Below are 288,358 nucleotides of genomic sequence, written 5' to 3' on the forward strand. Positions count from 1 at the left end.
GCATGAAAGAGGCTGCAGATGTCCACGGCTACATGTCGAGTGACTCTGAGCCTCCATGTGCATTGCTGCTCAGAGAGGTCCAGGAGGCTGAGCCTTGGTCTGTGGAACCTGTGGCGAGGGTAGTGCCCTCTGCGACGCATCTCTCTCTGCGGTAGCCCTCCCTCCTGCTGTACAAGTGGATGTGTCACAGCACTCTGTTGTGGAGCTCCACGTGTCAGAGGTGGACGGCGTGGATGGCGAGGCTGGTGAGGCTGGTGATGCTGTTCGCCCTCCGAGGAGGTCATGACTGCAACTATGGCGGCCCCCATCCGCAAGACGTACATCTGAGGGGGTCCGCAAGGTAGGTACATGCCTCCGGACCCCGGGGTAAGTGTGCAGGTTGGTGACTTTGACCGTCAGGAGGAGGGTGGTGGAGGCCAAACTTTGTCCCAGGTGACAGAGTGGCCTCCTGCAATGGGTGAGGGTCTCCCCCCCGACCTGTCAAATGGACCTTTGCAGCTGCCACAGGCTGACAGCTGCAACACGTCCATTCGAGCTGGGAGTGTTTCCCCCAGTGTGGGAAACAGTCCCATGTTGATCCAAAATCACACACAGTCCCTTAATCAGGTCAGTTAATGACCTGAAATACCTAACTAAATATTGTCAAGTGGCATCCCGCTGGCTTTAATTGCCTGCGGGATTCCCACCAGCGGGGGCTGCGCGCGCACGCCGGCGCGTCAGGGGGGGAACCCAGAAGTGGGCGGGATCGAGGCGGGATCCGGTCCCGCTCCTGGATTTCCCGATTTTCGGGGCCCCCCCGCCAAGAACGCACCCGATAGCGGGTGGTAAAATCGAGCCCATGGTTTGAGAATGTGACTCGATTTACGCAATGCAAATTACACTTCGGATATTGACTTTTGTAGCTCATATTCATTTATAGCATAGTTAAACCAAAGGGCAAAATTTAAAATCCATGCAAACTAATCCCATAGTAGTAGTAGCAGCAGCTGTTGAGATGCCATTAACAGTTGCGCAAATGTGTCTATGCTAGTGAATTGAACCAAAACCTGCAGATTACGGAGTTGATGCGCATCATGGGGATACTGCTTGGAGATGGAGAAGGACAAAACGGCAAGATGAAGAGGTCAGAGGCAGCATACAGGAAGAGCAGAAATTGATTTTCATGGGACAGTAATTGAAGTGAGAGAGATAAAGCGAGACCATGGCATTACGGATATAAAGAATGCAAAAGTTAAAGGTCGATAAATAAGGAAAGTCAGGCAAACAGAAACGGGGAAAGGAAATAATGGAATGCACTACCACAAAGTAACAAGAAAATAACGAGACAGAAAGCAAGAGGTGGGAAATAATAACGTTCAAGGATAAAGGAAAAGAAACAAAGGAAGAGAAAAAATGAGCGAGTTTGTTTTAACAAGAGTGAGAAAGAGAAAGACAGCAAAAGATACTGTTTATCAATTAAAACTTCTCCAACAAAGAGCATTCTGATTATCTGTTTGGAATCAGGATTGAGGGCTAGAAAGATAAGTACAGATAGAGAGGATTGAATGCTGTGCACAACATGATGTTTCCTGAGCAGCTAATATCATGGAATCTCATCTCACGGAACATAAGAACATAAGAACATAAGAAATAGGAGCAGGAGTAGGCCACATGGCTCCTCGAGCCTGCTCCGCCATTCAATCAGATCATGGCTGATCTTCGACCTCAACTCGACTTACCTGCCCGATTCCCATATCCCTTGATTCCCCTAGTGTCCAGAAATCTGTCTATCTCAGCCTTGAATATACTCAACGACTCAGCATCCACAGCCCTCTGGGGTAGAGAATTCCAAATATTCACAACCCTCTGAGTGAAGAAATTCCTCCTCACCTCAGTCTTAAATGGCCGACCCCTTTATCCTGAGACTTTGCCCCCTGGTTCTAGACTCTCCAGCCATGGGAAATAACCTCTCAGCATCTACTCTGTCAAGCACCCTCATAATCTTATGTTTCAATGAGATCACCTCTCATTCTTCTAAACTCCAGAGAGTGTAGGCCCATTCTACTCAACCTCACCTCATAGGACAAACCTGTCATCCCAGGAATTAATCTAGTGAACCTTTGCTACACCGCCTCTAAGGCAAGTATATCCTTCCTTAGATAAGACCAAAACTGTACTCCAGGTGAGGTCTCTCCAAAGCCCTGTACAATTTAGTAAGACTTCCTTACTCTTGTACTCCGACCCCCTTTCAATAAAGGCCAACATTCCATTTGCTTTCCTAATTGCTTGCTGTATCTGCATGCTAACTTTTTGTGTTTCTTATACGAGGACACCCAAGTTTCTCTGAACACCAACATTTATTAGTTTCTCACCATTTAAAAAATATTCTGTTTTTCTATTCTTCCTACCAAAGTGAATAACCTCACATTTCCCCACACTATACTCCGTCTGCCACCTTCTTGCCCACTCACTTAACCCATCTATATCTCTTTGCAGGCTCTTTGTGTCCTCCTCACAGCTTACTTTCCCACCTACCTTTGTATCGTCAGCAAACTTGGATACATTACACACGGTCCCTTCATCTAAGTCATTAATATAGATTGTAAATAGCTGAGGCCCAAGCACTGATCCTTGCGGCACCCCACTAGTTACAGCCTGCCAGCCTGAAAATGACCCATTTATCCCTACTCTCTGTTTTCTGTCCTTTAACCAATCCTCTATCCATGCTAATATATTATCCCTAATCCCATGAGCCCTTATCTTGGGTAACAACCTTTTATGTGGCACCTTGTCCAATGCCTTTTGAAAATCCAAATATATGACATCCACTGGTTCCCCTTTATCTACCCTGCTAGTTACATCCTCAAAAAACTCTAATAAATTTGTCAAACACGATTTCCCTTTCATAAAACCATATTGATTCTGCCGAATCATATTATGATTTTCTAAATGCCCTGTTACAACTTCCTTAATAATGGATTCCAGCATTTTGCCGATGACTGATGTCAGGCTAACTGGCCTGTAGTTCCCAGTTTTCTCTCTTCCTCCTTTTTTGAATAGCAGGGTCACATTTGCTACCTTCCAATCCATTGGGACCATTCTAGAATCTAGGGAATTTTGAAAGATCATAACCAATGCATCCACTGTCTCTGCAGCCACCTCTTTTAGAACCCTCGGATGTAAGCCATTAGGTCAGGAAGTCAACTAGTTAAGAATTTACAATGTTGGTCATAACATTAGTTGATTGATTTGCCTTTGGGAACAGAGAGAACCTTTTGTCAAGAGATTAAAATGTTGGATACAGTCCAGGACCAAGTAAATTGTACATAGTCAGTGGAAAGTCAGGCTTCATGGGTCAAATGGCCATTCTCTTTCTGTGCTTTCTTATATTCTTAGAACAATAGAGAGAGCAAATGGATTGGACCTAAGGAGATAGAGGCACCTTGGGCTGGCTTCTTTCCACTGGTTGGTGAATAGTGAAAAGAGGCATTGACTCAGGATTATCACTAGAAAAATGAAGGGTAAGTTATTTGAACATGGAATATTTTTCCACAAGTATTGAGGCTGAGACATCATCATTTTAAAAGGGAATTGGATAAGTATTTGAGAAGGAAGAAAATAAAAAGGTATGGGGAAAGATCAGAGAAATAGAATGAGTTATCTCCAGTTGAAGAGTTAGCATCTTCGTAGACACAGTGGTCTCAATGGTCTCCTGCATTGCAGTTTTCATGATTCTATCATTCAAATTCAGTTGATTGAATTTTACTGCAAAAAGGAAAATAATAACACTGCATATAGAACTTCCAAATCAGCTGAAGATTGCTGTAAACTACTGCAGAAACAAGGCTGCAGGGACGGTAACTATTTTTTTTTCTATCAAACATTTTTTGTAATGAGACTTCAAGCTGTTTTGCTGTGTTTGAAATGATAGATTCAGCAATACAGTCATGATTATGTTTACAAAATTATTCTCCGAGCATTACTCATCCAATCACCTGAGGTTTAAAGCTATGTTTTAATCAATTCTCTCTCTCCCCTTGAGAAATGAATATGTGGGAGTTTTAACCAAAATCCCCTTATCACAGACAACACACAGTATTCATTGCAAAGCAAGCCTGTGTTCAATTACCAAAAGTGAAGATGCCTTATAAATGTTTTCTCACTTCTTGTATATTCAGCTGCCATGAGTTTTTCAGCTACTTATACTTTGCAAGTCTAATTATTTTCTACATTATGAGGAAATTAATTAAACAGAAGGACACGAGAACATTTTGGTTTTAGACTCATTCAAATCATGTGTATCCTGTATCTGGTGCTGGTTCCTGACATTGAAGTTTATACAGTAAAATAATAACTCACTGACTGGTTAAACATTCTGTCATGCCAAATGCCTTCAAACCCACATTTCTTTCTTCTGGTGTAAATATTTCACGTTTGTTGTCTGAACAAAAAAAAACACCAAAGCTGAGTACATAGCCTCTGCTGCTATTCAAGCAAAATAGCATGTTGGGATTGAAAAGCTCTCCTGCTGGTTTCAGCGTGTGTGCTAGGAAATAAAGCACAAGGTATTTTCTATGCTGTTGCAGCAAGAATGTTACGCTGATATTTCTGTTGTGACCATGTACTAGAGGAGTTGATGAATGTGGGTTCAGTGTACAATTGATTGAAGGAGACCAAAGCTCCTTCAGTTACTTGCTGTATTTACTTTTGATTCTTATCTTTGATCCTGCCTTTTTTCTCCTAACACACTTCTTTTCACCTTTAGGTTGCCCTGTTTCTATTACTTGCTCTGTTACTTCATTTACTGTTCTTTGGATGTTGGACAATTTCCTATAATTCTGCTTCTTGCTGTTGCTAATTCTCTCATGAAAGTGTCCTACTACAATGATGCAGAAACATAATGAACATGTCTTTGACTTGCTGAAGTAACATTTCCTGCATCTGGATTGCTCAGGCTGATTGATCAGCATCGTTGCAGGTGTGCTCTCATTGGCTCAACAGATGTGCATCAGTAGTGATGCATATGACCTCACAGAAAGCATATGATGGACTTTCTAACATGTTCTAAGGTGAATTTGAGTTAACAATACCCTTTTGTGAAACTATTATTTGACAATTGTTAGATTGCTCCAAGTGAACATCCTTGGATATAGCAATCTAAGATTATTGGTAGTCATACCCACATGTAACAATCTCAGGCAATTGACAGTCATCTTCATTGCTTGTCGCTTTCTTCAAATTGGTCACTTTCCTCCATACACTTTTCCATGTGGCACTGTATTCAGAATAACCTTTGGTTTCTGATTACAGGAAAGATAACATGTCTAGGGACAATTCTTTCCTATAGATAATCAGACCATTAAGTCAGTGACATTAGCATCACTGGTGAACAGACTGGTCTCCAGACTGATCCCTGGGATGGCAGGACTGTCATATAAGGAGAGATTGGGTCGACTCAGCCTGTATTCACTCGAGTTTAGAAGAATGAGAGGGGATCTCATTGAAACATATAAAATTCTGACAGGGCTAGACAGACTGGATGCAGGGAGGATGTTTCCCCTGGCTGGGGGGTCCAGAACGAGGGGTCACAGTCTCAGGATACGGGGTAGGACATTTAGGACTGAGATGAGGAGAAATTTCTTCACTCAGAGGGTGGTGAACCTGTGGAATTCTCTACCACAGAAGGCTGTGGAGGCCAAGTCACTGAATATATTTAAGAAAGAGCTAGATAGATTTCCAGACATAAAAGGCATCAAGGGGTATGGGGAGAGAGCGGGAATATGGCATTGAGATAGAGGATCAGCCATGATCATACTGAATGGCAGAGCAGACTCGAAGGGCTGAAAGGCCTACTCCTGCTCCTGTTTTCTATATTTCTATGTTTCTATGAATACATTTTAGCTTCTCTGTTGCTACAATTATCATGTACAGTATCACAAGATAGAAATCTTCAACATAAAAAATATTCTGGTTAAGGTGACTTACTGGTGTCTCAAATCTAGGGCTCAATATTAATAATGTGGGGAGATGTCATTCAGGGTAAATCCAGACAATGGAAGAAATGGTCATCATAATTCTAATGTTAAATATAACGTGAATAACAACTTGCATTTATATAGTGGCCCTAAAATTCTGCAGGGGCTCTCCTGCTCTCCCATTATAACTACGACAGGAGGTTGGCAGAACCTCTGGTAAAATGGGATTTCAGATGTTTATGCTGTTTCTCCAGGGGTTCCATCCGTGTCATGCCGTAACATCGGGAGAATCCCCACGGAATTTCAGGACCGGTACCTCTAACATCTAAAATATCCCAAGACACTTTACAGAGGGGAGAGGGAAAAAAAACACATATGGGAACAGACACTGAGCTATAGATATTGGTTGAAAGATGAATTTTAAGAAGATTTTTAAAGATGGTGAGAAAAGTGGACAGGCAAAGGGGTTTAAGGGAAGAAGTTCCAGACAGTAGGGTCGAGTTGACTGAAAGCTCTGCCACCAATGCCATGGTGAAGGAAGGATCACATGCACTAAAGGACAGAGTTGGAGGACCAAAGGATATGGATTGGCTGTAAAGCTGGAGGAGGTTGAGGGATAAGCTGGGTCAACACCATGGGGGGATTTGAAGATGAGGATGAGGATTTTACATTTAGTGGGCAACATAGAGCCAAGAAAGGTCAGTGAGGACAGGAGTGTTGGGTGAGTGGGATTTAGTGTAGCACAGGACAATGGTGACAGAGTTTCAGAGCAGCTGGAGTTTATGGATGATGGAGGTTGGGAGACCAGCAAGTTGGAGAAATCAAATCTAGAGGTGACAAGAGTATAGATAAGAGTTTCAGCAAGGGTGGGCTGAATCAGGACGGAGTCTCACTAATTTATGTAAATGATTCCATTTTAATAGTCTACTGGGCGGAGTGCCCACTGTGAACAGTCCATGCTGTAAAACCTGGTGGAACAGCAGGAGGCTCTTCGAGGTAAGTCCTAAGATCATTTTTGTGGGGCCAGGAGGAGCAGGACTGCTTCTTGAGGTTCCACAAGAATAATGTGGGTCACTGCCGCCCCAGGCTCTTCTTCCCCCGCAACCGGAATCCCCTCCCCCGTCCCTGGACCTACCCTTTTCCCAGCCAGGTCAACCTCCGAGCTATCTGATATTTCACCAGTCTAGAGCCGCTGAGTTTCATCAGTCATCCATTTGGCACCCATAGCCTGCTATTACTATGTCAATGCGGCCCAGCACTCAGAATGGACTGGACCTCCCACTGGCACCACCAGGCTGTCCAATAAAATCTACTTCGTAGTTTATTCAAAGTAGCCGAGCCATAGAGACCAAGAATGTCCTATGTTTGATCTTTGGTCCTACGTTGGTCTTAGGTGGGCCAACAGCAGAGGCACAGCATTTGGCTATAATACTACTAAATTAGGGGAAATCAGTCAAGGGTCCCACTCATGATTACTATCCTGTGATACCCTGTTGGAAGTGAACATTGAGTGAGGACAGGGTTGGGCTTCAGCTGTGATGTCCCTGTGTTGAATAGTTTGCTGACTCTTAGGGCATGATTTTAGCATGGAGGCGGGAAGTAAACAGATGGGTAAATAATTGTGTGGGAAACCCGGAAGTAATTTGAGCGGATTGGATTGAGCGATTGCAACTTAATTGAAGGCACTTAATTTGACTTCCTGGTTTCACTTCTCTAAGTTGCGCAGTGGGTGTACTGCGCACCCACATGATGTGATCTGATCTCCACTATTTAAAGGGCCAATGCAAAAATGGATTTTGAAGGAGAAAGGAGGAAAAAGTGAAATGAAAGGACATAGAGGAAAGGCAACTCTCGGGTTCTCAGACGCCTCCCTTGAGATACTACTGGCTGCTGTGAGAAGCAGAAGGGAGGTGTTACACCTAGGCGATAGGAGGAAGAAACCTGCTTCTGCCACCAAGGCATGGCTGGAGGTTCTTAACAGGTCAGAATATGGTGCCCAGGTCTTGGTTGTAATGCAGAAGATGTTTTAATGACCTAAGCTGGTCAGGAAAAGTGAGTATATTTGCTGATTCTCCCACATCCTGTGTTTTGCAACCCCCCCCAACTCTGTGTTGGTAAGCCTACTCCATCACATAACTCCTCACACATAGTTAAGTTTCAGCATCAACCATCCGTCACTTTCTATGTAGTTCCTCAACTCCCCATTTATGCACCCACCACTGCCACTCACCCCAATCCTGTTGCAATGCAATGCATCTGTCTGATAATCACCCTCTGATGCATCTGTTTCATTGTCAGCTGCACCCAAAGCAATGCATTCATAAGGTGAAAACGTCACCTTCAGTCACTCTGTTCTTTCTCCCCTTGTAGGAGAAGAGAACACAAAATGCAAGGGAGAGGACCAGAGCTCTGCTCAACTAGACACAGATGTTGAACCCTGAAGGTCATCGTTGAGAAGGAGAATGATTGAGGTGCTGCTGCACCTTTGCAAGGTACTGGAAAAAGTGCCACGCCCACTCTCCACAATAGCTCAGAGAATTGAGGAGTCCAACCCCATCGCCAGTGGTGTTGTCGCAGGTAAGTGTAAGAATGTCTGCGATGGAGTAGCAGCCTCCATTGAGTTTCAAGCACTGCTCTCAAATGAATCCATGCAGGCCCTGACAACGGCTGTGCAGACTCTGGATGCCAACATGTTTGCAGCCTTGATCAGGATGACAGATACCTTATGTGGCCTTACAACGCGGCACATCTCCTCATCAGTCTGCTGTCCAGCCGAATAATGGGAGTGCTGTTGCGTTGGCCCGCTGAGAGGGATGGTGGCGATAAGGAACGTGAAAGTGGGGACTCCACACAAAGCGCGAGCCCGCCTCACCCATTGTCTCCCCGCCCCCTCAACCAGTACCCGCAGTGCTGCCTCCTCTTCTGATGGCCGAGTCTGCCCCTGCACAAGTGCAGGTGGAGCAGACTTTGGTGGGGCCCTCAAGGTTTCCAAAACCCACAGGGCATGGGCCGAGAGCATCTCAGTTCCTCGGATGTGGAATAGATTCATTGTGCCCCCCATCCTGATGTTGTCAGTTTGAGGGGCTCCAAAATGTTGGTAAATTTGTCTGAACACAAGAACTCTCAGTCTCAACAAAGAACTCTCAATCTAAACCCAAAGAACTCCCAGCCAAAGGTTTTCCCGAGAGAACTGAGTGCCAAGCTGCAATACCTCACCTTTTATTGAGATGTGTCAATCACTAGCTTAAAGGGCCAAATGAGCTTCGGCTGCATCTCGCCTCCCTTTCAATGGCATGTTTGAGAAGCCATGGGAGACGCGTTCAGGAGAAATCAAATCTGTTTCTGTTGCAGAATCCACAAAAAGTTAAGTACCTCAAGTGTTTAAAGTTTCTAAATTGCCCATTTAACTATGGGTCCGTCGGCTTTAAGTGGGGACAGGACTTCCGTGCTTCTGTTGCGTGCACGCATCCTATCACACCTGGGTTGAACCCGGAAGTGGGCGCGTTGGAGCCGGGATGAGGTCCTGCTGAAGAAATCAACTATTATTACTACCCACCCGCCCCCAGCCTACCTGTTCTTGGGTGTTAAAATTACCCCTTACTGTCAAAACTCACACATGAATAATAGCTGCTTGGATGAGGTACTGGAGGGTGCTCAGAATTTGGTGTTTGTGTCCCAGCAAGGAGTCAGAGGGCTTGATTTTCACTTTGTGCGATAATCAATGGAAACAAAAATCAGGACAGGTGTAAAATGGGCTGCCGATTCGCTATTACCTGCTTTACATTATCGCACAAAGTCAAAATCTACCCCAATGTCTTTAGGAAAGGAGAGAAAATTTAAAAATATGCAGCGCATGAAAGGATATTCCAACTTTCTGTAGCTGTTTATGTCAGGTAGAAGGCAGCACAGGGTTATTTACTTGAAGTACTGTATGACGCTGGCACCAAGTAAGATGGTGTTACTTGGTGGTGCGATGGGTTAGAATGCTGTCTTGCTGCCTCTAGGGCTTAGGTCCAAAGCCAGCCCAGGCTATTGGGAGATGCGTCTCTGCTCTCCGCTGGTTATTGTAAGTGAAATGACTTTGTGATAGTGTCCCGTAATTTGGCACTAAATCAGCATTCTCAATATAGAAAACCACAGGTGTAACAGGGAGGTCAAAGCACATTGTTGGGGCAGGTTAGAAATAATTTAATTTTAACTACCATCTAGCCTGTGTGTTACCTAATCTAGATCTCTTGACATCGACAAGAGTATGAAAAGTGTTTCATTTTCCAGGACTGACACCTATCACCTTGCTGATTAAAAGGTCAGCATAAAGTGTTTCATATGTTTAAATGAAGCATTACATCAATTAGGCTCAAGCTGTGAGAACATGCTAATTTTTTATCACATGTTGTTTATCACGAGAAGGATGCCTTTTATAATTCAAGGACCAGGGAAATTGCATTTGTTTCATAATTAAATTTCATTGAAAACAATTACTTTTATTACATTTTTTGTTGGATCCAGTTTGCTTTTTAACAAACAAAATGCCTGAAAAGGGATGGTATGATAGCAATAATCATTGGCCTTCCAATCTACAGTAGGATGTGAGTTTGCACCTGCAAAGCACCATGGTGGGTTTTCAATGTCAATTAAGCTGTGGAAGGCACAAGACATTTCCCCAGGAGGGTGAGAAAATCTGGGTACAGGTCAATGCAGGCTGTCTTGATTCAACTATTCATGGCCAGATGATTAGCAGCACTGACAAGTCTTTGAGCATGCTGCCTGCTTGCCCTCAGGGAGGGAATAGTACGTGGCAGGAAGGGACTGAAAAATGGGGTGAGCTACCTAAGTTGAGGGGAAGGGTCATAACAGAGTATAGTACAGGTATCAGCTGTGGCTCAGTTGGTAGCACTCTCAACTCTGAGTCAGGAGGTTGTGGGTTTAAGTCCCACTCCAGACACTTGAGCACAAAATCAAGGCTGACACTCCAGTGCAGTATTGAGGGAATGCTGCACTGTCAGAAATGCTGTCTCTTGAATGAGATGGAAAAGATCCTATGGCACTATTTAGAAGACGAGCAGGGGAGTTCTTCCTGGTGTGTTAGCCAATATTTATACCAGAACCACTACCGCTTAGAATAGATTATCTGGTTATTGTCTCATTACTGTTTGTGGGACCTTGCTATGCACAAATTGGCTGCCATGTTTCCTACATTACAACAGTGACTGCACTTCATTGATTGTGAAGTGCTTTGGGATGTTGTGAAAGGTGCTATATAAATGCAAGTCTTTCTTTCTTTTTACTGGGGAAACAGTACATGCATCGGGAAGTGGTTGTAAAAGAGGAAATGGTCCAATCCTTCCAAAATATTCCATTCATTCATCCCCCTACATAATTACTCCAACCATAAATGTGAGCCAGTTAACCTATCTGGCATCAGTGCAAGTAGCTTGTTACCCATTTTGTAGCATTTGCTCACAAACTATTTGTTACATTGGTTATTTTTGCATTTTTTCATGTCAGATATCTCCTAAATAAAAAAAAACATTGAATTATACATAAGATTCTTGCAACTTTGTTGAACTATTCCAGTCAAATCATTTGACAGGGAGAAACATAAGTTTAACTGAAAACATCTTAAATATTTTGCCAAATGATTTAATAAAAATAGAACCCATTGGGGTAACATTGGTTTTGTCAAATGAGGTTGTAAAAATTTGTGGGGCAATTTGCAAATAGGATAATTACTCAGGCATTTAAATAATCAACCAGTGATGTTCTGGTTATTCTCACAATACCACAGATTTAGCTTAATTTCCACCATCAGAATTGAATTCAGAGTAAATCAGATTCAGCTCTAGAGTTGATTTCATATCAACACCAATTCCGATAAATGGCAGTATAAACAAGCGTTACATTCAATATTGCATCATCCACATTATACTCACTTAATCTCTCCATTCCACATCCCCTACTTGAACCTCACCCAGTGTGTTCCTTCCATTCACAGGCATTGTCCTGCTTGAATTTTAATTACAAAGCAATTAAAATTGTTTCACTGGGACATATGTGCATGTTTATGGCTCACAGAACAAAACAAAAATAACAAATGGAATGGGTTTTGCTGGGACAGTTAAACTAACGTGACAGCATGGATTCCAGAGTGAGCTCTATTACGGCACTGGGTTTCTAATGAACCACAGCAGGAGTTAACTAAAGTCAGAAAATGATAGCAACATAGGAACCAGAGTAGGCCATTCAGGCCCTCAAGCCTGTTCTTCCATTCAACTAGATCATGGCTGATCTGTATCTTAACTCCATCTACCTGCCTTGGTTCCATATCTCTTAATACCCTTGCCTAACAAAAATGTATCAATCTGTTTTTAAATTTTCAATTGACCCCCAGCCTCAACAGCTTTTTGGAGCAAGAGAGTTGCAGATTTCCACTACCCTTTGTGTGAAGATGTGACAATGAATTAGATGTGGCAAAAGCTATCTGCTAATGATGCCTCATGATTTACAGCAAGTGTTTGCTTGTTCAAATCATAAAAAAGGCAGAATATTCATTTTTGTTTATTTAATATCAATCATTGTACTGTGTAGGAAGTTCCACCCCTGTCTTTCAGTGGTCTGGTATAAGTGTGAATACATCAAGTCATACCTGTTCTGAAAGCTGTGCTTGGACAGAGTTTGATCCTTATTTGAAATGCCGAAGGCAAAAAGCTGATAAATGTTGAAGAAGATATGGGATGGGCTGAGGCCTTAGCCAAGAGTGGGTGTGGACCACTGAGTGACAGCCCAGGTATGTCACACACCTCGAGTGTAGCGTGGAAGCCGGAGTAAAAACAAAATTAATAAATATGTTCCAAAAAAAATAGACAAGACACAAATCTTTGTTTTTTTGTATTTTAAAATTCTGCAATCAAAAACACAATATGACAGAAGGCATCTATATACAACAGCAGTTTTTTGGTATGATACAGCATTTAATACAACTGTTGACAATCTGCAAAAACTTGCTTTGTCAGACAAAAGCAGACTTCCTCAGACCAGAAGGCAGCTAAGGCACAATTTCTGTGTTACTTTTTCTCTCTGCTAATAGAAGGGCAAGTGGGTGCAAAACAGCTAGTGCAATATTTGCTGAATATAACATTCTACATACAGGAAATCGTACTGGCTTTCAGAACTTTGATCTAAAGGTCAAATTAAACAAATTTTTAAACCTCATAAAATATTTTATTACTTTAAATAAATAACAAAATATCTACATCTTTCAATGTGCTGCATATCGTAATTAGTCCTCCTTTCATTGTATATACACGTTCAGTTTATAAAATAATTTTTTACAGTTTTTTTAAATGCATATTTGGATCTATAACAAAATAGCCTTCATTTTATTTTTTAGACTCCATACGGCAGTCTTTATCCTTTTAAAATGAGGGTGTAATCACTAATTTATCAGGAGAAGTGAAGAAATAAACCAGCACTGACTATCCGACAGCCACACATCTGTTGACAAAAACAAGTGTACCTTTAATAACGCAAAGACCCTTTACTGTTGTCTTTGGGCAAGAATTGACCTAACTGTGACCTAACAAAGCCCGTTGAACAAAATACGTGAAAATTTACAAATACGGCGCAGTGAACAGCACCTGAATGTTCGCTCTGCTATCAGAGACATCTGTACAGTATCTTGCAGTTTATTTGGCAAGTTTAACTTCAATTGTGTTGAGTTCTCGCGACAAGGAACAGTTTGCATAGATCATACATTCAGCTCAGGTGAAACAGGCTCAAAAAAGATATTTCCAGTACCAACGATGTCAGGTAAAATATGCTCCCATTCACATGTGAGGTAGCACCCATAGCAGCACCCCCTCAGCACAGGAGGGAGGGAGGCATTGAGCTAATAGGTTCATGATCATTAATACTGGGCACCAACGGCACATAGACTTGAAAATGGACAGCTGGGGAAAAATGTTATCAACTCCCTCCCCCCAAAAAAATGCGACTGGTGAATAAAACGTCTGTTCGCTCAGTTGTGAAATTTACTCATCCAACTTGACGTTTTTAACTTGTACATTTAGATAAGTTGCCCAAATTGGAAAGAGTACCTGCTGTGTACATTTCAAAGGCTGATTCTTGGATGATGGAGCCTCGGGGAATACAGTCACTTAGTTTGCATTCATAATAAATGCTGCAGAAAACATGAAGTCAGGCCAATATTCAACCCTTTACAGTCCGGGATACACAAAGTAGGTTTTTTTTTAAAGAGCTTTTCACTTTCAGTGACTGGGGGGCGGGGTAAAGCTTACAAAAATTAGATTGAAATCCTTCTTCAATATCTTAAACTAGATTGGTTGTATTCTCATCCTCGCTACTCCCAAATTATTAATTATTCGTGTCCCCGCGTCTAACATTTACGTGTAGATTTTTGTGTTCCCCAAACTGTCATCTTGTGTTCATTCACAAGCATTGATGCGAACAGATAGAAAGCACTGTATGAACTCAATACCTTCAGGCCCAGATAATTATCGTTTACCAACTGGGCTACAGATACATTAATTATTACAATAAACTGACCGGAAGCTATTTTTAAAAAAATCTGTTAGTTGAGAATTCTACAAATTCTAAAAGATACTAACATTGCTAACGTAATGTGGCTGAGACAGGATTTGTGAGGGCTGGAATCCTCCACCCTCAGCCCTTCTACCCTCTTTTCCACCATTAAATCTGCCATAGAATCCAAATCTTCTCCCTAATCATCAGGCGAGTCCTGTTTATAGTCAGATTCTTGAACAAGTCGTGACTGATCAACCGAATACTGTAAATCAAGTGCTGAATTGGAATGGTGCAGAAAGCCTGCTCCCAGCCCCATAATTCATTTCAGTAATTATAGTGATTACATGAAAAAACTGGCAAAGATGGAAATCTGGAATAAAAACATAAAATGTTTGAAATGCACTGGAGGTTAATTAGCTTGTAAAAAGGGAGATAGATGGACTTTTCAAGTGGCACCCTTCCACAGAGCCCTGGTAAACCCCAACTGCGAACCTATTTTTCTCTCCCACATGCTGACTGACCCGCTGTGCACTTTCAGCATTTTCCATTTTACTTGAGTAATTCTTCAATTTTCCTTTGTTGCAAAGCTGCTTTTAACAATGAGGATGCTGTGATTCAAACCCCATCCAGGGGTTTCAGCAATTGCTGTTGTCATTGGGAGCATACAGCTTCATGGTTTAACCTTCATTTCTTTGTTTGGAGCATTCTGTATTGTATATCTGACACAGATTTTGTGTGGAATGCACGGTAAATATTTAAATTGAAGTAGGAAATAAGATCAGGTGAGGCGAAACTTATGGTAAAGCATAACTCTGAATCCATTTAACATTTAAAGTTAAAATACTTACACATACAGGTTATTAAAGGAATACTGACCAACCTTTATAGTTCAAGTTAAAATGGGGGTGGGGATCATCTGTTATTCAGACTAATATTTGCACTGACCTAATTTGTTCCAGTGAGATGAAGTAAATGAGCATTGGGTGCCAGATTGCCTATTACTAGAAAAGCCCCTCAGACAGCAGCTTAACCTGCTGAGATCAAATATCTTTGTATGGCACTGAACATTCAAAAGACCTGGGATCCTTAGTACAATTAGCAACCCCAGCTCGCGATTCAAATCAAATAACTACTTTGATTATGCAAACTGTGCATGGATGGGACAAGAGGTAACACCATAAGTGATGCCTTAATAATAATAATATAAATATAAAACAGTAAAACAGATTTGTATTCATCTACAGGAGATGAAGTTTAATTGGAGATACTACATTTTAGTGTTGAGTGTGTGACCCTTAGGGTTTGAATAAAAACACATTTCTGGTGCTATGTTCAATAAGCTTTTTTCATTGAAAGTGCAATGTCATTAATTCTTTTTTTTGCAAAATTTGTAACAAATAGTAAGCTTTTTTAAAAAACTGTAACTTTAAAAAGGATTGTATGATCTAAATAATTTAAAAAGTGTTGTTATGTTGCAGGCATGAAAAATAGGAATGGAATCTAAAAACCGCAGCAATAATAAAGTCAAATAATTGCTTTGGGGTTGCTAACATAGTGATGATTTTAACCTGCATCGTTTTCTGAATCCTCTTCTGAGTCCTGGCTGCAGTATAATGCTCAGATCATCTGTAATGTACTTGGATTAGTCAGTGCTGAGAGCACCGTTTCAGCAAAGTGCATTACGACCCATTTAGGAGAGCTGGCTCTCTCTTTTACAGTAGGTGCAACAATTATATTCCGATTTAAATAGTCCTGTTGACAGAAGCTTTAAGACCTCTAGAGCTTTCAGGTCAGGAACAGATAAAGAAGGTAGGAAGTCTGGGCGCAGGCCTTTGTTAATAAAGGCAGATTAGTAGTAGGATATAGATACCAAGCTGCAAAAGCAGCATCTACTCATTAGTCACTGACTAAAATGTTTAAATAAATAGAGTGCTAAATTTTCCTTCTAGACGTTCTTTAGTACATGATAATACGATCGTTTCTTTCACAGTGCCAGCACAGCTAACACTGCTTTGTTTTTCTGTGACTATCGCTGTCTTCAAGTTTAAATGCACTGCTCTAGCTTTGCCACAATTCTATGAAGACATCCTGGAACTGTTGCTAAGAACTAAGAGAGAGACCCAACTGCAGAAATTGATCCCACTATCAGGCAATTTGTGTTTTTACGATGACTCAGGGGTGCATTAGGTGCTACCTCAAACGCCCGTTCGCTTTAATGGGCCCCAATTCCGATTTGGGGTCGGGACTCTGGGAACTCCAGGTTGTTTGGCTGCAAGTCTGCATGATTGGGCAAGAGGTGGGGCCGCTGGCACAAATATCCACAGCTGACCACAAGCTGTTCACCAAGGGATCCACCCAGTTCTCCAGCTGTGAGCCTGTGAGCGCTGCATTATGCTTCGCCTGTTCCACTTGGCCTGGGTTAGTGTGTATATTCAGGACGTGATTCAGGCCCTGGAAGCTCTGCTCCATATAGGCATTCTTAGGGGGACCACTGTGTAACTTAAGTGCTTCCTCTGGAAAATAAAAGAGGAAAAAAATGCTCAGTGAAACATCTGCAAACACTTACAGAATTTCTGTAGTACTTTGTAACAGTGGTCATAAATATAATTGCTTTTGATCATAGCATATAATTTCACACCTTCAGTATTTAAAATCCACCAGCCTTTAGTTCACTTTATTTGTAAGGTCGATTTGATTTCACATTATGTGACTGTAGACGTACAAAAAGCAGCCGAATCAGCTGCCTTTTAAGGAACCCTTTTTACATACAAACTACACACGCACAAATTAAACTGCAGAAGCAATCTATTACTCCAGATATAACACTAAAGTTCAGCTCTTGGGATTATACATCAGAGGTTTGTGTTTAAACATCAATAAGCTACTATGGCAACCATTAACAATTACACATTTCATTTACTTTATCAGTTTTGTTACTGAAAAGAAATGGGAATTCTAATTAAATTCAAAGTTCAGTTTGTTAATGAATTTGGTTGTAGTTAGAATGGTGTAATATATTATTCAATAGAACTCCCCCAGCTTGGTCATTCAGCTGTCAACCCTCAGGACTGGTTTGTTCTCAATGTCGAAAAGTCAAAGCTTTGTCTGGTATTTTCTTTCTACCTCACTGATCTCATCACTGTCTACAACTGATGTAGGGGCGGGCGGTTAAAAATTAAAGAACGGGGAACGCGATCTCAACCTGCCGTGTACACGCCCGTTGCCATTTTCAGGGCGGCAGGTTTCGCGGCGTGCGAGTGACCAGCCGTTGAGAGGCAGGAGACATAATTAGCATGTTTAAATCAGGCTCCCACAGTGCAATTGGGAGCCTGATTTAAATTTAACGGTTGCCGCGTGGGTTTCCCAGGGCTCAGGAAACCTGGCAGTGAAAAGGAGGTGGGAGCTGCTGGCTCAAGAAGGTAAGTGCCTTTTACAGCACTTCTTGTGGGCCAGGAGGAGCAGGAGTGCTCCCCCCAGCCCCACAAGGAAGCCTTAGGCTTCCCATCTTCCGATCGTGGCCTCTGTCTCCCCCCAGCATGATCACAGACCTCACTCCCCCATCCCCCAGCACCGATGCTTGGCCTTCCCCTCTCCCACAATGGACTCTCTCTCCCCCTCCACCCCAACCAAGCCCCGGTCTCCGGTCTTTCCCCTCCCCCGATTACCGGGGACCGTCCCCAAAGATCCCGGCTGTCTGCCGCTGGTTTTCCCGCCTGGCTGCTGGGTGGGAAATGGAAGAAAAAAAATGATAATGAGGTCCTGCTGCTAAAATTGGCAGGACCTCCGCGTCCCCGGCCTCGACATTTTCCCCGGCCGTTTTCACCCGCCCCCCACAAATATCAGGGCCCTTGTTTCTGCCCCTATATAACTTCACTTGTTATGTGCAACCTGGCAAAGATATTTTACAACAACAATGTCATTTTAAGTCTAAATAGCCATACATTTGGAAATTGTTGTTGATGCTGACTTTATTTCAATTGTAACAAGTTTAATGGAGTGAATGTTGATACAGCACACAGCTCTGTCCGTCTTAAGCTGGGATAAAGCAAACTCCGCTGAACACACTGTTCTGTATTTTAATCATAATCCATTGGAATCTCAAATTCCCATTTTAACGATCAAATTTCTGATGAAAATATTTGAAAATGATATGGAATGTAACTTGCTTACTGCTTAATTTCTATTATAAATAATTTACAGCTGACTAGAAATTTCAAAGTGGCTTTGTTGGTGCATGACTTTGTTCAACAAGGTAAGGATTGAGAGTGCTGAGAATACTTGACACCAATCTAGACACCCAGTATTAGTACTAAGTGCTCCAAAGTCCAGTAGAGTGCAGCCAGGTCAGAGCTAAGTATCCATTACTTTATGCCAACAAAGAGCCTAAACCTCAGCACCAGTTTAGAATTTACATTTACACCCCTGAACCTTATAGTTTCTCCATACTTAGCAAACCTGTTCCTAATGAGGGTGAAGGCATCAACACATTACTTCCTGTATTAATGAAAGTTATTTGCAGAACAAATAGCTAACGTATTTGGTGTTGCACTTTGGAAATGTATCCAGCTAACTTCAAAGTTCCACGGCTCTTCTGAGGGTCATCAGTTTTAATGATATACTAAACTGGGTTCTCTCACTCTCTTATACTCCAGTTTGTTCTCATGCACATTACTTCTTTTGCCAGTGTCCTTTCGATGTCAATAAACAGTCTTACACTGATCACTAACTAAAATCACCGCTGCAAATATGATGTCAGCTTCTATTACTGTCCCACCCATTACAAGACTATATCAAACAGAGTTTAAAGTTATTCTAAATAGATTGGAAATGACTGAGGACCATCAATCCCAGACTGTATTAAGTTGCATTTTAACATGGCATTGTCACACCTGAAATGTACTTTGAAATGTTTTGCAAATCTGCAGAACAGTAACATAATTCACATGTTAATGATGTAGTTCATGCCCCCTGTACATGATGTCACTGTAAAATGAGACTGGTTGTTATAACAATAATCTCCTTTCATACACAAGTTACTCAACACTATCATAGACTCATTGATATACAGACAGAGGCAGCTTAGTTGAGATTCCTTTCAAGCTTCAGTAGAAAAAAAACACTCCATATGGTTTATAAACTATTCATTTTGAGAAAGCATAATACAAAATCAGCTCCAAAGAAGTTCATCTGGAAAGCTGCCACTAGTGTTTCAGTCCAGTGTTTCCTACATATTCTTATCTTTACTTCAATAATAACAAAACTACTGCCCCATGCACTACTTTCTGCCCTAGCATTGAAAGTAATTTCGGTGGTTAGAAGAGGTCCACGTTCAACTCCTTGGTACTTCTAGACCATGTGTTAAAAATAGCGGGAAACTCCTTCTATACTCCTAGGTTATATGAGATTAGATGGGTAACACTGTGTCAACAACATAGTCCTCTGCTTCTTCTAAATTGTGCTGAAACTTATGTCAAATTAGGTTACATTGTATATTAAAAAAAACAGGATTTGATAACTATTTATTGCACTTATTTTTAAAGTAGGTATACTGGCCTGGAAATTCTGTGGGGATCTCCCAATCTCCTGCCGTAACTTTGGTGGGAGACCGGCGGAAATACCAAAGAAGTGGAATGCCCAGTTGAAAATGGCCGTTTACACCATTTCTCTGGGGTTTCCATTGTCTCCACTGAAGGTACGATGGGAGACCAGGAGAATTTGTGTGGAATTTCAGGGCCACTATTTAACATGGCACAGCCCACCAAGATAGTGCTCGGATGAGGTATTTGATCTCAGTGTAAGCCAAGATTTGTGGCTTCTCCACTCTCAGGCGCTCAATCATTTCCGGTTCCTCATCTCAATCCTAATTGTTTTCTGCTCTATGTTAACTCAATCCTTCTGCTCCTCCACGTTCTGAAGCTTTTTGTAGCACACTGTTGATTGACTGTGTAGGAAAAGTCACAGCAAACTTTACACTATACATGATATTATTAACATAAGATAACTTAATAATTCAACCGAGAGAAGTTGCACAAAGCAGTGGGGGGGGGGGGGCGGGGGAGTGATTTATTTACTGGTAAATTACGTTGAATACTTAAATCTTGTGCACATCCTATCATCAATAGTAGGCAAGTTTGCTCACTTTTGATCAAGTGCAGATGTGGAGAATCCTATTAAGTTAATTGGATGGTTCCAACTGAAGGATGTTTGTTTAGTTTTAACTGGGTACACTAATTTTGATAAAGGCAGATGGGTCTCAGATTACTTGTGGTAATGCTTCAGCTATGGCAAGTTAAGGTATTTAAGTTTGTGCATTATTATACTTCTAAAGTTAAAGAGTGAAGAGATGGAAAAATAAATAAAAGAAAAGATGAAGAAAAGGAAGGAAATAAGGAACATTGGAAATTATATTTATAGATATGCATCGAGAAGAAACTGATGATAGGAAGGGAAGATTGGAAGAGAAGATTAGAAGTGGACCAGGGAAAAAGACAACTGCCGACTCTCTCCAAAGTCACACCTCAGAGGTTCAACCGAAGCAGAGAAATTGAACGGTTTCTCTACGTGAACTAATCTATCACCCGATTGAACAAGTTGAAGATTTTTATATTGTCATCTAAGTTACAGAATTAATGCTGAAAGTGTGATTATTATCTTCCCATTTAGAGTACAACCATTAACTTTGCAAAGCAAGTATTGAAATATAGATACTGATCAAGGTTATAATGGAAATTCAATTTTATTATGCTTTTGATGATTGGTTAACCCCAGCTCATGCTATTACTGTAATCTTAAGAAGTGATTTTTATTGCTATGTCCGTGATGGTTAAATTGACTATTGCATTTTGCATGTGTAGATGTGGTTAAACAAAGTGCTTGTTAACAGTACATTAAAATGGATCCTGTCCCGTCCTTGATATCTGTGGTGAGCTAAGACTAAAGTGGTGTTTCTATCAGTGCTACACTCTATTCAAGCTGTAGTTGTGTTTTGTAACTGAAATGTTGTTATGTGGGGAGGACTTCAGAACCTATTATAGACAGTAAACGATCTCTTAATTTATCTTACAATTGAAGACAGCAGTCTTCTACTGGCTGGGGTCTAAAGCTTAGTGTAACACAGCAATACAGAGCAGAAAATCACCAGTTTGATTCAGAGTAGGAATGCTACCACTGGCTTCAGTGCCTGGGCTAGGGAGAAGAAACATTTATACCTGATTGCTATCCAGTGACTCCTGCTGGAAAGTGTATATATGTGGGCATCAGGTGCAGACAGGATCAGGTTCAGCTGTGATGGATTCCACAGTCAAACAACCTGCCAATGCTTCCTGACTAGACTTGCACATGAAAAGTGCTCATGGAACCATATACCAGACAGAAGGGGAGAAACATTGGAAAGGGAGAAAAAAAATCTGCCCACTCTCCCAGCTTTAGCAACATTCCCTCTTTCTGTGAAGTGCCTTCGGACGTTTTACTACATTAAAGGTGCTACATAAATACAAGTAGTTGTTTTTGTTCTGATTAAAATAAACTTACTTGCCACATCTGCATGGAGTAGTTGAGGTGAATAGCATAGATACCTTTAAGGGGAAGCTAGATAAATACATGAGGGAGAAAGGAATAGAAGGATATGTTGATAGGGTTAGATGAAGTAGGGTGGGAGGAGGCTCTTGTGGAGCATAAATATCAGCATAGACCAGTTGAGCCAAATGGCCTGTTTCTGTGCTGTAAATTCTATGTAATTCTATGCTATAGTTCTGGTTTTAAAACATCTACATTCACCCTCTCTGCTACTTTCTCAAAATGTTACTAGACAGTCACTCACCTTTTCTGATTGGCTGTCTGTTTGAGAATGTCAGAGGAGTAACCAAAAACTTAGTCTCCGCCATAGGTGTCCAATGGTGCAGGACTTTAACGGTCCACAGTCCCGGGCGCAGAGGTAAGTTCAGTGGAGGTTTGTAATGAGTGAACTCAGCCCCCGACTCAATTTGAATATCATATGTAGCTGCAATGACATTAATTGGATCAATCCAAACAACAGTGACTGTAGCATTGGGGCCCTTGCCCCACTTCTGCATGCCGATAGGTTCGTCCATGGGCCCAATGAGCCCTCCAAAGTTCCGGAAAATTCTTTCCTTAGCATCCCACTCTGTGCCAATCTGAAAGTAAAAATTGTAAAAACAGAATTCAAGTTTAAATAATTGCCCAGAAATCATCCAATGTAAACAGCTAAAAAGGGCACATAGTTAAAGGTATATCTGGTTAATTGGGACAATAGCACAGCGTACTCAAGAATGGTGAGCTCTGGAGGGCACCAACGGGCACGATCCTGACATAACTGCCGGGATTGTGTCCCAGTGAATTTTCAGGGACCATTGCTTATAAGGAGCATTCCCCTTACAGCAATGGTTTATCGACCACCACGAGCTTTCCCTTTAAGTAGATTTAAAAACATTAAGGGGTACAAAATTAGTGGCCATTTTTTGGGCGTAAAATAGATGTAACGCATACCAATTTAGCAGTGGGATGGCCTGCGCCACTTGCCTACTGCTAAATTCATCGTACCCATTTTTTTAGGCGTCCCAGGCAGCCACCTAAAACAGGTGTTAGGCCCCTGCATATGTTAATGAGGGGCCTAACACCTGTTTTTTTAGAGAAGGACCCCTCTGTAAAATTATAGCATGACGAGTGGAATACAAGTCAGGCCTGTCCCGCACAGAATTCTTCAGCGGCCAACTAAAGGTAAATCTTTTTAAAATTTCCTTTTTTTAAAAAAAACCTTCCTGTGGAGCCAGGAGGTGGAGGAACGTGTCCCCTAAATCCATGTGATCGCACCTCCCCGTCCACTCTATTGCCTGCTCCAACCCTCCTGCTGGGACTTACTTTAGGGCTAGCGGCCCGATATTCAGCACTTCCAACTTGTAAGCTGCCTGTGGAGGCGCGACAGGCACTGGCAGTTCACACAGAAAATGCTAAGGAGGCCAGAGGCCAGGTGGGAACAACACCACCTGCACGTTCCCCTCCAAGTCACACACCATCCTGACTTGGAATATTGGACCTGCCACGGGCCTCTTGGTTCAGGTCCGTGTTGCTTCCGCAGCGTCGAGTCTGGGCCCAAAAAAAAGGTCCAGATGAAAATCTACCTCTAAGCATTTAGAGCTTGATATTCTAAGTTGCTCTGGGCACAAAAGAAGAATTTCTTGTGGACAAGCCCCAAAATCCACTGGTATGGATTCTTGTTGGGATGCATTCAAAAGGTGCGACTAGAACAGTATTATTTTTATTATTATTCATTCATGGGATGTGGGCATCACTGGCAAGGCCAGCATTTATTGCCCATCCCTAATTGCCCTTGAGAAGGTGGTGGTGAGCCGCCTTCTTGAACCGCTGCAGTCCGTGTGGTGAAGGTTCTCCCACAGTCATGTTAGGTAGGGAGTTCCAGGATTTTGACTCAGCAACGATGAAGGAACGGAGATATATTTCCAAGTCAGGATGGTGTGTGACTTGGAGGGGAACGTGCAGGTGGTGTTGTTCCCATGTGCCTGCTGCCCTTGTCCTTCTAGGTGGTAGAGGTCGCGGGTTTGGGAGGTGCTGTCGAAGAAGCCTTGGCGAGTTGCTGTAGTGCATCCTGTGGATGGTACACACTGCAGCCACGGTGTGCTGGTGGTGAAAGGAGTGAATGTTTAGGGTGGTGGATGGGGTGCCAATCAAGCGGGCTGCTTTGTCCTGGATGGTGTCAAGCTTCTTGAGTGTTGTTGGAGCTGCACTTATCCAGGCAAGTGGAGAGTATTCCATCACGCTCCTGACTTGTGCCTTGTAGATGGTGGAAAGGCTTTGGGGAGTCAGGAGGTGAGTCACTCACCACAGAATACCCAGCCTCTGACCTGCTCTTGTAGCCACAGTATTTATGTGGCTGGTCCAGTTTAGTTTCTGGTCAATGGTGATCCCCAGGATGTTGATGGTGGGGGATTTGGCGATGGTAATGCCATTGAATGTCAAGGGGAGGTGGTTAGACACTCTCTTGTTGGAGATGGTCATTGCCTGGCACTTGTCTGGCACGAATGTTACTTGCCACTTATCAGCCCAAGCCTGGATGTTGTCCAGGTCTTGCTGCATGCGGGCTCGGAGTGCTTCAGTATCTGAGGGATATATTGTGGCAGTTTGACCTGCAGGGATTAACTTGTAACTTGTTTCAAAATCTGAATGGGTATGTATTTTTTCAATTTGCATACTGGATAGTTTCGTTTAGGTAGGTGGAGCTTCAGGTTGTGCTGGTACAATATGCTGGTGCTACAGATGGACAGATCGTGGTTTTATTCTGTGAATCCCCGTGTGGAAAGGATAAAGTCCAAATTTTATTTTTACTGACAAACTGAAAGTGCCCTGGTGAAGGGATCAGAATCAGAAGCTCAGACAATATTTCCAGAATTAAATTACCCCACTCACCACAAGGCTATTGATGTACCCTGAGCTCCAGTCCCAGCCTTGACTGATAACCTCCCTCACTGACTGAAGTTTGACAGCACCTGGTCTATCTCCTAAGCTGAAAGAAGAACTGTGGCTGCAGGTGGCTGGTCCAATAAAGCAGAATATCCTTTCTAATGTGACACATGAGTTTGGAACAAACTCTTGAATATGCTTCAAAGATGACAATAAGCACACTGAGAAACCGATCCAGGAGATTCAATGGAAGAAGCCTAGCAGCCAGTGTTTTGCTAGTACCTGAACTGAGCTTGCTTAAACTTCATTTTCAATTCTGTAATGGATCATGTGCTCTATAATTATAGGTCTTTTGTAACAATAAGTGGGACTGCCTTACACCTAAGTGCCTTTTGTAAAGATCACTGAAGACTGAAACCTCACCAGGCTCTCTTCTTTCACCTGCTGTGAATGATGCTGCTGTTTCAATAGAGCATTTCTGTCAGAAGGTACAAAGAAACCGTTTCTCTATAGTAAAGTGACGGTCGTTCTGAATAAATCTAACGACGGACTTACTTTGGCTGGGATACTTGCCAGAAAGACAGCTCTATAATGTCTTGTCTAGCTCTTTTTGTTAAAGAGTATAAAGAATAGTCTCTTTGACCACTCCTGTACCTCTCTGAAAGAGTCCTTCTGGCCTCTCCTGTTCTGAGTCCATATTTTTCCCTGAGGAGTCACTGCTGCTACTCCACACCTGCTGTTACTGTGCACCTCTCCTAAGGAGTCTGCCTGGCTGCCCCATCTAAGCTCCAGCTCCAATCCTATCCCAAGGATTCTCTCCATCTGCCCCCACTCCTGTACTATGCCTCCACTAAGGAATCTCTCCGTCTGCTCTCACTCCTGAACTATGCCTCCGCTAAAGGAATCTCTCCGTCTGCCCTCACTCCTGTACTATGCCTCCACTAAGGAATTTCTTTGTTTGCCCCCACTCCTGTTCCCGCTCAGCTTGCCTAAAGCTAGTTTTAGGATGTCTTGACTTTTTTTTTTAAGAAATGAGGAACATTGGTTGAGTCTTCATTTGAAACCCATTCGTGGCATTGTTTTGTATGTCTGACAATACCTTCTGATATGAAAAAAGCACCTGGTTTCACAATTCTCATACTTGTAAACATTGACTCACTGAAGCAACACCCATTGCTTTCAATGACAGATCAGATAAATGCACAGCCTAGTTTAGTGCACATTTGCGGCTGTCAAAAATAATGTGCATTTAAGCGAGCTTCACTTTAGTAATTACTACATTGCGCCTCTCTGTTCTTGACTTTGGACAAGGTATTCCTTATAGCTGGTATAAATACCAGAATGCATCATTGGGATATGTATGTAAGCAAAAAGGGTTCACACTAGCAGTCGACCATACCTGCAGACGACAACTCTGCTATCTCCCACTGGCAGCTCATCCACTGCAAGATCCAACCATTCATATTCTTTTGAATGACTTAAAGAAGTCATAATTCAAAAATGTAATTAGCAAATGGAATGTTGGCCTTTATCTCAAGGGGATTGGAATTCAAAAGTGAGGAAGTGATGCTTCAGTTGTACAGAAACTTGGTCACATGCCATCTGGAGTAACAAGTTCAGTTTTGAGCATCACACCTCAGGAAGGATATATTGGCCTTGGAGGGGGTACAGCGCAGATTCACCAGAATGATACCATGGCATAAAGTGTTAAATTATGAGGACAGTTGCATAAACTTGCCTTGCATTCCCTTGAGTTTAGAAGGTTGAAAGATAATCTAATCAAAGCATTTAAAATGATTAAGGGATTAGTTAGGGTAGATACAGAGAAACTAGTTCCTCTGTGGGGGGGGGCGGAATCCAGTACAAGAGGGCATAATCTTAAAATTAGAGCTAGGCTATTTAGGAGTGAAATCAGGAAGCAGTTTTTCACACAAAAAGTAGTGGAAATCTGGAACTTTCTTCCCCAAAAGTTTGTGGATGCTGGGTCAATCGAAATTTTCAAGACTGAGATCAATAGATTTTTGTTGGGCATGGATATCAAGGAATATGAAACAAGGGTAAATGGAGTTGAGGTAGAGATCAGTCATGATCTAACTGAATGGCAGAACACGCACCGACGGCTTGAATGACTTACTTCTGTTCCTAAATATAGTGACTTGTGAGCCTGCGGCTTTAAAAGAAACTGCTCTCAGATAGTTTCGGTGAAAGCTGTTTGGTAAATTACAAGCTCTTACATTACAAAAGAACTAGGAAGTGAAAGGCCTCCACAACAGAGCTCAGAAAGTCATCAACAGTCAACACAGGGAAGAAACAAATACATTTCTTTTTTTACAAATGAAATAGTGATACGCAGGAGTCTACAACATTCTTTAGAATTTTGTTACGATAAAGAGCAATCGTGCGTGCCAGTTTGGCTCGATTCCACGTAATGAATTAACCATGATTCAGTATTTCAGGGACACAGAACAAAATCAAACATTAGCACCGATTCCTAGGCCTGCTGGGCAGCTATGTTGATGCTGAATTGTAATTTCCCTTTAGATTATCTCCTAGGGTGCAGTTTCCACATTCAACAAGACACACACACATTCTCATCATTAATTGCGGCTGGCTTATGTGCTGGAGCTAAAATGTTCGGTTTCCAGTCAGCCATAGTGTGGCGCAGTGCCCACGCTGTATCCATGAGATGTGAATGTGGCTGTCACGCTGCTGGATTGGTATCTGTGGGCACTCTCTCAAAGAGGAATAGCTGCAGGCAGCACCTTCCAAGACTCGTGGATTTCCCCTGTCCTCCACTTATGAAAGTTCAGCTCTCGAAGTGCTGGTACCAGCACTGGGGGTTGCTGTGCAGTCAAATCAGCAAGAAATCAAATGCTACAAAATGGAATTATTTTGTTCAGAAGCACTTGGATAACTGAGCATAGTTTCATTTACAAAATAAGGTTCAATACTGTTTAAAAAAAACCCTTTAAAAATAATAGACATTTCCTTCTGTAGAGATTCAGTTGACACTATTAAGAAAATCCTGCAGGAAATATTTACACAACAAATTACATAACACTGTGCAATTTGTTAGTCTACTGGATTAATAGATTGGGAGGGTAACGGATGAGGAGGAAGGGGAGCAGGGAGGAGAGTGGAGGGTAGGGGAGAGGAGGAGGAAATGCCTCAGTGGGGGGGTTCCATGGGCCAAAATACATCAAGGGTTCCAGTCAAGATGAGTGTTTATCCAATTGTTTTTTCTAAACGTCTATGGGCCCAGGGATTGACAGGCCGTATGGGAAATCGGAAGATTTAACGATTGTCCCAGTGGATGGTTCCATAGTGCTGTATTATCAGCATGTTGCTTTTTCTGTGAGAATAATGAGGATTCCTGCACCCCTTCAGGGAAGCAGTCCGCCCCTGTATGGGCCCATTTCCTGTGTAGATTGTGGTAATAACGGCAGAGATGGCAAATTACAGGCAGTGATATTTCAGGAGGGGCCTGCGACATGGCGTCTGCGTGAACATAGTCTTCAGTCAGGTGAAGAGTTTTCCCAGATAGGGCGGAATGTGGTTCGATGAGGTGGCTGGGAACAAGGAGTGGATGGAACATTGGCAGTCATTTGCAGGGGAAGAAGTTGGGCAGCAAATTACCTAAAGAGACTGCATTTCTGTTCTATTCTGTTAGGGGAACATTAAAAAAATCCAAAGGTTCTACAAAATGGTTAACATCTTAAAGAGGCCAAAACATCACCTGACATTCACCGTCACTCCAAGGCGGCCTTCGAGACACACGACAACGCAAAATCGTCGAGCAGAAATTGATAGCCAAGTTCCGCACCCATGAGGACGGCCTCAACCGGGATCTTGGGTTCATGTCACGCTACACGTTACCCCACCAGCGAACAAATGTTATCTGTTTTTAATATAATGGGTCATTTGCTGGCTCTCTCTGCCTTCCGGATGTTTCTGCCTCTCTCTGTGTTTTTTTTTTCTCTGTTTTTTTTCCCTGTTTGTTTTTTTGTTGAATGTGTATTCGGAGGTTCTGCAGGTAACACCTCTCTGTCTGAACACGGTGATTGCCTTGGCAACGGGCAGTTGCAGGGGCAGTCTGTAAACACCATGTATTATTGTTCAATATGTATAAATGCGTAGGCTTCAAGGAGATCTTGAAACATTTGCCTGAGGAAGGAGAAAATCTCCGAAAGCTTGTGAATTTAAAATAAAATTGCTGGACTATAACTTGGTGTTGTAAAATTGTTTACAATTGTCAACCCCAGTCCATCACCGGCATCTCCACATCATGTCTGAGAGAGAGAGAGAGGAGTTTGAGAACACAATTTAGGGCAGGATCACCTGGTGGCCAAAATGTGGACTGCAGGCAGACTCCAACCAAGCTTTCGAATAGAGGAATTGCAGTCACAGGTATTTGTGACATAAAAACGTGACATACGGCTGAGTGCTTTAAAGGGGAAAACTCTATTACAGCACCACCAACAGGCATCGCAGGCAATATAAAACATAATGGGTGTGGAAGTCTCCATTAGGAATGCTGACAGGTGACAGGACATACCAATTTAATATCGATAGAATTTTTTTTAAGCTGCACTTTTAAAAATTGTCTATATTGTATCTTTTTAAAGTAAGCAAATCAATGACCCCATTCCAGCTGTTCCCAGCTGCCACCATTCTCCTACAGCAGCTGCAATGAGAGTCGCACTTGTTAGCCTATTGAATTTGTTGTAGAAAACGTGCTGAATGCTGCTATGGATGGGAATATGTAAGCACTGTTTAGATATTCCATTCACATTCAAGATGTTGGTCCTGGGCAGGTTGCAAGAGGGCACGCTGCCTGAAATGAATTTAAAATAATTAAATATTTGGCAGATATAGCAGTTCCAATTTGGAGAGACAATTCCTTCATAAGTCCTAAAAAAAAAACCTCTGGTTTGTTTTTGTCCTTTTACCTCAGCAAACTGTAACCGTGCCAAGTCACTGGTGGGATTAGAAATTTTAAACATTTTTCTCGGCATCACCCAAGTCTCCAGTGTTTCCAGTTTGCTCGTAGCCAGGTTTGTTGCATGGTGTTTCAGCAGATAGCCTTGGAACCGGTCAGCGTAAAAGTAGAGATGAACAGAGACCGGGTGACCCATGGCATAATACCTAGAACAAAGAATGGGAGCAGAGAAAAACGTTAGCTGTGAAAGAACACATCCAGTGGACTTTTAATAACCATAACCAACTTAGCTGTAGCTCAGTTGGTAGCACTCTCACCTCTACGTCAGAAGGTTGTGGGTTCAAGTCCCACTCCAGAGACTTGAGCACATAATCTAGGCTAACACCAGTGCAGTACTGGGGGAGTGCTGCACTGTCAGAGATGCTGTCTTTTGGATGAGACATTAAACCGAGGCCCCATCTGCCCTCTCAGGTGGACATAAAAGATTCCACGGCACCATTTGAAGAAGAGCAGGAGAGTTCTCCCCAGTGTATTGGCCAATATTTGTCCCTCTACCATTACTAAAAACAGATGATCTGGTCATTGTCTCATTGCTGTTTGTGGGACCTTGCTGTGTGCAAATTAGCTGCCACGTTTCCTATATTACATCAGTGACTGCACTTAAAAAAAAAAGTACACTTAAAAAAAAGTACCTCATTGGCTTTAAAGTGCTTTGGGACATCCTGAAGTCGCTATATAAATGCAAGTTCTTTCTTTCTTTTATCCATAAAATAAGAAAAAGCCCAGTCAACAATGAGTGTTCAGGTAGACAATTCGGCCTTTAGGATAAAGACTCCAACAGCACAGCGAAAGCCATTTAGGACTCAGCTCATTATAAACAGCCCCAGAAATGGGAAAGAGTTTTTAATCCCTGTTGTTTTCTTTCAACTGGTTCCTGCTAAGTTAACATGCACTGGCTTGATTTAGAAAGCTCTACAGAGAACAGCAAGGCCAAATAAAGGAAAAGGGAAGTTTAATGGTACTGTTTTGCATTATTCTATGGACATACACTAGCCTTTTTCCCTTGAACAATGTTAAGTATTGAAAAAAAGGGATTTGCTTTGACATGAAGTGGAAAGTTTGCTTTGAAGCCAAAATCCACAGGTAATGAGAATTTGGATTAAGTCAATAAATTGAAGATGTGTAGACTGTGCCAATGCTGGAGCTTTGAGGACACTTCTACGATGCCAATGCCCACTGGCTCCTTAGGTTTCTAATTGAAGTGCAATAGAAGTGCAGTCTGCAAGAACCTGAAATTAAAGACTTAAGAATAGCCAGAATCCTAATTCTCAAGTAACAAAATATGATTTTTACTTCTTAAAAGCCATGGATTATTTGTTAGTTGCACACCCCTTGAATTGTCCCTGAATTAAGTCTATTAAGTTATTACAATAAAGCAACTTGTGAAAAATAGCTAGGCCTGACACTTGTGTGTTTCCTCATCTTCGCAAACAAGCAGACATGAGTAAACGTGTTGAGAGAAAGCGACAACTGCTGTGCTCATCCCTCCAAAAAAAGGAGAAAAAAAAGCCAGCAAAAAGTAAGAAGTCCGATTTTCATTTGTTAAGACCTTGTTTAAAATCATTCTGATGAACTCTTGCAGCTACAGAGTTAAATCGAAAAGTGAGAACGTGACTCCAGGTCAAAGCTGGTGTTAGTGAACTTCACTAAAGGGAACATTTCAAAGTATAGCCCCTGCAGCGAAAAAAAAAAGTGAATAGTGCAGAGGAGTTTTCTGGTCATGAGAACGGGTGCAGTGGTCAGTGCCAGATATCTCCCATTGAGGGAGGAGGAGAGGGTCACCCTGGAGCGCAGAGGTGGCCCACTGGCTGCTTGAGAAGTGTTCATGGATCACTATTATAAGGCATTCTAGGAAAATAGGAACAGGAGTAGGCCATTCAGCCCCTCGAGCCTCTTCTGCTATTCAATTAGATCATGGCTGATCTGTATCTTAACTCCATTTATCCCTTAATACCCTTGCCTATCAAAAATCTAACTCTCAGTTTTGAAATTTTCAATTGACCTAACCTCAACCGCTTTTCGGGGGAAGAGTGTTCCAGATTTCCACTACCCTTCTGACATGTGCTACTTTTTTATTCTGCTAAGAAATTCACATTCTTAGAAATCGCATGGTTGATAACTGTGTGTTCCTGGAATATTGTCAGCAGTTCATTAACGTCAGGGTAGACCACATTAGAAGCATTTAGAATCGGATACTTGAATTGGAACCATGAACAGCAGCAGGATATTATGAAAATACAGGGATTATATAAACACTGCAGAAGACAGGGGTGAACTCAATACGGAGAAGTAAAGGGTGTTCGGGAAAGGAGGAGGAGGAGGAGGAGGGACATCCTGATATTTTCGGGATAAGTTAAAAATGAAGGATGCTGAACTGATAGCCCCATGGGAAGAGACAGTATTTCAATAGTTTAGGTTAAGTTGACAAGCAAATTGAAAGCAGGATTCAGAATAGAGGTCTGCTAAGTACAATGAAACATGTTACGATGAGATATGAAATGTATGTATGGGCAATAATGCTGTATTAATGGGCAGATTCAATTATTCCCATATGAATTGGGAATACCATATGGAAGTGAGGCAAGAGCATCAGTTAGAAGATTGCCATTGTGTTATGGACCCCACTAAAGGTAACTCGCTTCTAGATTGAATTCTTATGAGTGATCGGGGTAACTTTCTTAGTGATCACAATACAATTGTTATCTGGCAATCAACAGCAGTGAGGACCAGGGTAGAAAATAGACGTTAGAAAGGCAAACTTTAAAGGAATGAGCTAAAGGAAATTAATTAATGTTAAATATACGCAAGATACGCAAATATAAACTAAACAACCATAGATGAACATGGTAATTAAAATGGGAATAATAGAAGATAAGGATAATTCTGTGATAAGGTACTCCCATTAGGAAGCAGTGCTTGCAGAGAATGCATCCTGCTGTTTCCCAGGGATGTGCTCCGTGTAAATAGCAGTCCCCTCTGGGAACATCGGGACATAGAATCATCTTTAATATACAGGTAGAAAGGAGAGGAAGGAAAAGCTACAGAGAGAAAGGAGGAGGAGGAGGAGGAGGAACTCTGGGAGGAATATAGGAGTTTGTTAAAACAGATTGCGATATTAGTCGTACAGAAAGGCCCCAGGGATAACTATAGTACAATGGGTTCAGCACTGTACTGAAATATTCTTTTAGTCTCATAACAATAAAAGAGTAATTAGAGGAAGTTAGAATCTAAAAGATAAAACTGCTGGTGAAACTGATGAAGTATTAAATGATTTTTTTCTAAAAGTATTCACCAAAGAGGATGACACTAACTCTGTCGTAAACCCAATATCCTAGAGGATTTTGAAGCTAGTGTAGCAAAGATAATTGGTAAATTAAAGGGACCAACAGATTGGATTTATCCTAGGGTTCTGAAGGAGACTATGGAGGAAATGCATGGGGCACTGACTACCAGCAGGAAAATAAATCATTGGACACTTTTTAAGTTCCTTGGTGCTGGAAGCAAGCAATCAGTCTGATCCAGCCCATAAGCCTAACATCAATGACAGGTACAATAATAGAAGCTATTCTAAGGACAGGTTGGAGGGGTACCTTTATAGCAGTAACTTCAAAAATAGAATTACATAGAATTTATAGCACAGAAACAGGCCATTTGGCCTAACTGGTCCATGCCGGTGTTTATGCTCTACATGAGCCTCCTCCCACCCTCTTCATCTAACCCTAACGGGATATCCTTCTAATCCTTTCTCCCTCATGTGTTTATCTAGCTTCCCCTTAAATGCAGCTACGCTATTCCCCTCAACTACTCCTTGTGTAGCGAGCTCCACATTCTCTGGGTAAAGAAGTTTCTCCTGAATTCTCTACTGGATTTATTAGTGACTATCTTATATTTATGGCCCCTAGTTTTGGTTTTCCCCAGATAGTGAAGGTAACAGACTGTAAGCAAGGTTAAGAAATGCTGACTAATTAGAAGAGGAAGGATTATTAACTTAGGCAGACAAATGGTAAATGATAAATGTAAAATATTGTACATTGGTTGAAAAAATGTATGTCTTAAGTATACAGTGAATGGAATTGAATTAATACAAGGAGACGAAGAAAGGGACTTTGGAATAATAGTTGGCTCACTCATTGCTTTTAATGTCTGGACAATGTGGCAAAGCAATTAAAAACTAATAGAACACTGGGTTACAGTTTGAACAAGAGTATCCAGAATTTATGCTATGGCTTTACAATGCATTGTTCAACCCACAATTAAAACATACACATGTTTTGGAGAAGGCAGCGAAGAGAAATAAGATTGATCCAAAATATAAAGGGGATCAGATAATGGGGAAATATTAAAGAACATTGAGCTCTGCAGTCTAGAAAAAGGATGCTTAGATGAGGACCATTGAGATATAATGAAATATTAAGTGGTACAGATAAGGTGAAGCAAGAAAATTAATTCAAAGTAAGCCAGGAAAGTAGGACCAGAGGACATAAATTTAAATTATTGAAAAGTAAATTCTTTACTCAAAGAGAGATAAATGTTTGAATAATCTGTTAGACAGGGTATTAAGGAAAAAAACATTGAGGATGTTCAAAATGCTGGGAGAGCTAGAGTACCAGAGGGAATTCAATGGGCTTTTGCTAATCCTTGGTTTATCTTGTGTTCTTATAGTTTAGGAGAAAACATGCTTTTTTCACCTTTTCATGAAAAGAGGAATTTTGGAGCCCTAAAGTTTCAGGATGTAGTTTGAAAGTCACAATCTTACCATCGCTGCTCAAATAATAAAGCGTGAAATCTAATATTTGCATAATTGTGAACTTTTGGAATAAATATACACATCTATATCTATATAATATAAAGTCTTCTATCAGTATGCTCCAGGTCTAGTGTGTCTGTATCATTGTAAATCAGCTGCCTTACTATAACGATTAGTTTATTTAACCAGTGGCTATTCAGTTAATCATACTGATTTGCTCAAATACTTAATTGTCACTAGGGAGGTAGGAAAAGCTACCACTACCAATCTGAAACCAACAACTAAAATAAAATGAACCATTCAAATCATTCAAGTTTTTCAGATTCCTTACTTAGAAATAAAACTCGTAACATACTAAACACATGAAAACCTATATAACTCACAAAAAACCTGTAAACTTACTCATAAAATTGCCCATGTCCTGTTGGAAATCCATCCATTAATATTTGTCTCAAGAGGCTTACTCTTTCTCAGGGGCCTGGCAATTGAGTTTTGTTTCTTTCCAGGAGCTTGCTTTGTTTTGCTGGGCATGTCTCCCGACATTTTAGGCTCTCCACCAATGCCAACCTTTCAAGTCTTTGTACATGAGGCCTCTCGGTATGTAGAGTCCACCCACCTGCGTTGAGTCCCTATGTGCTCCTTCCCTGCCCACCTAACCTGAGTTCCTGTGTGATCCTTCCCTATGGAGCTGGCCAGTCTGATCTCTCTACTGCCAGTGCAGCCTGCGGGTGAGGCCGATTCTTAAGTCATTCTTACCAATGCCAGGGTAGATCTACTGGTACTTCTTATTAGTTTTGCAGAGCGTCATATATCACCTACAGACATGCCAAAGAGTAGCACCGGAAAGGACAGGAAAATGATTTTAATGATTCCCACATGTCCATACAAGACTCTTCTTTAAACTCACTTTAAAGAACGGACTAAAAGCACTATTGGGATTAGAAGAGTCTTAACTGTTTAAAGGTTACATTTCAATTGCAGAACACTTAGACTGGAATTTCCCCCTTATTCAAAGTCAGCCAAGTCAACATTCCAGCACCAGACTTCTTCTGTCACCTGATATCTGTACTGTGGTATTCTAGTGATGGGCTTCAGTGGAGAAAACAGAAGCCACAATTCAGAGTGCTCAGTGTTCAGAGAGGTCGGCACAAAGCAGCTGGATAATTAACTTCATGCTTGCAGCTTTGTCAGTCTGAGATTCATCAAGAAGAAAGAATGACTTGCATTTATATAGCGCCTCTCACGACCTCAGGACGCCCCAAAGCGCTTTACAGCCAATCAGTGAATCATCCATTCCCTGTTGTTCAAATTTTCAAACAGATTCTGCCCCATTCAGTTACATAAGCTATTCTATCAAATACTCTGCTATTGGCTAAACAAAACCAATATGAAAACATTAATTGCATTGAATAACTTCATATAAACTCACGAGAACCTCTACACCCATTGGAAGTACCTCTTGGTAATGTTGAGCGCATACACTTGTGTGGAAGTTCAGTACGGTGACGAGAGTTCAACATGGCACCAATTCAAATATACCTGGATCTGTCCTTTTCAGACTACAGATGCCACTTGCTGGTAAGTTCAGGTAGATGCAGCTGCAGTCTCAAAGGACTTGACGGTTGATTTTAACCACAGCCGTGGTTTATTTTAACCGTAGTCACCTAGTGGAAACCAGGTGGGGGCCTCATGAATTTATGCAAATAGGGGCACTATTGCATCAATTTTAATATTTTAACTGGAGCTTGAGCAGAGAAGGCTCCATGGTTTTTCTGCCAGGCTGAAGCAGGTCTGCAGACGGAAGAGGTGCTCTAAGGTAAGTGTGAAACTTTCCTTTTGTGGGGCTAGGAAGAGCAAGAGTGCTCCTTTAGGCCCCACAAGGAAAGTTGTGGCCTCCCAGCCCCGGAATCTCCACCTTCTCTCCTGTGAGACCCTCCCAAGGGCCGCCTGATCTTTCCCTGCCGGAACGGGTGGGAAGTGGAACAGCGGCATTTAAATGAGGCCCAGGAGTTAAAATACCCTGGGCCTGAAACTTAGGCCAGCAAGTGCATTTCACATTCGCCCTGCCCCCCCAAAAGCTGCTTGGGATTAAAATCGACCCCTTGGACTTAGCACCATGGAAAGATGGTGAGGGAATCCAATCTAAACCTTGAGGCTCAGAGCCTGGAATCAAATAAACTCAACTGAGATGATAAGTACTGGCTGTCTGCTAATGAATGAACTACATGTCAGAGCAGTGAAGAGTATATTGTTTTTTAAATTGATCTTTGCAGCGGGACTCAAAGCAGGGGAGATAAGGCGGTCTATGGGCACTGGGGGCTGAATCAGATGGGAACCATCACAAGGTATCCTTCTCCATTTTCTAATGTTAATGAAAAAGTCAGCGTAAGCATTAAGGGATGAAACCTGCTTTGTACTTAAGCTGACTTTTCTTTTGTAACCTTGGTGAACAGGGGAAATATATCCGCGTGTTGCTCTCAACTGAATTACCAAATGCAATTAAATTTATTCCATTTTAATCCATTGACTAACTAATATTCTCTGTAGGTCTCCAATCAAAAGTACAAAAAATGATATTCTTTAAACTCCTAAACCCAGAATTCTGACAGTGCTGTTGGAACTCGGGCAGATCAGGACTTCCACCTGCTTTCAGACAGCCAGTCTAAATAGGCAGGGGCACGCAAGCTGTGTAAATACAGCCTGCAATACCTCAGATATGCCGGGGGGGGGCCGGAGTTAGGTCTCAAACTGGGTAGGAGCAAAATAGGAGTGTGGGGGGAGACAGCAAAATACTGGGGTCTCACTCTTCACATGGATTATATTCCACAGAAATCTCACATTGTGTAATTATATATAATCATAACAAAATAATAACCACTATGTCAATTACTGTTCAGGGACAGGTGATACCATGAACTTTTCAGTCACACTGGCATGAAAGTTTTTCAAACTTATAAATGCATTGCAGGTAGGTTTTTAAAGCACGTTCATACTCTTGGTTTATACTGGCAACTATATGGGTTCAGGATCGCTTTCATATCAGTACAAAGAGGCAAGTGTAAGAAGGAGGTTAGATAATTCCAGGGAATTTAATAACCCGATTTTCTTCACAAATGGTAATTATGTTATATTGTACTATTGTGCTTTACACATTGTACTGCAGTTCTCAGGTGGCTGTGGGGCGGATGCTGCATGATAAGGAGCCATTGATAACACATCAAGCATGTGAAGTAATGTCACCGCACAGGAAGAAGTAAACAGACATAGCAAGCAATACACTATAGCCAGTCAAAGCAGCTACTAGGGTGTCAGCCATGGCTCGGTGGTAGCACTCTCGCCTCTGAGTCAGAAGGTTGTGGTTTCTAGCCCCACTGTAGGACACAAGCACATAATTTCAGCTAACACTTCCAGGCAGTACTGAGGGAGTGCTGCACTGTCAGAGGTGTTGTCTTTCGGATGATACATTAAATCAAGGTCTCATCTTCCCTCTCAGGTGGGTGAAAAAGATCCCATGGCATTATTCAAAGAAGAGCAGGGAAGTTCTGGTGTCCTGGCCAATATTTCTCCCTTAACCAAGATCATCAAAACAGATTATCTGGCCATTTATCCAGTGCTGTTTGCACAAATTGGCTGCTGCGATTTCATAAACCACAGCAGTGACTACACTTCAAAAGTAATACACTGGCTGTGAAGTGCTTTGGTTCATCCTGAGGTCATGAAAGGTGCAATATAAATGGAAGTTCTATCGTTAACTTAGTTCTTTACAGTCTTTCCTCTTTGTACAGCAGCTGGGGTTATATGTGGGAACAAAAGGTCATGTTTCTGAGGAGGGACACCCCTTATACTTTCAAAAAGCTTGAAAATCTCATTATATTAAATTATTTCAACAATTCCATTAATATAGCTGAATTTTTGACACAGTTTTATCAAGTTGCACAGCAGTCAGCTGCCGCTTCACTCTCACCTGCATTTATTCTCCTCATTCGAATGCCAGGAAGACTCGGCTCTCTTCAGGCCGAGACGACTGAATGAGTGATGCATGGTCAGGTATATGTCGCTGATGCTGTGGATGCCATCTGGCTCATCGTATGCATTTTCCCAGTATGCTTTCAGGGCTGTTGTGCCAGCTGGGTAGTTCCCAAACAGGTAGAAGTCCAGCTGACCAACGATCTCCTGGTTTACCGCAGCCTCAAACTTCCGAGCAAAGAAAGTTGGTCTTGCAGTTTGCTGTGCGGATAAAAAGAGCTCATTATTTTCACTTACTGTCTATAAACATGTGTGATGGCAAGATGAATGTGGCCATGTCCCTGAAGGATACAAAGGCTAAATTGTGCGAGAAACCAATCTGGAAAATGGGAACATTTGCTCAATATTAGTTACAAGGAAAGGGTTATGTCAGGCAACACAACGGCCTGGATTTTCCACTGGGTGATGAGTTCTCACTGGATTGAGTTGGGTTCTCTGTGCCTTTGCCAGTTTTCACCATACGCTTACACTGATGGTAATTCGTTACTTCTTGTGTGAACAGAATAAGCTAAACAGGGGGAGATGGCAGAACCACTACATGCTGCCCTGTTCACCTCTTAAACGTTAAAAAGATGTGACCTTCCCATACCCCAAAAAATGAACTGTATTGTGTCCTCAACAGAGTAGAAACATTGCTGGATGAGCATGTTTGAACGGCAATGGTTGGGAGGAAGGGTTTAGAAAAATATTTTCCATGTTTAGGACTCCATGCTTCATATGCTTGAGATGTTCAACATTTCAGCCATCAAAATACCCCTAGCAAGAAATGATAATCTTAAAATGGTATGCTGATTGCCAAAAGAGCCAAACATTGGCAGTGAGGTGGTAACTATTTTCTGTTCAATGGGATACATCTACTGCCCAGAGGCGGCACTATCTCAGTGACATGTTTTAATTGTTGGGAATTACTTAGTGAAAATCTAAATGCCCCTTTAAAACCACAACATTCAACAAGGAGATACTTGTACTTGTACTTTAAAAAGAAATGAAAGTGTAGAAACTATAGGTATGTTCTGAATCTATTAATTCAGGTGTAATCTTGTCCTAAAATATTTTTGAAGCCTTGTTTTCATCATTTATTTTTCCTGGCTCTCACTCAGAAACTTTAGGCCCGATATTTATGGGGAGGTGGAGAGGGACAGGGAGAGGCTGAAAACAGCTGAAGAACCTGGCAAGGCCAGTGATGTGGAGGTTTTGCCAAACTCATTGACACTTTTAACTCAGTTTCCTGCCCGGGAAGGAAAACCAGCGGCAGGAGGCCGCAGCCGGGGACCCTTGGGGCTGGTCCCCGGCAATCGGGAAGTCAGAGAGGCCCGCGATCGGGGCTGGGGGGAGAGGCCCGCGATCGGGGCTGGGGGGAGAGGCCCGCGATCGGGTGAGGGGTGGCTGAAGGCTTCATTGATGGGCCTGGCTCGACCTGGCCCACAAAAAGTGCTGGAAGACACACTGCTTGTCTTACTGGCAGTATAGATCCACCAGAGGTGAAGATATAGTAGTATATAGTCAGGTGGGCTTAGCCATAGGAGCCCTCAACATTGACTGCGAACCCCATGGTGCCATAGCTTCAGGTCGAACAAGGCCAAGGAAAATCTTGCTGATTACCTACCAATACCCCCTCAACTGACAAATCAGTATTCCTCTATGTTGAACACTATTGGGAGGAAGAACTGAGGGAACCAATGACACACAATGTGTTCTGGGTGGGAGACTTCAATATCCACCACCAGGCCCAACTAGGAAAGCTTAGGCCTCCCATGCCCAGGCTTCTCCCCCTTCCCTCACCCGAGGCGCTCTCGAAGTCTCTTCTCCTCAACTCACCTTGTTGCCAGCGACCGTTTTTTGTTGCCGGCCGTCAGCCTCCTGCTACCCGGAATTCTGATCCCGCTCGCCGGGCAGCTGCTGCTTTCCCAGTTAAAATCAGGCATGAAGAGTCCAGTTGCTTGCTGTCCACAGTGCCTGATCTTGTGACCAGCTTCAGTGATAGTGCAGGGCATTGCTCTGCTTTATCTCTCTTATCAATGTTTTGAATAAAAATTCTTCCACAAGTCACGTACAACTACACTTTCAAACTCCCAACTACCGAGCCTTGCACCATGATACCAATTTGGTGAACTGCTCCCTCATCTCTACTTACATTACCCTTATCCATAACAAAACCTTTACTGACTCCCATCCTGGTCATTCCCCCAGCACAACACTCATCTTCGCTTCCTCAAACTTGAGCACAACTGCATACAACTGGCATACTCATCCACTGTCAAATTTGGCTTGACGATATCAAATGCTACCAATCATCACTGTCTGCAGCCAAAACTGCCCACTGCACTATTATGATTATCCTAGAGGGTAAAGATAACCCCAGGTTCCTTTTCTCTACGAACAAGCAGCTCAAAACTGGGCATCCATGAGGCGCTGTGGGCATCAGCAGCAGCAGAATTGTATTCCAGCACAATCTGTAACCTTATGACCCGGCGTATTCCTCACTCTACCATTACTAACAAGCCAGGGGATCAACCCTGGTTCAATGAGGAGTGTAGAAGAGCATGCTAGGAGCAGCACCAGGCGTACCTAAAAATGAGGTGCCAACCTGGTGAAGCTACAACACAGGACTACATGCATACTAAACAGCGGAAGCAACATGCTATGGACAGAGCTGAGTGATTTCACAACAGATCAGATCAAAGCTCTGCAGTCCTGCCACATCCAGTCGTGAATGGTGGTGGACAATTAAACAACTAACGGGCGGAGGAGGCGCTGCAAACATCCCCATCCTCAATGATGGCAGAGTCCAGCACGTGAGTGCAAAAGACAAGGCTGAAGCGTTTGCAACCAGAAATGATGAGTGGATGATCCATCTCGGCTTCCTCCCGATATCCCCACCATCACAGAAGCCAGTCTTCAGCCAATTCGATTCACTCCACGTGATATCAAGAAACGGCTGAGTGCACCGAATACAGCAAAGGCTATGGGCCCCAACAACATCCCGGCTGTAGTGCTGAAGACTTGTGCTCCAGAACTAGCCGTGCCTTTAGCCAAGCTGCTCCAGTACAGCTACAACACAGGCATCTACCCGATAATGTGGAAAATTGCCCAGGTATGGCAGGACAAATCCAATCCAGCCAATTACCGCCCCATCTGTCTACTCTCACTCATCAGCAAAGTGATGGAAGGTGTCGTCCACAGTGCTACCAAGCAGCACTTACTCACCAATAACCTGCTCACCGATGCTCAGTTTGGGTTCCGCCAGGTCCACTCGGCTCCAGACCTCATTACAGCCTTGGTCCAAACATGGACAAAAGAGCTGAATTCCAGAGGTTAGGTGAGAGTGACTGTCCTTGACATCAAGGCAACATTTGAATGAGTGTGGCACCAAGGAGCCTTAGTAAAATGGGAATCAGGGGGAAAACTCTCCAGTGGCTGGAGTCATACCTAGCAGAAAGGAAGATGGTAGTGGTTGTTGGAGGCTAATCATCTCAGCCCCATGACATCGCTGCAGGATTTCCTCAGGGCAGTGTCCTAGCTGCTTCATCAATGATCTTCCCTCCATCATAATGGGGATGTTGGCTGATGATTGCACAGTGTTCAGTTGCATTCGCAACCCCTCAGATAATGAAGCAGTCCATGCCCGCATGCAGCAAGACCTGGACAACTTCCAGGCTTGGGCTCATAAGTGGCAAGTAACATTCGCGCCAGACAAGTGCCAGGCAGTGACCATCTCCAACAAGAGAGATACTAACCACCTCCCCTTGATCTTCAAAGGCATTACCATCGCTGAATCCCCTACCGTCAATATCCTGGGGTCACCATTGACCAGAAACTTAACTGGACCAGCCACATAAATACTGTGGCTCCAAGAGCAGGCCAGAGACTGGGTATTCTGCGGCGAGTGACTCACCTCCTGACTCCCCGAAGCCTTTCCACCCTCAAGGCACAAGTCAGGAGTGTGATGGAATACTCTCCACATGCCTGGATGAGTGCAGCTCCAACAACACTCAAGGAGCTCGACACCATCCAGGACAAAGCAGCCCGCTTGATTGGCACCCCATCCAGCACCCTAAACATTCACTCCCTTCACCACTGGTGCACCGTTGCTGCAGTGTGTACCATCTACAGGATGCACTTCAGCACAGCACCTCCCAAACCCGCGACCTCTAGCACAGAGAAGGACAAGGGCAGCAGGCACATGGGAACAACACCACCTGCACGTTCCCCTCCAAGTCACACACCATCCCGACTTGGAAATATATCGCCGTTCCTTCATCGTCGCTGGGTCAACATCCTGGAACTCCCTTCCTAACAACACTGTGGGAGGACCTTCACCACACGGACTGCAACGGTTCAAGAAGAAGGCTCACCACCATCTTCTCAAGGGCAAATAGGGATGGGCTATAAATGCTGGCTTTGCCAGCGACACCCACATCCCATGAACGAATAAAAAAAAGCCTCAAAAGCTTTTTCTCTGTTGCCCCATCCACCATCACCATTAACAAGTGGGAGGAGCTGATGGATTTGTCACCAAGATCTAACCCATTATTGAGCTGTTGCCCTCAAGACAAACCCCCAGTTCCCCTCCCCACTCTAGCCCTGAAGCCCCATTTCTCTCCGGTTTCCCCCATCAGTCCTAAGCTCATCTCATCCATGAGACTTACCCTCTGCTCCCATTCCCACTAAACTCCTGACCACCCAACTTCTCTTCCTAGTCCCTATGCCAGTTGACATTAAGCACTGTCCCCCTCCCTTTAAAAATGCTGTCATCGCTCCCTCCTCAGAAAAAACACCCTTAACCTCTCTGATCTCGCTAACTTTCACTCCACCTCCAACCTCCCTTTCCTCCTCAAGTACTTTGTACGTGTTGTCGCCTCCCAACCCTTCCACAGCTCCCTACTTGAGTCCCTCCAATTTGGCTTCTGCCTTCCCACAGAACTAAAACAGTCCTAACTGAAGTCATGAATGGCATTCTGTATGACTGTGACCCTTTCTGGTGAACTCCCGTTGGAATTATGGTGGGAGTTCAAGGGAATGGCCGCACAACTTCAGGCCTACTATGTAAGCTGTTGTTGTAATAGTAGTAGTATCATTAGTAGTAATAGTAGTAGTAGTAGTAATAGCAGTACCAGTTGTAGTCATGTTTGTTACTGAGCTTGAGCCTACCTGGAAGCGATGGAAATCCTGCGGTTTGAAGTCATTGGGAGAGCAGCCACACCAGTCCACAATGTGTTTGTACTGACACTTACAGCCTAGCTTCCGATTCCAGTTGGTGATACGCAAGTTGTTGTCCACCATTGTCTCACAGAGGTGACTATTCTCCAGAACCGTGTGGAAGAAGGACTGGATTAGAAAGGCAATGAGATGTTAGCATTTGGAAACACTCCAGCTGCATGAAGATATCTTACACAACACTTCTTTAGGTCATGACGTATCCTGCATTTTTCATGATCAGAGGGGACAATAAAATATTAAGGTTGACAAAAATTGTATTGCAAACCTTTTAATTTATTACGGTTTTAAGATAATAATGAATAAATAATGGGTGAAGAAGGCATCTGCTAATAAGGTGATTTGTCCCAGCGTTTAACATTTCTCAGAAAGTCTATGCATCATTTTCCAATAGTCATCTTTACTTAAGTCAAGACAGCTACATTAGTAGAGAGAGCTTAATTAGTTTTGATTTTTGCCAGTGTGATGCCCACATGACTGTATATTGTACTGAAATTGTGTCACAGAGCAGCAAACTCAGCTTCTGATCAATCTCATTCTTATTGAGTTTAATGGAACATGGAGCATAGTTACATACAAGATTGCTGGTATTGAATCAAACCATATTAGCTGTCAGTCTAAAAAGTATTGGCCTGGCTTTTTCAAGCAGCTATAATCCATGTTCAAATCACATGGTGTATGACCCAAAATATTGCACCCACCCCCTCCTCAAAATTAAACGAAAGGCCAGTGAATATGGATTTTACACTTGAACAGTTTGACTGAATCCATACAGCTATGTGCTTTCACTTGAGCAAGCAAAATGTACTCAATTACCTGTTGCTCTGTGTCCCTTATTAATCGTCCATCAGTCCAAAGCAACATAATGAATAAAAAGGCCACTGGGAGAAAATGGGATAGGGTTGATGGTAGAAAATGTGTATATAAATTGTTACTGTACAAGATCTATAGGAAAAGACAAGCCCAGGTACTCAGTATTAAGAGGATGCACACTACAAGCTGATATGTTTTAAAAGCAGTTTCTGGGGACTGAGACCACATTAACTGCTAATTGAGTTGATGCTCTTTGTGCAAAAAGTTTGAAAATTTGAAATTCTGAAATCCTAACTTAAAAATAAGAACATGGACACTGTGGTATTGGAGACTGGGCGGTACAGTTAGCTGAAAATAGAAGTGACACAGTTCTATGTATTTTTCCCTCCCTCATTTGGCTTTGCCCTTGTACCTGCAAGATCAGCCTTAAAGAGAAATCCCCAGGGGCCTATAGCGTTGTGTTGTAATAAGGACGGACAGACTTTATATAGCGCCTGTCAAGACCTCAGGACGTCCCAAAGCGCTTTACAGCCAATAAAGTACTTTTTTGAAGTGTAGTCGCTGTTATAATTTAGGAAATGCGGCAGCCCAATTTGCGCACAGCAAGGTCCCACAAACAGCAATGAGATCATCTGTTTTAGTGATGTTGATTGAGGGATAAATATTGGCCAGGACACTGGGAGAACTCCCCTGCTCTTCTTCAAATAGTGCCCTAGGATCTTTTATGTCCATCTGAGAGGGCAGATAAGACCTCGGTTTAACGTCTCATGCGAAAGATGGTACCTCTGACAGTGAGCACTCCCTCAGTATTGCACTGAAGTACTGGCCTGGATTATGTAATAATAATTAGAATGTTATTATATATGCGCTAATTTAAGTTTCTGGAGTGGGACTTGAACCCGTCGTCTTCTGACTCAGGGGCGAGAGTGCTACCACAGAGTTAAGGTTGTTACCTAATGAGGCTAAAGCATTATTTCATATTAATGAAATGGTGACATTTCCTTCAAGGGGTAGTATTCAGACAAGGATCAGTGACAGGGGATGCCGTTAGCTGGTGACCTTTGACCTACACAGGATCTTAGCCTGATTGTGAATCTCTCGCTCATTGTGTCCATGTGTGCAACCTAAGAGCACGGACTAAGCAGGTGTGTGGTTCATACCTTTTTCCTGTCTGGATTCACTGGAAAACTTTTTCTTTCCTTTACTTAAACAAGCAAAAAAAAAAAATCCAAGGACGAACAAAAGCTGACCATTTAAAAATAAGCAAATAATTGCAAATGTTGGAAATCTGAAACAAAAACAGAAACTGCTGGAAACACACGGCAAGTCGGTCAGCATCTATGGAGTGAACAGACAAGTTCATCTTTCGGCTATAGCCTGAGACATTAACATATTTGCTCTCTGTAAAGATGCATTTTCAGTTTTTGTTGCTATCCATCGAGATTGAATTTTGATTTATTTGAAAGCAAATCCTACAAAGAGGTTATTCAGATAATCCTCACAGCTCACCTCTCACCAGCAGCATCCTTTGCTTCTACATGAATGATTGTGGCGGATGATGGAAACTAGAACATTCAGTAGAAACTATTCCAATTGTCACAATTACTACAGTTAAATAGGTCCCTGGAAATAACAAATGACACGTAGCAAAAGGAGAATACAATTGACATTCTCCTCTGCTTTACTCCTTCTCCACTAACAGCTGCTGTTCAAACAGGAAAAGAAAGTCAAGCAAAGAGGCATTCAAAGCAAGTTCACCCTAATTCAAGTTTGATTACCTATCTTGGCCACAAAACAGAGTCTCTAACGCACTCTTCAGGATGGGCTTGCTATAATACAACTCACTCCCTGGCTAATAGGATAGGCTGGCACTATGTTCTCAGGTCTCTGTCTATCTCACTCTGAAACACAGGTGTGTGAGTTGGTCAGAAGTAACTCATTCTCCAAACTTTGTCTCCTCTGTTATGGGGAGAACCCTGCCTTTGTCAAGCAATTCCTCAATACTTGGCATCTGTCCAACACTTCCTGCCTTAGCTGGCCACTCTGGCCAGGATTAGTGGTTGGCCTCTGTCTGATACAACTTCACCTCGCCTCCCTACCCCCAGCCCCCCAACCTGGCCTCTGTCTAACACATCATCCTCACATCTGACCTTTTAACATTGCTTGCTCCCCATGCCTGGCCTGCGTCAACCATTTATCCTGCGGCTGGTCTCCGTTCAGTACTCCTCCCCTCATCCCCTGTGCCTGGCCTCTGTCTACCACTTTGCCCTGAGGTTGGCATCTGTCTTGTACAACCTCTCCCCCTCCCACCACCTCTGCCTGGCCATTGTCTAGCATTTCATCCTCATGTCTGGCCTCTGAACAGTGTTTGCTCCCCATGCCTGGTCTCTATCCAAAACTTCAAAACTGTGCCTGGCCTCTGTCTACCATTTACCCTGTGGCTGGTCTCCATTCAGTACTCCTTCCCTCATCCCCCTGGGCCTGGGCCCTGTCCATCATTTCCCCCTGGGCCTGGCACCTGTCCTTCACTTCCTCCCTGCACCTGGTCTCTGTCCATCACTTCCCCCTGACCCTTGTCCATCACTTCCCCCTGATCCTTGTCCATCACTTCTGCGAAGCAGAGATCTGGAATTTTCTTACAGGAATCACGGGAGTAAGCCTGTGTGCTTCCGTTCCATGGCACAGTGGAAGCTTCAAAGATGTTTACAGATTATAAAATTAGAATTAGAATTCCCCAGCTGCAAGATCCCCCACTCTTAGCTTGGTGGGAAGGAAACTGTCAGGGAGGGAATGTCCGCACTGATTGTACCAGTGATTTGGACATCATTCATGAAGATATCTGCAGATGGGGTCAGCACATAGTCCTGGGACATAGTACATAGTTCACGGAAGTTGTGAACGTGAGGGTTAAATGGCGATAAAAAAAATTATGGGTAAATGGGGAGGGGGAAAGAGTAAAGAATACAATCTATATAAGCATATCTGAGTAAGTTTAGAGGTGTGCAACTCACTAATGATTAGGACAATACAGACTTTTTAAACAGGATATAAATATCTGGTAGAACATAGAATTTACTTTTTCTATATTGGACTAACAAAAAAAATAAGAATTAGAAAAGACATATGCTTAATTATTCACTTCCGGCCTAAATTAAAAGCAGAGCTTTCACTACCCCGGGTATTTACAGTGATAATTATGACTGTGAAGTGAGGTAATATATTTCACAAGTTAACTGTGCCCTTCCTCTAATTTTCTCATGTTAGTTTCATTAATATATGAAAACAAATGATGATGGAAAACCACAGAAATTTCACAGTACGTAGAAGGGACTGCTACTGGTCCATTTCTGGGGCAGTTGCTCAATATGAAACTAGAACAGCTTTAACATCATCAGATCATCTGTAAAGTTCTATTATAGTTACACCCTTCCATTTGTATGTGCTGTGCTTACTGGAGACATTATCCAGGCTAGCTCATTGCTGAAATGAGCCTAGTATTTCATGCTGAATTTCTGGAACATTATTGCTGTGTTAAGAGCCATATACCAAAAAGAAGTATAAATACATATCTTATTGGAATGTACTACCCAAGGATCTAAACAGTGGGGAAAAAAACCTTCAGGCAAGCTGGAATACAATCAGGCATATTTTGGGGCTTGGCTACAATTCTGAAGATTTACACCATTCGATAAATTAACTAACTTGGCATTACACTTTTTTTTCTGAAAAAATATAAACTCTTTACTCAAAATTCAAGACACATAATTATGAAAATGTGACCAAGTAATTAAAAAAATGTGGAGATTCCCATAGCAGGGAGAACTGAAACTATTTACAGTGGACCTGAAAAGACCAGAATATTCTAAACTATATGAAGTGCTCCAGATAGCTGCAAACCATGTGGTCAAAGGAAGCTGCAAGTAGAGCAGCACAGGGTCTTATTCTACCAAAGCAAGCACTTCCTATGACCTTTTTCTGCCCATGGATAATGCCTGTCAGATCGTTGATGTGGCAGGGGTTTCAAAATGTAGTAAACTATTAACCTAATTTTTAAATCAAAAAATGTTACCTGTTTAAAAGCCCAGCCATATTAATAACTAAAGACAACAGTCGTGGAGAGACACAATTCATTTTTTTTTAAAAAGAGACACTGAGGAATCTAGCAATTCTGTTTCTCTTTTATTATACCTCAGCTGGCAGCAGGGTGTAGGCATAAAATCTCTTCATGTGCGTCACCAGTTCGTCTTCTGAATAGGTCACGTATTCCACAAATTTTCGATTGAGGAGGAACCAGTCAGAGCCACCGTCCACAGTGATGCCTTCTGGGATTTTCCTGTCTCCTAGGCGCCACATGTGCGTGTCACATTCAAAGAAAATCCTGTCTAAACCCTGCTTTCTTATGAACCTGAGGAGAGGACAGAACAGAGAGGGGGAGAAAAGTAAGAGATCATGAGATGAACCGTGAATAGTAGCAGCAATTAGCAAGACAGCTATAAATAAACACCTTGTTAAAACTAGGGCCCGGTCACACACACCAGATAAAACAGGAAAGTTCTGATTTCATGTATCATTACATTCAGCTATTGGAACAGTTCAGCATTTTAATGCTGTCTACTGGAATTCGGCTGTAAACAAAATTTTAATGAAACCAAGAAAAATGGCAATTCGTCTCCTTCATTAAACACATCAAAAATTCTGGAGATATACATGCAATCCGTATCTTTTTCCATATAGTCGACCATAACAATTCAAGGAATTAATGGAGAAGTTCCATAATCTAGTCTTCACAGATTATTGCACCATATGCAATATCACATCGTAGGATTGTGTCACTTACTTTTAATGTAGTGTGAACAAAATACTTTGGAAAGCAATAGATACTACGTGTAGTGTTTAAGCTTTTGCTGCAAACCGACAATGTACAAAACACTTTCTACACTACAATAATCTTATTCAATTTCCAGCCCCCTCCCATTTCTGGAATGTATTTCTCTTTTACTGACATTATGGGGGTTACTTTCAGCTGCCCAGCGGGAAATTGACGAGGTTGGGTCGGCCGCCTGTTCTACATCCCATCTGATTGGTGACTGACCCGAGCCCGTCAGTTTCCCACTGGGCGGTTTAGGTTAAAATGACCCTCTGTATAACTTTCCACGCTCCAAATATCAGCCTAGGCTCAGAGGTAACACTCTTTGCCTCTAACTCTGGAGGTTGTGGGCTGAAGCCTGACTCCAGAGAATCTAACACACAATCTAGGCTAATACTTCATTGTAGAAGGAAGGTTTTTTGGACTGAGGGCTATTATTCCAAAACGTGCCGGCCGATTTTGATTTGTGAAGTCCTAGTACAGATTGGCTCTGACCAAGGCTCCCAGTTCAGAGTTGTCACCTTCACACAGAACCTGAGTCCAAACCAGAGTCCAAGGAGAGAGGGAAAGAGATGGGACCTGTTAAAAATGGCATCGACTGGAGAGCCTGACTGCACCTTGTGCAGTGCAAGGGGATTCTGGTTGTAGTTTCTGGATGAATATCAGCAGGTTATAGGATTAATACTAGTTACTGATAGTCTATATGTAACTGGTAGCAATTGGTATAATGTTCCGCTATCCTATCAGTGAGTTATTGTATTACTGTTGGATAGAAGGGGAATCTGAGTGTTACCAGTATTACTACTAGTTATCGGTGCAATTTCAGTGAGTTACAATAGTTACTGGTGGAATCAAAGTTCCTCCCGCCTCTGGTTTCCCCCTGCGAATCCCTCCTAACCCGCCCTCGTTATCCCTTCTTCACCTGCTCACGGGTGGCCTCCTGCTTCTCTGAACTTCTCACACAACAGCTGCTGGCAAGAAACCACACGCAAAGATACTCAACTACAGGGGACCCAACCTTTTTAAGGTAAATGCAATAACATTTGCAGACATCACGTGATCAAACCTCCAGGGATACCTTCAGAGTTGGCAACCTATATCTGTACAGGGCCTCTGACTATTACTTGTACCCCTTCATGAAGCACAGAAACAAGCACAGCCAGCTTGACTACATCAAGATGCATCGTGATGCATATCATCTGCAACTGTCCAGCCTCTCAGAGCCATCCCAACTATTTTTCCTTTTCTCTCTCTTTCTCAACAGCCACAGGCCCCTTAAGAGGGCAGCTCGGTGGAGGACAATCCTTCAGAAGAAGTAGTGTCACACACTCCAGCATTCCCAAGTACCAGCACACGGATTGGAAGATTCTGCAAGCAGTGACGCACCCAGCACTAATGAACAGGAGGAGGTAGTGGTGGTAGGGACAGCCCAGGAGACGGTTCTCCGGATGGCGGGGTCCTCTCCCAGCTCTGCTGAGGACAACACGGATGAGGACTTCAGGGGCTCCAGCTATAAAAATAAAACTGCTGGCCTCTCACAAGCAGTTATACCAGGTATTGGAAGGCCCTGCCAGGGAGCTTCAGCACCACGGCTGGAAGTGTGGAGGAGTCCGCTTCAAGACTGTGCGGTGTTATCTCCCAGGGCATCTTGGAGCATGCAGCCACTTCCAGAGACGCTGCAGCTGGGTCCTCACAACAGGAGTCAATGTGCACAGCCTTTGTCTCTTTCGTGGAAGCTCAAACAGCTACCATGCAGACTCCGGGCTCCACCTTGCAGAGACAGGTATCCACCGCGAAGAGACTGGTGGCCCGAATAGATAGGGCCTTTCAAAGAGTCACTCATCTCCTGCAGTCTGCTCTCCTGTAGATTATTGGGAGTGATGAGTCACTGCCCCATCAAGGTGGCAGTGGCGCAATGGGAACAGTACGTGTTGCCCTCCCTCTCAGAATGTCAGCACGTCTGCTCCCTCGTCACTGCCTCAACTAATACCCACCATGGTGCCAGAAAGCACTGGCAGCAGCTGAAGAACTGCAGTCTACAGCCGGCCACGAGTATCTCAAGGGTCCTAACATGAGCAACAGCAGCCTTCCACCAGCTCTGCTGAAGCCACTGGGGGAGTGCCTTGTAGGAGCAGCTGAGGCAGTAAACATTCTTTTAAGAGAAACACTATGGGTTGGCACTTGAATATCAACCCAAGGCAATTCTTGTGTTTCGCACTAATTAACCACCTTTTCACATTTGGTACTTTGGTCTGCAGTGTCTTTTCATTGTAGCTTCTTAGTCTGCATTATCAGTAGGTCATTGATAAAAAAGTTGGCTGAATGGTTTCAATGCTCTTTAATGTAGGTTTAAGAGAGTGATGAAGGAGGAAACATGGGGCTTTCTGTAGCTTTTCAGGGGAGGGAAATGAGTATGCTATAGAAAGTGCTGTTCCATTAACTGCCCAGTCTCTTTAGCTGCAATGCATTGTGCTGCTCCTCCTTCTGGTTCTCACTCGTCTTCATCCAAATCTTCCTCGTCAGATAATGCCTTTACCTATTACTCTGCCTCCTCCAACTGCAATCCTCTTTGCAGTGCCAGGTTGTGCAGAATGGAGCATACTACGATGGTGCAGCCCATTTTGTCTGGGCCATATTGTAGGGAGGCCCCAGAGCGAACAAGGTACCTGAACCTTTGCTTCAATATGACACTGGTGTATTCTATGATGTTCCTGGTAATGACACTGGTGTATTCTATGATGTTCCTGGTAGTCCCATGGCTGTGATTATACCTGAGCTAATTCAGGTGCGTTGTGGTGGAGTTGCGGAAGGGTGCCATCAGCTGTGTGTAGGGGATAGTCCTTGTCCTCTAGGAGCCATCCTCTGACGTTCCTGGATGGATGGGTGTCACAGGATGATGGCACTGGGGCAGCTACCAGCAAAACTAGCACCGACTTGTATGATCGTTCTGCGATGATCAGACACCAGTTGTACATTGTTGCAGTGAAAGCCCTTTCTGTTCACAAAAGCTCATGGCTCGTCTTCTGGTGTCTTGATAGCTACATGAGTGCATGTCTATTATGTCCCTGTACATGAGGGAAGCCAGCCATTGCTGCAAATCTCATTCTGGCTGTTGGCGTTCAAGGGGAAGGTAATCACAGGTTGTCTCTGTCACAGAGGGTATTGGTGACCTGCTTGATGCAGCTGTGCAGACTGGGAGATGCAGGTGATGTCCAGGTGTAGCAGCCTGGAAAGAGCCAGAGGCAAAAAAGTTAAGGGCAGTAATGACTTTGACAGCTGCGGGCAAAGCAGGGCCACTTGGTCCAACAGGTAACAGAACCTGCTGCAAGAGGCTCCATAGGTCAGCAACAGCATCCTGGTGAAGTGCTCCTCAGACATAGATTGTCCTGGCCAATATTTATCCCTCAACCAACATCACTAAAACAGATTATCTGCACATTATCACATTGCTGTTTGGGTTACCTTGCTGTGTGCAAGTTAGCTGCCATGTTTCCTACATTATGACAATGACTACACTTCAAAAGTACTTCATTAGCTTTGGGATGTCCTGAGCTTGTGAAAGGCACTATATAAATACAAGTCTTTCTTTCTTCTTATAGACCCTGTGGGCTCCCCGACCTGCTGTGTTCTAACAGGCCCGTCTATTGATCAACCTGGTTGTTGAGGCTGCTGCTCCTCCTCTTCCTTTAATTGTTCCTCCATCCAAATCAAAGAAGCAAAATGGCGCCCATGACCAGCAGTGAGTGCTTAATCAGGGTGAGAAAAGCAAAGAAAAATCAGAAACATGCAATCTCCAAACTCAAATCCCTTGGAAATCCAATTAGCACCACAGTACACAAATCCATATGATTTGAGTGCCTGAAACAAAGTATCTCTTTAAATACTGCTTCCAGTATGTCAGTCAGTTTGTGAAGCCAATCCCACGAGGTTTTACTCAGCATGTTGGCCGCAGGATGGGACCTCTGACCCGCCCAGTTAAAATCACGTCAGAGTCTAAATTACATCATAGGAACCCAATTTGTATTTATTAATGAGACAACCTCCTGTTTCCGGCAGGTGAGTTTTCCACCAGTCAGCTCCCGAGTTCAAATGGCGGTCAGCAGATTTCTGGCAGGACGGGCTCAGTAAGTTGATTTTTGCTATTTTAACGGCCCACCCACCCCATTCCCGCTACAGGTTATGATAAAATCAGCCCCAAAGTACTTGAAATGGGAAGAATTCCTTTCTGCAGCACTAACATCTCTCACCTTGATGAGCGCAAGTTATTTTTAAAAGATTTCTATGCAGCACTTGCGTTATTTCTACTACATTGCTCTGCTATAAAAGAAGAGGAATTGTATGCGTAACCACTTTTAAATATGAAGGGGATTTATGACCATAACACGTGATAAATATTTCCAATAATGGGGCTGACTGGATAAGTTCTAAGTGTGTTATAAATCTCCTGGGGGCAGACTGTTCATTTCACACTGCTGGTCAGGACAGATTCTATTTATAACAGCTGTGGAAGGTTTTCAACTAAAACAAAATAATTTTAATTAGCATTTTGTAGTATTTGTAGGCCAAGGAAACCAGTTGAAGTTGATGATTTCTGCTCCAGTTGTTTCTCCAGGCAAGTGATGTAAAATGAAATTAAGTCACAGACAACTAAACAACTCGAACAGCTCCATTCTATCTGGACTTGCTGCTTTTTGTCTCCTCAGTTCGAAGTTCGTTTTCTCTCTTTCGACATTGCTTGTCAGTGGGTTGACTAGACTACACCGAGAATTATAAGCATTTAAGGAGACTTTAGTGCTTGGATCATTATACAAGCCTTATGCTTGGATCAAGAATTCTACATAATGGAAGTAAAGGGAAATTATTTATTCCATTGAAATTTTACATCATCGGAGCAAACGGAAATGGTTTGGTCTGTTGGAATTATGTTCTAAATCGGATGCACATTTTATCTGAAGCTAAGTACATCTAGGAAATACAGTACTGAATCTACATTTATGATTCAAACTCTTCACTAGCACAAAACTATTTTTAAGGATTTACCAAGAAGCACAGCATTAACCTTGATTTTGGTTTGCATCATTGACTTCAGGTTTTTAAAAAAAAATCAGTGCCATTTTACATTTGTAGTGCATCCTGCTCATGAAATTTATACAGCGCAGGGCAATTTTATCAGATTTTTACTAAGTTATAAATCTCACTAATTAACCGACAAAAGCAAAAGTCAAAGGCAGCTTGATCGTGACTATTACGCTGCTGGCTGGAACATTTCTGTACAATTGGAAACACCACTAAAGCAATTGAAAACAAAGATCTACAATGAATGAATAGTATGAGTTATTCTGCAGGAGGACGAGCAGCATTTCATTATTGGAACTATGCAACCGGTGTAAATTCTTTCCAATTGCTTTCTGAGTCAATAGAGTCCTATAATTATTTTAACCCAATCTAAAATGTCTCCTTAAATTGCTTTTATGTGATGTAGAGAAAGAAGAAAAGAGCTTTGTATGTTTTCAGAAGATTCCAACCATTCAAGTGTTTAATGAATTTGAACCACAACATATGTTTAAGTTTCTGTCTGGGGTATAAAGGCCCCCAGTGCAGACTGCCTCTGATGTTCAATTACACAAGGGACATGTAGCTTTTCACATAGAACTGGAAAGAAAAATCCTTTCCCAAAGATTTCTCAGATTCCTTGAATTTAGGATTTGGTAGCAGATTTTAAACAACCTATTGTTACATTGTGACTTCTGGCCAGAAGATTTGGATGACTTTGAATACAAAGCCAGTTGCACAAAAATATATATCAGACCATACAATAGTTATGTATGTACAAAGAGTTAAAAAGGGTGCATGGCAAAACAAAACCAAAATGGCTAAATAAGAGGCTGGCAATCAGACTTGAGGAGAACATTTAAATCAGATGGTCAAAGATATACCTTTGATATTTATGTGAAGTATTGAAAATGTTGAATATAACAGCAATCTTCTCAATCTTCTTTTATTGCAATATTTATTGTTATCTTTCATGCAGTCATCAAGATTCATGAACTCTTTAGGCAGGTCCAGGTCTTTGTATTGTTTCACTCTGCTGTCATAATTTTTGTCTCTTTCTTCTGAATAGTCTAGCAAGCGTATACATCATCAACTCAGTCAGTCTTTGGCTGCAAATCATCTTTTGTCAATGTCACGATGCCTATATGGTCAAAATAAAGGCATGCCTTTCCTCTCTTCTCTTCTCCCCTTATCTTCCCCACTTCTCCCCTCTCTTCCTCAATCTCTCCTTTCATCCTGCTCATCCCCTTCCTCCTCCTATCTCCTCCTCCTTCTCCACCCATTCTTCTCCTTCTGTGCCTCCATCTCTTCGCCTCCTGCCTACTTCCTCCTCCTTCTCTTTCCTCTCCTACCTCAACTCCTCCCACATCTTCTCGCCACCCCTCCTCTTTCTCCTCCCGGGAAAATCCACCAGGGACCCAGGCCCTGCACTCCCACTCACATTTCCATGTTGCTTTTTGGGGGAAGAAGCAGGTGGCGTGGATGCTGGTCACCGAGGGGGACTGTGTCATGGGCATCCTGCTTTTTGGTGGGGGGGGGGGGATTTGTCAGGGATTTAATGTGCTTGGTTAACATGTTCCTTTAACATTCCACTTATGGCTGTTTTAACAGAGGTATTAATCCATTTATTTAAAATGGGTTATCCCTGTGTTAAAATAGTGGGCTGGAGGAATATCAGCAGAATGCATTAAGCATTTGTCTCATAATACTGTTGACTGCAATTTCTAGGTTAATTGTTTTTCTTCTGAAAAATGGCACTTCCTTTTTAACAATAAAAGAGTGGTGGGCTGCAAAATATTTATTTAGTGACTGCGTACATGTAGTGTTTGACTGCACGTTGGGTTGCCAACCCTCCAGGATTGTCCTGGAGTCACCAAGAATTAAAAATTAATCTCCTGGACACTGCTGTGAGCAACTTGTGAGAAAAGTCATAGGTGCATTAAAAAGTGTTTTTTTTTTCATTTCCTTTTAACACTTTTATTTATTAGTTACAAAATTATTGGTGATAGATGAAGCTGCAACATCACTCGAGAAGCTCAACACCATCCAAGACAAAGCAGTCCGCTTGATCGGTAGCCCAACCACCACCTGAAACATCCACTCTCTTCACCACCGGCGCACCGTGGCTGCATTGTGTACTGCAGCAACTTACCAAGGCTTCTTCGATAACACCTCCCAAACCCGCGACCTCCAACACCTAGAAGGACAAGGGCAGCAGGTGTATGGGAACACCACCACCTCCAAGTTACACATCATCCCGATTTGGACATATATCACTGTTCCTTCATCGCTGCATCAAAATCTTGGAACTCCCTTCCTAACAGCACTGTGGGAGTACCTTCACCAGATGGACTGCAGCGGATCAAGAAGATGGCTCACCACCACCTTCTCAAAGGCAACTAGGGATGGGCAATAAATACTGGTCTTGCCGGCGATGCCCACATCCCGAGAATGAATAAAACAAAAAAAAATGGCCGTTTAACTGGGCAGGGCAGTTGGAGGCGGGAGGCCATGCGATGAAATCTTCAGGGATACATCAAGAACAAAGATGACAACTCTAACTGCATGTGGTGTATGTATTCAATATGTTTTCTGTTGTGTTTGCTGCTTGTAATAAATGTCCTTCAACAAAAATGTTGTGCATGTGCCCTGCCCTTAAATGCTCTAGTCTGAGGGAGCAGTAGTGGTGGGTGGTTGCTGAGCCAACGGGTGTGCTGCCTGTGAGAGAGCAGGCCCATTGTCTGTGAATAATTCTAATATAAATACACCAGTGCCAATTGTGGGTTAATTGCCTCTGATATCAGCGTCACTCGCCTGCTCCTGTGATTCTGCATGCCACTGCTGCAGGCCATCTGCTCATGATTCCCACTGATCTGTCCAAGTATAGAACAATAAGTCCCTATAAGGTCTTTGAAGCCCTCCCTGATTGTTGTTTGTAAGCAGTCTCCAAGTAAGTGAAAACAGTTCATAGAATGATACAGCATAGGAAGAGGCCATTTGGCCCAATTTGAAGAGCTATCCAATTAGTCCCACACCCCTGCTCTTTCCCCATAGCTCTGTAAATTTTTCCCCTTCAAGTATTTATCCAATACCCTTTTGAAAGTTATTATTGAATCTGCTTCCACTGCCCTTTCAGGCAGTGCATTCCAGATCATTACAGCGCGCTGTGTAAAAAAAACTCCTCATCTCACCTCTGGTTCTTTCGCCAGTTACCTTAAATCTGTGTCCTTTGCTTACCAACGCTTTTGCCACTGGGAATAGTTTCTCTTAATTTACTCTATCAAAACCCTTGATGATTTTGAACACCTCTATCAAATATCCCCCCAATCTTCTCTGCGCTGTTCTTAGATTTTGGACCACAAAAGCATTAATAGAAGCTCCTACTACTGTGTCTATAACCTGTGTGGCTGGATTCGCCACAGTATTTCTTCTCCTGTGAGGGTCCACCACTGTTCCATTCCTTGTCCTCCTGTGCAAGTTTGGGCTTTAAGCATAAGAGCATTGTAGATTAAGACAAGGTGATTTGAGCTACAGAAAATTTTTTCTGCAGCAACATTTCTTTGCAATCATGAATTATATGTAATTTGCATTAGCCTGCTACTCTACTTGTACTACATTCCTCGTCACATATCTCTTAATATTTCCCTCTGTCAGTACATATATGTTACATATTAGTCAATCTTTCATGACACTGCACACAGGGAGTCAAGGCCAAGTGTAGTCTTCAGGTAAAGCAGGGTTAGAGGGCAAGGGATAATTGGACCAGGGTGCACCAATGTAATTCAGTCCCCACTTCAAAGTTATATATTCTGCCCTTATTTTGTACTTCCATTAGAAATTCCCAAAATGTAAAACTGCCCATATAAACTTGTCATTCTGTAATCACACCTTCCTGCCAGTGGTGGCACTGTGCTCCACTAGTGCCTGGTTTCCTGCTGTAACTTTGGTGGGAAACCAGCAGAACCTCTAGGATAAGGGAGTAACTGACTTCTCTGGGGGCTTCGCCAGTCACCTGATGAAGTTACAGAGGGAGACCTGGAGTACCCCTGCAGAATTTCAGGGTCTGGATATTTATCATAAATGTATTTAATATATTATAGATGTCCTTTAATATAATGTAGATGCATATATGAGTCATAACTCCTACTTTTAGCTTTATTGGTCATATGTGTCCATCTCCATATTGACTGGTCGATTTGGCACCTGGCAATTTATTAATCTTTATGTTATTATTAATTCATTCAGGAGAAGCAAATAAGTACATGAGGGAGAAAGGAATAGAAGGATATGTCGATAGGATGAGATGAAGTAAATATAGTGGGAGGAGGCTTGTGTGGAGTATAAACACTGGCACAGACTGGTTGAGCCAAATGGCCTGTTTCTGTGTTGTAAAATTCTATGTGTTGTGTGTGTGAGTACTGCAATTTTTCATCTATTATATATTTAATGACTCAGACAATTTGTGCATATATGTCCTCTGTACTCATATTAAGACAAGCTGCTACACGTGCCTAACCTTGGTTCTCTTTTTCAAATAGTGCTATTTCTTCTAACACTTCCTCTCGGATCCTCACAACAGAGGACCCTGAATTGACCTGGGCTTTAAGTACTGTCACGTTCGTTGTCTCCTGTGCAAGTTTGTAGCTCCCCAGTCCAAAAAGCGTCTCATTTTTTCAAAATTGCTGTTTACCAGGACCTCTAAGGTTCAGTCAGTGGAATATACTTTTCCAACCTATTGTGTTATTATGGCACTGTTTTACACGCTCCCCAGCTGGACTAACAAATGTCTGGCAAATATATTAGATAAGTGAATTATTACCTACTTGAGAAATATGAGAGGGGTATTATTTTGAAAAAAAGAAAGCAAAATTTCAAGCACAATTTTGTGACAATATGAGAAATTGGCAAATTTTAGATTCTACAATAGCCAGATAAATAGGATCCACGGATGAGAATTCTTTGGAGTGCTAATTATCATTTCAGTAATGGTTCAGTAATTGGATTTAGCTTGTGTATTTAATCAAAGACGAAACTAGAAGAGAAGCAGGATCAGCTTCTCCACATGAAATTAAATATTAATTATCTACCTACATGCACACTGGTAATACACTACAACTGGGCAGCCGAAAAAATCCTTTGATAATCCCGTCTGATCAGTTTTGGACCATGCATTATTTCTCTCTTACATGCACGTACGCTCACAAAAGTAATCACTCTTTTTCAAATTTCACTTATAATTTATGGTGACCCACAGACTTTAATATATATGTGCATCTTAAAATAAATAATATTTAAAAGCAATAAAATCCTTAATCCATCTGTTGAATTTTTAAAAATTAATTCATTCTTGGAGATGTGAGATTGAAGCCCTAAGAGTTCCATCAACATTTAGTATGACTACATCACTTCACTTTTACTGTGCATGAACAATGAATTTAATGGAAAAAGCTTGTCTCACCATTTCATATTTGTAATGATTTTTAGAATCTTAAGACTAGAAAATATTAACTTCAAAAAAATCAACTGTTTAAACTAAATCTGTCTGCTCTTAGTGACTGTTTGCTATCACAGTATAATATAACCTAAAAATTGTAAGCAGAAAATTATAACTCAAACATAAAGACAACCTCACTGTTTAAAAAATGCAAACAAAATGTGCTTCAGGATAATTTTACAGCTTTTCATAATGTTGATAGCTAATATGGAATAACTCCATGATCTGGTAAAACAAGAGGAATGTACACACCTTAAGGCATTAACACAGCAGTGAGACAAATCTTTTTTGTAGGTTGATCCCTAGAATATTATAACTGAGATGGCCAGCTTGTAAATTCATTGCAGCTTTGTGTTTATGTTTCCCAAATCACCTTCAAATGTGCTCTCTTGGCTGCTCTGATATGATGTTAGGAACTTGTACTACTATATTAATGATCTTGCAATCACAGAAAACAAGTAGATATAGCACAGCCTAATGGAATGAACAGGAAATTAAAACAAGATGGACAGAATCTTTCAATGCTTGTTAATACATGCAATTTTATTGTGTACACTGGATTAGCAAGCTTGCCTGTTCTTTCTGCTGAGTTAATGGAACCATTTCCAGTTCCATCTGCATTTTGTCTCCTGGATGAACTCAGGACACAACACTTTATAACCATTGTGGCATAATTGTAAACAGATTGTGAGAATTTCACCATTTTTGTTGGTAAGAGACAAAATTAAAGCCAGAATGGAGCATATTAAACTGTTCAGCATTGCTTATCTACAAAACACAGAGCAATTAAGAGATGAAGAGGTGGCACACAATTCTGGGTAAGTGTCTCACAGTGGATATTCATCAATCAGCCATCAGCCTGGGCTCAGTGGTAACGCTTTTGCCTCTGAGTCAGGAGGTTGTGGGTTCAAGTCCCACTCCAGAGACTTGAGCACATAATCAAGGATGACACCTCAGTGCCGTACTGAGGGAGTGCTACACTGTTGGAGGTGCTGACTTTCGGATGAGATGTTAAACCGAGGCCCCGTTTACCCTCTCGGGTAACAGACCCCATGGCACTATTTGAAGAGCAGGGGAGTTCTCCTGGTGTTATGGCTAACATTTATCCCTCACCCAACACCTACAACAGATGATCTGATCATCTTTCTATTTGTGGGACCTTGCTGTGTGCAAATTCCCGTGTTGGCTGTAAAGCGCTTTACGACATCCAGAGGTCATGAAAGGCGCTATATAAATGCAAGTCTTTCTTTCTTCTTTCATCAGATTTAAATAGTTTGCTGCAATCAAATTTTATTTTTGAAGAAAAATCATATGAGTCCTTGACATGTGTCATCAAACACACAAAGAACAAGCTCAATATACTGGGCGACAGTTATTTGCCAAAGTGAAAACGGTTTCCTGGTAAAACTGACGGAAGAGCAAGTCTCACTCTCAGGGCACTTTTTAAAGATCATTTATACAGAATAATGAACTTTCGTACACTTTTGTTCTTTTTTTTAAATCCGCCCATATTTTAAATCTGTGTTCAAACAGTAGATGCTGATGACATATTTAGGACAACTGACTTTGAATAAGCTGGAGTGACATGCACAATTGAAATAAGATCAGTAAAGGATCCTGGGGTATTGACTGCTTCTGTTTTGGTTAATTTTCTCCTTCACACTGTCCATCTTAAAAAGTTATCAAGGCCAGTTCCCCATTGATGTCACTCGTAATCACAATTTTAAAAATCGATAGGATGAGGAAATAAAAGTGACACTGACGTTAATCATAATTTTGGGGGATTTAATTTGCTCTTCGAGTACTTACTGTGCATAAAATCAGTTCATTTTTCTCTCATTTTTGTTAGTACACTCAGGAACATACTTTGAGTGACTTACAAATAAAATATCACTGAGCAGCCAATCAATAATGACGCTGAATCAGTATTACTCCTGAATTGGCACATTAGCAGTGTGAACAATGCTCAATACATCAATCCGGCTATGGGGTGCACAGATTGAACCAGACAATAAGTCGTGGACAGGCCTGCTTTAGCTATGACATCCTTCATATTACTGTGAACGGTGAGAGGGAATGGATAAATACTTGTCACTAAGCAGTGAGCCCAGCAGATGCGAAAGCCTGGGCAGTTGGAGAAAGCTCCACAAACCATTATATTCAAAGAGATATGAGAAAGAAGATATCCGATTTGAAATGCCAAGTTAAGCAATGAAGCTTACTATCAATGATGTCACTACTATACAAGGGTCTGATTTTCTATTGTCTTACTATAGATGTGGGTGCCAATTATATAACATGGGCAGAATGCCAATCTAAGGAGGATGTAACCATGTTTGCCTGAATAGTTTCACACAAAAGTATTGTTAACTTCAATTTAGCCAGTATCTCGCTGTAAGTGAAGCATGAAAGATAGATGATGAGGATATTTCTGAATTATTATTACGAGGCAGACATGCATACTTGCAGCTATAAAAGATCGTACATGTATTGACCCTTTACACAGATGGAATAGACTACACAAAAGTCCTCATTCTAGTTTGCCATCTTGAGCTAGCAAACTTGTGACATTTCATCTGGAAGTTGTGAAAGCAGTAACTCTTTCTGTTGATTAAAAGAGAGCATTATCGGCAGGTGCCTGAATGGCAAGGTCAGTGTAAGCAACGGCAGCTGGTACTCAGAATGGGACACTACTGGCAAAGTTGGGCCAGCCTGTTGCTGATGCTGTATGCCACAGCTGAATTTGATGTAAGAGAGCGCATGGTAGGAGAAGGCATCTATTACCTCTGTAATGCACTAGTCAACTGCATACTGGCTAATCTGAGTAATTTATCTGGCTGGTGATCAGAAGCACCCTGTGGCATAGGCATGTGTGGTGGTCCTTTCACTATCCCTAACATTGCCGGTGGATGTTGTTCAGTGGTTTTAGCTCTGGTTCCAGAAGCTGACGCAGATCTGAGATTGCATTCCCATCGAAGCTCAACATCCTTACAAACTGTCCCTGGCCTTGGTCTCCTGCTCCTCATCCAAAGCATTGCCAGGCTTGAAACAATGCCCATTCGTCAGAGCTCACTGAAAGACTTATCCTTTAGGCAATATCTCACCACCAAGGGCTCTCAATTGGTTCCCTCCGGTGCTTTCCATTGAACTATAAATTGAAGAAATTAATGTGATATGGAAATGAAGTAAATCCTGAGGAATTTGATACTTGCCTTTATCCACTTGCCTTGTTGAGTGCAGCTCCAAGAACACTCAAGAAGCTCGACACCATTCAGGACAAAGCAGCCCGCTTGATTGGCACCCCATCCACCACCCTAAACATTCACTCCCTTCACCACCGATGCACCGTGGCTGCAGTGTATACCATCTACAGGATGCAGCGCAGCAACTCGCCAAGGCTTCTTCGACAGCACCTCCCAAACCCGCGAACTCTACCACCTAGAAGGACAAGGGCAGCAGGCACGTTCCCCTCCAAGTCACACACCATCCTGACTTGGAAATATATCGCCGTTCCTTCATCGTCGCTGGGTCAAAATCCTGGAACTCCCTACCTATCAGCACTGTGGGAGAACCTTCACCACATGGACTGCAGTGGTTCAAGAAGGCGGCTCACCACCACCTTCTCAAGGGCAATTAGGAATGGGCAATAAATGCTGGCCTTGCCAGCGACGCCCACATCCCACGAACAGATAAAGAAAAATACAATCCACGTAAATTGCAACTTAACAAGCAAAAAAAAAGTTACCCTTGGGTGTGTACTAACATGAATTAGAAATATTTACTTTTGGGAACAAATTTAGGAGCGTAGGCAGAAGTTAATAATCCATTCATTTAGTACCAAGTCACAATATTATTACTCCTATAGTTAGTAAATGTGCGAACTCTACCGCCAAACCTTTCATAACTTATTTTTTGAAGAAGTTTCTAAACCAGAATAGCAAAATATTCATAGATCTGTTTATTATTAACTTCATTAAATAAAATAAAAACAAAACTGCTCCCTAATTTAAAACAATCTGAAGTGAACACAGTACCTGGATTCTCTTCTTATTGGTGGGTAAGGGCAGGGGTGGACTTCCACCTGCTGCTTTGACCCCACCATAACCTCAATCCATTTTCCTGGGTAAAGGGTCATTTGATAAGCAATGGGATTGCTGCCACCAAGAGGGAGTCCGTCTCTACAGAAGATGAAAATTCTGCCAGTGCTGCAAAGATCGCTATTGCAGCACCAGAAGAGGCAGAAGTGGCATTAAAGGGGCAGAAGCACCTCAAAGTTTGGCAGAAATGTCCCACTGATGGTCTGAGCCAAGACCGGGCCTTCAGCAGGTTGGGGGTGTAATGGAGGGAGATGAGGCCGCTCTAATGCCTTTTCCTTACAATGAGGGCATCTCAGGGCCATTACCCCCCACTTCCTGGGGCCTACCGCCACCTTCCACGTGGTAGCCCTGGGAATCGGCGGTAGCAGGGGAGGGCGCCAGGAAAATCTGCCGGGGAGAAGCCCCGCACCATTTGCGGCTTGCAGGTGGGGAAGAATGGCCAGCATTGGTCCCAACTGGGGCAGGGGGAGGGGGAGGGAAATGCAGGTCGGGCGGTGAAGCAGCGGTAGGTTCCGCTGCCCAAAATTTCCATCATTCTCTGATTTTGGGTGGGATCTTTAAGGAGGATCCAGCTCAGTATATAATGTAGGCAGATAGTGATTTATTCTGAATTATTAGGCTAGGCACTGTGAGAAAGATAATAGTCTAGGGTTTCCAAAGGTAGTCTATTCCCTTCAATGGATTACTGTCAATAGACTGAGGTCACCTGCTCCAATCAGCATGATTAGACGAATAAAAGAATGTTTAGATCAAAGACATGTTACAGAAGCTTGAAAAGGTTTGCTGCACATTCACTGAAAGCTAGTCCGTTTAAAAAAGCTGCATAAATACAGCAGCTAACGTAATATTATCCAACTCCTTGGCTAGCATATTGGATTTGAAAAGACAATCATTTCCCATAAATGTCAGCATAACCATTTCAGTCAAAATTATTCAAATCTGTCGAATTTGTGCAACTATGTGCCCAACTCAACATTCCAGTTTTTGGTACAAGAGATGTATGATTAATGTAATCATTTGGGAAGAAGCTAAAATATAACCTGAACTGGATGTATTTTAATTTCAAACATAAATTCCATATTTGTCGTTTCTTATATTTTGCCCCTAAATTGGGCTATTATACAAGCCACCTTTCTAGATTAGAATAAAAGAGTCATGTTCACTCCATAAATGCCATCAATACCAATCATTGTTTGACCTATTAGGCGGTGTGCTTGAAAAACACGGATCTCTTGTTCCCATGTTTTGCCTTTTCCTCTGGGACTGGGACTGAAACTGAAACTAAGACAGGAAGTATAACTGGGACTGTGGCTGATTGAGACAGAGATCGAGATGGAGCTTGAGAATGGCCCATGTGAATCGCACCCACGTGAAATGGACATCCAGGGTTGCCAGGCGGCTGTCATGAAGGATGTTGTAATGTTAAGGTAAGTGTATTTCAGCCATTGCTTAACAATTTTTCTTAATTATTTTGGTTCTTTCCTGCTGGCATTTAGGTTCTCTTCAGCCTTTGCGCCAATTGTTGTAATCTATTTTTTGCCCCACACCATTATTGGCACCGATTAATTTTCCATTAGGAATCCCCTATCTGAAGTGATTAGAAGGGATGCCAAGCAATTGAGGTGCTCTGTGCTTACCAGCTGGTACCCTCACATTGCCATCTGTAGATAGAGGTGAACAAACCTTACTTTGGCAGACAATCAGTGCAGGTGGAGACTTCTATTCCCAAAGGAATGGGACATGGGATCAAATGGCACCACTAAGATAATATGAAGTCCAACAACATTGTTGTGTTTTTGCTGCTGGTCAGTGAGATGGAAGTGTTGGTGCTGTTGAACAATGCATCTGTTTGTCACTGCAAATGAGTATAGATATCTCTTGTGATGGCCTGGAAAAGGCATAAAAGTTAAGAGGGATGCTGACCTTGACTGGTACTGGTAGCACTGCCCCACTTGTGAAAGTTATCTGCAGGTCTGGTTGTGACAGATGATGACAGCTCTGTAATTGCCTCCTGTGTTGAACTGTAGCCTGCACAGGGTGGTTCTTCTCTGTCACTGCCAGGTAGCTGTGCTTGGGCTTGAATATATAGTCGCAAAGTAATGGCAGGCGAGGGCAGTCCACCTCTGTTCAGTCTGATCTCCCTACAATCCCTTTTTTTTAATGAGCCTTTAACATCCTCTTCCATCAAATGCAGTGAGGGAAGCATTGGAACTGATCAACATAACTTCCAATACAATTGCAGCAAAAATGAAGGTGCAGTCCTGCTCTAAGAAATGCCACCCGCATGCAGCATGCAACTAACCTTTCTTTAAATGAGCGTGCTGAGTGCAATAACCCTGGGAGCTGTAAACTCTGGAATTTCACTGGCTGGCCTTTTATACCATAATTTGCATAGGATTGGCGATTTTAAATAAGACTCTCAGAGAACAATGCCAACAGACAGCCAAGAACAGGAATTTGTGCACTGAGTTAAATGAGGAGCTGCCAACTTGCTGTTTATCTGTCTTTGCTCGGCTAGATGTGACTGGTGAAAGCTTCTTTTAATAGCCAGAATATTTATAGGTAAACACATATTAATTAGTCCCCTTATAAATTTACCCCATTTTTAAGCGCAGGACGTGTCCTCTGGTTTTACTGTTGTGGACAAGGTGAAATAGCTTGTCATGGTCTGCATTGTCTAGTTCCTATAGAATCCTAAAAACGGCAATCAGATCGCCTCTCACCCTTCTCTTTTCCAGTGAGAACATGCCCAATTTACATAATGAAATGACTGATTAAAAAGCAACAAACCGAAAAGAACAGATCCAATTCTGAGATACCCACAGGATCTCCAAGGACTAATAAGGTGATAATCGCTGACGTTAATGCAGAGATTTTTCACAAAAAACATTGCCCAAAGATCTTTATCATCTCAAAGGGCAAACAGCCAATAGTGCAGCAGCAATGAAATTGCAGATCAAGACTTTCAATCAAAAATGAACTGTTTTGGACGAATGTTTCAGCGTACTATTTACTTTGTTGATTGCTGCTCTGCAGTAATTGGACATAATGGGATAGATTTTTGTATTCAGCACCTGGATATAAAGCATTGGCTGGGGGAAGCACAGAGTGGGAAATCTGATGGGGCAAATTGCATACCCATAATGGAGCCGATTTTAGTGTGCTGGCTTTCCTGACAAAAGCTTTCCTGACAATACATCATCACTCAATCTTACCCATTGTGACAAAAATGTGTTTTTTTTTGTCTGTAATACATTTTTGATTTGGATTCTTCATTGTTGCAATCCGTATGTGAGGAGTTAAAACCCAAGGTCACACAGGGTATAGCTCAAAGGAACAGTAAGAGCTCAGAAAGCACCCTTCTTTTAAAAGCTGGGTGGTTGAGGGAGGCCTCACAAGGAAAATACAATAGGTAGTCTAAGATGCTAATTTTGTTATGTGGTTGTAGATTTCATATTGCATTGCAAACGTTGTATGCCATTGTGAAAGATTAGCTATTCATTAATATTGATAAAAGAGCTGCAACCTTTTGTGAATGGCTGTTGATCTAATGTAATCATGGGAGACACAGCCATCTATTGCCTTTTGTTTCAGTATAACTTCAAAAGGGAGTCTGGATTCTATTGTTGTGGGAAGCTGGTTTTACAGGGGAGGTAGTTTTCAGCTTTCCAGTCGGAAGGGAAGTTCTGTGTCTAAGTTTGTGTTGACCAGAGAAGTTAGGTCAGTTTGAGGCTGTGGCAAGTTTCACAGCACTTAGGAACAGAGGAACAGGAGTAGGCCATTCAGTCCTTCGAGTCTTTTCCACCATTCAGTTAGATCATGGCTGATCTGTATCTCAACTCCATTTACCCGACTTGGTTCCATATCCCTTAATACCCTTGCCTAACAAAAATCTATCAATCTCAGTTTTGAAATTTTCAATTGACCCCCAGCCTCAACAGCTTTTTGGGCAAAGAGAGTTCCAGATTTCCACTACCCTTTGTGTGAAGAAATGCTTCCTGACATCACCCCTCAACGGCCTAACTCTAATATTAAGGTTACTCTCCCACCAGGGGAAATAATTTCTCTCTATCTACCCTATCAAATTCTTTAATTATCTTAAACACTTCAATTAGATCACCCCTTAATCTTCTAAGTTCAAGCACAAGAAGCGTCTTAAGGTCTACAGAGTGAAAGTGTGTTGCGTACTGATTATTTTACATATTGAGGATAGTGAACTATATGATCCACTGTTTTATACTGTATATTGTCCATTTTTCTGTTTTATTTAAATAAGCTGCCTGAATTATAGCCTGTCCTGGTCTGATGGAGTGTATATTCTGTCCACTTTTCAAACAGTGGAGAATCATATGACACATTCCAGCAGCTGGTGTAAAGAGTAAAGGTTCTTTGTTTCGGTTCCTGGATCCCACTAGTGTTTACCTCGATGTTGAGTATCAAGGTAAACTCCAGACTGTAGGAGGTGCAAGGTCCACTTATGGGAGTGGCTGGTGACACTGAGCTCACGGAAATATCTACAACAACAAGTTGCATTTACATAGCACCTTTAACATAGCAAAACGTTGCAAGGTGCTTCACAAAATTTGACACAGAGGCACATAAGGAGATAAGGACAGGAACTTGGTCAAAGAGGTAGGTTTTAAGAAGTGTCTTAAAGGAGAGAGAGAGGTAGAGAGGCAGAGAGGTTTTGGGAGGGAATTCCAGAGCTTAGGGCCTAGGCAGCTGAAAGCATGGCAATGGTGGAGCGATGAAAATCGGGGATGCGCAAGAAGCCAGAATTGTTGGAGCGCAGAGATTTCAGAGGGTTCTGGGGCTTAAGGAGGTTATAGGGAGGGGTGAGGCCACGGAGAGATTTGAAAACAGGGATAAGAATTTTAAAATCGAGGTGTTGCTGGACCAGAAGCCAATGTAGGTCGGTGAACACAGGTGAACGAGACTTGGTGCGAGTTAGGATTTGGGCAGCAGAGTTTTGGATGAACTCAAGTTTACGGAGGATGCAAGGTATAAAAACCCATAATATTTCTGATGTCCCTTGTGGCAGGCTGTAAGCAGCTGCAGGCAAAAGAAGATCAGAGCTGCAGTGATCTTTATTGCAACAGTTGTGCTTGCCCTGGAAGTTGGCTGCAGGCGACATGAGTCTATCCCTACCTCCCTGCTGGTGAAGCCTAGTCTTTGCATGCACTGCACTTCTGTTAAGTGCAGGAACGTTCACTCGGTTGGGAAAGTAATTGTCATCCCAAGCAGTCTTCCTTATAGCTTGAGCAGCATCCCCATTTACTTCTTCCTTCTCCTCTTACTCCAAATATTGCAACTATTACAGTATTCCTAGAGGGACTTCACAGAGCAAAGGACTGGGCTACTTGAAACAATGGGTTCACAAAAATCCCTCTTGCAAATCCTCTTCACAGAGTGCCTTTAATCATCACCAAACCACTTGCCGCAGTCAAAAATCTATTTCAAACAGTACTCGGAATCACCCCTTTAATTTCTTCCCGTCTGAAATTGATATCTGACTTCATCCAACGCCCAAGGTTTGTGGGTACGAACAGCAATTGGTGCTATGGGGGCGGAAAGTACACAAAATGGTGTCAATGTTCAAGTGACACCACTTTGGCTGTATTCAAATATATTGATGAAGCTTCTACCTGGTTTCGATGGGAAATCCATGACCTGCCCCATATCCAACTGGAAATTCGAGCTGGGGGCAAAATAGTCATAAATCAGGCGGAGGCAGCCAAAAAAACATGGCCACCAATGGACCAAGCAGCTGAAGCCCTCCCACCTTGCTTCCATATGGGCCAGTGTGTTGGTTTTTCTATCCCTAGGCTGTAAGGACTTTCTCCAGTCACAGGCGAAAGTACCAGCACCACCAGGTTAATGGCTGCTTATGACTTTAAAACTGTGAATTACAAGCCTGTGTTATTTTAGGATTGATCCAGTGCTGTAGAAATGGCCCTACAATATAAACAGGGCATTCTCAACAACAGTGGCACTGGGAGCGAATCAGGACGAAATTTTCCAATGTAAATGGAACACGAGCAGTCATAATATATTGTAGAACCACCTACACTGGTATAAAATTCACCTTAGATACCAAGGATTGGTTTTATATCAAAACAACTTTAGTATAAGTGCACCAGATTCTATGCCAGTGTAAATAAATCCTTTCTAGGCAATTTACTGCTCACTACATTACAAATCTTTTCACTATTTGCTGCTCATGGAGTTTGTCAGACTTGAAGTTTTCAAGTCATGTATCTCCCATTCTGAATTGCGGGGTAAGGAGGGCAGTTCAAAGTAAATCTATCTGGTGTTTGGGGTAAGTAATATTGGGGCAGCTGCATGTATCTGTATGAACAAGACAAGGATAATTTTGCCAGCATTGTCAGCTGAATAGGTCCTCTGATTTGGTGATAAAACCAATGACATTGGGTGAATAAATGATGAGTTACACAGGAACATAAGTAGGCCATTCAGCCCCTCGAGCCTGTTTCGCCATTCAACGAGATCATGGCTGATCTGTATCCTGACTCCATTTACGTGCCTTGGCTCCATATCCCTTAGTACCCTTGGCTAGCAAAAATCTATAGATCTCAAATTTAAAAATTATTAATTGAGGTAGCATCTACTGCTTTTTGTGGGAGAGAGTTCCACACTTCTATCACCCTTTGCATGAAGGAATCTTTCCTAACTTTTCTCCTGAATGGCCTGGCTCTGGTTTTAAGGTTATGTCCCCTTGTCCTAGACTCCTCCACCAGCAGAAAAAGTTTCTCTCTATCTACCCTATAAATTCCTTTCAAAATCCTAAAAACCTCAATCAAATCACGGCTTAACTTTCTATATTCCACAGGATGCATCGCAGCAACTCGCCAAGGCTTCTTCGACAGCACCTCCCAAACCCGCAACCTCTACCACCTAGAAGGACAAGGGCACCAGGCACATGGGAACAACACCACCTGCACGTTCCATCCAAGTCACACACCATCCCGACTTGGAAATATATCGCCGTCCCTTCATCGTCGCTGGGTCAAAATCCTGGAACTCCCTACCTAACAGCACTGTGGGAGAACCTTCACCAAATGGACTGCAGCGGTTCAAGAAGGCGGCTCACCACCACCTTCTCAAGGGCAATTAGGGATGGGCAATAAATGCTGGCCTCACCAGCGACGCCCACATCCCATGAACAAATTTTTAAAAATTATTCCAGGGAATACAAACCTAGTTTATGTAATTTCTCCTCATAATTTAATCCTTAGAGCCCTGGTAACATTCTGGTGAATCTGCACAGCACTCATTTCAAGCCAATGTACCCATTCTAAAGAAGCCCTTGACTCGCAACCGAATATTACTGTAGGTTCTAAGTACCTCCCTCCACTTTAAATACAGAGGTTCTACCTTGAGCCTTCATAGCTCAGCTTGTAGAATAGCTTTCTTGTAGTAGCTTCGGCTTAACGTTGCAACTGGGCAGGTGTGAGCAGCTGGGACTGGGTGGGACATCTGAATACCAGCAATGTGGCTATTTTCCAAAAACTGGCCAAGTCACAGCTATAGTTATGAAAAATCAATTCTAAATCAAACATATTCAAAGTGAGTGTACGAGTCAATAAGCGGTAATTGATGAAAGGCACAGTACCTTGCATTGTCCCGGCCATGAGACTTCAGAAAGTTCATATTCCTGTATCTTGACAAGAAAGCCACCAGTTGATCGTTAGTCCTATGGAGTAAATATTACAAAATTCTAATTAACAACCCATCTCTGGTAAATAGATTATTGTAGTTCAATAAATTGAAAAACGTTCTACATCCCCTACGTCACAATTTTAAAATAATCTTTGATTATCAGTGTCATTGGGTTGACTATGTGAACACGTGACCTTAGATCTTATGCACCCTTATTATTCTAGGCACCAGTTTTGCAACGATCATACTGTCATAACAGTCACAGTGATGGCTCTCTAGTTCATGTTGGTGAAAACAACCTTATTTATAGGGGGTGAAAGAAAAAATGGCTGAGCCGTGAAACACATGGGTGTCACCCGCTCCCTTGCTTCTTGCTTCTGACCCTGCTGTCGTCCAAGTGGTGTTAACACAACCTATCGAATGGTCTATCTTCACAATACTCTAAAATGTAGGTTAACTGGGGAGAAAGAATGGAACACAGTGATTATGGATATTGTATGCTGATAATATTCAGGGTTGTTTAAATAACATTTTCCCTACTATTTTTTATGCTTTGATTTAGAACTATGTGAAGAGGAACAATACCGGAGGGAGGTCTTTTTGGAACATTTTTAAGGAATGTGGGACTGTAGCGAGGGGGTGGTGGGCAAGAAACATTTGCACACCATGTTGACTCATAACTGCAAATTAAGTTATAGAGCTGATAACTGGTGAGAACTCCACACTTGATAATTCAGAATGTCATCCACCATAAAGGTGAGTTTGCTTATTTTCAATGGTTGAATTCAGGATGTTTACAAAGCAATGGAAACTGAATTACCTAAACTGCTGATTTCAGCTTATTTTTTCCCCACTACAAACTAGGTAAAGGAGATGGGTCTTTTCCGCCAGGTTAAGGGATTGAAGGGTATAGAGATTCAGAATAATACATTTGGGTTCTCACGACATGCATGGTCTGTGGCGATAACTACAGTGTAATGATTCAAAAATCCTACAGCTGTGTTATTGAGGGACCAGTCCAGATTTGGGAATTTGAGATCTTGGAAATGGGAGTTCAGATATCTTCAGTCTACTCAAGCTTAGCTGTAATATTCTGTTGGTGCTCTTAAGACCCGTGACAAGGAAGCTGGTGGTAATTGATTTGTTCCTCATGGTACTTTTCTTAAGAATTTCAATAGAAACACCAAGTAGTAAAAGAAATAACAGATTCTAAATACTGAGCAATTTTTATTCCACTGGGATAAAAACAGAAAATGCTGGAGAAGCTCAGCAAGTCAGGCAGCATCTGTGGAGAAAGAAACAGAGTTAACATTTCAGGTTGAAGGCCTTTCATCAGAACTGGAAGATGTTAAAAGAGTTGAAGAGGAAAGAACAAAAGGGAAGGTCTGCGATAGGGTAGAGGGAAAGAGTGATTAATTGACAAAAGGGATGATGGTACAAGGCTAGGAAGGTGGTAATGGGACAGGTTAAGAAACAAAAGATTGATCAGTAGTAGCTGTAAATGGCAGCAGCAGAACCATTACCAGCACTAGCTGACAAAACATGGGAGCAGTGGTTATGATCTGAAGTTATTGAAATCAATGTTGAGTCTGGAAGGTCGTAAAGTGCCTAAATGAAAGATGAGGTGCTGTTCCTCAAGCTTACATTGAGCTTCATTGGAACAGTGTAAGAGGCCGAGGATAGAGAGGTCAGAGTAGTGGTGGGAAGGGGAATTAAAATGGTAAGCGACCGGCAGGTCAGGGTCACGCTTGCGGTCAGAGCAGAGGTGTTCAGCAAAGTGATCACCCAGTCTGCGTTTGGTCTCCCCAGTGTAGAGGAGACCACATTATGAGCAGGGAATACAGTATACTAAATTGAAAGAAGTACAAGAAAACCGCTGTTTCACCTTTGGGGCCCTGGACAGTGGGAAGGGAGGAGGTGAAGGGGCAGGTGTTGCATCTCCTGCGCTCGCACGGGAAGGTGCCGTGGGGAGGAGAGCGGGTGTTAGGGGTGATGGAAGAGTGGACCAGGGTGTGTCCCCTTCCCTCCCGCTCCCATGCCATTTTAATTCCTCTTCCCACTCCTACCCTGACCTCTCTGTCCTCGGCCTCTTACACTGTTCCAATGAAGCTCAATGTAAGCTTGAGGAACAGCACCTCATCTTTCATTTAGGCACTTTACAACCTTCCGGACTCAACATTGATTTCAATAACTTCAGATCATAACCACTGCTCCCATGTTTTGTCAGCTAATGCTGGTAATGGTTCTGCTGCTGCCATTTACAGCTACTACTGATCAATCTTTTGTTTCTTAACCTGTCCCATTACCACTTTCCTTGCCTTGCACCATCATCCCTTTTGTCATTTAATCATTCGTGCCCTCTTCCCTATCACAGACCTTCCCTTTTGTTCTTTCCTCCCCTCCCCTCGCCTCTCTCCCCCCTTTCCCTGGCTCTGTACTTGCTCAAAAACTTCAACTCTTTTAATATCTTCCTGGTCTGATGAAAGGCCTTCGATCTGAACCATTAACTCTTTCTTTCTCCAAAGATGCTGCCTGACTTGCTGAGTTTCTCCAGCATTTTCTGTTTTATTTCACATTTCCAGAATCCACAGTATTTTGCTTTTGTTTTATTCCATTGGGTAGTTTTTTTTAAAGAATGCTTTTATTTTTACGTATTGATAGGAGTGTGTGAATCCATACCAAATAATGCAGAAACAAGACCAGGATTACACACATACATGAGTAGTATCTCAAGGGATGAAAGATAAATATCTTATCACAGGAACAGCTACACAGGGGAAAATCAAATACTTCGCAGTAAATAAACATACACCATTAATTAACACAGTATGGCATTTTATCTTTTGCATGTACATCTGTGAGATAATGGAGTTCCTATAGTACCAGGACGGGAAAGTAACTTCATTAACAGTTCATGGTACTAAAACCTTAAGAGCGATTAGATTTTTTTCTTCAAAAAGATGAGAAAACACCATTAAAACAAAATTAAGCCTGTGGAAATTACTGATCGCATAAATGAAGCCGGAAGATTAGAGAATGCTGATTAGCTCAGATCACTGGGGAGTGTATGAAGCACACAGGATGTTAATTAGGCAATGGAAATTTAGAGGTGAGAAAACTAGTAACGGAGGCCTTTTCCAGTGACATCTGGTTTGCAATCATCAACACAGCATATGATGATAAAATAATGTCCTCTAGATCAATATGCCTTTCCCATATTTGAATTAAAAACTGCATACATTTCAGAACCTTTCGAAAGAGGCAGAACTGACCAGGTGCTAAATCCCATTTATACCAAGAGCGCCAGAGGCAATCCTAAGATAAACCTTTCAGCTGCCTGTAAAGCACTTTCTGCATTGCTATCTTGTACAAACTTTACCTGACATCTGGGCAGCTCCCAAACAGACCCGTCACAAAACAGGCAGCAATGACATTTATGAAATTGATCACTGAAACTGAGGGAATGTGGTTGGGCAAATCAACAACCCAGACAGTTAATAGAATCATAGAGCAGAACTTTGAGGCCCCCCATGATACTGGTGTTGCCTTATCTGCAGCCGATGACGCATCAGAAAAATCATATGCAATGCACCTGCAATTTTCCAATAAGCCACTCGCTGCATGCGATGCAGTGCCGGCGGTCCAGGGCTTTGGAAAGGTCCACCCACAGAAAGTTACAAAACACAAACAGGCCATTCAGCCCATCAAGTCTGCACCAGTGTTTTTCTGTACAAGAGCCATCTAGCCTAATCCCTCACTCCTACTCATTCCTAATACCCTTTAATACTCTTCTTTTACAAACAATTATCTAATTGCAATTTTTAAAAATAGGGATTCTGCTTCATCAGCAGTTTGTGACAGAGAATTCCACAATCTCGCCATCCTTTGTGTAAAGATATTTTTTCTAGTCTCCCCTATGATTCTTTTTGTGGTTACCCTAAATTTGTTCCCTCTCTTTACTATCTTGCTGACCAGTGGAAACAATCTATCACTAATTCCCTTATCATAACTCTTTGTAATCTTAAAACCTCTGTCAGGTCACCTCTGAACCTTATCTCTGCTAACTACTGACAGTATTCACTTATCAGATTACTTTGTTAGATTTTAGTCATTTGCTGGGCCCCATTTCAAGTTTGATCCCTATGCTTGGTCTCCATGTCTGCTTCATTCCTGAAACAATGGGCAGGTGCCCTGCTCCCAGGCCTCTGGCTATGTTGCTTTATCATTGGTTTCTAGAAAGTGCACAAGATACGCCTGGGTGATGGAAGCAATATAAGTGTCTATGCTCCACCTAACACTACGGCTAAATCTGGGAGCTTTGCACGTAGGGAGTCAGAGGGGTGACCAGTGCTTTATACAGGATACAGAATGCTGGGGCATCGATAGGCTTGCCAACCCTCCAGGATTGTCTTGGAGTCTCAAGGAATTAAAGATTGCTCTCCTGGGCACTGCTTCCAGCAACTCTGGAGAAAAATCACTGCGGTGTTAAAAAAAAAACGTGGCTTTTTTTCTATTTACTTTGAACACTTTTGTTCCTTAGTTATACAAATATTGGCGATAGCGGGGGTTGGGGGAATGGCTGTTTGACTGACAGTCAAGAATCATCCATTCGGGTAATGAAGTCTGTTCGCTTTCCATTTGGCGTGGGAAGGCGGTGCGTTGTGATAATGGATGTGTTGGGCGACCGATGGCAGGAGCATGGGGGCAGGGCGGTTGGAGGCGGGAGGGTCATGTGATGATACCTCCAGGAACATGTCCAACCAGAGTTGGCGACCCTAGGCATCGATGTGCTGTTCCGAAAATGCTACCCACCACTCCACCCACATCAGTATGCTTATTAAACTCCATTCTTTTGTCATGTATAAAATAATGGATTTTTAGAAGTCATTAGAAGGCAGTAATGAGATGATTATAGTATTGAAATCACTCTAGGGCATCTATTATTTTTAGAATACATAGAAAGAGATATATATATAAATACATATATATAATGGTTCTGCTTTTATTCCATTTTTTTCAGGCAGCAGAGGCTGACAGCCATTATGATCCAGGCTACTGATGTACGGTGACATCCACACTGAAGATAAATGATGATGCGTAATCATTGCAAATTGATCAAGAAATAATTTGTAGGCGAGGATCAGGAAATCATATCCCCACCACTTATTAGATGAGGTTCCTGTGTATAGTTTTACATTCAGCATTGCCCTGTTAACTATCAAACCTGCAGTGTGTAAGTTAAGTCAAGCGGTGAGCAATAAGGAAATTGAGAAGCATAAATGGTGCCATAATGCAGCACGTAAAAATAGTTAGTAAAAATCCAGCAGGGTCAGAACTCCAACATGTTCCATGAACAATCGGGAAGGGTTAAGCACAAATACAATTGCACCTTTTCACATTACATTAGACTACTGTGCCAGTTTTCAAGTGAATATCTGAGTCATCAAACCATAATTAAAATTGAACATAGACAAATGCCATTCACCTACAAGTATTTTTCTATATAAAGATTGTAGCCCTGAGTCGTTCAGGCGGGGGGGGGGGGGGGGGGGGGGGGTGGGGAGGTGGATGGCAAACTGTCAAAGTGTCCATAGCGGGAAGCTCAGGAGATTTTAACTCCCGAGCCGCATCTGCATCAGCCTCGTGCCCGATCCTGGCGGGACGCTGTAGCTGGCCTGCAGGCGGGAGCGGGATTTTGGGAGGCAGGAAGCCGCTGCCGGGGAGCAGAAGGAATGGTCCCCAGCACTCCGGTAAGTATTTAGGAGGCTATTGCGGTCAGAGGAGGGGGTTTGAAGCTTGGGCCAAGGGAGGTCCAAGGTTTACTTGTGGGGTCCGGAGAAGCACTCCAGCTCCTCCTGGCCCACAGGGAAACTAAAAAATGAAATAAAATCCATTTACTTTTCTGGGCCTCTTCTGGCCCCGGCTCCTCTTCCTACTGGGTTGGCCTGACGGGGAAGCCACAACCATTTCCCTTGCAGGCCTCCAGTTAATATTGCAGCTGGATCCCGATGATGCCATCGGCGCCCGATCTGCATATTTAAAGAAGGACCCCGCTGCTCTCTGGCTGGTGTCCCTCTCGCCTGCTCAAAAGAACAGGTTAAAATCGCAACCCGCGGGAAGGCAGCAGGATCAGTGTGGGCAAGTCCCACGGGCCATTTTAACTGACTGCCTGCCTGGTTTCTTCAGGGCAGGGTTAAAATCGGCCCTTTATTGTGTGAATGATTTTTAACACAACATAGGTGCATTGTGAAGAAAAATTGAATTAAAGAAAAAACACACACCCTGGAACTGGGCCTATGCTATGGGGTTCTGAATGGCTTGGTAGATATTATAGAGCTCATTTTGTGAGGCTCCACTGCCAAAGCAGATCCTAGCTTGGGTCAAAGCATAGGTCAAAGAATTGGGGCTACAATGCTATAGCCCTAACTCCAATCCACATTTGCATCTCATGAGACTCCACGCTGACAGGAGTGCCTCCCAAAATTACCCCTTATTCGGCTGTATAATTGGTTAGAGATTGTATTAATTCAATGCTAGACACTTGAGGTTGATGGTCCTTTATTTATCCATCAATGTAATCAGTTTTATTCCCCAGAGCCCCATCAGGAATGTGATGTGCTACAGTTGTTATACAACATTTAAAAAAATATTAAGGCAACTTAACAACTTGGAGACAAATTTATATTCATAAGATGGATGCATTGCTCACACACATATATGTGTGCAGTTTATTTTTGGTCAGCAGGATATCTGATGCTTACAAAAACCCATCATTATATTTACAAGCCTCCAAACCAATTTATTGAGAAATCCACTCCATCAGACCATGGGGGTAATTTTAATTCCCAAGAACGGGTGGGTTGGGGGCAGGTGGGAGGTTGAAATAACAGCTTTTAAAATATGCAGATCGGGTCCAATAATGTCATCAGGACACGATCTGCAATTTTAACCTAAGATCTGAGCGGGGGAGAGGGAAGAGTCAGCTCCCCAATCAGGCAAAACCTGAAGGGAGCCAGATCCCAGGCCAGACGAGGCCCAGAAGGTAAGCTTTACATTTCTTTTTCAGGTTTCCTTGTGACCCACAGGTCCCCGGCTGCGGCCTCCTGCCGCAAATTCCTGCTTTGGCCCGCTGGCCAGGCTGTCGATCTGGCTGGCTATTGGGTGGGAGTCTGCATTCTTTTATTTCATAGAAACATAGAAAATAGGAGCAAGTGTAGGCCATTCAGTCCTTCGGGCCTGCTCCGCCATTCAAAATGATCATGGCTGATCGTCTAACTCAGTACCCTGTTCCCGCTTTTTCCCCATATCCTTTGATCCCTTTAGCATTAAGAAATATATCTATCTCCTTCTTGAATACATCTAATGACTTGGCCTCCACTGCCTTCTGTGGTAGAGAATTCCACAGGTTCACCACCCTCTGAGTGAAGAAATTTCTCCTCCTCTCAGTTCTAAATGGCATACCCCGTATCCTGAGACTGTGACCCCTGGTTCTCGACTTCCCAGCCATCAGGAACATCCTCCCTGCATCTAGTCTGTCTAGTCCTGTTAGAATTTTATATGTTTCGATGAGATCACCTCTCATTCTTCTAAACTCTAGTGAATATAGGCCTAGTCGACCCAATCTCTCCTCATATGTCAGTCCTGCCGTCCCAGGAATCAGTCTGGTAAGTCTTCGTTGCACTCCCTCCATGGCAAGGACATCCTTCCTTCAGAAAAGGAAACCAAAACTGCACACAATACTCCAGATGTTGCCTCACCAAGACCCTGTACAACTGCAGTAAGACATCCCTGCTCCTGTACTCAAATCCTCTTGCAATGAAGGCCAACATACTATTCGCCTTCCTAATTGCTTGTGCTCCTGAATGCTCGCTTTCAGCAACTGGTGTACAAGGACACCCAGGTCTCGTTGCACCTCCCCTTTTCCCAATCTATCACCATTCAGATGATAATCTGCCTTTCTGTTTTTACAACCAAAGTGGATAACCTCACATTTATCCACGTTATACTGAATCTGCCATGTTCTTGCCCACTCACCCAACTTGTCTAAATCACATTGGAGCCTCTTTGCATCCTCCTCACAGCTCACATTCCACCCCAGCTTTGTGTCATCTGCAAACTTGGAAATGTTACATTTAGTTCCCTCATCCAAATCATTGATATATATTGTGAATAGCTGGGGCCCAAGCACTGATCCCTGCGGTACCCCACTAGTCACTGCCTGCCACCCGGAAAAAGACCCGTTTATTCCTACTATCTGTTTCCTGTCTGTCAACCAATTCTCAATCCATGCCAGTATATTCCCCCCAGTCCCATGTGCTTTAATTTTGCACACTAACCTCTTGTGTGGGAGCTTATCAAAAGCCTTCTGAAAATCCAAATACACCACATCCACTGGTTCTCCCCTATCTATTCTACTAGTTACATCCTCAAAAAACTCCAGTAGATTTGTTAAGCACGATTTCCCTTTCATAAACCCATGCTGACTTTGTCCAATCCCGTTAATGCCCTCCAAGTGTTCTGTTATCACATCTTTTATAATAGTCTCCAGCATTTTCCCCACTATTGATGTTCAGCTAACCGGTCTGTAATTCCCTGTTTTTTCTCTCCCTCCTTTTTTAAATAGTGGGGTTACATTTGCCACCCTCCAATCTGTAGGAACTGTTCCAGAGTCAATAGAATTTTGGAAGATGATCACCAATGCATCCACTATTTCCAGGGCCACTTCCTTTAGTACTCTGGGATGTAGATTATCAGGCCCTGGGGATTTGTCAGCCTTTAGCCCCATTAATTTCCCAAGCACTATTTTTTTTTTTACTAATACTGGTTTCCTTCAGTTCCTCCCTCTCACTAGACCCTTGGTTCCCTAACATTTCTGGGAGGTTATTTGTGTCCTCCTTTGTGAAGACAAGCTTTCAGTGAAGCCCTGGCCTTACTGGGTTTCCCCACATACTACCACGCTTCCCCGCGCCCTTCCCACCTCTCCATTCATATCGGGGCCATAGTCCCTTTACTGATATGGCTGTGATTAACACAGAGTTGCTGACCTGCACCTTAGCTCTACTGGCTTCAGATTAACTACTGCCTAGTTACAATACAGCTAAGATGTAGTTGCAATTTCTTTTTTGAATATACCCAGAGAAAAGGGAATTTAAAAACTGTATTTCTCGAAACTACATTTAGGTAGTCAGCCATTGACAGGATGCTTGTATTTGAATTGAATTGCTTGACCTTTTCCTGGGAAGCTCATTGATCTATTCCACTTCAAACCACTTATGATTGCAGGAAATTAATACTTACCTAAATAGCTATCAGGGACATTGCTGGACAAGGCTCTGCATGGTATAGATATTAGCATATTAAACCACCTTTTGCTTCACAGGAACAACCTGAAATGGCCTGCAATCTATCCATGTGTATGTTCTGTAGCTTGCATTAGTAAGCCAGCAATACCTAATTTTAACCCTGTGTGTGCTGTTCAGCAAGGAAGAAGTCAATAATTCATTTATTATTGACTAAAATGTTTCATATTTATCACAGCCATCCCACCCATTAGAACATTGACTTGCCGAATTATCTGGAACCAAGTGGGAAGGCATGTCAACCCCTCTGCGTTCCATTAGTGAGCCAGGCTGGCTAGCCAATCAGCAAAAGTGCTCTGTAGTGCTTCAGATCGGCCTGATCTACATATTGGAGTATCGAGTCTGCCACAGAGGGCCGAACTGATTCTGAATTTTTATCACCAGATCTGTTATCTTGGAGGCACCTCACTTACCTCTGACCCCAAGGAGAACAATTATTAGACAACTGACAGGTACAGGGTTAAGCACTTGCTAAGTGGACAGCAGGTACAAGCAGTGTGATGAGCAGCACAACACATGGTAAGATGTGTAGGTGCCTTGCCACCATACTTCTGACCATAGCATGGGCAAACGCCGTAGTCCAGTGATGTAAAATTGTTTTGGCCCATGTCTTATATGCCACGTGCCCAAATTGGGAGTTTTCCGTCATTGAAGAAAGTCAATGGAAAGTAAAGTCGGGCGGGGTGTAAAACAAGCAGCCGATCCAATCCTGACAGTTACCCACCATACGGATTAGGTTAAAATTACCCCACATGCCTGCACAGTAGATGAATGTATGCACTATCCATGGCTCTCTAATTCTACCTGTAGCATGTGAGGCTGCCACAGCTTCATACAAGCCTCACTTACATCTGGAGCTACTCTACATTGATTTCTTTTCCTCTATAAATGTTGCTGAATGTATACCAGGAGTGGAGAGCAGACTGATTTGTTAGTACAAAAGCCCTGGCCCTCAAGCATGGTTTTACACAGAATGTTGTCTCATTGTCCAAATCAATCCAACTGGTTTACTCACATAATACATTTTCATCAAAGGTAACAAGAATTAGGACAGTAGAAATTCCATTTGGCAAACTTCACATGGGAGCACTTAATGTGCTTGTACTATAATCCAGTGCATGCTATTTATATGCAGGCATCACGCAATGTATTCTAAATTAATCCATTTATTTTAAATGGGTTAATGCCAGAAAAAAAAATGCATCCAGAAATGTAGTAAGAGCAATTAAAAGGGTCGAATATGAAGTTCGCTAATCGGAATTTCTACCCTATATTGTCATAACTCACATTGACTTTACACTTTCTCACTTTATCTTCAATATAATGTTTCATTAAACAGTCCACTCTGACCAGAAAAAAACAGCTGAAGTCCTGCAATATTGCAGAACCGGCTAAATAGATTTCCCTGAAGCTTAATCTCCATTCACGTACTCCACACCTAGAAACAAGTTTATCCTGAACTGTGTCATATTCACCATGAAATTATACACAAGAAACTGTCTGTCTGTGAATGTCTTCATGGCTGTATTGTAACAATATTAAGCCCCTCCCATGCTCACTGAAGTGGATTTTATGCCCTCAAGGGGTCTGCGCTGCATCTCCATTTGGCAGCCAAAGAAAACCGCGCTTTGCATTCTAAGCTGTGCAAATTTCCACATTTGCTGCTTCAGTAGCTCCCCCTCTTACTAGGATGAAGGGCCATTTACTGAGAGCACTTAGCAATACTTCCACATGGAATGACTTCAACAACTGACATAGCAGTACCAGAGGGTCAGAAAATCTCTCCTTAAAATGCTCCCACAAAAAGCTGGCTGATAGGCCTCTGTATCAGCCACCGTGACAGTAGACCACGATGAAACCCGTAGCACTGCTGGGCAGACACTTCATTAAACCTATCTGCGTAATTTGTCCAGGCTGGAATTTTCTAAACATCCGGAAATTACCACGGAGGGCATTCCTGTCGGCAACATTTACAACACTGCAAACCTGCCTGGAATGGAAAGCTGTGGTGTTGCTTCTGCTACAAAGGCTGTAATTAAAGTGATAAGGCTAATGGCAGCTGCGTCAATCACACAAGGTGACAACCAGTATCAAACCTACCCATTTACAGTACAGCACACACAAATGCCCCATTTAGGTGACAGTGCTGCTGATGTGATTCATGCAGCTCGCCAGGGAACCGCAGCTCGGCGCCTGCTCCTTCTACTTTCTGCATTTCTTTATGTGGACTTTAAAATTCTGACTCAAATCGCCACAGGGAAACATTATAAAATAAATCCATTTCAACAAAATCTTCATGTTAAACTGCATCTTGTTTGAAAAAAAAGACACAAATTTGAACTGTTACCAAAGTTTCAGGATAAAACAAGTCTAAAAGAAGGTTGGAATCAGTCTTCAATGACAGTGCCATCGAGGCTGGGCAGGCCTCATGCTGACTTTATTGGGGTTTTAGATTTATTTGTGCAGAAAGGTATTGGAAGAGAATATTAGAAGAGTGACGTGGCACTAGTAATAGTAGGGCAAAATTTAGTCATTAAAATTCTGACCATGGATAGTGGCCCCACACAATATGTTATTATTACTCTTTCAAAGAATTTATACACCGGGGCCTAGATTTTCCGACTGTAAAGGTGACAGTAACCAATTCTTTTAAAATAGATTACCTTTTTGTTACAATTGGAAAATCTAGGTCTGTCAAGAATGTGAAGTTAACACAACCGAGCTAAGAATGAGACTGAATCAGAGGCACAAAACTGGACACAGTGGAGAAGGAAAATCAGTTCATCTGCCTTGCATCCTCCTGCAATGAGCCATTCGTCCTGTTTAGTGGTTTGAACTACTCCCACCTTTAAACAGACTTTTCTGGCTATATTAAAATCGAGACGACATTTAAAAAAAAAAATCCTTTGCACAGCCCAGGGGCTAGAAATTCCACAGACCATACCAGCTGGAAATGCGGTGACTTGGGACTTCCATGTGTCACCTTACAATGCAAGTCACCCGTCTCAAAACCAGGGGATGGGGTCGATTAAATGCTTGGGATGGATGCCCTGTGTCACCATTCTGAGTCTCCAGTGCCACCCCACTTTGCCACTGGAGACTCAGAATGGCACCTTGTTCTTATTGGGCCAGTGATTGAAAGGTATTTAAAAATAAAAAATTCTTTTAGTCCTTACATGGAATGGGTGTGGGGGACATTCTGAAGACTTTCTGTCCTCCACTTCTTTGAGGCCTGTAGGAGGCCCAGCATGGAACCCACACCTGCTCTGAACAAATCGAGTAGAATTCACAAAGTTTTCCAGGAATGCCATCAGACACAACCCTGGACTTGAACAGCTGTGGTTCAGTGGTAGCACTTTCGCCTCTGAGACAGAAGGTTGTGGGTTCAAGTCCCACTCCCGAGACTTGAGCACATTATCCAGGCTAACACTCCATTGCTGCACTGTCGGAGGTGCTGCCTTTCGGATGAGACGTTAAACTGAGGCCCCGTCTATCCTCTCGGGTGGATGTAAAACATCCCATGGTGCTATTTTGAAGAAGTGCATGGGAGCTCTCCCCGCTGTCCTAGCCAATATTTATCCATCTACCAAAATCATTAAAGCAGGCTCGAGGACTCACCAATATTTGGGCCCCATCAATTTAGGGCCATAGGATTTAAGCCACTAAATAGGAAGGTGGGAAAAACAGGGTGATACCAACAAACTTTAGAATTTCAACTGGTTTCAGGTATAGAGTTACAATGGGGGTAATTTTACCCTCACACGACGGATGGGAGCGAGTCGGGGGTGGGGATTAAATCGGTAAATATATGAAACCCGACCCCAACCCGCCGCTAATGCGCCCACTTTTACCGCAACGGGTTTGCGGGCAGCCAAGTTACCTGCACTGGAGAGGCGAGCCTGTAATTATAAAATCTAAATGAGGCTCTGTTCCTCAGATTTTGGGAGCCATTTGAATTTAATGGCTACGGGCCGGGTCTCCCACGGCTCGGGAAACCCGTCGGCTGAAGTAAGTGCTTTTCCAGCACTGCTTGTGTGGCCAGGAGGAGCAGGAGTGCTTTCCCCCAGATCCTCAATCTTCTGCCGTGATCTGCCTACCCTCCCGCGGTCTGCTGAAACCCCCCCCGCAATCGGCTGACCACCACCCCGCCCCGATCTGCCGACTCCCCTGTGATCGGCTGACCCACCGCGAAGTGCCACTCTCCCCTTGATCTGCCTCCCCCTGTTGCAATTTTCCGACCCCCCTGCGATCTGCCTATCCCCACCACTATGTCCCGATCTTTCCCTCCGACCACCCTCCTACCAAGCCGCAATCTTTTCCGATCGCCAGGGGCCATCCCCAAGGGTCCCCGACTGCAGCCTTGTACCGCAGGCTTCTCCACCCGGCAGCTGGTCAGCCTCTCAATCTGGCCGGCTGCCAGGCGGGAAACGAGGGTAAAAAAGTATTAATGAGGTCCTGCCGTTAAATTCGACTGGACATCCGCGTTCCTGGCACTTCCAGGTTTTCCGGTCGCAAACGCGCACACCCGCTCCCTCCCCGTCTCCCAGTAAATATCGGGGCCATAGAGTCTACAGCACAGAAACAGGCCATTCAGCCCAACTGATCGATGCCGGCGTAAAATATACTTGCACTGTGTATACGTGCCTCCTTTATTTTTACAGTAAAAATTGTTTGCATTTCAATACTATGTTTGGGGTAGAACTTCCTCCAGCCACTAATTATTTTAAATGAGTTAACATCTCCATTTGAATAGAAGACAGACGAATGTGATGCAAGTACATTCAGTTTTCACCCATGATATCGCCTAATGTTTTTCTAGGCTTTTGTTCCCTTTATCTTTGCTCTTCTGAAGCTTCTTGTGGGCTGGTTAATGCAGCCTGAAAACTAAATTTCTGCAGTGCACGATGGTTATTTGACAAAAAAGGGAACTTTAGGAAAGATGTCAAGGGCTTGGAGAGGGTACAGAGGGGATTTATTAGAATGGTACCAGGGATGAGGGACTTCAATTCTGTGGAAAGACTTGAGAAGCTGGGATTATTCTTAGAGCAGGGAAGGTTAAAGGGATATTTAATAGAGGTGGACAAAATTATGAAGGGCTTTGATAGGGAGAAACTGTTTCTACTGGCAGAAGTGTCAGTAACCACAGGACACAGGCTTAAGATAATTATCAAAAGAATCTGGGGGGGCGGGGGGGAAATTAGGAGAATTTTTTTTACGCAGCGAGTTGTTATGATCTGGAATGCACTGCCTGAAAGGGTGGTGGAAGCAGATTCAAAAGCAACTTTCAAAAGGAAATTGGATAAATACTTGAAGGGGAGAAATTTGCAGGGCTATGGGGAAAGAGTAGCGGATCGGGACAAGTTGAATAGCTCTTTCAAAGAACCGGCACAGGCACGATGGGCTGAATGGCCTCCTCCTGTGCTGCAAAAATCTATGATTCGATTAGTTGCTTTGCCATCTTAACACAGAGTGAGGAACACATGCTTGTAGGTGGAATATTTAGCTCCACTACAAATAAAATCTAAGTTAAATGATGTTTGTGAAATAGTAGCCAATTAAAAAATTCAATGCAAAACAGATGACGATGATTAAAAAGTCACTTGCTATTCCCACAACAGAACAATCTTATCTAAAAGAGATCACAAAGATGCCTCAAAAAATCTCCACAATGTCTAATAACTGGTTGCTCGACTCACCTGTGCGGAAAATGAAAAATGTGTCAAGACATCGTCCAGCGTCGTTAAAACTGGGTCACTGTCTTCAGGGCACAACTATAGTGTATTGTGGGCTTTTTTGTTCCTGTATCAAGCTCTGTTGAGCCATAACAGAAGGCGTACCAAACACTAATGGTAAGCACACAAATGCACTGACATGTGAAGAAGTCATTTCATGATTAATTTCTTAAATGGGGTCAACAAAATGTCTCAATTCTGTGCGCATAGCACGAGGCTCAGTCTGGGTACAGAAAGCCTGGTATTATCAGAGATTCAACTACTGTAAAGAGATGAGCTTCCCAGGGATCATCTAAAAAAAAAGACCGTGTTGTCGTAGTAATCATCCTGACAGACTTTGTAGGTTACTCCTGTTAAAATGTAATTGTGATCCAATTTACAGTCATACTGGTCCCTGCCTGCACACCACGATCTCACTGTCAAGCACACTTCTATGAACTGTGAATATATGCAAATTGTGGTTGTTTACAAACAATTCATCCTTAAATCTGCATGCAAATTGCTTCTGTCCCAGCTGGTACACAAGCCAAAATGGTGGTTTTGCATACGCATGTTCCTTAGCATACATGAAAATCCTCTAATCAGAGTAGTACAAGCACTTCTGCCAGGTTAACTGGTAGTCAGTGTGATTGAAGCCGGCACAGTGAAACAGACAGACTAAAGTCAGGCAAGAAAGATTGGAAAGTTAATTTATGCCAGTCAAAATGGCAGTAATACTTGTCCATGTTTATTAATATTAAAAGGGTACGGTAGCGTAGTGGTTATGTTACTGGGCTAGTAATCCAGAGGCCTGGACTAAAATCCAGAGTCACGAGTTCAAATCCCGCTACGGCGGCTGGCGAATTTAAATTCAATTAATTAAATAAAAATCTGGAATTAAAATACTAGTATCAGTAATGATAGCCATGAAACTACCGGATTGTCGTAAAAACCCATCTGGTTCACTAATGTCCTTTAGGGAAGGAAACCTGCCGTCCTTACCCGGTCTGGCCTATATGTGACTCCAGACCCACAGCAATGTGGTTGATTCTTAATTGCCCTCTTAGGGATGGGCAATAAATGCCGGCCTTGCCAGCGACGCCCACATCCCGTGAACGAATAAAAAAAAAAGAAAGCTCTGTGATGAATACAAGTAATGATCACTGCCATTTTCAAAAGGAGTACAGTGCTAAGCTAATATCCAAGTTTATCTGGATATCTTGATGTCACATACAAATAGGCTTGGCAATGCATGGCATGGCCAGTATGGTGGTGTATTATAATAATTAACCCTTTGAAAATAAGAGATGATTCTTTTTAGGTCCCTAAACAACTTACTTTTTACAGCCAGTGATCACCACCTTTAATGAAAACCAAAGTTTTAAATTAAAAATTCTTCCTTTCAGTTACATCTGTCGATGTTGCAAGTAAACACATCATGACACGTGAGTAGCTTTGAAATGGTCTGTCAGGTCCCACAAGTGAGAAAACAAAATCATGCGTCAATTCACAGAAACAAATGAAAGACTCAGAGCTCAGGTGAAGGAGCATTAGTTGGCAGGGTTGGTGACAGAAACAGGATAGATGACAGCACTGCTCGGTAATGTCCAGTGTTACAAGGGGAAGCCATGAAGACGATGGACAAACTGCATCTCTGACTGGTGTCAGACAGATACTGTGTGGGTTGCAAGTTAGGACCAAGAGGAAGACATAGCTTGGGAGAATATTTCATCAATCATTAAAAGGTATTATGTGATAGTTAACTACTTAGGGCTGTTTTTAGTTAATGACATACTGAAAGGGCAGCCCTCTGATATGTGAATGGAAGCATTTGCTGGATTAAAAGGAACTCTTGTTAAAACACTTTAGTGAGTGCAGCTACATAGTGTAACTACTGACTACAAAGGCACTGCAGTAGAATATTTACTTTTAGAGTACAGAAGTGACTCGACCTCTGGTTTGTAATGACTCTATATCATTAAAGGACCAATTAGTCTTTTCCCTCACTCTTAAAACAAAATTCTAATCCTAAATGATTCTCAAAACTCAAACAAGAATTCACTGCACATTTGAAGCCCTGCACTGGTGCTGTGTTGAAGGTCACCTGCTACTTTATGGTAAATGGCACTACGGGGCTTTGCTGCTTGAGTAGAAGTGCTCTGTGAGATGTTTGAAAAGACACACCTCTGCCACAGAGGCAGAGAATGTGGAGCAACTTTCCAACATTGTGTTGGGTCCATCGTTAGTGGAATGAGGCAAGACAGTGAAAGAAAACTGCTGGGAGTACGGCCTTGGTTGGAAAATCAATTTTCCATTCGGAATAAATGTCATTGTCAGAAGTCAATACCAATGAGCTCAGCGGTAAACACCCGTGAATAACAATAGAAATATAACGGAAAACTATTTTATGAAGTCAAACCCATAGAAAACACCAAACAAGGCTTTCAATCCAATCACTCTGGATAACCTTTAAATGTTAACGATCAGTACTCCCTACTCAGCAGGTTTCACAGCCAACATCAGCTAAGATAAATGTGATGACTTGCTGGTTGTGATAAACTGAGGAGAGCAGGGTAAAGGAATCAATAGGCCCAGGTATTGAAGTTATTAACCTGCTCTATTAAGTCAGCATGAACTTGGAGACTTAATGTAGAGGTTTCTGCTGGAAATCACCCATGTTGCAAAGTGCTGCATCACACTAAATTAGCTCTCGGTGACTTTGATTGAGGTTCTTTAGTATCAATGTACTGGTTGTGTAGGCTGAATTCATAACTAGGAAAATCGTTTCGTTCACATATTTCAACTGTGACTTTAAAAGAAAAACAGGATCCAAATGTGTTGAAGTTTGAGAGAGATCTGGGCAAAAATAGTTTAGCTTGCAACATTTATTCAAAGCTGTCATTTTCAGTTCATTCCAATTTTTCTTTGTGCAATTTTGTCTCTGACTTGTCTCAGATATGATATTTAGGTCCTGCTATACTGACGTATTTGCTAAAAAAACAGGGTAGGTGACTGATTCTGTTGTCTAATACAAATGAGTGGTCAACAGGAACCAAGAGTATACACAGTGGAATACGTGGGGAATACAAACACATTGTACTAAACTTTCTTGAAATGTCTGCCATGAACCTTGAAGAACACAATTCTTTCACAGTTTTTTTATAACTCCTACCTATAGGAATAATTTATCATGAGGTACATTAGGACTTTGAGGCAGAAAGATAATCATTTGATCATAGGGATAAGTACAGATGAGGGAGGCCAGTCAGCCTATCTAGCTTATCCTTCAGTTTTAATATCACTGAAATTTAAGGGAATCTTTCTGCTTTGAAGAGTTTATCAGCTATAAGTTTATAACCTAAACTTATTTTTGAATCTAAGCTGCAGTTAAGACTAAACACAAGAGATCTGAGGAACAACACTGAGTTGCGTGATTCCATCCTGTGTATTCTGTGCTTGAAACTCTCGCACTGAAAAATGCAATTTAAACTGAGCTTGACAAAATTATATCCAATGTGCTTCTAAACATACAGCCCAGCTCTGCCTCCTGATACACATACAGTCCAACCCTGCTTCATGACTCTCGCCTCAATGTCTTTTTCAGTAAAATCATTTTGCCCTTTCTTTTTAAGACCATGTTTATTCTTGGGGCTGCTGTGGTTGCAGAAGAGGTAAAACTGATAACATGGAGAGTGGAAAATACTTCAGGGAGTAAATCCTGAAATTCATTTTTGAAAAGCTGCACCACAGGAGAACTAGTTATTCCAGTAACTTAAAAAAACAGAAACTATCTCCATTCATCAATATTCTCAAACAACACTAGGCACAGCCTGTATAACTCATCTCTAGTTCCAACTTATGTTTTGGAAACCCTAACTCAATGGTATTGTAAATGCTGATAGAATGCCGGAGGGTCGAATGCAGTGTCCCACCGTTGATGGCACTGTCCAGTATTGATAGACCCTGCCTGACTGAACTGTTTAGTATCTGACCTACATTTTCTTTAGCCTAATGAGCTGCTGTCCAGTCTTTCCTTCTCTACAGAAGCTCAGGTCTCGATTAGGAGCAGCTACTGAACAAAGTTAAAAAGGAGAGAGTGGTGCAAGGATGTTGCCAGTGTCCAGGCATTCTTGGACTCTCAAGTAAAGTGTAAGTGTATATACTTCCTCTTTTCTGTACCTGATGGGGTAATCAGCAGCACTTAGGTTGATGAAGAAGTCCCAGGACCAGTCTTTCATCTCCAGTAGTTCCCGCATGCTCTGCAGGTACATGGTCAGCAGACTTGCCCCTCCCCAGATGGTGGCCATCCGCCAGGACGTGACCCGCACATTTGGGTACTGGCTGGCAAACTGTAATACTTCGCGATGCAGATAGTTCGATCGCTTAAAACAGAATAAAAACATTATTAATGGAACAACAAACAATTTTTAAGCAGTCATCCAATAGTGCCGCTCGTCTGCATGCTTTGCATTTCCTTGTCACGGCAACACAAGGTGCCCGTAGCTGAACTGGACCTGTTCAGGATTCACCATCGAGTGAGTGACCAACTCCAGGAAGTAGTTTCATACCAGTCATCATTTTAATGGCAATTGGTGCAAAACCAAATTTATAAATTTTAAAACCAAAATTTAAAAAGTGCCCAAGTTTTAATGTTAAAAAGATTATAGGGCAGTCTGCCCTCTATCAACATTAAAAATGTCATTGGTATTCAAATCCTGCCAAACAGGGCGCTACATGCATATTCAGTGCTCTACTGCTCCCCAAGTTGAAAGCGGTGTTGACAGTAAAATTCAATCCTGTAGACTCGCACCATTCTCAGAACCGTTTTGGTGTAAAATTGATAAGATATAACATAACTACACCATAAGATAGCAAAGAGATTTGAAACGGTTGATTTCTAGATAAACGACAAAGAAATTATGTGAAGAATGTTAACCTCGACGATGGATGGATTTCACTGTTACATTCTCTTAACACAAAATCACTATTGTAAAACACGATACTGGCAACGTGTGCAAAAAGTCCTTTTTTCACTATTACCAGACAGCCATCAGGTTTTAATAACATCAATCCAGGGACTTGATAGTCTCATGGCCTCTCTTAAGCCTACCTTGTCCACGTGCATGTAATAGTAGTGATCTTTATGATAAATCGCCTTGAACATGCGCTGCAGCTGTCGTGAAGCTCGACCATGAACAACCAAAACGAAGGCGATTCTGACAGGGTTTGGTGGCAGAGATTCCAAGGAGTCATCCTCCGGCTGGATATTATTTGTTGCTTTTCCTGTTTGTAACAGATGATGAAAATCACAAAATTAGAGAAAATGCCATACAAACGTCTTTGGAGGCTTCTTTTGTAGTGCAGATGATTTACCCTAATGACGTGGCAATAAAAGTATAAACTAATATTGCTGTCACTCCCCAGGATCAGTCTGAAGATTCAACCACGATACAAGCCACTCAGAAAAGCTCGCAGACTACCACAATGTACCATATAAAGTCCACCAGATATGTTGAATACTGTAAATGTAACACGAATTAAAATGTAACCTAAGCGCATTAAAACTATTACCAGACAGCCATCAGGTTTTAATAACATCAATCCAGGGACTTGATAGTCTCATGGCCTCTCTTAAGCCTACCTTGTCCACGTGCATGTAATAGTAGTGATCTTTATGATAAATCGCCTTGAACATGCGCTGCAGCTGTCGTGAAGCTCGACCATGAACTCCACACCTCCACTACTCGCCTTTAAACAGCCACCCAACCTCAAACAGACCATCGCTCGCAGCAAATTACCTAGCTTTCAAGAGAACAGCGTCCACGACACCACACAACCCTGCCGCGGTAACCTCTGCAAGACATGCCAGATCATCGACACAAATACCACCATCACACGAGAGGACACCACCCACCAGGTGCATGGTTCATACTCCTGTGACTCGGCCAACGTTGTCTACCTCATACGTTGCAGGAAAGGATGCCCCAGAGCATGGTACATTGGCGAGACCATGCAGACACTGCGACAACGGATGAACGGACACCGCGCAACAATCGCCAAACAGGAGGGCTCCCTCCCAGTCGGGGAACACTTCAGCAGTCAAGGACATTCAGCCACCGACCTTCGGGTAAGCATACTCCAAGGCGGCCTTCGAGACACACGACAACGCAAAATCGTCGAGCAGAAATTGATTGCCAAGTTCCGCACCCATGAGGACGGCCTCAACCGGGATCTTGGGTTCATGTCACGCTACACGTTACCCCACCAGCGAACAAATGTTATCTGTTTTTAATATAACGGGTCAGTTGCTGTCTTTTCTATGTTTCTAACTCTCTATCTCTGTTTTTTTTTGTTTGTTGTTTTTTTTGGTGATTTGTATATTCTGTGAGACCTGGCAGGTAACACCTGTCTGTCTGCACACTGATTGCCTTGGCAACGGGCAGTTGAAAAAACTGTCTGTACTCACCAAGCATTGTTCTGTGAATTATAAATGCGACTTCATTTCGAGGATTTCATTTCCACATCGTTCACCTGAGGAAGGAGGTAGCCTCCGAAAGCTTGTGAATTTAAAATAAAATTGCTGGACTATAACTTGGTGTTGTAAAATTGTTTACAATTGTCAACCCCAGTCCATCACCGGCATCGCCACATCATTAAAACTTACTTTTGGGAACTAGAGGTTGGGGGTGAACTCGAGGTTGGGCTCAGAGCGAATCGGCAGCTCATTTTACAGCTCGTCTGATTTTCATTTCCATTCAAGTCAACGAAAGCGAAAATCAGGCGTGGTGTAAAACAGGCCACCGATTCGCTACGAGCCCGTTGAGCGCTACTGGCGAAGACCAAGTTCACCCTCGTTATGTTTTTATCATTTCCTGATGATATATATGCTGCAAGTCTCACGGCATCAGGTCAAATATGGGCAAGGAATTCTCCTGCTGATTACCACCTACCGCCCTCCCTCAACTGATGAATCAGTCCTCCTCCATGTTGAGCACCACTTGGAGGAAACAATGAGGGTAGCAAGGGCAGAGAATGTACTCTGGGTGGGGGACTTCAATGTCCATCACCAAGAGAGGCGCGGTAGCACCACTACTGACGGAGCTGGCCGAGTCCTGAAGGACACAACTGCCAGATGGAGCCTGCGACAGGTGGTGAGCGAACCAACAAGAGGGCAAAACCCACTTGACCTCGTCCTCACCAATCTACCTCTCGCAGATGCATCTGTCCATTACAGTATTGGTAGGAGTGATCACCCCACAGTCCTTGTGGAGACAAAGTCCCGTCTTCACGCTGAGGACACCGTCCATCGTGTTATGTGGCACTACCACCGTGCTAAATGGGATAGATTCAGAACAGAGCTAGCAGCTCAAAACTGGGCATCCATGAGGCGCTGTGGGCCATCAGCAGCAGCGGAATTGTATTCCACCACAATCTGTAACCTCATGGCCCGGCATTTTTTTTTTTATTCGTTCACGGGATGTGGGCGTCGCTGGCAAGGCCGGCATTTATTGCCCATCCCTAGCAAGATTTTTACAACTGCGTGGCTTGCTAGGCCATTTCAGAGGGCAATTAAGAATCAACCACATTGCTGTGGGTCTGGAGTCACATATAGGCCAGACCGGGTAAGGACGGCAGGTTTCCTTTCCCTAAAGGACATTAGTGAACAAGATGGGTTTTTACGACAATCCGGTAGTTTCATGGCTATCATTACTGATACTAGTATTTTAATTCCAGATTTTTTATTTAATTAATTGAATTTAAATTCGCCAGCCGCCGTGACGGGATTTGAACTTGTGACTCTGGATTTTAGTCCAGGCCTCTGGATTACTAGCCCAGTAACATAACCACTACGCTACCGTACCCTCACTCTACCATTACCAACAAACCAGAGGATCAACCCTGGTTCAATGAGGAGTGTAGAAGAGCATGCCAGGAGCAGCACTTCTACAGGTAAGGTGCCAACCTGGTGAAGCTACAACTCAGGACTACATGCATGCTAAACAGCAGGAGCAGCATGCTATGGACAGAGCTAAGCGATCCCACAACCAATGGATCAGATCAAAGCTCTGCAGTCCTGCCACATCTAGACGTGAATGATGGTGGACAATTAAACAACTAATGGGAGGAGGAGGGTCCATGAACATCCCCATCGTCAATGATGGCAGAGCCCATCACGTGAGTGCAAAAGACAAGGCTGAAGCATTTGCAATCATATTCAGCCAGAAGTGCCAAGTGGATGATCAATCTCGGCCTCCTCCCGATATCCCCAACATCACAGAAGCCAGTCTTCAGCCAGTTCGATTCACTCCACGTGTTATCAAGATACGGCTGAGTGCACTGGATACAGCAAAGGCTATGGGCTCCGACAACATCCCGGCTATAGTGCTGAAGACTTGTGCTCCAGAACCAGCCGCGCCTCTAGCCAAACTGTTCCAGTACAGCTACAACACTGGCATCTACCCGACAATGTGGAAAATTGCCCAGGTATGTCCTGTCCACAAAAAGCAGGACAAATCCAATCCGGCCAATTACCGCCCCATCAGTCTACTCTCAATCATCAGCAAAGTGATGGAAAGTGTCGTCATCACCAACAACCTCCTCACTGATGCTCAGTTTGGTTTCTGCCAGGACCACTCGGCTCCAGATCTCATTACAGCCTTGGTCCAAACATGGACAAAAGAGCTGAATTCCAGAGGTGAGGTGAGAGTAACTGCCTTTGACCTCAAGGCAGCATTTGACCGAGTCTGGCATGAAGGAGCCCTAGTAAAATTGAAGTCAATGGGAATTAGGGGGAAAACTCTCCAGTGGCTGGGGTCATACCTAGCACAAAGGAAGATGGTCATGGTTGTTGGAGGCCAATCATCTCAGCCCCAGGGCATTGCTGCAGGAGTTCCTCAGGGCAGTGTCCTCGGCCCAACCATCTTCAGCTGCTTCGTCAATGACCTTCCCTCCATCATAAGGTCAGAAATGGGGATGTTCGCTGATGACTGCACAGTGTTCAGTTCCATTCGCAATCCCTCAGATAATGAAGCAGTCCGTGCCCGCATGCAGCAAGACCTGGACAACATCCAGGCTTGGGCTGATAAGTGGCAAGTAACACTCACACCACACAAGTGCCAGGCAGTGACCATCTCCAACAAGAGAGAGTCTAACCATCTCCCCATGGCATTCAACGGCATTACCATCGCCAAATCCCCCAACATCAACATCCTGGGGTCACCATTGACCAGAAACTTAACTGGGCCAGCCACATAAATACTGTGGCTACAAAAGCAGGTCAGAGGCGGAGTATTCTGTGGCGAGTGACTCACCTCCTGACTCCCCAAAGCCTTTCCACCATCTACAAGGCACAAGTCAGGAGTGTGATGGAATACTCTCCACTTGCCTGGATGAGTGCCGCTCCAATAACACTCAAGAAGCTCAAAACCATCCAGGACAAAGTAGCCTGTTTGATTGGCACCCCATCTACCATCTTAAACATTCACTCCCTGCACCTTCGGCGCACAGTGGCTGCAGTGTGTGCCGTCTACAAGATGCACTGCAGCAACTCGCCAAGTCTTCTTCGACAGCATCTCCCAAACCCACGATCTCTACCACCTAGAAAGACAACCACCTTCACATTCCCCTCCAAGTCACAGAACATCCTGACTTGGAAATATATTGCCGTTCCTTCATCGTCGCTGGGTCGAAGTCCTGAACTCCCTATCTAACGGCACTGTGGGAGAACCTTCACCACACGGGCTGCAGCAGTTTATGAAGGCAGCTCACCACCACCTTCTCAAGGGCAATTAGGGATGGGCAATAAATGCTGGCCTTGCTGGCGACTCCCATATCCCATGAATAAATATTTAAAAAAAATCACCTTTGTTACATTCTATTGTTTACCCCTTTATACATATGCAGTATTAGTTGTTACAGTCTCTCAGTCAAAACGTTTCTGCTTACTGGACAGAATTTTTTTTACATCCTGTTAAAGATGCCTAGTTTCATAAGACAAAAGTGCTTGTATATTAAGGGGGCAAATCCGAGGCAGTCTAAGATGAGATTGCAGTGCATGTGCATAAATGCATGTAACATGTTAAATAAGGTTGGTGAGCCTCAGGCTCAAGTCGCCACAATGGAATGTGATATAGTGGCAATAACAGAGACCTGGCTCAAAGCAAGGGAGGATTGGGTATTTAATATTCCTGGCTACAAGTTATTCAGGAAAGATAGCGAAGGATAGAAAGTGGGGTGGGGAGGGGCTGTGGCAGTATTGATCAAAGACACTATTATAGCACTGGAAAGGGATGATGTAGTTGAGGGGTCAAAGACAGAATCTATTTGGTTAGAAATAAGTAACAATAGAGGAGCTATTACACTATTGGGTGTATATTATGGGCCAGAAATCACGCAGAGCGGCAAGGCAATGCTCACCGCAGCTCCTGCATATTAAATTAACGAAAATACTTACTGCGGGCTCTGTGGCATCGAATTGCATGAATTTGAACTTAAAAACAAAATGTGCGCTGTCAACCCAGCCTCTGAGCAGCGTGAGTTGCCACGCAGCTGGAAAAGTCTGAGAGGAGAAGACACGCCCACAAAATCTGTCAGGAAGTGAAGTCATGCCCACAGATTCAGGCTGCACTGCTCAAGCAGGCAAGCAGACTTCATTCATTTAAAGTTAGTATTCTGTACGTCACTGTAAATAAAAATGTAAAATTATTTTTAGAAAAAGCCAAAGAAATAATTGAATTAAATTAAAGAGACAGAGGGAAAAGCAAAAAATAATTTTAATTTTTTAATTTAAAAAAAACATTTTAATGACCAAAAACTATTAAAATAAGGAATAATATGAGACTCCGCATTTTTAAAAGTTAATGTTTAGTTGTTTGGCAGTCATTAAGACTAACCGCGCCTTTAAAACTTAGTTTAGACCTGGTATTTTTAAGCGTACCAGTTTGGTGGCGTAATTAGTTACTTTCCAGCTGGGCAAATAAGCAAGTTGGCGCTTTTTCAATGAATTCGCTGATTGCAGCGTGTGATGGCCCTTTAATTCGAAGCTGTCCTATCTCCTGCGAACCAGTAGGAGCAAGTTCTGGATTTCCACCTTTCACTGCAAATGCGGGAACTTACTCCTTCAATTCGTCACTAAAAACAGAGTGCTGTTGAGCTCCTCCATTATTTTAGGAGCGACTTCTGGCCCAATAGAACACCAAATAGTGGGAAGGAGATAGACGAACCAATTTGCAGGCAAATTACAGAAAGATGCAAGAACTATAGAGTAGTGTTAATGGGGGACTTCAATTATCCCAATATAGACTGGGATAGTAACAGTGTAAAGGGCAAAGAGGGGGAGGAATTCCTGAAATGTGTTGAGATCTTTCTGGAACAGTGTGTTTCCAGCCCAACCAGGAAGGAAAAAGTGCTGGATCTAGTTCTGGGGAATGAAGTGGGGTAGATGGAGAATGTTTCGGTGGGGGAGCATTTGGGGAACAGTCATCATAATATCATTAGGTTTAAAATAGTTATGGAAAAGGACAAGGAACAACCAAATGTGAAAATGCTTAAATGGAGGAGAGCAAATTTCAGTGAGTTAAAAAGGGATCTTGCCCAGGTGGACTGGAATCAAAAATTGATAGGCAAAACAGTAATTGGGAGGCCTTCAGGGAGTAGTTGGTTCGGGTACAAAGTAGACACATCCCTACGAGGAGGAAAGAAAGAGCATCCAAAGCTAGAGCTCCCTGGATGACTAAAGATATAGAGATTAAAATGAAACAGAAAAAGGAGGCTTATGACGAATATAAGGTTCATAATACAGTAGAGAACCAGGCTGAATACAGAAAGTACAGAGATCTAAAAAAGGGAATAAGTGGGGCAAAGAGAGAGTATAAGAATAGATTAGTGGCTAACATAAAAGGGAACCCAAATTTCTATTATAAACATATAAATAGTAAAAGGGTAGTCAAAGGAAGGGTGGGGCTGATTAGGGACAAAAAAGATCTTCTTGTGGAGGCAGAGGACAAGGCAAGTAGAGAGTAGTGGTGAACGGTTGTTTTTCAGACTGGAGGGAAGTATACATTGGTGTTCCCCAGAGGTCAGTATTAGGATCACTGCTCTTTTTGATATATATTAATGACCTGGACTTGGATGTAGAGGGTATAATTTCAAAGTTTGCAGATGGCACAAAACTCAAAAAGGTAGTAAACAATGTAGAGGATAGTAGAGGTATTTTGGTTGGAAGAATGGGGAGAGGCAATATAAACTAAATAGTACAATTTTAAAGGGGGTGCAAGAACAGTGACCCGGGAGTGCACATACACAAATCTTTAAAGATGGCAGGACAAGTTGAGAAGGCTGTTAGAAAAGCCTTTGGGATCCTGGGCTTTATTAACAGAGGTATAGGGTACAAAAGCAAGGAAGTTGTGCTAAACTTTTATAAAACACTGGTTAGGCCTCAGCTGGATTATTACGTTCAATTCTGGGCATCATACTTTAGGAAGGATGTCAAGGCCTTAGAGAGGGTGCAGAACAGATTTACTAGATTGGTGCCAGGGATGAGGGACTTCAGTTATGTTGAGAGACTGGAGAAGCTGGGATTGTTCTCCTTAGAACAGAGAAGGTTAAGGGGAGATTTTATAGAGGTGTTCAAAATCATGAACGGTTTTGACAGAGTAAATAAGGAGAAACTGTTTCCAGTGCCAGAAGGGTCGGTAACCAGAGGACACAGATTTAAGGTGATCGGCAAAAGAGCCAGAGGCAACATGAGAAAACATTTTTTTATGCAATGAGTTGTATTGATCTGGAATACACTGCCTCAAAAGGAAGCAGATTCAATAGTAACTTTCAAAAGGGAATTGGATAAATACTTGAAGGGAAAAAACTTACAGGGCTATGGGAAAGAGTTGGGTATTGGGACCAATTGGATAGCTCTTTCAAAGAGCAGACACAGCCATGATGGGCCGAATGGCTTCTTTCTTTTCTGTACCTGCTATGATACTATGAATAACAATGAATATGCTATGATGGAGGTAGAGCTACAAAATCTGTGGAACAGGAGGGGAAAAAAGCAAAGAAATATCATTTCAAAAGGGGGAGACTCAGCACTGGGACCACTTTATAAAGCAAACAGTTAAAAAAATGATTACTTTAATTTTTCAGGAATATTTTTGTTTAAGCAGTGAGTTTTGATGACATCATCAGGCCATTGACTTGGATGAGTTAGTGAATGCAACCACGTCAAGGTGCAAATTTAAGAGGCAAACCAGAAAAAGTCTATAATCTAATTTGTACTCATGCTTTAGTGGTCTCTTAATAGTGCTTGGATAATATGTAATGTGACTATAAAACACTCTCCGACAACCTTTTGTAGCCTTTAAAATGCAATAATCAACAACTACATTCATTTTGTTTGTAGATGCTGCAGACGTCCAATAGAGGATCCATTTTTTATTGTCTGGTAGAATCCTTGGAAACACAACAGCAGCCACTTTGTGTTTGTGACCAGTGGTTAGCGAAAACATTCGGTTAAGGAGTATTTCAAAACAGTTTATTTTCCTGTTGTTGTCACAGACATTGCAATCACTTCTCCACAAGACCCCTTTATTTGCTATGATACATGGTAACTTAATATTTTGCAGGTTAGCACTTATATACAAGGAACCTATTGAATGTGTTATTACTCATAAATGGGTGCTGGTACTGTGCAGATTGAACTATGGTTAATAAGTTATAGTAGTAAATTTGTTTTATCCATTTGACTCTTTTATGGCCTCCCCTGGTAAGAAGCAAATTTGTCCGGTATGTCCTGAACCATACAGAACCTGAAGGTCCCAGGTCCCGGGTTTGATTCATGGTTGGTGCTAAGTCAGCGGATCTCAATCAGGGCAGCAATATCGGAGTGTTGCAGTTGGCCTCAGCGTCCCTGGGTTGGTGAAGGACCAATTGACCAGGATCCCTGCATCGTTGTCAGATGAGGTTAGGATGGGGTTCACTCGCGATGCACTCATGGCAAACTAGGCTGTATACACTCACCATCAAGGATCATGAATAACGACCATTTGTGTAACATACTGGAGTGTGACTGGTGCTGTAGAACTATACACCAGCATGAGTCAGCTAAAGGAGTGGAGGGGAGAAAATTGACAAGGAAATAAAGCTGTTCTGTGCTGGTAACCAGATGAAAGCTGTCAAATGAGTGGAAAGGGCTCAGAATGTGTCACTTTCCAATCATTATTGTCTTTGTTCTCAAAATGTTTAAAATGGTGATCAATAGATTTCTGGAGAAGTATATTCCTCTAAAAAGCAAGAACAAACTAGCCAATAATGAAACACCATGGGTGAATAAAGAGATAAGGGGAAAATTGAAACTAAAGAAAAAGGCATACTCTAAATACATGGACAATAAAGGAGTGGATGACAAAAGGGAATGTGAAGAGGTTAGGAAAGAAGTCAAAAAAACAATTAGGAAAGCAAAGAGGGACTATGAGATTAAATTATTAAGCAATATATAAAGAAATAGTCAAGTATTCTACAGACAAATAACAAAAGAAAAATCGGAATAGGGTTAGGACCACTAAAAGGATGCACATGATAAACTCACAAGTAACGACAGCGAAATGGCAGAAATATTGAATAGTTACTTTGCCTCTGTATCTACCAGGGAGACTAACAAGGTGGGCAGGATATTAGAAGAAGAGATCAAAAAAGATATTAAAACATTTAAGATAGAAAGGGGGTGATAATTGATAAACTAATCAAACTTAGGGAGGATAAGACCCCTGATCCAGATGGATTGCACCCGCGAATATTAAAAGAAGTTAGGGAAGAGATGGCAGAGGCACTATTACATAAATATAAGAATTCACTAGAAAAGAGAATAGTGCCAGAGGACTGGCAGACAATTAATGTTATTCCTATATTTAAAAAGGGAGATAGAATAAGTCCAGGGAACTATAGACCAGTTAGCTTAATGTCGGTGGTAGGAAAGATAATGGAATCTTTACTCAAAGCTGTAATAGGAAGACATCTAGAGAAGAAAAATATAATAAACAGTAGTCAGCACGGATTTCAGAGGGGAAAGTCATGCTTGACCAACCTTAATGAATTCTTTGAAGAAGTAACAGAAAGAGTAGACAAGGGTAATGTAGTAGATGTAATACATTTGGATTTTCAAAAGGCCTTCAATTAGCCATTGTAGACTCATGGCTAAGGTCAGAGCATGTGGAATCTGGAGTCAGGAGATAGGTGGCAGAGTGGATAGCAAGCTGGCTACAAAACAGAAAACAGAGTAGGGATTAAAGAAACTACTCAGACTGGCAAAAGGTGAGAAGTGGTGTTCCACAGGGATCGCTGCTGGGACCACTGTTGTTCATAATTTACATTAATGATTTAATTCGGGAATCGGAAGTACAATTTCTAAATTTGCGGACGACACCAAATTGGGAGGTGTAGTTAATACAAAGGAAGAATGTGTCAAAATGCAAGAGGACATTAACAAACTTGCAGAATGGACATGTAATTTGCAAATGAATTTCAATATAGATAAGTGTGAGGTGGTGCATTTTGATAGGAAGAATAAGGAGGATAATATGAATCTAAACGGGATAGAGGATCAAAGGGATCGAGGGGTACAGATACACAAATCAGTAAAAGTAGCAATGCAGCTTAATAAAGCCATAAAAAGGGGAAATCAAGTCCTGGGGCTCATTTCTAGATGGATTCAAAAGCAGAGAAGTTATGTTAAACTTGTATAGAACCTTGGTTAGACCACACTTGGAGTACTGTGCATATTATAAAAAGGATATGGAGGCATTGGAGAGGGTGCAAAAAAAGATTCACAAGGGTGATATCAGAACTGAGAGGATATCCTTATCAGGAAAAGCTGAACAGGCTGGTCCCTTTTCTCTAGAAAAGAAAAGACTGAGGGATGACCTGAGACAAATCTTTAAGATAATGATAGGGTAGACGTGGAGAAAATGTTTCTACTTGTGGGGGAGTCCAAAACTAGAGGTCATAAATATAAATGTAATAGGGAATTCAACAGAAACTTCTTTACCCAAAGAGTGGCAAGTATGTGAAATGTGTGACCTCAGGGAGTAGTTGAGGCAAATAACAGATGTAATTGAGGCGAAACTAGATAAGCACATGAGGGAGAAAGAAATAGAAGGATATCCTGATAGTGGTAGATGTAGAAGGGAGGGAGGAGGCTCGAGTGGAGATAAACACCAGCATAGACCAGTTGGGCTCAATGGCCTGTTTCTGTGCTGTAGTTTTGACGTAAATTCGATGTAAAAATGCTCCTTTCTTTGCATATATTGCGTTCCTGTTGGCTTCTATTTAGCCAATAAATAGCTTTAAAGTACCATTAAATACTGTGCATTTAACAGGAATGCTTACAACCATGGGCATTAAACAAACACTGAGCTGCTTTTGTGTAAACCTTTCACACAGTAGAATGGCGGATTCATAAAACTAGAAATCATATCTGAAGTCTTTGGTTTCAATCCATTTTTGTGGAAATTCCACTGACAATAATGCCATTGGTCTACTGTGCTACGAAGGCTGCAAACCACAAGGTTTTATCCACTTCTTCTGTTACATACACAGTGGAATTTGACTCATCTACATAAATAACCCATGTATTCAATTTTGTGTCTGGCAAACCAAGTAGTGTAAATCGCTGACAAGTCAAGGGATGACTCACCAGCAACTGCTAAATATGGCTCTGGAGGCTGAACAAATCATGGTTTCTCAGTTAAGAAAAGAAGCTGTAGTTTCCTTGAACGTGCTTTTCCAAAAAAGCTCACTGTTGCTAAATTTGGAAGAGCAGTTTTGTATTAAGAGGTCATGTTGTTGCAGCAAAACAGCAAATGCCCAGATAAAAATCCAACTACATTTCTAGCCACTGAAGTGGGCACGACAATTCTTAAACGCTGGCATAGCACTCCGTACACTCTGCACGAAGTATCAGTCATATCCGGAAGCAATTACGCTCAATGTGTGCACTACACGCAAGTAACACCTGTCATAGTAGTGTACAGTACATTCCACGGAACTCACACCACCCCACCCCCTCCCACCCCAACGCAACAGTGTAACAGGAAAGTCGGTGTGCAATACCATCGCATATAAACACTAAAACAGAGCAAGATGTAAAACTCCAAACCAAGATTGTGGTTAATGAAAGAAGCTGAACACAATTTCAACATCAATCACAGAGGAAAGAAAAAAACAAATGAAATGGACAAGGTGGAAAAATTACAGAGGCAAAATAAAAGAGAAATAATAATATTTAAGAAGAAGAAAGAAACATCTTAAAGAAACATTAAAACATCCCGGAGGAAGCAATTTCCAGTCCGAGTCTCAGCCTCACCTCTTCACAAATACCTATATAATGGTTCTTTGCGATAACAATGACAGGATCAGATAAGATTACCCAACCCATGTTATTGGGATCTTTTTGAGTAAATCAGTACTACTGGCCTACTAGGCCTGACTATTTGAAACAGTGATGGCATGGTACATTATCATTGTACCATGCAGTTATCAGGATGGTAGAAGACAAACTAGATCAACCTTGGGTCTTTTTTCCTTTAACAATTCCCATGTTCCTCTGCAGCCTTTCACACTGTCACACAATCAACTTCATAGAGAGAAAGATTCTAGAAATTGCTAACATCCCACAAGTGTATGCTTGTTCTCAATTTTTCCCAATTCCTACAAGTCTTTGGCCATATCATGCAGCATAGGGACCAAACATAAGCAGAGAATACACCCTCCCCATGACACACAAGATGTGCCCTCTATTCAACTTCCACGTACACAGGGCTTTCCTACCCCTAACTTTGTAACATAAGAACATTGAACATAAGAAATAGGAGCAGGAGTAGGCCATATGGCCCCTCAAGCCTTCTCCGCCATTCAATAAGATCATGGCTGATCTTCGACCTCAACTCCACTTTTCCCCTTGATTCCCCTAGAGTCCAAAAATCTATCTGTCTCAGCCTTGAACATATTCAACGAATTAGCATCCACAACCAAGTTTCCAAAGATTCACAACCCTCTGAGTGAAGAAATTCCTCCTCATCTCAGTCTTAAATGGTCGATCCCTTATCCTGAGACTATGCCCCCTAGTTCTGGACTCTCCAGCCAGGGGAAACAACCTCTCAGCATCTACCCTGTCAAGCCCCCTCAGAATCTTGTATGTTTCAATGAGATCAACTCTCATTCTTCTAAACTCGATAGTATGGGCCCATTCTACTCAATCTCTCCTCATAGGACAACCCACATCCCAGGAATCAATCTAATGAACCTTTGTTGCACCGCCTCTAAGGTAAGACCATCTTTCCTTAGATAAGGAGACTAAAACTGTACACAGTACTCCAAGGTGAGGTCTCACCAAAGCCCTGTACAATTGTAGTAAGACTTCTTTACTCTTGTACTCCAACCCCCTTGCAATAAAGGTCAACAAACCATTTGCCTTCCTAATTGCTTGATATACCTGCATGCTAACGTTTTGTTACAGACGGCTAGCTTTCTGTTCTCCATGATTTCCACGAGTTTGCAATCATTAGATCCATTGCCTTCTACCATCACTTGAATGATGCAGTCATGGAGTGAAATACTTTCAGTAATGTCACACATACCCTTCTTCAGAACCAAATTTGTAACAATTTAAAGCATGAGCTTTCTTTTATATAATCGGCTTTTACTGAGATCTGTTGAGGTATAAAAAGAAAATAGACATTCAGGGGCCACAGTGGGCAGTGCTGGAATGCCGAACAAGCATTTTCATTACTTGGGAAAGTTAGTGATTTCAGAAACCATAAACTTAGCAAATCCTCATAACCTTGAATTTCTGTTTCGTTAGCAGGACTACTATTAAAGAATCTGCATGTCTCCTGCACCTAATCCATTTACAAATGTACCATTGGGACAATGCCCTGCAGTGTTAGGACATCAATGACAGTATTAAATGACAAGGCAACCATATCAATGTAACAAACCCCAAAGGGGCACAGGTTGTGATTTATCAAGACAGATGACTTAAATTAGTGTCTGTGAGGATCAAATATTGATCACTTGCCTTTCATTCTTGCAGAGTTTTCAGTAGCATCACAAATCTTTACCAACTCCTCAATCAGAAAGCTCTCAGGATGTAGACTGGAGAAACAAACTCATGAGGTCGGCATGTTGACTAGAATAGTGTGTGGTTGAGATTTTCTAACAACCTTGCCTACCTACTCCCTACAATGAATGTAAAGCAGATGTGAGGAGCTATACCCACTAGGTGACAGGTGTGCTATCAATGGGATAAAAGTTGTGGCCTTTGGCTGATTTCTTCATTGCTTGTGTTACAAATTTACAGATGACATCATTAGGTGAAACTTGGCACCATTAAACAGAAAATATGCCTTCGATACTTAATCCCAAAAGAACTGCTGTGGTTATAAGTTTTCAATTTTGAAAGAATCCTCTGGTTCACAATACTACCCTAATTGCTCTAGAATATGAGGTGGCAGGCACGTGCAGTGGGTGCAGACAGAAACAGGGAAACATGCGCTGTTCAAAACCTGGATACATACAAAATATACAATTACATTCTCAAAATGCTGAGGTATATTTGGCTTGCTGGTTATCTAATATCTAATTTGTTACAAAATAGATCTTTTTAAGTAAAGACCGGGGAATGCTGATCTCCTCAAAAATAGTGCCCTCAGAACATCATAAAGCAGACTCTCAGTGAAATAAAAATAAGCACTTGAAAATACTTTTCCTGTCAAAACTTATCTCAAGAGTTCTGAAGTTCATGCTTTAGCATACGTTTGTTTGGGAGTCATTTGGAAAAACTGACTCATAATTACTATGATTTATCAAGACAGATCCATTGACCTCGGAGGTGGTGCAGCGCAGATTCACCGGAATGATACCGGGGCTAAAAGGGTTAAATTAAGAGGATAGGTTGCATAGACTAGGCTTGTATTTCCTTGAGTACAGAAAACTAAAGGGTGATCTAATTGAGGTGTTTAAGATGCTTTAAGGATTTGATAGGATAAATAGAGATAAACTATTTCCTCTAGTGGGAGAGTCCAGGAAAAGGGGGCATAACCTTAAAATTTGAGGTAGACCGTTCAGGGATGATGTCAGGAAGCACTTCTTCACACAAAGGGTAGTGGAAATGTGGAAAACTCTCCCACAAAAAGCTGTTGAGGCTGGGGGTCAATTGAAAATTTCAAAACTGAAATTGGTAAATTTTTGTTAGGCAAGGGTACTAAGGGTTACGAAACCAAGGCGGGTAGATGGAATTAAGATACAGATCAGCCATGATCTAACTGAATGGCGGAACAGACTCGGGGGCGGGGGGGTGCTGAATGGTTTACTCTTATGTTCCTATGTTATAGCTTGAGAAAGGGCACAACTTGATTTGTTGTGCACAATTACTTAAAATTATCATGTTGATATCTGTTGGGAGATTTCTCCACAATGCACACATTCAGAGTGCGGTATGCAAGGAACTGAAGGCACAGGTGCTTGCTGGGAATTGTAGCTGTTAAGTCTGATCAACTGACATGATAGCAGTGGAAAAAATATCAAGTCAAAACCTAGACTTTTAAGAGAAGCTGAGGCCTCTGTATAAAATGTTATGCAAGTTTAACCATGTTATTATGAAACATGTCAATTTTTATGTCTTTATGATGATAGGATGATAGAAATCTTATTTTCAATAATAGATATTTCAGTACTGATGGTGGCTAAAACGATTGGAACAATTTCTCTTATTGATACATGTTACTGGCTGTTCATACCTAATTTATTCTTTTCACATGTTCTTAGCAGTTCCTCATTGATAGTTTTTTACCCACTTGTTTTTGATTCATACTCTCTCTCATTCCTTAGTTCTGATTCGTTGTTTAACAAACATAAATTTTAAACCAATTAGCTGCAAGGAATATCAGTTTAAGAAACAATGGTGAAAATGTGCACTAGGTGTAGTCTTTTTAATATACTGACATATATATGTATAGATGGATAAGTGGGAATTGCTGTGAATTAATTGGCAGCAAGTTTAATTAGTACATTCAACAAAGGCAAGAAATTAAATCTCATTCAAATGACTAAATACAGTAGATGATAAGCAGTCTAGAGAAATGATGCTTTGATATGGAGAAGGTCATGGACACTGGCCCACAGCACAACAGTGACTCAAGCCTTCCAGAAGGCTTTCTATTTGAACCCAAATATAGAATTACACTGATAAAAGAGGAGCTCGTCTATCATTGTGACCTTTGCTACTTTGTCAAATCCAATGAGATCAATTGGCAAAGATTTCTTTGTACAAACTAACTACAACTTAGTTGTTCAGTCACTACTGAAACTGCCTCCGACATAACAATAGTGGGCTTGATGTGATCATTAATGAATACAAGCTCACATTCTGTTACACCGTAAGCATGGCTATAAACTGGAAACACTCATGAAGCCAACACAGGTAGCTGTTGAGTCATAGTTTCGTGCCTGTACCGGCTCTTTGAAAGAGCTATCCAATTATTCCCACTCCCCTGCTCTTTCCCCATAGCCCTGCAAATTTTTCGTTTTCAAATATATATCCAATTCCCTTTTGAAAGTTACTATCGAATCCACCACCCTTTCAGGAAGTGCATTCCAGATCATAACAACTCGCTGCGTTAAAAAAAATTCTCCTCATCTTCCCTGGTTCTTTTGCCGATTATCTTAAATCTGTACCCTCTGGTTACCGACCCTCCTGTCAGTAGAAATAGTTTCTTCCTATCTACTCTATAAAAACCCTTCATAATTTTGAACACCTCTTCAGAAAAGTCAGTAGGCATAGAATCGCATCAACTAAAAATTTTAAAAAGCCTCTTATTATTTAAGCTAGAAATACAGTAGAGCTACACAATAGGTATTTGGATCTAGAGTTTCCACCAATTGGTAAGTTACCAACCAATTTACCAATTGTGTTTAATTGGCCTTCAATTCCCCAGTTAAAATCATTCTGCATCGTGTGCTCTCACTGCATTTGTGCGTGGACTATGTTAATTGTGCAGCAGGATACAAAATTACTGCATGCTTTCGAAAAGTTGTGACAGGAGAAAATTAAAAAGTGGCTACAACTGGAATCACATCTGTAATGGATCAGGACTCCAGCCAAGTCCTTACCCGGAGTTAAAAAAAATTGTTCCTTTCCCCCACCCCCACCCCACCACATTTAGGATATTTTGCTCTCTTTGGTGATAATCTCATTAATTTAGTTTTAATTGTTAGTACTATTCTACTGGTTTATAGGGATGGAATATACCTACAAGGTGGAAGGAATGTATGAATTGTGCCCACCCAAATTAGGCATTGGCCCATTCAGTCCCAACTTCTTGCTTGAGTCTCTTTGTATCTACAAAGCAACCTCCCAGAGTGATGTGAGCCTACAACCGGTGAGCTCACACAGTTGGAAGGGGATTTAACTGTTACGCAGGCCCAGCAATAAAAAGAGCTGTGCTGTGGATTTACAGGTGAGTTCACTTGCTGCACAATTAAAGGGGATGGAGGCTGCAACTTTTCAAACAAACCTGCGTCATGGAAAAAAAGAATGGTTTTGAGATTCTGAACTGGAGCTATCCTGGAAGAGTTGCGCCAAAGGATAGTTGCCTGTTCTGAACTCCGGGCACCCTCTCCAGCGCTCTGGACACCCTTTGCACAGGAGAGGAATGCAGAGTATCTGGGAGGAAATGGCTGCCGTTGTGTGTGCCAACAGCACCAGGTAACACACAAAGGCAAACGTGCATGATATTATCAGACAACAAGAAGTGTTGCCAGGTTAAAGCTACCCAACATTTTCTTACACCAAGTGGATGGGCTAAATATGCATGCCATGAAGTTTCCTCTTAACCTGTTGCCTGCTCATAATGCAACAGAGCACACTTTCACCGACAAATTATAACCCAAATGGCCTCATAAATGCATCTTCAAAGGCGCACCCTGGAAATATTCTTCCAACAAAAATTACCTTCATTAGGGTTGCCAACTCTGGTTGGAGCCATTCCTGGAGGTTTGATCACGTGATATCTGATCACATGCCTATTACAAATGTTACTGCATTTACCTTATAAAGGTTGGGTCCTCTGTACTTGAACATCTTTGCTCATGGTTTCGTGCAATCAGGAGGTCACCCGTGAGCAGGTGAAGAACTAGCTCCAGAATTAGCCGCGCCTCTAGCCAAGCTGTTCCAGTACAGCTACAACAATGGCATCTACCCGACAATGTGGAAAATTGCCCAGGTATGTCCTGTCCACAAAAAGCAGGACAAATCCAATCTGGCCAATTACCGCCCCATCAGTCTACTCTCAATCATCAGCAAAGTGATGGAAGGTGTCGTCGACAGTGCTATCAAGCAGCACTTACTCACCAATAACCTGCTCACCGATGCTCAGTTTGGTTCCGCCAGGGCCACTCGGCTCCAGACCTCATTACAGCCTTGGTCCAAACATGGACAAAAGAGCTGAATTCCAGTGGTGAGGTGAGGTGAGAGTGACAGCCCTTGACATCAAGGCATCATTTGACCGAGTGTGGCACCAAGGAGCCCTAGTAAAATTGAAGTCAATGGGAATCAGGGGGGAAACTCTCCAGTGGCTGGAGTCATACCTAGCACAAAGGAAGATGGTAGTGGTTGTTGGAGGCCAATCATCTCAGCCCCAGGACATTGCTGCAGGAGTTCCTCAGGGTAGTGTCCTAGGCCCAACCATCTTCAGCTGCTTCATCAATGACCTTCCCTCCATCATAAGGTCAGAAATGGGGATGTTCGCTGATGATTGCACAGTGTTCAGTTCCATTCGCAACCCCTCAAATAATGAAGCAGTCCATGCCCGCATGCAGCAAGACCTGGACAACATCCAGGCTTGAGCTGATAAGTGGCAAGTAACATTCACGACAGAGAAATGGCAAGCAATGACCATCTCCAACAAGAGAGAGTCGAACCACCTCCCTTTGACATTCAACGACATTATCATCGCCGAATCCCCCACCATTAACATCCTGGGGGTCACCATTGACCAGAAACTTAACTGGACCAGCCATATAAATACTGTGGCTACAAGAGCAGGTCAGAGGCTGGGTATTCTGCGGTGAGTGACTCACCTCCTGACTCCCTAAAGCCTTTCCACCATCTACAAGGAACAAGTCAGGAATGTGATGGAATACTCTCCACTTGCCTGGATGAGTACAGCTCCAACAACATTCAAGAAGCTACACACCATCCAGGACAAAACAGCCTGCTTGATTGGCACCCCATCCACCAAACTAAACATTCACTCCCTTCACCACTGGCGCACTGTGGCTGCAGTGTGTACCATCCACAGGATGCACTGCAGCAACTCGCCAAGGCTTCTTTGACAGCACCTCCCAAACCCGAGACCTCTACCACCTAGAAGGACAAGAGCAGCAGGCACGTGGGAACAACACCACCTGCACGTTCCCCTCCAAGTCACACACCATCCCGACTTGGAAATATATCGCCGTTCCTTCATCGTCGCTGGGTCAAAATCCTGGAACTCCCTTCCTAACAGCACTGTGGGAGAACCTTCACCACACAGACTGCAGCAGTTCAAGAAGGTGGCTCACCACCACCTTCTCAAGAGCAATTAGGGATGGGCAATAAATGCCGGCCTCGCCAGCGACACCCACATCCCATGAACGAATAAAAAAAAGCAGGTGAAGAGGGGAAATCGAGAAATTACAGTGCAGGAGGAGGCCTTCGGCCCCCGGTGCGGGCGCCCTTTCCTGTAATCCCCTTTCAAATTCCTCTTCAGATATTTAATCCCTTCCCTTTTATATTAAATTTTAGTCGCTACCTCAATAGCCACGTGGTAAAGGATCTCACGGTCTAATAGCCCTCAGTTCAAGAACCTTCCTCCTCCCTTCCACCTTTGTCCTTCCACTTTACTGGCTGCTCCTCTCTCCAAGTTGTTGCTGCTGCTCCTGGTTCTGCAGTCAATGACGGTGCCCACCCCCAACCCATTCTCCCTCACCCAGCTTGAGCCCCAATCTCCCAACCTCCAGTCCTCTTCACTCCCCGAGCCCTCATTCCCCAGACTCTATCTCTTCCCTCCCCCCGATTTGAGAGCCACTTACCCAAAATTCAACCCCACCCCGATTTCAAAACCCCCAAAATTTCAGATCCCCCCCCGTCCGATATCAGAGCCTTTTCCCCCCAATTTCAGATCCCCACCCCGCGCCCCCCCCTCCCCCGAATATAGATACTGCCGATTCCCGACTCTCCGTGGCAGTAGTCGGGTGACATCTCTGAGCCAGAGGCTTCTTTGAGCAGCAGCTGGTGTCGGTGGTGGTGGGGTGGGCGAGGGGGAGGGGGAGACGCAGACGCATTATGGCGGGAAATTTAAAGCAATGATCGCCATGTGAATAATGTGCATAAAAATGCTGCTGGAGGCAGCGCCCTGGAGACCCATATCTCATTTTGGGAGACTCCTGGTGATTCTGGGAGGGTTGGGAACCCTAAGCTTCATATTGTGTGTAGCTTTACTCACCCACGTGCTGAGTTTGAAGAGACAGTTGTTGAAATTGTTGCCAGTGGCGGCAAAAGGAAGGTAAGGGTGGGTGAAGCCAGAGCCCTTTCCCAAACTGAGGGTTAGGGGCCATTGCTTTTCTTGATATATATTAATGACTTGGACTTGGGAGTACAGGGCACAATTTCAAAATTTGCAGATCACACAAAACTTGGAAGGGTAGTGAACGTTAAGAAGGATAGTGTTAAACTTCAAGAGGATATAGACATGCTGGTGGCATGGGTAGACATGTGGCAGATGAAGTTCATCGCAGAAAAATGCAAGGTGACGCATTTCGATAGGAAAAATGAGGATAGGCAATATAAACTAGAGGGCACAATTCTAAAAGGGGTATATGTGCACAAATCGTTGAGGGTGGCAGGGCATGTTGAGAAAGCGGTTAAAAAAGCATATGGGGTCCTGGGGTTTATAAATAGAGGCATAGAGTACAAAAGCAATGAAGTCATGATGAACCTTTATGGAACACTGGTTCGGCCACAACTGGAGTATTGTGTCCAGTTCTTGTCACCGCACTTTTGGAAGGATGTGAAGGCCTTAGAGAGGGTGCAGGAGAAATGTACTAGAATGATACCAGGGATGAGGGACTTAAATTACGCAGATAGACTGGAGAAGCTGGGATTGTTCTCCTTGGAACAGAGAAGGTTGAGAGGAGATTTGATAGTGGTATTCAAAATCATGAAGGGTCTAGACAGAGTAGATAGAGAGAAACTGTTCCCATTGGCAGAAGGGCATAGATTTAAGGTGATTGGCAAAAGAACCAAAGGTGACATGAGGAAAAACTTTTTTACACAGCGAGTGGTTAGGATCGAGAATGCACTGCCCAAGGGAGTGGTGGAGGCAGATTCAATCATGGCCTTCAAAAGGGAACTGGATAAGTACTTGAAACAAAAAAATGTGTAGTGCTACAGGGATAGGGTGGGGGAGTGGGACCATCTGGATTGCTCTTGCATGGAGCCGGTGCAGACTCGATGGGCCGAATGGCCTCCCTCCGTGCTGTAACCTTTCTATGATTCTATCTTTTTGCTATTATTTCTTCCAATCGATTTACATTGAGTCTACAGCACAGAAACAGGCCATTCGGCCCAACTGGTCTATGCCGGTGTTTATGTTCCACATGAGCCTCCTCCCTCCATACTTCACCTACTCCTATCAGGATATCCTTCTATTCCTTTCTCTCTAGTGAGCTTATCTAGCTTCCCCTTAAATGCATCTATATATGTAATAATGCCTCTGCTATCTCTTCCCTAACTTCTCTTAATATGCGTGGAAGCAGTCCATCCGGACCAGGGGTTTTCTCCTTTCTCAATTTGATTAGTTCATCAATTATCTCCCCTGTTTCTATCTTGAATGTCTTTATATCTTTTTTGATTTCTTCTTCTAATGTCATGCCCACCTTGTTAGTCTCCCTGGTAAATACTGAGTATACTTACTGTCCTAGAGATATCCACTCAAGCACAACACCATTATGTACACCATCTTGCCAATTAAGTCATCTTTGAAGGGAGGCCTTGCAGCCAGAATTCTAACATGTTTCTCTTCTGTTTCTTTGGGCATTCCCCACGAATGCCCATCACCCCTCTGCTCGCTGACCTACATTGGCTCCCGGTCCTGGAACGCCTCGATTTTAAAATTCTCATCCCTGTTTTCAAATCCCTCCATGACCTCACCCCCCTCCCTATCTCTGCAAACTCCTCCAGTCCTACAACCCTCCGAAATCTCTGTGCTCCTCCAATTCTGGCCTCTTGCGCATCCCTGATTTTCATCGCTCCACCAATGGCAGTTGTGTCTTCAACTGCCCAGGCCCTAAGCTCTGGAATTCCCTCCCTAAGCCACTCTACCTCTCTCCCCCTTTAAGAAGCTCCTTAAAACCTACCTCTTTGACCAAGCTTTTGATCACCTGTCCTAACATTTCCTTGTGGCTCGGTGTCAAATTTTGTTTGATAACGCTCTTGTGAAGCACCTTGGGACGTTTTACTACGGCGCTATATAAGTGCAAGTTGTTGTTGTTGTCGTCGAGTAAGTAGCTAGCTCCAAGGAACGCACAAGAAGTCAGCAGCTTGCTGCACTCCGTGCAAACACTCACAGCCTGTTCTGCCATGTGTGCTGACTGGAAATTCTGTCCCGTAATCTCTTCAGCACTGAGCGCCAGTAGCAAATCACTTAATTGTGATAGTGGGATCGCTCCTGGAAGGGAGAGTTCGGAGAGTACGGTCACTATTTCCCCCCCATTGTTAAATCCTTAATCCCTGCAGACAACGGCTTGCTCGCCAAAGCATTCCTGGAAAGTCAAAGTTATTGAGCAAATTATGTAGGACAAGGGGCTTTGAACCTTTGCTGAATTTTGCATTTTACAAGCACCTTGTGATTTTCAGAATCCAGTATTAATGAAACCAGCCTTTTCGTACATGGAAGCTCTACTTCTCATTTGTCATTGTGCACTGCCTGTCAAGCAGAAAAATGACATTTAATTAAGATCTGACATTTTCATCAGTGAAATACAGTCAGAAGGACTAAAACACACAACCCGCTTGTCACAGCTTTAAGAGTCGAATCCTAACAAATCTTCCATTCAAAATGACACCCCGCTCTACGATTCCTCCTTCATTAACGCCAGTGGTGAAATCCGAAAATGAAAAAAAAAAGTTTGAATGACTTCAGGTTCTAAATGAAGCAGCTGTGCACATGTGCAAAAGGACACATGTGTTCCCTGTGCACGTGTCAGCATGGATTTTCTGACTGGGAGTGCCCAATTATCGTTCACATGTCGGACAATTCCATTTGGAGAAGCCGGGGGGGGAGGGGGGGTGGTGTTGGGTGGGAGATTGTTCCATCTTAAGGGGGTGGCACAGATGGCTGATAAAAGCACTGGCCTCAAACAGTGGGGAGCCTCAGTTACATATTAATTTGGGGATGGCGATGCTCTGCACTCCATTTTCCTTCGTCCTGAAGAGAAGGGTGTTGCATCTAAATCATGTCTGTATAAAATGATCATGCAGGGATGTCAGGCATTATTAAGTAAATGAAAGATCATGGAAAGGATACAGTGAAGTTAAGGAAAATATATTTTAGCCATTTTTTAAATCATTCTTCCTCAATTTTCTTATCTGGCATGTAGGCTCTCAAAAGCCTTTGCATCAATCGTTTGAATATTATTTTTGCTCCAGCACAATTCCCAATGTGTTTCCCAAAAGGAATTCCTCCACCTGAGGTATTTGGAAGAAGAGCAAGAGCACCAATAGAGGGCTGCATGAAGGTCAGGTTGTGTGAGAAGTGTTCTGAGCTCACCTGTCATTACTTGCACACCGTCATCTGCAGTCAGTGGTGCACATACATCACTTTGGCAGATGGTTAGCACAAGCAGAGGCTCCTGTTCCCAAAGGAATTAAGACATGCGCATGCTTGACCAATTGTATTGTTGGGTGCTTCCCACCCCAATCACAATTATGGCCTACTTTCAATGGCACTGCATAGAGGAAAGCATGCCAGAGGGATCAGCCAGTGTACGCTGAGTGGTTGCACCTGCCAAGATGCCACCACCCGCATCAGCAGGCCCTGGCACACTTGTCTGCCAATAATGGCAGGGAACCCGTCTTCAGAGGGTTCAAGTTAGCAGAATGCCAGATGCAAAGCTGTGCCATCTGCTGCAAGGACACCTGCAGCTACCGTACAGCATATTGTTAGCACATCCATTGACCAACAGCTACGGCCTGAAATTTGGCTTCACCTTCTTGCAGCCATGTTGCAGTGCTGACCCATGGAGATGATGCCATGGAGTGGCACAGAGGTCCACCCTCCTTGCAACCACCCTCGTGTAGCACCACTACCATTTCAGCAGTCATGAAACAGACGATTGGGTGCTGGATTGCCCCATTACTTGCCCGCACCTTGGTTTTCTTTTCCCTTCATTTTTGCCTGCCACTTCCTACTGCCCTCCTCTTATAGCCCTGGAAAAAGCTGCTAATAGGGTGAAATGCCTTTTGAGCGTTTCAGAATTTTTGTAACCCTATTGTAGCACTCTCTTTGTAGCATTCCTTTAAATTTCACTTGCACACAATTGTTTATTGCCATTATTAGTGGGCTCCTTGCACATATCCAAATCTGCACTGGGAGCTGAATATAATTATGATAATTCATTGAAATCAGAAAATCAGGTGCAAATAGCACACTTCCACTCATGTCAAGCAAAACCCATTTCAACTGTCCAACTGTAAATGGCACCCATATTGGAAAATCTACCCTATCATGTGTACATGCACCAAGGAACTTTTCTGTCCATATGTGGTTACTTTCCACTTGAACTGCCTACTTCCACCTCCATTCTATCGCCCGTCTCCACCCCTGCCTCAGTCCATCTGCTTCTGAAACCCTCATTCATGCTTTTGTTACCCCCAGATGTGATTATCCCAATGCTGTCCGGGCCAGCCCATCATTTTCCACCCTCTGTAAACTTGAGCTCATCCAAAACTTTGCTGTCCATGTCCCAATTCGCACCAAGTCCCGTTCACCCATCACTCTTGTACAGCAACGCCTCAATTTTAAAATTCTCATCCTTGTGTTCAAATGGCCTCGCTCCTCCCTATCTCTGTAACCTCTTGCAGCCCTCCAGTCCTCAGAGACCTCTGTGTTTCTCCAACTCTGGCCTCTTGAGCATTCTCCACTTCCTCCGCCCCACCAGTGGCAAAATCATTTAAGAAACATTTAGATACTACAATGGTAAATTTTCTTAATTGATAAATGATGGGCCCATTTTCCAACTTGTAGTACAGTGTATCCTTAAGCAGAAGCACAATGGTAGCACGTGTATAAAGGTCTCAATGGATGAAATGCCTTTCTTCATCAGTATCTAGCACTTAATCTTGTGAAATTTCATTATTAAAAAAATCAGTGTAGCTTGATCGTAGTAGCAAATATATGTGATTGCAGTATTACCTCTCGGACAAGCACAATGCAGCTTCCCAGCAGCTAACCTGATGATTTTGGGCTGAGTGTAACAGGATTCCAATTTCTGTACAGGGCTGAATTTTGCCTTTGGTCTTTGTAGAAATGGGATTACTCACACAATGATGAATCTGCACCGGTTTTTACAACTGCACTTCCAGGCCACCAGCAAGATTCAAATGGTCAGCTATAGCCCACAATACTGAGCATTAGAAAAGTACACAATTATCAATATTTTATACAGTTCACAAATGGAAAGGAATCACTGCTCAGAGAGATGAAACCTTCATGTACAACATGTTGAGCAAATCTTGCTGCAGCAGAATTCTGCAGTAAGAAAAATAATAGAAAATTTACTTAAATTAATATTTATACACCAAATATTAAGATGGAATAATCACAGCATGATTAAAAATGGACATTGATAAGACACATGGCTTAGTCAAATCTGACCTCGTAGTCTATTGTCAAGAACAATTTTAATTATACCTGCAGACAGTGTGCGAGAGGGGGAAAACTTTTATTTAGAATATTGTCAGTAAATTCATGTAATTCAGTTTTTGTTCCTTTAAAGACAAATTCATTAGAATTTATGGAAGCTATTTATTAAAACATTTTAGGGATTTAATTTGCCATTGTTCTGTTGGCTCCATTAGAAAGATTTCCTTGATAATCGTGTTAAGTTGCTCTACGTCTCATCAATTCTGGCTCTCCAGGAGTTTATGGAAATATATTAAAGAAGGCTGTATCGAAATGGTACATCAGCCATTTCCAGTAATTACAATATAATAAAAGTGAACATGAAAAGAATTACATAATGCAAAAAGGTGCCCACTGGCTGGGAGCGTTTCTTGGCTGTATTGCAATCTCAGGATAAGACGATGCTCATAAATCTCCTGAGCATCAGTCTGAGTGTTAGATGTTAATACTTTAGCTTTGAAATTCTGATTGGGGCTAAGGTACAATCCCAGAGGATCTCTGGATCGGGGGCCAGAAAATAGGTTGGAACCCAGTTCCTCAGAGATTCCACCTCGTGTTTTCTGTTCCGCCATTTTCCGAGGATGCATGGGTGAATCTTCTATCATAAGACAAGACCATAAGAGATAGGAGCAGGAGTAGGCCATTCGGCCGCTCGAGCCTGCTCTGCCATTCAATGAGATCATGGCTGATCTGATTTTTACCTCAACTCCACTTTTCTGCCTTTTCCCCACATCTTTTGACACCCTTGCTGATCAAAAATTTGTCCAACTCAGCCTTGAATGTATTCAATGACTCAGCCTCCACAGCTTTTTGGGGTGAAGAATTCCAAAGACTCACGACCCTCTGGGAGAAGAAATTCCTCTTCATTTCCATCTTAAAGGGGCAACCCCTTATTCTGAGACTATGCCCCCAAGTTTTAGATTCCCCCCATGAGGGGCAACATCTTCTCAGTATCTACCCTATCGAGCCCCCTCAGAATCTTGTATGTTTCAATGAGATCTCCTCTCATTCTTCTAAACTCCAATAAGTATAGACCCAACCTGTTCAATCTTTCCTCATAAGACAACCCTTCCATACCCAGAATCAACCTAGTGAACCTTCTCTGAACTGCCTCCAATGCAAGTATGTCCTTCTTTAAATAAGGGCCCCAGAACTGTACGCAGTACTCCAGGTGTGATCTTACCAGCACCCTGTACAGTTGTACCATGACTTTCCTGCTTTTATACTCCATCCCCTTAGAAATAAAGGCCAATATTCCCTTTGCCTTCCGGATTACCTGCTGCACCTGTATGTTGGCTTCTTGTGTTTCATGTACAAGGACACCCAGGTCCCTCTGTACCGCAGCATTTTGTAGTATTTCTCCATTCAAATTATATTTTGCTTTTTTATTTTTCCTCCCTAAGTGAATGACTTCACATTTTCCCACATTATTTTCCATCTGCCAAATTTTTGCCCATTCGCTTAACCTGTCAATATCCCTTTGCAAACACTTTGTGTCCTCATCGCAACTTGCTTTTCCACCTATCTTTGTATCAACAGCAAATTTGGCCACAAGACACTCTGTTCCTTCATCTAAGTCATTGATATATGTTGTAAATAGTTGAGGCCCCAGCACTGAGCCCTGCGGCACCTACCTTTGTCAAGAGGCGCTTCTGGCGGAGGTCCCATGGTACCCCAGGAATTCCACCCTTTACGCTCTCCATTAATCTCAGCTAAACTCAAGCCAGCTGAGAGTTGCTGTGAGTTCTGCCAAGGCCTGCCAAAAAATCCCTAAACCTTTACTAGGGAAAGGAAATCAATCTGGGAGTAGATCGATTACTTTTTCCAAAGAAGACAGCTTGTTCCATTAGAAGCTGAACCAAAAAGAGATGTTTCTTCAGGGTCTCCACTCTGCCATCAAAAGTGGCATGGAGCCACTCCAACATTCTGCGGCAATTCCGACCAATGCCATTGATGTGCTTTTGCAGGCATAGGCAGTCTAACGGCCATGTAGATAGCTCAATGTCCACAGTTTCTAAACAATTTTACAACACCAAGTTATAGTCCAGCAATTTTATTTTAAATTTACAAGCTTTCGGAGGCTTCCTCCTTCCTCAGGTGAACGTTGTTGGAACAGTTTCTAGCCTGGGCCTAGGGTGGGTGGGGAGGTTCGCTCTGCTACCACTACCATGAACTTAGGGTCCCTTGAGTGGAATCCAGCCTTATAACCTATTCTCAGCCATCTGCTGTTCTCTGTATAATGTGTAATTATGCAGTCTTTCTGTTGAAAGTAGAGATGAAAAGCAGGTTGCTCCATGCTTTAATGAGTTCCATGCTTCCTATTCCAGCACAGGGTGACGCGAATCACACAAATGACACAATGCAGCCATCAGTGCCCCAGCAGGGAACAACTGTGACTGCATGCTGCACCCGTCAGTCCTACAACTAGTTTTAAACTAAGGTAAGTGAGGTAAAATAAGGTACGGTTGAAGAGAACGGTTATGAAAAGGCTTTTAAAAGCAGGGTAAGAGGTATCGAAGGAGAATGATTGGGCAGAAAGGTCAAAAGGGTAAGAGCATAGTGGCTGAACAAGCAGCCACCAATGATGGAACTGGAGAGCGGCAGGAGACAAGCTAAGTGTTAGAATAGCAGAGGGTTCATGTGGAGACATAAGACAGGAGGATATCAGCAAGATGACGTGGGGCCATGGATAGATTTGAAAGCGAGGTCAAGAATGTTGAAGTCAATCAGCTGTTACACAGGGTGCCTGCTGGAATGATGGGAGTGTGGGACTTGGTGTGGATGAAGCCACAGACTACAGTATTTTGAATGAGGTGGGTAATGTTGCAGAGATGGTAGAAAGTGATCTTGGTTACATTACAGAGTTGGAGAAGAAGCTGAGTTTGGGGTCGAGTAGTACACTAAGCTTCTGCACATCCCGACTCAGCCTGATGTGGCAACCGACTGGTTGATGAAGTCAAGGCCACATAGCTGCTGACAGGAAGCAAAAACAGCTGGCTTCAGGTTTGCTGACATTGAGCTGGAAGAAATTTTGGCTCATCCAGGATGGACAGGCAGTCAAGAGTGCACAGCAATAGCCTTTGGATCAACAGAGGAGCAGAGAAGTAAAGCTGGGTGTTGTCAGAATCCATGTGGAAGCTGACCCCATGCTTCCGAATGCCTTAGCCCGGCAATAGGTGTTTATTAAACATGCAAGGTTAAAGTGACATTCTGTACGCCTTAAGACAAGAGTTGCAGTAGAATCTCCAGGACATTTTATTTTTAGATAAAGGATTAAATAATTACTTTTCAATTTTAAAAGCTGATTTTTTAAAAATTGCCATTCAAAACCTTCTTTGTAATAATACTAGATTTTCTGACCATTTGCAGTAATGGTTGGATATCTATCAATATTTCTCTTATCATGGGTGAAGTTTTTCCTGGCTGCTGTTTGCAAATAAAGGTGCACGGCATCCATCTTACAATCCTATTGCCTTCCATTAGTGAGGCAGGAAATCAGGTCAGGTAACTGAAGCTTCTTTACTAGTCCCTACAGGTCCATGGGAAGATGATCTGCCTGGATACACATTGTTTTTGAAAAAGGATTGTAGTTGCAAGCTTTGTTGAGTGCAGTGTTTTCATACAGAATTTTAAAATGGAATATGCTTTCTCATGGGAAACACTGTTTAAATATAAAATCCAATAAGATAATCTCTTTATTGGAAAACATTTTGTTAAACATTAGTAGTTATCTCAAAATGAGGACTGCAATTCACTTTGTTCAATCAATTGACATTTGAAATATTTGTCCAAATATATCCCCGATTGCTGAGTTTCATATGCATCAATGTATCTTCACTGGGTCAAATTCATGCAGCAGATTACTCTGTCAACATACAAACATCAAAGGGCTTTAAAATAAGACACCTTAATCCCCCAAAACACATCAAATACCTGGAAATAAATCTGAATCTGAATTCTCTTCTGAAAGATTGAAATAGCATACATATAAAACAATGGCTAGCACGGATGAAGCCTTATTGAGGGATTTGATGGAGACCAAAGTTGAGCAGTTTATTTTAAGCAGTGTAGCAGGATCATCAAACATCATGCTCTGCATAGCTTCCAGTTTGCATCCTATGCTGAAACACATTTGGATTATTAAACAAAATGCCATCCAATGGTAGACACAAGACAAGGCTTACCAGTGAGCTACAGATTAGTAGCTCTGGTTTCTTAAACCTTGCTTGAGGCAGTGTTTAAGAAGCTTCTGCTGCATTCAGGTTATTATGTGTAAAAATATCTTGAAAGGAAAGAAAATGTTTTATTTTGTGTGTTTTTTACTCAAAATATTAGAAACAGTTAAGTGAATCTTTACACTGCTGGCGTATCAAGTACTACTATAGTAACCATCTGCAGCAATGCTCAAGATCAGACTCGTAAAAAAGGAGAATTCTTTTGACATTGCAACTGATGAGTTATTGAGTTAAAAATAACACATTTTGAATCTTTAAGAATTGTCTATTTAACCTTCAACTTCATGATCAACTGAAAAAACATAGTTACAACCTTGACGGTCTCACCTATGTCTCAAACAATGAGTTCCTGAACCGTAGTACCTCCTGCTCAAGAAGTCACAGTTTGAGGTGCCAGTCTTGGCTCAGTGGTAGCACTCTTGCCTCAGATGGTTGTGGGTTCAAGTCCTGCTACAGCAACTTGAGCACAAAATCTAGACTGACATCTCAGTACAGCATTGAGGGAGCAGGGGAGTTCCCCCAGTGTCCTGGCCAATATTTATTCCTCAATCAACACCACTAAATCAGATTGTCTGGTCACTATCTCATTGCCGTTTGTGGGACCTTGCGGTTCCCAAATTTGCTGCCATCTTTCCCTACATTACGACAGTGATTACATTTCAAAAGTACTTAAATAGCTGTAAAGTGCCTCCTGAGGTCATGATAGGTGTTATATAAATGCAAGTTCTTTTGTACATAGTATTTGCACGTCCCACCCTCCTGCTCTTTCCCCATAGCCCTGCAAAATTTTCCTTTTCAAGTATATATCCAATTTCCTTTTGAAAGTAACTGTTGACGCTGCTTCCACCGCCCTTTCAGGCAGTGCATTCCAGATCATAACAGCTCGTTGCATAAAAAAAATGTTTCCTCATTAGAGTAGACAGGGCTGATGGCCGGCGCGGACACGATGGGCCGAAGGGCCTCTATCCGTGCTGTATGACTCTATCTCCCCTCTGGTTCTTTTACCAATTACCTTAAATCTATGTCCTTTAGTTACTGACCCTTCTGCCAGTGGAAACAGTTTCTCCTTGTTTACTTAATCAAAACCCTTTATAATTTTGAACACCTCTATTAAATCTCCCCTTAACCTTCTCTGCTCTAAGGAGAACAATCCCAGCTTCTCTAGTCTTTCCACATAACTGAAGTCTTTCATCCCTGGTATCATTCTAATAAATCTTCTCTGCACCCTCTCCAAGACCTTGACATCCTTCCTAAAGTGTGATGTCCAGAATTGGACACAATACTTTGGCTGAGACCTAACCAGTGATTTATAAAGGCTTGGCATAACTTCCTTGCTTTTGTACTCTATGCCTCTATTTATAAAGCCCAGAATCCCCTACATTATTTTAACAGCCTTCTCAACTTGTTCTGCTACCTTCAAAGATTTGTGTATGTGAACCCACAGGTCTCTCTGTTCCTTCACCCCCTTTAAAACTGTATCATTTAGTTTATATTGCCTCTCCTCATTCTTCCTTCCAAAACGCATCACTTCACACTTCTCGAAATTTCATCTGCCATGTGTCTGCTCATTTCACAAGTCTGTCTACGTCTTCCTGAAATCTGCTACTATCTTCCTCACTGATTCACTACATTTCCAAGTATCGTGTCATCTGCAAATGTTGAAATTATACCCTCTATACCCAAATCCAGGTTGATATATTAATATACATCAAAAAGAGGAGTGGTCCTAATACTGACCTCTGGGGAACACCACTGTATATTTCCCTCCAGTCTGAAAAACAACAGTTCACCACTACTCTCTGCTTTCTGTCTCTTAGCCAATTTCATATCCATGCAGCCACTGCCCCTTTAATCCCATGGGCTTCAATTCTGCTAACAAGTCTATGTCGCACTTTATCAAACGCCTTTTGAAATCCATATACACATCAACTACCTCATCAGCCCTCTCTGTAACTTCATCAAAGGACTCAATCAAATTTGTCAGACATGATTTGCCTTTAATAAATCCAGGCTAGCTGTCATTTATTAACCCATGTTTTTCCTGGATTATTGGGGGTAATTTCAATCCACCAGGACGGGCGGGAGGAGACAGGAGGAGGGGGGGGGGGGGTTAAAAAAAAATTTAAAAATCAGAAACCTGACCCCAACAACGGGTCCGTCCTTAAAATATTTTAGAGGCTGCTTGCCTTGAATTTAACCTGTGTTTCCCATTTAACTCCTGGGGGGCCAGGTTTTCAGAGCTTCGGGAAACCCAGCAACCAAAGGGAGGCGAAAACGGCTGAATGGAACAGGTGAGTGCCGTTGCAGGACCACTTGTGGGCCAGGAGGAGCAGCAGTGCTTCCCCCCAATTCATCAAGCTTACCATCCATCCCCGCGATCGGACTCCCTCGATTGGTCGCCCACGCCCCCCCCCCCCCCACCACCATCGGACCGCCAATATCCAACCCCCACCACCCCCCCCCATGCCCATGTCCAACTCTCACCCCTCCCCAATTTCCTCCTGACATCAGACCCTCCTGCCTGATCTCCACTGCCCGGCCTGCAATCTTCTCCCCGCCACCCCTCCCTGCCCCCACCTTTTAAGTGCCTCTTTATTTATTTTTATCCTGTCCAATTTTTCTATCCCCTTCGCCTTTACTGTGACATTGGCAGCATTCTCTTCTTTTGTGAAGACAGATGCAAAGTATTCATTCAGTAACTCAGCTATGCTCTCTGCCTCCACAAGAAGATTTCCTTTTTGGTCTCAAAACCCTTCCTTTGACTATCCTTTTACTCTTTATAGGTTTATAAAAGAATTTAGTGTTCCCTTTTATATTAGCCGCTAATCTTTTCTCACACACTCTCTTTGCCCCTCTTATTTCCTTTTTCAGTTCTCCTCCGCACTTTCTGCGTTCTGCTCGATTCTCTACTGTATTATCAACCTGACATTTATGATAAGCTTCCTTTTTTTGTTTCATTTTAATCTCAATATCTTTTGTCACCCTGGGAGTTCTAGCTTTTGATGCCCTTCCTTTCTCTCTCATAGGAATGTTTTTAGCCTGTACCCGAACTATCTCCTCCTTAAAGGCCTTCCATTGCTCATTTACTGTTTTACCCGCCAATCTTTGTTTCCAATCCACCTGAGAAAGTTCCTCACAGGACTGCATGGACTGTTTGGAGGGATTCTCTGGGCCTTGAAGACATTTGAAATAACTAATTAACGTGTTGCTTTATGGGGGGGGAAAAGGAGAACCCAACTATTTAGGGCATTCCCCAATTCTTAGGAAATGAAAGAAAGGGCAAGAAAGAGGATGGATGCCTCGAGCACAAACTGAACTGTTCAACCCATCATTAACAAAAAAAAAATACAAATCCATAGAAATGTGAGCCCTAATGTGAAAACTCATTGAGCAATCATATTCAGTCCATTCTATCTCTCCCCATTCCCCTCACCTAAACACCACTAAAATCACCCTTCCACCCTCACAGTTTTGATTGTCCCCTACACCTCACCCACTTACAGCAAGTCATGGCTTCAAATTCTCGGTCACCATACGTCCAGCTGATGTCTGTCTCCCTGCCCATTCCTACTTTTCTGTTTATCACTGTTGTTCTCTCCTTCCTGTCCTCATTCTCACAGTGTGACAGGGAGTACAATTGGGTATGGGTTAACCCAGCCTTTTTTGAACCAGGCTATTCCCTACAATGGTGGCAGCAGGTTGGAACAGTGCCATTACCATAATGCTCCGGTACTTGGAGAGATAAACCCATAGGGAGCAGTGAGAGGTAGGAACAGTAATGAAGCAGCTGGGAGGGAGGTTTGCAGCCGGTATGGATGTTTGCAACTGATGATTTTTGGCAGCAACAGAGATTACTGAAGATCAGTAACCAAGTCATAGACATTTGCAAATCTTCCATATTTAATATAATCTATGAAACATGCCCAAATGCTAAGCATCCATATATAATAAAAATATTATTTCCGTTGTGTCTAACACTGGTAGTGTGTGGAACATCTGATACTATAACTCATTACCGACAATTTGCTCCAATCAAAATTATCAATGCTGAATATTTTAATACAGTAAAACAGCAAAGAGATCCCTGATGTACCAAAAGGTTCCCCTCCTCAGCTACAGATGTGCTAAATGTCATCTTACCTCTGATTGGCTTCCATAATGTACGGAGGTCTTCAATTTACAGCCCAGCATTAAACAGCTGGAATAGTAAAGCTTTATTCCGTGCAGTAAAGCAGTTTAGATGTTTAACAAGCCCCTAAAAAAACACCTTTCGGTCAATCAACTGCACAGGGAAGTATCACTGTCACACAATAAGCAGGCTTCATATACTGCAAATTCACAGACTTTGGCATGACATCGAGGATTTCATGTGTTAGTGAGTCTGATTTGTTAACCACAGGCTTAGCTTAGTCTTAAATGACAATGACAGACAGCTAAACCAAACTTTAATTAACCGATAGACAGTAAATCTATCTGTCCCAAACCAACACTTTAATTCTGAACCTTGAATCACAAATCCCAATTTAAAACATGATTTCTACAAGGTTTGGTGCTTAAAAGTCACAAGGCAATGACTCTGAGAGATTAAACAATGCCTTGACACATAAAAAAGATATTAAAAGTTATAGTGTTGAAAAATGAGCTAAAAGCTACTTATCACTGGATCATTGCTTAGATAATACCTACATTATCATTGAACATAAAGGCATTGTAAAACTCCCATTTATATATACCTGCAGTATGGTGTTGAATGTTCAATCCAGATTATAATTACCCCCTCTAAGCCTTTTCTTGTATCTTTCATTTGTTTAATTTCTTTCAATGTTTTCCCTATTTAAATGCAAATAATGTAATACGTTTCCATTTGTAAAATGATAATTTCATGATTTAATGGCATTTGTTATATGGTTCAGAGCTTTATCAGACCAGCAACTGGTTTAGGACGTGCCTCACATTGTGCTAATACAATCCCTACTAAGGTAAAGCTTTAGGTGCGGTGACATTTCTGGTACAGTGAAGCTTCCTGTAGTACGCACACACCTTATTATTCATTAAAAGCATTACTCTCAATCTGTTCCATACTCAAAATGGATTTCCTTAAAGATGGTTTAAAAGGTAAGTGAACCTTCCATAGTAAACCTGCTCATGATAAGTTGGAGGATACTCTGTTTTATAATGACAGGAGTACTATACCATGTAATGCACAATGTGGAACTGTGTGTAATCTCGCCTGTTCCTCTAAGGTTACAGGGCTAGTTCCTCTTGGACACAATCTCAGACAATCAGAGTGCAATCATTTGTGTGTAGACTGGGAGCTGCAGGAAATGACTGGGTCTCTTTCTCTTTTTTACATTATTTTTTAAAGATTGTTTTGCATCTGTAACAAAGTTTGACACTTTGAAGTGTGATGGATTTGGCACTGCCTACCGTGATCGTGGTTATGCTGTTCCTTCAGGGAGGTGCGGAGGTCTGGAAGTGGAGAATTGTGCACATTTCCAAATAATTTGGAAAGCAGTTTGTAAGAGTTTTGCCCACAGACTATGGAACAAGTATTCTGCTGGAAGTTGGGGCAGGTGCTACTTGCATTCCCCTCCAATGGACCAGGTGCTGGCTGCGTAGTCACTTGTCTGCAGACTTATTCCTGCACCTAGGGCTCCCTAGGCAAGTATTGGCCACTAGTTTCGCATTTCACCTGATTGACCTCAATGGAAAGGAAAATCAAACAGGGTGTGTAATGCATGTCCGATCCCCAACGGCCAGTTTTCCGCCCGCACCCAAAGTGAAAATTATCTCCAAAGACTCTTAAGTAGTTTTTCAACCAAATAACCCCCAAATGAGTGTATATCTGTACTAATCTGATCTTATCATCACCCTCACAGGTTCGTTTATAAGATTATGAACAAAGAGTCACACGCAGTTGTGTGTCTTATGTGTTACTGTTGATCCTTATCAGGTCTTGACTTCAGATCTGTGTAATGTAAGTGTTCCTAGAGCAGTACTAAACATCAGCTAGTGCTAAACACCAGTGAACTAAATACCATGCAGCACTATGCATCAGCAGTACCACACCAGGCAGCAACATACGCCAGCAACTAAACACAAGGGGCTAGAAAGATCTGGCCTGTGGTAACATATAGTTGCCATTATATGGGTGCACAGGGAAGGTATTTGGGGAGGGGTCCAATTCCACAAAGTCTCTGTCTTTTTATTTTATAGTTTCTGAAATTCCTGCCGCTCCATGCTCATGTCAGAAGAGGTGGTAGGACTGGCAGGATGGCATCACCCCCCCCAGAAACCCCACCAGTTCCACCTCTTTTGCCCCTGGTAGAAATTATGCCAGGAGGACATCCTGGCAGAAGTATGGTCCACAGTCCCAGTTTCTGAATGGCAGAGTGACCAATTGCCTTTTGGAAAGTAACAATTGTCACTTAGTTCATGCTAAAAAAAACAGCATCAGAAATTTCTAAGTCTAAGTGTACTAAACATAGGCAGCATTAAAACTAGGAGGACTAAACATGGGCAGCATTAAAAACCAGCAGTACTAAACACACACAGCACTAACACCAGGAGTACTAAACACATGCAGCACTAAACACTAGAGCCCTGATTTTAACCTAACCCGCACTGCGGAAACAGAGTGGTTTCGGGTTGGACGTCCATTTTAGTTTTGGCAGCAGTCTGTCGGAAGGGCCACTTATTTTCATGGCCCAGGGCACTAAACACTATCAGTACTAAACAGCAGGCAGCACCATACACCGGAAAGTATTAAACTCTTCCAGCACTAAACAATGAGCAACACTAATCATCAAACAAAGAGACAATTCATTCGGAAAAGGCAACAAGAATAACAAGGACCTAACACTCTTCATTGAGATGGAAGTTTTTTTTCATTTTTCAATAACTTTACCTCATTGGATTAACTCAGCTGCACATCAAATTTTTATTGGCTTCAGAAGCACTTTGGTGCAGGTGATCTGTGATAGTGCATCAGCGGCCGGCAGAACAGTGTTTTAACATTAGTCACTAAAATGGAAACAGACCAACTCAACAGCAATCCGATTATCGGGCAGTTCTGAATTCCTGTCCTTTCAGCCATACACTCTCCTAGGGGGAGCTTTTCTTTGCACCAACAGTTCACATTGTTTGTTGGTGAGTTATGCAACTACTGGCAAAACAAACATTTCATTAAAATCAGAAAGGTCAAAAAAACAGTTTAAACTGACCGAGAACCTCTTTTCTACAATCAAATCCACAGAAAAACCTGAGCCCAAATTCCCAGCTGAATTGCTCTGCTGAACCACCATCACCATTGTGTAAGTGGGTCACAAGATTGCTCTGTGATCGAATGCTTTATTTTAACATGTTTCTCCTTTGAGCCAGCACCGCCAGCCAATCTACTCTGGGACAAGGCGGCACGGCGATTTCCATCACCCCTATCTGCCAGTGGGGCACCCCTGCAATGCCATAAATGCGCAGTGCCCATCCTCAATATGTAAATGATCCTGACTCTGGGAAATGGGTTAGGGTCAGGGGCACGAGCAAGGGGCAGATAGAAGTCCTGCCCTGCTGAAGATCTGCCCCCATTGTGGTTTACAGGAAATTTTCGGGTCCTGTTGTTACACACAGCTACAGGGATAGAAGAGGTCATTTCCTGAGTAGGCACTGGCAGCAGGGAGCCTTGCGTATATTGAAAATCACAGGTGCAATGCCCACATTTTTCTGGCATGCACTGGTGGCGAGTGAGAGGCTCCCCACAATCAGCATGTACTCAGAAAATTATCTGCATGAAAGAAAGAACAAACTTTTATTTTTGCAACATCTTTCACGCCCTCAGGATTTCCCAAAGCCAATGAGTTACTTTGGAAGAGATGCCATTATTGTCATGTAGACAAATGCAGCAATCAATCTGCGCACAGCAAGGTCCCACAAAAAAACAATGAAATATGTGTCCAGATAATTGGTTTAGTGATAAATGTTGCCAGGATGCCAGGGGAATTGCCCTGCCCTTCTTCAAATAGTGCCATAGAATCATTTATATCCACCTTAACAGGCGGACGGGCCTTGGTTTAATGTCTCATCTGAAAGATTTCGGGGTTATTTAAGGGATCCAGATGTAGCAAAACAGTATTGCATTTTACTGATCAAATAAGGAAAAAAAGAAAGAACATGCATTTATATATTCATGACCTCAGGACCTCCCAAAGTGACTCTCAGCCAGTCACAAGATTTTGAAGTGTAGTCACTGTTATAATGCAGGGAACATAGCAGCTAATTTGCACACAGCGAGATACCAAAAACAGCAATGGGATTAATAATCAGATTATCTGTTTGTGATGTTGGTTGAGGGATAAACATTAGCCAGGACATCGGGAGAACTTGACTACTCTTCTTTAAATAGTGTCATGGGATCATTTACATCCACCTGTGAGGCCCTCGATTTAACGTCTCATCTGAAAGACGGCACTTCCGACAGTGCAGCACTCCCTCAGTACTGCACCGAGGTGTCAGCACTGAAGTCTCTGGTACGGCATTTGAACACACCACGTTTGAGTCAGAAACAAGAGTGCCACCACTGAGCCAAGTCTGACACCACAATAATGACAACAAGCATCCAAGAATAAGATTCTAGGGCTGATTCCACAGTATCAGAGCAGCACTCACAGGGAACACTTCAGGTGAAGTCACGGATGCACAGCTGGTGGCTTCCAATGATGTGCTCTCTGGGAATGTGGAATGAGACCTCATTTTTACGGAAGAACAGGATGGGTCCTGCTAACGTATTATGTTAGTTCCTTTTCACTGGAGATTAAAATTGCTCGAGACCAACGGGGCTTCAAATTCAACCTTAAAATTCGCTGCTTTGGTACATGCAATAATAAGATGGAATATGAAATGATCGCTGCATCCAGCCTGCAGCATTTGTCTTGAACTCCTGGAAGATTATTAATTTCAGAGTATTTGATGTTGGGGTTAAAATGGGATGACTTTCAGATTTTACACTTGAATAGGGAACTGAAGTCATTACAACAGGAGATGAGTAGTGAGGGCCCCTGTTCCAGCACAGAAGCTGCTGAGTCGTTCACTGCTGCTATTAGTGGAAGGTTCAGGAGCAGCAACTTTTTATATTTTTGTTCCACTTTTTTCTGTCGACAGTTAAGAATTATTAATTCATTGTTAGATGATTACTGCCTCGGTTCTGCGTCTTTTTGGTGACCGAATGAATTTGGAATTTATTTTCAGACAGTTAATTGTCAGTTCTACTTTTTTCCTTTTGACTCCAGGAGTTTGAAATGCGTTTTTCAATCGAAGAGGTGCTGCTAACAATGGTCATTAATAAATCCAGGTTTGATCAAACACAGTGACCTGTTTTGTACTGGAACAGGGGACAGGATGCTAATTAAAGAATCAGGTGTTTTTACTATCTCAGGGTTTCCATCTCATCACTAAAGAAACATTCAACAGAGACATTAATAACCAGGGCAATTTTCAAATTAATTCTTAGTATATAGCGCTCTTCTGAACTTCCATGTAGTATCAAATATAATCTCTGTTCCATTCAGTAATACAGGCTTTATCACATCATCATGCCTGCTCTTTTGGTCAAACAAATTGTTTATGCCCATTAACTTATCTACTAACAGTATTTAAAATGATTGGGATCAACCTTACTAGCAGAGTCAATAATTACTTTTGTTTTATTATGTTTCACTGCTTAATGTCATAGATATAGTTATATGGCACAGGTTTAACAGCAAAATGGGAGTACCTTCACCACACGGACTGCAGCGGTTCAAGAGAGAAAGCATAATATATTATTCAACTATTAAAATGCAGCTGCGTGCAACTTGGTTTCTTTAATGCCACAAGGTGTAACTGCAATACTTTCCCAAGGTCAGTTAGGGGCTAATTAGTCTCAGGCAGGCATCAAGTCAAATAGAGATCAGACACACTTCCTTTCTTCTTTCTCCTGAAGTAAACTAGAAGCCATTTTCTTTTGCTGAGAGACTTCTTTTGTAGATTGAAAATGACTAGCTTTCTTCTCTTTATTCCACTTTTTTTGTAAAAAAAAAGGAGTGATACAGAAATTTGCATGTGTGACACCTGAAGTATGATGGAGATGTATCAAAAATTTTAGATAGATAGATAGATAAGATAAACTAACACGTAGATTTTTATCAGAGCTCCTTACCCTCCAATGGACATAAGCGAGGCACCTTTTCCGGCATTAACTTTCCATCTTTATGAAGGCAATAGAGCTCAGCAATCTCCTGTCGGCAATGCTTGCTTTTAGCCCTGGAGAGGGCTGACAGTGCTTCCTTGCCTGATATTTCACATCTGGGAGCCTGTTCATAGTGAATTTCTTGAGAACCTTTTCCAATTCCCCCACCCTTGTAGTGACTCCCAGTCTTGTAGTTTGGTTGTAAATTGCTGGCATTTTTGACCTTATAGTTCCCATACTGCAGAACTTCATTGGCGTTCTTGCCCAACAATGAATGGTCCTTGACTTTGCCCACCTGCTCGTACTTGGCCTTCTGCACAATTGTGGTTTTACTTTTCACTTCCGACTGCAACTTTTGCCTTTGAGTTCTTGGTCCAAAATTACTATTGTCAATATTTTCAAAGTCTTTCGGGACAGAGTTTTCATTATTACTGTCGATCCGATTTTTCTCCTTTGGCTTGTGAGAAAGAAGCACGTCCTGGAAGAGAGACACAGAAACCAGGTTGTCAATATTAGAAAGTCAATCAGTTAACAAATTTGACAAGTTGAGTGGCTAAAAAACAAACTTCACTTTCAAGCTTTGACATTCAGGGGCAGATCTTCCTGTTATTGTGCTTGGGCATATTAGATGGCCAAGACACAGCACATGGGGGAAAATCGGGTGGAGAGAATTTCACGTTGATAATGAAGCCCACCCAGTTTCCAGTCCATTTAAATTATGGACAGAAATTCAGATAGGTTCTGTTACAGGGGTACGATCCACTATGCTCCATTTTTTCTATGGACTGTGCCTAGCTGATCCAATATGCCCAAGCACAACAGGTAAGTCTCCCCCTCAGTGTTGCCTCACTACACAAGCCCCTCACTATAATTTTCTGAAATATATCCAATATTGGCTGATGAAGAATGTGTAAAATCAAGTCCTCTGTAATACATGGTTTGTATGCCTCTCCTTGTACACAGGGCCTAATTAACTTTAGCTATTAATGCAATAAACTACACTAACGGAGCTGAATTTCATGATACCACAGGAGACGCTCTGCACAAAACATTTAATCCCAGGCTGCCTCTGCACTGCACTAACGAAAAAAGAGAGGCATAGGTGCTGAAAAGTATACAGGTTTACTGCATTTATGATTATGAGGAATCAGTACAATAAATTTTCAGTTTAACCAAATGTATTATGTAAAAAATCAGCCTGTTAAAAATGATCACCCCCTTCCATCCAACCAGCTTATCATTGTAAATTCCAGCTTCAGTAAAACCAGCTCGGCTGTGCTGTGATCTGGCAACTGAGGGGAGTTGTGCTTGGCTACACAGAACATGACTGTGCAGGGCTCCATGCAGAAATCCAATACAGGATCTCTTGTGTGTCCATGTTCACAGAAAATATCAAAGCAAAAACCCAGCATTAAAAGAAATTTCATTCACTTTGATACTGCCTACAAACCCAGACAGGCACAGACATAATACTTTTGACACCGATTTACACAATGTAATACTTTTACAGCCATTTCAGTCAATCAATTTTAAATGGCTAATTAATTATTTCTCTGTCCTTAGAATCTTGAAAGACACTAATCGATCAGAATGTCATCAAACCAGCCATTGTGAGCATGGCAACGTATTGTATATCTGACTTGGTCATTTAGACCTGTTCTGCCCAAGCTTGGAAGAATTGTAATGAATATAAACTGAAATGTATTTTACACTTTCTTTCTCACCAGGGTGAAAGATATATGGCGAGTCATTCAACACCACGTTTATTCATTATTGTAATATATACTTTTAACCAGGAAGATATGCCATTTTCATGATGGTTTTTAATGTATCGTCATGGTCAATTAATCATTTTAATACATAAGATCTGGTTGCCAACAAATTTAATTTAAAAGAATTCAGTTGGAAATACCCGACTTTGCTATGCTGTACAAACTCCGCACTGGACTTCTAATGGGCCTCATCAGTTCAGCACAGGGTTTTTTGGTACATTCAGTTAAGAACATAAGAACTAGGAGAATGAGTAGGCCATATGGCCCCTCGAGCCTGTTCGCCATTCAATAAGATCATGGCTGATCTTCGATCTCAATTCCACTTTCCCGCCCGATCCCCATATCCCTTGATTCCCTTAGAGTCCAAAAATCTATCATTCTCAGCCTTGAATATACTCAATGACTCAGCAGCCACATCCCTCTGGGGTAGAGAATTCCAAATATTCATGAGCCTCTGACTGAAGAAATTCCTCTTCATCTCAGTTCTAAACATCCAACCCCTTATCCTGAGACTATGTCCCTTAGTTCTAGACTGTCCAGCCAAGGGAAACATCCTCTCAGCATCTACCCTGTCAAGCCCTCTTAGAATTTTATATGTTTCAATGAGATCACCTCTCATTCTTCTGAACTCGAGAGTATAGACCCATTCTACTCAATCTCTCCTCATAGGACAACCCTCTCACCCCTGGAATCAATCTAGTGAACCTTCGTTGCACCGCCCTAAGGCAAATATATCCTTCCTTAGGTAAAGAGACCAAAACTGTGCACAATACTTCAGGTGCGGTCTCACCAAAGTCCTGTACAGTTGCAGCAAGACTTCCTTACTCTTGTACTCCAATCCCGTTGCAATAAAAGGCCAACATACCATTTGCCTTCCTAACCGCTTGATGAACCTGTGTGTTAACTTTCTGTGTTTCGTGTCCAAGGACATCCAAATCTCTCTGAACACCAACATTTAATAGTTTATCACCATTTTAAAAATATCCTGTTTTTCTATTATTCCTACCAAAGTGAATAACCTCACATCTCCTCACATTATATTCCATCTGCCACCTTCTTGCCCATTCACCTAACCTGTCTATATCCCTTTGCAGACTCTTTGCGTCCTCCTCACGGGTTACTTTCCCAACCAGCTTTGTATCGTCAGCAAACTTGGATACATTACACTCGGTCCCTTCATCTAAGTCATTAATATACATTGTAAATATAGACCTAATAGTTCCCGGAACAGCCTGCCTCGTGCTGTGCTGTTCTTTTGGCTCCTGAGGGAAGTCTGTCCTGTGGCAGTTCTTGTAACTGTGGTAGCACAGTATCTTCCAAGGAGATTTAAATCATTTTTATTAAAGCTGCAACAAAGATAATAAAGTTGCACGTTCAATTATGTAATTGTGTGGTTAACTGTGAAGAAAGCGGTACATGACTCCAGGAGGTCATAGGTTAGTAAACTGGGCAAATAGATGTTGGATGAAATTTAAGGCAGGGAAATGTAAGATGACACATTTTTGGAGGAAAAATAAGAAGAGGATAGATACACTAAATGGTGAAAGTTTAAAAAGAGTAGAGAGATATATACAGATCTTTAAAAGTCAGAGGACAAATTGACATAGCTGCAAAAAAAATGCATATGGGATCCTTGGTTTTATAAATAAAGAATTGATAGACTTGCATTTATATAGCACCTTTCACGACCTCAGGACATCCCAAAGTGTTTTACAGCCAATGAAGTACTTTTTTTTTAGTGTAGACACTGTTGTAATGTAGGAAATGTGGCAGCCAAATTGCGCACAGCAAGCTCCCACAAACAGCAATGTGATAATGACCAGATAATTTTTTTTAAAGTGATGTTTATTGATAGATAAATATTGGCCAAGACAATAGGGATAAAGAGTAAGAAATCAAAGAAGTAATGGTAAACTTATGAAAATCATTGGTACGGCTACAGTTAAAATATTGTGTCCAGTTTTGGGCATCATACTTTTGGAAGGATGTCAAGGCTTTACAGATGGTGTAAAAGAGATTTATTAGCATAGTACCGGAGCTTTAGTTATGAGGAGAAACTAGAGAAACTGGGGCTCTTTTCACCAGAGCAGAGAAGGGTAAAAGGAGGAGATCTGATAGTGTTCAGAATTATGAGGGGCTTTGATAATGTAAATATGGAAAAACTATTTCTATTGGTCAGTGAGTCAATAACTAGACTGCATAAATTTAAGAACGTCACCAAAACTACAAAGTGGGAAGATTAGAAGATTTTTTTTTAAACAGAGTTATTAGGAAATGAATGTCCCACCAGAAACAGTAGTGGAAGCAGGATCCAAAATAGCTTTAAAAAAATGTGGTTGAGTATTTGAAAAGGAAAATCTAGGCATATGGGGAAAGAGCAGGGAATGGGACTAAATGGATAGCTCTTTCAGACAGCTGACATTTGACGCAATGGGCCAAATTATCTCCAACTGTGCTGTAAAATTCTATGATCCTGTTTGTCACCGAGCCCTCCTGATTTATAAACAGAGAACGGAGCACAGACTTTAGAAGGAACCAAAATCCCTTTAAAATGGAGGTTGAATCTTGCAACATATCTGACTGAACCAGCAAAGAAAACAGCAGCTATTTCCTGCAGCTCATCATTGCTGGCAGATTATCTGCCTCGAATTATCTCCAATTTTTAAAATATCGAGCGTGCTATTCTCATGGCTGAGGGGAGAAATCCCTTTAAATGGCATCTGAATGGTGAAAAAATGACCCAGTGATAGAAAAGAACAAACTTCAACCGAAACCAGCACAGGAACAGCTGGCCTTCTAATACCCTTTTACTCCAGCGATGACTGTAAACTTCAACTTGCAGCAGCAGTACAGAATCAAAACGTTAGTTCTGTATTGTTACTATGACTTAAAAATCATAGCTGGAGTGAAGGTCAATCAAAAGGTAGAAAACTGCAGTTTGCAACAGCCATACTATTCAATGCCTCTAGGATTCATATGGTTGAGTTTCAAATCTCAATCAAAATCTCTAGGGAATGAGAAAAGAGCCAGACCTGGTACTCTAGACTTAATCCATACTGCCAGAACAGAAGACACCAAACTGATTGGGAATCTATATTATCTAAATTTTATAAAAGCTGAACACATCTGGGTCATGGTTATTACCAATGGTTTTGAAGAATGAAGGTAATTTGACTTTGTCTGATCAGCAACAATAATCTGAGCCTTAGTGACCTCATTTATAAAATGAAAGAAAAGGCTTAGTCAAGTCAGAGGCTAAAGAGAGTGCTCGATGGGTCTCCAAATTCTCCAGCAAATCAGCAGCATAAGTTGGCGATTTTACCAACTGCTCTCTTTTGTTGCACCTCCAGTTCCCTCTACCCTTTTAAAAAAAATTGCTCTCGAGATGTGGGCGACGCTGGCAAGGCAGTATTTATTGCCTATCCCCAGTTGCCCTGAGGGCACTCAAGGTCAGTCACATCGTGAATCAAGCTCCTAACCACATCGCTGCAGTTGGCAGTTTAACAAGGCACCATTAGAAACAACGTCTCTTTCTGACCCATTGGTTTAGTGTGAACTTACCAATTGGCACATCCTTTGGCTTTGGTTTACTTAAGAATGCTGTGAGTTTAACTTTCCCAAATTTGCTTATTTACTGACATTTTGAAGTAACGTCGATGAATTTTACAAGTCAGCCTAATGTTGAGAACATTCAAAAGCCACCTCTGTGGAATAATCAGCTTTCCTTCCAAAACTAATATCATCATTAAACATTACAGTCTCAAACTAAAACAAGACAGACATTATCAAATGCAGCAGACCATTGCATTCCATTCTGTACACTCAGTCACATACAGTGGTAATATTTATGAGTCTTTAAATACATGTAAAGAAAATGGATGAAGTGAATTTTCTCACATAATGTGGTGGATGATGCATGCATTCCTTGTAATTGAAAGTGCTACTCCAGATCACAGTGGGGTGATGTACTGGATGAAATTCAGTATTTTCAGCCTGATACTATTCCCTCTTTCACCAAGTTCTGCAAAAGCTCATATTTTTATAAAGGAACAAGGTAGGTCAAACATGATAATTTAATAATGATGCAGAAGCCCTTCTTCACAAGGCTACAATTAGTAACTTAGGAGCAGTGGAATGGGGGAAATAATTCACCAAGTAACTTCCCAGATCCCAGAATCCTGTGTGCTGTCTAACTTCATTGGATTATTTTATATACCCTATCATTCCTAAGTCCGTAATGTTATTTATACTCTTTACTTATACGGTACTATAAATTAAATTTATTTTATTTTTACAATCAAGACTTCTGCTGCTTATAAGTAGTGTAAGTGACCTAAGCAAATGTGTCATATTTTACCATTTACTCAACTCTGCTTTATAACAGGCCAACCAAAATACCCATATTCAATTTTATTTCAGAAAAAAGTTCAAGCAAGAGAATATGATATTTTATAGCTGTTCTCAAATATGAAGGAGGAAAAAGGTAGTCAAATAATCACCAATCAAAACAGTACGAGCAGCAAACTACTCCTGATCAGGGATATTTTCCTCATTCTGTGAAATACCTGTAAATTAATGTTGCTAATAAAATAAAATGGAATGTATTGTTAATCTCACAATCCAACATTGAATTTGTTGTTAAATTTTGCAGCAATGTTACTTTACAATAGTCTCAGCAATATGGCAGATTTGGCTTTGATGGATACAGACCAGTTAGACTATTGAGTCTCTCAAGTAGTTTAAAGCATTTCTTTTGGCTCGAGCTGCTCCCTCAATGTTCCCAAAGGTGCATGTTCTCTCCAACAAGGTTATACAATACTGCGCTTGGCCCAACGGTACACATCTGTCTATAGTTGTTGCGACTCATGATTTGGAGGACTAACTTCTCCAGGAGCTAAAGGACAAGTGTTCTGAGTAAAAAGACAAATGTTAAGGACAATGAAACAGGGCGTTGTCCTTCCTTGCTGTCATGTAATTCTGATTTTTTTTTTTGTATGCAAATTGAGGGGCCAGTATTAATACTTGTTCTGGAACTAGGAGTTTGCTGCGATTATTAAAGTCATTTTGATCAGCTTTGGAAATGCTATGTTGAATAACTGTTGGAGAGAACATGCACCTCGGGGACACTAAGGAAACAGTTTCAGCTAAAATAAATGCTTTAAACTACATTAAAGACCCAATTGTGTAAGTAACTGCATCCATCAAATTCAAATTGTACCATATATTGTCAAAATTTTGGATTTTATATGGTTAAAAGCCTATGACCAACACTGGTGGAAGATTTTTTCTGTTCACTACATGTAGCTAAATCATAAATGTATACATCTATAATAGATTAAAAATCTTATGTTTGCAAGCACTTCCTGTCTGCACAATCCTGCTTCCTATTGTCACGTCTGTCACAGTTTTGTGTCAACTTCTTCCATTATAAATTCCCATGTTCACACTTACAATGGAAACTGTCATGCTGTATTTACACCCTCCCACCATTGGTGGCAATGTAGCACCTCAGTTTCACGTCTCCCAGCATCTCGGCTTATACAGTATAAAAATTTGTATGCTCCAACCAATTCTACATCTCCGCTTCCCAACTGCCGTACGTTTTGCTATTTAACTATAGATAATATCAAAATTATTATAAAGAAATAGAAACAGAATGTATGACTTTCAAATGGAGACTTAATTACGTCTGTATTCCCTGGTCCAATTATCCCCTGCCCTCTACTCCACTTCACCTGAAGACTAAACTTGGTCTTAACTCTCTGTGCAACGTCACAGGCGATTAACTAGTTCTTTATTAATGTGATTACAATTTTGCTGCAAAAAGAGCAGAAAGGAAATCTTCTCCTATTGTTTTTTACTCCTCATTCTGTGTGTATCTTTAAGGAGGCCCAGCCTTAAATCCCAGCTGTATGAAGGCCTTGGCTCTGAGTCAGCAGGTTGTAGGTTCAAGTCCAACTGCAAAGACTTCAGCACATAATCTAGGATAGCACTTCAGTGCAGTGCTGAGGAAGCAGGGGAGTTCTCCTGGTGTCCTGGCCAATATTTATCCCTCAACCAACAACACTAAATCAGATTATCTGGTCATTATCTCATTGCTGTTTGTGGGACCTTGCTGTGCACAAACTGGCTGCCATGTTTCCTACATTATAACAGTGACTACACTTCAAAAGTACTTCATTGGCTGTAAAGCGTTTTGGGACGACCCGAGGTTGTGACAGGTGTTACATAAATACAAGTTCTTTTGTTCATAGTATTTGCATGTCTTAAGCCAAAAAATCTGTTGTTAAAATGGGAGTGCTAGTACTAATTATACACTACCTCAACTTACTACAATCATCTGTTTACATGGAGTGATGCTTAAGAGAAAATTGTTAGACAATAACAAAATGTTTCAATTAGATGTGTTGTATACAGGGAGCAGTAGAAGATCAGAATTATCAGACTGTTTAAAAATCTGCCAAGAATGACTGTAAGGTTACAATTACAGAAATTTAATTGAGACGATTTGAATAATGAAAGTGTTTGGTTCGTAGATTGCTTAAATGAATCACCAGTAAGAGATTTTGTGCCGTGTTCTCAGAACAAATTAATTGTTTCAGTCCTGAATAAAAGGAATTTTGATTTTAAAAATAGCTCTTAAAAACTGAAGATGGGTTGGTCAGATGGGCGGAACAGTGGCAAATGGAATTTAACCCGGAAAAGTGCGAGGTGATGCACTTTGGAGGGACTAACAAGGCAAGGGAATACACAATGAATGGGAGGACCCTAGGCAAGACAGAGGGTCAGAGGGATCTTGGTGTGCAAGTTCACAGATCCCTGAAGGCGGCAGAACAGGTAGATAAGGTGGTAAAGAAGGCATATGGGATACTTGCCTTTATTAGCCGAGGCATAGAATATAAGAGCAAGGAGGTTATGATGGAGCTGTATAAAACACTGGTTAGGCCACAGCTGGAGTACTGTGTGCAGTTCTGGTCACCACACTACAGGAAGGATGTGATCGCTTTGGAGAGGGTGCAGAGGAGATTCACCAGGATGTTACCAGGGCTGGAGCGCTTCAGCTATGAAGAGAGACTGGGAAGATTGGGTTTGTTTTCCTTGGAGCAGAGGAGGCTGAGGGGGGACATGATTGAGGTGTACAAAATTATGAGGGGCACAGATAGGATGGATACTAAGGAGCTTTTTCCCTTCGTTGAGGGTTCTATAACAAGGGGGCATAGATTCAAGGTAAAAGGCGGGAGGTTTAGAGGGGATTTGAGAAAGAACTTTTTCACCCAGAGGGTGGTTGGAGTCTGGAACTCACTGCCTGAAAGGGTTGTGGAGGCAGGAACCCTCACAACATTCAAGAAGCATTTGGATGAGCACTTGAAATGCCATAGCAAACAAGGCTACGGACCAAATGCTGGAATATGGGATTAGATTAGACAGGGCTTGATGGCCGGCGCGGACACGATGGGCCGAAGGGCCTCTATCCGTGCTGTATAACTCTATGACTCTATGAGAGGCATGGATACCAAAACAATACAATATTTATACTGTAAGTAAACAGGAGATAAGAACGCCATGAAGGTGTTACAGCACCTGGTTGGCGAGCAATACAGATTACAAATCAGCCTCAGTTGAGGTATTTATCATATTTTGCTGCTGGCCATGACTTTTATTAAAACCTTCCAGAGTAGACATGTTCCTGCAACTGCTGGGTTATTAGATGCACAACTTTTAGCTGAATCCTGCAATAAATACAGGCAAAATGAATGGACTAAAATTAGGCTTACCTCAGGCAGCTGCTCTGAATGTAAAGATAAGAGAAGCTCAGGGCCCTCTTTTTAAACATACAAAATAATAATGATCTTTTATTTATTCCCTCAGGATAATTTAGCTGGATCTTATCTGAGTTTAACTATCTGTCTGGAACGCTTCAAATTGGTACACGGCCAGAATGAATTGAACACTGAAATCTGAAGTATAAAGAGTTAAGGAGCCATCCAAATTTTTTTTTTTTTGGCAAGAGTTTTCTTTGGATGCTTCAGCAAAGTTTACAATTATAGATCTGCTTTAGCATAGCTAAACAATTGTTATTCCCTAAAGTTTTTCAAAATCCTGTAGGTCTCGCTCTCTACGTTGGAGAAAATGGTTGGAAAAAAACAGGCTGTGCTGTCCTCCCCACTGTTTTTCCTTTATTCTCTGTGCCCAGGCGATCAAATAGCCCCAGGCCCAGAAACAGGAAAGTGTGCTCCCAAGTCTTTTACCAAAAAAAGGCAGAACTTTTTCACCCAAAGTGTACTAAACTTGTAGAACAAGCAACCAGGAAAGGCCACTGAAGCAAACTGTATAAATGGGATTTAGAGAAAACTAGATGGAATTCCGGAAAGAAAAGGGGTGATGGGGATATTCCTAAAAAAGAATTCTTAGGTTCTTAGCTTACTATAAGTGAATATTCTGCTACAATATCTTGGGCGCACTATTTGTAACAGTGAAAGCAGACTATAATAATGCAACTAGGCAGTTTTTAAATCATGCAAATGGAAATTACTCCACCTTCTGCATCTGCAAGTTCCTGTATAAATCCTAAAGCAAAATACTGCAGATGCTGGAAATCTGAAATAAAAACAGAAAATGCTGGGAAAGTGAGCTTTTACAGCATTTTCTGTTTTTATTCCTGTATAAATACTGTTGCATTTTGCATATTCTACACTTCAAAAAAAAAATCAGCACTATCTTCACACATGGTACAAAGCACTCAGAGTTGCTGCTAACCTCCTTGTAACATTTGTATCATTCATGAGCCAAAGAGCCAAAACTAGCTCATGACTGTCACTCATGGTTTACATGATTGGGTTTATGAAGCAAATATTGTTAAAGTGCTAAGAGCATATCTTCAGTTTCTAATTCTAGACAGCAACCTTTTCTGCAATTATATAAGGCGCTAAAGATGCCAAGGCAGTGACGCAAAAAATAAAACCATTCATGGTCTGTACTGAGTTAACTGACCTCAGCCAGAGCAGTGAATCAGGTGCTACAATTGGGCCTAGCGACTCTGGCCTAGTGGCAAGAAAAATCAGTCAGCGTACCTGATCGCTATCCAGTGATACGGTAGTTACATTACTGGACTAGTACTCCAGAGGCCTAGACTAATAATTCAGAGAACGCGAGTTCAAATCCGACAAATGACAGTTTGAGAATTTGAATTCAGTTTAACAAATCTGGAAATAAAGAGCGAATACCAGTAAAAATTACCATAAAGCTATTAGATTGTCATAAAAACCTAACTGGTTCACTAATGCCCTTTAGGGAAGGAAACCTGCCGTCCTTATCCGGTCTGGCCTACATGTGACTCCAATCCCACAGCAATGTGGTTAACCCTTGAAGTGGGTGGCCTAGCAAGCCACTCAGTTGGCTCACCACCACCTCCTCAAGGCAACTAGGGATGGGCAATAAATGCCAGCCTTGCTGGTGATACCCACATCTGAAAATGTCTTTTAAAAAAAAAATGCATGTGTGTAGATGTTGGGTTGAGGGCAGCATCGGGTTTGGCTGTGCTGCCTCTTGCCAAAACTCATTGTTTAAGGACACAGATGGCGACTGGCTGCCAGTACCCTTGAAACCATATGCTGCCAGGAGCCAACAGCTTCAGGGGAGATGGGGAGCGAAAGGGAGAAAATTAGAAAATAAATAATAACTGGCTTTGCCAATGCAGTACAAAGATGTTATAATTACTTGGAATTTCCTTTTTGTGCGCAACCCGGAAGTTAGACCCGAAAATGGGCCCATTCAAGTTACACTCAAATTTCCTGCCAATCTCACTAGCATATGCCTGAACGTAAAAATGAGTTTTAATCAGCGGAAATAATCGGGGCCCAAGGAAAGTGCTGAACTCACACCATATATTCTTTCTTTAAGTATGTAAATTAAAAGTTTCAACTCAGTTAACCATCATTCATGCACATCAGGCACAGCATGTAACCTGCAATTGGGGAAGCTTTTCAATTTTTTTGTGACTTATACTGATGCCATAAAAATATTTCTGTTTCTTTGGATGCACAGAGCAGGTCTCTGGGGATAAATTAAAGAAAAAAATGCTCAAAGAATTAAACACCAGAGAAATGACTGTTTCCTGCTGCGCCTGAAAATCTAGTTGTTGTTTGAAGGGAGACTCTCAGCAAGCACAACTGCAGGAAACTCAAATATCGGTAACTTGAGGGCGGGGCCATTATTATGGACGGAGATGCGTTCGGGCGGAGGGATCGATAGAAGATTGCTGAAGATCGAGGCGATTTGGGCGTATTGTAATTACGTGCATAACATATTTGCACCTAAAATTCCACGATTTTTTAGGCTGCATATCTGCTTTGCGCCCCGATTGCACGTGTCCATGGGCGCAAACATGCAGGAAACTCCAGGCCAATGTTCTGATGGCATTCCTTTCACCACTGGATCACGGTGGCGTTTAAAGCCTTTTGATCGCTTCACAACCAGAGTGAGTCTGGAGTGAATTGCCACAGACTGTCTGTATTTGATGTTAGAACAAGTGTAACAGGAAGAAGCTGCAGCTGGAGAAAATGCTGGCACGGAAAGCTGCTCTGTGTGAGGCCCAGGCTGCAAATGCGGTCAGCAGCAGGCGACGAGATGCCACATTAAAGCACACAAATCACAGAAGAACATCCAAGCCTGCAGACACTAGAGCACAAAACACATAACACAATAAGAAATATAGGTAAAATAGACTCTGAAAACTTCTGGTTGGAGCCCACCCAGCCTGAATACTGACTTACTGTAAAAAGTATAGGAGGGTAATGTTCCCTTGCGAAGGAATAACACAAAGTCTTTAATCTTTTCTACAGATTATCCATGTACAGTATCGAAATTTCATACATCATAAAGCACAGCTTAACAAAGAACAGATCTGGAGGAGATCTTAGAATTTTGTATCCCTGAGTAGCAAGTGAGCAATTTCTTCGGGAACTAAATGGGAGCAGTTAATTTTCAAACCAAATTGACAAAATTACTATCGAGCAGCAGCCAGAATTGCTTGGCGGCCTTCACTTGGAGTCCCAACTGTTCAAATAAGGGCATGTCACATTAATAATACACTACCAGTGCTTCTTTCGAAGCCGACTAATTCAAATAATTTTAAAGTCATTCCTATAGTCAGCGACGTACTCTGAACCAAAGCACTTTTCCCAGTACTGGGATAGCCCACAGTGACCAGCCAGGCTGCTAAATACTGAAATTTTCCTTGACATTTCCACCTCGTCAGTGCACTACCCATCTTGTACTTCTTTCTCCAGATCTTATTCCTTATTTAGGCCAATGAATTTGCAAAACTTGACAACAATTTGCGGTCTGTGCTGTCTTAGCTATCTCGAATGGGATGGCAGTATGGTCACTGCAACTGTCCTCAGCACCCCAGGGTTATGGAGGGAGAGTAGGGGGAAAGTTGTGGGGGGGGGGGGGGGGTGGGAGGATGAAATCAGGTAGGGTTCCTGCTCCTAATCACTCTCCAGTAACCCTTGGTGGAAAATGCAATAATCCCAGATCCCTTTTGAACTGACTCTCCCTCCCCACCATAATCGATGTATGGATGTCAGCTGAGGACAGGACTAGGTTCAGTTATGTCCCCACAGCCAAATAGCCCGCTGACACTCAAGTGGAAGGAACATGATTCAGGGCCTTCTGGGAATAGGATTGCCAACTCTGCTTGGACGTATTCCTAGAGGTTCCATCACGTGACCTCCCGCCTCCAACTGCCCCCGACCAGTCAATCAGCTCCAATATTTTCATAACTAATAAACAAAGAAAACAAAAAATATGTAATTTTTTTTAATGCTCGTATGATTTTTCTCCCAGGTTGCTCGTTGCAGTGTCGAGGAGATTAGTCATTAATTCCTGGAGACTCCAAGACAATCCTGGAGGGTTAGCAATCCTATCAGGGAATATAGAAGAAAAACAGGGGGGGAAACACAAGACACCTCCATATCTCAACCCAGTCAAGGTTCCAGAAAGTTCCTCCATCTCTAAAATTAATAAAGGTCCCTCATTTTCTAATAAAAGGCTTCACATCTCCAGCACTTACTGATAAATAACCCCTACCTCTTGAAATCTTTCTGCAATTCATCAAATTGTTTTTCATGTTTAAATTGTTACTTTGCATTACACTGTCTGATATCAAGTGGACCAGTCAAAACAATCCTTTTAATCTGCCCCCCTCCATTGAAAACATAAATTCCCTGATGAATATGAGCAACAGAAACTGTAGTTAAGAGTAACTGTAACCAGACAGTACAGAATATATCCAATCAAATGGGAATTTTCACAGCACTCCCCAGTGACAGGAATAATACAGCTCAACATTATATGCATTATTTTGAGATTATGGGAAATCCTGCTTCACGTAACTTACAGTATGGCCAAAGTTTTTGGAAATATTGGCAATTCCTTCAATTTCTAGATTTAATAATCTATCAGCCTATATATAATGCTGTATTTCCATTTCTTTTCAATATTAGTGGGAATGTGGTGGCCATTTTGTGGAGTTTTTGAGCATGCTCACTTCCTAGAAAACCAGCATCAGCTTTCTCCAAAAACTGTGCTTAAGTTTCGTGAAGGAAAGTTTGCCCTGAAGATGTGAGATGGTACAATGCAGTTTCAGCATGGGTTAACATGTAATCAATTATAGCCCAAGCTCCTTGGTGGCTCAGAAAGTTCATCCAGCAAATAACTGAGCCGTGCAGACGAGGATGGTTCCAGGTTTGATCCCTGGTCTGTGCTGAGTTAGCTGATCTCAGTCAGAACAGTGATAAGGCTGTGAAAACTGGTGTCTGTGCCACCTGGTAAAGGAGAAGAAAAGAATTGCTTCGGGTTTCTGCTCTTTGTTGCTGTCCAGCGACCAATGCTGGACACGTACACGTGTGAACATCAGACTCAGGCTCGATGCCAAAAGCAAAATGCTGCAGATGCTGGAAATCTGAAATAAAAACAGAAAATGCTGGAAATACTCAGCAAGTGAGGCAGCATCTGTGGAGAAAGAAACAGAGTTAACGTTTCAGGTCGATGACCGTTTGCCAGAACGGATGCCCCTGCAGTTGAGTGGCCTGCTGACACTCCCTGTCAAGACTCACACATGAAGCCCAGGACCTATGGAACTGCAGCCCAGCAAGAAGTCAACATCTGCCATCCACTGATGGATAAAGGTGGAGAGGGAGAAAAAAATTGCCCCCCATGAAGAGTACATAACGTGTCACTGGCCCCTCAGTTTCTCCCGGCTGTCAATATTTTCAACATACTTAAAAAGCACTGTTGTTGCCATTAACAGGACTATGAAGCAGAGTGATTTACGAAAATTGCACTCCCAGCATAGAACCAGGATTGCATATCAGAAATTTGAGCGTGATCCCATGATTTTCCATCCATTAAAATGTAAAAGTAGCCCTCATGGCGACTTGCAACATTTCAGATTTGTATTAAAACCACGGAGCAGCTTTAGTTAAAAGGAAAAGATCAAGGTGTTCTACAAAGACATGGGGCTCGAATTTAGCAGGCCTGCGGGTTCCCAGCGGGTGGTCCTCCGGGAGCGTCGAAAACGCGGACGGGTAATTGTTCGCGTCCCCCACGCGATCGCGGGATAATTGGACCCATTAAGGCCTGCTTCCGGGTTCTGCGCTCCCCAGCTGCGTGCCGGCCGGCTGCGCATGCGCAGTACCGTCGACGCGATGTAGGAGCTCCAGTTAAAGGGGCAGTCTCCCAAAGCCCCTCCTGCTGCAAGCAAGAGGTCTGGGAGAATGGCTCAACCAAGGGGAAAGGCTGCGCCCCGTTTTTCAGATCTGGCACTGCAGCTGATGCTGGAGGGCGTGAGGAGGAGGAGGGAAACACTCTTCCCTGAGGATGGGCGCAAGTTCCCTGCCGCCGCAACCAGGAAGGCATGGGCAGAGGTGGCGGCGGAGGTGAGCAGCAGGGGCAACACCCCAAGGACTTGGGAGCAGTGCCGCAAGCGCTTCAATGACCTGACTAGGTCTGGCAAGGTGAGTACACCAACGCACCCTCCCACATCCCGTCCCCACCATCACGCCAAGCAGATCACAACCCCCTCCTGCACAGCCACCACTGCGCTCCATCAGCAATCCTCACAGCCACTCATTCACCATCCTCGCCGTGCACGCAAGTACCCACCGTCCCTGACCCCACCCGAACACTACCACACACCCCAATCCCCATGCAATGGGATGGGCACGTGGCCCACACTTCCTCCCATCCGTTCCGCGCCACGCTCAACCCAACCACACCGATGCTCGATGCGTCTCACGATGCAAGACGCACCCACTCACACATCTGTGTTTTGCCTTCACAGGAGAAGAGGAGCAAGAACAACCGCGAAAGGGCACGCACCGGAGGTGGGCCGCCGCAAGTGGTGGAGCTCACCGACGCAGAGGTGGAGGCGCTCGACCTCGCCCGCACGCGACATTGCCTGTCGGTGGCCGATGGCGAGTGTGTCGCTGCCGAAATGGGCGGTAAGGGAAAGCTGACACTCAACACCCATGATCGCGAGTGACCGTATCATCACCTGCCATCAGGCGCACTGTCAAGTTGGTCCACATGCCTCAAAGTGCCCTCTGTTCTCTTGCAGGTGCGTCTTTGGATCAAGCGAGCATGGAGGGCGATTCCTCAGAGGACATGGCGGTCTCTGAGGGTGCATCGTCACATCAGAGCCAACCATCCACCAGCGCAGAGACACGCACCTCGGTGGGTCCCCCTCGCCAACTAGTTGGGGTAGCACTTGGTGAGTCACTGCGCACGAGTGAGCATGAGCAGACCCTGGTGGCAGGGGCAGCCGCGGAGGGTCCGCGACGGAGGGAGCACTCATCTCCAGGCTCTGCTCAGCCGGACCCAGATGCTGAACCCAGGGGGCCACCAGAGAAAAGGAGAGTCGTCGAGGGCCACCAGCTAATTGCTGAGGTGCTGGCAGAGGTGCCGCGCGCATTGTCCACAATAGCGCAGGCGATGGAGGAGTCCACCTCCTGCATGTGGGCATTGGTGGCGCAGGCACAGGAGGGTACCGACGACACAGTGTCGCAGGTAGGTGCGGGACTGTCTGCGGTGGAGGACAGGCTGGCCTCCCTCGAGCGTCACGCACAGCTCCACTTCGAGTCCTTGCAGGCCCTCACAACGTCTGTACGGATTCAGGGTGAGCAACATTCCGACGCCACCAACAGGCTGAGGGATACACTAGGGGTGGCCTTGCAAGGCCTCACACATGCCATCCAAACTGCCGTCCAGCAGGGTGGAAGGGGTGATGTGGGCCGAGGCCAAGAGAGGGATGATGGTGACCGGGGACATGGAAGCGGGGACGCCTCTCAAGGCGTCCCCACGTCCCACCCGTCGCCCACCTCTCAACCAGCACCCGCAATGGTGCCTCCTCTCCAGGTGGCCGAGTCTGCCCCTGCCCCGGTGCAGGAGGAGCAGTCTGTGGAGGTGCCCTCACGGGCACCGAAACCCAGGGGCCGTCCGCCAAAAGCATCTACCCGGTCAAGGCAAGAAGACGAGCAACCTGCCACTACCTCTGCTGGAGCCACAGGGGTAGCACCACGTAGGGGTTCCCGGAGAATCATTACAAAGGCCTAATAATCACAAAGGGAATACACCAGGGTGTTTATTATTTTGTACTTTGTTTCTTAAATGATGTCACATTCCACATATTAAATAGTCTATTCTCACCACTCCTGCCACCTCTCGTCCATTCTTCCGCGGCTTGTGCAGTAGTTGCGTTCCGTGGAGGCCATCATGACGGCGAACACCTGCTGCCACCCATTGGGCACACTGCTGTGGGTGCAGGATTACTGGCAGCACTCTTCAGTGGAGGGGGCTGGTATGGCCGCTCGCATGTGCAGGTGAGGAGATGCGAGCGCCTCGCAGTGTCTGACTCTAGGAGAACCGTTGACGTATGAGTGCGTCCCTGGCCCGGCGACCATCCCGGTGAGTCGCGGCTCGGCGCATGGGTCGTCCAACATCCTCGGGCGCGTCCTCCTCCTCCTCCTCCTCCTCCTCCTCCGCCTCCGCCTCCTCCTCCGCCTCCGCCTCCTCCTCCGCCTCCTCCTCCTCCTCCTCGCCCTCGCCTTCCTCAATGTGGGTGGCGGGTGTGGATGGGGCCTCCTCCAGCGGCACCCCTCTCTGTTGGGCCATGTTGTGCAGGGCACAGCAGACAACTATGATTCGTCCCACTCTGAATGGTGTGTATTGGAGCGCTCCCCCAGAACGATCAAGGCACCTGAAGCGCATCTTGAGAAGCCCTATGGTCTGCTCAATTGTAGACCTGGTAGCAGTGTGGCTGTCATTGTACCGACGCTCCGGCTCGGTGATGGGGTTCCTCAGAGGTGTCATGAGCCACGTGTGGAGGGGATACCCCTTGTCGCCGAGGAGCCAGCCGTTGCCGGCGTTGGGTGCCTGCAGGATGGGCGGGACGGCGGACTCCCTGAGGACGAAGGCATCGTGGCAGCTGCCGGGGTATCTGGCGCACACGTGTAGGAATCTCTGGCGGTGGTCACAGATGAGCTGGGCGTTCATGGAGTGATACCCCTTCCTGTTGATGAACAGCCCTGGCTCATGCGGAGGTGCCCGTATTGCGATGTGGGTGCAGTCGATTACACCCTGCACCCGTGGGAAGCCGGCCATGGCATGGAATCCAACCGCCCTCTCCATCTGGCTGCGCTCGTCCATGGCGAAGTTGATGTAGTGGGAGGCCCTGCGGAACAACCCATCGGTGACCTGCCTTATGCACTTGTGTGCAGAGGACTGACAGACCCCGGTGATGTCCCCGGTGGCACCCTGGAAGGAACCAGATGCGAAGAAGTTGAGGGCAGTGGTGACTTTGACGGCGACAGGTAAGAAGATGCTGCTTGGTCCATCAGGGAGCAGCTCGTCGTTAAGGAGGCTGCAGATGTCGGCGACTACCTGGCGATTGACTCTGAGCCTCCGTATGCACTGCTCCTCGGAGAGGTCCATGAAGCTGAGCCTCGCTCTGTACACCCTGTGCGGAGGGTAGTGCCTCCTGCGACGCATCTCTCTCTGCGGTTGCCCTCCCTCCTGCTGTGCAGGTGGGTGTGCCGCAGCACCGTGTTGGGGGGCCCCACCTCTCCGAGGCGGACGGCGTGGACTGTGAGGCTGCTGGGGCTGGTCATCCTGTTCGTCCTCCGACGATGTCAACGCACCACCCATCTGGCAGGTGTTGGTGTGAGGGGTTGTGCAGGGTAGGTGGGTGGGTCCTCGGACTGGGGCTGCGGTTTCGTGTCGGTCTGTCCTCTGGCTTGGCGGGGGTTGGTGGAGGGCAGGGGTTGCCCTATGTGACGCGGTGGCCTCCTGCGTGGGTGAGGGCGCTCCCCCGTGGAGCGCACCTTGGCACCTGGCACAGGCTGCTGGCTGCAACACGCCTGGTTTGAAGGGTCCTGTTTCCCCCAGTGTGGGAAACTGACTGCTTTGACCGTAAAATCCCACACTTCCTCTTTTGACAGCTGCTTCAGCTCATTAACTGACCACAACGAGCAAGTTAAGTGCTCTCAAGTGGAACCCCGCTGGCTTTAATTGCCTGCGGGATTCCCACCAGCGGGGCTTGCGCGCGCAGCCCCGCACGTCAGCGCGGTACCCGGAAGTGGCCGGGATTTCGTCCGAATCCGGTCACGTGATCGGAGATCGGGATTTTCGGGGCCCCCCCGCTGGAAACCCGCAGGTAACCCGACCCTAAAATCGAGCCCATGCCATCAAACATTAGCCTCAGTTTACATATTTTTCAGCTGCTTGGAGAATGCCTCTTTTTACTTTGTTATCTTTCAGACCCCTCTTCACTAAACTGAAAAAAAGGTGCAAAGCAAACAAATTTCCAGAATAAAAGGGCAGGATTTCACATTATTTAATATAATTTATGGATATTTAAAAACTATTGTATAAAGTTCAAATGAACATTCTAAGATGAAAATGAAAATGAGTCAGAACAGAATTATTTTTTTTTTAAAAAGGTATTTTGCCCTGAAGTTGTCACATTTTTTCAGGCACAAGGATGGGATTAAGGGTGTGGATCTGTTGAAAAAGGTTCTTCCTAGTGTGATTTTTGAAAGTTGTTCTATTTCAGGAGCTCACGGTTTGTGTGTTCGCGCTGCTAAGCTGTACCCAGGCACAGAGTCAGGACCCAAGAGTGAAGTGTGAGAGTCAGCACCGTGAGTACACAATCCATGTACTCCCATAAATGACATCCATTACAAAAACATGAATATCTTCGTAATGACAGGGTGGGAAACAACAATTTGTGACAGTACAGCTTCTTTACCCCGTATCTGAACAAACAAAGAACAAAGAACCATGGAAACTATGGTCACAAGCAGCTTGAGTAATTGTAATTTCGATCAGTAGAGGCTTCTATATAACAGTTGTACCCATAATGCAGCGCAAGGACTGTTGTCTGCTTCCCTGTTAGCCACTGCAAACGTATCACTCCACGTAAACTCTCACTCTGTTCACAGCCTCCATTCAGGCTGGAGCAACTCACTGGCCAGACTGTTTTATAAAGCTCACTTTACTAAGATCATTTGGTAATGAGAGGTTACCCAGCCTGTGATTCAGTGGTGTTCTCTTTCCTTTCTTGTTGTCAGCCGTGGCCCAGTGGGTTGCACTCTCGCCTCTGAGTCAGAAGGTTGTAGGTTCAAGTCCCACTCCAGAGACTTGAACACAAAGTCTAGGCTGACATTCCAGTTCAGTATAGAGGGACAGTTGGAGGTGCCGTCTTTTGGATGAGACGTTAAACCGAGGCCCCATCTGCACTCTCAGGTGGACGTAAAAGATCCCATGGCACTATTTCAAAGAAGAGCAGGGGAGTTCTCAGTGTCCTGGCCAATGTTTATCACTCAACCAACATCACTAAGAAACAGATTAGCTGATCATTATCTCATTGCTGTTTGTGGGATCTTACTGTGTGCATGTTGGCTGCCGCATTTCCTACATTACAACAGTGGCTACACTTCAAAAGTACTTAATTGGCTGTAAAGCACTTTGTGACATCATGAGGTCATAAAAGGCAAGTCTTTCTTTCTTTCTCTCCGGCAATAGAAGATAGAGAAATGCTATAAGGAGGCAGAATGATCCCAACTTTGGTTCAGCAAGTGGAATGGCCCTATTAAAACAGTGCTAGCTACTTAATAGAACTATTGATCCTGCAGTTTATTTTCTGTGCCTGTGGGGAAATGCTTGGCCTCCACTTGCCAACTGCACACTACAGCATAATTGAAATCAGGAGCTCCCAGTGTGGGGAAAACACAGATGCAGCATCTCAGAGCGGCCCTCGAGCAAGACGTTCATTGAGATTGTGACTCCTGACAATGGGTTAGTGGATAACGGTGGTTTCTGACAATTGCTTATTTTCCAAGATATGTCATTGTTTTTGGTTTCTCCTTATAAACGCATTGTCAAAATCGAAAAGCCTATGAAGTTAATCTGGTCAATAGTTTTTTTTTGTACCACTGCGTAACAAAAGACTGTCTTCATACTGGTGTTTTTTTTAACGACACAATTAATGTTCAACTAGTTCAGATCTCACCAGTCCCTCACTATTACACAAACACTTTTTAAAATGTAATATTATGCTATTACAAAGCTGCAGGAACCTCACTTTGTCATGTGGGCTTTGTCTGCCCACAGTATTTGATAACATTCCCACAGCTTTGCAATTGAGATGGGATTACTCATGCAAGATTTTCAAGTATGCTAAGGAACTGTCAAATTAAACATCACATGCAATTTAAAAAATAATTATAAAGGCAACACAGGGTGTAGAGATCGCAGGGTTAGAAAACAAGTTTTAAAAAAAATCACAGGTTATCTCTTCATCAAGGAAGTACCTACAAAGCAAAGAGCATAGTTAAGTGTTTACGTTTTAAAGTTAAAGAGACCATGGGGAAAAAAAAACTGTCATCATATTGAATTTTCAAAATATCAGAAAATATATCACATTTTCGATATAATGGCAAACTTTAATATACCAAAATTTCAAATCTTTCCCAGGAACACTTGCCATACTGTATGACATTGATAATGCACACATCAATGCAAAGCCTAAGTGTAGATGCTGCACACACACTGTACAGAGGGCTCATTAAGGTCCTGTATAAGTTACGGAAAAGCCTCATAATGCAGCTCAGTACCCATTTGAAAAGGGTGCTTCAAAGGATGCTTGATCAAAAATACTTCCAAGGCCCTCTTAAAATGAGCAGGTTTTTTTTGCCTTTATGCTTTTTCTTCTGTATCAAGTGACAGTTCTTCGGTCCACAAACTCTTTACTTGTTGGTGACCTTTTGAGTTCTGCTACTTAGCTACAAAGGGACTTATCTGTGTACAATCACCTTCTTCAAGCTGCATCACATGTGCAACCTGAACCTCTGTCCTCATGGATATTTCATACTGTCTGGCTTATATGGACTTTCCTCTGGGCACTGCTCCATGTTTGCAGGTTTTGACAAGGAGGAGAACCAGAGCTGTCATGCCAGACAGGCACATTGGCACCTCCTGCCCTTATTTACCATCTGTCCTTATGTCATTCTTTGTCTGCAGAGGAGGAGACATTTGTGCTTGAAAAGGCTTCAAGAAAATATAAGATAAATATAAATACAAGATAGTCACTAATAAATCCAATAAGGAATTCAGGGGAACCTTTTTTTTAACCTTGAGATGAATAGCATAGATGCATTTAAGGGGAAGCTAGATAAGTGCATGAGGGAGAAAGGAATAGAAAGATATGCTGATAGGGTTAGATGAAGTACGGTGGAAGGAGGCTCATGCAGAGCATAAACAGCAGCATGGACCTGTTGGGCCGAATAACCTGTTTCTGTGCTGTAAATTCTACGTAAGATACCCCCAACATATTGAGACAGTGATTCTTCAAGAAGACCACCAATGACATGGGGACAGACCTGCAATCCTCCTTCATGACAGGGACAGCTCTGTCTTTGGTTGTCAGAGTAACTGTTGCCTTGTACTTTGCTTGACACATGTCTCAACTTGCAGCACATAGTTGCATCATGCAGGTCAAAGATGCCTTGTTTACGCAGGTTACTCAATCCATCTATTTGTGCACTGAAAACACTCAGCATTACAACTTTTCACTGCAAAGATGACTTGCCATAGGGAATGCCTGGGAAAAAAGGGCAACAGTGACCAATGACCCCAGGGAAACGCCAAACAAAAGCCGGAGAAGAGATCACCTAACGGGTCACACAGCTACAATGCAAAGGCTGTCTGTAAACAATTGCACATTCATTAAAGTGCCGGAAGCATCTAATACACAGCAGTAATCTCCACATGTGGCTTCATCCTGGTGAAAGAAACATACCTGGCCATTGCCCCAGCTTCACATCAGGACTTCATCAATACAACAGACTTTTTCAACAATTATTTTATTCTGTCCCATCCAAACGGAAATGCCAGGGCACATTACAGTTCTGATTAATCTAAATTGTATTGACTCACAAAGTGTGTGCTATAGGTTTTCTCAGTGTGTTTTCTCTTAGTGAGGATGTCAAGTCTGTGTTTTCTACTTCCTAACCATGTACTTAGGTTGCGAACTCTCATTGAATGTATTCCTGGAGGTTTCATCACACAACCTCCTGCCTGCAACCACCACCCCCCACCACGTTCCCGCCATTGGTCGCCCGACATGTCCATCCTCACAGCGCACACCCTTCCCACACCAACTGGAAAGCGAACAGGTTCTTAATTACCCGTTTGGATGATGCTTGACTGTCAGTCAAACAGCCTTATTATGCCATCTGCAATATTTTTATAACTAATAGGAAGATAGGAACAGGAGTAGGCCATTTAGCCCCTCGAGCCTGTTCCGCCATTCAATGAGATCATGACTGATCTGTGACCCAACTCCATTTACCCACCTTAGCCCCATATCCCTTAATACCTTTGGCTAACAAAAATCTATTAATATTGTAATCTGTAATTTTATGCTTACAATGCTGCCTACCTTTGTATCAATGACAAACTTGGATATGTGGCTTTCTATCCCATTACCCAAGTCGTTAATAAATACAGTAAATAGATGAGGCCCCAACACATATCCCTGTGGGATACCACTAGTCACATCCTGCCAATTTGAGTATCTGCCCATTATCCCTACTCTCTGTCTCCTGCCAATTTCCCAACCAGTTCAATAATTTTCCCTCAATTCCATGAGCTTCAGCTTTAGCTAACAGAGGGACTTTATCGAATACTTTCTGGACGTCCATTTAACAACATCCATAGACTTTAGTCACCTCTTCAAAAAATTCAATCAGGTTCGTCAGGCATGAACTAACCTTTACAAATCCATGCTGGCTCTCTCTGATCAGCTGAAAATGTTCAAGGTATTCAGTCACTCTATCCTTAATTATAGACTCTAGTAATTTCCCAACAACAGATGTTAGGCTAACTGGTCTGTAATTCCCTGGTTTCCCTCTCTCACCTTACTTAAATAGCGAGTGATGTGTTCAATTTTTCAACCTAAAGGAACGGTTCCTGAATCAAGAGAACTTTGGAAGATTATAGTTAGGGCGTCTGCAATGTTCTCACCTACTTCCTTTAAAACCCTGAGATAAAAACCATCTAGTCCTGGGGATTTATCACTCTTTAGTGTCATTATTTTCCTCATTATTGTTAATTTGCTTACGTTAATTATGATGAGTCCCCATCCCTGATTCAAAATTAGTTTCCCTGGGGTGTCCGGCATGCTATCCTCTTCCTCTACAGTAAACACTGACGCAATGTAATTATTTAACATGTCCGCCATTTCCCTATTTTCATTTACAATATCACCATTATCAGTTTTTAAGGGGCCCACATAGCTCTTGACCACCCTCTTTTTCCTAATATAATTGTAAAAATTTTTGGTGTTGATTTTGATATCCCTTGCAAGTTTCTTTTCATACTCCCTTTTTGTAACTCATTTCTGTTTCGTCACCCTTTGCGGTTCTTTGTATCTCTCCCAGTCGCCAGGATTTGTGCTATTTTTTGCATTTTTGTATGCTTTTTCTTTTAGTTTTATGTTGTTCCTTACCTCTTTTGTCATCCATGGCTGTTTTTTTTTTGGCAAGTGGAGATCTTGCCCCTTAAGGGTATAAATTGGTTCTGTATCACGTTAAATTCTTTTTTGAACACTTCCCACTGATAATCTGTCATTTTACCCATTAACAGATTTGCCCAATTTACTGTGGACAATCTCTGTCTCATCCCATTGAAGTCGGCCTTACCTAAATTTAGAATCTTAGTAGCTAATACGGGTTTCCCCCTTCCAAACACAACATTGAACTTGATCACATTATGATCGCTTTTCAATAAATGTTCATGCACAGTTAGGCTGTTAACTAAATCTGGCTCATTATTCATTATTAAATCTAACATGGCCTGCTCCCTTGTTGGTTCTAGGACATATTGTTGCGGAAAGCTGTCCTGAACACACTCAAGAAATTCGCTACCTTTCTGACATGAGCTCGTCTGCTTATCCCAATCAATATGAAAGTTAAAATCCCCCATTAAAACCACTCTGCCTTTGTTACATGCTTGTCAAAACTCTACATTTATAGATTCTGCCACTTCACAGCTGCTATCAGTGGGCCTATACACAACTCCCACTACAGTCTTAAATCCTTTTCTATTTCTTAATTCTACCCATAAAGTCTCCACTGCCTGCTTACCTCTCGTTATATCCTCTCATCATTGAAGTAATTTCATCCTTAATCACTAAGGCTATTGCCCCCCCTCTACTAGTTTCCCTATCCTTCCTTTAGATCTTATAACCTGGTATATTCAGTTCCCAGCCCTGACCATCTTGCAGCCATGTCTCAATAATGGCAACCATGTCATAATAAATGAAAGTGTTCAAAAAGAAATAAAAATAAATCACAATTTTTTTTGACGTCCCTATGATTTTTCTCCTGGATTGCTTGTAGCAGTGTCCTGGAGATTAATTTTTAATTCCTGGAGACTCCAGGACAATCCTGGAAGGTTGGCAACCCTAAATGTGCTCCTTCTAAGTGTTTCCATTTGTTGAGAAGGAAGTGAGATGGGGGCCCGCCATTGGGAATGGAGGTGGTCCTGTACGCAAATGGAGTTGGGAGGCAGATCAGCCTTGATCTAATTGAATGGCGGAACAGGCTCAAGAGGCTGAATGGCTGATTGTTGTCTCCTGTCAGCTTGTACGTAGGAACAAGTTGAATGTATCATGCCACCTTCACTTTAATCTTTGCCTCAGGGTTTCTAGGCCTTTTCATTGTCCCATGAAGAGGGCTCCTGCAGCTTTTCCTTGTCCTTCCTCCAGATATTCTGCTCCATTCATTTGCCCCATCACCAGGGTGCCTGCAGTCTTGGTTTTCCCCCCGGATTATCCCAGTGTTCAAATCAAACTAAAGGACAGAATTTGCATTCTGGCTATCACAGATAACCATAATGTTTAGATGTTTTAGATTGTCACATCCTTTCTGATGCTGAATGACATTGATGGCAACAAAGACCTGAGCTTTTAAATGATTAATATAGCAGTTAAACATATTTACCCACAAATTCTCTATCTTACTTAAGTACGATCAAAACACACCTCTTTAGTAGGCTGTGCACAACACATTTTTCTAAAAAAAAAGCAGAATTTATACATGATGCTACAAGTAAAGGTACTGACTGTCTTTTGTATCGTTCTGATATATAAAAGCAACTGTGAATTATTGGTACCAAAACCAGGGGTAGGTTAGGTTTTCAGCTTGCCACCTGGGTGTAAAACTGGCATTGCAGATCGGCTGCCCATTATAAACACCACCCGATTTTCACTTCCACTGGAAGTGAAAATCAGACTGTTTCTGTAACAGGCAGCCAATCCGCAATGCTAGTTTTAGACCCGGTGGCAAGTTGAAAACCTAGAACAATAACTTGCATTTATATAGCGCTAATTAACGTAGTAAAAACATCCCAAGCTGCTTCACAGGAGCGTTTTCGAAAAAAAATTGACACAGAGCCAAGGAGCGACTTAAAGGAGGAGAGTGAGGCAGAAGGGTTTAGGAAGGGAATTCCGGAGCTTAAGGACTAGGCAGCTGTCGCCATTGGTGGAGTGGTGAAAATCGGGGATATGCAAGAGGCCAGAACTGGAGAAGCAGAGAGATCTCAGGGGTTTGTAGGGCTGGACGAGGTTATAGATATAGGAAGGGGCGAGGCCATGGAGGGCCCAAATGATACCCCAAAGTATCACTGGCAACCTCGAAAGACAATTGTCAGCAGTGTTAGCAAGCATCATGTCACAAAGATCTATAGAGCCTTGTAAAAAAATGTATGATCACATTACTGCATGAAGATTTGAATATGGGAATATATGTTCAGATTAAAACAAATCTTTTCCATAAATCTGAATATTTATGAACAGTTTAAATGTTTGTTTACCAATTACTTTGCTTCTAAAGGCATGAATCAACGCCTTTTCACAAGGGAAATCTGTGCCTGCCCAGATCCCATTTCTGAACCCATGCACTATAATTCGAAGAAGAAATAGGAGCAGGAGTAGGCCAATCGGCCCCTCGAGCCTGCTCCGCCATTCAATAAGATCATGGCTGATCTGATCCTAACCTCAAACCTAAATTCATGTCCAATTTCCTGCCCGCTCCCCGTAACCCCTAATTCCCTTTACTTCTAGGAAACTGTCTATTTCTGCTTTAAATTTATTTAATGATGTAGCTTCCACAGCTTCCTGGGGCAGCAAATTCCACAGACCTACTACCCTCTGAGTGAAGAAGTTTCTCCTCATCTCAGTTTTGAAAGAGCAGCCCCTTATTCTAAGATTATGCCCCCTCGTTCTAGTTTCACCCATCCTTGGGAACATCCTTACCGCATCCACCCGATCAAGCCCCTTCACAATCTTATATGTTTCAATAAGATCGCCTCTCATTCTTCTGAACTCCAATGAGTAGAGTCCCAATCTACTCAACCTCTCCTCATATGTCCACCCCCTCATCCCCGGGATTAACCGAGTGAACCTTCTTTGTACTGCCTCAAGAGCAAGTATGTCTTTTCTTAAGTATGGAGACCAAAACTGTATGCAGTATTCCAGGTGGGGTCTCACCAATACCTTATATAACTGCAGCAATTCCTCCCTGTTTTTATATTCTATCCCCTTAGCAATAAAAGCCAACATTTTGTTGGCCTTCTTGATCACCTGCTGCACCTGCATACTAACTTTTAGATTTTCTTGCACAAGGACCCCCAGATCCCTTTGTACTGCAGTACTTTCCAGTTTCACGCCATTAAGATAATAACTTGCTCTCTGATTTTTCCTGCCAAAGTGCATAACCTCACATTTTCCAATATTGTATTGCATCTGCCAAATCTCCGCCCACTCACCCAGCCTGTCTATTTCCCCTTGTAGGTTTTTTTATGTCCTCCTCACTCTCCACTTTCCCTCCCATCTTTGTATCATCTGCAAACTTTGATATGTTACACTCGGTCCCTACTGGTTTGTCTATAGCCCACTGAGTATAGCGGAGACTTCTTTGTGAAACAGTTAATCTGATGTGGGACAAACTACAGCAGTCTGATTAAAATACGGGTGTGTAGTCAACAATGGCAGTCAAAAAGAAAACTAATCATAGCTACTGGATCCTGTTTATAAGTTAAAAGTAAAAATTTATAACAACATATGAAGGAAAAAAATAAACCCTTTCTCAAACCTAAAAACTGTAATTGATTCAGACCAACATTACAGGAAATGCTGTGTATTTTCAAACAGTGCAGTTAACGTGACAGCTGGATTGAGAGTACCAGCACAGCTACTTGAAGTGCGATTGTCTTGCAGGTACAAAGCAGAATTCAGCCCCTGCATATACACTAGTGTTCATTCTGCAGACAGGTCAAATTGCAACAGTCAAACGTTTTTCACTCCTGACTATCACCTCGAGCTGAAGCGCACAAATCCTCACTAGCTGCAGTGACCCGATTTAACATTTCCCATTTTAGCTCTGTCCAACTCTGTTCTAAAATGTGATTTAGAATCAAACAGAAAGGTGGCAGTCTTTTGGCTGCTTCACACATGCACTGTAGCAAAATCCATGCCACCGTGTTGCTCCAACCTGAAGCATTACAGTAGAGGAGGAATATAGATTTATAGTGCAATAGTACTCGATTTGGTTCAAATTTCCCATGTGCTAATAGGCATTATCTTAACTTAGTAATCACAGATTTAAAAATAAAGGTCACATTACTGTGCATTTACCCAGTGCATGCTGTACTTAGTGGATGGTGCGGTGTGTTTAGTCGTTCTCCTAGAGTATCTGTCATCACAATGCAGATTTCTGTTGAACAAAAAAGCACTTTGGCACCTAGCGGGCTGACAGTACAGAGCTTATAAAATGCGAGAAGCTAGACATGTTGCCTCCCATTTCCTTTTAGTTGCCAACCTTCCCAGGACAAGATGAGCTCTGTAAAAACTGTTTAGATGGAGGAACAAACATGCCAGCCTGAAATACATAGCCAACAGTTTAACAAGTCAAACATTATTGTCCCTTTATGAAAAGATTAATGCATTTTCGAGACCAAATGCAGCATAGGTTCAACACCTGACCCAACAAAGGACCTTTGAGATACTCTGTCAGGGTGCCACAGAAACCAAAGGGCAGGAACTTAGCACATGCTACCTGAGGAAACAAAATCCCAGGTAGCCAATATAAATGACTACTGTAAAATTTCACTACTATTCACTATTTGGCTATAGTAGCATAGAGATACAAGACAGAAGATCAATTATTGCAGGGTATTTGTATCTTTTTTTCAGTAAACTAGATTTGGTTTCAGTTTTTTATGGATGCATAATTCAACAGTTCTGTGAACACTAAGTGATAGGAAACATTTGATTTACAGAAGCTACGTGGACATTTAAAAGGCACCAAAGGTTTGATCTTGGGTATTGCAAAGTGCATTATTTACAGAAGATCCACTTTCAAATTTCCCAATTAGGGGTGCTTACTACAAAATGATCCTTCTCCACATGCCACACTAGGGTTTATAAAGCTACTTAAAAGGCATATCTAGTCAAATTTTAGTCATTCCTTCAACCAAATTATCAAAGGCAACTGTGAATTCAACCAAAATTTGGATGTGTTTACTGAGGGGCAATGTTAGGAAATTAAACCCTGTCATCAAAGAGTGTTATTACAGTAATAGACTGGGGCTGGGGCTTCAGTTTGCTGGCTGTCAGCCCTCTTCCTGTGCTTTCACCTTATTACTGAGGCAACATACCCCCTCGAATTAGGGCAGGTTATTTTTTTGCTCTGCACATCAGATACATTCAACATTTGAGATAATAGGCTCAATTTTAACATTGAAAAACGGGTGGATTGGGGGCAGGGGGGCATTGAAAATTGCCAACATTTCAGACCCGCCCCCATCCCGCCTCTAACCCGCCCATTTCCAGTTTTCACCGGGGCGGGAAGAGGGGCGGGCGACCAACCCGCTCCCAGGAGGCAGGTCAGGCCTTAAAACCTTTCATGGAGACTTCGGACCTCCATTTTTCTGGACTTCCCGATTTCAACCGCAGGGGTCCGGGTTTCCCAGGCCCTCTGTTTTACGTCTTGTGAAAGGAGGCAAGAAGGCCTGAGACTAACAGGTAGATGCCCAGCTTTTGGGCCGGGATGAGCAGGAGTGCTTCCCCCCAGGCCCAAGACTACCTGCACCGACCCCCACAACGATCACGGACCCCCAACCCACGATCGCGGACCCCACCCCGATCACGGACACCCGACCCGATCCTCCGCCCCACTCTGATCCTGCGACCCCCGATCCTCCTCCTCAACGATTGTGGACCCCCGCAACGATCCCTGATCCCGGCATACCCCCCCCCCCCCCCCCACCCGTGACTGACCCCCGATCCCATCCCCCATGACTCACAACCCCCGTGTCAACCTACGCCCAACCATGCCCACCATGTCCCCCCCCACGCCCAATCCATACAAACAAAGACTTACCTGCAGACTTACTCGAATACATCCTCACCCTGGCTGGTCTCCCATCCGTCTGAGACCAGCCTGTCAATCAGGCAAGTCAGTCAGACGGGAAACCAACAAAAAATATGAAAGACGTCCTTAGGTCAAAATCATAAGGACGTCAGGGAAACCCATACTAATGGGGCGGGGGGGGGGGGGGTCAATTTGACCACCCCCCCACCCCCTTCCCAGCTCAGTTTTAAAATTGAGCCCAATGTCTTCAAGCTCAACATTTAATTTAAAGCAACACCAAAATTTAGACATTAACCTTAAATGTGCAGAATGGGCTCTTTTGAACAGATTTGCAGCATATACTGGGGTACCTCGCACTTGAGAAATCTTTTACTCTATTACCATGGTCAATGAAACTTTCCTACCGAAATGTAATATGATTTTGACCAGAAAACAGTGGCAAACTTTAGAGCGATAATTTTACAAAGTATTAACAGATTAGAATAATTCAAAAAGTAACTAAGTACAGAGATGAGAAGTAGGATTGCCACTGCATCGCACATAGGAGTAGATTTTGACTGTGTGATAGTGTAAAACGGGTGAGAACGAGTCGGCAGCCCATTTTACATCTCTCGTGATTTTAATTTTTATTTCTATTGAAGTCAATGGAAAGAGAAATCGGGAGAGATATAAAAAGGGCTGCTGGCTCGCTATCACCCGTTTTACACTATCGCACTGTCAAAATCTACCTCTTTTTCTCTAAACTAACAAAATTACTTTGGAAGTTTCTCATTGCTTCCCAGAGACGAGGGTTTTCCTGATTCACTTTAATGCTGCCGCTAATGCGGCAGCACATTCTAGAACAGCTCCAGCTGCACAGTGTGCTTTTGCCAGGTGTGCTCAGGCTGCCCGGCAGGGTATTCCTAACTCAGCAATCCTTGCAAAATTTAAAAGCTGTGATTTTCAGATCCTGGCGCCTGCATACTGCAGGTTAGAACTCCCAAGGAAAGGAAGCTCACACTTTACAGACTATTCAACGTCATGGTTTTTCAGCTCAAAGCTGAAGACCACTGCTAAACTATGTTAATGGATCACTTAAAAAAAATAACTAAAAATGTGTTCCAGAACTACTGACTGGTGCTGAAGTTTAGATGCGTTTCCCTTCTCATTGATTTAAACAAACGAGAAAGTTCTCATCCCCTTGTTAATGCCACCTCCTGCTCTCATTTTCCTCTTAACAATTTCCCCCATGCCCTCCCCTCCTGAAGGGGATTCACTACGCACCATTCCTTGGCCAAGAATGCCAGATGGCAATAAGTTCCCATGGCTTGACCCGAGCTGCTCAATAGACAGCATCTAGCAGGCCCCAATTGACTCGGGATCTAATTTTCCCTCCCGCCCCATGATGATCATTGCTTTGCCTCTGCTTGCTACAAAGCCCGAGACAACCTTGTTGGAATTGGCAACTCGTCATGTGGTAAACCACCAACTGCGTTTGCTTTATAGAATAGAAAACCACAGCACAACATTAACAAAACTGGTGCATTCAGCAAGAACAGGAGTGTCCTGTTACAGGCCAGCTGTACTTGATTGGCTCATTCCATCACACCACCTTCCTATAGAAATGAAAATTGTAAACAATTTTACAACACCAAGTTATAGTCCAGCAATTTTATTTTAAATTCACAAGCTTTCGGAGATTTTCTCCTTCCTCAGGCAAATGTTTCAAGATCAAGGAGATCTTGAAACATTTGCCTGAGGAAGGAGAAAATCTCCGAAAGCTTGTGAATTTAAAATAAAATTGCTGGACTATAACTTGGTGTTGTAAAATTGTTTACAATTGTCAACCCCAGTCCATCACCGGCATCTCCACATCATAGAAATGAAAGACAGGGAAGCACATGTGAAGGATCCAGTGGAATCTTTTAACATGCTTCATGGTGCAAAAAAACCCTACATTTATACAGTGCATTTAACATAGCAAATGTCCCAAGGCACTTCATGGTCATGTCTGAGATCTGAGCAGGAGTAGGAGGGAGGATTGAGCGGGAGGCTGAAAGTGTAGCTGAAGATTCGTAGTAAATATTGTTTGCAATTTTCTTCTCGAAGGACCCAATTTTCTCCAGTAGTTGCACGTGTACAATGGAGGTCAAGACTGTGGTGAACTCTCCAACCAACATTCAGTAATGTGCAGTCAGTCTGTGTGAATAATTTGAAATGGTGTGCTTGTTAAGGCTAATGAAGTATCCTGTGCATGATACTGGAACAGGTCTGGCTATTGATTGCACATGGAAAAATGTTCAGGCAGGAACAGGACCACTCTGAATTTCCAGTTGTGCTGATATAAATAGGTCCTTGTTTGTTAATTATATATTTTTTTAGGCCACAAAAAGGTTAGACTTGAGCAGGTTTTTCTGCTTCTGTGATTTTCTGACCTTTAATATCCAGAAAATCGTGAGCCTGGAGTGTGGAATTGCCCGATGTGCACTCCTGGTCAGAAGTGCTCAGCTGAAAAACCTGGCCAACCTCTGATATCCTCGGCATGCATCATAATATTTGATTTGCCTCATTTGTGTCAGCCCCACACGAATGGTAAATTATTGTACCTGAGTCAGTGCAGTATAGCTACCCACATGGAAGTGCATTTAAAAAAAAATCTTTTTCAAAATTGCACATTTAAAATTTACTTTAATTTTACAAATTCATATTTTTTTTTATGACCACTTCCTGAAGGCTGCCATTTAGCATTTCATTAAAAGTCCATCCAAGACTTTAATACTGCTCCCATATCCAGGAAGCCCTCTAGCACTGCCCTCATACTTATGGACAGGATTGGTGATCCTGCGCTCACCTTTCATCTCTACTTCTCTCTCTATCACAATGTTTCTTATCTAGTTTATTGATTCCCAAGTATTCATTGTTTAATAATTTACCTAAACTCTTTGACTTCAATGGAACAGAAAATAGGCCGAGGTGTATATCGGACAGTCGATCTAACATAGCCCATTTTACACTAGCAGCAAAAGTTAAAATTACCCCCAAACTGTTTTTGTTGTACAAGACCTGTGCTGACACTGCTGGTTCCCAATATACAGGTCTTGCATAGTCACCTGTAACCCAAAGGTATACTAACAGTGGCAACTAGGATGTACCATTTTTTTTAAAAAACGAAGTTTTCCTGGTGACCAACCTTAGTCAATCTGGCAAATTTATCTTCATGTACACATTCTTGATGTTCACCTGTTCAGAACAGGAAATATACTCAACCATACATATGTAAAGATAGGAAATGGAACAAGGAGGGGACATTATTGCTCTATAATAAAAACAGAAAATAGGTCCTTTCCACCACAAAATAAATCTTCCCACGCCCTAGCAACAGTTCCCTCTGTCATTCTCCCATTACCCAGTGCCAACTGCTGTCCCATAAGCAGTTTCCCATGCAACACCTGCACATTCATTTGAAAGGTAACGATACAATTATGCATTTTTCCACTTTTCAGGTGAAAATGGATCTGTTTTGTGTTGCCAGCATTTTCAGCTTTTATTTTAGTTTGACAGTTTTTCTTTTTTTTTAAACCTTCATTACTTCCATATAGTTAGAAAGTGGGTAAGTAATGTCTATATGAAGGATCTGAGCCTTCTGATACAGGCTCCATGGACAATTGCTGCCAGCAACCTATTCCATATTGTGATACATCTGTAAAGAAAATCATCCCTTGACATTTGGAATTTGTTGTTAATAACCTTGAATAACAGCCCAGATGTTATAACTGAAACTTTGGGGGAGGGGATGTTAGAAACCATTGGACATAATTTCTCAAGAGAGGTCAATATATTTGTGGAGTTGCAACAACATGGATATTTTGAAGCAACATAGAATATTTACATGCACATGATTCTTTCCTCCCCACTGTACACCCAAGTTACCATATCATGCAGCAACCTTTCATAAATAGTCTTCCATCTTCAACAATACACCAATCAGTATTAAAATGCCAAAGTTGCCTCTTTGGGACCTATGGTTCCCAAAGCTCTCCTAGACTGGGATTTTCCTTCTGCCATTTCTGGATCTGTTGTAGACTAAGTGATAGAAATTTGATTGCTATGATTAGTCAACAACTCAGCTATCGTTGTACCATGCAGATACCAGGATAGTAGAAGGCAAACTAGATAGACCTTGGTCTGTTTCTTGTCTGGCAATTCCTATGTTCCTAAAACACAGGATTGAATGTATTTTTACAGCAGGGCATTCCTGTACCCCTTCATTTGCAGGTAAGTTTCTGTATATTAAAATATAGATATCAATATCTGGTTTGACTAGATTGCACCTACATTAACATGGCCTCGGTCTTTTGCCCAGAAAGATCACACGAAAACAATAGGCAGATTTACGTACGGGTTCCTTTGAAGTCGGCTATCCTGCTAAACCTCAGGCACCAAAGCAAATGTATTTCAAGCACCACCAGTCGCTTCCTCTTCAAACAGTAGCTACAAAGGATTTATCTGAGACACAACAAATCTGCCAAGCAATCCTACACAACAGTGGAATGTTGAAGGAGTTACTAAGTTGACATCCCAGGGGAAACTGATGAGCACCACAGGACTGACCTCACACCATATGAAGGAGTACTTATCACTTCTTAGAGCGTAATTGCAATCCTGTTTCTCATAATGATGTTAGAATCTTGTAAAGTACAACAGATTCAAGGAAAATAAGCACTGCAGTAAGCAAATTTACAGCAGCATTACAAGCCACATAGAGATGCTACTATTAGAAATGCAGAGGTATTAAAACACAAAGTAATTTTCAAATAAACTAGTCAATTTCCCGGGGTGCTGCACGCAGAGTCAAGATTGCAGACAAGGGATAGATAGGAGGCAGTGAGGAAAGGGGAGGGAAGAGGAGGAGAATGGAGATGGACAAATAAAGGAGGAGATAGCACAAGGGGTTGGAGGAGAAGGGAATGGAAAGAGGAGAGAGAACAAGGTGGATGGGAGATGGGGACAGGTAGAGGAGAGGGAGGGCGAGGAGGAGGATGGGGAAAGAGGTAGAGGATGTTTGGATAATCAGTGGTGGTGGTGGGGGGGGGGGGGAACAGTTTGTCAAAGCCCACTTAGATGCTCTGTGGAGGAAAGTAGGCATTGGGCTAGGGACAAAGTGGGGTGCCCATGCAATGATTGGGATTGAGAAAGGCATATAAAAGGGAGTCTTGCGAGAAAAAAGGACTTGTGGCAGTTTGTTTGTTTGACAAGAGGGCTCAGGAGAATAGTGATCAAGCGAGTTGGATTAGAACTAGTTTTGATCGCCAAAGGAGTCGGAGAGGAATTTCCCAGATTTTTTTCCCCCAAATTGGCCGGGGATTTTGTCTGGTTTTTCGCCTCTCCCAGGAAATCACATGGCGTGGGGTGGGGAGTGTATATATTGTGATATACAAGATATCACGATTGTGAGAGTCAGGCTGGATGGACCAGTGGGTCTTTTCCTGTCCATCATTGTTCGTATGTTCGTAGAAGAATGACTGGGACAACAAATTTTAAAGAAGCTTCCAATTTTCTTTGATTTATTTCTTGCCTTCTATTACTTTTCCTTATCAACGTGGCTACCTCAGTGAAGCTTCAAAACCTTGGGCTACTCCACAATGATACTCAATGGCCAAAGCCTTCAACTGCATGCAGTCAGATTTTTTTTAGTATTAACTACATTACATATCACCTATTGTTTTATCATCTAATGTTACATGACATTTGACATTTAAAAACCCTATCATATTGCCACCTACAAGTATAACTGGTACTACATTTAAATGACATTTATAATGGGTATTTTTCATAAACTAAGCCTGGCGTAGGAGCTTTCAATATAATTTAAAATTGAATGTTGTGACCCACACAATAATTTTAATAGAGGATGGTATTTTTGTCAGAAGTTAAGCCAATTGAGCTTGGCATTAAACATGTAATTATGCTTTTCCACTTAATGCTGTGATGTTGTTATTTACTATGTCAGTGCACACACTTGCCTGGGATTATCCCAGCTACATCAAGATCCGAGTGTATTAAAGCCAATGACAATGTTAGGAAAGCCCCCCAATAGTTCAGTTAGTAAATCTGTATGGCACAAAACCATACAGACGGGAAAGGTCTCGTTTTCAATCCTTGGTCTGTGCTGAGTGAGCTACTCCACAGTTGGCTTCAGCATTCCCGGACTAGGTAAAGGAAACAAAATGTAAAGAAGCGTTCCCACTCCTGATCACTCTCCAGCCTGAAAATTAGTGTGGATGTCAGGTGAGCAGAGGATTGAGCTGCAATAAAAGGAAGAACTTGCATTGGTGTAGCACTTTTCATGTCATTCAGAACATCCCAAAGCACTTCGCAGCCAATGAAATACTTTTGAAGCATAGTCATTGTTGTAATGTAGCCAAATACAGCAGCCAATTTGCACAAAGTAAGGTCTCCTCAACAGCAATGTGATAAAGGTGCTCAGGTCTCTCGAGCGGGGTTGAACCTACGACTCAGGGGCGAGAGTGCTATCACTGATATTGTGCCGATGAGAATGCCAGTGATTGATGAATAGCCTACCGGTACCCAAGTCTAGGCTTGCACATGAAGGATGGTCCCCTGCGTAAGGTACTGGAAGCCAGTTGGTACACTGGGAGCTACATCCCAGCATGAGTCCGCTCTCTCTGAAGAGGAGGGGAGAAAGTTGGAGGTACAAAAAAAAATAGAAAATGCAGAAGCAGAAATCCCACATCAAGTTTTAATTCAGAAGAATGATACAGTGGCTGAGAGTCTAACTTTCTTTGCACCAAAGAAAGTCTGTTTATCTTATCAGTGGCAATGAATTCTCCTTTCGACTATAGTACATTACGTTGAGGCTGAGTAAAGGCATGAAGGACTGTTAAACTGAAAGGTGATATCTGTAGAATATATTTATAAAGCAGCACTTTAAGTGAAAGAAACCACAACAGTGTTAATGCATTCAATATCTCGCTCAATACAGATCAAATATAATTACAGTTGATCATACTGACTGCATATTCCTTGGTGTGGCTCTGATTTCTGTCTAACCAGGAGCACTGTCTTCATGTACAATACTGCACAGCTACATCACTCAGGCGCAAAGAGTCAGTTTATCGAGCGTTTTAACATTGTTCTCTTCTGAAGGCAACATATCCCAGAGTGTTGGGATCTAGAACAGCTTATTGCTCTGAATTTCTTATTGTGAGGCTATGTGGCAGTGTGGGCTGTCCCTGAAAAAGAGTTTGTAAGTTTCAGAATGTTATTAAAAAGTATTTTGTAACACAATTTAACAAAATGTCTGTCTTCTGATTTAACAGGGATTGAATTCTCAAACACGGCGTTTACTTTAGTCAAACTGCAGAATTAGGTAAATGTCATCTATGATATTTATCATTTTTGCATTAAACAGTTTGCACAAACAGTTTTCACTGTTGTAACAAAATCTGTTATTTATAAATGGTTTTTAGTGTTGGTGTTTTGTCTGAACTCGTGTACGTAATGAGCATTTTCCAACAGTTAACCTTAAGTGGGGAAAAAGAAGTTGACTTTCCACACTTAGAATCGTCACCCTGGTTCCACTCAAACAATTTCTCCACTTGAACCATGTCGAACCTCTCCACAATCGTAAACACAGACTCATGAGGGGAAATGCAATGATGCTACATTCCTGGAGCAGTGCCTCACTCAATGGTTGCAGAATTAGCCCATTAATGCTAACAGATCTATCTGCAACTCCCATTAAGAGAGGCTGAATTTAAAGAAATAAAGAACCTGCATTTTTATAGTGCCTTTCACGACCTCAGGAGGTCCCAAAGTGCTTTACCCCAATGAAGTACTTTTGAGGTGTAGGCACTGTTGTAATGTACGCTATAACCTGTGCCAATTTTCTATGTCCCTACTGTTGAGTGATTCTGAAATTTCTTGGCCATGAGGTTCATTAAAGGGGACCAGATTGAAGACAAACAAGAGCATAATCTAGTAAGAAAGCTACAACAACCATTGTCACATCTTGAAAATTAAGTATTGTCCAACAGGAAGACATTCTTCTCTCTCAATACCATGACTTATGATCATACTTCTAGGGTCTGCAGAGATTCCATGGTAAGATCAGATAACAGAGCTGATTTCCATGCAAATGTTATGTGTCAGCAGTCAGGCCTATAAACTTTGAAGCACATCACCCTAAATAAGGTAACTGCACCGTTGTCAATCATGGATTTCTGGAAAGGACATCAGCTTTTCCAACCCCCATTCATGCTGATTATGTGTAAACTGGGAAATGCACTGATTTGGAGCTGGCTGTTTTCATCTTTCACCAAACAGCGATAAATGAAAGAGCAGGAAGAGGAGAGTTTATGGGGAGGTGCCACTTGATATATCTGCGAAACAAAGGCAGTAGAATAAATGTGAGACTCTGTTAGTTTTCCAGTTGACAGAAAGAAAATACATTTTTTCACTGCTCCCTTCTGTGTATCATTGGAAGGGACTCCATAGGTCAAGGAATCAAATCATAACATTCCAGCATCCATAGCAATGGAAATGCTCGTCACAGTTTGTACACCATGTCACAGCGAAAGAAAAAGCAGTAATAACACTAAGTTAAAGGGACAGAAACTACTAGCATAGCTCACTCCAACTTTCAAATCTCCCAAAATGTCCCCATGAATATCCAGACGCCATCTGCTGCCGGCTATGGATCCCGGAATAGTAATTAAAGCTGAGTCAAAGCATCAAACTTTTAAGAGATATTTTAAGCAGCAGCAAAGTTCTTTTTGCCACAAAGCAGCTCGGTGAAAAAAGGGAACTGAAATGAAGGGAATTGGAAGATTGAATATTTTGAAAGAACATTATCTGCAGAGCAGAAAAGGACTTGGTACTGAAGCCGAAGGGAAATAAAACGTTTTTGTCTGTAGAGAATTAGAGGAAGGGAAAGATGTTCTATTTCACTTTCCAAAATCAATGCTTTGTCTAAAGAGTGCAATGGAAGGAATTAGTTCTGACAAAAACTCCCTGATGCACTCTGGAGAATCTCTGTGAAATTATGGGTTGAACTCCCCGATGCAGTCTCTTAAAAGTTGGAAGTTTAACTGTAGTAGTTTCAAATTGCAACTGTCTCTGCCCGTACACGGCCACACTAAAGTTATCATATTTGCCAACCATGCACTTTATGTGGACAGCCAGCGTTTGGAGTCCCTGTTCGTGTTTGTGGCCTGGAATCTGTGGAATTCGAGCTCCTTGAGCTTGCCCTTCCTGGTCCCGATGCACCGAACAAGCCCCAATCCGCTGTGGGCGTACTGGCCATGTGGGAAATCAGGAGGAGATTTCCTGAGTGCCCCCAAGAATTGGCTCCATATCACTATATTATCGATGCCCCCACTTTTTCCGTGGGACTCCCATGTGCTATCAGGGGAGCCAGATCATCCCTGATTCCCAGATTGCGACTTCTGTATACTGTAGATGGGTACCTTGAGTCGTGACAAGTTTGAGTTTGAGTTTTCCTAGAAAAACAAACTGAATTGCAAATTGTGATTCCAAATCACTATTAAAAAAATCCTGAAATCCAATATAATAAGGAATTTTACTTACTCAGTCACCTTGAAGTGATGGCTTTGGTTATAGACCTTTATTCAGGGGTGTTTTTCAGTTGTGTGTTGTTTTTTGAGTTGTCAGCTTGTTTGAAGCTACGTCAGCTTTTCAGAGTTTCGTAGGTTGGCATGTATGTCATTGTAATAGAAGTTCTTTTTAAAGAGAGTAATCTAAGTTTGCAGAAAATCATACTTAAGGGGAAAAAAGGTTGATCCTGCAGCTTTAAATGGAGAATTTGAATATTTTGTTTGTGAGCACCTAGAAACATAAAACTTAACTCAAGTAAGAATTTAGAAAATGTTGTGACACTAATAAAACTGTAATAAAGTTCCAATTTGTTGTGACCAAGACATTTAACTTTGGTTAACTGATTTTACCCAATTGAACACAATGCCGCAATTCAAGAATGCAGCATTGCCCTGTTGGTGAGGATGGGATATTTAACAAAAAAGTAACCGTAACAAAAAATGGTGACGCACTAATGTGCCATAACGTGCTGGATACGAGTTTGAATCTGTAAACTGGCAAGTCTAATAGAGACAAGGCAACTCCACCTGGAAGGTAGGAAAAAATCTGCAGGAGATACTTCCCAAATCATTTGTGCACGACTCCTATTTTTCAGCTTGAGCAGCACTGGTGGAGACCGAGAGCAGGTCAATCATTCAGCTTCTGAGCTGGTGGGTGCAAAGACCCAATTTGAAAAAGGGAAGGCAAAAACCTTTAAGGGAAGTGTTACCCTTCCAAAAACAAAATAATTTCCTTTCAGGCCTGAAGAGTGGAGCAGGAATGTTTTCACTGGACTAATAGGCAGTAGTTCCATTATCCTGACTTTACTGCCTCTGTTTAGCACCAATGATTTTGCTGATGGATGGTTATAATTACCTATCAAGCAGGACCGTGTAAGGTGAGCATACAGACTATGGGAAATGATGTCACCGTATCTATTGGTTCACTACTAACACAAGAGGTGATAACCTGCTTTCTCAGGCACTCAGCACCACCAGCTTCACTGAATTGTCAGTCAACAAAAGATTTTAGTCCAATTGCAAAGGTTATGGTGTATTTGATACCAGCTGACATGGCTCTATTGATTCAGCGTTTTAATTGATCTCTTCCTTCTATATCCTGGGTGACCACAAGGATACCCATCTCCATTCTGATGACCCTCGAAGTCGTCAGTGCTCCATACTCTTTGTACCACAGGAAGAGGCTTCCTATCACTTTCAATAAAGGCTACAGACTGATTGTTTCCTATGTCGGACATTTGAAGGAATGACCTTCCAATGCAATGCCCAGTGACATGATATGTGTCCCCTGGTTACGATAAGCAACCTGCAGGAATTGTAGCAAAGCCAATACATTATGTCTGTGGAAATTTCCTACATAAGAAATTTTGAAACAAAATGAAGTAAAAATGCAGCTTCTGGCAATTTGCACTAAAGAGCTCATCTACTGTCAGATGATGACATGAAATGTAGCAAACAATGTGGGGGATAGTAACAGACTTCAGGCAGACATAGACAGACTGGTGAAATGGGCAGACACATGGCAGATGAAATTTAACGCAGAAAGGTGTGAAGTAATGCATTTTGGTAGAAAGAATGAGGAGAGGCATTATAAACTAAATAGTACAAATTTAAAGGGGATACAGGAACAGAGACCTTGGGGTGCACATACACAAATCTTTGAAGGTAGCAGGACAAGTTGAGAAGGCTATTAAAAAAGCATATGGGATCCTGGACTTTATTAATAGAGACAGAGTACAAAAGCAAGGAAGTGATGCTATAAGAACATAAGAAATAGGAGCACGAGTAGGCCATACGGTCCCTCGAGCCTGCTCCGCCATTCAATAAGATCATGACTGATCTTCAGCTTCAACTCCACTTTCCTGCCCGATCCCTCGATCCCTTGATTCCCTTGGAGCCCAAAAATCTATCAATCTCATTCTTAAATATACTCAATGACCGAGCATCCACAGCCCTCTGGGGTAGAGAATTCCAGAGATTCACAACCCTCTGAGTGAAGAAATTTCTACTCATCTCAGTCCTAAATGGCCAACACCTTATCCTGAGACTATGACCCCTACTTCTAAACCTTTAGAAAACACTGATTAGGCCTCAGCTGGAGTATTGTGTTCGATTCTGGGCAACACACTTTAGGAAGGATGTCAAGGCCTTCGAGAGGATACAGAAGAGATTTACTAGATTGATGCCAGGGATGAGGAACTTCATTTACGTGGAAAGACTACAGAAGCTGGGATTGTTCTCCTTAGAACAGAGGAGGTTAAGGGGAGATTGAATAGAGGTGTTCAAAATCATGAACGGTTTTGACAGAGTAAATAAGGAGAAACTGTTTCCAATGGCAGAAGGGTCGGTAACCATAGGACACAGATTTAAGGTGATCGGCAAAAGAGCCAGAGGCGACATGAGAAAACATTTTTTAAGCAGCGAGTTGTAATGATCTGGAATGCACTGCTTGAAAGGATGGTGGAAGCAGATTCAATAGTAATTTTCAGAAGGGAATTGGATAAATACTTGAAGGGAAAAAATTTACAGAGCTATGGGGAAAGAGCAGGGGAATGGGATTAATCAAATAGCTCTTTCAAAGAGTCAGCACAGGCACGATGGGCAGAATGGCCTCCTCCTGTGCTGTAACTACTATGATAAGTCTGCAGATTAGGTTTCTTTGGAGAGATGAAATGACATTCATTAATCCCTTAAAGGAAATGCATCAGGAAAACAAAGCAATTACACAACAAGCAGGAAAAGCACACACATAGAACTAGATACTTACACATGAACAGACACTCAAAAACAGATATATGCACAGCTTAAAATCTCACTGAGGAAGATTATTGTGGATTTAAAAGTCATTGGACTTCTGCTAATTTGTTTTGTTAATGGAATGATGACACAGATGGTTCTCTCTTTTTATTCTGACTGGTATCACAAGGTGTTAACCCTTTCCTACTTATATGGCTCAAATTTCTTCAATGGAAATTAAAAGGCTGCAATTTAAAGCAGAAGCATGGACAGATGAGGAATCAAATCTATAACACATGAAGCAACGTGGGGAAAATTAAACAGGAAAAATATTAGTTTTGAAAATATATGCAAATACTCTAATACCAACAGTTTAGTGACTCGTCTTCCAGATATGATAATTAAGACTAGCAACAGTCAACAGCAGAGACAATGCGTTTTGAGGATAATAGGCAACTGCTGGTGCTACTGAAAAATAATACATTTAGTTTTATCAGAATTTGGAGGAGTTACATCAAGTCTACTGCACAGAAACATGCCATTCGGGCCAACTGGTCTATGCCCCGTTTATGTTCCACACGAGGCTCCTCTCACCCTTCTTCATCTAGCCCTATTAGCATACCCTTCTATTCCTTTCTCCCTTGTATGCTTATCTAGCTCCCCTTTAAATGTATCCATGCTATTTGCCTCAATTACTCCGTGTGGTAGCGTATTCCACATTCTTACCACTCTTGGGTAAAGAAGTTTCTCTGAATTCACTATTGGATTTATTAGCGACTATCTTATATTGATGACCTTTAGTTTGGACTCCCCCACAAGTGGAAACATTAAATATACATTGCCTTTAATCTTGTAATCAATTAATACTCCTATCAGAAAATTTACGTATCAATAAAATATTATAATATTTCTTGTCTGCTGTGTGTCTTCTTGATCAATTTTCTTCCTTTTTGGTTGAATGTCTGTTTTTTTTATTTATCATTCACCATTCAGATTATGCAAAATATGCAAAACATTTTTCCCCAGTTTAATTTTACCTAATCATATTCCATCAAAAAGAATTCTCAAAAGGTACAGCCGCCATGATTTCCCACCCACCCACTACAAATCCCTGAAAATAAAAATCATCACGTAATAAACCGCTCCCACCTTTCGAAAGACAGATGATTCACCCTGCTGGGCCAATGAACATCCTCGTCCAGCTACGTGGCCATTCCAATGAAATGACCCCAAGCAAATGAAGTATGCATGACTGCAACGCCAATGTAAAAGGTTCCGAGGAGCCACCGTGCAGCCAATGCATCGAAGGAACATACTTCTTCACACAACCGTGGCTGGCCCCAATATTTGCATGCTCGAGAGTTCGTCTCTGATGAACAAAGTTTTGACTCGACTGGAGAATCGGAAAGAAAGGAAAATGCTGGGGCTGGGGTGGAAGGTAAGGCAAAGAGGCCCCCCCCCCCCACTCCTCTTAAGGGTGGAAGGAAGAGTAAGAGAGGCTTTAATGGTGAGAGATAAGGAGAATAGGGCAGGAATCAAGGAATAGAGATTCCTCTAATAATGAAGCAGCCCGTGCCAACTGCAGCAGGATCTGGTCAACATCCAGGCTTGTGGTGATAAGTGGCAGGTAACATTAATGCCACATAAGTGACAGGTAATGACCATCTCCAACCAGAAAAAGCTCAACCACCTCTCCCAACCTTCAACAGCACAACCATCGCCGAATCCCCATCAACACCCACTGACCAGCTCAACTGGACCTTCCGTATCAAAAATGTGTGGTTACAAGAGCACGGCAAAGGCTTGATACTCTGCGATGACTGGTTTACCTCCTGACCCCTCAAAGCCTTTCCACCATCTACCAGGCTCAAGACAGCACCGTGATTGAATACTCATCATTCACTTGGATGGGTGCAGCTGCAACAACACTTAAAAAAGCCTGGCATCACACAGGGTAGAACAGTTCAGTTGGTTGGCGTCCCTGTTACTGGACTCAATATCCAATCCCTCCACCAGCAGCACACTAGCTGTAGTATGCACTATCCACAGGACACACCGCAGCATCACACAAAGATACTTCAGCAGCAATCACTTCCTGTGACCTCTACCACGGAGAAGGATAAGAGTAGCAATGTCAATGTCATTGTCTTCAAGTTCCTCTCCAAGTCACACACCATCCTGACTTGGACATATATCGCCATTGTTCCTTCATCGTTGCTGGGTCAATATCCTGGAATTCCCTACCTAGCATCATGACCACAAGGACTACAGTGGTTTAAGAAGAAGGCCCACGACCACCTTCTCAGGTCAACTAGGGATAGGCGTCATCTATACCCCGAGAACAAATAAAAATAAACTGACTTAAGAGGAAAGAAGAATTCTGTTGAGGGGGGTGAAAGGAGAGGGAAAGAGACATTGCTGTGAACCCAGATAAAGGGGAGGGAGACACAGAAATTACCTGTGGGGTCAGGGAAGAGAGACTATCGCCATTAAGAAAATATCCCAATTTGTCTTTCTCAGATCCAAATGGATGACCTTACACTTCCCCACATCAAACTCCATATGCCACAGTTTTGCCCATTCACTTAATCTGTCCCTTTGCAATTTTCTGCTCCCATCGACACAAGTTACTGTGCCTCCTGACTTAGTTTCATCAGCAAACATGGATATACGACTCTCTATTCCTTCATCCAAGTCATTGATATACACGGTGAAAAGCTGAGACCCCAGAACAGATCTCCGGGGAATAACACTTGTCACATTCCTCCAATCAGAGAATATTCCCTTTATCCCTGCTCTCTGTCTCCTACCTCCCAACCAATTACCAACTCATGTCAAAAGGTTATCCACCATGCTAGTGAACTCCTTAGAAAATTCAACTAGTTTAATCAGACATGACGTACCCTACACAAATCTATGCTGTCTCTCTTTGATCAGCTCTTACTTGTCCAAGTGCTCAGTCACTTGGTCTCTGATGATAGATTCCAGTAACTTCCCCACAACTGATGTTAATTAGTTACCCTGGTTTCTCCTCCCTCCCTTCTTAAATAATGGAGTGGCATTTGCAATTTTCCAATCCAAAGTCATAATTCCTGATTATAAGCAAATATCCTGGTAAAAGACCATACATTATTTTTCAATAAAAATGTTCCCTCAACTTTCCATTTCTGTGAGAAGAACGCATCGATTTTTCCAGTACAAAGCCTCTTCCGGTCATAGAATTTAAAGTTATGATAGCTTAGGTATGAACTTGGATAGAAAATTAACAGACAATGTAGAACATTAGAGGCCCTATTTTAACCTCCTGTGCCCTACAAGAATGGGCTGTGCAGGGAGTTAAAATCACGGCAACATTGTACTCACTCATTCCTTGGCAGGTCCCAGGCAGGCAAGGGCCTCAGTGAGATTCAAAAGTCAGGATCTGATGATGTCAATCAGACCCTGATACTGTTCTAACTAGTTTTTAGCAAAGTTGGCGCCTGGCCAGCCTCTCCAGAGAAACCCGGCGCCAATGGAGCAGCAGGTCCAGAAAAGGGCTGAGAAGGTTACCTCTGGGCCAGGAGGAGCAGCACTGCACAAGGGAACCTAGGGACTCACCTACCCCAGGCTCTCCTTGCTCCCCCATGATCACCTCTGGAATCCCCCTCCTAGATTTATGTTTATCGGGGACTGTTTTCACGGGTCTCCATTGTCAGCATCCTACCACTTCCGCTCGCCTCCTACCGTTTCCGCCCGCCAGCGCCAAGTGATTGACACCGAGGTCAGGCAGGAGTCGGACCTAACTTATTTAAAAGAGGCCCAGAAGTTAAAACGGCCTCACACTGGCTCGCTCTTCGCTCCCAGTTAAAATTGGGGCTTAAGAATGTATTGCCACATAAACCACTTGAAGTTTGCTCCCATAGTTTAGAATATCATTGCAAGGAGTCAAAATTTTTTTGCACACTCTTGTTCTCCATGGTAAATCAGTTATACAGTTCTCTATATCCAAATATGTTCTCTGATACAATCAATTAAATTTATTAAAATGAGCTCATTTGAATTATAATTGATCCCACAAACCTATTTACCCTATTATATAAAAGATTTTCTTTCCAAGTTGATGAATACTGTACATACAAGTTTATCCATCTATAGCAACGTTTTTTTTTTAAAACTGCCCATTACCAATAAAGCAAATCCAGTTCTCAAGTTTCCATGCTTGGTTCATGGAGTAATGACTGTAAATGCTAGTGGTTTCCAGTTTCATTTCCTGGACTTCCCCAAGAGACCACAAAGATGCGATGAATAAAATTCAGCTACTGTATGCATCTATACCTAGAAACGTTGCTGTCAATAGTTTGCATTGTGCCACATATAGGTTCCCTGTACAACACAAAGTTCTTTTCACTCACAGTGACGCCGACTTGTCTTGCTGCACTGAATGTATGTTTTCTCCTGCTATCTACAGATATTATCCTGGTTACCTTCTTATTAATCCAATGACATGTAACAGAATGTTTGCTTTGAATAGGTTAACCCATTACAATGTATTCCAAACATTTACATTATTAATTAACTTAGTATTGCTTTAAGTGCTTGTGGATTAGAAGGTTTTAATGCTGTTGAATCTATTGAGTTTACAATGATCATATGATATGATAAATAGAATTTGATGGGGCCAGCGACGTTTAACATGGTACCACAAGTTTTGAACGCCAGGTCCCAGATACAGTCCAGCTTTTGAGAAACTGCCTTCGAAAGAGAAAGCTGAAACAATGGTCACCATTCAGAAAAACCTTGGTGGTACAGATAAGTTTCAAAAGTCACATAATAAGGGGTTCATTAACTTTTGTACCCTCCAAATATTGGCTTTGCTGGTACAGTATCAGCTCTACTTCTGTACCAGTACAAGTAGGTAGTGCCAAGTTTTACTGGCCACTTGCACTGCTGTGTGATGATGGAGCTAGGCGCATGCACATTCAACTTCACTTTTGGTGACTAGTCATTCCTTCAGAAGTTACTTTGCACTTTCAGAGATGAAAGGTCAGTAAAGCCATTCCTTCCCCAACACCCTCCCCCCATCCAACTTTCTCCCTTCTTAGCTGAAAGCATTATCCCATGTCAGTGTGCAGTTCCACAGCTTGCCATGCTGTAGTATTTTACCCCACGTAACCATTTCTCATGTGTGAGCATAGGAAGTCACCGTCAGTGGACCATTTGACTGTGAGACTGGTCCTGACGCTGTCCTCACCTGATGTCCATACATGCAATATCCAGCAGGAGTTGCTGGATGATAATCAGCAGTGGGAACCCCAGTTGAATTATTCTCTGTTTAACCCAGGAGTGAGAACATAAGAACATAAGAAATAGGAGCAGGAGTAAGCCATACGGCCCCTCGAGCCTTCTCCGCCATTCAACAAGATCATGATGTTCTACCTCAACTCCACTTTCCCGCCTGATCCCTATATCCTTTGATTCCCTTAGAGTCCAAAAATCTATCGATCTCAGTCTTGAATATATTCAATGACTGAGCATCCATAGCCCTCTGGGGTGAGAATTCCAAATATTCCCGACCCTCAGTGAAGAAATTCCTCCTCATCTCAGTCCTAAATTTCTGACCCCTTATCCTGAAACTATGTCCCCTAGTTCTAGACTCTCCAGCCAGGGGAAACATACTCTCAGCATCTACCCTGTCAAGCCCTCTTACTAGTGTATGCATATTCAACTTCACCTTTGTACTGAGCCAAGTACTGAGCAATGTCCCTCCCGTCCTAGGTGAGATCAATGAACTCAGCACAGAGTACGGATTAAACATGGGCCCTTGTTGGTCTCCAGAAGTCCACTCTGCTGCAGTTGCTCAATGTAAAGCTGCAACTTGGATTCAAAGAGCTTCACACAGTTCAGTGGTTATAATAAGGTTTTTATATACAGTCTACTCCTGATCATTCAACGTCACTTAATTTGATTTACTAGATAATTTAAATTTCTGGATAATTCAAACTGTGCTAAAAAGAAAAACCTCCAGTGCTGTTTTATTCCAGTTGCTTACTTCGAATTACTGGATAATTCAATTTTTTTGTGCAAAAATAACTTTGAATTATTAGAGGTGGACTGTACAAGTAGTCTAATATTCAGCACTTATAAGTATTTAAAATATCTTTTGTAATACTATAAAACTTGAGTATGTTAGTAATTGTTACAAAATATTAGAACCAAACTATTCCAAACAATTAAATTCCTTTTGGTCTGACACTGTTTCACATTATACTATGCTGGATGTTTTTCAACTGATGTCAGCAGATTGAGAGTTTATCAATGTGCAAGCATGAGTTTGGCAGAGACATAAATCAGAGGTCAGCAACACTGCTTCCAACAGGCTCAAGCTCTTCTACTTCATTATAATGTTTAAACAACAAATCTCTTATTCTGGCAATGTTTAATAACAATCAAAAACATCAAAAAGGAAAGTAACTGAGCTTTTGTGACAATACTTAAGTCCTGATTTCTGTGGGAGGGAATTGGACTAAACTTAGAAAGCTTCTGTAAAAAGGAAGAGATATTTTCTGAAAGGGAATGCCTCAAGTTAAAAAGAAACAAAAGCACCAGTAATAGTCCCTCACAAATGCGATTCCCTAGCATGAATTCTAAACTGCTGATTTCTTCAGAACAGCAATTTGCAAAGTTGAGCACTTTTCCATGTATTCATAGAAAGAATTTGCACTTATATAGCACCTATCACAAAGCACTTTAAAGCCAGTTAAGTAGTTTTAAAGTGTAGTCACTGAAGTGTAGGAAATGCATCAGCCAATGTGCGCACAGCAAGATCCCACAAACAGTCATGAGATAATGACCAGATAATCTGTTTTGGTGATGTTGGTTGAGGGATAAATATTAGCCAGGATACCAGGGAGAACACCCTGCTCTTCTTCGAATAGCGCCGTGGGATCTTTTACATCCGCCCGAGAAGGCAGATGAGGCCTCGGTTTAACATCTCATCCGAAGGATTTTGCTTTAGTTATCACTTCTTAAAAAGGTACCTCTACTCACCAGTCAGAAAATGGGTAAATTGGCTGCTTTCCCATCTACTTCTTGTTCAATAAAATTTCCCTCACCCCGACCACACCAACCATTAAAGGTACCATCCTAAACTAGAAAACAGTCAGGGTAGGACCCACTTAGTCACGGTGTTAAATTCAAATCAATCCTGAACCCAATATTTCTCTTTTAATGACAATCAAGAGTGACTGTTTTTCACCCACAGTTAATAATCCACTAACAACCACATTCTCAGAAGTCACGTTTCAAAGTTGCATATTTGCAATTTCATTAGCAGACCATTAATTATGAAGAAAAAAATGGCATTCTCCCACTTTTTTGTTGAAGAGACGCTGTGCCTTTTTTAGCCACACTAACAGATATAACCACAGCTTGTCAGCTTACAGCTATTTCGATTGCCTATTTTAGGCCGCTAAATATCACTAGCAGACAGTAAATACTGAAAGATATCGGGGGTGGGGGGGGAGGGGGATGCAGAGATTGTAGTTGAGGAGGAGTGTGAAATATTGGATGGGATAAACATAGTGAGAGAGGAAGTATTAAGGGGTTTAGCATCTTTGAAAGTAGATAAATCGCCAGGCCCAGATGAAATGTATCCCAGGCTGTTAGAAGAAGCAAGGGAGGAAATAACGGAGGGTCTGACCATCATTTTCCGATCCTCCCTGGCTACAGGCATGGTGCCGGGGGATTGGAGGACTGCTAACGTTGTACCGTTGTTTAAAAAGGGAGAAAGGGATAGACCTAGTAATTATAGGTCAGTCAATCTAACCTCAGTGGTGGGCAAATTATTGGAATCAATTCTGAGAAATAGCATAAATCGTCATTTAGAAAGGCACGGGTTAATCAAAGACAGTCAACATGGATTTGTTAAGGGAAGGTTGTGTCTAACTAACTTGATTGAATTTTTTGAGGGGGTAACAAGGAGGGTCGATGAGGGTAATGCATTTGATGTAGTGTACGTGAATTTTAGCAAGGCTTTTGACAAGGTCCCACATGGCAGACTAGCCAAAAAAGTAAAAGCCCATGGGATCCAAGGGAAAGTGGCTAGTTGGATCCAAAATTGGCTCAGTGGCAGGATGCAAAGGGTAATGGTCGACGGGTGTTTTTGCGACTGGAAGGCTGTTTCCAGTGGGGTTCCGCAAGACTCAGTACTGGGTCCCTTGATTTTTGTGGTATATATTAATGATCTGGACTTGCTTGACCAAGAAGTTTGCAGATTATACAAAAATTGGCCGTGTGGTTGATAGTGAGGAGGAAAGCTGTAGACTGCAGGAAGGTATTAATGGACTGATAAGGTGGACAGAAAAGTGGCGAATGGAATTCAATCCAGGGAAGTGTGAGATAATGCATTTGGGGAGGGCAAACTAGGCAAGGGAACACACAATAAATGGGAGGATACCGAGAGGTGTAGAGGAACAAAGGGACCAAAGTGCATGTCCGCAGATCCCTGAAGGTAGCAGGACAGGTGGATAAGGCATACGGGATACTTTCCTTTATTAGCTGAGGCATAGAATATAAAAGAGCAGGAAAGTTATGCTTGAGCTGTATAAAACACTAGTTAGGCCACAGCTTGAGTACTGCGTACAGTTCTGGTCACATTACAGGAAAGATGTGATTGCACTAGAGAGGTACAGAGGAGATTTACGAGGATGTTGCCAGGGTTGGAGAATTTTAGCTATGAGAAAAGATTGGTTAGGCTGGGGTTGTTTTCTTTGGAACAGAGGAGCCTGAGGGGAGATTTAATTGAGGTGTACAAAATTATGACGGGACTAGATAGAGTGGATAGGGAGGACCTATTTCCCTTAGCAGAGGGGTCAGTGACCAAGGGGAACAGATTTAAAGTAATTGGTAGATGGATTAGAGGGGAGCGGAGGAGAAATTTTTTCACCCAGAGGGTGGTGGGGTTCTGGAACTTGCTGCCTGAAAGGGTGGAAGAAGCAGAAACCCTCAACTCATTTAAAAAGTACTTGGATGGGCACTTGAAGTGGCGTAACCTACAGGGCTATGGACCAAGCGCTGGAAAGTGCGATTAAGCTGGATAGCTCTTTTTCGACCGGCACGGACACGATGGGCCGAATGGCCTCCTTCTCTGCCGTACCTTTCTATGATTCTATGAAAATCTGCTAATGGCATCTAGTGTTAATAAATGGTAGTGCACCATTGCCAATCACTGTCCATCCCCACTGTCCTTTGTGGAACTGGCCTGAAACACTGCTGCACAATCATCCTTGAACACAAGGAGGTTTAGTTGCAGTTATTTAGTGAAGATACTCGGCACTAGCAAGTGGCCTTGATTTTTTTTCCTCTTGTCCCCATTCAAGGCAACATGTCTGATCACTTCCGTCTGAGACATTCCTACAAATCTTTAGTTTCAATCTTTTTTTTAAAAATCCAGATAGAATGAAAAGGGACAAAATACAAGAGCTAATCTGTAGGCTGGACTTCTGAATGCTCTGCATAGACACGTGTTGATCCATGAGGAGACCGTTCTTAAAATCATTATTTTCCAGAGAAACATGTTTATTTTGGGAATATTTTATCTTCACTGATCTTCTCATTTTTACTTAATCTACCAAAGAAGAATTCTTAAAATTCAGTGCAAACTCACCACTGGATGTCGATAATTAGCTGCACCTTATTGTCCATCAGTTTTAATGTGCTTGCGACACCTAGTGGGAGTCAAAGGATAACGCAGCAACCTCCAGCAAAGAACAGCATGAATGGGATGTTGATAGTTCATCACTGCATTTCAGTGTCTCACAGTTAGCAACAAAGTAGCCAGCACTAGTTTTGTTTAGCCAGTGTTCATTGATCTTAACCAGCAGTTGGGATGCTACAATTCGCTTCAGCACACCTGAGTTTCAAGGTGGGAGGTTAGAGAAACATACTAATGTCTACCTTGTGACCTCTGCTGGTGCATATTGAGTGAAGGCAGGAGAGGTCTCATCTGCGATACCACACATTGTTGAATAGCCCATGAACATTCAATGTCTAAGCTCAAAAGAAGAATGGTCACTTTGGTGAGTTTCCAGAAGATTGCCTGCATCTGAGGAACCACATCCTAGTATGAGTCAGCACTTTTGGGCAACGAGGAGAGAAAAGGGGAGAAATTTGGGGGTGGGGGAGAATTTGATTTGCAGCCAGAAAGATCTTCTTCAAACTGGGATCCAATGAACCAAACATTGTGGAATGTTAAGTCCGGCAGGGAATGACTGCAGATTAAAATTATGGATTATTAATGTGAATCCAGAACTGTCAAGTTCCACTTATTTCTAGTGATGCTCACAGTTATGCAAACAAAAATAACCATTTTCTCATTGGAAAAAAATACACTCAACTCTACTCATTTTCAATCAAGGTAATTTTTCCCCCAAATCTCACTGTTCCCAATGGTCTTGCATTGAAAGGGTTTGACCTAATGAACTGACATTTTGCGTTGCAGTGAATGGAAATAATGTTGGAAACTTGCCATCCTAAGTAGGTTTGATATTAATATCAGAGCTGATGTCACCCCTCTTCTAAGTGGGCCAAAGAGTCGGGATATTTAATGCCGTAACACACTGAATGAAATGTCTATTACTACATTTTGAGCTACCCTTTAATGAAACTACCTTCAGATGAAGTTTATTTTGGCAATCTATGCTCAAATTAGGATTTTAAAGACTGGAACAGAGGATTGCTGCATTTCTTTACAGGTTAACTGTGTTAAATGAGGTCAAATATCTATCAGAACAATGTGTTAAACAGATCACTGACTGTAGCCATATCAATATAACTGATGGATCTGGATAGAACATAAATGCACATAAGTGTCCTTTTGTCAGAGTTCTGGAATCCAGGCCTGAAATCTATTGTCTCCTCTCCATTCCATATTTATTACCAGGACATATCTATCCCAATCTTGCTATGTAACTACACCTTTGTAACTTGAGTTTCCGTGTCCATTTACATGCCCGTTTTGGCTGCCATTCCGGACCTGAGCCCATCGCTTCAATTTCCCCTTTTTTCTTCTTTTCTCTTTACTCCTCTTAGGCCCCTCTCCCCTGTCGCCATGCCTCCTTTCATTTCTCCCCTCTCAGGTACTCTGCCCCCCCAAATCCCTGCCGCAACCCTTCAGCACTCCTCGACCTTCCTACTCTCCTGCCGCCATCCCAGGCTTGACTCCCTCATAGATAAACCAACAGCTTCCCTCTGTGCCTTTCGTGGCATCCTCCGAAGGGCCCATCGATGCACTCATTGCTGCCTCCTTACGAGCAGACCCCCATCTGCCCCATCCTATTCTTTCACTGGCTTTCCCGCCCAGCACGTCTGCTGGGGGCTAATCTTGCCAATCTCCTTCCCATCCCACTCACCCCACCCAGCGCTGACCCTGTGGACTCTGCCAGCGGATAAGCAACCACTGCCCCTCTCTGCATCTCCCTCCAGAATGTCTGTTCACTTGTGAAGAAGGCCCTTGCCATCCATGAGCTTATTGTGGATGATTGCATTGACATCATAGCCTTGATGGAAACCTGGCTGACGGGTGATGAAACCTTCCCCCTTAAATGAAGCCTCCCCAGCTCGCTATATCTTCCATCACTTGCCCCGCCCAGACCGCTGCGGTGGCGGTGTGGCCCTTACGACCAAATCACACCTTGGTCTGTCCCCCGACTTCTCGTGGTACCTTCTCCTCCTTTGAGCATCTCACCTTTTCCACCCGTCACCTCTCCTTTAAGATCTTCGTTCTCTGCCCTCCACCCAAGTACCACGCCAAGTTTCTCCACTGAGATAACTTCATTGCTTTCCTCCCTCAGCCTCTGCACCGAGTGACTTCTCATCCTTGGTGATTTCAGTGTCCATTTCAACTCATCGTGCTCTCTCTCCTCTGAGTTCACTGCCCTCCTATCCCCCTTTAATCTCTCCCTCCATATAAAGTCACCTACCCTTTTTCACAGCCACTCCCTCGACCATGCCATCTCATGTGGCCTCTCTACTCCCATCGTGTCATTCATGGATGAGGCCATCTCTGATCACTTCCTTGAATCTCTCTCTACCCACATCCCTCTTCCCCCTCCTAACCCCACTTCCTTCTGTGTTCGCCCCTGGAAAAAGCTCTCGACCGAGTCACTTATAACAGCACTTTCAAATTCCCAACTGTCTAGCCTGTGTCCTGCCATTCACCATGACATTTCTGCAGCTACCGATCTGCTCAATCATACCCCCACCTCCACCTTTGAGGCCCTTGTCCCCATTAAAACTATTACTCTCTCTCTCACCCTGGTCATTCCCCCTGGTACGGCCCTTATCTCTGCTCCCTCAAGTCCAAAGGATGCAGACTTGAACGTTTATGGCAGACAATTGGTTTAGCCATTCATCGCCAGATCTGGCTGGAACACAAAGTACTATCGGATCCTGCTCTCATCTGCCGAAACAGCTAACTATTCCAGGATCATCCTGGAATGCAAAAGATAACTCCCGGCTTCTCTTCACTAAAAACCGTCTTCTTAAACCCCTCTTCACTGCCCCTCCACCCTCACCTCCAACCACAAGTGCGAGGAGCTCACGAACTACTTAGTCACTAAGATTGAGACCATCTTTCAGCTGCTTCTGCCGCTTCCCTCCCTTCCCCTAGCCCACCAATCCAAACTTCCTCTATGGTTCCCCCCGCTCTAGCCCTGAGCTCACATCTTTCTCTAGTTTCTCTCCTAGCTCCCCTCGTGCCCTCTCTGAATTCATCTCGACCTTGAAACCCACCTCCTGCTCCTTCGACCATATTCCCACCAAACATCCCGTCCTGGCCCCCATGTTAGCGGATATTGTAAACTGTTCCCTCTACTCAGGTATTGTCCCCCTCCCCTTCAAATCTGCAGTCATCACCCCCTTCCTAAAAAAACCCAACCTTGATCCCTTTGTCCTTGCAAACTACAGTCCCCATCTCCAACCTCCCTTTCCTCTCCAAAGTCCTTGAACGTGTTGTCACCTCCCAAATCCATGTTCAACTTTCCCGCAACTCCATGTTTGAATCCCTCCAATCAGATTTCCGCCCTGCCACAGTACTGAAATGGCCCTTATCAAAATCACAAATGACATCCTATGTGGCTGTGACCACGGTAAACTATCCCTCCTCATCCTTCTCGACCTGTCTGCAGCCTTTGACACGGTTCATCACACCATCCTCCTCCAATGCCTCTCTTCCATCATCCAGCTGGGTGGGACTGCCCTCGCCTGGTTCCATTCTTATCTCTGCAGTTGTAGCCGGAGAACAGGCCATTTGGCCCAACAGGTCTATTCCAGCGTTTATGTTCCACATAAGCCTCCTCCCGCCTGACTTCATCTAACCCTATCAGCATATCCTGCTATTCCTTTCTTCCTCATATGCTTATCCACCTTCACCTTAAATGTATCTATGCTATTTGCCTCAACTAATCCTTGTGGTAGCCCGTTCCACATTCTTACCACTCTTTGGGTAAAGAAATTTCTCCTGAATTCCCCATTGGATTTATTAGCGACTATTTTATATTCATGACCTCTAGTTTTAGATTTCCCAAGTGGAAACATTTTCTCTATGTCTAACCTATCAAACCTTTTCATTATCTTAAAGACTTCTATCAGGTCACCCCTCAGCCTTCTTTTTTCCTAGAGAAAAGAGCCCCAGCCTGTTCAGCCACTCCTGATAACTATATCCTCTCAGTTCTGGTATCATCCTTGTGAATCTTTTGCGCACCCTCTCTATCCTTTCTACAGTATGGAGACCAGATATATGCACAGTACTCCAAGTGTGGTCCAACCAAGGTTCTATACAAGTTTGACATACTTCTCTGCTTTTCAATTCTATCCCTCTAGAAATGAACCCGTGCTTGCTTTGCCTTTTTTATGGCCTTATTAACCTGCGTCATTACTTTTAGTGATTTGTGTTTCTGTACCTCCAGATCCCTTTGCTCTTCTATCCCATTCAGACTCTTATTATTCAAGCAGCTTATTCTTCCAACCAAAATGCACCACCTCACACTTAACTATATTTAAATTAATTTGCCAATTACACCTCCATTCTGCAAGTTTATTAATGTCCTCTTGGATTTTGGCACATTCCTACTTTGTATTAACTACACTCCTCAATTTAGCGTTGTCCGCAAATTTTAAAATTGTGCTCCAGATTCTCAAATCCAAATTGTTAATGTAAATTGTGAACAACAGTGGTCCCAGCACCGATCCCTGTTGAACACCACTTCCCATCTTTTGCCAGTCTGAGTAGCTACCCTTAACCTCTACTCTCGGTTTTCTGTTTTGTAGCCTGCTTACTATCCATTCTGCTACCTGTCCCGACTCCACATGGTCTGACCGTAGCCATGAGTCTACAATGCAGTACCTTATCGAAGGCCTTTTGAAAATCTAAATATGTTACATCTACTACATTATCCTTGTCTACTCTTTCTGTTATTCCGTCAAAGAATTCAATAAGGTTGGTTAGGCATGACTTCCCCTTCTGAAATCCGTGTTGACTATTCTTTATTATATTTTTGTTTTCTAGATGTCTTTCTATTACTTCTTTGAGTAAAGACTCCATTATCTTTCCTATCATGTTAAGCTAATTGTCCATAATTCCCTGGACTTGTTCTAGCTCCCTTTTTAAATATAGGAATAACAATAGCTGTCCACCAGTCATCTGGCACTATTCCCTTTTGTAATGAATTTTTATATATATTTAATAGTACCTCTGCTATCTCCTCCCTAACTTCTTTTAATATTCACGGATACAATCCATCCGGACCAGGGGTCTTATCCTCTCTAAGTTTGATTAGTTTATCATTTATCTCCCCCCTTTCTATCTTAAGTGTTTTTATATCTTTTTTGATCTCTTCTTCTAATGTCATGCCACCTTATAAGTCTCCTTGGTAAATACTGAGGCAAACAGTGAGTTTATCGTGTGCATTCCTTAATGGCCCGATCCTGATTTATCTTTTGATAATTAATATATATAATATCATATATCCATATCATATATGCTTTACTATTTCTTTTTATATTCCTTGGTAATTTAATTTCATAGTTCTTCTTCGCTTTCTAAATTGTTTTTTTGACTTCTTTCCTAACCTCTTCTCCTAGTGCCCTAGTCAACAATACGAACTACCTGCTGCTCTTTGACTAGTACCCTGGAATCTTTTATGTCTACCTGAGCAGATAGATGGGGCCTCGGTTTAATGTGTCATCCAAAAGACGGCACCTCTGACAATGCAACAATTGCTCAGTGCCGCACTGAAGCGTCAGTGGTGATTGTGTGCTCAAGTCTCTGAAGCGGGGCTTTCAAAACACAACTAACAACTGAGCCAAGCTGGGATGGTAAGAACCACAGAGAGGATACAGTAGGTTACCCTGAAGTGGGTTCATTAATCCGAGCCGGTGGGGGGATAAAATTAGCACCTGTAACAGACCAAAAGATTGAGATTCCACAGTAAGGGCTTTCGGAATCCAACAGGAGACTGTGATTGGATGGAAAATCGAGCCTGAGGATGTTTTCTCCTGACTTAGAAAAACCGGAACTAGGTAATGGTGTATCGCTATACTGAAGGGAGTTCTGGAAGCAGATGCAAATTGTGAGCTTTGGGACGAAACACAGCACGGTCTTGGTGAAGTTTCCAAAGCTTATAATCACCATCATATAACAAGCCGCCCTTCAGATCGTGATACAGATCATACCAGGTTACACTTAGTATAAACTGAAGAGAAAGGGGCTCCTGTTAGCTTGGGTTTCTCTCGTTAAAACCAGTAGTGCTAGGGTACATGAAGAAATCATACTGCAGTGCCGGTGTGATATTTTGTTTTTCTACCTTTCTGGTGCTCCCAGTGGTTTCAATAAAACAAGTAGGTGTGTCACAGATATGGTAGGATGCATTGAAACAGCAATTAGCTGCAACACTGTATAATGGCTCAGGCCACACTCAACCTCCCCCTCCCTCTCCCACATTGAAACAGGGTGAATTTGAATTTGGTGAAACATATCTGCTTCAGTCTTTTCCAGCTGAAACCTGTTGTCAGGACACCCAATATTTTAAAATAAAATGAACAAGCTCTGGTATGGCAGACGAGCACAGAGGGTGTAAATTATTTTGGTTGTACAGTGAAAGCAAACCAGGACTTCTTGCCAGAAGGAGCACTCAGCTCTCAGCTTCAGCAGGATCAGACTCAATATTCCAGTGGCACATACCACAATAAATTTAATCTCACACCAGACGAATACGGCTGGTGGCAGAACCAAATGACTTGAGGCTAAAAATGACTCAAAATGGAAGTAAGTTCTATGAAAACTATTCTGTAATCTTAAATTTTCTAAGCCAGTGTTTTCTGAATGTACCTCTCCCTGCTGCAGCTGGGAATGAACATTTTATATAGAACACCCCCCACCCCCCCCCCAACCGATGTGAGATCATGTAATTCCCCTTCCCGGGCTGCAGTCCTCATTTTTGGTAGCATACTATCCACTGTAACAAGGACAGATATTTCACAATGTTAAATTGGACATGAGAAAGGGGTGAATGAAGATACTTCCAGATTTAGCCTGAGCTACTCCACAATAATGAAGACAAGGATGAGTTCAACATGTATCATAATTTATAGAGCACCTGCACCTGCCTGTCGTGTTAATACCACTGAGCACACCGAAGGGAGCAGAACTTCATGATGTGACAGCACTAGAGCTCTACACTGTCTGCTCCCAGTAATTTTACAGCATAAATCACAATAACTAGAGGCAACCCAGGGGCACAGATAATTGTGCTGATACCTTCCTTTAGAATATTTAGGACCGTATTTCAACAAGGTATAACACGCTCCCCTTTACAACTCTGGAACGATCTAAACCTTCAATTGACCACTGATACCAAGATCATGAAAGAAACCACTTCATGATCATTTTAAAAACTGTCACCATCACTGCCTCATTAAAAAAAACCTTTACAAAGAATCGACATCCTTTTGCTTTTTTTTTCTATTACATTTGGGTTGTTTGATGAAGTAATATTGGTGATATCATTGGAGGAACTGGTTTGAAGGAGTTACCAAGACCTGATGTGTGCGAAAGCTGAGTAACATCACCAGATATACACAGTTATTGAGCCACTGTATTACACCTTAAAATGTACCTGTGAATTCAGCCCCTTATACTGCCAGACTAAATATATAATGGATGCTCAAACATGGCCTGGGGTTCAATTATAGCTCACCTCTCCTTCTCCGGTGGTCCTGAAACGGCTGGGACCCCTGCTTCTGAGGTGCTGCATGTGTCTGCGTCCAGATGAACTGCCCTCGTACGATAACGCAAAGTCAGTTAATTTAAATATATTTGTGGAGCTTCGCATACATAGCACATGATGTGTTGGGAGTGCCATGTGGGTTGGAGGCCAGAATATCAGGCATCAGTAGAAAGTGAAGGGCTGCTGTCTTTACAGTTCCACCATTTTTTTTTACAGCCATGGGGCATATTGAAGAGCTGGCCATGGAAGGACTCAACAAAAGTAGGCATTTACGTAGGAGTGGCCCTACAACAAGGACGGAGCCACCCAAAATCACAATTTAACATTTTTTTTTTTTTTGAGTAGGCCCGTTGAAAACAGGGGTTCAGTGACCGGAGTGCTGCTCAGGCGTTCCAGCCGCATTATGGGGAGGCCCCCTAATTAGCTTAATATTTGGTACCTTAAAAAGCACTAGACACTTCTTGCCCACGTTTTCCAGGCATGGAATAGGCCTCAATCCCCTATCCCCAGAAATAAAGGGCCCTATGTGTTCCTAGGCCTCCACTCACGGCTAGTCTGGTTGTAGGATACTGACTGACCTGGAATTCAGTGTTTTTCCCTCTCCTTTGCCTATTCTCCGTCAACAGTCAGCAAGGAATGTTATTAGAGGCAGGCCTACCAAAGCTTCTCTCCAGCAAGTAAAAGGGCCATTTTAAAATAGAGCTATTCAATAGAACTGTTAATCCGGGGTATTTTTCCAGCTGTGTGACATTCTCTGCTGGCAGTGAAATGCTTTAAAATAAGAGGGTAAATCTAAACTTGGAAAGATAACGCAAAAGGCAGTTTTACCAGAAACTATTACATTGCTGCTGTGGTCGCTATCTTTGAAGACCTACAGTAGCAATTGTACACCAACTGCACTCATTTACATTGTCAGTCAGTAATCCAGTGTAACACTCCGAGAGGCATTCTGCAGGTAATAACTCAATGTTGCCCTTTTTTCTCCACTGGTTCATTTCACTGAGGTTTTGCAGCCTGCAGACACTGACAAAAATAACCGTAAACAGACACACAAAATTAAAATTTTTATTTTTCATTGTATGCATTAATAATAAAAAAATCTAGTCAATCTCTACACCTGCAGATTAATAATTCCAACCAACCAGTAAAATTGCACCACTTACTACCAAAAAAAAATTCACCACACTCCACTGTTAAGATCAGGAGGGTTAGAAATTGAAAGTTATTCCATTAATGCAAGTGTGATATTGTATTAAGGAAAGTGTCTGGCATTTGTGAACTGTTTGCTGCACTCTACTGTCTTCCACCATCACGGACCCTCCTTCAGTCTGGGAATGCGACCTGCTCCACAGATGCTGTACGTGTGACCTGGCAAGATTTACTTCTACATGCCACAATCAATCCTAGCAGCATCGTCAGGGATGCCAACTGCTCTGTGGATAGTGTTCATGTCTCTCTGTGGTTAGTCAGAGCAGGTGCCCTTCTACGTGCCAGGACCTAACCAAACAGTTCTCATGGAGTGGTCCAAACGAGAACTGGAAGAACAATACCTAATGAGGATGGGCAGCTAAGCTTGGGACCTGGAATTCATGGCTCTTTCTCCCCCTCCCATCTGAATAAATAATCATTAATGTGCAGCACATTTAAAGTGTGAATTGGCTACAAGTCTGAGTTTTTTTTTTAATGTCTTTGTTTTAGGAATAGTAACCATATCGAATGAACAAAATGTCAGTCTCATGTAGCGGGTGCTGAAACAGAAACTACTACCATGGCTGAAAAGTGAGAGCAAGAATTCCTGAAAATAATCCTGTTGTGATTGCCTCTTCCAGCCTCAGGTGAGACAAAGCGTCCTCATAAATAACTGGACTGAACAGTAGTGCTTTCCAAAATCTTCCAACCTTATCCAGTTGCTACGTCTTACAGGCGTTGCTTCAGTTTGGGATGAAGAAGCTGCTTCAGATTGTACTACATGTCTGGTTTTAATTCAGTGCTTTACTACTATTTCACAATTCCCTCGAGACTTTTTCAACATACTTTACAAGGCTGAGCTTTTAAGCCCATTCACTTTAGCAGGATGCTTTCCAAAGATGCAACATGCATATAGGCAGAGGTCCAGAATGTTAATTGTCATTAAGCTACAACCTTTAATTGGTGGAAGTCAGTAGACAAGGGCAGAGTCACAGCATTACTTTCAACTGAGAATTCATTCATCTACACACTTGTCCAGATTTTTAAGCATTTTGTGTACAGTAAGTGCTCATGTGTCACTTTATGAGGCCCTCGAGACTCCCACAGATCACTCGATATACCAGCACTACTGAATGGATTTGGAGGCTGTTTTTCTTAACCACAGCTTAACAGATAAAACAGATACGAGCTCTCTCACTGTGCAACTGCAGTAGGATTTCCCAGCAACTTGAGTCCTCATTTACAACCACAGTAAGTATATTTTATCTTTTTGACATTTCATTTTACTCATGAGCTTTAGAAACTGTAGGAATTTTGTGCTTATATTTTATTTGTTGTTTTAGTAACTCCCTTATGCCATATATTATTTTATGTAAACAGTCAAAAACAGTTAGGTTCTATATTTCTTTGTATGATAGCTAGAAGAACTCTGATGATTATAACAAGTTCACTATATCAGTGAGTTCCATTATATCTGGCACTGGTCAGTTCATTACTAAACATTTAATGGATATTGAGAAATTCACTTAGTATCAGAATCCTGGTACAAAACTGATGGCAAGAACTAATAGCATAATTTCCTACATTATAGCAGTGACTACACTTCAGAAGTACTTCACTGGCTGTAAAGCACATTAGGATGTCCTGAGGTCATGACAGGCGCTATATAAATGCAAGTCTTTCTTTTCTTTATCTTTTTACTTCTAGTAGAGACTCTTCCAGAACATACCACATAAACCAAGCATCTGACAGTTGAACAGTCTCTGATTCCATAACTCTGTATAGACTGAATCATGGAAAATACACATCTAAAGATTCTCTAGAAATTTTTTCCACTGTGTCTGGACATGCATGTGTCAATAAAAAAAGCAAACACTGCAATTCCACTATTGGAAATGTCAAAATTTGTAGTTCCATAATGGATCTTATTTTTTTTAAAAACTATCTGGACACAAGTTTCCCATTATTCGAGACGTAGACAAGAGCTATTTCAACTTCCCACAGCAATACTAGAACACTCAGTCTGTGGGGCGTGGGAGGAGGAGAAGTGTCTTGGTCTATCTCTCGTAACAGTGTAAATATATTCAAAACCAACAGGGCCAATTTTAACTCGAGGTGGGAATCAGGGGTCAAAGCTGGCAGCGAACCATCCGATCCTCTGGAATGTGAAGCCCCGGAGATTTTAACTCCTGCTCCTCATAGTCCAAAAGGAACCTTTAAAAATGTAACAAAAAATCATTTACCTGAGCCGGAGACCATGCGGGTTATAGTTGGGCCCACGGTTAAAATGGTGTGTACACCTGATGGCGTAATTGGGATGCAACACTGTCAATTATGTGAGGCCTCCACTCCTCTAGGGCGGGCGGCCTTCCCGTGCCTGAATCCAGGCAAGTAAAAGTGGCGGTTATGGGGGGGTGGGGAAACTCAGCACAAACCCTCCGCTGCCATCTTACCCCTGACAAAACCGTTCCCTCTGGATGGGGATTATAATCGGCCCTAATGTGTTTTTGATGCCGCCGCACAGTGCATTAAGCATTTCTTCCTCCTAACTTTCCAAACAGTAAGCACGATCCATCAGCAACTTCTTTCAATCTGGAGACACAAAGCAGTGCATGATGGAGTGAATTCAAGGCTGTGATCTCATCAGGAGATTCGGAAGGAGTCACAAATCACGTCCACAGTTTACGATGCGGTGGTCAGGAAAACATTTCCAGGAGCCAAATCTGAAAACGCTTACTTTTAATGCTCCTGAAAACATTCCTCCAAAACATCTTTCCAAATCCTTTCCAGTGGAAATACGCACCATCTTGCAACAGTGCCCCTACCCCCATTCCAACAGTGTAACCTCTGATTCACAGCGAGCAATGCCATGGGCAATCGGTTAGTCATGTTAAAATAGAAATGCTCTCCAGATTAATCAGTCATTTCAAAATCGAATCGTCACAGCAACAGTGCCCTCACACTCTGAAGCAACAAGCTGTTCTCTGCCCAAATAATTGTCCCTCTCTAAGCTGAGAAGGAGAAGTCCCATCCTTCAAATTATTGTTGGTTCCTGTCGCATTTCAGAATTGTCAGCCATTTTTCCACAGGAAGGATTTAGATGCGATTTCTATTAAAAGCGATGCTATTCAATTAAAGCGATTTCACAAAAGTCTAAAACACATCTTGCAGCCACATTCTGAAGCCGTTGGGACAAAATGGAGATTGATATGCCAAGAGCAGCCATTGAAGCAGATACCCATGATCTCTTATTATCTCTCCTCTGATGCTCCCGAAGAACATTCACACCTTAGGGACTTGGAATGTCCCTTCCTGTTGAGTTTTGCATGAGACGAGTTTCAAAAACGGGTCACACAGTAGCAGGGCAGCTCTACTGACCAACCCCGCAAACAGTGGAAGGGATCATAAATCAAGCCCCCAGCCCCCCCCCCACCCCCGACAACTTCCTTTGGGACAAGGAACAAGACAACAAAGACCCACATGTTGGAAGTCAGTTGATGAAGTCTGCTGAGAGAGAGGCAAGAAAAGAAAGGCCCAGGTGGGTTACCTCAAGAATAGAGCCTACCAGGCCCAGCAAATGCTTTGGTTTGATTCAATGCTAAAACTGATTAAAAGCCAGTAAATTTAGGCTGCTAACCGAGAAAGGGTGGCATGGTTTATTATTTTTCCGATTTATGAGGGGGGACCGAGGCTAAGTTGAAGTCACTGAGATGTTATAACTGTTATTCTGTACATTCACTTGCTGACTGTGAAATAAAGCAGCGTAACGATTTGTATCTGTCCCTGAGGCGCTAAAGTGTTAATTGGTCCGCCTGCTGGAAGATTGGAAAACTACACAAGGACACTTGCGAAGGCTACGGTATCCAATTCAGAAAAGGGGGGGGGAGTGGGGTCTCATTGTTACACGCCAACCCCTCCCCCAGCTCACACTATCACATAGCTAGATATTGGGTGGGCTAGGTGAACACCTGAACATAAGCAATGAGACCCACTTACAGAAATGAACCCAAGAGAAAGTCTAAGGCAAATTCAAAATTTATATCAGTCCCCTTCTCTGCTCTTGTACAGAACTGTGAAGGGCTGTAGTTTGAATGAACAACAAATCTTGCCACGTCTAAAATTAGAATCTAAAACAACTTTGATTCATAACTATGGTTTATCTTGATGTTGGAGGGTTCTTCACTGCATGACGCATTGCTGAACTATTAGTATTCCAATGCACTGATATCAAGCAGGAAACCAGCTACTAGCAGCAAACTTTGATACAGTAACAGTGTTCAAAAGATTGTCGCTACTTTCATATTTCAAATGAACTTATCTTGACAAAAGTATTGCAGTTGCCAGGTAACTGGTAGATTCACGTATCCTTGTTTTCTTTGAACAGGTCTCACACTGAGAATTCACTGAGTTCTGCAGCAACGAAGGAACTTCTCTGCACTATTGCATGTGTGGCAAGATAAGAGATTTCCAAACAGCCTACGTTTTTGTGTGCACTCTAAATTTTCTAGACCATCTAGAGCAGAAGTACATAGATTTCCAAAGTAAAATTCTGAGCTTTCATTTGTTTTACAGAGTAATACAAAGAGATCAATTGAAGAGAGAAGAAAATATTTGTCCTGACTTTGAAATGAACATGTTGTCGTCAAGAGATTACGTCCTTCCCTACAGGCCATCAAAGTGACATCTATGGATTTTGCACTAGCCATTGGACAAGATGTAATAGATAGATACATCATTATGAACAACTTAAGAACAACTGTGCTTGTATAAGCTTGTCCATGTTCCAGCTGCTGTGAATTCCTCTTTCCAATATTAATGTAAGTATTACCCCCCTCCATGATCTTCAGTCTTTTTGGGGCCTGCTGCTCTCCAGCAGTGACCAGGAACACAGCTGCAGGCTGATCACTGTGCAACTCCTTGCCGGGGTGGGCCTGCACCATGCAAATGGGCCAGGCCAAGAAAATTGAGGGGACCCCTTCCCTCATAGGTGCAGCACATCTTCAGTACACTACGCCTGTCGCATGCCAGTGAAGGCCCGGAGAGGACAATCAACTCCAGGATGTCCTCTTATTCAACTCAGCAAATTCTTCTCTGAGCAACATATTTGCTTCAAATACAATATAAAAGAATTTGCTATGTTCCACTAATGGTGATATGAAAGGGCAGGCATGGAAAAAGAAGCTGCTGGGCTCCATTTCACGCTCATGCACAATGAGCAAGAAATGACTGTGAAACAAAGTATTAAACCAGGTTTATGCTCCACATTGTGGCCCAATAAATCGGTACAAATGGAAACTGGCACCTGGGATCCAACCTAGCATGCTGGCTGAAATAGGTGCAGGAATTTGGTTCCTTTGGCCGCGACATTAAACCAGTGCCTCGTCTTGTGGTTCAGGTAGACATTAAAGATCTATGACGTTACTTGAAGAGAAAGGAGTTCTCCTGGTGCCTTCACCCCTCCACCAACACTCCCGGCACCATAACTGGTCATTTACCTAAATGCTGTTTATGGGAGCTTGTTGTGCAAAAAATGGCTGCCACGTTTAACCACATAACTTCAAGAACTGCATCATCTCATTCATTGTGTGCAAAGCATTGGAGACATGATAAGGTGGTAAATAAACGCAAGCTCTTTTTAGAAGGTGCAAGAGTTTGTGCGGCATTTTTGTAACTTTTCCTAACAGTGTACAAGTGCATGTCGTTACTTTTATTAAAAAGAATCATAATTTTACAACTACCGAGGAAAGATACTTAGCTTAATACATACACCCTCTCGGAATGTGGAAAAGGTTCACAAATGGGCTAGATTCTATAATTTTGTAACCGCAGCACAGAATGCCTGAGGTTAGATTCAAAATATCAATCAGAAAGTTAGATTTTATTTGGTTTCTCTCTATTTCATCGGATACAGAAAATCGAAACCATCTAACCAGATGGCAAGATTTTCTCGAACTGCTGCTAGGCTACAGTATTTCTGTGCTTGGTGCGACCCTTCACACAGGACTGAAAATGATCTTTTTTTATAAACACAGTACAGTAGTAGAAATATATCCAAGTGCACACAGAATGAATGGTACACACATACAGCAATATGTTCATTTTTTATTGTGAAAATATTTGATTTTTAAGTCTGGGTACGAATAAGAGATCAAAGATCAATCAGTTCTTGTTCTATAAAATATATAGATTCCCACATTTCAGTACAATCCTATGTTTTTTTTAAACTCACAAGCACAAATCATTTGCTATCAATACAGTTCACAGTCTTTCTGTAACAAGCGAAATCTGGATGTACAGCAAGATCGAAATGAAAAAGAGGTAAATGTTTTGAGAAGAGTGAAGCCTGTTTTTCAATATCTGTTTAAACGCTGAAAGGCACTTCACTGCTGCAGCCATTTTGCTGGAGAAATCGCTTCAATATTCAATTGGTATGACTTACAAAGATTGTCATGCTGCAGGCAACATGCATCACTTAAAAGGAGACCTTTCACCTGACAATTAAATGCTTCTCTTACAATTTTTTTTGAACATGAAATCCCATCCATGGAACGGGTCCTTAAAGATATGATAGTGCAGGAGGCAATTTCCTAACTAGTTCAAAATAATTACAAAGCAGCCGTTATTAGCAAATTATGAAAGTCCCTCAATCCACAAAGGCCAAGACAATTTGATTTTCATTCTCAGACACACCCCGTCTAGTAAGAAGGTTCTCATTTAATAGCCCGCAGGACCATGGCTCCTGACTTTTTCCACCTACGTTTTTTGCTCTTGAAACAGAGCAAAGTGCCTCATCATCACATGAAAAATATGAGGTTCGGGGAGGGGAGCATCTTACAAGGCTGCAGCATATTGTAAAATCTAGAACATATACGAATAGTTTCTGATGGCTGTTTTATTGCTACAGTCCAGTGCAGTACTGAAGGAGTGCTGCACAGTCAGAGGTGCCGTCTTTCGGATGAGACGTTAAACCGATGCCCCATCTTCCCTCTCGGGTGGACGCAAAAATCACGTGGCACTGTTTCGAAGAAGAGCAGGGGAGTTATCCCCGGTGTCCTGGCCAATATTTATCCTTCAATCAACATCACTAAAACAGATTATCTGGTCATTATCACATTGCTGTTTGTGGGAGCTTGCTGTGCGCAAATTGGCTGCCGTGTTTCCTACATTACAACAGTAACTAACCTTCAAAAGTTGTAAAGCACTTTGGGGCGTTCTGAGGTTGTGAAAGGCGCTGTATAAGTGCAAGATTTTCCTTTATATATATGGTCCAAATATTTCCATAAAGTAAATGTTAATACTTTTTTTTTAAAAAGACGGCAATATTTTTAGAGCATACATTTATTTTAACAATTCAATACTGTTTATCCATAAGACAGTTATTTCACACCATTTCATACAAGATCAGAGTTTTGTAGAATATATGAATGAAGAGGTTTGAATTGCCTCTCCCAATGGCTCAGCAAATGTATCCAGTGAGGAGCAGGTCTGATCACTGCTCTGTGCTGTGTTTGATGATGACACCTCAACTCTGAATTTGACATTTGCATCATTCACGTACACTTTTGCATCATGAAGGACAGATCTGTTCGTTTAAAAGTCTGTCGTTTATCAAACTGTAAGAAATGGGTTCTGAAAAGGATAGTTTAACTCTCTGTAGACTGATTCTATCTTTGAACAAGTTGTTGCATTTTGCTGCTTCTGTATATTATCTACCTGAACTGTAACAGAATTTAATGCTTTCAGTGGACGAGAGGAGCAGAGGTGAGAAAATTGGCGAGAAACAAAAGAGGTTTAGGCTGTGTGGAGATTTATTACTTAACATTTTTTCAATTTGTTCTTTGTATACAAAAGTTGAGAAAAATATTGTTTAAACCATAAAATGCAAATACATTACAGCATTTACGAATTAGTGCTGTCCTCTGCTTGCATTCTGCCTTTAATCAATATTAAATCTCACAAGCTGGACCGGTGTCAGGCTCGTATTGTAGCGTGGCTATATCGTAATGTTCTTTAAATACTAAACGCTCAGAAAGAATGAAAGGATCAGTAAAATATGTTGTGAAATTCCACAGAAACCTTCCTTAGATTGCTGAAGACGGCTTTACAAATATTTGAATTTATTTTTATGCATTTGGTAAGTTGACGAAATGAACAGGCTGAAAACAAAGTGCCTCTGCAGAGAGCTAATAGACCTGCAGAGTCTCCAAGCTGCCTCGTCAGCTGGGGCTCCCCAAGAAACTGATAGGTTTGTACAGAAATATGATTGCCTATTAATTAGCCAAGCTTCCTAGACCTTAATGCTACTGTCAACAATAGTAAGCTGCATGATAGAACTGTCACATTTGTTCCACTTTCCAGTTTAAAATACAGCTTGTTAAAACTCTTACAGGTAATATATTGTACTCAGTAGTTACTGGAGCTCAAACTGTAATACGGGTTGAAGGCACTTTGAGACAGCACCAGCTATGCTCCTGCTGTTAACAGAGTTCTCTCATATAAAGTACTCAACCTTTGCAATCCCAATAGGGTTGCCAACTCTGGTTAGATGTATACCAGGAGGTTTCATCACATGACCTCCCGCCTCCACAATCCTGCCACTGGTCGCTCGGCACGTCCATCCTCACAGCACACTGTCTTCCCCCGCCAACTGGAAAGCGAACAAACTCTTCATTACCCAATTGGATGAATCTTGACTGTCAGTCAAACTGCCTTTTTTCCCCATCTCCAATATCTTTATAAAATGAAAAAAAACAATTTTTTTTAAATGGCCCTATGATTTTTTTTCCCCAGGTTGCTCACAGCAGTGTCCTGGAAACTCATCTTTAATTCCTGGAGACTCCAGGACAATCCTACAGGGTTGGCAACCCTAAATCCGAAAAGGTGTTCCAAACAACAAGTTGTACTTTAATGGCACCGTTAGTATTATGAAACCTCCCAAAGCACTTCACAGGGGCAAAAATAACTAGTGGGTGAAGGATTGCGGGTAAAGCATTAACAAAGCAAGTTCGAAGGAGGCTTTTGAAGGAAGGGAGGAATGGAGGAATTTAGGGAGGGAGTTCCAGTGTGTGGGGCTGTTGGGGAAGAAGGTGAAACGGCCAAAAGTGAAACAGAAAGGGGGGAGCAGAAGAGGTGTGCTGGAACACGGGGCTGAAAGAGGTGGCTGAGGCGAGGAGGAGCAAAGCCAGGGAGGGACTTCCTATTGAGGGCAAAGATTTTGAAATTAATGCATTGGGGGATGGAGAGCCACTGAAGTTTAGCAAGGACAGAGGTAATAGAGGAACAGAACTTAGTGCAGGATAGGATGCAGGTGGTAAGAGTTTTAGACGGGTTGCAAGTGGTGAAAGGTGGAACTTGGGAGGCTGGCAAGGAGAGCAATGGAATCACTGAGTCTGGAAGGGACTGTGGATAAAGGTTTCAACAGCAGTAGGAGTGAGATGGGTGGAGCTGGGTAGTGTTGCAGATGTGGAAATAGGTAGTAGCTAGGATGTGAGGTTGAAGCACAGCTCAGGGTCAAACAAGGCATAGGCAGCCTGGGTGAGCTGGCAGGGAACAGGGATGGAGTCCGAGACTAAGGTGCAGAGTTTTTCAGGGGGGGCTGAACAGGATGACTTTAGTTTTGCCGAGGTTCAGTTGAAAGAGGTTCTAATTCAACCGAGACTTGATCTCTGCTAAGTTGACAGACAGCCCATCGGTTTTTGAAGGAATGCATTCCCACTTTACAAGGCAGATCTGCCGGATAAGTGATTTCATTTGAGAGATCATCAATGATAGAACACCTCAATTGTGGTGTCAGTGAGGTAGAGTTGGGTGACGTCAGGATACACAACTATGATTGGTGTCACTAAGGGACCGCGTGGAGACGAAAAAAAGGGAGCCAAGGGCACACCTGAAGGGACGGTATGGAAGTAGGGGAGGAAACAGTTACCTGACATGTCTGGCTTTGTTGGGACAGGTAGAAATGGAACCAGGCTAGGGCAGTGACAAGGTGGTGAGCCACAGAGGAGAGATGATGGAACAGGGTGGAATGGTAAATTGTGTCAAATGCCACGGAGAGGTGCAGGAGGAATAACCCACTTCAGTCACAATACCACAGGATATTATTGGTGAACTGGACAATGGCAATCTCAGAACTATGGGCAGTGCAGAAACTGCATGGAGGGAATCCAAAGAAGAGGTGATGGGAGAGATGGGTGTGGAGCAAGGTGGCAACGACATGTTTGAGGACTTGAGAGGAAGGGGAGATCGGACTTAGGGCAAGTAGTTGGAGAGAACAGAGGGATGAAGGTTTTTTTTTAAAAAAGGAGGTTGATAATTCCAATGTCAGTGTCAGTGAGCAAGTAAGTTGGCCAAGAAGGTATAATTATGTAATAAGCAGTTCGTCAGATCCCAAGCCTCGTCAAGCTACTTGCAAATGCGCAGAATCAGTGCACTGTTCATAGTGACAGTACTATAACATCACACTCCCTGGACATGCACAAAATCTCTCTTTAGGAGCTGGCTTCCAAAAGCCCTACCATTAGAACAATGGCAGCTTAGGAGACTGTAGCACATGGAGGTAATGGGTGTCCCAGGACTTTAACTTTCATATAAAAGTGCTTTAAAGTAAACTCTGCCTTGGAATAAGTGGAATGTAATTAAGAAATCAATTGGCCGCTGTGTATATCTGATGAAATATATGCATTACAATGGACAATGAACTGAAATATATACATTGCAGTGCACAGGGATGTGTTTCCCTCAATTTAGCTTGAATTTTTACTGGGAAAATGTGTTTGAAATGGTTTTTCTTCATCTTATCTTTCTGAAAGGAAAAAGCAAGTAAATGAACTACATTCCAATGTTTTTGTTGTATTTCAGGAATGCATTCCCACTTTACAAGGCAGATCTGCCGGTTAAGTGATTTCATTTGAGAGATCATCAATGATAGAACACCTCAATTCTCTGTGCAGTTGCCTGACCTTATTATAACCCCAGTTTTGCTGCAACAGATGTTCAGATGGTATTAAGTATATTCGGAGAAGAGAAATTCAGTAGTTCTCTTCAACACAGAAGCATTCTGTGGACTCCAAAGTATGAAGAGTAATGTCAAACAAACCGTTGTTATAAATTAAACTATGCTAGAGAAAAGGTACTTACTTTTATTCAGGAGTATGGAGGTTTATTACTGCTTTTAGATTAAACTACCTAGGGATTGAAAATTGTGCCTTTGTTACTTTAGCAAAAGAGTAGATTCAAGTAAAATGTGGTTGAGTATAGGTAGTAAAGGCTAATTCATCTGTGTTCAGCACTGCTCTGACTAGTCCTACTCTTCTAAAAATGGATTGAAGAACATTAATGAAAAATGAACAAATGTCTGATCTGTCCATGTTAGGCCATCAATAGGGAGTAATGCACTATTTCACTGCTCAATAGCCAAATCAAAAAGCGATCAGATCTCAAGTTAGCTTAACAAAGAGGAACATTTTGAGTCCCAACACAGCAATAACAGAAGTAAATAGTATACAGGAGTTTTATTTTGTTAGAGAACATGGCGTTGTTGCCATTGGAGATTGTAACATAGTGGAGCAGGAGAGGAGAGGACAGCCGAGGAGTGCAATGGGTACTACCTCAAGCAGTGGGTGTACTCCACCAGTTAGCTGAACCTGAGCATGGCAGAGGAGCTCTACCTGAATAGCTCAAGCTCAGTGAGGTTACAACTCAGGTGTATGATGTGGTAATGAACATAAGAAATAGGAGCAGGAGTAGGCCATATGGCCTCTCGATCTGCAAAAACTAACAGTCAGCCATTGTTTTTAGTTTACCAGACTGATATTTACTGCCAACATGTGGGTTTTGTAGCATCTACAGCATTTGTAAGTACAAACCTACACAGCAGCACTGACGCAATCTATTGGGTCTCACAATCTTCCATCAGAATAGCTTCCACAATTGTCCTGCTAAATACGCTGAGCCAGTTCAGTAGGTCAGTATCAAGATCTATGATATAATTTTGTCTCAACTTTAATGCCATAAGGCTCTTCCAAACATCCACAGGGGACATCTCAAAGTAAAGCCATTTTGTATGTTTGCCTTTTAGGCAACTGATACATTCTTTTCTACACAATGAAAGAATCACAGGCATAATAAAAGTGAATTAAATTTATTAATTGCTGCAGTGCTTGGCCCCAAAGATCTACCAGGTCAGTTATCCCAGCAATTACTCAGGGACTACACCTGCCAGGAACCTCCATCACTGACCACAACGGACTTTGTGAGTCAGTGGAAGGTTCCATAATTAGGCTGCCAATAGTGGACACCCACACCTTTAGGGACACATCTAGAGCACCCAGCATAATGGGAAGGCCAGAAGATCTGGCAAAGAGTACCCGTCAGGGAGGAGGATGTTGCTGGATCTCCCGCCCTGACAAGATGATTTAAGTGCTGCTGCTGTCCCTTTGGCAAGGGGCCACTGCACATATTTTGTTTTCCCCCCAAAATATAATATTCTCTTCAGTGCTCCAAACTTCCATCCCAGCCTAGATCCCCAGGTGGGCTTCACTTCTACCAGTCAGGGAGGTACATCTGGTCTGACCAGGGGTACCTCCTTTGATCATACACTAGACCCCTTTGAGGCACCAAGGCATGGAGACTCCCAACATAAGAAGGACCTGCCTCCAGTCACAATGATTGCATTGCTTATGGTAGGCGGAGGCCTTACCGTTATAAGACCATCCAATTCTTCGCTGGAAGATCAGGACCTAGTATATCCAGGTCACGGCCTAGTTTCCAGTCATTCTGGTACGTGCCTGCCAAAATTACAGTCGGAATATGCCAGAAGACTGGAATTTTGAGGTTTAAGTGTTTTGCTTGAGGGTCGTGAACTTCTCCACACTGGTTTTCTGTGTGCACAACAACTAAATATTCCCCTAGTTGAGGGAGGAGCATTTGTGGTGGCTACATAGCCAATTACCACAAGAGCTACGGAGATACACAGGACCCTCTAGCTGGACCTGTGGAGAACACAATGGACCTACATCAGTGATGGAGTCTCCTTTGCTGGAGTTACTGTGGGGTCATTGCTTTCTGAAGCACAAAATGGACTCGACATGAGTGCCAACCTGTGCTGCTGTGCAAGTCCATGCATTCCAATGCTGGAGGAAGTCTCCACACCATGACCACTAGCATGCCTGATCATAGTGAGCATCTATAAGGCTTCAGAGTTTCTCGCTCACCATTCTCCAAGTAAGTTGAATCCAGTCATTATAGCATCTTGTAGAGTTTGTATTCCAAATTCTCTGTGGCAGTACTGGGAGCATCCAAGGAAATTGTTCCTACTGCATTTATGATCTACATAGCTGACCTCTCCAATGCAAATGCAACTGTTATCACCATGTTCTCACTGCAGACTGCAGTGCATACAACCGGTGCTCCATGACCTAATTTATTAAAGGAAAGAGAATATACTGTAGGGAGGAATTTCCATCATATCTCTATCCCCACGGCTGTTGTTTAAAGGCAAAACCTCCACATAACAGATGGGCACAGCATGGAACTGGTGATGACTCCATGATATTAAAGAATTTACTCCATATGAGAAAGCTCCGGTTGCTTTATTCAGGAAGTTTCAAATACATTTGGATTGTGGAGCTCAGGAGGGAGATACAGGACTACCCGTGTATACATATGTTTTCACAAAATTTAGCCAACACAAGAATCCTACATCTTTCAGCTTTGTGTGAAGAAAAGGAAAGGACTTGCATTTATATAGCACCTTTCACATCCTCAGGACATCCAAAAGTGCTTCATAGCCAATGAACTATTTTTGAAGTGGTGTCACTGTTGTCATGTAGGCAAACATAGCAGCCAATTTGTGCACAGCAAGGTCCCACAACCAGCAATGAGATAAAAGATCAGATGATCTGTTTTTAGTGGTATTAATTGAGGGATAAATGTCGACTAGGACACCAGGAGCTCCCCTGCTCTTCTTCAAACAGTGCCATGGAATTTTTTTTACATCCATCTGAGGGGGCAGGCGGGATCTTGGTTTTATGTCTCATCTGAAAGTGCAGCACTCCCTCAGTACTGCACTGGAGTGTCAGCCTGGATTTTGTGCTCAAGTCTCCGGAGTGGGGCTTGAATCCATGATGTTCTGACTCAGAGGTGAGTGTGCTACCACTAAGCTAAGGCTGGCACCTAAAGTACATTCCAATTAACGAAAAAGTCCAAGATTAGCTTACGTTCCAACATTGGTCAACAAGACTAGTTAACAGTTAACAGAGATTTAATCCATTAAGACATTATAAACTTCATGTAAATTGGGTTCTTGATACTCAGAAAGGCAAACCCTGGCAAATTCCAGCCTGCTTCCTCTACTTTGTCTGCTGAAAGCTGTGCTCTCAGTGCAGATTTTTCAGTGATGTGATTGTTCTTTCCGAGGTAAGTATAGCAAGTATAAATACAGCTAGAGAAAATAAAAAACAAAAAGGAACTAAAAGTTTTAATTGTATCTACAGTCAGGAGTTAAGTGAAGAAATCCATAGATTGCCAAAGAGAGTGGAAGACCTGGGAGTTTTGGATTCCCTGGCGTTTAGCAGACAAGTACTAAAGGCTGGAATAAACAATGGTGATAAAGTGAACGTAGACACACTCTGGAGCCAACTAAAACCTCAAGTCTGTCTGTGACCAGCTGTACTTTTTCAGACCTTATTGTTAACAGTTTGAGGACTAAGAAAACACTGAAAGTTCTACCTCACCAACAAAAGACCAGCATATGGAATTTGTGGATTTACAGCTACTGAAATCCCCCAAGCATGCTTCTATTTGCCTATTAAAATATTATAGTTTGACAGCACAATGGAGTTGGCTTTACTTTGCTGTGACTTGCTGCAAGAAAGAAAAGCCTTAATTAACAGAAAATACTATATATGGACTGATAAAACTAATTGAATACATTTGTATTTAACATATGATAAAATATAAACATGTTAAGAAATGACCTAACAAGTTTTTCATAATTTCCCTAACCTCAAATTAAGTTCAATCAATATACCTTAACATGTCGACTACAGTCCTACAGTCAATGTGCAGAGACCTTTGGAGAAAAATGAACTTCAAAGTTCATTGAATATTTCTAATCACATACATGGTGGCAACAAAACTGTGGCAACTCAGGGCAGAGGAGAGGGGAAGTCAAAACAAAAAATCAGCCAGACCTTCAGAGACCCCTGCAGGAAAGTGGGTTTCTATGGATGTCAGGTGAATGCAGGACTGGGCTCAGCTGTGATAGCTCGTCTCCCCATCCAGCCAAATAGCCTTCCGACATTCACTGTCTAGGTTCATACATAAAGAATGGCCACTCGGGCGAGTACTGGAGTGTAACTAGTAGACACAGAACCACAGCCCAGCAGGAGTCAGTACCCTCAGGACAGAAAGATGGGAGAAAGTGAAAAAATACTAACTAAAAGTTTTTTTTTGTTTAATTCAGAGTATTTAAAACGAAAAGATGTATAACTACTGTCTCTCTCGCTTTCTTGCTTTTTTTCACTCTTTCAATTATCTCCCTATGCTGTCACTTCTGCCTTCCAAATAAATACAGAAATACCAAACTCCCAAATTCACACTAAACCTTGATGTGGTCCCTCCCTATCCTTTTCTGTGGCTCGTTTAAATTCTTAGGGGTGGATTTTCAATCTGCCGCCCTGGTGTAAAAATGGGTGTTACGGATCAGCCGCCCGTTATAGAAACCACTGATTTGAGTGGAAATGAAAACGGGGCAGTTTCTACGCCGGTCGGATGAACCGCAATGCCAGTTTTATGCTCGGGCAACAATCGACCCCTTTTTTCTTTGTCTCATGAGGTGGTAAAGTACAAATGAAGGTATGGAGTGTTTACCAGAATCCATGTTCTATGTGTATGAAGCCATTTCTTAATTAAAAATGTACAACTTCCACTGGTTTGAAAATAAAGATAACTTCTCAGTTGATGCTTGGATGAAATGTCCAGATTTTTCAAAGCTCTTTTCAAAAAAAATATGTACCTCAAAGTGAATCTTCTTAAATGTATTTTTACTTGTGTACAGCACTGGGCAGCTGCAATGTTAGATTTCTAGCACCTGTATTGAAATTGTTGTTTTAATTGGGAATCTGACTTGACTTTCCCCAGTCTCAGTCTGACTGGCTGTGAGAGGGAGGGATCCAGGCTCAAAGTATTCCAGCAATCATCTCCTTCCGGATCCCCAAAAACACATGACTGATATCATCCATAGAAATTACAGAGAAGCGAGACCATCTGATTGAAGATATAAAAACTCACATGGAGGAAGAATTAGAAATAGGAATAATTACAACTCAATATATACAAAACAAAGCTAGCATATTTGTACTTTTCTTATAAACAATTTCCTGGATCGCACTTATGCAGAAATGAATGCTGTTTTCGGCACCGATCTTGCTAACGGGAATTTATGCCCAAATTTCCTGGAGAGCTCTTTTGCCTACAAGTGCAAGTGCAGCGACACCAACAGGGGGAAATAAAAAAGGCTATTGGCCTCTGCTATGGTGCCTCACTCTCAGAGCCTCTCCTGCTCCTCTTCCATTATTATGCAGAACATGGGTATTCCCATTGGGAAAGCCATCCCCGTTGCTTAGTCCTTCTGAACGCGGGCAGGAGTCTGAAACATTTTGAGACTGACAGCACTTGGGTTAAGTATAGTGCAGGGCTCAGTAAGAAAATGTTTTTTAAAGATCACGAAGAAAATCGAGACTCTTAGTTATGCCAATATCAGATGACTTTAGACCATGCTGTGCCTAAATTTTTAGGCGTAAATCTATGCCAGCTTATTATTCGCGTAACAGGAAACTCGTACAAGCCGGTCTTTTGCATGAGGGCAGAGATATGAAAATGAGCAGCAGAGAGTTTCGGTGGATGGATCTCTGAAGCAGTGCAACGATAGAGGGAATTCACGTGTACCGTTGTTTCAGCGTAAAACCGGAGTAAATCAGTTATGTGCAAATTTGCTCAGAAAAAAAAAAACGCAACTCCATCTGCTCTTACGCCAAACCTTTCTAGGAAATTCGAGGCGGTAATATACAATCGATATTGTGCGCAATTTTAATATTTTACTAATGGATCTACCATGGCATTGCTCACAGGTAGACTTGGATCTGGAACATAGTCGTGATGTTTAGGGGCTAATCTGGCCTGTGCCTTTGAGGCTACTGCTCTGAACAAGCAGATCCAGATAGCTGTAACTACTTATGAACTGCTATGGTCAATCAGAGGACGGTTGTAACTGTAAATTTCATGCTGAAGGTCAATGACTGGCTTTCTTCTCCTTTTCTAAGATTGTTTCGCATCATAACAAAGTTTGATTTCTGATATGTAGCATACAGGCAACAGATAGAAGACTTTGATACATATACATGTATATATACACACACACACGCACAAATTCCTCATAAAAAGAATGTGGAGTAATATTCGTAAGAATTATAATAACATTTTTCCTGTCAGCCTCTCAATTTACCGTTCTGCTCTGGTGTCACAATTTTGTTGAAAAATTGGGCCAGATTTTCCACGCATTGACTATTGCGTCACAAAGCCAAACAGCAAATCTTACTGACCATAATGGCAGTGGGTCAGTATCCTAACAAATAAACTCCATTGGAAAAATTCAAAACCAGAATGCTCAGTAATATGTTTAATTTAAAAATGGACAACTTATGTGTTATAAAGAAAAGGAAACAATTAAAAGTGTGTAGCATACTAGATAGGTACATGACTTTATTAAAGATTTTTAAACATATTGTTGTATATACATAATAGAGAAGCTCAGGCTGAGGATTAAACTACACACCCCCATAATCTTCATTTATTTTAAATGATTTTTCTACCATAATTACAGACTGTATATAATGGTAACATTATTATGTACAGTTTCACTGGCAGAAAACCACATCTGCAGGCACAAAACAAGCTCTCACATTGCAGGGTTCTTTTAAACTGATGTTTCCCATCTGATTTTAAACTGGGAAAGTGCTTACCTCCAGGCTAAAGCAATGTCAGAAAACTGGATTTCCCAACAACATTCACACTTTGTGTAATAAAGAAATAAATGGCTTGGTGAAAGATTCCAAAGATCAACCATCACTGCCCTGACACCATATGCAAGCAGTAAAACAGTACAAAGCAAATTTGGAAAATAACTATCGGCATTTCTACAATGTGATTGTTATAATCATAAAGGGATTTTGCTAATAGCAGCTTCGTATACACATTACCCATAGCTTTTTAAATCACACCAAACACAACTCTATCAATTGCATTTCCTGCTTATTTTAATGAAAACTCCATTTTTGGTGAGGAATTGCCTGAGGTTCTTCTCTTTAATCACCACTCCAAAGGAAACGCATTATACAGTAAAAACTGGCGGTTCTCGCTGCTAATCATTTGGCCTGGAGCACTTGGCTCCTAAATAAAAGTTTAGAAGTCCGTTTTCTTTTGAAACAGAGCCATAGGCGCTAACATTTTAACAAAAGTTAAAGTGTCACTGGCGATGAATTGAGCTCTTTTTCCACCCCCTCCCCCAATACTTTGTTTTGGGGAATGTTAGGATTCCATGCTTTTTTTTACTAACCAAACGAGTACAATGATGTGGCTGTTTTGTGGGTTGGGATGTCCAGGTACCCTGGGTTACGTAGCACCACTTGTAGCTTTCAGTTAGGGTGCCATGTTTCCTACATTACAACAGTGACTACACTTCAAAAGTACTTCACTGGCTGTAAAGTGCTTCGGGGCGTCCTGAGGTCATGAAAAGTGCTATATAAGTGCAAGTCTTTCTTTTGTACTGGGTCGGGCACCCACTTTTCCTCTTTTGTATCCTCTATGGTCACTTTGTATCATTGATCACACTATAGCACTCAGTCTGGTAGACTGTAGGTTTCCATTTTTTCCTTTGTGAGCTGCTCTCAACAGGTTTGCCCTCAAATCAAAATGGAGACATTCAAGCACGTGAACTCTTTTTAATATGAATTAATACAGTTAAGCATTCTTTGAATTAAAACTCAGCAGCAGTAAATTTAAACAAGTCGCTCCTATCCCCATATTGCATCTAAAGTTTGCACTAAAGTGAGAAAGGGCCATATTTAGTGATCTACCGTACGAGGGGACTAGTGAAAATTCCTTTCCTATTCCAGGAGGGTAAGGCTGCTCCTATGAAACACAACACAGCAGCAATATTTGAGGATGCTAAACTATCAAAGATGGGCACCAATTGGACAGAGTTACCTGCAAGCAATACTTCAATGAAAACAAAGTCCCGTGCGGCAACAGACTCGGAGTCCATGGTCCAAGCATTTATTAAATGCAAAGAAATGCTTGGGCAAAATATATTTTCTATAATTTAAAAAAAGAAACAAAACTTTTCTGTCAGTAATGGTTTTGTGTAGTCCATGAAGATAGGAATTAAGTTAGAAAAAGGTTTGGCCTCCTCCTTGCTGCCTACAATTGACTGCTGTTCAGAAACAAGTTGCGGGTCTAATGATGATTTGTATTCAACAGACTAACAGATTAAAACATTTGGCAGCTCAGCGGTCAGTCGGTCATATCCCTGAAGAGTGACGTTTATTCTCACTATAGTGCGGCACTGTGTCCATTTCCAAATGGTGCTGCCCCCGAGCCAAGTTTTGCACTTCTGATGAAAGAAGCCCATTTAGTGCTGCTGCCAATCTTGACAGACTTTACTCATATGGCTTCTCAGTGAGGCGAGATGCCGACAAAGCCCAATTCTTGTAGCAGCACACGGGCTGTGGTTAATCTGCTGCAGTGACTGTACAGTGACAAGGTGAAAGGTATTCACAATACCACGACTTATAAAACAGCCCCTGTCGCTATTTGAAGTTCATTCAATCAAAATATTACACAAACATTGGACACTAGTCTTGGAGCACTGGAAATTCCGACTCAATGCACTGAACAGATAGCATCCTGCTCACTAGGCGCAACAGGTTACAATTCACAGAATTTCTATTATACCATCTACATTTTAAAAGTATTTAAAATAAAAACTATCCGATAAACAGAAACCAGAATAGAACACTGCATAACTTGTGCTGCTAATACCTCTATTAGCAGCGGTATAATAACAGTAACATTCATTTTAAGAAGTTCCATTTTATGTGTTGGTGTGCTCTGGAATGTTCTGTATTAACAATATTTTTTAATCCCCCACCTACACTGAATATAATCTTTACTGTTAAACCTGGCACAGAAAGGCAGCAAATAATCAAGTCATTCCATTGGCTGTTTTTTTTTGTTAAAGATCAATAAAAACTCTGTAGTGTAGGTTTCCATGAAGTCAGAGGAAGTTTAACGAGCAATACTGATATCATTTTCAGTTTGCTGTCCTGAAGTTTAATAATTTTACAGTGAAAAAGAGATTCCGTCTCCATTTGAAGGCCTCAGTTCAAACATTGTACTGTAATGCAACCATTGCCAGCTAGGTGAGATATGGAGCGGATATAGCTTCGACTGTAAATTAGGTGAGCTAACAAGAAAGAGAGATCCCCTCCCTTAATCTGTCAAACTTTCAAAACTAAACCTACTCAATAACCACTCGGGCCTACAACTCCCACACTAACACTTCCTTTCCCCATTTTCTCATCAAGCTGGTGTGGTTTCCTTTGAAACATAAAAGCTGTGTACTGCAGCACTGAGAGTCCAGTGCACTGTGGGGAACACACATGGCAACAGCAGCTCAGCATGTTCTTATCAAATGTACCATCGAGGGAAAACTGTCAACCGCAAAGTTGCAAAACATTACAGCAGACCTACTTTATGTCACTTTGTTCCTCCAGGTTTTTGACATTTATTTGCCACATACAGACTGAATGTGTAACCACTCCTTCCTGATTTACCCAGCTGCAAAGGAAATTAAATGTAGCAGTTAAATGGTTACCAAGAACGAGCTATGAGACATAGGTCTGATCTCGAGGCCAATGTACCTGAAGGAGGTTAGGGCCAGGGCCTAGTCAGGAACAAAGCGTAAACCTAAGCCTACCATAAAGTCAGGGCTAAACTAAATTCATGCATTTACCAAACATCCCACCGAAAGCTTGGAGACACACAATGATAGAAAGCTTAAAAATGTGGACTATTGATTCCAGCTTATTTCAAAACATCCAGTACACATATAACTTTATCCTTATTAAGTGTAATTAAATGTTTGCTTTTTAATGTAAAGTGGTTTTAGTTTAGTGAAAATTATAGACCATATAGTTGGCATATTTTCCAGACTCTGCGTGTATAATCACTCGCAGTTCATGCTGGGCATGTAATTTCCCCCCCAAAGTTTAGTTTTTACCTGAGCAGCACTTTTTCTCTTGTGCTGCAAAGATTCCTTTGCTCTTCTGCTGCTCGTTGATCTGAGAATCCATTCATTGCTAACCTAAGGCATTTCCATATTCTGCGCACTGTTAGCTTGCTTATCTGCTGGAAATCACTGACTCCTGCTAACTATCCCAGCCAAATACTCAGGCAACAGTATAGGGACAGGATATCTAATTAGAGACTGTAGGGCCACAATGCTGCGCCCTCTAGCTAAGGAGGCTTAAAAGTCGACCTCTGTACCATGGCCCAATTATAGAGATGGGGTTGTGAGTGGAACCAGAATAGTAAGTGCAGAGATAGATCAGTAGTGGGTGGATTCCCCAGGTTGGCAGAGATCAGCCTGAAGAGGGAACTCCCGACATGGACAACAAGGGATTCAAAGGAAGGATTCCCAGATCAGCAACGGATGGAAAGGTGGCCAGACATTTTCTAGTTGTTGATTGTGCTCATACAAAGTTAAATTTATTTTGACGTGGAGCCAATCTTCCAGAGTGCTGCTGCTGAGCTTCAAGCTACCAGCTGAAAGTTAACCAAGCCTGGCCTTCCAAATGCATGAGTAATCACTGAAGTAGAAAGATAATTCGTTGCAGTAATGCAGCTTAATTAGAAAGATGGTTAGCAGAGTTTTATATAAACATACTTCTATCTTTTTCACTTTAAATATTTTATTATTGGGCATTTCCAGGAGGATTAAGGCTTTCTTCTGGCTAACGTACTATGACTAATAACCGCATATATGCTTCAGGTCATAATTTAAAAATTCTCTCTCAAATCATGCCAACATTACAAAAAGAGATTGTAACTCTATGGTGCTTCCACTAATATATTTGATGGACATAAAAACATAAGCTTCACAATGATAAGTACAGATGGGGGGGGGGGAGCTAGTCAGCTCAGCTTCTTTTCTAGGAAACCTACAGCTCCCCCCATCACAGCTTCTAACTGCCTCTTGAATAATTCCTGAGTTTTTGTCCCCACTACCCTACCCAAAAAGATCATTCCAGTTATTGGTCACTCTCTTTGTGAAGAAGTGCTTCCTGACATCAGTTCTGATCTCCTCTTTTTCCCAGTTGTCCTTTTGCTCTGCGGTTATATTTGAATTGAAATAGTGCTCCGTATTAGCCTTCCTTATCCCAATTAGTGTGGGTAAATTTTCAAAGACTCCACTCTCAGTGGAAAATCAAGAGTACGCAAATTAGACACATTGACCTCCATAACTGATTCTGAGGTCTGTGCTCCCATCAAGCAAGATTTTGCATCAGGAGAGAAGTCTCCACAAATTTACCACATTATCTTACATACTTCTAAAAGAGCACTTTTCATTTGCCTCCTTTCAAGGCTGGAACCCCAATTTTTCTAACCTTCCCTCATGTTTCATTCCTCTGAGATCTGCCTCGTGCCCTTCTTTGCATTGGTTGAAGGTTTCATTTGTGTTTCGCTGACGAAAACTGAACATAATATACGAGGTACTATCTGTCCAGAGCATCATACAGCTTCAGCATGTCAGCGTCAGACTCATTGGGGCTTATTTTCCTCTCCACCCTGCACCCAGACACTAATCAGGTAAAGAGCATCCAAAATGTGCTCTGCCTGACATGATCTGAACTGGCCCAAGATTCCAGGTTCAGGTCCTCCAGCACAGCCCAGTCCCCTGGTGGGCCCTTGCAACTGGCAACAAAGAAGGAAATGGCCACAGACTACAGAATCTTCTGGCTGCTGTCCAAAAACAGGCCTGAGGATGGCATCCGGCACCTATAAAGGAATGGGTAATGACCTTTTTCTGGGCTGTATCTTTTCATTGCCCACCTCTCTCCGATCCTCCAGTCAGGGAAGGGCCAAGTGTAGGGCAAATGATTGACCTGGTTCGGAAATTGGCTGAGCGGCAGGAGACAGCGAATAGGCAGGTACTCAAATTGGCAGGATGTGATTAATGGTGTCCCACAGGTATCTGTGTTGGAGCCTCAACGATTCACTGTATTTATTAATGACTTAGATGACGGGATAGAGAGCCACATATCCAAGTTTGCCAATGACAAAGAAATGCAGCATTGTGAGCAGTATAGATGGAAGCATAAAATTATCGAGAGATACTAATAGATTGAGTGAATGGGCAAAACTGTGGCAAATGGATTTCAATGCAGGCAAGTGTGAGGTCATCCACTTCAGATGTAAAAAGGATATATCAGAGTACTTTCTAAATGATGAAAAGCTCAAAACAGCGGTGGTCCAAAGAGACTTAGGGGTCCATGTACACAGATCATTAAAATTATGGACAAGTACAGAAACTAAACAAAAAAGCTAATGGAATGCTGGCCTTTATAGTAGAGGACTAGAATACAAGGGGGTAGAGGTTATGCTACAGCTATATAAAGCCCTGGTTGGACCACACCTGGAGTGCTGTGTTCGGTTCTGGGCACTGCACTTTAGGAAGGATATATTGGCCTTAGAGGGAGTGCAGTGTAGATTTACTAGATTGATACCTGGACTCCAAGGGTTAAATTATGAGGCAAAATTATACAAACTAGGGTTGTATTCTCAGGAATTTAGAAGATTATGGGGTGATTTGATTGAAGTTTTCAAGATATTAATGGGAACTGATAGGTAGATAGAGAGAAACTATTTCCACTGGTTGGGGAGTCTAGGACTGGGGGACATAGCCTAAAAATTAGAGCCAGGACTTTCAGGAGTGAAGTTAGGAAACACTTCTACACGCAAACGGTGGTAGAAGTTTGGAACTCTCTTCTGCAAACAGCAGTTGATGCTAGCTCAATTGTCAATTTTAAAATCTGATGTTGATAGATTTTTGTTAACCAAAGGTATTAAGGGATATGGGGCTAAGGCAGGGATATGGAGTTAGGTCACAGATCAGCCATGATCTCATTGAATGGCGAAGCAGGCTCAAGGAGCTAAATGGCCTACTCTTGTTCCTATCTTCCTATGTAACACCCACCTCTGCTGGCAGCCCTCAAAATGGGCACCCTTCTGCAAAAATGAGGTGGGAGGGACAGTTGCACCCCTTATCATCTCATGAGCACTCCTAACTTTTGTTTGCACCAACAGCAAGCACAAGCACTCTGGCCCCTATAAGGCAAGTTCTGGACGGGTTCCCAAACAGATGCCAGTGTGGGGAGGGAGAGGGAGAGCAGGGGAGGCCCAGTGATTCCTTCTGGGGCACAGAGGAGCACTTACCTTGGTCTCACCTGGCCACTCTGCTGCATCGCACCAGGTTTCTCTGGCAGATTTGCCACTGGACAGGCCTCCACACACACACCCCCCACCACGCCCGACCAACCCCCCCACCACCAGAGTTGTAGTTAAAATAGCACTGTGCCACCGATGATGTCATTGGGCCACAACTTTTGCATTTTAATTAGGCTCCTGACTGAAAGTAGCGGGAACCTCAGGTAACCCGAAAGCCGGCAAAGACAAAATAGTGTCATGCGACTCGCCCGACTTTAACCCCTCCCATGCACCGTTCCTGCACATCGGAGGGAGATTAAAATTCCTGACAATGTTTCCGGGCCCAACAGTAACAGAGCCGTAAATACACTTTTATTTTTCTATTTAAAATCCCATTGAGTATCTTGGTAGCTAGAAGTATATCACCTGCTAAATTAAATTCTAGAATATTAATGGTCTGCAGGCATTCACAGAAATAGTGCTGATGTGTGCACGCAGGTCAATGCTGATTAACTGAATTTAATCAATTAAAATAAATATGAAATGGAAATAAGTAATAAAGTATAAGGTACTCATCTTGCTGCTTGGCTCTTAGAATGGAATATTTAAATTCATTTATTTGAATGCATTTTATCTCCTCGATCTTAAGGTGGCGGGAGAACTGGAAGCTTGAATCAGGTATGGTAGCCTAGTGGTTAGGGTACTGAATTAATAATCCAGAGGTTATGAGTTAAAATCCCACTAGGCAAGTTGTGAAATTCAACCTATGAGTTCGTACTAGAAAAATAACCATGAAAGCTGCTGGATTGCTGTAAAAATTCTACTCTCAGCAGGCGTAGGTCCTGCTAGGCTTAGCAAGCTGGACAGAATTGCTGGGGTAGCTAGGGAACAGCCCCAGGCACGTGCCCAATATTCCTCTGAAACATAATGGGGGGCAGGCCTACTATCTTCTACTCCTTCCTGGTTCATGGGCTGTTTGGGCTCTTTAGAAAAGTAGTGTTGTCACAAATTTCAACACAGAAACTTTCAATAAACAGAGTACTTCATTACAAAGATAACAAGCTGAAATCAGCCTAATCTTCAACATGATTTTGGAGAAATAACTGTTTAAAGCTGTGGTCCTCCAGGTTTCCTTTATTTCCAACATTTCCCCAAATTAACTTGGAGAGAAAGGAACAATCGATCGGCACTTCCCTTTCAGCGATGGGATGGTGCAGGATTTGTGTAATTTCTTTATTTACAGAGCTGCCAGTGAACCACAAGGGCCTAGGGCTGCTGCCAGAATGAGGCCTTCTATCCTAGTTACACCCACATGACAGGTCTAACTGGCAAAATACCCCAATCATATAGGTACCATGATTATTAGGGCCTCCAGGAAACTTGGAAGATTCATTTTTTTAAAGTTGAGATATTTTACAAAAATGCTTTTATTGAAAAGTAAAGTCTACCAGAATAGAACGAAAAAAAATCAGCAGAGCAGAAAAACTAACTGAAAACTATGCAAACTGCTGAAAAGTGTGTAGAAATGGCCAGTGTTTCTTTCCGACAGTAATAGATTACATTTGATTCACATGACAGAAAAATGTAGAGAAATCGAGGATCCTTAAATTCTGTGGCAGGGTTTTTCCCCAGTCTCGTGCTGTTTACCAGGGGTTTTGAGGGTCTTCCATTGAAGTTACGGGGAGAAGTGGGGGGAGGCGGCGGAGACCAGGAGAACATTCCTGTGGAATTTCAGGACCGTAGTGACAAGAACTAAAAGCAGCGAAGCAAACAAATTGAACAAAAATAACGCCGAGCCACAATAGTCAGGCTGGGCATCAAATGTTCTGTATCCTAAATGAGTATTTGCTGGGATGTACTAAATCATTGCTCACAACAATCAAAGAAGCTGAGAAAAGTTTTGTCATCAAAGCTTTATCTTGAAAGTACTATAGTGTTGTTTAACTCACCCACCCTTCTTATGTGCTCTGGGAATTTTATCCTAGCTCAGCAGGTCTCCACTGTCTTGCCTGTCTTGATTGATGTCATGTTAAGCTGCCTCCTGACCCTGATCCGGTTCAGCATTAGACAGTCGCTGCTATAACTCACGATCGGCAGGGTTTGCAGCCTCTCCATCCAACAATAGCTGACAGTTGGGCTCATTCAGAGTCCATTAAGATGATTCTGCTTGGTGAGTCCATGTGCACAGAATACTAATGACAGCAGTCACACAATCAGAGGAGTTTTTTTGGGCAGTCATATTAAAAACAAACACCACAGTTTATTTCATTTCAGTTCAAGTTCAGACGTTAGGAAGCTCAACCTTTGACAGGGATTTGGGACAACAGCAATTATTTCAGGTGAACATTTTCCAGAGTATTTTCAGCATGAGAGTATTGTGCAGGCTCCGTCCAGATATGTTAGTTTTCCTAATAATATCAGTAACACAATAAAATTCCTTCTTATCAAAGCCAATTACATCCAGTCTCTGAGTACAGTGCTGCTACCATTCACTGTGTTGGACAAATGACCAGGTTTGAATAAAAGGTTCTCCAGATAGATTCAGCACTCCAATTCTGAGCTCATGTATTGCAAAAACCATGTTTGCACCATTTCAGTTTGATGGTTTCCAAACTTCTACCTTGGCCAGTTATAACTTATAATTTTTTTAAAAATCCATCCGAGGTAATAATGTAAAAAAGATTAAACTTCTACTATTGTTTCCGCAATACACAGCTTCACCTCCAAAGAAAAAAGTTTGTAAATGAAACTGTGCTCCTCTGCTACGCCAGAGAACCATGTCACAAGGCAAATTAAAATGAACAGGATAACTTTAAACTTGAAAAGGTAAAATTTGCAGGGCTATATGGAAAAAGCAAGGGAGTGGAACTAATTGGATAGCTATTTTAAAGAGCCGATACAGGCATGATGGGCCGAATGGCCTCCTTCTATGCTGTATGATTCTATGATTCCATAAACATTAGCTGGATAAACAGTGAACATTGGCCTGTCACTTTACCATGTACGTGTTACTTTATACAAGGCAACTAATTTATTTAGCAACGGCACTGTGACATAAGAACTATAAAATAGTTGCTCCTAGTACTGTAGTATTTTTTCCTCTATTCCTTCAACTTGAATGTTGCAAACTACATAATAATAAGATTAATATACCAGAGCTGGCAATGAATTCGAAACCTATAATTCAAGCAAAGGGTGAAATTCCTCCAGTTAAGTTTAGTTAAAGAAAAATTTTGGTGAGTACCAAACAGATATTCTGTTCAGTCAAGGAGTGTTGTGGGCAACACATGAGTGGTATATGAGCTGCAGATAAACCCCAAGAATAAATCACCTGCTGAAAGCCACTGCCAGCTATTTATAATAAAGAACGTATAAGGGAAGGTTTCATCTGTACACTGTGGTTAAGAAAAATATAAACCTGATCTTTATGATTTCATTTCACAAAGCACGCAAAGGAATCATTCCCCTGCAGTGAACAGTTTAATTAAGAGTCTCCTTGTCAACAATGCACCAAGGCCACTGCTGTGCAGTAGAAGGGGGTTGCACATAGGTGAAAAAGTAATAAAGCTGAAAATGTTTGTGGACCTGATGGCATTTAGCAATAGGTTTTCATGTAAAAAAAATCCCACAGCGCTATTTCGAAGAGCAGGGGAGTTCTCCCCGGTGTCCTGGCCAATATTTATCCCTCAGCCAACATCATTAAAACATATTATCTGGTCATTAACACATTGCTGTTTGTGAGATCTTGCTGTGTGCAAATTGGTTGATGTGTTTTCTACATTACAACAGTGACTACACTACAAAACTACTTCATTGGCTGTAAAGCGCATCATGACGTCCCGAGGTCGTGAAAGGTGCTTCATAAATGCAAGTCTTTCTTTTTCTCAGTACAGAACGGTGTAACCCAGAACCAGACCAAGTGGTGAGTTCTCTCACTGATTTGGTCGGGTGAACCCGGCTTCACTCATATTTAGATTAAACTGTTCAATTTATAAAAAAATTTATTGGGAAAAAAATGTGCAATGCATTTTAATAATGGCTTATAATATGTGGAATGTTGCAGCACCATTACTTATCTCAGAAACAATCAGAATCCGTTTGGGGCAAACCTTTGTTCTTTAGTAACTTGGGGCAGACAGTGCGGTTCACAGTGTGGACAATGACCAGTCCTACAAGTGTTAGAAAGATCCCAAAGCAAATATTATTCAAACACTCTATTTTTCCAGCAATTATTGTCTCATGAATACCCAGTGGATGACCATAACTGAAATAGATGATAGCAGAGTGAGCAATGTGGGACAGAGCAGCTTTAAATTATTGACCGCTTAGTGCCCGTGGATAGAAAGGCGATGAATAGAAAATTTGAGACGACAAATGTCCTGCTCATTGTGGCACAGAATATAATAAAAGCTTTCAGCAAATAATCAGTGACATGCATTGTGTATTAGAAACCTCTTCTTAGTGCCTTTTATAATCGGCGTCATCGGCGGTGGAAAGGCTCCACTCTCAATAAGACGGACCTCTGATTCTTTTTAAAAACTGGTCCCTATCAGTTTGCAGTAACCAAGTGTCATTATGTAATTGGAGGGACAAGGATTTGTAAAGAATCTACTACAACTTTGTAGATTTTAATAAAAGGGTGAAAACAGATTATATATTTGGTTTGGGAAGATAGTTCGATAAAATTAAACATAAGCAGTGAAATACTTATGTGAAATGCCTGGCAGAGTGTGTGAGGAGTGATTAAACAAGCCTCGTTGCTGCTGAAACAGTGGGGGAGAAGCAGGCCGCAAACCAATTTCCTGACGAAAGTTCACTGGCTGTCATCAATTAGTTAAAGGTCATAGCTAAAGGTCAGAATGTGTAATCAGACTTACCATCTGCAACGTAAAGCTGTTAAGCCAAGAGGAAATTGTTTGACATCACAACCTACCATGTGATAATTCAATCGCTAACTCTGATCTTGGGCAATCACGAATGTACAAAACCTTAAAGACTTTCGGATTAAAACATGACTTCAAAATCTTCAGCGTACAATATTGGTAAATGTATGGTTACCAAAATCCTCGCCTTAGGTAAATGTTTCAGCATGCTCGCATCTTCACTACATGCAATTTGACTGCAGATACTGATGCTGAAGAGGCACAGCTGAACATGGAACTCGTAGTGCTCATGTAGTGAACTGCAAATACTAAGGAGCAGAAAATCTAAAGTACTGTAACTCCCAAAATACTTAAAGCACCAATTCACTTGCCAACAGCTGCCTGATCTTACAGGTGAAAATCCACATAACCCTTTGCCCCCTCCTGGACTTTTCATTGTATTTCATGTTGTTAGTTAAAAATGCATTATGTATTTTCTTTTGTTGTGAATACAATTACAAAACTCTCATTTGGATAGTTCTGAAGAAATGGCTCAGACTATTATGGTGTAAAATTTATGCATGCACTCTAAATCCAAATGTCGATTCCACATTTACTGAATTGTTATCTTGGGGTAATTTTGACTGTGTGATAGTGTAAAACAGGTGATAGTGAATTGGCAGCCCGTTATACATCTCTCCCCATTTTTATTTCCATTGACTTCAATAGAAATAAAAACCGGAAGATGTAAAACGGGCTGACCATTTTACACTATCGAGCAGTCAAAATTACCTCCCTTTAGAGTTACAACTATATCTACTGCTATTCCTAAAGCATAGTCCCAAACTAAGCACATTGAAGGACAACGATATTAGAAGCAAAGGTAAACAGTATTACAGGACTAACTTGCATAGTGGATTTTCCTTAATGTCGGTCAATGGTTAACCTAAAAGTGGAGTAACTAGAGTCTGGCTAATTGTCACTTTATTAGTAGATATCTGATCTTGGTTAATAATTTGTTGGATTAACCCAGAACAAAGTTTAAGTCACCAGAGCAATATGGACATCAACTAACACTAGTCCTGAGACAACACAAGTATTTTCTTTATTAAGAGGCCAAGGCCCCTAGTACAAGGCACCAGCAAGGTTTAAAAGAGTAAGTGTAAAGGAAAAGACAATAGTTATTAGGTGGTGCAAAGCTTGCAGCAATAAGGATTACATATGGTAGGCGACCATCTCTCCCAATCTTATCCTCCCAATCCAGTAGAAAAAAACTCAAGCAGGTTACTCAACCTGATCCATGAACCAATTAAATAATTTTTAAAAACGTAATTACCCAACACATTGTTCAGGTAAACAAAGACCCACACTCATTTATCCATTCTAAATGACCCCAGTTCAACCAGCAGGTTGGTGCCCAAGAAGTTGGTTACATCAAGAGTTCTCTATTAAGTGAAAGAAAGTTACTTAGAAAAATTATGGAAGCATTTTAGAAAAGTGGACATTTTAGAATTAAACAGCAAAGAAACTGTTTTTAAAGGGGCCACCTTCTTTATCCAGAATTGTTTAACAACCTTTTTTGTTTGTTTGTCAACAATTGGATCAAATACACTGCTGATTTTGAATCATACCGCTGCAGCAATTAGACAAGCTGTCACATTCACAAAAATTGGGCACAGTTGTTCTGGTTCTTCTCCCTCATTGATGGAGGAAGAAAGTGCCATGTAAAGGGCAAAACAGATTAAGAGACCGCCAGACCAATCCCAACATTCCGCTGATGAGTCAGACATGGGTCAGGATTAGGAGATCATTTGTCTGTACGGAGATTTTCTCTCTAGCCAGCTCTCACTGTAATCGGCCTCATACTTTCACATGATAATCGCTTCCCTCTGTACTTTGGACAAGCTGTTGCCCATGTAGAAACGGGGGCTGATGCAATATTCTCTCAACTATCTATCTCTCATCACAAGGTCACTGACAGCCCACAATTGACATAGTTGATCAATCCGTAGCTTTCAGCGAGATTATCTCAGTTTTACTACACTAATTTATTCCTGAATGAAGTAATTGGCAGGAAAATTATTTCCAAATCTCAGTACAAACATCAAAAGACAAAAAGTACTGGTAAAATACTGCAAATTGTCAGTTCTCCGTATGAATGTCACAATGTAGTTATGACTTACAAAGGAACCCCTCTGTGAAGTTCTTTGGCAGTTACTGTATGTGGGCTATACCAAAATGACCTTCAACGCTATTATTTACTGCATTATCAGTGAACGAACTGTGTTTGGATTATAATGGGGAGCAGGAATAAGAAGTTAATAAAATCACTGCCAAATGGATTAAAGACATAACTTCTAAGGTTGAAATGTATTAATTCAGATGTCAAATATAAGCTTTTAGAATTAAAATCAGTAAAAAATGGTCCAGTCTGAGTCGGAAGACTTGTAGATACTTAAGTATTGGTAAAATATCCGGATATGTAAATCTTACACAAATCACCTCAACATGACACAACTTAATGGCTCCAGCTTCCTCTGCCATTGTCCACAATTATATCCTTTTACTTATTATTTGGAGGAAAGGGGGGAAATGAAAGTTGAGCAAATGTGATTAGATTGTTCAAATGTGATGGTTAACAAGTATATTAGACCAGATACAGAACCAGGTGATCATAGTGGAGGGCGCAGCTTTCAATTTGTGTAGTGAATGAGCCAGCCCACTTACAGAAGCATATAGGACTGCAGTATGCACCAGTCAGGAACTGAATGTGAACAAATACAAAAATAAATAAATCATTAGTTGATAACCAGAGTAACGGTTTAGTTTCACAAATCATCAGCGCCCTGGATTACAGAAAGAAAACAAATCATACACACTACTCTTGATCACTACCCAATGACGCCTGCTGGAAAGTGTGTGCGTGGACATCGGATGAGAAGGACTAGGTTCTGATGTGATGCCTCTCCCTGTAGAATAGCCTGCTGCCTCTCACCGTCTAGGCTCAATCATGAATAAGGACCAAATGGATGAGGTACCAGAAGGTGGCGAGCACCATGAAATCAACCATGACATAAAGGTGATCTGATGGAATACTCAACACTCTCCTGGATGATTGCAGCTGCAACTACACTCAAGAAACCCGACATTACCCAGGACAGTGCAGTCCACTTGATCGCCATCCCTACCACCGGACTCAACATCCACCCCTCCCTCATCAGCACACTGTCGCTGCAGTATGTGCTACCTACCAAGCTTACTTTGACAGCGCATCCCTCCCCTGCGATGTCTACCATCTCAAAAGGTAAAGAGCAGCAATGTTGTAGGAACACCGTCACCTCCTAGTTCCCCTCCAAGTCACACACCATTCTGACTTGGACATATATTGCCATTCTTTCATTGTGGCTGCGTCAAAATCCTGGAATTCCCTACCGAACATCATCGTGGGAGCACCTTCACCACAAGAACTTCAACAGTTCAAGGAGGTTTTTCACCTTCTCAGGGCAAAAACAGGAAAGATACTTTTACATGTTCTTCTTTGAATTTGAATTCCAGGAGCCCATTATCTGTGGGCTGCTGCAGCATTTGCGCTCTTAAAACTGGCCAGACACGTCTGCCCTCCGGGCTACAAAAGATGGATTTAACAGAACAAACGATGGAAGCCAGCTCCAAGATGCCGGGCTGGCAAGATCAGAATGAAAAAGATCATAGAAGCAGCTCATGTCCGCTCATTAAGGAAAGGAGGGGTGAAAATTTGGGTGTGGGTAGGAAAAGGTCACTCTAATCACTAAATGCATGCAATTTAAATCAACTCCTGAAGAACCTGTCATTGGGAAAATGCTGCATTCTCCCGAGAAATATTTGGACCAACCATTAATTGAATAACTTTATTAACGAGGTTTGGCACAAGTGATCAGTAGGAGATGAAAAGACACCTTCACAGTAGTGACACCAAAGAGGCTAGACCAGACTTCTATAGCTTGTACTATCTACTTTCACTACAAAAATACAAATTACATAATAATCATATTTTCATCTAAAGAACATTTTGTCAAAGTTTTTTTGTTGAAATGTAAAAAACAATTAACAGTTTGAAGAACAGTATTTCTCCTGAAACAATATCTTTCAGGCTGTATTACAGAGTGCAGATTTCAAGTCTTCACTGTATATATCTCAATACATTTTACAGTCAATCACCTAAGCTGCTTTACAGTTTAATATGGCTTACTGTGGATTAGACCAGAAGTTAAGAAGATTTGCCTCCTAATACTTACCAGTATGAAAGATATTCCAGCCTTATGCCTCCATGGATGGCAATTTGCGGTTTTGACTCTGTTCAAATCACGGGAAGCAGCAGGATGTGTTGCCTTGGTTTTACAGTGAACTTTACAGTATTCACAAACGTTTTACTGGCATGACTCAAATAATTATTGTTCTGGAAGCTTTGAAAGATCAGCAAAGGTAAGAAATGGAAGACTAGTCTAGCCCCACCAGGAGTACCATGTGCAATTCTGATCACTGGGGGCCCTTCCATCATTGGAGAGGGTACAGTGAAGTGCAACAACACTGAATTAGGCACCGCAAGGAGAGGCTATGGAAACTGGGAATATTTACACTGGAAAAAAAGCTCAGAGTATATCATATTGAGTTATTCAAGATTCTAATTGATATAGGTGATTTGAGATGTAAGCTCAAGCAAGTGAAGGTGAATAGATAGTTTAGATTTAAATGCCATACACAGAGGGAGGTGAATAGAAGGAAGAGGCTACTTAGGGAGACGGTGGAGGTGGATAATAACAAGAACTTGCATTTTTGTAAGTGCCTCCTATGTAGAAAATACTTTACAGGGGGTAAAGAAACGGATATCGAAATGGACACTGATCCATGGTGGAAGAGTTCGGAGGTGACTGAAAACGTGGTCAAAAAGATAGGTATGAGAAAGTTTTTAAAGGTGGAGAGGCAGAGGGGTTTCGGAAGGACGTTCGGGAGAGTAAAACCAAGATGGCTTGGTTTTACTCTCCCAAGAGCCAAGATCTGCCACCTGGGGAGGGGACAATCTACTGAAGGCCAGAGTTGGAGGACTGGAGGGGACTACAGCTGGAGGGCATTTCAGAGGTAGGCCATTCAGGGAGAAGAAGGATTTAAAATTCAATGCTTTGGGGCGTAGGGAGCCAGTGTAGATCATGGGTGAGTGGGACTTAGTGCAGGGTAGGATATGGGTGGCTGATTTTTGAACAAGTTCGGAGTTTATGGAGAATGAAAATCAGGGAACCAACAAGGACAATGGTGCAGAAAGCAAGTCTAGATGTAAACGCACGGATAAGGGTTTTGGTGACAATGGGATTGAGGTGGGCATTATAGAAGTAAGTGATCTTGGTGATGAATAAGATATGTGGTCTGGGATCGAACAGAATGCCAAGATTTTGCATGGCCTATATTGGCCAGAGAGAGGGATAGAGTTAGTGGGAAAGAAGTGGAATTTGTGGTGTGGGCCAAAAACAATGGGTTCAGTCTTCCCACTGCTTAGTTGGAGGAAATTTTGATTCATCCATGGCTTGATGTCAGTCAGGCAGTCTAACTGCAGATAATTGCTATTCAGTAATCGTTTCAGGTAAGTGCATGGGCAGGAGAGGGCAGGACAGAACTTGGCTGTGATGCACCTATGCCTCAGTGGCCTCTTGACACTTAGGGCTGGATTTCCAATTGGTGGTGGGACCAGCAATGTGCCTGCCAGTCCTAGTGAGCACTGACTCTGGATCAGGCTCATTCCCACATTGGTGGCAACGTTCCTGCAGTATTCGTACCACTGTCAGGTTATCCATCTCCAGTAGGGGAATAGCTCCAATGCCCACTGCAACACCAGTAGAAGAAAAAATGACATTTTTAAATATTTTTTTAAAACTCCCACTTTGCCATTGACTGCACTAGGCAAGGTTAGCCTTTAAATTTGAACGACACCCTCATCCCCCAAGCCCAGCACTGTTAAGGCATTGATGATGGAAAATATGTCGGATGATGTATTCCTGCCATTAAGGTATCATTTAAACAAGCTCACCATCACCATCTGCCCTTGATTTCAGAAGCTGCAGGGGACACCAGGGTGCTAACAGAATAGTTCCCTGCAAATTTCCTGCTCCTCCTTCTCTACTATCCAAAATTGGGCAATAGCGGGGTGGAAAACCTAGCTCTAACTATCTAGGTGAGTGTTGGGCAAGGTACTGGAATATGACTAATGTCAATGAAACTGTAACGCAGCATGAGTCTCAGGGGAGAAGGGGAGAAAGTGGTAAAGTTGGGGGAGATTAACATATAATAAGAGTTTATGTTCCTAATAGTATTAATACTGGTAAACATTTTAATTTGCATTGGTTTAAGGATATTTTAATGTGGATGGCTTACTAGATCCCAAATTAGCAATTTAGTCAAGTACAGACAAGCCCAACGGACATTGATTCACTGATGCAGTGGAAGTATGTTCAGATAATCAATTTGCTGTCGAAACTTGACTCCGTGTAAAGCAAAGGTGCGGACTGCCACAGCCAACATCAGATGTCAGAACATTGCATTATTCTCAGTCAAATTAGTCCACATCAGTTTGATCTGAAAGAATGCAGAGGGCAGCAGATATGTATCAGTGTTACCTCATTTTCACGGCCAGTGATCTGATCGCATAATACTTCGACAATGAGGTCCCAGACATATTAGATGATTCTTGTCACCAGCTGTGGAGCCATGGTGGTGCAGTAGCAGCTGTGTGCCATATCATTTGTATTGTAAGAAACATCAGCAGTTTTGTAGCATTTGAGGTCTGATTAGAAGCGATTCATAATTGATATTTGTAAATTTAAGCATGAATACTAATTGTCTCACAGCTAGAGTGCCACTCAACACAGTACCAGAATGTTGTGAGACGTGCGCTAGATTGTTATGTCGGTCTGTGCATCTGTGAGGTAACATCATTCTTGTCATGAAGCTGCTTTCATGGAATCATTCCAATCACAGGTACATTTTAAACACACAAAATTAAGCATAGCAACAGACATCAGTAGAATAATTTAAATATCAAAACTATATCAAAAATTAAAATATTGAAACAACATTTCTCTTGCCTGCCTTCCCAGCCATCTTGCGTTGGAGTCACTACTGCATTCCCGCAGTAGATTGGGAAGCGGCTGTTTAATGCAGATGCACAGTTGTGTAAAGAAGGACTTTCATTTTATCACACCTTCTCATATCTCTCAGAAACATCCCAACGTGCCTCATACAAACTGAATTAAATTGTGCAGTTACTGTTGTTACGTGTGTAAACTAAAAATTTGGTTTGGAAAAAACCTATTTGCTTAACAAGGTGACCAGCAAAACAAGATTTTGCAGGATATCTATAAGAGGTTCTTTGGAAATCAGATTTCAAATCCATTCTACAAGTTCCTCTATAACCAGTGATTTGTTAAGATCAACTGTTTAATTAGAGACTTTAATCCATTTGTAATAATGATTATTCAGTAATGCTAAAGTCAGCTTCTGTCAGAGATTAAATTACATGCTAGCAATTCTCATTGCACTTGGACTGACTTATTATTTCGGCATTATCAATAATAAAAAATACAAGGAGTGAAGCAGTGATAGTGTTGAGATTTGTTTGTAATATACAAGCTAGTAACAAGCAGACTTCACAAACACCGTCTACAGTATATTTTTCATTATTGTAAAACACCAGATATTTTTCAAATTATTCTAATCATTTCATTAAACAAAAGGTGGTTGCTGGTGTTTCACTATTTTTACAGAGACATTTTTAAGAAATGACAGTAATGACTATAGCATTTGTCTCTTCAGATGCTATAATAGCAGCTTAATACTGCAAGGGTCTAAAAAAAATTCTACACTCCTCTAATGGTGACTTTCTCTTCTCACATTAAATGACAGTACTGTACTGGGTTAAATTGGTTTTCAGGACATTGACCTTTACTTGGTAATTGAGATTAAGCAATTAGAGCCAATAAAAAGTGACAGGGAAGTCTCTGATAGGGGCTAGATGTTGAGCAATCTTACAGTAATGGACAGAACAGGGGAAAAGGCAACCAGTCAATTGCTATGCAGGACTGTAACTCACTGCAATGCCATGGCAGAGTGGCAGAGCTAGCCCTGGAGCTGCTTCTGCTGCTGCCAATGCTTGCTCATCAGACATCACCTAAAGGTTGGTTTCACAGTTCATTCAGCCTCAGGCCAACGTCCCCCACACCACCATCTCAAATCTGATTCTAAATATTGCAGGAAATATTAAAGAGCTGCTTTTTCTTACTAATTTTGAGCTGTGTTCATAGTTGCTAATATTTTGAAATAAAACAAACCAAACCAATGACTTTCTCCTAAAAAGATTGTTTTTAAAAAAAAATCTAAGTCCTGCTATTATTTGACGTTATCCCTAGGAAAATGAGCCTAAGCTCAGTGTAGACGAATACACAAGTCTAGCTTTGAAACCAACTGAGGAGCCCAGTTAGCTGCAGTCAGAGAGCACTCAGTGTAATCTCCTACATTAGTAATGCAGCTGACGATTTCATTATAGTTGAAGATTTTACATTATGCTAAGAAGACAATTTTCTCCACAATGTCACAATTATCAAGTGGCCTGATCTTCGGTGGACTATTCCAGTAGTCAATGAATCCTTTAACACACATTCCCCATGGCTTATACAGTAGGACTTTTTTTAAACTACATTTCAAAATGTTCTTACACATGTGAGGTTAAAAGAACCAAAAAGTGAAATTGCATCCAATTAAATGGTTTCTCATAAATATACCCAGTAAAATGCAGGTCTTTTAAGAATGTTTATACAGTCCCGCTGTATTAAAAGCAGCATGACCGATGGTTTAAATGCACAATGCTTTTTGGGTTTGAAGGCTGGAAAGCAGTCGTCTGTACGAATCGCGGTCACTATTAAATTGCTGGGAACTTTTTACTTGGTATTTAGATACATATTCACACTGCTGCAGACAATCTTCTCAGCTTCAGTTGCCCAGTGTACAATAAAAGCTGCTTCGCAGCTGACCACTAAAACATGCCACCGAATATCTGGACAAAAAGTCAACGTAAAGGATTCATAGCCAACTAAGTATGTCAAACAGTGACTTAGAAAAGGTGTAAATTTCCTTAAAACAGATCCCGACAGCACAACACTGGATTCGCAGCTATCCACCTCCCCAAAACAAAACAGGAGGATCAGTCCACAATGATGACACAACCATTTCTATCTCTGTCCAACTGCCTGTCAAGATCTCAACTATCTCCATCTCTTTCCCCATCCAGCCATGATCACAACCATCTCCACTACTAACTCTATTTCATGGGTACCGACCATAACCATCTCTGTCAACTTCTCTTGACCCACTAAGAATCATCTTCATATTTGCCCGCTTCCCAACAATGTCCACAACTTATTCCCATTTTTGTCCTCCTTCACATCACAGCCACAACCATCTCCATCTGCCTCTCTGTTACATCAGGACAGTTCAGTTTCTGTCCACTTTTCTGATACAACCATGACCATCTCTGAGCACCTCCATGCATGACCATTAACCTGTCCGTCTCTGTCTGCCTCCCAGATCCAACCATAACCATCTCTGTTCACCTCCCTGCCATGACCATTAACCTCTCCGTCTCTGTCTGCCTCCCAGATCCAGCCAGAACTATCTCTATCCATCCATCACTGCCATCTCCATTTCTACCTGTGTCTGGCTCAAGGCCAGAACGCCTTCCTATTTTACCCTCTTTCGGGAAAACCAGAGCTCTCCACCTCTTATCCTTCCCTTTGAAATGACCAAAACCGTCTCCATCTGCCTTCCTGGTGCAACCAGAACCATCTCCATCTCTGCCCGCGTACTTGATCCGATCAGTTACTATCCACATCTTCCTTTGCGGTCCGGGGACATTTGTTCCCATTTCTATTCCTCCTCTGACAGAATCAGACCCCTGTTTTTCTTCAGACCACTCGGTGAAACAACCAGACTGATCTCTCGATTTTTCCGTATACTCTAGATTTGTTTCTACCATTGAGTTGCTCCCGGGAATGTGTTCCCACCATCACTGCGGGAGCGATCGTGGGGCTGACACATAACGGGTGGAAATACTACGGCTTCCTCGTTGTACTTACTGGGTGTCCTTCTCGAAAGGGGCCAGGCTGAGCTTGCGAGACTGCAGTGAGTTGCTATTGCTCTTTTATTTCTGTTTACTGCAAATGACATAGAATGTGTCTATCCCTAAAATTTATATCAAAACCACGAACTTTATAGTTCCAAAACGGCGGGCTCGTCTTGTTTTAGGGAAATATTCCCACAAATCAGCATCTCGTACTCTTTTTTTTTTGTTCTGGATTAATTTTTTTGTATAGTTTTCAGTTTGCACTACAGCACACTCTGGGGGAATTTGTGCGCGATCAGTTTCCTACATGCAGAGACTGACCCTGTTGATTTGACAGTGTAGCACACTAGAGTAATCCGACAGTGTCATTCATTCGCACTGAGGGACTGACTGTCCCTGTTGATTTTACATCACAGAACACTCCAGTAATCTGACAATGTCATTCATTCACGGGAAAGCTCCTCTCCACCCTCATCCAAAAGTCACGGTATTGCTGTATTTAACCCATTAGTTGAGTTACGCCGATATAAAGGCGTTTCCCACGCTCTCCTCCTCCCTCAGCGGTCTGACCGACCGTCAAGTTAATAATGCTCCTTCTTTTAAAAAAAAAGCAAGGCTCCGGTATTTTGTCAGTTTATAGAAATGTGCTTAACCTACGGAGTTCCTCCAGCAGTGTCTACACAGCACGCCATGCCGAATGTGGAGCGCCTCCGTCAGAGCAACATTCACATTCTGTACAGGAATCAGCCAAGGATGCAGCTTGAGACCACAGGAGGAGGGAGACGGCACAAAACCTCGCACTCGACAGAATACCAGTCTCACTTTGCAATCCAACCCAATAGTGATGTACTCAAAGAGAAAGAAATATGTCCAGCATTGCGAGGTTATCCCAGAATAAATAGGTTAATTATTGATTGCAACTTTTTTGCAAAGTCGATTTTAAAAAGTAAAGATTTAGCGCTCGATTGAGAACCCCCAGCTGAAATTACATATCTCGAATTGGTTCTGCTAAAGGTTTTCCTCTAAATATTTAGGGCTGCGCTTCGCAACTACTTCCCAAACAAGCAGGCTCCGTTGATTTCACTATAAACAGTGAGGTGTACGAAAAGCACTGGACAACGCGCAGAAAACATCACGTAACATCAATGCATTTCTGGTCCACAATGTTTCAAGTTCGCCGCACTGTTGATATTCAAACGCCAAACACTAATTGCCACAATTTCCAGTCGTAAGATCTCATGTCACATAATTTAAGAATATCTCGCTAGTCAAACAGACTACAGCATTCAAAATCCTCAACAACCACTGTACCGTACGGTGTACCGCGCAGTGGATTCAAGTGATAATCTACGTGCTTTTAAATTGCGAAATTACATCTTAGGTTATCTTTCTCAATAAAACCTACAGCAATGCAAATTCGAAAATCAGAAACGTATAAGCGTTAAATCGTGAGAGGCGTTTGCAAAAAAAAAACACCTATCGCCCTCTTTGAATTTCAATGAATGAGATTGATCTACATTGGTTTTTTTCAGGCTGGATTTCGTGGGGTATTGAGGAGGAGGGGGGGGGGGGGGGAAGCAAGAAAACCTTTCGCAAATGATGTTAAAGAGTCGGTGGTCGGGGCTGACCACAGCTGCATTTTTGCACCAGCAGCTGCTAACAGCGGTTGCGATCGCTGTCGTTGCCCGTGTTTTTAGTCACTTCCACATGGGAACATGAGGAAAAAGTACAAGGTTTAAGGGGCGAATATTAAAACCTCAGACACACACACACACCAGGATGTGACAGCCCTCAAACCGACACGGGTGCATCGCGCCAGATGCAATTCCGAACTTCAATGCAGTGATACAATGTTAAAAAAACACACACACACACATCTGTGGAACGGAGGCACCTCAGAGAGGCTGCGGCGCGCACACACCATTCATTCAGAATTTACTTAGGAAGTTTTTGGCTCCAGCGTCCACATACCAATCCTTCACCAGGGAAGGGTAATCCTTTCCTGGGTGCCTCTCGGATGCGCCGGGCTCTTTCCCTCTTGTCTTCCCTGCTTTTCTCCTCGCCGTCCAGGCTGCTAAAATTCCAGACCAGCAGAGTTTGGACGAAGAGGATGGTGAGCGCCACGATCACGGCCGATTTCGAGCGCCGCACCAACTTTCGAACGCACGCACCGGCGACCATTTTCACTGTGAAGCCGCTCTCTCTCGGCGGCCTCCCAAGATTTGCTTTGCCGAGCCAGCCGGCCGCCCGGCTAGCCAATCGCGGACCATCCCCCCCCCCCCCCACTCCGCCCCGCCCCGCCCGGCTAGCCAATCGCGGACCATCCCCCCCCCCCCCACTCCGCCCCGCCCCGCCCCGCCCGGCTAGCCAATCGCGGACCATCCCCCCCCCCCCCACTCCGCCCCGCCCCGCCCGGCTAGCCAATCGCGGACCATCCCCCCCCCCCCCACTCCGCCCCGCCCCGCTCCGCCCGGTTAGCCAATCGCGGACCCTCCGCCCCGCCCCGCTCCGTCCGGCCAACCAATCGCGGCCGATCCCCCCCCCTCCCGCTCTGTCCGGACAGCCAATCAGTCGGCAGCGCCAAAAAAAAAACCCCGGCAGCCAATACAGTCTCATCCAGAGCCAAAGGTTCCGCCAGAAGCCAATCAGGAGGCAGGTGGAGCTGTCAATCAAATTACCTGCTGCTGGGCGACGGCCTGGATGCATTGTGACGTCACCGTGGGAAAGTCTCCCTTGCAAAAAATGTTGGTTCAAACCTTCCATTCACCGGCAGCACCGAGCAGCTTTGGTGCTTGGGGAAAAGGTACAAGGCAGGGAAAAGGCAGCGCAGCTTTGGGAGAAGGCGGACTGCATTAAGGGAGTCAATCTTAACGCGGAGATATGTGTAGTTAGGAGAGACTGAGCCACACACACGCAGCAGCAGCAGCACCTCCCTGTTTAGATACCTTCCAGCTCCCCGTGGCTATACTACCATCTGGGCAAAGCTTTGCAAAGTTTTGAGTGTAAAAAACTGCATCCCATTAAAAGCCACCTTCTGTGCATCAAACTGCCCCAAAACAGAAGGAAAAGACACTGTACTGGAAGATCCAATTGGTTCTTCAGCCTTGGCTGCGATTATGCATAATTCTCCATGGCTGTATTTTAATTATAATGTTTTATCATTTATTTTTACGAGTCAGTCGACACTAGGTATTAAGTCGGTGGCAAAGGTGAAGAAACGCTGGGGTTTGATTTTACCGACGCAGGACCAGGGGCGAGCTGGAATGATCCGGACTCCACTTTAATCTTGCAGGATTGACATGTTTATTAACAAGTTATTATTTTTGTTTCTATTCTATCTTGGAGCTGTTGCTGCTGGTGGGCTTTGTCTAATGGTGCTCACCTTGATGAAAGTGTCTGCAGATTAAATTGTTTCAAAGTCCAGGGTATCAATTGGCGTCGCTACAAATAGAAAACCCACAATTACGAAAACTCACGCCAAGGCTGATGGACCGAAAAATCGATGCGGTCGTCATTTTATTTGAGGCTACAGATGACTCTTCCCCGACCAAATCCCCCAAATCGTAACCCAATTCCAAATTACTCTGCTTTATCGACCACATTGCAGATGCGCTACGCTTTAACTCTCGGCGGACCGGGTGCAACCCGTCCAAAGCTGGAGAACCCGCGCAACGTGAGATCGGTCAAATGTGGTTTAGAAACAGAATCACTTCCTATCTGATCCACTATCAATCCCGAATTATTGATCCCACCTTCCCCGATCTGCATCAACGACCAGCAGACCACGGTCAATCGAATTTTCGGAACACTTGTTGCCCTGTTTGCTGAGTCTTCACTGGAATATATAATTTGTTCAGCTCTTTATCACGTCTGACACAGAAACTAAACTTGGAAAAGCTGATGTCTCCGCCGAAGATGTGGCTGTATTGTAATAACACGCTTTTCTGTAAAGTTGGCCAAATTCATAAGAATCACTCACATTCCACTTGTAACAGCTGTTCCTGAGCTCGAACTTCACATGCAAAAATCATATTGCCATCAATAATTGTTCAATTGCACATTTGCTCGAATTTACGTGGCAAGTTTAAATGGACCACTGCAGTGTCAGGAATGTATAATTCCCACTCACACCATCAAATAACCATCATTTGTATTTGAAAAACAAATTCGGTTAAACTCAATTAGTTCCATCAACGCAAATGAGAATTTTCGATTTCTTGGTTAATTTCCATATCTGAAACTGTTTTTTAACCGATTAGTGAAGTAAAATAGACAGCTTGCTACTGAACAACTAATGCTTCAGAGTATTGACGTAGATGTAGGAATATTTCACGATGCATTCTAGATTTGGAACTTGTCTCATCCATCCGCTTGTATGTGTTCAAACAGCGAGGGGGGTCTACCAGGAATAGCACGGGAGGCACTCATTCGTTGAATGCAATGCAGCTTAAGCGAGAAAGCAATATTCAGTGGCTCCGAGCTTGCTTGGTCCCCGAGCTGCTTTATCAAGTACCCTAAGGAGTCTCTTTAAATTTTCAGTGCGTTGCTGGCTTCATGCTGCCACCATTTGTTGATTAACTGTACTGATTACAGATTGACATTAGAGAATTGCTAGGGTTGCTGTATAACTGGAGTGGCTTGGCCCCTGTAACAATACCGCTGTTCATGCACAGGAAACGTGTCCACACAGTGTCTAAGTCTGCAACGCCTGGATTTAAATTTCAATACAATCATGGTTTTTAAAGGTGTCACTGGGTTTTAGCATTCTGTTCACATAATAGGGGGTATTTACATAATCTGTCATTTTTACTGAATGTATCCTTTAAAAGAAAAATATTTCATTGATTTCTATCGTGATTGTCATAATTGCCAAGTGTTGTAATAGCGGTAAAAGCACACTGTTTGCACGCAGCAATATTTGTCAATGCGATATCATACCATCGTTACAACGCACAAGACATGAAGATTACTGGGGCAGAAATACATAGATGCACGGATTACTGATAGTAAAAACAAAGTTATTTATTTTAAGCACTATTATTGAAAAGAGGGTAATACGCTAAAACTGATGAAAGATCAAATTAGAACAGATGTCGGGAAAAACTTTTTTCCATGCAAATAGCCTTCAACACGTGGAATGGTCTTCGTGTGAGGAAGAGGAGAGGATATCTTTGGATTCATTCTAAACCCAGTTGGATGGCTTGACAGGGGAATGTGTTCTTTTGCCTAGATGGGTAGCTAAATTGGATTGAACGGCTCATATATATCTTATGATCTGGTGAAGGAAGATATTAATTGTTAAAGATGTATGCTGCAATGTTAGCGAATACTTCAGTAGAGGTCTAAATAGCAGGGTTATGAAAATTGTATTCTCTATATGCCATGATGGGATAAAGAATGGACTGCAGGAAGGTATTCCTTGGGGACAAATCACCATGTCTTAATTTCCACCGCTCTCATGTTCAAAGGCAAAACTGGCATTTAACAGAAAGGCACAACATGGGTTAGACAGTGGGTCCTATGACCAGAAACAGCTCACTACGTATGAGGAAGCAGAGCTGAATTATTCAGCAAGCAAAGAGTGAAAGGCATTAATTACAACTGCAAACATTGGAGGGGTGCACAGAATGACTGGAATGTATCATGTTGATCATAAACTCTATGATTTGCACAATATGTTACAACAATGTGTCCGTATACACTGATTATGCACCAGTGTACAATAGTGCATGTAACGATAATGTGTGGCAGATGTCTCATCCGCTCTCTTCAGAGAACAAAGAGATAGTAGTGCTGTGCAAGATGTGTTTGACCATTACTACTCACCTTAGTACCAACCACTATCACGCCAGTTGAAGTGGGCACCAGCACAGATACACTCAACGTAGAAGATCACAATGTTGTTAAAAGAGGAAGCACAGGATGAGTGAAGCACTGGTGATGAAGGGGTAGCGATGAAGGAGCCAACTGGTACAAAGCATGGGTCCGATTTAGCCTAGCGCTCCTTCTAGATGCTTCCACAGTGGCAGGAATGTGAGGGTGCTTCCCTGTGTTGGGAAAGAAAGAAAGACTTGCATTTATATAGCGCCTTTCGCAACCTCAGGACGTCCCAAAGCTCTTTATAGCCAATTAAGTACTTTTGAAGTGTAGTCACTGTTGTAATGTAGAAAACATGGCATCCAACTTGCACACAGCAAGGTCTCACAAACAGAAATGTGATAATGACCAGATAATCTGTTTTTAGTGATGTTAGTTGAGGGATAAATATTGGGCAGAACATTGGGGAGAACTCCCCTGCTCGTCTTTGAAATAGTGCCATGGGATCTTTTACGCCCAACTGAGAGGGCAACGGTGTAATGACTCATCCGAAAGACGGCTGCTCCGACAGTCATGAGATGGCTCTCTAGCTGGCTCCACCATGTTTGCTGCTGCTGTAGCTGCCTGACCCTGTGTGATTTCTGCCACATCAACTATCATTTACAGAGGGGAGGGGGGTAGGGGTCGAGTGGCTGGAGGGGCCAGATGCATGAGAGCAGAACTGTGGGCAGCAATGAGGACAGTGGAATCCTGCACAATGGCCTTCTTAGTCCAATGCCTAGTATGTTGGAGCTGACCTGACAGCCTCTTGAATATTGAAATGCAAGACCTCTGTAGCAGCATTCACGAAAGGTACTCTGACTGGGCTTAGGACTTTTGTCATTCAAGGATCCACTGCAGATGGCCCAGGAATTGTTACATTCTACATGTTGGACTGTCTGTTAAATGGTCATGCATGACTGGTTATATGGGTAGTGTCTTCTCGACAGTCACTACCCAATCTTGCAGGGTGCTTGGCACAGCCTCTAAGGACAGGACAAAATGTTGGTGTTCAGATAGCATCCTTCTTTTAAATGCAGGCCCCATGAGGTTCAGATCCCAGGGCTCTGCAGTTGAGGAAGGACTTGAGCTAGCCATAGGTTCCTGCTTCTCCTATGCCTCCACCACCTGTTCTTACTTACTCATGCTCTGTGATTCGCCTGTCGCTGGAGTAATCACCTAAAACTAGCTACCTAAATCTCCTATTCTGATGCTTGGAACAGATGGAGTGAGTAATACTCAGTGCTGTGAAATGTTGGATTCATGATTGCGACTGGGGCCTGTGGTGGCTTATTCTTCAGAACCATCTATAAAAGCAGAAGTAGAAGATATGTTAGATTGGTGGCTGGAAAGTATTCTCCTGGAACAGAGCACATATATCTAAAATGTGTCATGCTCGTATGCTGCAATGTGCGAATTTGAGTGAGTCAGCGGATGAAGAAGAATAAGAAAAGAATGCACTAACCATGAGCTTCAGGATCCCTCCAGTCTCACATTAGCCCTCTCCCTCTATAACCTCATGCCCAACATGCCCATCATAGCTTGTTCATACTTACCAAGGAGTCTAAAATGAGAGGGACCTCCTCTGTTTCTGGTTTGCTACATCCTGTTATGCACGGTTTATCTTGAGACATAGTGCTGAAATGTTGAAAGTTTGAAAAGCACATAGATATGTGACAGCCAAGAAATCCCCACATTGCACCCCAGCTTGTGTGTGAGCAAATGAACATGCATCCTGCAGAGCAATCATTTGGTAGGTTTGCTTTGTGGACTCATCTTTACAGATGATCATGTGACAACAGTTGCAGATTGAAGTGGCAGCATTGCAATGTGCCCTGCTGCAGTATGGGTGCAGATATGAAGCTTGGAAAAAACTGTGTTGTGAACCTTAGTGTGCAGCCTCAGTCAGGATGTGGCTGGGTGAGAGGAAACTATTGTGGCCTGTATACTTTGCCTGTCTGCAAGACTTGGCAGACTTACTGAGTCTATTAATCTTTTTCCTCATCTCCCCCCATGGCCATTAAGACTAGTCATTGCATTCACTCAGTTAGCCACTTCTGACAAGCATCCTGGCCCTGTCTTCTGTGAGGAGGATATCCCGGGTTACCATAGAGGGAAATGCTCCTATGCTGATCTTCTTCCATCATTACTTCTAAAATTTCATTTGAAAACTGAGGTCCTTTGTATCTTTGTCCAGTCATGATCCTTTCTCTGCATAGAAAGGTGTCATCCTTGGCTCAGTGTTGGTCAGAAGGTTGTGGGTTTAAGCCCTACTTCAGAGACTTGAGCACCTAATCTAGGTTGATATTTTAGTGCAGTACTGAGGAAGTGCTACACTGTTGGAGGTGTTGTTTTTCAGATGAGATGTTAAACCATGAGATGTCTCCCTTCTCAGATGAATGTAAAGGATCCCATGGCACTATTTGAAGAAAAGCAGAGGAGTTCTCCCGGTATCCTAGCCAGCATTTATCCCCCCAATCAACATCACCGAAGCAGATTAGCTGGTTATTCATCTCATTGCTGTTTGTGGGACCTTACTGTATGCAAATTGACTGACACATTTCCTTATATTACAACAGTGACTACACTTCTAAAGTACTTCATTGGCTGTGAAGTGCTTTTGGACGTGCTGATGTTGTGAAAAGCACTATATAAATGTAAGCTTTTTCTTTCAACAATGAACAAGTTCCTTTAAATAGCAGCTGCAGCCTTTAAGAACTGAAGCTGTGATCTATCCCCCCACCCACCACGTCACTGGCAGTGAGCTCCCATTGTCAAGCTCAATATGACCAGGAGCTGACTATGAATAGTTAATGAGAAGGTCTCATTAGGTTGGTCCAGCTGAGTCAATTTGTCAGCAGGAAACTTACTGTTTTGTAGCCGCTCCGCTTTAGCACCCATATCAGAAAATTCGCCCCGTAGGTTGTAATCGTTACGCAGGTCCACAAATTTTGCAGTTTTGTCTGAGTTAGAGCATCCATTGATTTTTTAAGACAAAGTCTTAAAAATACTGGTAAATGCATGCAAATTTTACAGATTCTGACTGGAGGTACAAATTCAGACCACAGCAGAGGACAGAAATTTGCAGCACAATTACTATGTGGATGTGATAGTGATAGTGTTAGTGTTAATGATAGTGTTGGTATTAGTGTTAGTGATAGTTAGTGATAGTGTTAGTGTTTTCTTAATTGATTTTAGAGAATTCTGATTTGAAGTTTCACATCTGCTGCTCATTTGATACTGAAAAAAATCCAATGTGATTTTTCAAATGACTTTTCAAAATTCAAAAGTGAACAGTGTATCGAGTGACATTAAGACTTGTAAAAAGTGTTGATTTATCATTTTGTTACAAGTGTACTTTGTTTTATTTTAAATGTTCTAAGGGTTTCTTTCCATTTAATCTCCTGAGATGACATATAATAAATGGCTCTGGTGGCTTCACTGGTACATAGTGTTATTGATCAGCTCATTGGTTTTGGCATAAGTGATTGCCAGACATTTCAAAAACTGCATTTCGTTTGCATTACTGTATTGTAGCAATAAAATTCTTGTTTATAATAGAAAAAATCATTAAAATGCTCCATGGGATGGCTAAAAATAGTAAAAACATAAAGCACATCTTAGTAGTTTGAATTGTTTCTCTTCATAGAGGCTATTGCACATACATGTCACTTCTTCTTCACTTGAAAATGCTCCTGGGAAGGTGATGATATATTATATTATATTATATTATATTACGTTACATTATATAACCATATCATTTTTTCTAAAATGTGCTGAAAATTGAGTTTCATGGTTTAAGTAAATTCTACATTTATTTAAGAACAGATAGGTTGAGAATTTAAAAACAAATTTGACTAATGTAGAATTGTGCCCCCAATGTATTACTACAGAAACATTACTTGATCACCATGACCCATTCCAGTTATATCTAAACAAGTTGTACTTTTTCAAGCACTCAATTGATTTAGTGTAACCTTGCACCCTTTTGCCAAACAATTGCCCATTAGTCATCCATTAAGAATCTGTAGTTATGTAACACAATTCTCAAAATGTATTAGTAATGTATTTTTAAAAGGTGAGAAATAAGATGATACGTCATCTCACTTTGAAAGACCTGCCTAGCATTTAACCATAATGGGGGTGATTTTAAACCCCAAGAACGGGTGGGTTGGGGGCAGGTGGGAGTTGAAAACAGTTGTTTTTTGGGTTGCGACCGCAACCCGGCTTTATTTCCAGGTTTAATGTCAACGCGTAAAAGTACAGGCTTCCCACAGGGAATGCAAAGTCCGAAAATTTTGCTGTTGCAACCCAAAAAAAAATATTTTCAACTCCCACCCGCCCCCAACCCGCCCATTCTTGGGATTTAAAATCACCCCCAATGTGTCTAATTGTGAACTATCCTATAACACTTACTTGATTGATCAATTGTTTTTAATACTTTTACAGGTTTGTCTCTTTAAAACCTTAAAAGGCTTAACAATAAATGATCCGTGCCATTCTGACTAATTAACAACAGTTGAACGGCCAATTTCAGATAAGAACAATTTCATTTAAGAGCAATGTTTGGTTTAACAACCTGAGTTGCTCTTAAAAGGAACTGACTGTTGTACAGCAGTCATGATAATTAAATGAAATTCTGCCAGGAGTTGTTTATTTCTATTTATTTTTCCTCTGAATGTCTGTCTAATCCCTGATCCAACAGTTATTGCAAAATGTGCTGCGCTAGTTGAAAAATCAATAAGAATACTCTCCTAAGAATTGTTTTAGTTTTTGTCATTTCCATCCACTTCTTGCAAAATCAGGAGTTGCGCATTTTTATGAGTGTAAACATTAGTTCAAGACGATGAGCGAAATTGGAAGCCCATTCTAAACTGGAAGGCGATCCCAAGAGGTACAGTTTAATTTATAAAACTGTAAATATAGAAAAGCTTTGCAAATATGGCAACAGTGTGAATTCATTAAAAGAATATTATGCATTGTATTACAACTTCTAAACTACAGCATTGATCAAAAATTCTCGAGAATTACAGTAGATATGTTCATACCATATATTCTGATCAAATACAAATGTCTCTTTTCAACACCATCAATTTTTTCCAGTTAACTTGTTCCAAAATAGCACTTTGAGAAATTTGCCACAAATCAATGATATACTTTCAGGCACCAAAAAGCACCATGGCTCTGAACTTCCTTGGAATCTTCAGCACTCAAGCCAGTATTACATTTTTTTTTGTGCTAAAAAGATCCAGGAACCTTTCGTTTAGCGCATTGCGCCATTAATGTACTAGAAGCGAGTTTTCTCAATCTTTCTGGCAGCTTTGACAATCCGTCTGCCTAAGCCACGTGGGACTCATTTGCAGAGGACCATTCACCTGGTAGAGCTGATACCAATACTGCCCTCTGGGAAAGTTAGACCCCAATAAAGCAGGTGCAGCTGCTCCCCCAGTCACCTGATTCAGGTGCAACTGAAGAAGTTGAGAGCTGGGAAGAGTCCTCAAATTTTGGGTGCTGATTTTTGACTTCACCGATGTTTTCTCAACTCGTCGTTTTCACAGTTTTGCTCACTGACACGTGGACTTGACCCCACCCCCACAATGCTACAGTCTCACCCCACCTCAACATTTTTGGACTGCCACACCAACCAGCCCCCCTATACACTCAAAATGACTGAAGAAAGTTTGGCTTTCTCTCTGGGCATACCTCTTTCTACCATCCTTATGGAGGAGGAGGATCAGTGGTGCGTGGAGGTGAAGAGAATAAGGCAGCCTGGCAGAAGATATTGGCAGTGAGTGCCAGGCCACGACCTTCCAGGTGTCAAGGCTGATACTCCTGGATGGCTTGTTGCTTGGCATATCCAGGAGTTTGTCCTCCTGTCTTGCACCTCTTCAAGGAGAACTTGCAGGTCTTCCTGTGAAAAATTCACAGCCCTTGGCGAGACGCTGCCCCGTCATGGTGTCCTGTGGGCACAGCTGGCCTGTGACTGGTGGTGGCTCTGGCAAGCGGCACTTCAGATCAGGTTGGGAGATATCCTGAGTGGATCAAATACAAAGGGGTTGGAGAAAGAATCTCTGCAGCCTCCCCTTGCTGTCCCCAAATGCTCTAATGAAGAATGCAGTCTTTACCGCTTCTGCACTGAGGTTTCCTGGGGCCTAAGCCGCTCACTGCACTTTTAGAACGCAATTACCCCAGAACTTACACCACTTGATGTGCACAATAACTTAGCCAGGAAACTAGGGTACAACTCCCTCTGCTGGTGAATGGCATAACTTTCCGGCCCAACACCAGTGTGACTTCAGCGCAACGACGATGTGACAACGGTGCAACAAACATCAAGAAAATTCGGGGCCTGTGTCATCTTCCTCATATTTCCAAATATAAGCGTCAGTGAAACGATTTGAATGCTGTAAATGAATACTGTAGCTGCACCTTTAATATGTTGATGTATTTGACACCTAGAAATCACATTGTGAGATGCAGTGCCGCTGAATCTTGTATTCAGGCATTTTTAACGTTGGCCCAGCATTGGTGTCTGTTGTAAAATTGTATGTTGCAGCAGGTGTACTGTATCATTTTATTAGGTCCAATTAATCTAGCTGGAGGATGTAGAGGGCACTTTGTCGAAGGACTGGTCAAAATAAAAACCCTGCAGTATAAATCAGGAATGCTTCATCCATCCACAGTCAATAATTTCTATCACTGTATGATCTGTAAATCATTCTTAGAATCATAAGATGATACAGCAGGGAAGGAAGCCATTCGGCCCATTGTGCCTAGTATTAGGTGTTAAATTAGGACACCATCTGTACACGGGAGGCTTTTTTTGTAGTACGGGCTTCATGCCAATGTCAACCCTTAAGTACATCTCTTTAATTGTATACAGTATTGACTGTTAACTCAATGACCATAGCAAACTTTTGATTTGTGTAGTAAGCTTTTGGGAATGTTACAAAAATGTATAATAAACAATTTTTGCATAGGTTTATGCAGTGTTTAGATATTATAGCCTAGATATTCCATGGTGTTTTTAGCACAGAATTAGATTAACCTGGGTTGGGGGGTGAATTTGTGGTGGAGCCCAATTCTGCTGGATTTCCACCTGTCACTTTTCATCATTTTTTCCTCCACCATTGTTTCATGAAAAGGATTTGGACAAAGAGTTACTTTTAATGCTAGGGGTTTACAGCAAAGCATATTCTCACAAGTTAAAAAAACAACTTGCATTCATAGAGCACCTTTAACGTAGTTAAAAAGTCCCAAGGTGCTTCATTGGTGCTTTATCAAACAAAATTTGATACCGAGCCAAATAAGGAGATATTAGGACAGGTACCAAAAGCTTGGTCAAAGGGGTAGGTTTTAAGGAGCGTCTTAAAGGAGGAGAGAGGCGGAGAGGTTTAGGGAGGGAATTCCAGAGTTAAGGCCTCGGCAGCTGAAGGCATGGCCGCCAATGGTGGGGCAATGAAAATTGGGGATGCGCAAGAGGCCAGAATTGGAGGAGCGCAGAGATCTCGGAGGGTTGTAGGGCTGGAGGAGGGAGGGATAGGGAGGGGTGAGGCCATAGAGGTATTTGAAAACAAGGGTGAGAATTTTAAAATCGAGACATTCCCAGATCGGCAGCCAATGTAGGTCAGCGAGCACAGGGGTGATGGGTGAAACGGACTTGGTGCAAGTCTGGATACGAACAGTAGAGTTTTCGATGAGCTCAAGTTTATGGAGGGTGCAAGCTAGGAGGCTGGCCAGGAGAAAAGTGGAATAATCGAATCTAGAGGCAAGAAAGGCATGGTCGAGGGTTTCAGCAGCCGATCAGCTGAGGAAAGGGCAGAGATGGGCGATGTTATGGAGGTGAAAGTAGGGGACTTGGTGATGGAGAGGATATGTGGTCAGAAACTCATCTCAGGGTCAAATAGTACATCAAGGCTTTGAACGGTCTGGTTCAGTCTCAGACAATGGTGAGGGAGAGGGATGGAGTTGGTGGCTAGGGAACAGAGTTTGCGGTGGGGACCAAAGACAACTGCTTCAGTCTTCCCAATATTTAATTGGGGAAATTTCTACACATCCAGTACTGGATGTTGGACAAGCAGTGTGACCTGAGGAAGGAGGAAGCCTCCTTCCACATTCACCTGAGGAAGGAGGAAGCCTCCGAAAGCTTGTGGATTTTAAAATAAAATTGTTGGACTATAACTTGGTGTTGTAAAATTGTTTACAATTGTCAACCCCAGTCCATCACTGGCATCTCCACAAATCAGAGGCAGCGGAGGTGTCAAGATAGGTGGTGGTGAGGTAGAGCTGGGTGTTGTCAGCGTACATGTGGAACTTGACGTGTTTTCAGATGATGCTGAGGAGAAGCATGTAAATGAGTAATAGGAGGGGGCCAAGGATAGATCCTTGGGGGAATCCAGAGGTAACGGTGTGGGAATGGGAAGAGAAGCCATTGCAGGATTTTCTCTGGCTACGACTGGATAGATAGGAATGGAACCAGGCGGACTCAGTCCCACCCAGCTGGACAACGGAGGAGAAGCATTGGAGGAAGATAGTGTGGTCAGCCGTGTCAAAGGCTGCAGACAGGTTGAGAAGGATGAAGAGGGATAGTAATGGTGATTTTTTTTTTCCCCCCCACCATTGTTCCATGAAAAGGATTTGGAAAAAGAGTTACTTTTAATGTTGGGGTTTTAAAGTAAAGTGTATTCACAAAGTTTTTTTAAAAAGTATCTAAACAAAATGTGATTAATATGCTAATAAGTGTTTTCCCCAAAGACTGCAAATAATAAACAAGTTGTTAATTTTTCTAGGTAATTGATCCCTTTCTGGCTGTGAACAGTGAGAGATAAAACAGAGAAACAGAGACACAGGAAATCAGTCAGCTTTTGGAAACAGAAATGCTGGAAGACAGTTAGAAGTCAATGGTCCTGAAATCACTGGAATGGCGAATTCTGATGGAATTCCACCTCTCTACCTCTCTCTCCTCCTTTAAGATAATCCTCCAGTGGTGAATTCCCGCGAAAATTTGCTGGAGAAGTGATTAGAGTATGGCACAGCAAGAATAGCGATGATTCAGAAGCAGCACAGCCAATGGTCAATATATTGATCCCATAACACAAAAAATCTAAAAAGAAATGTGGCAATCTCCAGCTTGGTAAAGTATAGATACCATGATATCATACAAATTATATATATTTACAATATGAGTATTTATTCAAAGTTAAATGTAAGAGGATATCTGATTAAAGAGAGCTGGATGAAAAGATGATCCTCTCAATTTGTACCTACAATTTCCTGCTGATTAACATGTCTGCTCTTTCCTCCTTAAAGCCATTTAACAGGGTATAGCTGTCAGAGAATACAAAGAAACCGAGCTCTCTGATGCCCCAGTAAATATGGGAACAGGTTGTAATTGCTTATGACTTGTCTCAAATCTTCTTGGTTTTAAGCTACCTGGATAGTTAACTACCAATCTGGTAATTCACAATGAGACCTGACAACATCAAACCTAGGACAGAACTAATGATTGTAAGGAATCTTACAACACCAGGTTATAGTCCAACAGTTTTATTTTCAAATAAAACTGTTGGACTATAACCTGGTGTTGTAAGATTCCTTACATTTGTCCACCCCAGTCCATCACCGGCATCTCCACATCAGGACTAATGATGGCCCTGGTCGGTGTCGTCCTGGTGTTTGGCTCTATGTTCACGGTAGCTGGAGTCAGAGGAGAGACTTTGGTAGGCATCCCTCTGATAGCCATCAGGCCTGCCATCTGCTTGCCAGGCGTGGCTGCCATCATCCTGGCTAAGAAGACTGACTGGTGCACCAACTAGTCTCCATGCCCACAGAACTGCTGCTATCCTACCAAGGATGATGCTGAGGACAAGCTCATGGCATGCTCCTTACATAAATAATAGCACAAAATAGAATATCTAAATATAGGAACCCATTCTCATTTAATCAAGGTCCAGAAGAGAATGGGGGAATGTGATATTGAGGACATCCATTAGTTCAAAACATGAGAAATATTTAACCCAAAAATCAGCCTGTGTGACACTGGTCTGCATCAAAGTTAATCGTGAACCATGTTCAAGATAAGCTACATTTCTCTGAAAAATGTTTACAGAGTGCTTTTTAATTTGACATAAACCTGCTAATACCTTAGAGCAACCTTATATATCTGCGTATTCCTGTACCATGCCAATGGAACATGCAGATAACAGAATTATCCAGACCGTTCCTTGAGATTCTATTAACAGAAGCATTTCTGAGCTTGCTCCCTTATTTGAAACATCAGTATTAGACTTTAAGAGTATGAATTCTACATATGATTTAGTAGTTTTAGAGGTACCAGTTTTACCATGCCTCCTAGACCGATGAATAACTTGACTATATCCTCTTTAATACCTGACATTCTTGAAAGAACACTGCCAGGCATGATAGGATAATGAGGATTCCAATTTGTCTTTAACAAAGGACGTAAGAACTAAATTACATCTAAAAGAATCTCAGAACTTTATGGAATTTCTTTACCTAAAGTTCAGTATCTTAAGGATTGTTATGCTAATAATTTAAATCTGCAGATGGGATTCTGAAAGTAGAACTGTTGTTATCTACTGGATCATAGTTTGGATTAACCGGTCCAGTTAAACAGGCTGCTCTCAGTCACTGGCGATACTGTGCTGATATTTGTTTTAACGTAGCATAAAACTGAGGACAAAACAAAAGCTGACACTCTGAGTGAAATGTTTTCAGTTAAGGCTGACTAGGAATGTTGTCGATGGATAGTCCAGTGTCAAAGATACAATATCAGAAGTCAGTTGCAGTTTTGATTCTACCCTTCCTAGACCTAAGGATTGATGTAAAAGTCTTTAATTTCTGGATTTTGTTATTTGAACTGATGTAACTGGGCACTTTTCCCAGTTTCCATGGTGTCAATAGTGATTTCCATAATGATATCATCAGATTTCCTGTCAAGAAAGTTCTCTTGAGAAGTATTTTTATCACAATCTATATTAAGGGGCAAAGAGGAAACATCAAAAGTTTTGAACTCTATGGCACTGGTCATGTGTAATGACAGCCTTGTTTCTAGCCAGATTGTTCGGACTATCATAATACAAATGGAATTGCATTGCAATTGAAATGTGTTGTAAAATCATGATCTAAGGACCCCCCCACTTTTGTATTGAAATTTATTGCTGTTGACTTGTGTGTGAGGACTTGAACCCGATCCCCAAGTTTCTAATTATGCAGCTGTAAGAATATTTCCTGTGCTGTCAATAGCTCCTATCAATTGTTATGGAAGTTCCTCTTCTTGACATTCCTTCAGTCCTTCAGTTAAGTAGAGAGACTAGACAAGCTGAGATTATTCTAAGAGCACAGAAGGTTAAGGGGAGATTTAATGGAGGTGTTCAAAATTACGAGGGCTTTTCATAGAGTAGTTAGGGAGAAACTGTTTCCAATGGTAGGAGGGTCGGTAACCAAAGGACACAAGTTTAAGATAATTGGCACAAGAACCAGGGGGCGATGAGTAAGAATGATCTGGAATGCATTGCCTCAAAGGGTGGTGGAAGCAGATTCAAAAGTAACTTTCAAAAGGGAATTGGCTATATACTTGAAAAGGAAAGATTTGCAGGGCTGTAGGGAAAGAGCAGAGGAGTGGGAGTAGCTCTTTCAAAGAGTCGGCACAGGCATGATGGGCCAAATGGCCTCCTTCTGCATTGTATGATTCAATGATTCTTGACAGCTTTTTCCTTGAGACTTGCTCCCGATCCAATCCTGGATGTGCCATAAAGTGTTGAGTCTAAGATGGTAGAAAGGTGTTGGGTGACGTCAATGTTAAATTGTGTCCCCTCCCCCTCCATCACATCAATTGCTCTGATGCTCTTGTGATCGCATGAAGAACTGCAGACAAATTTTGGTTGTTTCTTCATGAAAGAAGAATTTGAAGTCTGTAGTAAGACAGGGGAACAAATGCTCCACTTGCTCTATGTGGTGACATTAGAAGGAAGGAAAGCCAACCATTGCAGCAGGCTTGATAGGCAGTGGTAATGGCCTCCAGATTTGGAGCTTTCTGCCTGCTATCCAAAAACCAACAGCCAAAAAGCCTCTCTGTGATGCCCATCCTGCTGCACCTCCAAAATTTGTACAAAGGTCCCGCTGAGATCCTCTGATCTAAATGGGCTGGCGCAAGTAAGGTCCAAAAGCAGTGATGTCCCTACATTAGGATGTCCCTACATTAGGGACTCCGCAAAGAAGTGGGAGGCACAGTGATGGACAGGTCTGGGGATGTGGTCCAAAGCTCCACAGAGAGGGTAGTGAGGATAGTCATCGTGTGCTATGCCCTGCTCAACTATGGCATGATAGAAGAACTGAATCTTGACATCGTGGAGGAAGAGCCAATCGAAGCAGAAGATCCTAGAATGCGGGAGCTGGAGCCAAGGGACATGGTTTGAGAGGGCGGGGTGGTTAGAGGGCAGCATGTAGTGCAGGCTTTAACCCAATGAGGACATGGCTCTCTTTAACTGTTTTTTTTTTAAAGTTTCACCTGATCAGTAAACTTTAAATACAGATTTTTACAAATAACTACAAATGTTTCCTGAATAAGTCAAACTATACTGAAATTCTTAGAGGAACTCCAATATACCTTAACTAGACCCTGAGAAAAGTAGTTTCATTACAAAACAGTGTTTTATGGCAATGTTAAACTCTTTTTAGAAATTTGTGCAATGATTTACAACGATAAGCCTATAATGAACATTAATCACCATTAGGAACCGTTGGAAACCTCTGTTAAACTTATGTAAATTTTTGCAATGTTATAACTTTGGCAAACTTTGACAAATTTAAATAAAGATTTAATCTCTTTGGCCTAAGTTTTAACCCAGAAGAATTGATGGGTTGGGGACGGGGAGGGGCAGTAAAAATTTTAAAAATCTAAAACCCGACCCCCAACCCGCTTCCAACCCGCCCATTTCCGGTTTTAACGGAGGCAGGAGGAAGGGGGGGTCGACCAACCCGCTCTTAGGTGACGGGTCGGACACTGAAAGCTTTCAAGGAGGCTGTAGGCCTCCATTTTTACAGCTTTTTTATTTTTAACCCCTGGGGGCCAGGATTCTCTGGCCTTCTGCTTCACGCGAGAAGGCCTGAAACTGCAGGTAGGTGCCTTTATTGCGCTGCTTGTGGGCCCAGAGGAGCAAGAGTGCTTCCCCCAGGCCCAACAAGTTTACCTGCAGCAACCTCCCCATGATCTCTGACACCACACCCCACGATCTCTGACATCCCCCCCCACGATCTCTGACACCACACCTCACGATCGCTGACACCCCCACCCACGATCTCTGACATCCCCACCCACGATCTCTGACATCCCCCCCCACGATCTCTGACACCACCCCCACGATCTCTGACACCCCCACCCATGATCTCTGACACCCCCCCCACAATCTCTGACACCCCCCCCACGATCTCTGACACCCCCACGCATGATCTCTGACACCCCCCCACAATCTCTGACACCACCCCCCACGATCTCTGACACCCCCACCCACGATCTCTGACCGCCCCCCCCCACAATCTCTGACACCACCCCCACGATCTCTGACACCCCCACCCATGATCTCTGACACCCCCCCCACAATCTCTGACAACACCCCCACGATCTCTGACACCACCACCCCATGATCTCTGACACCCCCACCCACGATCTCTGACACCCCCCCCCCAACAATCTCTGACACCACCCCCCACGATCTCTGACACGCCCCCCAAGATCTCTGACACCCCCACTCATGATCTCTGACAACCCCTCCACGATCTCTGACACCCCCCCCACGATCTCTGACACCCCCCCCACGATCTCTGACACCACCCCCCACGATCTCTGACACCCCCTCACGATATCCGACCCCCCCCCCTCGATGACCCTCGATCCTCCCCCGATGAGTACCACCCCCCCAGGTGACTCCCGACCCCCCTGTGACTTCCGACTCCCCCCGATGACTCCCGAACCACCATCCCGATGACTCCGGACACCCCCCCCGGATGACCTCCGACCCGACCCTCACCCCAACCACCCCCATGACCACCTACCCCCACCCCAATCCAAGACTTACCCTCTTGTATCCGCTTCCTGCCTCTTCTCCCGTCCTGTTAATCAGGCTGGCCTGTTGGGTGAGAAACTGACAAAAAAAAATAAAAAGGTGCCTTTACGCCAAAATCGCAAGGACGTCCGGGAAACCCGTACTTCCAGCTTTCCCGCCAGGATGTTCTCTCCCCCACCCCACCAACCCCCGCCCTCTTCTCGGCTCCGTGTTAAAATTTAGGCCTTTGAATCAAAAAGGGTAATTTTGACTTTGTGTGATAGTGTGAAACGGGCGATAGTGAATTCACTTTCATTTCCATTGTGGAAAGTAAAAATTGGGAAAAATGTAAAACGGCATGCTGAAGTTTATTATCGCCCATTTTACACCGTCGCACAAAGTCAAAATTACCCCTAAAAAGCTCTTATTTAGCAGCAATAACAGATCAAAATCAAGGTAGTTATCAAACAAGTGGAACATGACAACGGTGGTCATGTCTAGCCAGGTAGCCTAACCCACTCCTCCCCCACCCCCCCCCCCCCCCCTCCGACAAACAAGGAGAAAGAGGAGGTAGTAAAGATGGGAAATCCACCTACAGATAGGAAATCCACTCTACTTGGCCCAGGTGCCTGGATGAGCCCTTGGACCAGCTGCTCCTGGACCATGGCTGCTGCTGCCTGCATCCTGTGAGGGAGATCCTGAGCTGCCTCTTGCAGCCTGGCATGTTCAAGTGGCACTGTGCCTTACATTGGACCCCGGGCTCGTGCTGCCATCCAGAGAGGCGCCAGTGATGCCTGCAATCTTCTGAAAGGTGGACTGGCTCAAACTTTAATGAGTTGAGACTGAATGCAAATTCACAGATTGGTTTATTTTGCAATTGTTAAATGAATGAAGGGAGAAACATTTGATGTAAATTTCACCACCCCTTCTGCTTTCTTCCTTCTAACAAACAAAATAAGGAAATACACCAGGCTAAAAAAAAAATCACTTTTCTTGTCCTTACTCTAAAATCTGACCAACTATCCCAGCCTAATCTTAAGGGAGACTTGCCGACTCTCTGCTTCATTCTGCAACCTTTTTGGAAATGGCTTCACCTCCAATTGTCTCCCTGTCTGGGTGTCGGCCTGTAGGGCTACCATTACTTTTCTTCTCCTCCACCCCGACCCCCAAGCTGGAGGCCTTTTGCAACTGAATCCTGTTGTTTTCAAAATGAATAGAGCAAATCCAACACAATGAACCTGGATGTTCATAGGAAAGACTTAATGACCTTTATTGTTTCATCAGGAGACAAGACACATTCCGCAGATTGGTTGGTCTGGCTTGGCTTCTCCCTCTCTGACCTAACTTAAAAGTAACTCCTCAATATAAATCATACCCAGATCTGCAGCAAAATGGTGGAACTTCCTAAAATGTGACCGTCATTTTAGCCCTTATTTTGTTCATTCCAGAGTATGAGGAGGTTGCCAGATTTTTTTCCCCTGATATTTTAATAATTTTCCGAATGTAGGAAGTGAAACCTTTGGTAATGAAAGTTTGAGAAGGTATCATTGTGACTTCATCTCATTTTCAGCTGTTCAAAGTGCAGAGTTTCTGAAAGCTTTGGTATTTTCACTGGAGTTGCAAAAAAAATAGACTCAACTCTTTGGTTTGAAGGTCCCTGTTGCTGTTTTCGCTGAAACTATTTTGGAAAATCATCTGTCCATGCCGTGACCACAGGTGAAGGGCCCGAGTTTCTGTGAAATTTTGGAGGGCAAAAATAGTATCGTTCTGACATAGGGGGCAGGAATTTGGGGTGCTAAATCAGAAATGCCAGAGTTGCACCCATTCTAAAACACATGCCAAATTCCATTAGAATTGGCTGCTGGCAGAAGATATGATCACTCCCTCTCCCTCAAAGTGGTGAATGTATGCAAATGACAGGGATACGAGGGAGAAAATCGCTGTCGTAGAAATTCGGCCATTTAGACCATATATATCAATGATTTGGATGAGGGAACCAAATGTAATATTTCCAAGTTTGCTGACGACACAAAACCAGGTGGGATCATGAGTTGTGAGGAGGATGCAAAGAGGCTTCAAGGCGATTTAGACAAGTTGAGTGAGTGGGGAATACATGGCAGATGCAGTATAACATGGATAAATCTGAAGTTATCCACTTCGGAAGGAAAAACAGAAAGGCAGAGTATTATTTAAATGGTGATAGATTGGGAAAAGGGACCTGGGTGTCCTTGTACACCAGTCACTGAAAGCGAACATACAGGTGCAGCAAGCAGTTAGGAAGGCAAATGGTATGTTGGCCTTCATTGCAAGAGGATTTGATACAGGAGCAAAGATGTCTTACTGCAGTTTTACAGGGTCACACCTGGAGTATGTTGTGCAGTTTTGGTCTCCTTACCTAAGAAAGGATATACTTGCCATAGAGGGAGTGCAGCGAAGGTTCAGCAGACTGATTCCTGGGATGGCAGAACTGTCGTATGAGGAGAGATTTGGTTGACTAGGCCTGTATTCACTAGAGTTTAGGAGAATGAGAGGGGATCTCATTGAAACATATAAAATTCTGACAGGGCTAGACAGACTGGATGCAGGGAAGATGTTTCCCCTGGCTGGGGGGTCCAGAACGAGGGGCCACAGTCTCAGGATACAGGGTAGGACATTTAGGACTGAGATGAAGAGAAATTTCTTCACTCAGAGAGTGGTGAACCTGTGGAATTCTCTACCACAGAAGGCAGTTGAGGCCAAGTCACTGAATATATTTAAGAAGGAGATAGATAGATTTCTAGGCACAGAAGGCATCAAGGGGTATGGGGAGAGAGCGGGAATATGGTATTGAGATGGAGGATCAGCCATGATCATATTGAATGGTGGAGCAGTCTCGAACTGAAGTCCCTCATCCCTGGAACCATTCTAGCAAATCTCATCTGCACCCTCTCTAAGGTCTTGACATCCTTCCTAAAGTGTGGTGCCCAGAATTGAATACAATACTCCAATTGAGGCCTAACAAGTGTTTTACAAAGGTTTGGCATAACTTCCTTACTTTTGTACTCTATGGGCTCGATTTTACCACCCGCTATCGGGTGCGTTCTCGGCGGGGGGGCCCCGAAAATCGGGAAATCCAGGAGCGGGACCGGATCCCGCCTCGATCCCGCCCACTCCCGGGTTCCCCGCTGACGCGCCGGCGTGCGCACGCAGCCCCCGCTGGTGGGAATCCCGCAGGCAATTAAAGCCAGCGGGATGCCACCTGACAATATTTAGTTAGGTATTTCAGGTCATTAACTGACCTGATTAAGGGACTGTGTGTGATTTTTGAACAACATGGGACTGTTTCCCACACTGGGGGAAACACTCCCAGCTCGAATGGACGTGTTGCAGCTGTCAGCCTGTGGCAGCTGCAAAGGTCCATTTGATAGGTCGGGGGGGAGACCCTCACCCATTGCAGGAGGCCACTCACTTGGGACAAAGTTTGGCCTCCACCACCCTCCTCCTGACGGTCAAAGTCACCAACCTGCACACTTACCCTGGGGTCCGGAGACATGTACCTACCTTGCGGACCCCCTCAGATGTACATCTTGCGGATGGGGGCCGCCGTAGCTGCAGTCATGACCTCCTCGGAGGGCGAACAGCATCACCAGCCTCACCAGCCTCGCCATCCACGCCGTCCACCTCTGACACGTGGAGCTCCACAACAGAGTGCTGTGACACATCCACCTGTACAGCAGGAGGGAGGGCTACCGCAGAGAGAGATGCGTCGCAGAGGGAACTACCCTCACCACAGGTTCCACAGACCGAGGCTCAGCCTCCTGGACCTCTCTGAGCAGCAGTGCACACGGAGGCTCAGGAGTCACTCGACATGTAGCCGTGGACATCTGCAGCCTCTTTCATGCCGAGCTGCTCCTGGCTGGCCCATGCACCATCTTCCTACCTGTCGCTGTCAAAGTCATCACTGCCCTCCCGAACTTCTCCTCCGCAGCCTTCCAGGGTGCAACTGGGGACATCGCCGATGTCTCTCAGTCGTCTGCGCAGAAGAGCCCTGCAAATACACCTACACCCACTCTGCAGTGACACAATGGGTGGCATCAGTGGTGGGTTCTCATAGTGATACCCAGGAGCGGGCATTATTGCACAAACCGGACAGGATTCGCGAAGACATGGCAGTAGTGGTGTCAATATAATGTGTGATGTGAGTTGTTCTGAAATTCAATATAAGTAACAACCATGACAAACCCTCAAACACCCTTGTGCATCCCCTTCATGCTCACGACACGTTTGCCTTACGCTGCCTACTGCACATATGTGATGCATGCCCTGTGGCTGCAGCACAGGTGGTGGCAGGTTGAGTGAGGCTGGCCGTGAGAGAGATGCACGAGAGGGTGAGTATGAGATAGAGCCATGAGATTGTATGAGGATTGGGTTGCATGTTAGTGGCGGGGTGAGTACTGGCGAGGTGAGTAGGTGCAGGTAAGATGAGGATGGGGTTTGAGTGGGTATGAGGGGTGATGTGACAGAGTAGTGTTGGCAGTGCAGAAGGAGATGTGGGGTGGGGGCAGTGATGTGGCAGACGGAGTGCAGGGGAAGGACTACGTGTACTCACTGTGGCTGACCTACTGAGGTCATTGGACCGCCTCCTGCACTGTGTGCAGGTGGGCGATATGTTGGTGGCGCAGGTGACCCCCTCTGCCACCTCGAGCCAGGCCTTCCTGGTGGCGGAGGCAGGCCGCTTCCTCCCGCCTGCCGGGTGGAAGATCTCTGTCCTCCCCCTCCTCCTCACCCCATGTATTGATACCTGGGGTGAGACATCATTAAACTGGGAGCAGCCTTCCCCCTGGGCTGCTCCATGCAGTCATCTTTGCTATTGGTTGCAGCATCTGTCAGTGGAGGACTGCCCCTTTAAATAGAGCGCCTCCAGCTGACAGATCTTACTGCGCATGTGCAGCCCGCCCGACGCGCAGATCAGCAGCGGGGAACCCGGAGGAGCAGGTAAGTGGATCCAATTAGTGGTTTGCCTGCTATGATCGCGCGGGAAACCCACTAATTTCACCGGGCGCGTGCCCATCCGCCGAGAACCCGCAGCCCTGCTAAAATCGGGCCCTATGCCTCTATTAATAAAGCCCAGGATCCCATATGCTTTTTTAACAGCCTTCTCAACTTGACCTGCCACCTTCAAAGATTTGTGTACGTGTACCCCCGGATCTCTCAGTTAATGCACCCCCTTTAAAATTGTACCATTTAGTTTATATTGCCTCTCCTCATTCTTCCTGTCAAAATGCATCACTTCACACTTCTCTGCGTTAAATTTCATCTGCCATGTGTCTGCCATTTCTCTAGTCTGTCTATGTCCTCCTGAAGCCTGTTACTATCCTCCACATTGTTTACTACATTTCCGAGTTTCATGTCATCTGCAAGTCCAGGTCATTAATATATATCAAAAAGAGCAGTGGTCCTAATACTGTCCTAATACTGGGGAACACTAATGTATACTTCCCTCCAGTCTGAAAACCAACCTTTCACCACTACTCTGCTTTTTGACTCCTAGTCAATTTTGCATCCCCACTGCCACTGTCCCTTTAATCCCATGGTCTTTAATTTTGCTAACAAGTCCATTATGTGATACTTTATCAAATGCCTTTTGAAAGTCCATATGCACAACATCAAGGCACTACCCTCATCAACTCTCTCCGTTACTTCATCAAAGAACTCAATCAAGTTCGTCAAACACAATTTTCCTTTAACAAATTCGTGCTGACTTTCATTTATTATCCCATACTTTTCCAAGTGCCAATTTATTTTGTCCCAGATTATTGTATCTAAAACTTTCCCTACCACCAATGTTAGGCTGACTAGCCTGCAATTATCGGGTTTATCCCTCTCCCCTATCTTGAACAGGTCCTCTGGCAGCATCCCCATATCTAAGGAGGATTGGAAGATTGTGGCTGGAGCCTCTGCAATTTCCATCCTTACTTCCTTCAGTAACCTAAGATACATCCCATCTGGACCAGGTGACTTTTCCACTTTGAGTACTGCTAATCTTTTAAGTACCTCCTCTTAATCTATTTTTATCCTATCCAATATCGCTACTATCTCCTCTACTGCTACAATGGCAGCATCCTCTTCTCTAGAGAAGACAGATGCAAAGTATTCATTTAGTGCCTCAGCCATGCCCTCTGCCTCCACAAGAAGATCTCCTTTTTTTGCCCCTAATCAGTCCCACGCTTCCTTTGACTACACTTTTACTATTTCTATGTTTATAAAAGACTTTTGGGTTCCCTTTTATGTTAGCCACTAATCTATTCTCATACTCTCTCTTTGCTCCGCTTATTCCCTTTTTTAGATCTCCTCTGTACTTTCTGTATTCAGCCTGGTTCTCTACTATATTATGAACCTTACATTCATCATAAATCTCCTTTATCTCTTTCATTTTAATCTCTATATCTTTAGTCATCCAGGGAGCTCTAGCTTTGGATGCCCTTCCTTTCCCCCTCATGGGAATGTGTCTACTCTGTACCCAAACCATCTCCTTCTTGGAGGCCTCACATTGTTCAATTACTGTCTTGCCTACTAATTTTTGATTCCAATCCACCTGGGCAAGATCCCTTTTTAACTCACTGAAATTAGCCCTCCTCCAGTTAAGCATTCTCACATTTGATTGTTCCTTGTCCTTTTCCATGACTATTTTAAACCTAATGATATTGTGATCACTGTTCCCCAAATGCTCCTCCACTGAAACATGCTCCACCTGCCCCACTTCATTCCCCAGAACTAGATCCAGCACTGTTTCCTTCCTGGTTGGGCTGGAAACACACTGTTCCAGAAAATTGTAAAACTTTCAAAAATACTTTAAAGATAAAATTTTGATATTGAACAAATGTACTGAAAATATAAATTGTGATCAGTGCCAAATTTAAATTCAATATGATCCAGTTTGTCAGCAATTTTAAATTCCATTAGCCAGAAAGATTAAATATCATGTAAGTTATTTAACAGAAAGCTGCCTATAGTGTCATTGAACAACATACATTTGCAGCATCATCGGGCAGCATTTTAGCACCCGCTATCAGGTGCGTTCCTGGCGGGGGGGCCCCGAAAATCGGGAAATCCCGGAGCGGGACCGGAGCCCGCCTTGAACCCGCGCACTTCCGGGTTCTGCGCGCAGCCCCCGCTGGTGGGAATCCTGCAGGCAATTAAAGCCAGCGGGATGCCACTTGAAGGTATTTATTTGGCTTGCTCAGGTCATTAACTGACCTGATTAAGGGATTATGTGAGGAGGGGTGGGATTTTAGAGCAAACTGGGACTGTTTCCCACACTGGGGGAAATACTCCCAGTTCAAATGGACCTGTTGCAGCTGTCAGCCTGTGGCAGCTGCAAAGGTCCATTTGACAGGTGGGCGGGGGGGGGGAGACCCTCACTCATTGCAGGAGGCCACTCTGTCACTTGGGACAAAGTTTGGCCTCCACCACCCTCCTCCTGACAATCAAAGTCACCAACTTGCACACTTACCCCGGGGTCCAGAGACATGTACCTACCTTGCGGACCCCCTCAGATGTACGTCTTCCGGATGAGGGCCGCTGTAGCTGCAGTCATGACCTCTCAGCCGTCTGCACAAAAGAGCCCTGCAAATACACCTACACCCACTCTGCAGTGACACAATGGGTGGCATCAGTTGTGGGTCTTCATAGTGATCCTCAGGAAAGGGCATTATTGCACAGACCAGACAAGATTCGCGAAGACATGGCAGCAGTGGTGCCAATATAATATGTAATGTGAGTTGGTCAGAAATTAAATATAAGTAAAAACCATGACAAACCCTCAAACACCCTTGTGCATCCCCTTCATGCTCACGGCACGTTTGCCTTACGCTGCCTACTGCACATATGTGATGCATGCCCTGTGGCTGCAGCACAGGTAGTGGCAGGTTGAGTGAGGCTGGCCGTGAAAGAGATGCACGAGAGGGTGAGTATGAGGTAGAGCCATGAGATTGTATGAGGATTGGGTTGAGTGGTAGTGGCGGGATGAGTACTGGCGAGGTGAGTAAGTGCAGGTACGATGAGGATGAGGTTTGAGTGGGTATGAGGGGTGATGTGACAGAGTAGTGTTGGCAGTGCAGAAGGAGATGTGGAGTGGGGGCGGTGATGTGGCAGACGGAGTGTAGGGGAAAGAGTAAGTGTACTCACTTTGGCTGACCTACTGAGGTCATTGGAGCGCCTCCTGCACTGTATGCAGGTGGGCGATATGTTGGTGGTGCAGGTGACCTCCTCTGCCACCTCGAGCCAGGCCTTCCTGGTGGCAGAGGCAGGCCGCTTCCTCCCGCCCGCCGGAGGGAAGATCTCTGTCCTCCCCCTCCTCCTCACCCCTTGTATTGATACCTGGAGTGAGGCATCATTAAACTGGGAGCAACCTTCCCCCTGGGCTGCTCCATGTTGTAATTTTTTCTGTTTGTTGCAGCATCTGTCAGTGGAGGACTGCCCCTTTAAATAGAGCTCCTCCAGCTGACAGATCTTACTGCGCATGCGCAGTTCGCCCGACGCGCAGATCAGCAGCGGGGAACCCGGAGGAGAAGGTAAGTGGATCCAATTGGGCTACGATCGCGCGGGGAGCTGACTGATTTCGCCGGGCGCGATAGCCCCCCCGCCAAGAACCCGCAGCCCTGGTAAAATCGGGCCCATCATGTCTGTGTACCGAGTTTTGCTGTATATCTTGATTAACCCACAGCATCTAGAAGTTCATATGAATGAACGAGGCTTGCAGTTATGTTACCAAAATACACAGATAATCATTTTGTTTTAGCGAGTCTTTTCTCTCTCAAAATACTTTGCATGCCATTTTAACAATAGCTGATATTTAGAATTCAGGGTAGAGTCCCAGGTATGTATTCTCTTTGAACTCTGATATATGTAGGAAAATTCCTGTGAATATAGGAGGTGAATAATAGGCAACAATACAATCAAAGGGTTCAAAAAATACTGCAGTCCAGCCAGTGAGACTCATAGAGATTACCTAAACCCTGAGAATTTAATATTGTCTTGAACTAAAACTCCTTCTTCCAATTTATTTTCCATATGTCCAGTACAAAATGACTCTAAATTTGCAGCAGTTAAAAGGTCAATGCAAATATCACAATGCACTGCCAACAGCTGCTAGTTTAACACAGAAACTCATAAGGGACTAAAACACAATACCTCAAAAATGACAACATTGAGGACAAAGAAATAACTTCAGCTTCTACCTTCCCTATTTTTATTATTATTACCAAAGAGGGGAGGTATTTTTATCCATCAACATGAGGGCTGCTGTTTACATACAAAAAGGGAAATAATTGCTGACTGTGTGACATGAAAAATGCCCACAGTTTCCTTATCACACACTGATGTCAAGCATGAGATCATGTCCAATAACCATAAGATTAATACACTCACTAATAAAAGCAAAAAGGGACAAAATATATTACAAATAATAACATAGTGATTTCAAGGTTTGAGACTAATCTAATACTGAAATTCAGAAGACATTGCTAAATGGTTCCTGCTGTTGTTTGACCTTCTTTATTAGATTATTGTTTGGTAATCAACCATTGCTACTGTTATTCTATGTACGCAGATTTTTATTTATCAGATTGAGGGACTGATTCACACTCCAGAGGGCTCCAAGATATCTTCCTTGAAGTTCTAACAATTATTTCCTCTAAATGCTCTCACTTTTTCCATGCTCCTACATATATATGTGATGCTTATGTCTTGGTTTTTTCCTCTATCATATTAATTTCCAAAATTTATTCAGGTTATCTGTCTTTTGTGACTGACATGTTTATTGAAGATAAGCAAGCTTGTCTAGAATAACCCTTACCTGAGCACATCCACTTTGTTTTCTGGTGCCCTCATTCATCCCATTTTGCCTTTGCTCCCATCTGCTTTGCCTTCTAGTCTTCTGCAGAACTCACTGAGCTATTTTCAGTCTTTGGCTCACAAATCCCTCTTTCTAATCCAAATTTAACTCCCACAATAGAGGATCAGATGGTACTAAAAGGGAAATTTGCAACCCCAGCCCACCTATTCGAATTAGTCGAATTGCTATTTTGCAAATTACATACTGGAGGGACAAACAAAGCGATGTTTTAAAACAGACCTCAACAAAATTAAAATTATTAATTAGACATGTCATGCATCACCTTATTTTTCAAAACGTGACATTTAATTTGATAATGAGATTTGACACCGAATTACATCACCTCAGGGTTTTAAGTAGAGGCGAAATTTGGTGGTATTTTTTTCCTATCCAAAGTACAGTAAGACAGTTCCCACAAACTTGTCCCAAGTGGCAAACTTTATAGTTTCAGAAAAGGCAATTAACTCAGAGTGATTCAGAAATTATTGAAATCCTCTAGCTGTGAGAAATATGCATAATATAACAGCTCATTGCTTCTAAATGTACTTTGTGATTGCAAATGAAATACTATCTTCACAAACTTACTGATCCCCCTTTCTGGGATAATGGTGATGGTTAACCACCTGAACTATTGTGCTTATTCTCACAACACTGTCTTCAACAACACCTTACTTTTCTATAGAACTCACCATGTACAGGAAGGTGTCTCAGAATGCTTTACATTAAGGAGGAAAAGTAGTAGACGACAAGCAGGGGGGATAAAAGGGGAAAAGGAAAAGCTCGGGGGGCAGACAAAAGCATGGAGTGAGGTGGTAAGGTGGAGGCATCGAGGGGAAGCCAGTGGAGCTTGGAAAGGTCAGGGTAATGGGAGTGCAGGAATTTGTGTGGGTGAGGGTTTAGGCCATGATGTTGTCAATGAGTTGTAATTTGTGGAGGGTGGAATTGAGGAGGTTCATGAAGACACTATTAGAGAAGTGAAGCCTCAAGGTGATAGACTAGGGTTTTGGCAGCAATATGCAAAAGGTGGAGATGGAGGGGACAATGTTGTGGAAGAAAGTGGTCTTAGTAATGGAATAGATGTGGAGGAGGAAGCTCAGATCGACGCCAAGCAGCATGCTAGGTTCAATATTAATTAGTATGAAGCAGCAGCCAGGGAGTTTGAAGGAGTCAAGGCAAGAGGTAAGTGGCCTTTGGCAGGAAACAAAAAGGACTGTTCAAGTTTATTGAGGAATTTTTTCTCCTTCAAGATCAGATAGGCAGTTGGAGAGTGTAGCGACAACCATTGGCTCAATGGAGGAGATTGTGGGGGGGGGTAAAGCTTGGTATTATTGGTGAAAATGTGGAGTTGGCCTCATGCTGCCATGTGATATTACCAAAAGATAGCACATAAATAATGATAGGTTAAGGATAGAGCCCTAGGATAGACCAGTGGTGGCCACGAAGACGGTAGAAGATAGGCCACTGGAGGTGAAGTAATGTCTTTGTTGGAACACATACAAGTGGAACCAGGAAGGAATGGTGTCATAGAGGTGGAACTGCAGCGGAGAGATGTTGGAGGAGGATGGAATGCTTGAGTATGTCAAGCCTATGATGTTTTAAGAATAGAAGGGCCTTTAGACCACCTATTTCCACCTCCGTAACACCACCCGTATCCGCCTCTGCCTCAGCTCATCTGCTGCTGAAACCCTCATCCATGCCTTTGTTGCCTCCAGACTGGGCTATTCTAATGCTCTCCTGGCTGGCCTCACATCTTCCACCTTCCATAAACTTGAGTTCATCCAAAACTCTGCTGTCCGTATCCTAACTCGCACCAAGTTCCGTTCTCCCATCACCCCTGTGCTCGCTGACCTACATTGGCTCCCGGTCCGAGAACGCCTCAATTTTAAAATTCTCATTCTTGTTTTCAAATTCCTCCATGGCCTCGCCCCTCTCTATCTCTGTAACCTCCTCCAGCTCTACAACCCTCTGAGATCTCTGCGCTCCTTAAATTCTTGCCTCTTGCGCATCCCCAAATTTAATCGCTCCACCATTGGTGGCTGTGCCTTCAACCGCCTAGACCCTAAGCTCTGGCATTCCCTCCCTAAACCACACCGCCTCTCTACCTCTCTCTCCTCCTTTAAGACACTCCTTAAAACCTATCTCTTTGACCAAGCTTTTGGTCATCTGTCCTAATACCTCCTTATGTGGCTCGGTGTCAAATTTTGTTTGATAACTTTCCTGTGGAGCACCTTTGGACATTTTACTACGTTAAAGGTGCTATATAAATGCAAGTTATTGTTGTTGTCATTGTTATAGTAGCAAAAGGTGTGAAATTGTTAAGATTTGTGCCCTCCCATTCTGAAATGCACACTATGCTGGTCGTCCCATCTTCAGAAAAAATGCCATCAAGTTTGCTGGTCAGCAGCAGCAGCAGCAGCAGCAACAACAACAACAACAACAACAACAACGAACCAAAAAAGGTGAAATAAAAAAGAGTGACCAAATGAACGGTCAAAAAGGTGGGTTTTAAGGAGGGTCATAGGAGGAAAGGGAAATAAAGAGGCAGAGTGGTCTAGGAAGGGAATTCCAAAGAGTGGGACCTAGGTGGCTGAAGGCACAGCCGCCAATGGTGGTGTGAAGGGAGGGGTTGGAACGCACAAAAGGCTGGAATTAGAGGAATGGAAAATACTGGGGAATGGAGTTGTAGCGTTGGGGGAGGTTACAGAGACAGGGCGGGTGAGGCCATGGAGGGATATAAACACAAGAATGAGAGTTTGAAACTTTGGATGACCGGGAACTAATGTAGATCAATGAGGTTGGGCATGATGGGTGAGTGGGACTTGATGAAACCAACAAATCAAATATCATCTATGCAACCTGATCTTTGCATTATGGCATTTCCTGTTTTAAATTTTCTCACTCAATTTAACGGATAGGACTTTTTGTTAACCTATTCTGTCCAGAAATTACCAGTGACTCTTGAATAAGTAGTGCTTCTCTGCATCCTTTTACTGTGGAAATGATGATGCCAGGGAGTACAGATTACAGACATTGTAAGAGCATAAAGTGCCAGTTTATTGATTGCATAACAGAAGAAAAATTATTGCAAGGTTACATTTTACAGTGCTACACTAAGCTACTTACTTATATCCATTATAAGATTTTATATCTCATAAATGGTCACTACATTTAAATTAGGAATTTCCACAATAAGATTCTTTTCAGAAGCAAATTAAGATAATTAGGCATACTCTAGTTTGAGTGCACTATATATGCAAATAGTCTTTGTGTTAAGGGAGTGCATACACACTTATTTTAGGCATCCTAACAGTTATTGTAAATGTAGAAACCAAATCATGTAGAAAAGAGCAAGAGCACAGTATGAAAATGAGACAACTTCCAGGCTGAGGTGACATTACACACCTACAACGATATTTTATAGAAAGGTAAAAGATAAATAAATCATTTGAATAAAGTTTGAGGCAATTTGCTCAAAGTTCTTTTGTATAAAATGACAAAATGTTATTTTGAAATAAGCCTGAAAGCACAACGTTTAATATACAATGCTGCCTATGAGCTGCAAATTAGAGCGTTTAGTCATAGTTTTAGTGACAATTGGTAGTCTATCATAATCAACTTGATATTCACCAGTAGAGAAATGGATTAGAATAGATTGCTCCAATGTGGATCAAGCACTGACACAGACATGATGGACTAAATGCCCTCTTTCTGTGCACTGATTCTATGAAATGGTTAATTGTGATAAATATTAGATCTCTAGCTAAGGCCCGGTGTTAAAATGGTTTGTTTTAAAAGGGTTGAAGAGCATCTTTTGCTCTGAAATGCTTTATAAAATGGAGCCTTTTAGTCTCAGGTGATTGAATTACTGAACTTTTACAATGATTTCTCTCTGCACAACCAAAAGCTTTAAAATAAAGTACATATTTATATTATGTAATTATGAACATGACTTGTTTTCACACAACCAGGATTATAATCCATCTGATTGTGTACAAGTGGGTTTGACTGCATTAAGTTATCAGGCACTTGTTTCCCAATATTTTGTCAGTTGTGATTACTATTTAACTCTTCCGATTTCTCAAAGCTTTTTTAGCTTTCAAGATCTGCAGCTATATTCAGTTATGTAACGCATGTGAAACAGAAATAGAATTGAAAGAATGTGCAGAACCACAGAACATTCTCTAATTTGTAGCATTTTAGGTATAAAGTAGAACAATGTAATCTTGTGGTATTTTTTTCATCCCGGTACTAATCCTTTGGGGAGAGGCTTAGCCTGATATTGGATGATGCCATGTTACAGTTAGCCAAGCTGCAATGACTACTCTCGTCCCTACTCTGTAATGTTTCAATTGAGATTAATTTGCTCCATGTGTGGATTCAGTCCCTTCAACACATGGTACTAGATAACTTTCCTAATAAACACTCTACTTGTAATACATATGGCCAGCTTGTGAAGATCCCAATGTTTACTACCACTACCTGCATCAGTTGAAAAGTTTTCACATTGACCCACAGTCGATAGAAAGTCCTTAGAGGGGACTGAATAGCTATTGATAAACAAACTGTACATCAGGAGCCTTCATTTTGTGGTTGAGAGTAGCTATTTCCTATATCTCCAATTCTTGTTTTCACCCCAGCCACCAACAGGTTTGTTTTATGTACGTCTTCAAATGATACAGATGTTTTGTCTTCATTATGTAAAGCATTCCTAACACAGGATATTATTTGGCACAAAGCTCTTAGAGACATCCATGCAGCGATCACCCATGAATGCTGGGCTAGAACCTGTAATGCTTGCACTAGACTGAAAGTTTCTCAAGTTAAAATTTTAAACTGGTCCCACATTAACATTTCCTCCCCCCACCCCCTGCTGATTTCACAGGATGGGGACTAATATTAAAAGCATGTTCATAGAATCATACAGCGTAGAAGGAGGCCCTTCTGCCCATCGTGCCTGTGCTGGCTCTTTGAAAGACCTATCCAATTAGTCCAACTTGCCTGCTCTATCCCCATAGCATTGCAAATTCTTTCCTTTTCATGTATATATCCAATTTCCTTTTGAAAGTTATTATTGAATCTGCTTCCATCATCCTTCCAGGCAGATAATGTGCTGCTGCTTTAGTCACCATGCACGCTTACATTGCTAAAACCCACGAACTGCATCCCTTTGGTATTAGGAGAGAAAAATTCTGTCAGTGTTCATTTTTAAAGGTGTTTGACTGCAATATGTTTTCACAGATACAAGCAGCCTTCTGGTACTTTTCACAGTTGGCCATTCCTTATGTTTAATGAGTGTTAGCAGGATATTCAACTATAGGGATAGGGAGCATCGCAGCTCCATCCATCTTAACTAGTGTCTTAAGTACAAAACTGTACTGATTATAACATCCTTGGTGACAGTACATCCAATCATTCTACTGATTTGGAGAAACAAGCTGGATCCTAATGGAAGCTTCTACAAATATCTTAAGTCTGAAGAGGTCTTGCATTTAAGGCTCTGGAATCCTGGGTATATGAGGGCACTCTTCAGATTCAAAGCCCTCCTCTCGCTCAGATAATTGTTTCCATAGAATTATGTAGAAATTACAACACGGAAATAGGCCATTTGAACCCAACCCATCTGTATTCCTGTTGAACCTCCACATGAGCAACGGTCCTGATCCCAAAACTGCACAGAGTTTCCCATCCTGTGAAATCAGCAGGGGGTGGAGGGAGAAAATGTTAATGTGGGACCAGTTTAAAATTTTAACTTGGGAAGACCACAGTGGCCTTACTAAGGTTTTATATTATTACATCTAGACTTTTATATTCTATACCTCTTGTCGTAACACCCATTATTCCATTTTTTTAAATGGCTTTATCTACTTTACTGCTTTACCTGCTTCCTGTACCATTCACTATGCCTGCAACATGTCTTAGTTTCTGAATTTCCCTTAGTGGGGAAAGGGTTTAATTTTTTCCTTTAGTGCAGTTAGGTATTTCTTGAATGTTCATGCCTGTATCCAGTGTTCATAGTATTTCAGAATACCACTATATTATGTTATTTTCTTCAAACATTTCAACAGCTAAATGTTCATGCACTGGTTTGCTTTTCTATTGTTTTAACCATGATTTCATTGATTTATCAGGATCAACAATTTCATAGGTCTGGGACTTATGATCTGGTATTATAAGGCTAGGTCCTGGAGAAAATCAGACTAACCTGTGCAGTAATTTGAAATGCTACTGTTGAATAGTAATTTACTTGTACAGAGCCTTGGTCAGAACCCGTCTGGAGTACTGTGTTCAGTTTTGGGTATTGCACCTCAGGCCTTGGAAGGGGTGGAGCGCAGATTCACCAAAATGATACCAGGGCTTAAAGGGTTAAAATTATGAGGCCAGCTTGCATAAGCTTGGCTTGTTTTCCCTTGAGTATAGACGATTAAGGGGTGATCTGATTGACATGTTTAAATTGTTAAAAGAATTTGATAGGATAGATACTGAGAAACTATTTCCTCTGGTTTGGGAATCAAGAACCTGGGGACATTATCTTAAAATTGGAGCTAGGCCGTTCTGGAGTGAAATCAGGAAGCACTTATTCACACAAAGGATAGTGGAAATCTGCAATCATCTCCCCCAAAAGGCTGTGGATGCTAGGACAATTGGAGCTTTCAAGTCTGAGATAGATTTTTATTAGGTAAGGGTATCAAAGGATATGGAGCAAAGATGGGAAAAATGGAGTTGAGGTGCAGATCATCCATGATCTAATTGAATGGCAGAACAGGCTTGAGGGGCTGAATGGTCTATTCATGTTCCGCTGGTGCCCATTTTCCACGATAGAGGGAGCTCTGGTTTGATCGGTGCTTACCGAGGACCTCTGGTGACAGAAACCCAGTACTGCTGCATATTGCAGCAAGATAAACCCTTGTGCCTGAAGACCTGGATATTTTGAGCTATCATGTCCTGGATCAGTATTCCCACCACAAAATGTTCTTTTCCTATAGATCACAATTATCATAATAGGGAAAATGCAGATATCACAGGTTTTATGTTTCACAGTGTAGCAATATCACAACATCAAGACATCACTAAATGTAATGTGAACAAGCATCTTCAGAGAAGACTAATGTACTAAAGGTCACTTCATGAAATGATACACAGAGGGATTCTGCACATTTCAAACTCAATGAAAGCAACTGCCAGGAAAAATAAAAAGAAACAGAAATTGCTTTGAACAGTATATTTGAAGCAGTTATCCTCTAACTATCGACAACAAGATTTGTAAAAAAGCATTTGAGGGAGAAAATCGGATGCAATTACCAGAAGACAAAACCAGCTGTAAACAGAAATCACAGACTAAACAAAAACTATTTTCATAGGAAACCAAAGAAAGACAGACAAAATGTACCTAATGTAGACTATTATGTTCAGAGGTCTTCATGTGTGTTATCTCTCTACTGTGGAAGATGGATTTAGTTTTGGTTTGATGCAGTAGGAATCTTGTGATTATTTTTCTACAACCCTTTAAAGCAACAGATATAAAACATGATTAGCTGTCGGATTAATTCAAATCGTGAGACTGTCCATTCTCCACAGTTGCTATTTCAGAGATCTGTTATTTTCCTGACAAATATTTTGTGGGCGGAGGCATGGAGAAAGGTGTTTGTAGGGGTGTGAGGGGGTGTGCAGGAGAACAGCCATGATAAGTCATCATGAGGAAAAATTAGGTCGAACAACCAAAGGAATCTGATTTTGAATTTAACATCTGGAGTGGTCAGGGTAAAAAATTCTCTACATTTTTCACATGGATCAAATAATTATAACATTCCCTGTCCACTACAGCTTCTCAAAATAACATGCATTCGCTTTTCTGTTGCCACCCCCTGAGAGAGGGGGCAGGCAGGCGACACGCTCTGAGATTTTGGTCAACACCGCTCTTGAGCTGGGTGCTGAGAGGTTGCATGGCAGCAGCCATCAATCTCGCTTGTTCCATGTGGGGAAGCAGATAGCCACCGGTCGGCTCCCTTCCCTGACAGGATGTCTAACATCAGGTAGCTGCCATATAGAGAGAGGTAGGGTGTGAACACTCGTTCCGCACTCCACGCCAGGGCAGTTCTTCTTTCTCGAAGCAATTAATAATGACAGCATTGCTCATGTTTCTTATTTTTATTCCTATCTATGGAGCAGCTTGTTTCAATTTGGTGCCAAAAAAAAAACAGCTCACAAAGTTCCTTCCATGCTGTTTCACCCTATATTAGCTACAAAGTAATACAGTTTTACAATTAACGTGGCATTTGAAATGCAGCTTGTTTTTAACCATAAACATTGGCTTTTGATGAGCAATACACAGAAACAGGGGTGGGGAGTTAAAATTCCAAAACGCTTCCTCCACTCGTGACCCTGTGAATAATCAGTGAGCTCTTTAAAAGCAAAGGTTAGAATTTCACAGTCATGTGTGACTAACAAACTGATTCCACAGCTCTCTGTAGAGGGAGACTCCTGCTTGTCAAACAAAAGCATATGCGGCAGGCGTGCTTTCTCTGCAGAACAGATGAGGAGAAGTAAGAAGGATATATTTAAACAGTATTCGTGAGACCACATGAACTCCACGCATAAACATTCAGGATCATAATCTTAAAACAAATGTATTTAAGCACTGGAGATTTTTTTTTAATATATTGCCATACTGGTGACATCATCAAAACAAATGTCTTCAATTTATGTTTCAAATGTCTAGATTAGGTTAGATTAGGTTAGGACTAGTGGTATGATGTGATAAACATCTCAACTCATCATTGGTGATATATCTGGTCTGCATCATATCTCCTTGATGACCAGGACACGTCCTCCATATAGAGGACAAGCAATGGGAAACAGTGATTTATCAGAAACATATTCCACACCGTGACATTGGACCACATGACCCACGATTCTGAAGCACAAGTGGATTTTAAAGCCAATGTCAACAAGTAGTTTAATTTTAAGTAAACTCTGCTTATATTGTGCCAGCTTATCTATGTCACATATGTTGGTTTTAAATGTATTATTCAATATGGGATGACTAGTTCTTAAGTAAACGTTGTTTAATTAATTGTGCTTTGCTCGTGCAGATAGATTTTATTACTCCGACAGGATTTTGTGAGTCAGCCTTTATCAACTGAGGATGAAAGTTCAATCTGTGTCTGCACAGGTTATTGGTTATATCCAACAATGTAATTGAGACCAGAGCTGAGACACAGCTTTGAATTTGAGCTTGAGTGTCATAGAGAGGTAAAAGAGAAAATTATAGAGGACAAAGAGAATGATGGGAAGCAAAGGAGGGCAATGATGAGGTTTTGGAGATAGTAGGACTAGCAAAAGAGAAGCCCGACTAGAACTAGGTAGCAGCAGCAGGAGAGGCACAGCAGGAGACAGCAGGAAGGAGACAACAGGAAGGAGACAACAGGAGGGGGAACAAAAGGAGGGAGACAACAGGAGGAGGGAGACAACAGGAGGGGGACAGCAGGAGGGGGAACAAGAGGAAGGAGACAACAGGGGGAGGGGGGATAACAGGAGGGAGACAACATGAGGGGGACAACAGGAGGGGGATAACAGGAGGGGGAACAACAGGAGGGGGACAACAGGAGGGGGAGCAACAGGAAGGAAACAACAGGAGGGGGACAACAGGAGGGGGAGCAACAGGAAGGAAACAACAGGAGGGGGAACAACAGGAGGGGGAACAACGGGGAGGGAGGGGGAACAACGGGGAGGGAGGGGGAACAACGGGGAGGGAGGGGGAACAACAGGGGGAGGGAGGGAGGGGGAACAACAGGGGGAGGGAGGGGGAACAACAGGGGGGGGACAACAGGAGGGGGACACAAATGGAGGCACAGCAGGAGGGAAACAACAAAAGTGAGTGTCAAGGAGAAGGACCAGCAGGAGAGAATAGGATGAAAAATAATATTCAGCAAAGGCAGAAGCAGGAGAGAGTGGCATGTAGGAGAGAAGAAACAATGGGGTATATAGTATATAGAGGGAAAGCACAAACAGGAGAGAGCACAGAGTGCGTGGAAAGAGACTGGAAGTAGAGAACACCACACAAAGCACGCAAAGGAGAGAAAGTGACAGAGCACAAACTGCTGGAAATATAATATGACTTGGAAAATCACACATTTGGCAGGTAAATAATGTTGATTAAACTTGTTCTTTGTTTCACAATGATTTCCAAGTATAATCAAACAAGGTGATAGGATCACTTCCAGACAAAAGGGTCATCTTGTACTTGAAAGTGAGGGAATGCCGGAGATGCTTAATAAATATTTCACCTCAGTTTTTTGAAAGGAAGGTGAAAGTGGGATTGTAGGAATGCCGGAGGAGGATGGAAAGAGAGCCACCACTGGAAACAGACAAAGGAAATTGTATTCAAAAAGTTAATCAAATTAAAAGTAGAGAAATCATCAGGCTCAGATTGGGGAAGAGATAGTGTAGGCACTAACCACAATTTTCCAAAAATAATTTTGAAACAGGCAGCATGCCAAAAGCCAGGTAAAGTTTAAGAGCTGGATTTTGGAGGAATGGGCACCGGTAGCACAGGCCCATGGGTGTAAACAGCGCAGATTATTGGCCAAGAGGCTTTGGCCTGTTCTGCACCTGCTCACGTAGCATGCCATCATGTGGCCAGGAAGTGCCCAAACATTAAGACCCCAGAAATATATTAACTATTGATCCAGTTAGAGCTCCTGAAGTCTATTCCAGTCACTCAGTGCTCATCTGAATTGGGCCCTGGCTGGTCAGCCATTTAGGTACTCTTTTCACAATGGAAAGTCAGCTTGGTTGGCGTTCGAATTAAATTGCTTCAAAGTAATACAGTGATTTGTCAATTCATGTTTTATTTTGAAAGCTGCAATTACATCTTCCAGTTGTGGATGGTTGGCAACAACACTCTAATTGTCCAGAGTGATATGACCATACCCCCCCTTAGCATACAACCTTAGCTCCTAGTTCTGAAGTAGGAACAGGGGGATTTGAAGAGGTATTCAAAGCAGATATATTTCCAACTTAGATGCTCAAGACATAACATTCCTTACCCTAACACTGATGTGTACAGACCATGGAGATCTGCATGTGAAGACAACGATTCATGAGGCAGGCCAGGAAAGAACTATGCAGTCTCCTGGAACTAGATCTTGAAACCATTTTAAGGTCAAGGGTAGCTCTATTAGTGGAGATTAAGGTGACCTTTGTCTTGAGTTTATTTTGCCACTTATTTGTTCTAAGCAACAGCAGGAAATATCTGTCAAATCTCCTAACCAACGGGAAACAGCCGTATCATTGCTGATGACAAATACATTGCTTGTTTGGCCCAGGAAATTAATTATTGTCCTCTTGGAAAATGTGTTGTTGTCTATACTAGTGATCTTTCAAGAGATGCTGTCCTTTGAACGAGATGGTGAACCAAAGCCCAGCCTGCCTGTTCAGGTAGAGGGTAAAGAATCAACCCCACCATTTGAAGAGTTCTCCTAGCATCCTAACTACACGTTTTCAACTAATACCACCAAAAGATACAGATTAAATGGCCGTTTATTTTATTTCTGTTTGTGGGATATTATTGGTGCAGAAAGGCTACATGTTTTCTTACAAAGAACCGCAGTCCAAAAATAATTCATTATGTGAAGCATTTTGAAATGTTTCGGCAAGTCCCTATATAAATGCAAGAGAATTTTAGTACTATATATACTGTAAATCATAGTACATTCATTCAATATACTATTCATTAAAGACTATAAATGACAGCACTAATGGTTAGTGGTCCATTGGTCCAGTAAAATTTATAGAGTAGTATGGCAGTTGCTTTTACAGTGCTTGTGATGTAGGAAATTGGATTTTGCTATCCCAGATGTATTCTACATTATGCATCAGCAGAAATGCGAATAAATACTTCTCTGTCATTCTGTAAAGCTTCATGGGAGAAGTTTGAGGAAAGAAAATCTTCAAAACGGCTAAATTGCAAAAACATCAATCAAAAATCAAAGCTTGAGAATGCAGTTCTCGAACGATCTGTACCTGGATGACTCCGGGGTATTGGGCTGGTTTCCATGTGTCAAACAGAGGGCAATTTGGACAGTGTGCTCCAAGCGAGACATATAAAAAAACTGCAAATACTGGCAACCTGAAGCAAAAACGGAAAATGCTGGAAAGACTCAGCAGGTCAGTCAACATCTGTGGAGAAAACGGACAAGTCAGAGTTTTGGCCAGGGCCTGTCTTCAGAACTGAAAAAATGAATCGTAAAAAAGGAGGAGGGGAGAGCAATAGCAAAGAATCAGAGAAATAGAGAGGAAATATCAGTAGAATGATTGTTAGATGATATAATAGATCATCAAAAGCATGAAAGAAATTCAAGAAACAAAGAATGTGTGAGTGGTTTAGGTAGTGAGAGTCAGCCCCATGGAATAGACGAGAAAATGGGAGCGATTAAGTGCTGATTGGAACTTGGACACTGCAATATGTTTGAAAAAAACTGCAAATTTAGCTTTAACTTGCTTGTACACCATCATAGCACTTTTATTGTGATAAAAAAAATCATACAGTACTGAACTATGCTGTGGCAGGGCGGGCGGATTAGTTAATTTAGAAAATGCCTGCATTTCAACAGATTGGGGTCTAAAAAAACAACAGTTGCCAATACCAGCTTGATTTCCTCATGTTAGATTGAGGCTGAGATACAACATCTGATTATGACATCTTTACACGCTGCTTTGGAGCTTGGTATATTAAAGCTAGATTTGTATTAAAGACCAATGCATAATTTTGTGAAATGCATTGTTCCATGCAATGAGACTCTAACCTGTAACAAATGTTCAGCTTTAGATTACAAACCAGCCATGACTATGTAAGGCCCAATAATAGGGCTCTGCTCAACGCTAGACAGGCTGACCTCATCAGTTAATGTAAGGTCAGCTCATTTACATAATTCTCTGGTGATCTGCAGCCAGATTTTCAGGTGCCAGCAGCTGGTAAAGGGCTGCTGGCTGCCCATTCAGCACCGGGTGTTTTTCTATTATTGGGGAGAGCACGGTGGTGGGGGCAATGGGCACAGGGGCAGAGATGGCACCGGGCAGGGGTTGCAAGATTTCTTTTAATTCAACCTTCCTTTCCCATTCCAAATTCTTCAGTCACATTATGGGGCAGCCCCTAATTTGAATACTAAGTTGGGAGCTTAATGAACCTCGAGCACAATGCCATTTGTGGCGGCTGCTTACACTGTGGCATGTTGGGTGCCTTGGGTACATTGTAGGATTCAGACCTCCTTCAATAATATGAGGAGCAGACACCGGATACACACTGTGCATCAGACACCTGCCTTTGGAGCATCAGCTTCATAAAGTTGTGATTTTATGGAGGGTGTGTACAGGATTCATAAGCAAATGAACCTGTGGTTGTTAGATTCAAGATTTTTATCCTTTATTTGCTATCAGCTGTGGCTCAGTAGTAGCACTCTTGCCTCTGAATCAGAACGTTGTGGGTTCAAATCCTACTCCAGAGACTTGAGCACAAAATCTAGGCTGACACTCCAGTGTATTACTGAGAGTGCTGCACTGTTGGGTGTGTTGTTTTTCAGATGTGATGTTAAACCAAAGCCCTGTCTGCCCTCTCATGCGTATGTAAAAGATCCCATAGTACTATTTCAAAGAAGAGGAGGGGCATTTTCCCTAGTGTCCTGCTCAATATTTATCCCTCAACCAACATCACTAAAACAGATGATCTGGCCTTCATTACATTGCTGTTCGTGGGACTTTGCTGTGTGCAAATTGGCTGCTGCATTTCCTACATTACAACAGTGACTACACTTCAAAGGTACTTCATTGGCTGCAAAGCACTTTGGGGCATCCTAAGGTTGTAAAAGGTGCTAAAAATATGCATTGTCTTTTATTGTATCTGAATGGCATGTAATTAACAAAGGAATCCAATAATTTAAATGCACTCTGTAGTTACCAAAAATACAAGGTACAAATTAAATATATATTATCATAATCTGGAAAATGACATATAAATTAACTTGGAGACTCATTACAGTACCTGATAGAAATCTTCCCAGAATAATAATTTGCTCAGTATCAGCAGCAGCAATGCATCAAGCCACTATTTAGCTGTTATCTTATATTGCTCTGTATTAAGTATTCATGTGTATTGCAGTGCAATAAAAACGATGCAGTTAATGGGTTTTGCATTTATGTTTTATATATCCATTGAAATTGCTGATATAATTTTTAATTTCACTTCAACATGATTTTGTTGGGTTGTATCTCATTATTTTCAATATATTGAACCTGGGTTTAATTATATATTAAATAATGAACATTTATTTCTATTTCTAGTCAGAGCACACCTGGTTCTGGTCACAGACACATAGGAGAAGAGCCACTGGGCTGCTCCCTGGTGTCAGGTCTGAGGTACGAGGAATGGCGGGAGAAACATGGATCCTGAAATTCCCCAGGGGTTCTCCTGGTATCCTGCCATATCTCCAATGGGAGACCAATCAAGCTCCTAAGGAGATGCACAAATGGCCGTTTACCTGTTTCTCTGGCGGATCCACCGCTCTTCCACTGGAGTTGTAGCAGGAGACCCGGAGAGCCCCTCCTGAATTTGAAGGCCAAGGATTTGTCAGCTTTGAATGGAGGAGGCTGAGAGGTGATTTTGTGGAGGTAAATGAAGACAGTAAACAGTATAGAAAAGGTAATTACTTCAAACTTGGAGATTAGCCTCCATCAGCATAACCCTACTTTTGTTGGACTTGCAAAATCAGGCCTCTAATGTTCTTGTTATATTAGGAGTTTGACTGCCTCTCAAATACCATATATAGCAATGAATTACTGTACTTTAAATTATTTTTGAGGGGGAGAGTCGGGGCTTCCATAATGGGTCTAAAAACATGTCGGACCTCGTTGTAATTTGGGATTTTCTCAGTTGTCATCGGGCCACTTTCCACAAAAAGTGTGCACTGCACAACTGGATTATGAAATGTTCTGACGGTTAAATGGCCCTTTAGCTGCTTAAGAAACATTAAAGAACCATTGCTGCAGGTGCACCACGATTGACTGCTGTCCTCTCATTACTGCTAACAACAAGAACCCTGGATTTTGAAATCACGCATTTGCACAATTTCTTTTGCAGGTTGTAAATCATGACAAAAAAGGAACATTTCACCCACCTTTTGAGGTGAGTGGAAAATCTAGCCTCTGGGTATTTCTATGAAAACCTTTGTGCAGACAGACTGCTTTTTGTTGCTGTTGTAATTGACTGTTTACATGCAGCATCCATTTTAGAGCACCATATTTTTTCTCTGATTGGGATCTGTAGTAGCTACAACCTATTTAGTATCGAAACAGCAATTTATTCAATTGTTCTACTTAGGGTTTGATTAAAGCCTTTGGAAAATTCTGGCACTAAGTAAAGACTTTAGAGCACTCAATAATTAAGATGACCTTAACGTACTTTCAGTGTATTGCCCTATCCCTCCTGTATGTTTGACCAAATGATCAGAATTAAAATTCAAATGAACCGGCATGATTTCTTATAATTCTTTTTAACACTATGCAAAATACATCACTTTTATGCGTGCATGCTCCAGCCTGAAGTACATGTTGTTATACTCAAGAGGAAAATGCAGGGTCCATTTTACTTCAGCATTCACAGCGTAATGGGTACTGATTATTATAATCTTACTCAGCAATGTGATTTCGGAGACAGCTATGATGTATCCAATGTGTGTGTGTAAAAGTTGTAAAATATTAATATTTGCTCCCAATTTTTTCTCACTGTGCATTATTTTGAAGAAAACACAATGAGTGAAAACAAGCTGGGCCAATACCAGTCTATAGGATCGTCATGATCTTTGCATAGTGATGCTCCGTGAGCAGAGTATATAAGCAGACAGACTACGCAGCCTTTGTCTGCGTGCTCAGCCTCTGTTCTTGCTTCTCCACCCTTAGCACAATGGATACCGCTGAGAGTCTTAGGTACCATTTTTTCTCTGATCAATTTATTCTCTCCAATTCAATCATGATTTTTTTGTTTTGCTCTAGTTGATCCAACACATCACTAAACTTTGCAGTTGTACTCTGAGCAAGTACAGATGCACACAATGGGGCAGGGTTACTGCAGTGTAAGTTCTCGCAGTCCTTATTGTAAAGAGAAATCAAAGGTCACCTGTAGTGAGCTCAAGGAGCTTGAAGGGAGACAACATTATAAATGTGTGCCATTTGTTACCTTTGTCAAAGTTCCTTCTCAGAGCCCCAGTGCTAGGGAAGGAAAAAATCAAGCAGGATTCCCACTATCTACTGATCTCTACTGGAAAGTGTTGGGTGAGAACAGGTTTAGGTTTGGATGCAATGCCTCCCATGATGGAATACCTCTGCTAGTATTCACTTTCGAAGTTCACATATGAAGAATGGCCCATTGGGTGGGTCTACTGTATGTTTGCCAGTGAGCCACCATCTTTAGGAGAAGAGCAGAACATTGCATGGGGAAAGTGTTGATTAATAAAAGTAGACTGTACTGAAGAATTTGATATTTTATGCAAACGCCCATATTTGAGAAATAGCTACCAAGCTATTCACTTGAAAACGTAAGGAGGCAGACATGAGAAAAGGCCACACAACTTCATCTCTTGATGTGATCTACTGCATGAGTCGATGTTTGTAACATGGACGTCCAGCAGCTTCATCAATCCTGATCAGCCAGTGCTGTTATTTCAAAAATAAATAATGCTTTGTCACAACGCAAAAGTTTTAAATTAACTTTACAATCTCTTTAGGGCGAGCAGTTGCATCGACTCGTTCTCTAGGAATCATTCACTCCCAAACAAGTGCTTAGAAGTGTTATAAATCTTTATTATTTAAGACAGTGACCATTTCAAACAGCGTGTTTCAGAGTGAGAGCTTTAGTGGATCCCACTGAATGACTTAATAGTTCATGTAACTCAACTCTGTATTTGACATGGCCTTTCTTAGATTCAAGAACTACAGACAGAACAAAGCTACATCGGTGGTAGTATATAGGTCATTGAATATAACATTCCCTTAATTGAGCATCAAATATGGATTACATACTCTAAGCCATGTATACTAAGATAATAGCGTAACGAGTACTGGAAGAGGTCGAGGCGAGATCTTCTATCTTGGCACTCTCGATGCATTAATTAAAATGAATGGACAGTATTTCATGGGTTAGAGATGCACAATTTCTCAATATGCACTCCCAGCAAGTGTCGTGGGTTCCAAAGTGGAAAATTTCCCTTTATAACTGAAGGAACTGTGTACTTTTCTCAAATCCACAAATGTATTGTCAAAAATAATTAATTATGCCATTTAATGAGTATGACTGGCCCCAAAATTACTTGAATTTTTGGTAGTTTCTGGAACACTTTTACAACATACCAGAATGTTGTGAGAAGCCTTCTGAGGCACAATCTGTTTCCGTCGAGTTTCTGCCCCTTAATTGCAGCGATCTCCTTTGAGGCCTCCTCATGATCCATCCACCGATCCGCCAGTGAGGTCATCTAAGTATATTTAAATGAGGGCCTTTGGTGTTGGCCTGCCAAAATTCCAGAAATTAGACTCTCAATGCACCAGGGTGACTTAGAATGATTTAAATGTGGTGTACCTGTTGCCACTAACAGCTGAGACAGGTGGAGGTGATTTACTTTGGAGCCTGAAGAATGAAGACATTTTGAGCATTGACAACTGGAGCTACAAAAGAGTCGAGATGAGAGTAGCTGCCCTGGACATCATTCAACCCAATATGGGGCCAAGGAGCACTAGCAAAATTGAAATCAATGGGGGTCAAAGGGAAAGCCCTCCAGTGGCTGGAGTCATTTCTGATGCAAAGGAAGATGGTTTTAGTTGTTGGAGGCTACTCATCATAGACCCAGGACATCATTGCAGGAGTTCCTCGGGAAATATCCTAAGCCCAAACATCTTCAGCTGCTTCATCAGTGATGTTCCCGCCATCATAAGATCAGAACAGGGCTGCTTGCTGAAGATTCCACCATGTTCAACTCCATTCACAACTCCTTTGAAAATGATGCGTGTTATACCAGCCTACAGCATGACCTGGATAAACATTCAGGCTTGGACTGACAAGCAGCAGGTAACATTTGCGCCACATAAGTGGCAGGTAATGACCATCTTGAAGACCACCTGTCTTCCCCTGACCTTCAGTGTTACTACTATCACTGAGTCTCCCACCATCAACATCATGGGAGTCACCATTGTCCAAAAGCTGAACTGTACCAGCCATATCAACACCGTGACTATAAGAGCAGGTCAGAGGCTGAGACGAGTGATCCATTTCTTGACCTCTCAAAACCTCTCCACCATCTATAAGGCTCAAGTCAGGAGTGTGATGGAATACTCACCACTCACTCAGATGGGTGCAGCCACAACAACACTCAAGAAGTTCAACACCATCCAAGACTGAGCAGTTTGTTTGATCAGTGACCCTGTCACTGGATTCAATATCCACCCCTCCACCATCAGCGCACTGCAGCAACTCACCAATGTTATTTTGACAGCATTTCCCTCCCCTGCAATCTCTACCACAAAGAAGGACAAGAGCTGCAATGTCACGGAAACACCATCACCTCCCAGTTCTCCTCCAAGTCACACACCATCCTAACTTGGACATATATCATTGTTCCTTCATCGTCCCGAAATTCCCTACCTAACACCATTGTGGTAGCATCATTGCCGTAGGGACTGCAGTGCTTCATGGAAAAGGCCTACCACCACTTTCTCATGGCAACTGGATGTAATAAATGTGGCCGTGCCAGTGTCGCACACATCCTGAGAACAAATGAAAAAAAAAGCTTATGGAGCTGTTGTTCTGTGATTTCGACCTGGACAGAACTTCACTTGTTCCTGAGACCTCGAGAACTGGTGAGAGCACAGGGGCACTTTTTCCCTCACTCCTAGTAAGAGGTTCTAAATATCAGATAAGTGATTCCCAGTGACATTCCATTGTTTGTAATTATAATGGAGGAGGAAGTGGAGCAGCACAGGATCCAGGAAAGGCAACTGAGGCATCATTTGAGGACGATGTTCCCTACAAGATTTACCCCTCCCCCACAAAGAGTTTACAGGCCACGTCAAACCTATAAAGATCTTGGTGAGGAGAATGCACTTCACAGAATAGTCAATATGGGAGCTGTGCCAGTTACTGCATGAAGACCTGCAGCCAAGATCGTCTGCTTGGACAACACTTCTTCTGGCTGTGAAAGTGATGTTTGCATTCAAGTCTACATTGACTGACTGATCAAATGAGCACAAAATAAATGATTCCCTTCCCGTGTCACTATAATTTCCGTGAATAACTGAGCATGAAATAAGTGCACAATCTTGTTTATTACAAGGAACTCAAAAAATGAACAATAGCCACTCTACTCTTTCCTCACACTGGTATTTAAGTTTGCCATTCTCCAATTCTAGTGCTTCTCCTAGGTGCAACCTGCGAACCAGTATCGTGAGAGGTGGTTGGCTGCTCCTGTAGTACAAAAGGCTCATGGTACTGAGGTGGCCCTCTTCTCATGACAGCTAGCTGCTGGGAAGGAGCCGCTGCTGGCTGCATTTCTGGAGCTTATGCCTGGCCTGGGCTTTGTGGTCCCGTGCCCCTGTACCACTTCCATGGTGCTCCGAGGTGGAATGCCAATCACGGCATGTGCTGTTGTCCTGAGGAATAGCAGCCTCATGCAGGTAGAATCCAGCTGTCGCCATTCTGCTAGGCTCTGGATCTGTGTGCTGACTGATCAGCAGGCTGGCTGCTCCAGTGACAGCTATTAGATCCAGAAAGCCCTGAGTTAACAGCAGCCCATGTCTGAGAGTTGGTATGAAGGATACTGTTTAATATGTCCCCATCTGCCACCTGGGCTGCAGTCTGTGCTTCCATAGAGTGGGAGTCACCAAATGGTCTTTGGCCGCTTCTGATGTGGGGGCAGGGGGTTGCTGTAGATGCCAATGAAGCTGCCAGATGCTCCATTGATGCCTGTAATGAGGAAAAAGTTTCCTTGATGTTATCACAAATGTGGGCAGTTGACTCCAGAGACTGACCTCAGAGCCTGCATTTTGGTGACATGTTGCTCAAACATCCTTTTTTTCAGGTGAATGCCCATGAGATAAAGATTCCATAACTCCAAAGCGAAGGGCAACTTTCTCCGCTGGGAAGGTGTGACATCCTCATCCCCTCTCCACTCCTCCAGCCTTCTTATGCTCTGTGAATCACTTGATGCTACGTCCTCACTAATACTATCTACTTCCTCTGGGTGAAAGTATCTGAGCTGGTGCATGGGAGTGAGAAAGCAAGTGATGCAGGGAATGACATTAAATTTCCTGGGGCAGAGAAAACCGGGGCAGGTTTTTGTTCCAGGGACTCCTGTGTGGCCTGGTCCTTATCATTTTCTTCATCATCATCATCATCATTATCATGATAGTCGATGAGAAAAAAAATTCTGCTCTCCTGCTTTTCCTCCTCCTCATCATCATCCTCTGCACCTAGTTGCTGTGATGTTTCTGAAGAAAAAGAGGATATAGCTAAGAATGGGTAAGTAATGCCCACTTAAGATTACAGAGACAAAGAAGAGTGTAGAAGCTCCTGCCCGATTGCTGTGTCGCAAGGATGACATAGCGACCATCTAAGTGTGCTCTCATTAATTGGCAGCCTGTACTGCCACGTCCCACTGCCAGAGCAGCATCCCTATGGCCTGTTCCTCAAAGGGCTGAGTTCTTCAATGTCCAGGATGCCCCCTCTGGTCCCCTGCCTTTCAGGGGAATTTTGCACCTGTTTCTCCTATAACAAGACTGAGTTCATTAGATTGTGATTAGCATTTGAAGGATGTCCCCCAGGTGCCATTGGACATTGTATAAATGCATGTTCTTGCTTTACATAAATAGAAGATTGTTCTTTTCTTAATTTTATTTCCTAAACCTTGCCAAATAGCATAGACAAATAGTTCTGCAAAAAAACAATAGCTTATTTGCAATGGTCAATGTTTATCATCTTACTGTTTGTTTAACTGATTTCCAACAAATTCTGTAATGATATATTCAGGCAGTTTCAGATTGCATTGCTGAAGGGTTTATTCTGTTAGACAGAATGTTTGTGTTCCAGCTAAGTCTTTCTGTATAATTAGATACTGACCTTATACCTTATTAGCTCATGCTGTCAAGAAAAATAACAAATGCTCTTTGCACTAGATTACTTCATTTACGTAAATTTGACATTAAAAGTCTGAGCACTGATTGCAGGGCCATTCAGGGTTGTTCAGCCCTACACATGTCTTGAAAGCATCCAATACAAACATTGAGGTGGAAATGTTTCCATTTGCTCAGCACTGCTTTGAAACAATACATTGGCAGTGGGATTACTGGCACCACAAGATCCAAACAGTCTGAAACAATCTGATTGTACTGATCACTTTTGATCCTTCGAAACATTTCAGTGGTTATACACAATGGAGCAAAACCCTCTTCTCAGTTTGTTAGTGTCACATATAAAAGTTCAATGCCCTTTAAATGCTAGGGGTAAAAACAAAATTGTGAATGGCAGAAATATGAAATAAAAACAGAAAATGCTGGAACTGCAAAGCATATCAGTCAGCATCTGAAAGAGAAAGATGGATTTGTGCTTCGGGCATTTCCCTTCAGGACTGGTCACCCAAAGTGCAAACATGTCTGTCTCTTTCAGGTGCTGATTGATCTGCTTTGCATTTCCAGCACTTACTTATTTAATTTAAAAATGTTTTGCTGGTTCAGGCAGTGCCAGGGTATGGACAAAATGCAGGGTAAGATCCCATCAGATGATTAGTTATCCAGCACACTTCTTAACAAACTTGAAGTGCTTCTATTTGTATCATGCTGTCAAGTTCACTTATATATAACAATCAACTCAGTTGGAAATCCAGTGTGTGTCCTCAACCTGTGCATCCTACAACAATTGTAAACAATTTTACAACACCAAGTTATAGTCCAACAATTTTATTTTTAATCCCATAAGCTTTCGGAGGCTTCCTCCTTCCTCAGGTGAACGGTGTGGAAATAACATTTTCGAATCCTTCGCATTTTAAAATCACAGAACAATGCCTGGTGATTACTGCCCGTTGCCAAGGCAATCACAGTGAGCAGACAGAAAGGTGTCACCTAAAAAGGCCACCGAATATACAAACCCCCAAAAACAAAAAAAGAGAGAGAGAGAGATAAGGAAGACAGTCAATGACCCGTTATATTAAAAACAGATAACATTTGTTCGCTGGTGGGGTTACGTGTAGTGTGACATGAACCCAAGATCCCGGTTGAGGCCGTCCTCATGGGTGCGGAACTTGGCTATCAATTTCTGCTCGACGATTTTGCGTTGTCGTGTGTCTCGAAGGCCGCCTTGGAGTATGCTTACCCGAAGGTCGGTGGCTGAATGTCCATGACTGCTGAAGTGTTCCCCGACGGGGAGGGAACCCTCCTGTTTGGCGATTGTTGCGCGGTGTCCGTTCATCCGTTGTCGCAGCGTCTGCATGGTCTCGCCAATGTACTATGCTCTGGGGCATCCTTTCCTGCAACGTATGAGGTAGACAACGTTGGCCGAGTCACAGGAGTATGAACCGTGCACCTGGTGGGTGGTGTCCTCTCGTGTGATGGTGGTATCTGTGTCGATGATCTGGCATATCTTGCAGAGGTTACCGTGGCAGGGTTGTGTGGTGTCGTGGACCATATTCTCCTGAAGGCTGGGTAATTTGCTGCGAACGATGGTTTGTTTGAGGTTGGGTGGCTGTTTAAAGGTGAGTAGTGGAGGTGTGGGGATGGCCATAGCGAGGTGTTCGTCATCATTGATGACATGTTGTAGGCTGCGGAGAACATGGTGTTGTTTCTCCGCTCCGGGGAAGTACTGGACGACGAAGGGTACTCTGTTGGTTGCGTCCCGTGGTCGTGGTTGCAAACCACGATGACGGCATCGCTGCGACAGCATCAATACTCAACACCAACAACAGCCAATCTCCAGACGCCATCCTACAACTCATCCGCTTCATCCTGGATCACAATGTCTTCACCTTCAATAACCAGTTCTTTACCCAAACACACGGAACAGCCATGGGGACCAAATTCGCACCCCAATACGCCAACATTTTCATGCACAAGTTCGAGCAGGACTTCTTCACTGCACAGGACCTCCAACCAACACTATACACCAGATACATTGACGACATTTTCTTTCTATGGACCCACGGTGAGGAATCACTGAAGAGACTACATGATAACATCAACAAGTTCCATCCCACCATCAAGCTCACCATGGACTACTCCTCAGAATCAGTTTCTTTCTTGGACACACGAATCTCCATCAAAGACGGGCACCTCAGCACGTCACTCTACCGCAAGCCCACGGACAACCTCACGATGCTCCACTTTTCCAGCTTCCACCCTAACCACGTCAAAGAGGCCATCCCCTATGGACAGGCCCTGCGAATACACAGGGTCTGCTCAGACGAGGAGGAACGCGATGGACACCTACAGACGCTGAAAGACGCCCTAGTAAGAACGGGATATGATGCTCGACTCATCGATCGACAGTTCCGACGGGCCACAGCGAAAAATCGCGTAGACCTCCTCAGAAGACTAACACGGGACGCAACCAACAGCGTACCCTTCGTCGTCCAGTACGTCCCCGGAGCGGAGAAACTACGCCATGTTCTCTGCAGCCTTCAACATGTCATCAATGATGACGAACACCTCGCTATGGCCATCCCCACACCTCCACTACTCGCCTTTAAACAGCCACCCAACCTCAAACAAACCATCGTTCGCAGCAAATTACCCAGCCTTCAGGAGAACATGGTCCACGACACCACACAACCCTGCCACGGTAACCTCTGCAAGACATGCCAGATCATCGACACAGATACCACCATCACACGAGAGGACACCACCCACCAGGTGCACGGTTCATACTCCTGTGACTCGTCCAACGTTGTCTACCTCATACATTGCAGGAAAGGATGCCCCAGAGCATGGTACATTGGCGAGACCATGCAGACACTGCGACAACGGATGAACGGACACCGCGCAACAATCGCCAAACAGGAGGGTTCTCTCCCCGTCGGGGAACACTTCAGCAGTCATGGACATTCAGCCACCGACCTTCGGGTAAGCGTTCTCCAAGGCGGCCTTCGAGACACACGACAACGCAAAATCGTCGAGCAGAAATTGATAGCCAAGTTCCGCACCCATGAGGACGGCCTCAACCGGGATCTTGGGTTCATGTCACACTACACGTAACCCCACCAGCGAACAAATGTTATCTGTTTTTAATATAACGGGTCATTGACTGTCTTCCTTCTCTCTCTCTCTCTCTCTTTTTTTGTTTTTGGGGGTTTGTATATTCGGTGGCCTTTTTAGGTGACACCTTTCTGTCTGCTCACTGTGATTGCCTTGGCAACGGGCAGTAATCACCAGGCATTGTTCTGTGATTTTAAAATGCGAAGGATTCGAAAATGTTATTTCCACACCGTTCACCTGAGGAAGGAGGAAGCCTCCGAAAGCTTGTGGGATTAAAAATAAAATTGTTGGACTATAACTTGGTGTTGTAAAATTGTTTACAATTGTCAACCCCAGTCCATCACCGGCATCTCCACATCATCCCACAACAAAAGAGAAGAGAAATCTTTAGGTTTAATCTGTAATATGATCCAGCAGATTGTTGGGATAAGCTAGCTCTCAAACACAGGGCTAAATGTTGTTGTGAAGGTTAATCTTTTTACCGATCACCTTTGATCCCATGGCCTCATGGCTGTGAAGTGGAAATGGAGCAATTCTCAGATGGTTGTCAGTTTGAAGAAGAGTTTATAATACTGGTGTGGAGATACCGTCAATGAAATAAATCTACACTATCGCAATCCAGTGAGATATGAGCTTTACATAATTTATGAAGCCAATAATACCGTGTCATAAATAGTTATCTGCCACACATGGGATCTGGAAACTATTCCATGTATTAGGATAGAAATCTAAGTGAATCTACTTTGGCCC

The 288,358-nt window shown here is 42.6% G+C and overlaps 1 protein-coding gene across 1 annotated transcript; it reads right to left on the reverse strand.

The window, feature by feature from the left end:
- Positions 1-12,840: 12,840 nt before the first annotated feature.
- xylt1 (xylosyltransferase I) lies at positions 12,841-235,726 on the reverse strand. The gene is made up of 11 exons (XM_068003219.1): positions 235,517-235,726; positions 132,408-132,915; positions 92,105-92,277; positions 91,174-91,376; positions 71,878-71,958; positions 48,923-49,139; positions 43,856-44,032; positions 38,643-38,905; positions 29,882-30,077; positions 22,318-22,651; positions 12,841-17,011 (listed from the first exon to the last, which is right to left on the reverse strand). The coding sequence occupies exons 1-11, from the start codon at positions 235,724-235,726 to the stop codon at positions 16,689-16,691; spliced, it is 2,685 nt and encodes an 894-aa protein (XP_067859320.1). The 3' UTR covers positions 12,841-16,688.
- Between the last annotated feature and the right edge of the window lie 52,632 nt (positions 235,727-288,358).

This window comes from Heptranchias perlo, chromosome 22 (assembly GCF_035084215.1).
Source record: "Heptranchias perlo isolate sHepPer1 chromosome 22, sHepPer1.hap1, whole genome shotgun sequence".
Lineage (NCBI taxonomy): Eukaryota > Metazoa > Chordata > Chondrichthyes > Hexanchiformes > Hexanchidae > Heptranchias > Heptranchias perlo.

Excerpts from the sequence above, each read along its gene's own strand:
- xylt1 (XM_068003219.1), bottom strand. The coding sequence starts at position 235,726 with ATGGTCGCCGGTGCGTGCGTTCGAAAGTTGGTGCGGCGCTCGAAATCG. Across the intron at positions 92,278-132,407 it reads TCGCTTATGTCCATTGGAGG|GAAAAGCAACAAATAATATC; the intron begins GTAAGGAGCTCT and ends TGTTACAAACAG. Across the intron at positions 17,012-22,317 it reads CAGACAGCCAATCAGAAAAG|AGGAAGCACTTAAGTTACAC; the intron begins GTGAGTGACTGT and ends TTTATTTTCCAG.